At 48.4% G+C, this 235,620-nt stretch overlaps 7 protein-coding genes across 11 annotated transcripts in view; 4 read left to right on the top strand and 3 right to left on the bottom strand.

Annotated features, from left to right (window-relative positions):
* LOC132002031 (antizyme inhibitor 2-like) overlaps positions 1-4,883 on the bottom strand; it is a 19,946-nt gene extending 15,063 nt beyond the window's left edge. The window contains 1 exon segment of the mRNA XM_059377070.1: positions 4,863-4,883. Within this exon segment, the coding sequence (XP_059233053.1) occupies positions 4,863-4,883 (21 nt within the window).
* A 14,028-nt stretch (positions 4,884-18,911) lies between these two features.
* Positions 18,912-40,045, bottom strand: SERINC2 (serine incorporator 2). Of its 2 annotated transcripts, none has more exons than XM_059376970.1 (10): positions 39,992-40,045; positions 28,067-28,228; positions 27,124-27,317; positions 26,613-26,692; positions 26,085-26,222; positions 25,202-25,371; positions 23,412-23,502; positions 22,958-23,099; positions 20,428-20,646; positions 18,912-19,478 (listed from the first exon to the last, which is right to left on the bottom strand). In XM_059376970.1, the coding sequence occupies exons 1-10, from the start codon at positions 40,043-40,045 to the stop codon at positions 19,343-19,345; spliced, it is 1,386 nt and encodes a 461-aa protein (XP_059232953.1). In that variant the 3' UTR covers positions 18,912-19,342. The 2 variants fall into 2 exon arrangements, with proteins under 2 accessions (XP_059232953.1, XP_059232954.1); XM_059376971.1 differs by lacking the exon at positions 39,992-40,045 and adding an exon at positions 37,335-37,461.
* A 28,013-nt stretch (positions 40,046-68,058) lies between these two features.
* On the top strand, positions 68,059-74,918 carry FABP3 (fatty acid binding protein 3). Its single transcript, XM_059376967.1, has 4 exons — positions 68,059-68,209; positions 71,105-71,277; positions 73,155-73,256; positions 74,624-74,918. The coding sequence occupies exons 1-4, from the start codon at positions 68,137-68,139 to the stop codon at positions 74,675-74,677; spliced, it is 402 nt and encodes a 133-aa protein (XP_059232950.1). The 5' UTR covers positions 68,059-68,136; the 3' UTR covers positions 74,678-74,918.
* Positions 74,919-75,650: 732 nt separating this feature from the next.
* On the bottom strand, positions 75,651-131,833 carry ZCCHC17 (zinc finger CCHC-type containing 17). Its single transcript, XM_059376966.1, has 9 exons — positions 131,730-131,833; positions 123,457-123,577; positions 115,056-115,113; positions 105,763-105,863; positions 104,073-104,164; positions 95,452-95,552; positions 93,556-93,701; positions 76,399-76,556; positions 75,651-76,112 (listed from the first exon to the last, which is right to left on the bottom strand). The coding sequence occupies exons 2-9, from the start codon at positions 123,520-123,522 to the stop codon at positions 75,956-75,958; spliced, it is 879 nt and encodes a 292-aa protein (XP_059232949.1). The 5' UTR covers positions 123,523-123,577; positions 131,730-131,833; the 3' UTR covers positions 75,651-75,955.
* A 170-nt stretch (positions 131,834-132,003) lies between these two features.
* Positions 132,004-165,853, top strand: SNRNP40 (small nuclear ribonucleoprotein U5 subunit 40). The gene is made up of 10 exons (XM_059376960.1): positions 132,004-132,193; positions 134,331-134,460; positions 136,816-136,909; positions 138,417-138,582; positions 151,558-151,680; positions 156,937-157,057; positions 159,018-159,100; positions 161,243-161,304; positions 164,518-164,621; positions 165,348-165,853. Exons 1-10 carry the CDS (start codon positions 132,050-132,052, stop codon positions 165,395-165,397), a joined length of 1,077 nt encoding a protein of 358 aa, XP_059232943.1. The 5' UTR covers positions 132,004-132,049; the 3' UTR covers positions 165,398-165,853.
* On the top strand, positions 139,816-140,427 carry LOC132001494 (small nuclear ribonucleoprotein G-like). The gene has a single exon (XM_059376183.1). The coding sequence runs from the start codon at positions 139,844-139,846 to the stop codon at positions 140,036-140,038; it is 195 nt and encodes a 64-aa protein (XP_059232166.1). The 5' UTR covers positions 139,816-139,843; the 3' UTR covers positions 140,039-140,427.
* A 12,944-nt stretch (positions 165,854-178,797) lies between the features above and the next one.
* NKAIN1 (sodium/potassium transporting ATPase interacting 1) lies at positions 178,798-219,592 on the top strand. Of its 4 annotated transcripts, XM_059376955.1 has the most exons (7): positions 178,798-178,951; positions 212,828-212,965; positions 214,550-214,630; positions 215,868-216,065; positions 216,752-216,812; positions 217,418-217,499; positions 217,649-219,592. In XM_059376955.1, exons 1-7 carry the CDS (start codon positions 178,898-178,900, stop codon positions 217,656-217,658), a joined length of 624 nt encoding a protein of 207 aa, XP_059232938.1. In that variant the 5' UTR covers positions 178,798-178,897; the 3' UTR covers positions 217,659-219,592. The 4 variants fall into 4 exon arrangements, with proteins under 4 accessions (XP_059232938.1, XP_059232939.1, XP_059232942.1 ...); XM_059376956.1 differs by lacking the exon at positions 212,828-212,965; XM_059376958.1 differs by lacking the exon at positions 212,828-212,965 and having other exon boundaries at positions 178,877-178,951; positions 215,852-216,065.
* The last annotated feature ends 16,028 nt before the right edge of the window (positions 219,593-235,620 follow it).

The following is a 235,620-nucleotide window of genomic DNA, read 5'->3' as shown; positions in this document are numbered from 1 at the left end:
TAAAGGTGAGGTTTGCATTAATACTGAGATACCAGCTTTCTCTGGGTTAACATCTGCTCATTGCACCTTTTTCCATCAATTTACTTTCCTTTTTTGGATCACTGTGTTTTAGGTCTGACCCTTGCAAATGGTATGTAGATGTATCTTTTTTTTTTTTTTTTTTTGGAGAGATAGAAAGAGAGAGAGAGCATGTGAGCAGAGATGGAGGAGCAGAGGGAGAGAGAGAGAGAGAGAATCCCAAGCAGGCTCCAAGCTCAGCACAGAGGCCCATGCAGGGCTTGCTCTCAGGACACTGAGATCATGACCTGAGCCAAAATCAAAAGTCAGACAATTAACCGACTGAGCCCCCCAGGTGCCCTGAAGTATCTTTCATTTTTAATCCTATTTGAGAAACCACAAAATTTTATCCATTTGCATTTATTGTGATGCCTGACAAACATGCATTTATTTCTACTATCTTAAGTTTTATTTTTCAGATTAACTTTATTGAGGTATAATTTGCATACAATAAAACATACCATCCTATCTGGCATTTATCGTCTACACTTTTTCTTTGCTCTTGTTTCTGTATAATGTAATAAATGAAGTCTGAAAAGACTTGATACATGCAAAGTGCTTAGAAAAAGCCTAGCACAAACTAAGCACTCTTGTCTGATCTATTATATAACAAATACTCTTTTTTTAAAAAAGATTTTATTTATTTATTTGACAGAGATCACAAGTATTCAGAGAGGTAGGCAGAGAGAGAGGGGGAAGCAGTCTCCCTGCTAAGCTTGATCCCAGGACCCTAGGATCATGACCCGAGCCAAAGGCAGAGGCTTTAACCCACTGAGTCACCCAGGTGCCCCTATATAACAATTATTCTAACAATTACAGTTGACCCTTAAACAACACAGTTAGGGGCACTGACTCCACACACAGTTAAAAATGCGTGTGTAACTCTAAGCTCCCTAAAACTTAACTACTAGTAGCCTACTGGTGACCAGGAGCTTTACCAATAACAGAAAAAATCAGTTAACCCCTGTTTTGTATGTTATGTGTATTATATACTGTATTTGTACAATAAAGTAAGCTAGAGAAAAGAAAATGTTTTTATAAAATCATAAGGAAAGTACATTTACAGTCCTGTACTATATTTATGGAAAAAATCCACATGTAAGTTCACCAACGCAGTTCAAAACTGTGCTGTTCAAGGGTCAACTATATTGTTATTTACAGATGCTTCTATATAGCCTCTTTTTTTTAAAGACCTTATTTCTTTGTTTGAGAGAGAGAGAGAGAGAGAGAACATGAGCAAGGGGAAGGAGAGAGGGAGAGGGAGAGGTAGGCTTCCTGTTAGCAAGGAGCCTGATATGGGACTTGATCCCAATCACGACCTGAGCAGAAGGCAGATGCTTAACCGACTGGGCCACCCAGGTGCCCCAATATAATATATTGGTCTCTTGAGTGAGGCGGGAGGATGGAGGAAAATAAACAAAATGAATGCTTTCTCTCAAACATCCTGAAATCCAGTGCTAGAGACAGAGATGTACAGCAGAGAGCAAGGGCAAAGTATTAGAATTGGGGAAAATTAAAAAAAAAAAAAAAGAAGAAGAAGAAGCAGCCATGTTTGCAAAAGGTAATTGACAGAAGTGAGATTTGAACCCATGACTGTCACATTCCTAAGCCTGAGTTCTTGAGAATGAGTCCTGACCTTATGGCATTGTAATGAAGTTATGAGATAATGTGTGTAAGGCATTTAGTTTACAGTAGGAGTCTAATAAATTATAGATGAACATGACCATCCCGGTGATGATGAGGATGAGGTGGTAGTAATGGCGGCAATGGGGAGGAGGATGGCTATGACGTTGGGGCTTGGGGGGCTGATGATGATGGTAATGACAGTGGTAGTGACAGTCATGGCAATTAGGGTGACCAACCATCCCCCAGTTTGCCCAGGACTGTCCTGGTTTGAGTACTGAAAATCCTGCCTCCCAGGAAATCCCTCAGTGCTGGGCAAGTCAGGACAGCTGGTCACCTTAGTGGTGCCGGTAGTGATGACAGAATATCCAGAGGGCCTCTAGAAACTATCAAATCCAAGGGATCTGAACCTTTCCTGATCACAGACCATTTTTGAGAATCAAACAGAAGCTCTTACTTTTTTTCCTTCTCTCACCAAAAAAAAATTGGCAGGTTAAGAATAGCCAATCTTCTCTAATCATCCCACTTCTCAGATAAGGAAACTGAGGCTTTTGACTCAGAGATTTGTCACTACCATTTGCCATTAGCAGGGAAAGGTCCTCTGCTAATGCCGACGTGTGCAAGGAAGCATCTCTGATTTTATACTCTACAAGGAAGAAAGGACCTTCTTATTCTCCCACGGCCTGCCTGCAAGTCCCACAGGGTAAGGGAAGATGATCTTGCAAGTCCCCAAGAGAGCAGAGAATAAAACCCAAAGAGACAGAACCTGAGTATGATGACGGTTTTCGGGACGCTAACCCACTGCCATCTGATATGGCCTGCAGGGTTAAGTGGAAGTTCAGGTGGACGAGGCCAAATCGTTGAATTCACACAAGCCCAGAGATTACAGAGAAGGCTGGCGAAACAGAATGACTAGCTGAACTGGTTTGCCCAGGTCTGGGGGGATGCTGGGGCATGAGACTTTCAGGGCTAAAGCCAGGGAAGTATTTATGACTGATCCTGCCAGGTTCATGAAAGATCCATGGAAAAGGTATGGAGTGGACACTCCTTCGTGGCCTCCCCAGCACCCGCCCCAACCTTCCTTAGCATGGAGATTTTCCAGCCACTCAAATTTGGATAACATTGATATTCCCTCCACGGGAGGTGGAAATACACAACTTACATCCTTGACTTGAGGGCCACGGACAGAATTCAAGGGGTCTGCGAAACCAGGAAAGAAAATGCATCTTTCTTTGCACAAACCTCCCTCTAAAAATCTATCATTTTCTCAATGAGGTGTGTAGGTAGCAAACTGCAGCCATAGGAGCAGCGCCCATGTCTTGGTCACTGATGGTAATCGGTTATTCATAGTGCATTACCGTTGATCTCAAAATATCACCTACGTTCGTCATGACTTCTAAATTAACTTGCTGCTGAACACATGGGATCAAGATCCTCTCATATGATCTCCAGCAGCAGTGCTAGTCAATGTCAGGCAACTCACCAAACAACAACATCCTATGAGCTCACAATGGTGACCAAGGTAGAATAGTTTTTCCACGACCGCCTACCTACATAATTTGTTGATAACTAAGCAAAAGGAGGTGGGTCCAACAGTTGCAAAACTGGGCAACATCTGCCCTGACTTTGATGCATCATTTTAAAATGAAATCAAAACTTTGACTTACCTATATTAAAAATGTCTTACTATGTTATATGTTAATTAAAAACACCTATTATTCTAGCATAAGGTTATTGATGATGTTGATATCTGTATTTTAATATAAGTGGTTACCTTGCAAGCTTACACATTTTATTTTCGTACATTTAAAAACATTCCGAGACGGGGTCCTTAGGTGTCCCGAGTTGTCAGGGGCTCATATCACAGAAGAGGTTAAGAACCATTGGCTTCTCCAGCTCTCTCTCTCTCTCTTTCTAAAACAGTAAATAAATCTCTTAAAAAAGAAAAAAAAGAAATCCTGCCGTTTGTGGCAACATGGATGAAGCTGGAGAGTGTCATGCTAAGTCAAACAAGCTAGAGAGAGACCATCAGCATCTAGTAGGGTGTTACTTATCCATGGAATCTAAAAAAGAAAGTCAAACTCCTAAAAACAGAGTGGACTGATGGCTGCTGGGGGTTGGGGGTGGGGAAACGGGGGAGAGACTGCCGAGAGTGCCAACTTCCAGCTATAGGATGAGTAAGTGACTGTTTTTAGTAATATTGTATCCTTGAAAATTGCTTAGTGAGTAGATCTTACATGTTCCCACCAAAGAAAGAAACAATGAAACTATGTGAGGCAATGACTGTGTCCATTAACTTGACTTGGGAATCATTTTACGTGTCTATGTGTATCCAGCCATCCCCTTAGCAAAAGTAAGCATTATCATGTGCCCATCAACCACCACTTTATCAAATGTATGCTTTAAGTTTATTGTGTTTTTATTTGTCAATTATACCTCAATACAGCTGGGGGGAAATAGAGTTAAACAAGCACTTCACATACACACCTAGACACACACAAGCACACACGAGTCTTTAATTGTCCAATAGACATACAAAGCAGTGCCCGACATCACGGGTCATCAGGGAAATGTCAGTTAAGATCGCGAGATATCTCTGCACTCCTGCTTCAGACCTCAGCTCAGGGATCACTTCCTCGGAGAAGTCTTGCATTCCCTTCCAAGAAGTCTGGACCTTCCCGCGTTGGAAGCTCACAGCACTGGCTCCCTTTCCATCACAGCCCTTGACACATTTACATCTCCACGTGTGGTTGCGTGACTACTGGGTGTATGTTTGTCTCCTCCAGCAGGCTGTCAGCCCCATGATGGCAGGCACCCCGTCTTCTCTGACCATCGTGTTCTTGGTGCCTAAAGATTTTTTTTTTTTTATTTGATAGACAGAGAGAGATCACAAGTAGGCAGAGAGGCAGGCAGAGAGAGAGGAGGAAGCAGGCTCCCCACTGAGCAGAGAGCCCGACGTGGGACTCGATCCCAGGACCCTGAGATCATGACCTGAGCCGAAGGCAGAGGCTTAAACCACTGAGCCACCCAGGCGCCCCTGTTCTTGGTGCCTAGATCAAGGTCTGGCATACGACAGGTGCACAAGTGGGTGAACAAATGAAGATCTTATCATCGCTGTTTTATAGGTGAGGAAATGGAGTCTCCATTTGCTCAAAAAATAAGTTCGAAGTCACTTTCTTTACCTGGGACACCTCAGGGTTCATGTCCTACCGGAGAGTGGATCAATCGTCCTGCTTTGATTACTAAATGTTTTAAAGACACCTAGCTGGGTGGAAGCGTCCTGCTCAGACTGTCATGGCTCAGGCTGGTCTGGCTCCAGGCACTGGTTCAGAAGTTGTCAGAGAAGAGATCTACACAGTGCACACTCTGGCTTATCGCCTAGAGGAGAGGCAGGGAGCAGTAGGCGTGGGGACCCTGCCACGCCTCTCTGGGCAGCCAGGGCCATGACAGCCCCCTACCGATCGGCGTGGGACAACAGCATGTTCATAAACAAAAGTTTCGTGCCCGTTCCTCAGTATGTGTGTACCCGACAGAAATGAAAGCAGGTGTTCAAACAAATCCTCGTATGTGAAAGGTCATGGCAGCATTATTTATAATAATTCTAAAGGGCAAACAACCCAAATATTTATCAACTGGTTAACTGCTTAAACAAAATGTGGTGTATCCATACAATGGAATACTATCTGTAAGAGAGATGAAGTCCTGACACCTGCTATGATACAGATGAACCCCAAAACCATGAGGCTAAGCGAAAGTAGCCAGACACAAAAGGTCACAGGTTGTATGATTTCGTTTACATGAAGTGTCCGGAACAGGTAAATCCATAGATGTAGAGAGCAGACTGGTGCTTGCTGAGGACTGAGGGAAGGGGAGGGGGGAATAGGGAGGGATGGCATGATGGGTAAGGGGCTTCCTTTGGGGGTAAGGAGAATGTTCAGGAAAAGAGACAGGTGATGGCTGTGCAAGACTGGGAAGCTATTACATGCCACTGAATTCTACATCTTAAAATTGTGAATGTCACATTATGTGAACCTTATCTCAGTTTTTAAAAAAGATTTTATTTATTTATTTGACAGAGATATAGAGAGCATAAGTAGGCAGAGCGGCACGCAGAGGGAAAGGGAGAAGCAGCTCTCCCCTGAGCAGGGAGCCTGATGCGGGGCTCGATTCCAGGACCCTGGGATCATGACCTGAGCTGAAGGCAGACACTTAACCAACTGAGCCACCCAGGTGCCCTAACATTACCGCAGTTTTAAGAATTTATTTTCAGGGCACCTGCGTGACTCAGTTGGTTGAGCGACTGCCTTGGGCTCAGGTCATGATCCCGGACTTCCAGGATCAATTCCCGCATCGGGCTTCCAGCTCCTTGGGGAGTCTGCTTCTCCCTCTCACCTTCTCTCTCATGCTCTTTCTCACTCATTCTCTCTCAAATAAATAAATAAAATCTTTTAAAAAAAAAGAATTTGTTTTCAATATCTAAAATCTGACCATGGAATTGTTATGTAATAGTCAATGAGTTAATGTATTTGAAGTATTTAGAAAAGTGTTTACTCCATATTTTACGCTCATTAGGTAGTTATTATTATTATTATTATTATTTATAACTTATTTCTATTCCCATTTTACATGAAAAATAGAGGCAAAGAACGTGGGGTGACTTGCCCAAGCTTACACAGCTGAAAAAGTGGACAAGCCTAGGGGCGCCTGTGTGGCTTGAGTTGGTTGAGTGACAGTTGGTTGAGTGACTGACTGGCTTCGGCTCAGGTCATGATCCCAGGGTCCCTGGATCGAGCCCCACATCTGCTTCTCCCTCTCCCTTTACCTGACGCACCCCCTGCTTGTGCTCTCTCTCTGACAAATAAATAAATAGTCTTTTTAAAAAATAAAAAAGAAAAGAAAAGAAAACCAGACCATCCTGCATGAAAATTCAAGCTGGCAGAGCTCCTGAGTCCCACTGTTTCTGCAACACAGCCCTGTCACTCTCTGAAGGCTGCTCTTCCAACCGGCATTCCATCAAGAAAACGGAGGCCGCTCCAGGAATTTCAAATAGGGAGGAATTTAACACAGAGAATTTGGGGTCTGCAAAGAGGGGATCAGAAGTAAAACAGGAGATGCACCTGCTTCTAGGATCCCGGTTCTAGGATCCCTGTCATCCTACAGCCGGGTGTGAAGAGTCAAGCACGTTGCTGCCCCCTGGAGTCAAGAAACCACAGGACAGCATGGGTCCCGTTGCTGTTGTCACAGCCCTGCAGGTCGTGAGGCGGGTGGCCTGGCGGTGGGACGGTGTCACCCAATCACCGCAAAACCCCGCATCTGCAGAGGCCCACGCATCTCTCTCTGCCACCGAAGGAGGAAGAATGGCTTCTACCCCTCTCCCACCTTCTGATGTCATGTGAGCACGTTTCCTCAGGACACCGGGACCTTGCCCATAAACGAGGCTGGAGAAATTGCATCCTGAAGCTCCCGCCCCCACATACAGTGAGATCCCAGAAGGGGGCCGTATGGTCGCCTGGCACCGACCGTCAAGATCATTCACTCGTTCCAAGGTCAGGCCTGCTTGGTGACCATGCCTGAGTTAGGCGCACACGGAGATGCTCTTTCATTCTTTCCACTCCTGTTCATATTTATTGAGGACCTACTCTGTGCCCCGTGCAGAGCTCTGCGAACCTAGCAGTGAGTGGGCCACAGCCCCTCCAGAGCCTACAAGCTGTATCTGTGGGAGGTGGATGCTGTCTGGGAGACCAACATGGTCGACGTGGTCAATCTGGCCACTAGAGGGGAGTCTTCTGCTGAGGGAAATTAATCTACACCGCCCCCCCCTCCCTGCCCCACATTCATAGAGCACCTACTGTATACAGACCAAGGGAGGCACTGGGGACACAGTGGTGAGTTCAAGGATGTGCATGTCCACGTGTCTTTCAATATCCTCTCCCAGGAAGAAGTCATCCAATCTGGAAACTGTCCATGTGTCTAAGTCAGCACCTTCAGCCTGGGTCCATCACCATCACCATCATCATCAAATGGCACATATAGTACATACTTGGGCCAGGCCCTGTTCTACCCACTGTACACAAATGAGCACATTTTATTCTCATTCATCCTCTAAAATGAGTACCTGTTATTATTTTCATTTTACAGTTGGTAAAACTAAGGCATTCGTTGAAAGGAGATGAAAGTAACTTGCCCAGTTACCTATTAGGCGACCAAAAACCCAACCCACCTTGTCTGGCAGCAGACCTCTTGCTCTGTAGTTCCCCTCGCATGTTCTAACAGGTGCCCCAACAGAAAATTCGAGCATCTCTCTGAACCAAACACGTCTTCTGCATTGTGAAAGTGATATCGGCCCAGGTGCTCAGGCCAAAAGCCAGGAATCATCCATGATTCTTCCCTTACATTCACACACTCATGTCTAACCCACCAGCAACTTCTATTGGTTTGGCCACCCAGACATTCCCCAGCTCTGCTCACATCACACCCTCTCCACTGCTACCATGCTAGACTCCTTCCTGGTGCACTAGTCACCTCGCAGATGGCCACTCTGTCCTCACTCTCACTTCCCCCCACCCACAACATCATAATGGTCCCTTAAAACATAAATCAGTCACATCTTGTCCCTCCTGAAGGTCCTCTGACGACCTCTTGTTGTACCTTAGAATAATCTGACTCTTAGCATGGCCCCCGAGGCCCTACATGGTGTGATCCAGCCTGCGTCTGCCCCCTCCCCCTTACTCTGCTCTAGCCACCCCGTCCAGTCCACGGTTCCTCAAACGCCCCAAGCCCCTTCTGCCTCGGGGCCTCTGCACTTGCCTGGAATTCTCTTCCCCAGACCCTCCCACGGCTGGCTTCTTCTTGGTCTCAGCTCAAATGTCACCACCCTTCGAAGAGGCTTTCCCTAACCACCCTTGCTCAGATAGAAATTGTTCCAAGTCTCTATCCCTTTGCTCGGTTCCATTTTCATCATGCTTTTCATGATCTGCAATTACATTATTTACTAATTTGTTGACCTATTCAGTGTGTGTGTTTCTGGGTTTTTGTTGTTGTTGTTGTGTTAGTGTGAGTTTCCTTAATATTTACGAAGCCACCGCTTTGTGCTGTCTTGTGAATGGCTGTCCTCTCCAGCACCAAGAACAGAGCCTCCACGTGCCGGTTAAGTATTTGCTGGGAGGACATGCACATAGTCCATGCTCTGAGAGGAGGGACATTTAGGTAGCTACACCCTAGAAGACTCAAAGCCGTGGACAGGTGAGGCCCCAGTAAGACAAGAAAGGACCCTACCCAGAGGCAGGGATTGAGCCATAGTTTCACCAGGGACACTTACCTACAGGGAGCCCTGGAGCGGCAGACTGGACAAGGCAGCCACTGCTGGAATCTGCAAGCACCAAGCCTTTAGAGCATAGCAACTCCCCTAGCAACCATCTGTAGCCTTTCCCTTCCCCGCACAGCCAGATTTCCAAGGGGATCAAGGCCTGACATCCAGACATCCTTCATTACGAAGGAGACACCCCAGGTTGGTAACTTCCCGGAGCCCCCGATCTTGTTTGCTGAACAACACATTTTTCTACATATTCTGTTTGATGAGAATATAGAGGGAAGATGAGATCTGTACATTCCTAAGATTGTGATAGGATCAGGGCATTTGGGATGTGTCTGTACAAAGGAGCCATCCCGCAGGCACCATACAACATTGGTCAGTGTCAAAAGTCAGGTGTAATTGGAGAATGGGAAGCACATAATGGAAGACTCGGGAATCAGGACATTGGAGCCAAGACCTGAAGATTTATTTAGGTGCAGAGAATGGAAAGTCCTCTAGCTAGTTGAAATAGAAAGACATTTATTACAGAGTGTTACATGTTCTATATAGTCAGCAGACCTGAAAGAAACAAATTAAACATTGAGCTTTCAGGAGCCACACCCATAACCACGATGGGGAAGTGGGCTGCCAAGGGAGCTCCCATCTCTGGACCCTCACCACCCCTGGCTAAAACCACCAGGATTAGGGAGCCCCTGTTGTCGCCACCGCAGAGCCAAGCTGCTCCTGCCACGATCAATTAATTGATCAGCAAGACTGGCATACCCACCAGCACACTATCCAGTCCCACCTCTCACCCGCCTGGACCCATGTACCGGAAAAGGCCATAGGAAAAAAGAAATACCCACAGACAGTGCTTATCTGTAGAAACTCCTTTCCACCTTCCAAAGGTCATGTGTCTCCCACTGGCTGAACCTAAGTCACCCAGAACCAGAGCTCTAGAGGAAAAGGGCTCCAGGAAATGAGTTTTCGGCTTTCTAGCTCCTACTGCAGGGCAGGGTCACAGGGACAGGGTGAATGGGTACTGTGTGGCAGTCCCCTGCGTGCAAACATGTGTGTGTGCCTTCTGCATGTATGAACACATGTGTTTGAGAGACACAGTGCTTGTACATGTGCTATGCACCTGTTTGTATGTCTATGTGTTTGTGCTTGTGGGTCACAGATGCACGTGTGTATGCATATAAGCGTGCATGAGTCTATGTGATGGGGGGCTGTTAGGGGAGTAACAGGCCATCGAGACCAGAGAGAAGGAAGCATTTTGAACCATAAAGACCATCATAGGCGTTCCCTCTGGGAGAACCTGGACCAGAGCTCCCGAGGACCATTTGGCCAAGGTAGGAGAAGAGTCTGTAACTATCCAATGGTCTAGTCTGCCCGGCATATTTTCCCAATAGAAAAAACAAAGCCAAAGGAATTATGTCCTTTGCCCAAGGTCACACTGCAAATTGTGACATCAGCCTAAACCCTGCCAGGTCTCCCAGGGCGTAAGGTCCATGTTTTCCATATGAAGTGTGAACAGGTTCCCCGGGAGGGTTTTACCTGCCAGTTCCTTCCACACTGGACACCCAGCCCTGAGGATGGCTGCCCCTGCCCCTCCCCACCTGCTTAGCAGGACTTGCAGAACTTGACATTGTAGCCGGCCTTTTGGGGGAATGCTCTGATGTATTTCAGTAACAGCAAACTGACAGTGCGGCAGGAGGGGGCCTGAGGTGAATGAATAGGTAGATTGCAATTTCTCCCCTCCAGCGATCCCTGGTCTCGTGGGGGAAATCGGGTGGGTAAATATCTCACAGAGTCAGAAGACCAGCAGGAGGGAGAGGACACTGAAGGGAGGTCCATTAGCTACATTGTCAATAAGGAAATTGAGACTCAGAATCTTTGACCTGGCCAAGATCACACAGCCTGTAAATGTCTGCACCCAGAACTGAACCCGCTTGACTCCAAATATATAGTGTTAGAATATATGGGGTAGGACAGCAGAGAGGGTGGACTTGGATGTCATCCAAACCTGTGTCCAAATCTTAGGTTCTCCACTTATTAGTTGTGTACCTTGGGTGAGTTATCAACCACTCCCTGCCATGCTTTTCTCATACACAAAATGAGGCCATGAATACTCTTCCTCCTCATGGTGAAGGTAAGAGGGTTAGATGTTGCAGGAGAAGAAGTTAGATGTTGCATGGAGAAGGCTGAGTCAGTGCTGGCCCATAGGAAATCCTCATAAGTGTTAGTTGTGTTTCCTGGTAAGTTTCCTTGTAAGTCCTCAACCCACAGCCCCAGACTGTTCAAGCTGTGAGTGCAGGCAAAGACAAGGTAGCTCCTCTGGGATCTTCGAATTCCCCAAAGTCATGTCATTTTCCAGGCTTATCTTGTAAATAATAAAGAATTTAATAGTAACAGGGATGGGGAATGGGAGAAATGGGGGGATACTGGTCAAAGGGTACAACTTCTAATACAAAATTAACAAGTTTGAGAACCTAATGTAGAGCATGGGGATTACAGCTAGTGTTACTGTATCATACATTGAATGCTGCTGAGAGAGTAGATCTTCAAAGTTCTCACCACAAAAAGAAATGGTAACTATATGATGGGATGGATATGTCGCTGGTACTACCTTGGTAATCATTTTATAATTTATAAGTGTATCAAATGAACACATTGTACACCTCAGACTTCTACAAAATATGTTTCAATTGTATCTCAATGAAGTTGGAAAAAAAGAGACTTTAACCTTGCCAAAACAGAGGTCTGACCTTTGCTCTCAGCTTCTGGCCAGGAATCTTTGCCTCCCTGGGGGTTTGGGACCAGCCAGAGAGTAACAGAGTAATTTAGGGTGAGCTGGCCAGATCAGAAAGACCAACCACGTGATTTAGGATGGGGGATTTGGGTCACACAATATCAGTTGACCTGGAGACCAGATCAACCAATCATCAATCAGTCATGTCTGCATAATGAAGGCCAATCAAAATTCTGAAGGCCAAAGTTCAGGTGAGCTGTCCTCATTGGCTGTGTGTTCCAAGCAAATTGTGGCTCGTGGATGCACGGAAATGAATGCATCCTGACTTCATGGGGAGAGGACAGTTAGGGAGTTCAGCATCTGGTGCTTTCTCATATTAGAACCTGCAGGCTATGACCTTAAAAATAAAATAGTTCTCCGACCAGCAAAAACAGGCTTATTGGGAGTGTCAGGGAATTTTCAGTGTTGGGACACTTGGGCTGTGGCACAAACCATAGGTTAGGCCAACAAACAAAAGACAGGAACGTTATTTTATGGAGAAGAAGGAAGGTAGGAGAGATGGGTTTTTTGTTGTTGTTGTTTTATTTTGTTTGTTTTTAATTTTTAGGGAAAGAGGCAGGTGGGGGCGTGCAACAGAGGCAGAGGGAGAGAGAGAGAATCTTGAGCAGGCTTGGTGCTGAGCAGATTCCAACACGGGGCTCAATCTCATGACCCTGAGACCACAGTCTGAGACAAAAATCAATAGTCAGAGGCTTAACCAAATGTGCCACCACCCCACTCCCCAGTCACCCAGAAGAGATGGTTCTGAACAAAAGTCCCTTGGAGAAATCACGAACTCAGGGTGAAGACGGTTTCTCATTGGCTGAGTTGCTGGGGTTGTTGATTTCATGTAGGAAAGTAAACGTACAGCTTTTCTTTTGGGGGCCTGTAACTGATGATTCTTTCCTGATTCTTCTCCAAGATTCTTCTCTTGCGGTCTGTAATTGACAATTCTTCCTGGGATGGACATTGACTGGCACCCCATGAAATCTCCCCCTTTCTGGTCTCCGGATCCCCTTAAGTGAGTTTTCTTTGATTACTTTTCAGTGTCTTCCTTCGGCTGATTTTTTTTTTTTTTAAGGATTTTATTTATTTATTTTCAGAGAGAAAGAGAGAGAGAGAGACAGTGGGGAGAGGGACAAGCAGACTCCTGCTGAACACAGAGACCCACGTGAGGAAGCTTAGGCTCACGGACGTGAGGCAGAGGACCGGCCAGGACGGGAGCCGGGCTGCCAGGATCCAGACTCACGATCTGGCCCCCATGGGGTCCTGTCCCTGCCAAGGGCCCTTCCACCCTCGCAAGCCTGGGACCCCTGGGAAAAAGAACCCAGAATGGTCAAGGCCAAAGCCCATTGCCCCCAAGGCATTGTGGAAGACAGAGGGCAGGTCTAGACCTTGCCTTTGCCCCTGTCACAGTCCCTGGGCCCGCCCAATGTCGGGGCTGCCAACAGAGGTGTTTGGGGACAAGGTGAGGAAGCAGCAGGTGCACACTGAGGAGGCACGGCGGGGACAGGTTGAGCGCTGTCACCATAGCAGGACACCACGATCCTTGCAACGGCACTTGTTTAAAAGACAGAAAAGGCCCAACCAGCTGTACTTGCAAGTCTGCAGTCTGCAAGGTCTGGACACCATAGCCTGGGCCTTCCCACCTCTGCCCACGCCCCTCACCATGAGGCGGCAGCTCCTGGGCTCTGGAGCGGACCTGCCCTCTCACTGCAGAGCCTCTGCCATGCCCCGCCATGGGGAGGCCTCACCCCTACCGTAGGTCTTAGGTTCAAAGCCACGTCTTGGAGTTTTCTTCTGACCCTGCACATCTCAGTAAGAGCCACCAGGCCTCTTGACCCAGCCCAGGACATCTCTCCCTCCTACTTGGCGACAAGCCCTCCAGACCCTGAGCTTTCCCATGGCTGTTCCAGAAACAACTAATATTTGTTGCCATAGTCAGTCAGTCAACTAATGCGGCTCTCACTGAGCACATTCTCTTTATCAGGCTCTGTTCTAGGCACCAGGGATACTGTAAACAATGAGGGGAGGTTCTCCCCTTGTTGACTTTAGGAAGAGTCAGACGATACAGGGAAAACCACACAAAGGACACAGAATCGCTCCCAGTAATGATGGCTATGCTGAGAAACAGAGTGCACTAAGGAAAATGGGGAGGTTGATTTAGACTGTGGGGTAGGGGAGACTGGGGGGGGGGGTGGTCAGGGCCTCCATCTTCCTCCTCCCTAACAGATTTCCTGTTCTGTGCACTAACAGGCTTGCTTAGGGGTCAAAGCTCCTTCTTCCAGGCTGGATACCCAGGAACCCGCCACTCACCACATGTTGGCTCCTGTTACTATTTTCGTCCCCACTTCCTGCCACCATCATTCACGCCCACCCTGAGCAGAGCCAAGGGCTGGCGTCCCTGGAGGTCGAGAGAAGGCTAAGGCGACCTCAACTCTTGGCCTAGCCTTTTGTCTCAGTTCCTGAGGACTGACAGCCAGAGAAAGGAAGGAGTCATGGTTCTTGGGGACCCCCACTCTGGCCCCAGAATGGTGCCAAGCCCTTTAAAGACATGCCTTTCCTGACCATGGCAGCGTCCCACGGGGCGGGGGCTACTATCAGCCCCATTCTGCAGGTGGGGAAACTGAGACCCAGAGAGGCCACAGCAGCTAGGTGCAAAGCCAAGGTCAAAACCTAAAGGGCCTTGGCTCTGGGCTCCATGCCCTTCGTGCAACCCAACAAGCTTCCAGAATCGACACAACAGCTGATGGCAGCAAAGACAAAACAAAATGGAACGGAAGAAAGAAAACCACTGAAAACAATATAAATGCCCACCAACTGAGGATCAGTCAAGTGACTTAGAGAATATTCATTCAGGAGGCTCCCTTGCTGCTGCTTGAAGAAGTGAAGCAGGTGAATGCTTTTCGCACTCTTGTACTGTCGGCCATGAACACACCTTGGAGCTAAAATGATCTTGGGCGCCTGGGTGGCTCAGTGGGTTAAGCCTCTGCCTTCAGCTCAGGTCATGATCTCAGGATCCTGGGATTGAGCCCCGCATCAGGCTCCCTGCTCAGCAGGGAGCCTGCTTGCCCCTGCTCCCCCACCTCTCTGCCTGCCTCTCCGCCTACTTGTGATCTCTGTCTGTCAAATAAATAAATAAAATCTTTTTTTTTTTTTAAAGATTTTATTTATTTATTTGACAGAGAACACAAGTAGCAGAGAGGCAGGCAGAGAGAGAGAGAAGCAGGGTCTGCACTGAGCAGACAGCCCGATGCGGTGCTCGATCCCAGGGTCCTGGGATCATGACCTGGGCCGAAGGCAGAGGCTTTAACCCGCTGAGCCACCCAGGTGCCCCAATAAATAAAATCTTAAAAAAAAAAAACTAAGTTATAAAATGATCTCCAAGTGGGTATGAAGCTCAGTGCACACGTGTGCCATGAACAGCACCTGTTCATTTGTTTTACGTCATCTCACTTTCTATCCAAAGCCCCATCCCTCCAGGCTGGTAGGAAATTCAACCTCAGCCCTTCTTCACTGTCCTCCCCAGCACACTCGGGGTCCATTCCAAGATATGTGACCTCTATGGGGTCACATAGAGCCATGAGACAGCGGCAGAGTGGGAGAGACCTGTTGCCTGGTGGAAACTGAATTTCCATTCCCCCAGACACCTCCTTCCCCAGGCCTGAGCAGCTCCCCTAACTCAGCAGGAACTGGGGTGCCCACCCTTGCTCAGGGAACCCACAACCTTCTGTTTCTTCTTCACAGAGAACTTCTTTAGGGTCTCGGAGAAATGGCCCATCTCTCATCAAGTTCCTACAGAGGCTCGCTCTTTCTCTCTCCTCTCCCTCCAGGAGGCACCTCGGCTGCCCTCTCACTGCCCCTCCCCCACTGCCCAGAAGCTTCTCAACAGACTGGGCTTTTGGTTGCCAAAGCTAGCAGGGGAAGTTATTTTGCAAGTAACCTCCTTCTCCTGCTTCCCACACTTCCTCAAAACTCCCCCAAGGCAGGGAGATCTAGAACTTTCTTCTCCTGTGTGTTTCCTAAAGGAGAAAAAAATTTACTATCTCAAAAAACTATCTTGTCAGTTTCTCCTGATACTAAACATATGTGTATTATATAAATGCATATTTATTTCCAAATATATACATGGATACTGCATGTGTGTGCTATACTCTTGCCACCCAATAGTCCTGAGTCATGGAGACCAGTTTCTCTAGTTTATTATTTTTATCATTGCTGAAATTAATGATCATCTCACATGTCATATCAGAAATACATTCAGCAGCGAGGAACTAATACCCAACCACCAGGGGCTGAAACACATTGACATTTGTTTTCCTCACATAACAGAAGCGCAGGGACAGGCCCAGCAGGACACGTCAAGCACCCAGAGCCCTTCCAGTTCTCTGTACTAGGTCCTCACCTTGTTGGTTTCTCACCCTCCAGCTTGTTGCCTCACTGTCCCAAGATAGCTGCTGTAGCCCCAGCCATCTCATTCGTGTTAAGATAGAAAAAGGGGAGAAGGAGCAGCCCCCCCCCCCAAAGAAGAAAAACAGCCCCTTTCCTGGAACTGCCCCTTAGCCTTCTCCTTCGGATGCCATTAGTGGGCTCGTTATGAGGTACCCACTGCTCTCCAGGAAGCTGCAGAGGGACCCCTTGACTTTTCCAGCCTTCGTGATACTGGCTAGAAAGGGAGAGGGGATGAGGCATGTCTGCTGGTTAACCGCATCATCTGGCTCCGCCAAGCACCAGGCTTTATGGTTTACAAAACCGCCACTGTTGCCATTTTACAGAAGCGAGGTGGGGCACACAGGACTGGAGCTGAGCCCAGAGAGCTTTCCAGTCCCCACACTGATCTGTGGGCTTCATACCTGCTCTGCCCAGAGAGCCCTTCGACAGTCTGGTCCAGAGCTAAGCCCTTCTCTGTCACAGACCTGCCTGTCAGGGACTAGCCCTCAAAAAGGGCGGTGTCCTATGGGCCTGTCCCACAGACCCATGAAAGACAGGAGGTGACAAAAGAAAGTGAGAGGGGAGAGAGCCCAGGGAGGAGAGCGTATGAAGGAAAAGAGATGGGAGGTGAGAAAGGAGGGGGGTGTGGAGGAGGGAGGAAGAAGGGGTGGGGAGGAAGGTGGAGAGAAAGGGGGGAGGGGTGGGAGGGAGGACATGTGGAAGCCATGGTGCTGGGCAGCAGGGGACAAGAGGCCAGACCTTCTGCAGGCCAGACCCTGCAGCCAGGCCCCTGGGTGGGCAGCAGTCAGCCCTGACATCCGCCCCCACCTCCACCACAATGCCCACCAGGTGAGTGAGTGTGACCACCGCCTGACTGGGGGACTGAATGGCCACTGGGGAAATAACATCAGGGGAGGGGAGGCCCTTTGACCTATTTGGGAGAAATCCAGGTGGCTTCTCAGAGGTGGTGACCTCCAACTTGGGACATGAAACTCCTTCACCGGGAGTTCAGACTCTTCAGCCGGGCCTCGCCTCCTTCCCGATTAGGCCCACCCTGGCCTAGACCCTGGCCCAGAACTCATGCTAAGTGCATGTTTGTTGAATGAATACTTTGAAAACTGTAGAGCAACATGGTACAAAAGCAGGACAAAATAGTTCACTTCTACAAATTCATTTAAAAACAAAAAGGTTATCAGGAGCATGGTGTGGGCTTTTTTCTCCCAAAGGTGAAAGGAGGAAAGACAGGAGGTTCGGGCTGCTCCATGGAGAGGGTTTCCTTGGCCTCAAACGCACCCAGGGCCAAGACCTTCCCCAGGATCTGTCCCAGGGTTGAGAGACAACATCCTCTGCCCCTCCCCTAGCCCCCACCCCACCCCTTCTCTTCATTCCCGGGCCCTGGCACCTGTCCCAGCTACCAACCCTCCCCTTCATTCAGGGAAATCCTTCTAAAATACCACCTGGACCATGTCACTGCTCTGTTTGAAGCCTTCCAGAATGATTACCTCACACCTTCACTGCTTCTACCCTGCTCCAAAACCTTCCACGGCTCCCCTCTGCACTGAGGGTAACATCTGGTCTCTTCGCCTTGGCCCTCGAAGGCCTGTGTGATTGGGTCCCCGCCCACCTCTCAGCTCAGCATCTCCTGACCTGCACGCTCCACGATGACCAGCCACCCCGCACTCCACACTGTCCTGGAACGCCCCACTCTCTCTTGTTCGCATGCTGGCCCCTCTGCCTCGAGCATTTTCATTCCTCTAGAGCTGGCTGGTGCCCACTCATTCTGTAGGATGTCTGTCCTCATGCCCAGCCCTTGGCAGGCCTCCCCTCAGTATAGCCCGGGCACCCCCACAGCCCTTGTGACCCACGAGCTCCCTGGAAACAGGCTGTGTCCCTGGCCACCACACCCCCAGCACCCAGCAAACCCAGTCACGTCCTATCTATTAGTCACACCCGCAAATAGAGGGGGTGCATGGCCTGTGGGCAGCCACCATGTCAGGACCAGGCTCTGGGGCCACAGTTAGGAGCCTGTTGTTCCCGCCGCATTACTATGCGCCTTCAGAGACGGGAACCCATGGTGTTTATGGGGCACCCGCCGGGCTGCTAGATCCATGCCTCACAGCAGCTCGGCAGCGGGAGGCATCCGTTCCACTGAAGGGTGAGCCGCCAGTGCCCAGAGGGGTAGGACTCGCCTGGAGACCCACACAAGCCCCACAGCTTCCAAGATTCACCGGATCCAGACCCACTCGGCTGACTCCAGTGCACGTCCCACCATGCACTAAGTCTGGGGCTGGGTCAGATTCTTCTCTGCATTCCCCAAGGCACCTGGCCCAGAGCTGGTGACAAGGACTATGGCTCTGGCAAGAAGAAGGAGTAGGACCCTGGCGGCGGAATGGAGATGGACGGGAGCTCAGGGCGGGCACTGGCAGGACGATGAAGATGGTCCCATCAGCCACCAAACTCTCCACTCCACCCTGACTCTGGCCTCACCACCCACCATGTGGACACTGCTGCAGTGCCTTTCCTGGCCCCCAGGCTCCCTTTATCCTCCTTCCCCTGTAGTCTCCCCTTCCTCTGCCCCAAGGCTCTCCAGGCCTTACAGAACAGAGTCTGGGGTCCCTCATCTGGCCTCCTCTGCTCTGACATTGTTTCTGCCCCCACACTGGCCCCAGAAGGCATGGTGGCCGCGCCCGAGTGTGGGGGGCACAGGACACGGGCAGGTACATACATTAGCTGCTTTATTGCGCAAAGTTGTGGAGACTCAGTAAGGCACAGAGTCCCAGAAGGGGGCGGCGCACCCTGGGGGATGTGGTCAGCGCCACCTGGGGCCTCAGTGCTGGGGACCCCATCCTGGGGAGTGGCTCTGAGGGTTTGTCTCCTTAGGATCCCTCTCCGGGAGAGCCTGAAAATAAGGGCCCCTTTTTTCCCAAGAGGGCGAGTGCAGGGGATGGGGGACAAGGGTAAGGAAGAGGCAGCTCTGTGGTCTGGAGGCAGTGGGAAGGTGGGGCTCAGGTTTGGGTCTGAGGTTCCCTATCCCCAAAGGCACTAAGAACAGGGGGCCCAGCTCCAGAGCAAGTCCTGGAGGTGGGCTGGGGTAGGGGCTCAGCGTGGCTGACTCCCTGAGCCCCAAGGCACCAGTTGGGCGGGCCGCCTCAGCTGAAGTCCCGGTTTGGCAGGAGGAGAGGGGCCACCAGGGTCCACAGGTAAAGGAGCAGCCCCGCCCAGCTGGCGCAGATCTTCACCCACACGGCGGTCCACGTGCTGATCAACTTCCGGGTCTCGCCGGGTCTGGAACACACCATTGTCCCAGTGACCTCAGTCCTGGTCCTAACCCTACGACCCAGTTCTGACTCCTGACTTCGACTCTGGCTCTTACTCTGTAACTCTAGCCCCCCCATCTCTGATATTTTTGATACTAGGCCTTGGTTCTGTCTTTGACCTTAAATGTGGCTTTTGATTAATACCACAGACCTGACGCTGACCTCAATTTCAACACTGACCCCAGTCCTAGACTCTAATATTAATACCTGACTCCTGGTCCCTGCCTTTGGGACCCCAGAGCTCCTGACCTTAGTCCTGACCTCCAACCTTGACTCTGACCCTCAATCCTATAACTCCATCCCTGAACCCTGACCTTAAGACCAAGTTCTGATATCTCTGACCTTAATTCCGACCCTTGACTCTGTAACACCAGTCCTGAGCCCTGACCTTGTTACTCTGATCTTAGTTCCGTGACTTGACAACTTCAATCCTGGCTTTATAGCCTGCTAACCCCAATTCTAACCAGAAGAATCAAATCTGTGGCTTTATATGGCCCCAGTCCCCAACCCTTGACTTCAGGACTCCTATTCTTGACCCTGTAACCGATTCTAACCTCACACTCTAAATCCTCATCCTCCGAGAGTCATGAATCCCAACTCTGACCTTATACTCTTGATCTGTAAGCCTCATCTGCCCTTGCACAGGACCAGCATCCCCTCCTGTAACCGCCCCCCCAACACCCTATCTCAGGCACTTAGGGAAGGCACAAGCCACTGAGCAGACTGGCCTGGCAGCTGGGGCCTGGATGTGCAGACTCTGCGGAGGGTCCCAGACAGACCCCTCTGTGGCCAAACCTGCCGCAGGCATCAGGAGAAGCCGGGATAGAAGGAGGGGCGTGGGGGAGGAGAGAGGATGTATGCGGCGCCCACGCCTCTCCACAGCCCACACAGTCCATGCCCGGCCTGGGTTCGTGTACCTGTACCAGTTGGTAAGGGTCATCATGATGTGCAGGGACGCAAGCACCAGGCAGAAGTGGAAGAAGGAATAGCTGTAGGTGACGCCATCCTGCTCATTGTCGAAGGCCTGGCCCCGGCACTCTGCCACCACCTGCCGCTGCTGCATGATCTCTGGCGCCGACTGGCCCTCCTCTGTCTGCATCAGGCTGTTCACCTGCCGGTGGTCCGAGGAGCGCAGCCTGTCGGGGAGGGAAGGGAGAGACAGGGAGGAAGCCCCCGGGGGCCTCGTGAGCCATGGCATTGGTCCTAAGGGTGGGCATGGTGGTTCCAGGCCCTTGGGGCCTGGTGACCTGGTGGTGAGGCTCTGGGCCCACCCACTCACTGCTCTGACTCTGAACACCACTTCCACTTCCTGTGTGGCCTTAGGCAAGACACTTAACCTCTCTGAGCCTCTGTAAAATGAGGGGTTACAGTACCTCCCTTGTAGAGCTGCCAGGAGCAGTAATAAGGTAAAGCCCTCAGCACTGTGCCCAGCACAGAGTATAAACTAGAGAAACAGGCGCTGTTATTCGGGCTGTCCGACTGCCAATCCCGAAAATATGTACTGAGTACTGCAAGGGACCATCCCCAGGACAGCATTCACTGGCCATATTAATAATGAAGAGTACTCATTTGCCACTAAGTTTGTTTTCCTTCTAGAGTAGTTTTACTAATGACGTCCCCTTTCTTCATGTTTATGATAAAAAAAAAAAAAAACCCACCAGCAGTAATGATTTTTTTGGTCATTTCTGTAATGAGGTCTTAATGTTTTAAATAGTATTTAATAGAGTGAGACACACGGGCAATTCTGAAAATCCAACTCACATTTGGGAAAAAAAAGTGACCCAGAAGGAGATGGGGACTGCATCCCACCATGCTGAGAAGTCACCCGCGGAGCTTCCCCTGACCCCTGTCATCATCAGACATCATGGGGATCTCCAGCGCTTGGGAGCCCAGGTCCTGGTGACACGGCTGGACACGGCAGCCGTCCTCAGTGGTCCCTGTCCTTGTGGCTGCACCTGCTTCCTTGCTCTCTGGGTTTTAAGAACTGTGTGCTAAGGGGACACCTGAGTGGCTCAGTCAGTTAGGCGTCCTATTCTTGATTTTGGCTCGGGTCACGATCTCAGGGTTGCAGGATCGAGCCCTGTGTCTGGCTCTGCACTCAGCAGGAGGTCTGCCTGAGATTCTCTCTCTCCATCTCCCTCTGCCCCTCCTCCTGCATTCTCTCTTTCTCTTGAATAAATAAATAAAACTTAAAAAAGCACTACATTTTTTTAAGCCCCCTGGGCTCTCAGAGGCACAGCCCCGTGACCACAGTCCAGGGAGGTGAGTCTGGGGAGCAGCAGGGGTGCCACTCTGAGTCTGGGGGCTCTGCAGCCACCATGCAGGCTCAGACAGGGGGCCGCTCCTCCTGAACCTCCCGTCTCCTTATCTGTACAGGGAGGGGATCTGGGTCTTCCCTGGTTGAGAAAACCATCAAATGAGGCAACAAAGCGTGACTTCCTCAAGCTTTGAAAAAAGGGCGAAACAAAATATGAAACAGCCTCAGAATGTTGGGAGACAGGTGTGCTGCTTAGAAGAAAACATGCCCTGCCCGGAATGGATGGACGACTCTGGGAGGGCAGGGGAACTGGGCAGAGGCCTCCTCCAGGCAGCCATGCAGGGATGGAGAGCAGCGCCGGCCGTGGGCCCCGCAGTGCCCCACAACAGCCACTCACTTGCTGCCCCCCAGCTGTGCAAACTCTCCCAGTTACTTGCAATAAAAGCAAACAATGATTTGGCACCGACTACTTGCCAAGTTCTTTTCTAAGTGCCTTATGCATACTAACTCATCGACTGCCCTTCCACAACCCTGCGAAGTAGGGACTATTTTTATCCTTGTTTGACAGATAAGCAAACCAAGGCACAGAAAGGTGCAGGGACCTGCCCAAGATCGCCCCGCTGCTAAGTGGTATGGCCAGGTTCAAACACAGGCAGTTTGGCTCCAGAGTCCACACTGATAAGCCCTTGCTAAGAGGCTCCTTTAAAAAAAAAGCTGTTATGTGCTATTCAGTCTGAGCTGCCCTCTCCCAGGTGACATTGTGGGGTCCCCATCACCCCTGGCATTGGAGGTTACCATCCTCCATCATCACAAAAGCTCAGAAAGGTGAAGCCACTTTCCCTGAGACCCCACAGCAGGTGAGTGACACAGCCCACCCCTGCTGGCCGCAGTCCAGGTTCTTCCCTGGTCCCCCCTCCCCGCCCCGAGGTGCCTTCACCCCACTGAGCTGGACACATGCCAGGCTGGTGTGCAAGAAGAGGGCTCTGGGCCAGGAGGCAGCATCCAACCATGCCCCTGCTGCCCAGTCATGCTGAACCCTCAGAGAGATTCCATTCTGCACGAGCACAGGGCTGGACCTGTGTTTGCTAAGGGCGCCTTCCTCCTTGGTGTCGGGGCTCCCATGTCCTCCCCTCACTCGCACGCTCAGGCGAGTATGATGCTCCCCCAGAAGTCAGATGCCTCCCCCATACCCGATGAAGAGCGTGCACAGGATAAAGACAATGAGTCCCACGATGTTCGGGGCATCCCACCAGTGAGTCTCGTAGCCATCAGGGCCCGCCAGGATCGTCCCGTTGCCGAAGTGGGTCAGCAGGTGGGGGTTGCATTTCTGGTCTAGAGATGGGAGCATGGTCCCCCTCAGCCCCTGTAGGCCAGGTCTGAGGAAGGGTCGAGAGCCAACCCGAATGAACAGACAGACATACAACTGACCATCCAAATCCCAGCAACAGACAGCACTTGGCAGACAAGCGACAGAGAAAAGAGTTCCAGAAACAGCTAGGGTCCTCCTACCTCCCTGAAGGACTAAGAGGGGGTACAGGCTGGGCTGAGATGTCCCTGTCACCTGTGAGGGTCCCCACCCTGCTGGAAACCTTCTGCTGACCCAGGAATGAGCCCAGGCTTCCCCAAACCCAGGCCTGTACTCACCGGGGACACTGGACAGGGCAAGCCAGGTGACAAACATGGTGTAGAGCGTGATGACCGAGGCCTGCAGCAGACCCGAGTTGGGCTGGGCTTCCTGGTAAGAGCGGTCCATCAGGAAGAGCCCCGTCAGACCTGGGGCGGGGGGGTGGGGGCGCCCCACCTGCACCTAGCTCGCTCACACCACACCGGGGGACCTCAGGAGCCCCCGCCACCCTAGAGCCATCCCATCCCACACCCCTCAGGAGAACACAACCCCTGGACCACCCACCCACCACCCACCTTGCCCACTCAAAGGTGGAGTCCTCGTTCTTTCTCTAACAGACTATCCCTGTCGCTCCCCTCTGAGAACGCCGCCCCAGAGCGGCACCCGTTCACATTCTGAATTAAAGCCCTCCTTGCTTTGCTCCTGCCTTCGTTTCCACCTGCCCCCACCCCCGCCAGCAAGCTCCTCCCCACCGACTGCGCTCCAGCCAAGCTGGCCTCCTCTCTGTCCACAGAACCCACTAAACCCTCTCCCACCTCAGGGCCTTTGCACTCGCTGTGCCCACTCCCTGACATGGTCCTCCCCAACGTCTCCACACAGCCAGCCTCTCCTTGACTTTCAGGCCTCAGCTTGGGCGTTCTCAGTGAGGCCCGAACACCCTCACCCCCGCGGCAGCACCCGCTCCCCTCCCTGCCGCCCCCCCCCACCTTTGCCCACTCTCTTTTATTTCCCACATAGCATGTAGGATCCCAAATTATCTCCCTTGGCCTCGTCTCCTGCCAGCTGTTCTTCCCCACCCTCACCACACACACGCTTGGAAACAGGAATCCAAACTTGGATAAGCAGCGCAGGCTCGGGGTCCAATCTGCCAGCGCCGCCCCCTGGCTCACCCCCCGCCCCCCAAGCTGTGTGATCTCAGGCGTGTCTCTCTCCTCCTCTCAGCCTCCCCTTACTGGTCTGGAAAGTGGGGATGATGGTGATGCCCGGACTACGTGACAGGAGAGGGCATGGAGCTGTTGTTAGTCTCTCCTCACAGCTACATCCCAACATCTCCAAGAGCCCAGCACACAGCAAGCGCTCTGGAAGTCGTCGCTGAATGAATACTGATTGCTGTGTGAGCTGGGACACAGGCATCACTCTCTCTGGGCTTCAGTTTTCTCACCGGGAAATAGAGGCTCAGATGAGAAGGGAGGTTCCCCACCTTTCTGCTAAAGACCCTCAAAGGCTCCCCAGGCTACCTGTGAAACCCCCAGTGGGCTGAGATCTCATCCCCAACCGTGAGGCACTGCTGGGCTCATAGGGCTCTCTTGCTGAAGAGCTCACGATGACCTGGGGGGCCCACCCGTTATGCCAGAGGGTCTGGGACTGGGGCCTGCAACAGCACCTCCCAACACCGCTTGCTGAGGGGATCTGGGAGATGTCACACAGGGATCCTCCCTAAGGGTCTCCCGATTTCCATAAAGACAACAAGGATAACAATAGTTAATACCTGATAGATATCTATAGGCCAGGCCCTGTTCTCTGGGTTCACAAACTCTATCTCAATCCTGCAAATAACTCCAAAGCGTAGGTATTACCCTCATTTCTACATGGGAGAAGAGAGAAGCACAGAGGGGGTAAGGCACTTACCCAAGGACACCCAGCAAGTAGCCATGAAAGCTATGACTCGAAGCCAAGGAGGCCAACTCGGGAGCCCACACCCTTAGCCTCTATGACTGATGGCCTTTCCCCAAGACCCCCAAGTTCCTACCAGAAGTCCCCCCACACCAAGGGGCCCGGCGTCAGGACGGGCAGAGACAAGCAGACTCACCTGGACCTTGGGCAGGACAGCGACAATGGAGACACAGAAGCAGAGAGTGAGGTTGAGGCCAATGAAGACCTTGCCTTCGTAGCAGGTGCCGGGATGAGTGTAGTAGATGAACAGCAATGTCACGGCTGTGATGGACAGCGTGTAGAAGAGGAGGGTGAAGAAGAAGAGGCCTGGGCAGGAGAGGTGGCGAGAGGCCGGGTCAGGAGGCATAGAGACCCCCCCACCCTCGAGGGGGGCTTGTCGGGAAGCCCCATGTGTGGGCCCTCGGCTTCCTCAATGGAGGAATGATATCAGTGTCCGTCACTCACCAGCGCCTGGATGAGCTGTGGCCCCATCTTGAACTAAAAGGACTCATTTGCCATGAATAAGTTAACCATGGAAAGAAATACAGTGAACACAAGAGTCTTTCATAAAGTCCCCTGGCCGTACAGGGACCCGCTGAAGCCCAGCACTCTCATCGTAGAGACTGGCCGCTTTCGAGAGGCATTGAAACCTAACCGGCCCCTCACTGAGCCCTCCTCCTTGGTCAGCACAGGAGAATGGAAATGGAGCTGAGCGGGGACCTGCTCTGCCCCCAGGGCTTCAGGGACCCAGTGTTTTTCCGTTTGGTCTGGGCTGGCTGCGTGAGGCCCATCCTGCAGGAACCACTGAACTAGACCCCACCAAGGCCTCTCTCCAGTCCGGCTCCCCTCTTACCGCCCCCCAAAGTCACCCCAGGACCAGCTGCCCCTGCCCACACACACATCCCCCCTTCCTTCCATCAGGCCCAGTGGGTTCCACTGCTGCCCCAGAACATGGGCCACTCCAGATGCCCCCTGAGGCTTTCCTCCAGCTTGGGGACCCACTGCTGCTCAGGCTATGACGACATCCGGACATCGCTCACCTGCATACCAGGCCCGGGAGTCACACTCCTCGGCCTTGCACAGCCACCGCTGGTTCCAGCAGTGAGCGAAGTCGATGAGCAGCACCAGCTGGATGAGGGTGAAGAGGAAGGAGCCCACGACACCGAAGTAGAACCAGACTGCGTGGGGAGAGGGAACAGGGGTGAGGGGGCGAGGCAGTGGGGAGGCAGCCCGAGAGCCAGGCTTTATGCCATGCCCTGCATTGGGGAGCCTGGGAAGTAGCAATATCCATGCTCTCAGGGACCCCCTAGGCATGTGCGAAGAGGCAGCATGGCAGGGCATGGGGCAGGGGTGAGGCTGGCCCCACCCACCTGCCCCCCAGCCCACCGCCATATCGCCCAAAGGCCATGTGGCCAAGCACCAGAGCGCTGTCTCCTACCCAGCCAGCAGCAGCCTGAGGTCTGTGTACGGAGGCAAAGCGCAACCCTCACCGGGGCTCCTCCCTCTGGAGACCCCACCTCCCTCCTGGGACCACCTCCCACACAGGCCCTCCCACCAAGACCACCTACTGTTGGAGAAGGAGCCCTCAGGGATATAAAATGCGCCCACGGTGATGGCCACCAGGATCAGGAACTTAAAGAACCAAAATCTGTTGGGGGATAGACCAGGGCACTAAGTGGGGGGAGGGGACCAGGGCTGGCCCCCAGAACCCCTACCCCCAAGAGCAGGTCCTGGGTCCTGGAGCAAGTGAAGAGGGGTTTTCTGATGGTCTGATGAGCATAGTCTGCCCCGGCCCTAGAAAAATCCCTGAGGGACAGAGGGAAGGACTAAGTCAGAGCGATGGTGGCCACCCAGGTTCTTGTCCCAACTGTGTCACTTAAGTGCTGTGTGGCCTTAAGCATGTTCTCACCCTTTCTGACTTGTATTTCTTCATCTGAGAAGTGGAAAGAGCTAAATGAGCTGATCGCGGTGCTCTGGTGGCTCCTGAGTCTGGGGCAGGGCCCGGACACCGCTGGAGACCGGTCAGGGGCAGAAACTACGGTGGGGGTCCCGGCTGCAGGCTGGGGGGGGTGCCCTCACCCGTTCTGGATGGCAGCCCTGGGGTCCCGGCTGCTGCGCACGCAGATCATGAACAGGGTGAAGAGGAAGAAAAAGGCCGCCGTCGCAAAGCACATGCGGTAGACGGCGCGGTGGCCGAGCAGGGAGCCACAGTCGATGTGGCCCTGAAGGATGACGGGAGTCGTTGTGGCCCCCTCCTCACACACCCACGGCAGCTGTGGGGAGACAGAGCAGCGTGAAGGCCCCCTGCCCGCAGAACCCTGGGCCAATTCTGCCAAGGCTCCCCACTTCCCTGCCATCTGGACCCCCTCCCAGCCCTGGGGCTGAAGTCCTGTGAGTGGCCCCTGGGGACAGATCGTGACTCTCTGCTTGCTTCCCTGCTGTCGCCCCCACGGCCTCTGGACCGCACGGCACTGTGGGAAGCAGGACTGAGTGTTCTCCCCACCACTTACGCCAGAACCCCCGGGGACTCCAGGGGAAGGTGAGATTCCAGGGCTTTCTCAGACAGAACCAGTGTTTGAGGTGCAGTCCGAGAGTCTGCATTTCTAGCACACTCCCAAGGGCATTCCCACTTCCCCGTACACTGAAATGTCAGAGCCACTGGCCCAAATACGGCCCCGGGCCTGTGTCAGGCTCTGAGATGCTGGGATGAAGGAAAGACTGAGGACCCCAAACAGGGCTCGAGAACTAAGGAGGGAAAAGCACGGCCCAGGTGGGGGACAATGATGATCCATTGTCCATAAGATTCTCCAAAGGACCCCAGGCTTATGAGAAACAAACTCTCCTCCCTACATGAAGAAATGCCCCCATCTCCACCCCCGGGGACACTCCTGCCCAGCCTTCTCGATGAGCTGGGACCTCAAATCGCATGCCTCCTCCACCCCAGGCCTGGAGCACTGGGCCTGCACTTGAAAGCTGGGTCCCACGGGCTGCCCCACCCCCTGCCTGCCGCGGGACCCCTCACCTTGTGGAGCCGACTCTCCACGCTGGGGCTCAGCATGATGATGGACACCAAGACCCCCAGGAAGAGGAAGGCCGTGAAGATGAGACGGGTCACGGTGGAGTTGGGGCTAGAGGGGCAGCAGCTACACAGGACACAGGGGGCAGAGCCGCAGAGGCAGGACACCTGTGGGAAGGACAGGGCCATGGTGGGGGGACAGTCCCCTTACTCCCTGCCTCCTCTCCTCTTCCTCCTCCCCCTTCCCCTTCCCCAGCCAAGCAGGAGCACCCTCTACCTGCCCTCTCCATGTCTCCAGATCTTTGCCAAGCCTGCCCTCCCTGGACCAGGCAGGGGCGCCCTCTTCCTCCTCAGACATGATCCCATCGAAGGTTCAAGCCCCAAAGGGCTCCAAGGAAACCAAGTTTCGAAAAGGTTGGGTCACGCTTTTCTTGGGTAGGGGGAGGCAGCGTGGTGAAGGATGGATGGATAGATGGATGGATGGATGGACCGCTCCAGACCAGCTCCAACATGGATAAGCTGTGCAGTGGCCCTATACACCTCACTCAACCTCTCTGAACCTCAGTTTCCTCTTCCATAAGATGAGAATCATAACAGTATCAACTTTTCACAGGAATTTTAAATTACAACACACTCCAGCTTTCTTTTCCCCCCTCGCGGTTTAGCGTTTCTCCCTGGGACTGGCTTTCTCGTTTAACTCATGTTTGTCCACCTCCTGTTTCCAGCATGTGAGCTCCGCCAGGGCCCGGGGTTTGGTTCGCTGTGTAGACCCAGCTTGGCTCACAACAGGAGCTCAGGGATTATGGACTAACAAATGTAACGTGTTTGGCGTGGACCCAGACACATGTAAAGTCCGCAAGGAACAGTCGGCCTGGGATAACCATGTGCTGAAGGAATGGAAGACAGAGTCGTGAGGGGCTGAGATCTCCTGCTCTGGGGTTGGCCCTGTCCCGGACAGCAGGGACGGTCTTCCCCTCCCCCCATTGGCCCCTCCCCTTCTCCCAGCTCGCTGCCCAAGCTGCCATCAGCCCCTACCCTCCCTGGGGCCAGCTGAAATCATGTGGGGCCTGGTGAGGCCACTCTGTTCCCAGCTGGCATCCCAAAACAGACTGACCCCTCTGGGGAGGGGACCTACATGCAAACACATCCGGTCACCAGTTTCTCTCCCCTGAGACCACCCCAGCTCTTCACCCAGGTATGTAAGAGTCAAGAGCTCTCAGGAAAGACACCCAACAACCATTCCCCCGGTCATGGTCGTTGTTGCCCTGAGTGTCACTGACAGGGGCCTACTTCAGACTGGGGATGCAGGGTCCCTTCCTTGAAGAAGTGACATTTGAGCTGAGCCGAAGAATGAGGGGGCCCTCCCCCAAGCAGGGGGAAGAAAGAGTGTTCCAGACAGAGGGAGCACAGGCAGAGGGCAGCTCTGGGGCGGGCAGGAGCTGGGCGATGGAGGAAGAGAAAGAGGCCCCTTGTGGCCAAAACTTTGGGGGCAGATGGCGAGTGGCAGGTGGGGAGGTCAGCCAGGCTGGCGGGGCCGGGCCGCCATGTGCAGAGCCCTGGGGTTGATCCTAGAAGCAGAGGGCATCCATCGAGGGTCTGAAGTTAGGAGGGACAGGAACAGGCTTACGCTGAATGACCGCCTCAGTGGAGGGCAGGCTGAAAGGGGCACCTTCCTCCTCAGAGACCCTGCGGCATTCAACTTTCTGGAATGGTCTCAAAGTGTGCGACACACTCTGCTTGAGGTGTAGCTGCATTCCCGTCTCCCCTTCCCTTCCTCCCAAGAGCAGAAACGCCCCTGGAAATGTTCCTTGTTACCCATCTCTCTCACCTACAAGGCCAAGTACAACATGGTGGCTAAATGGAACACCGGCAGAATGAATTTCCTCTTCATGGTTCAAATCCTAACTGGCCCAGCAACTCCTGGTTACGTCTTGCAGCTCTCACCCCAAGCCCTGCCCTCCACCCCTGACTGCCTTTTGGGGGTGAAGGGATAAGCAACTGCCAGAAACGTATTTTATAAACCGTAAAGAACATTCTGGCTCTGAGACAGACTAGCGATCAGCCCCGTTTTACAGATGAGGAAACCAAGATCAGAGAAGTTAAGATGATGCCAGAGCCACCCAGCAAGAGGACAGCAGTACTAAGATTCAAGAAGAGGGACAGCATCCCTTTAGGAGTTGCTGGGTCCCGCGGTCAGCCCCTTATCTACATGACCCCATCACTGACGTCCCGCTTTATAGAGGGGGAAAATGACTCGGAAGAGTGACACGACCAAGGTCACAGGGCAGGTAAGCCAAGGAGCTGGGGTTCAAGCTCATGTCCGTCTGTATCAAGGGCCCACTAGCTCACTGATGGCAGTCTTACTTAATTTCAAAATATCCCAGGGATGGAAACAACCCCTCGGCTGCCAGAGGAAACCCACAGTAGCCCACGAGCACGGTCTTGGGAACCATTTGTTAAAGTGCCCAAGTCAGGGCCTGGTTCTGAGTTGTTACCACTTCAATCTGAGACATTTGACACATAAGAAAAACGGCCCCATGGCCCTCGGGGAGCCTAGCCTTTCAATTCACCCTGATTCTTGGAGATCAAAAGCCAGGTGTTCCTGACATCCGCAACCTCAGGATTTCCAAGGGCAAGTAGCCAGAGAGAGGAGGTCAGGGAGAGAAAAACACACAGCAGCCCCCACCCCCGCCCCCACCAGCGGCTGTTGACGCATCCCTGGAATCGCTCATGCCTTCTGACCCAGTCTCTGCTCCCCTAGGCATCCCTCCTACAAGAACCTCCTCTTGCATAAGTACCAGCCCCCAGGGGTAAGGGCAGACGCGTGCATACGCACACACATACACGCACACAAGTTCACTGTGGCACTGCTCATACCTAGAAAGTACTAGGGGGGATCTTAAAATAACTAAATGCCCATCCGTACATCATGGTCCCTACAAGGGATCTCCACTAAGTGCTACAGACCTGTAGGTAACACTTAGAGGGGTACATGTAACAAAGTATAGGGAAATATCAATTCTACCTCAATAAAGCTGATTTTGTTGTTAAAAGAGAAAATTTTTAGATTAAGACGAAAAACCAAAATAGGCACAAAGCTTTGGGTTTTATGAGCTTATTAGAATCTCAAGAGACTGCCAATAACCTACATGTCCTGTGCTAGGGGCCCGTGGTGGTCCCTTTACTCCATGGAACGTTACAGGGGCAGGAAAGAAACAAGTCACCGGGACACAGGGCAACACAGACTAACATTTATGACACAAGGTGAAAGGCCAAGGCAGACATGACATTGGTCCTGTGCTAAGATTACACTCCCGCCCCCAACGGGGCTCAGGGGAGTAGCAGCAACAGAGCAACACCGAAACACGGGGCATGGTTTCGCAGTAGCTGGTTCTTGGAATGGGGAATCAGCTCTTAGAAAGCCCTGAGTCTTATAGTTTTCAGGCTGCAAGTCTCCTTGGCATTCATCTGGTCTGGACTATCTCTAATGAAGAATCACCCAGAAGGCAGCCTTCGAAGCTCACCACCCCCTGAGGCGAGCTGGACAGCTCTGGAACCATGTGCGGTTTGGCCTGGTGGGAACAGGCTGTCACCGATCACTCACACTCTCTTCTGGTTGCCCCGAAAGCCAGGGATGTGGGTTCTCGGGACCATTCCTCGGGCACCAGGAAGGCAGGGGAGGCTGCTAGGGTTGGGGCCACAGTTTAAAGTTGTTTTGTTTCAAATAAACTGACCTAGGAGCACCTGGGTGGCTCAGTTGGTTAAGTGCCCACCTTCAGCTCAGGTCATGATGGAGTCCCGCGTCAGGCCCCCTGCTCAGCGGGGAGTCTGCTTCTCCCTCTTCCTCTGCTCTGTGTGTGCATGTGCTCCTCTCTCTCTCTCAAATAAACAAAGTAAATCTTAAAGATAAATAAATAAACTGATCCTCCACTTCTGGGTATTAGTCAAAAGCAAGGACTCAGACAGATACCTGCACACCCATGTTTATAACAGCATTATTCACAATAGTCGAAAGGTAGAAGAAGGCCCCCCTGTGTCCATGAACTGATGTATGATCAATAAACACAGTGTGGGATACCCATAAAAGGGACTATTAATGAGCCTTAAAGAGGAAAGACATTTTGGGGGTGCCTGGGTGGCTCAGTGAGTTAAGCCTCTGCCTTCGGCTCAGGTCATGATCCCAGGGTCCTGGATCGAGCCCCACATTGGGCTCTCTGCTCAGCGGGGAGCCTGCTTCCTCCTCTCTCTTTCTGCCTGCCTCTCTGCCTACTTGTAATCTGTCTGTCAAAATAAATAAATAAATAAATAAATAAAAAGGAAGGACATTTTGACACCTGCTACAACACAGATGGACTGTGGAGACATTGTGGCAAATGAAATAAACCAGACACCGAAGGACAAATGTCCTTTAATTCCACTGATATGAGGACCTAGAGCAGACAGATTCACAGAGTCAGAAAGTAGACTGGGGGCTTCCACGGGCTGGGGAGAGGGGCATGGAGAGTTATCAATGAACGGGTAGCAAGTTTCAATTGGGGGAGGATGAGAAAGTTCTGGAGATGAATGGTGGAGATATTCTCACAACAACGTGAATGTAATTAATGCCACTGAACCACACACTTAAAAATGGTTAAAATGGTCCGTTTTATGTTATGTGTATGTTACCACAATCGGGAAAAAGGAGGGATCTGTTTTCAAGGAAAGGTAAGAAGTCAGCCAGGTGAGGAAGAGGGAAATGTTCCTACAAAGGGAACAACAGCACGGGCAAAACTGCAAGAAACACTCTCTTAGGGGCAGCTATCAAGAGAAGAAGGCAGAAGGCTGATGCAAGTGTTGGCCAAGGTCTCTACGGGCCGCGCCAAGGAGTCTGCACTTTTCCTGAAGGCAATGAGCAAGCATCACGCAGGAGAAGCGGAGCATCAGATCTGCATTACCGCTTCGGCCACAGATGGAAGACAGATGCCGGGGGCGGTGCCCAGTACCTCTAGGAACAGGGAGAGCGAGCTAGCAGAACAGACGCCAAGGAAAAGGAGGCAGAGCCTAGAGCTTTTCTTGTGTGTTTCAATCCACAATATTTCCCCTTTTGGATACTACCGTTCATTTGGGATGATATCAGTTCAATATCATGAAAATCAATAGGTATTTTTTAAAAACTTTAGAAGGTTTATTTATTTATTTGACAGAGAGACACAGAGAGAGAGAGGGAACACAAGCAGGGGAAGTAGAAGACGGAGAAGCAGGCTTCCTGCCGAGCAGAGAGCCTCGATCCCAGGACACTGGGATCACAACTGGAGCCTAAGGCAGCCACCCAGGCGCCCTTGATAACCATAAAACAAACAAACAAACAAACAAATAAATAAATAAATACACACACACACACACACACATACACACATACACATATATTTGATATATATAATATGTCATGGTACATCATATATATGTCATGAAATAAATTACAAGCTTCTTGAAAACTAAACAAAAGTTACAATGCAAATTTCTTAAAATATTTTATTTTATTTTATTTTTTTATTTGCTAGAGAGAGAGAGAACACAAGCAGAGGGAGCGACAGGCAGAGGGAGGAGCAGGCTCCCCGCCGAGCAAGAAGCCCGATGTGGGGCTCCATCCCAGGATCCTGGAATCATGACCTGAGCCGAAGGCAGAGGCTTAACTGATGGAGATACCCAGGCGCCCCTAAAGATTTTATTTTTAAGTAATCTCTACACCCAGCATGGGGCTCAAACTCACAGCCCTGAGAGCAAGAGTCACATGCTCTGCTGACTGAGCCAGCCAGGTGTTCCTAAAGTGGTAAATTTTTATGTGACGTACATTTTGTCACAATTGGGACAAATTGGGATGGGGTGCACCTTGCAGACTCTGTGAACAGCTCCAATACTGGCCAAGCCAACCGGGGAACAGAGGAAACCCAGCAGAAAAGCAGTCGGCCCCCCGAACTACTCAGGGCACACGCACCACCGCGGGCAGCACTAATAGATGACCTAGTCTGGGCATAGCCACCAGCTTGCAGGAGAGCCTTAGACAGGTCTCTTTTCCCTGCTGTGGGACTCAGTTTCCTCAGACATAAGATGGGCTGCTGGGCAGGGCAGTGAAGTGGCTCAGAGCCCAGGTCTACCGTCAGTCCCAGTGTCCCTGGTCCCCCACTTCTTCGAATGTGATCTGGAGCACTTTCTCACTTCAGGATGCTTACAGCGGCCACTGCAGGCCAGCTTCGTGCGAAGTATGTCAGCGTGCCCCCTCCATCCCACTTAATCCACACAGAGCACCATTGCTCTCTCCACTTCTTCACTCTCTGCCCCTGAGGGAGGGGTGAGGGGACTGTGGCCGCAGTCACACAGCCGGGGAGAGGCCACGTCAGGATCTGAGTCCCATCCTCTGCCCTTCCATGCTCCCTTGAATGCAGAGCACAGACAGATCCAATGGCATTCAGATATTAGACAAGGCCCTCCCTAGGCATTTGCTCACCGTCTAGGCCACCAAGTGTCGGCTGGCCTGGTGACTCCCACTGCATCATGGGCCCATCTTACCTCCTCTGAGCCAGGGCTTACCCTTGGCCAAATACAAATGCTGACTGAAAGGCATGATGGGCAGATGCAAATGGGTCATGCCTGGAAGTCTTCTCCCTAGATCCACAGACTCCAGAATGTTCCCCCAAAGATGCCCAGGAACCCCCTACTAGAACTTTTCTCCTATGGTGCACATCTCTGTTGAAACAGGTTGTTTTTGATTTGTTGTTTCTTTGGTTTTTTTAAGTAGGCTCCACACTGGGCATGGAGCCCAGCACAGGGTTTGAACTCACAACCCTGAGATCAAGACCTGAGCTGAGACGAAGAGTCAGTTGCTTAATTGACTGAACCACCCAGGCGCCCCTGAAATAGGTTATCAGTGTCCAGTAATACCCAACTGTACCACTTAATACTGCGTGGCTGTGCGGAAATCACCTTCCCTCTCTGATCCAGTTTTGTCTGGATCATTTCTGTCTGTCATTTTGTCTGTCATTTCTGTGAAATGGGAATCACGAGAACTGCCTCACCGGGCCTGTGGCTAAAGTGAACGAGAAGACACACACACAGAGCTCACCACACGCTGGCTTGTGCCACCACTGAACAGCACCGGGTCCTGAATGAGGACACCCTGGTCGTGGCTGCTATTGGTATCATTAACGGAGATAAGGCGACTGTGTCAGAGGGCAGGCGAGAGAACCAACCAGACAGCACGGCAAGGGCTCAGCACAGTGCCTGGCATGTGGTAGGAAATCAGTAAATGTCTGAGGTCAGGAGCCCCAGGGAGGCCACTTGAAAGGAGGGACAGGTCCCCTGCAGACATTAGATACTCACTAAGTGGACCTCCCAGTTCTACCCTGGACCAGCGCTGTCCCTCAGGCACCGGGGATATGAAGGGAGGGAAGGTGTGGGCGGAAGCCTGGACCACGAATCAGATTTTAATCTTGACTGTCCAGCTTCCCATCCGTTGTCTGTGCAACCTACAGGAAGTCAGCTAACCTCTCTGAGCCACAGTTTGTTGAGGGTTTGAGCCAGCCTGTCAGGTGCCTTCTGGTCCCAGCGCTGTAAGATTCCATGACTCAGTGGCCAACTTAGGTTGCAAAGGGATTCTCCACCCACTCTCCAGGAGGTTACAATAGTGCCACTCACCGTGGCCAGTAAGTAGGTGGGGCACTTTTCCATCTCCCTCAAACAGAACCGTGGAGGAGGCAGATAGGGAGACAGAGGCACAGGGAATTGGCAAGTGGCCTCTCAGCCTCTCCACATGGACCACTCCCAGGCCAGCCTGGCCAAATGGAAAACAGGTCAACCTCAAGGAAGCGCTCTCTCCCCTACCAGGAAGCAAACCCTTCCTGGCCAGACCCAGCCCAAACCTAGAATTCGCTGGGCAGAAAGGAATCTCAGAGACCCGTTCTTCATTCCTGTGGGCATGGGCCCACACATGCGCACACATGCTTCACAAGTAGGTAAATGGAGGCCCATAGCGAACAAGAGAGTCCAGGGGCCCACTCTAGAGCCTCTTGGTGCATACATCTTTCTCAGAAAATGATTGCAAAGTAATCTCCAGATCCCTAAGCTCACCAACCCTACAGCCCATACACACACACACACACACACACACACACACACACACACACACAGAGGAATCAGGGACAAAGGAAAGCAAGTCCTGAGATTTGCAGCCACCAGACCCCCCTCTTCTCTCCGCTTCTCTTTGTGTAGGGCAGAGGGGGAGGGAGCTGCCTGAATGAACCTCAGATTTAATGAGGGGAAGAGGGAAAGGAGAGGGGGCTGGGAAGAGGGAAAGGAAAAAGGGCCTCCCAGCTCCTCCCCTTTGCTGGCTGCAGCCCCAAAGCAGTACCCCACCACCACCACCACCCGCACACTCTAGCCTCCCTCAATTCCTGGGTCTTCCAAGCCAGAGCTGGGCTTGCTGGCAGTTGGCAACCCAAACCCATCTCACTCAAGCGTTGCTTAGGAAGGCGGATAGGGGCTTCCTCTCCACCCCCATTTCAGGCTCCCGGGCCTAAAGGCTTGGGCTCACTGGGGAAGTCCCCAGGACTTAGAGTGAGCTAGTCTGAAAGAGGCAGAGACCAGGATGCAGAAAGACAGGCTGGACCATAGGACAGACGGACACCCGTCAGGCAATGACTGATGGAGAAGCCACGGACGGACAAAGAGAGCGGGATAAACAAATGGACAGAAACAAATGTCCGACAAATATAAATGCGCAAATTGAGGTCGGCGGGCCGGGAGACAGACTGACGGACGGATTGCCAGAGGGACAGAAAAAGACACTGCAGAGTGGGGCAGGGACTAGGCGGACCACACAAAGAAGTAAGAACGTCTGAGAGAGACGACAGGCAGACGGCGAAAATGTCCCCAAGTTGGGCGAGGTGGGGCCCCAGCGCGCACCCCCAGCCGGGGTTCTGGGCCTCAGTCTCCCCAGTCCCCGGGAGGGGAGCCCTCCCAAGGCCCGCCCCTCCCCCCGCCCCGCCACCCGGGCGCGCCCCAACCCCTCCCCCGCGGTAACCCGAGCACCGGACACCAGCTGTCCCCGGCGCCCGCTGGTCCGGGATGGGGGTGGGAGGACCGAGGGACTGGGGGACCCGAGGGGCGCGGTGGCGGGGTGCGGGCCCAGAAAGACAAGTTTGGAGGAAGGAAAAAGAAGAAACTATGTGGAGGAAGAAGACGGGACAAAAGTGCGGGGCCGAAGAAGGAGCGGGCGGCGCGCGGGTGGGTCAGGACTCACGCAGCTGAGCACGGAGCAGGCCCCCAGGCAGGCCCCCATGGTGGCGGCGCGGGGCACAGGGCGCGGGGTGCGGGGTGCGGGGCGCGGGCGGCGGGATTGCTGGGGCTCCGGGCGCCCGGTCCTGGCCCCGCCCCGTCCCGGGCGGGCCCCGCCCCCGCCCCCGCCCCGCCCCGCCCCGCCCCACCTGCCGAAGCCTCTCGCAGCTTTCCGACGACGCTCGGAGCCTCCGGGGACTCACCTGGGGCAGGTGTGCCCGGAAAGACCGGTAGGGAAAGTGACCTGGCCTGGGACTCCCGCAGCCATGTGAGGCGTGCAGCGGTACCCGACTCTGCCCCGGCTTCAAGCCCTGTTACAAAGCGAGGTTTTGGAAATACCGAGACCTGGGTTCAAACCCCAATGAGGCCACAGCGCGACCCTACAACACAAGGGGCAGAAGCCAGGTGATGGTCACCCCAAACTCCTTGGCGTAGAGCCGCCACCCAATACATAGGTGTTGTATGGTGCATGATCTGATAAAGAAACTTGGGCAATTCACTTCACCTCTCGGAGCCTCAGTTTCCCCATCTGTAAAACGAAGATACCCACCTCATGGGGCTGTTCCAACACATAGTAAATGCCTGACAAATGGGAGCTCCTCATCATCCCTGTTTCTCCTAACACCCTGGCCTCACACTCCTTCAGCCATCCTTCCCTCCACCCACCCCTTCTTCAAGAACTACTGACTCCTGTCTTGGTCCACACGCTCCCCTGAGCCATTCCTGCTGGCTGGCTTATTGCTCCCCAGAGATGCCCAAACGCTGGCCCCCAGCTAAGCTAAGGAGGTCAGAAGGGTGGGTGGGTCACATTCCCAGCCAACTGCCCCATACAGGTAGGTGAGGGAGACCCAGAATCGGGGCTCTGTAATTATTCTCAGTTTACCCTCCAGCCCTCTCTTCTCTCAACCCTGGACAGATAATGTTAGGGCAGGAAGTCTAAGTGCCTCACAGCTGGCCCTGGGGCCAGAGATCCGGCCTGACTGCCCCTTGGGTGATTCATGGAGCCAGGCTATTAACTGTGCCCAGGACTGTTCTACAAACACGCCCTACATCTTCCTTCCTCCCCACTTTTGTCCACATGATGCCCTCCCCTTGGAAAGTCCTTTTTTTCTCCTTACCACCCACCCCCGGCTTTCTGCCTCCGGAAGCCTCGCTCACATCCCATATCCTAGTGAAGAGAACCACTGCTATCCCCAAACCACTACCTGGCCCCATTAGGAATGAATATCCTCCAACTTCCCTGAGTCTCTACCACATGGACCTATGTTACAGTCTTACAAATAACTCAAGTTACCAGAAAGCTGGAGCAGGTGCCGAACTCCTTCACCTACATGGTCCCATCCAAACCCCACAATCACCCTAAGAAGGAGATTCATTCCCCACTCCATCCAGTTTGCAGATCGGGAGACTGAGGCGCAAAGTAAAGTGACATGCCTCCCATAAGCCCAGCTCTGAATCAACATTGGCTGTGATTATTGTGGTTGCTGTTTCTGTTGCTCACAGGTCAGAAGGGCAGAGCTAGACGATCACCTGGCCTGGCCTTGACCTTGGAACCCAAGGCCTGTCCCTGACGTCCCACAGCCTCTCTTGGAAAACAGAGTGGAAGATATTCTCTCTTTGTGCAAGAATAGGTGCGGTCCTTCCCTAGTCCGAGACCTATTCTCTATTAGAGACCTATTCTCTATTCTCGAGGAGTCACGCAGGGACTGTCCAAGTCTGGCCACCCCTCCCCTGACCTGGGTCCAGCACCAAGCCCAGCACACGGGAAGTGGTCTTGCGGAATGAATGCATGTCTGAACCTCCGCCCCAAGCCCAGTTTCCTCAACTGGTTGTGACCAATGGTCTGATCCCAAAACAGCCCATCCACGGTCCTCCTCTCTCCAGAAATCCTTTGCGTCTGCAATGCCACCACACAGTCTAAAGGGACCCTTCCCACAGCCGTCCACCCCACCCAGTTCAGCATCATTTGATACTTGTGCCCCAAGGGCCAGACTCTTCCTTCCTCAGCCGCTTCCCTTCCCATGGCCTGATCCAGGAGAAAGCACCCAAAACCAAGACAAGCCATAGCTGAGACTCTTCTTCTATCAGAGCCTCTGTTACCCTCAGCCATCCTGGGGGTCACTTCACCTCCCTCCCCTCCCCTGAAATGGAGATGCTTATCCTGCTTAACCTCCCAGAGCTGTTGGGAACATCAAGAAAGCACTGGAAGAAATAGGCAGTTGTCTCAAGGGAGGACGGGTTTCATGGGATCTCAAGTATTTTTTTTAAAGATTTTATTTGTTTATTTGACAGAGAGAGAGAGATCACAAGTAGGCAGAGAGGCAGGCAGAGAGAAGAGGGGGAAGCAGGCTCCCTGCTGAGCAGAGAGCCCGATGCGGGGCTCGATCCCAGGACCCTGAAATCATGACCTGAGCCGAAGGCAGAGGCTTTAACCCACTGAGCAACCCAGGCGCCCCCCACCTGGTTTTAGATTACAGTTTTCCAGAGCAAGGCATCGCACTGCCCTTGTCCTGATGCCACCCCGCCCAAGATCCCCAAGACCTAAGCAAGGGGCCGTCGAGGCCTCTTGAGGCCCCCATGGCACCCTACAAGGAGGGGCCAACCGAGCTGCAGATAACTTACCGGGTTGCCTCGTCCCGGTGACGACTCCTCCTCCTTCAGCCTCACGCTTCTCATCTGTAAAAGGGAGACCATAGTGTTTGCTCGAGCTACCTCAGGGGATTATTGAGAGATGAAAGAGGAGGTAGATAAAGTGGCTTCATTACTTCTATCTTGCCTATCCCACCTACCTGTCTCCCAGTCTTGAACCTCCTTCAAGGACCAGAGTCATTCTCTCTGTCACACCTCCAGAGGCGAGATCAGAGTCAGCAGCTGCATGACCTTGGCAAGTCACCCAGCCTCTCTGAGCCCCACTGGAGGTTGAGATTCAGGATCACTGCCTTTCTTTCAACTACATTATACCACGTAAACTATACCCATTGAGAGAAACCTGCAAGAGTCATCTAGTCCATCCTTCTGTGCCCATCAACCAGCCCAGACAGGTGCTCAGATCTCCAGATCCCAAAGGAAACAGCCTCTGGCTTCTTGGCTACTTCTTGGCAGCTCACCGCAAGGGTTCCCCAATCTGATCTCATTAGGCCTCGGTTTTCAAATCTCAGTATAGGAATAACCCCCTGCTCAAGCCCTCCAGTGCCCCGCCCCCGCAGTGTTCCCCAGTCCATTCTTGTCCCATCTCCACTCACCATCCTCCCGTCCATGAGGACTCAGATGCAGTGTGGCTTGGAGCCTCCTATCCACAGGGCCTCGGTCTCCACACTGACCTCCACTTCCTGCTTCTGACCCATTTACAGCGTGGGGCTGAGGCTATCTCTTATGAATATGCATGTAGGATAATGAGAGCTTGGGATTAGGGGAGGAGGCGGGGAGAGACATTCACTAGGAGCTATCCACCTGCTCTCCCCATACACAGTCTCCCACCAAGGCTGCCCTTCCTCCCAAAGGGTACGCGGGAGTTTGGGACAAAGACTAAAGTGACAAAAATAATAGGACTCCCGGCAACCATCTTTAAGTGCCTACGACATGCTAGGCATCTCCTGTACAATGCTTTAAAGGTGGAAACTATTCTCCCCATTTAACAGATAGGAAAACTGATGCTCCAAGAAGTTAAGTAATGCACCCATAAACCAGATGTAGAATGTATACAGTGGTTACCTGCAGAGCAAGGGTGGAACCCAGGTTTTGTCGGACAGCAGAGCTGGTACTCCTAACCCCAACCACACAGATGCACAGGACCAAGCCAGGACCTGAACACATGGTCGAGGGGCCACATCTGAATCTCACACCCAGCACATGAGCTCATAGTGATCTTAGGTGACCAAGGCTTGGGGAAAGGCCCCAGGGACCAGAACTGACTCCATCTGGAGAGCAGGGAAACCGGCAGACAGGGGTGTGTCCACAGTGCACATTCACTCGTGTGCAGACGCATGAGTGATGCGTGTGTGAGCATCGAGTATTGTTTGTGCACGGATAAGGCCGTGACAGGGTGTCCTCGAGGCTGCTCAGGGTATGCACGGCTGTGCTGCATCCTTCTTTTCCCACGCCTGGCGGGAGCCTGCTGAGTGCCAAGTGCCGGGAATGTGCCGGGAACAAGACCAACACAGTCCCCACCCCCCCCCCAGAGGACAGGCTGGGGGGCTGCACACCCACAGGTAGTAACACTTGGAGGGAATATTTGTGCGAGGTGCTCCCCGTGGGACATGGCTAGGAGGTGAGAGAGAAAATGGAGAAAAGAGGCAAAGGTGGGCCATGGCAGGGTGGGAGCTGCTGGGGAGGGAGCCCCAACCCTTGGCAGAAATGAGGGGCAGGGAGTCGGCTGGAACCTGGCGTGGATTCCAAGAGGGGTACAGTTTCCAGCATTCTAGAGGTCTCTGGATGCTTCCCTCACAGACATCTAGGGTCTGCTGTGAATGCCCATGTAGGTTGTGTGTGTGTGTGTGTGTGTCTTTACAGGCGTGTGCATGCATGATTATGTGCACTGTTTGCACACACGGATCCATGTGTGTGGAGTAGACAAGTGTGAATGGGGGGCATAGATCAACCACACAAGGTGTGTGCACGGGGCTTACGTGTAGGTGTGTGATGTGTGCAGATGTGTGTGCAGCAGGGCCTGTTACTGTTGGGGACAAGGAGGAGAGAAGAATGTCCATTTGGCCCAGGCCTCACGTTCACGAGCCTCCGAAGTGCATCAGAAGACAGCCGATTGGATGGAGGGCTAGAGAGAACCGTAGACGGAAGGACAGGTTCAGATGCATGGACAGCCAAGTGGACAGAAGGAGGGGATACAGCCGCGAAAATGTCATAAGGCAAATATTGCAAAGTGTTCATTGGAGATTCTAGGTGGTGAGGGTATGTGTACTTACTGTGCAACTCTTTCAAACTTTCTGGACACTTGACATTTTCCATAATAAAATGTTAGAAAGCAGTGCACATGGCCGGGGGCTGGATGTCCCCTCCCAGAGAGCCATGCACATGATGGAAAGAACAGGCTGCTCATCGTACAATTTTTTTTAAAAGATTTTATTTATTTATTTGACAGACAGAGATCACAAGCAGGCAGAGAGAGAGGAAGGGAGGCAGGCTCCCTGCTGAGCGGAGAGCCCACCTGACCAGAGCAGAAGGCAGAGGCTTTAACCCACTGAGCCACCCAGGTGACCTGCTCATCGCACAATTTTAAGCTCCTATCCCACGGCTGGACGGCACACCATGGTGAATTCCTGGCTTTTCTAATTCCTCCAATGATCTGAATCTCCCAGGTGCACTGCACTGGGTTTGTGAGTGCATGTGTGTTAAAGAGGTTAATTTTTTTTAACAGGTTAGTTTGTTCAGTTAAAACACATAAAACACCACCAGCCCCCTTAAGCATTTCTTCCTTTTTAACTCATGGGGATCGTCATAAAACCAGAGCTTCTCAGGCCTCTTTAAACTCTAGGAGTCCCTGCTGCCTGTGGGGTGTGTGGGTTTGAGCGTACGTTCATATGAAGGGATGAGAGCCCACGTGGGTGACTGACACTGAGGCCCAGGGGAGCGAGGATGTCTTGGGGCTGAGGAAGGGCCGCCGGCAACCCCGGGCAGCCTTGGGCACTGAGAGCTCTGTCATCAGAAGCTTGGACACGCTCAGGCCAAGCGGCGTCGTCTGACCAGCGGTGGCAGTGTGGGCGGCAGAAACCGGGCCATTTCCCAGAGGAGCTGGGGCACTCCTCGTGTCCTGGGGCTCTGTGGTTCCTCCCCTCCTTCTCCCCACACAGTTCTTTCCTCTCTGGCCATTCCTCCTCCCCTGCCCAGGGCCTGAAGGCCCAATTGTCAGCACCCCCGACACACACACACACACACACACACACACACACACACACACACACGTAGTACAAATAGAGAAACTGAGGCCTGAAGAGAATAGAGCCACCCAGGCCACACAACAAATCAGCAGCAGAGTCAGAATGGAAAGCCAGCCTGGGCTCTATTCTCTGCACCTGGCGCCTGCCACCTCTCTGTGTCCCTCCTTTGGTCAACGGTAGGCGGGGCCTCCAGGCCCAGCAGCTCCAGCAGGTGAGGCCCCAGAGTGCCCTCCTGCCTATGCAGGTCACATATGGGATCCAGGAGGCCATGTGGGCACTAGAAAGAGTGTGCAGCTGGGAGGCAAGACCTCGGTTCTCATCCCAGCTCTGTCAGAGTGACCCTAGACAGCTCCCTGGTCCCTTCCCAGGCTCGGCTTCTCCACTTGTAACCTGTGAGCTACAGCAAGGGCTTTCACATTGTGCTTTGAAGCCAAAGCACAATGTGCTTTGTGCTGTGCTGTGCTGATCAGGCTTCAGCACAGAACCATGGCCCAATTCTGGCTGTGCTGCTTACCAGCTCTGTGATCTCAGGCAAGGCTCTCCAGGCCTCAGTTTGCCTTTCTGTAAAATGGGGATAAGGATACCACACTCCTAAGACTGTGTAAGATTAAACAATTCACTTCCAGTGTGTGCCCATGAAGAAGAGAGTCAGACTTGGAGCAAGAGTGACTGTTGTGACTGAGTTAGTCCAGATGAAAATCACACACGAGGCCCCCCCCCCCGTCTTCACCATGAGTTGTATCTGTCATTCTGGACCCCAAAGCCAATGCAGTTGGCAGCTGCGACCCTAAATGCCTCAGCCCATCTGTCTCCACAGCTGTTACAGAACAGCTGGGTACGCAGAGGCTGCTTGGAGGCCAGGCCCAGGCCGGGGCCCTGGGGAGGAGAAGCACAGGGCTCCCTGTAATCAGGGCAGGCTGTGGAGCAAGGGCCCATTTCATCTGGACACCCAAGCCCCCAGCAGGCCATCATTAGCTCCCCCACCCCTGCCCTGACCCAGGCCCGGCCCGGGCTGCAGAAGCACCAGAGAGAAGGTAGCATGTATTTAACCAAAGCCTTTCATCCCTAGGGGCCTCCCCAGGGTCACTGCGTTCAGGAAGGAGGGAAAGTCTGCCTGGAGGCAGGACAATCCCCCAACCCCATCCAGGCAGCAACTTTCCTACAGGAGGACAGAGGCTCGGCAATGAGAACCCTACCAGGTCGGAGCGGCAGAAAGCTTGAAACCCACCTAATGTACATGCATACGACAGAATACAAGTCAGTCTTTGGAAGGAAGGAAATTCGGCCCCATGCCGTAACATGGATAGACTGTGAGCACATTAGGCTACGTGAAATCAGCCAGTCACGAAAGGACAGATCTGTGTGATTTCACTTATGGGAGGCACTTAAGGGTGATCAAACTCACAGAGACAAAAAAACAGAAGGGCAGTTTCTGGGGACTGGGGGTAGAAGGGAAGGGGGTTTTAAAAACAAAACAAAAAAAAACCCCACATCTCCTATCTCTTCTCATTCAATGGATAGGGAAGCTGAGGCCAAGCCGGGAAAAGGACTGACACAGTGAGTGGCAGCTGTGTTCCCTGGCTCTCTGCCCTTTCCTAAGGAAGCCCAGCCCCCATACCCTGCTCAGCCTGGCGGCCTCCTAACAGGACTCCAAGCTTCCAGAAGGTTCCCTGGCACATCCACCTGAATAATTTTATTCGTTGGTTTAAAAAATAACTTTTCTCCTTTACTCGGGGTTTCATTTCTCCCAATTGTAAAATCATACCTGTTCCCTGAGAGCGGGGACCTCATCGGTCCAATTTGCCGCGTGTGCCTCCGGGGGACACTGAGCAAGCAGAGTACATGAATCTTAGGAAACTGGGAAAATACGGGAAAGCTTAAAAAATAAAAAGAAATCGCTGGTGGATTCCCACCCTCTACGTGCTTTAGTACATCTTCTTCTAGGCGCGCCTGGCTGCCTCAGTCAGTGGAACATGCAACTTTTGGATCTCCAGGTCGTGAGTTCGAGCCCCCCACTGGGCATAGAGATGACTTAAAAATATCCATATATCTGAGGCGCCCGGGGGGGTGCAGCCAGTTGAGTGTTCGGCTCTTGATTTCAACTCAGGTCATGATCTCAGGGTCATGGGATCAAACTCCGTATCAGGCTCCTTGTTCAGAGCCCAGGCTGCTCGAGATTCTGTTTCCCTCTCCCTCTCCCTCATCAACTCACACTCCCTCTAAAAAAGAAAAGCTACAGAAATATATACATACCTTATTCTGATCTATTTTAGTGCTTAGACACTTTCTGAACACCATCTGGGTTCGCAGTACATAAACAGCTTGCATCCCGCCCTTCACAGGTCACCATGCGTACCTCTCCCTGCCCTTACAATGATTTCTGACCGGCACAGAGAGTGGCTCATCAGCCCACATCAGCCACTCAGAAGTCACTGTCTTGGCAAGGCTCCCGGGACCCTGAGGCTAAATGAGCTCTCCAACCACATCATGACGCTTTCGTATCCGAAATTCTCCTACTCCCTCATCTTCCCACTAACGTATTGTGGTTCTGCCGGTGACACTGTTCCAGGGCGCAGGTTAAGCTCCAGGAAAGTGAAACTGACACACCCAGGTACCAGGTACCCAGGTCCCCTCAACAGACATCAATGGAGTGAGTGCCAGACACAGTCCCGGGCCCTGCAAGTACACCGTGACCGAAAGAGACGAAACCCCTTGCCCTTAAAGAGCTTATGTTCTATTGGGGAAGGAAGGAATGACTGGACAGAACAGAGTCCTTCAACCCCTCTCCTTCTGCTTTTGGCTATTTGTGGGTGTCACCTTGTTCTGCATGACTCCCAGGTTCACCTGCCACTACACAGGGCTAGCTCCATGGGCACGTGACCTCTGCAGAATGGCCCTATTGTCAGGAAGCACCTCTCCACTGATTGAATGCTCTGCCGTGACTGTTTTGAAATTCTTTTCTTTTCTTTTCTTTTTTTTTAAAGATTTATCTATTTATTTGAGAGAGAGGGAAGCACAAGCAGGAGGGGCAGAGGGAGAGGGAGTGAGAATCTCAAGCTGACTCCGCACAGAGCGCCAAGCCTGAGTGGAGGCTCGATCCCAAGACCCTGAGATCATGACCTGAGCCGAAACCAAGGGTCAGATGGCTAACCGACCGCACCACCCAGACGCCCTGTTTTAAAATTCTTCATAATTTTTAAACAAGGGATCTCTCATTCTTATTTAAGATTTCTTTATTTGGGGAGGGGGGTAGAGGAGCAGAGTGGGAGAGAGAAAGAGAATCTCAAGCAGACTCTCCGCTGAGCGCAAAACCTGAATCAGGGCTCGATCTCAGGACCCCAAGATCATGACCTGAGCCAAAATCAAGAGTCAGGCACTTAACTGACTGAGCTCCCCAGGTGCCCCGGAATCTCACATTTTTATTTGTATTGACACCCGCCAATTCTATAGCTGGTCCCACTTCTTTGTCTTCTGCCTCTTGCACAGGATAATAGACTCCTTTAAAAAAAAAAAAAAATTAGGAGTTCCTGGGTGGCTCAGTGGGTTAAGCCTCTGCCTTCAGCTCAGGTCGTGGTCCTAGGGTACTGGGATCGAGCCCACATCAGGCTCTCTGCTCGACGGGGTGCCTGTTTCCCCCTCTCTCTCTGCCTGTCTCTCTGCCTACTTGTGATCTCTCCCTCTCTGTCAAATTAAAAAAAAAATAGTTATTTAAGTAATCTCTACACGTGGGGCTCAAACTCTCGACCCCAAGATCAAGAGTCGCACATCATCTGACTGAGTCAGCCAGGTCCCCCAGGATAATTACACTCCTTGACCTCAGGGTCTGTCCTACCCTCTCTGTGCCCCCAGTGCTTGGCAGAACCGGATGAACGGATGCCCACCATGTACGAATGAAATGAATGAATGGATATGAAGGGAGGGAGGAAGGAAGGAAGGGGGAGAGAGAGGAAAAAGAACAAAAAGAATTAGTCTGTTACACCTTGTGGAATAAAGTAGGAGGCATTTTCACTGCAAACAGGAGTGGAAAGGGCATTCCAAGCATTCTAAGGGAACAGCATGAGAAAGGCACCCATGGGTGAAAATTACCCACAGGCAGAACCAGATGACCCAAGAAATGTGGTTTTGTTAACCTCAGCTGAACCCCGAGGAGTTAGGGGAAGTGGGAGGGGTAGAGGTAATACCTGTTCTCTGGAAGGAGCTGTTTCCCTGTCAGTGGGCAGAGAGAAAGCTCTGGAATCCAAAAGAGGAAGTGTTAATTAGAGCCCTCACAGGGTCCTCTCCTGTCACTGGGGGATAGGAGAAATCAGTCCAGGAAGTTGAGGGAAGCCAATGGGACAGCTTGGCTCAGGGCCAGGACTTCAAGCCTGGGTGATCTTCATGGCTCCAATCAAAATGCCTTTGCCAGCACTGGGCCAGACCTCAGGGCCTGCGACTCAGGGGTCAGCACCCCTTGCCCAGCACCCCATGAGTAAAAAGGCTCCTATAGGCCTCAAGCCCCACCTTGGCCCCCTTCCCCCAGAAACTGGTGGTTACCAGCACCCCAGAACAAGTAAGAGGTTAGAAGAGGCCCCAGCTGTGGGTACCCAGCTGCCAGGCGGAGAAATAATGACCTCTTGGGGTTTATGGGCCTAGGGCTTGGCCCTGCCTGGCTGCAAACCCTCAAGGGGTTTTATTCTGCCAGTTTGGGTCCCTCCCCTCCTCCCCACCTCCCACCACCCTCTCTCCTTCATTCCCTTCCTCCTGGCCACGGGGGCTTTCTTTCCAATGAGCTGGAGAAGTCATGCCCATTCTCATTTCAGGGCCTTCGCACTTGCTCTTCCCTCCCTGCGATGCTGGTCCCCCCGCTCTAGCACGGCGGTTCCTTATCATTAGGCAGGTCTCTGCTCAAACACCACCTCCTCACCAGGGAAACCGTAAGCGTCCTCCCCAGCTGGACGCATGGCCAGCTCCTCTTGGCCTCATGACCTTGTTAAAGTTCCAGACTGCTTGGGCCAGCATCCTACCCCTATTATCTGCAAGCTTGGGCAAGTTACCAAGCCTCTCTGTACCTCTATGTCCTCACCTGCGAAGTGGGGATACCTAGAGCACTTACATCACTGTGTTGTTGGAAGGAGTAAATGGGACATAAAGGCACATAGTAGGGCTCCATAAATCACAGCCATTATGACCGTCACCGTCTGGCCCCTGCAACTCCCCTTGAGAGAAGGCACTAGGTCTGCTTGCCCATAGCTGCAACCCCAGGGCCTGAACTGTCCTTGGTACCTATAAAAGGCATCCCAGAAAAATGTTCTGATGTAACCCATCAGTTTCTTTCTCTCCTGGTATTTTGCCCTTTTCCTAAGCTACCCCTCTGGCTGCAAGCAGGTAGTCAGTGAGGCAGGCAGGAGGCCTCCCCAGGGAGGAAGAGGAGGAAGTCTGGAGTTGGTGCAGGACAGAGACATCAGTGGCCCCGTGGAGAGCTGCCAGACTCCAGAGGAGGAACCTGCCAGAATGACCCCAAGCCTCAGCACGACCCCCTAGCTCAGCAGAACAATCCTTGTGTCCTCCCGTACAACCTAGAAGTGCAGAGAGACATCAGCCATTCAAAGCAAAAGGGACATCCATGTCACCCAGGTGACCTGTGTCACAGGACTGGGGAACACAAGGGCTCACCCAAGCCTCAGCTCTGCGTGAGTACCTCTCCCACCCCAACTTAGACAAAGCTCACTGAGGAAACAGAAAGTTCTATTTGCTACCCCTTGGTGGCAGCCGCCCTTCATACCTGGCGCCCAGTAGGACATTGCATTACCGTTGCTCACTGTGGATGTCTCTGTGCTTTGGGTGTCACCGGTAAGACGGAAGTGGTTTCGCTCCCTCCCAGGACGCCAGTGCAGCTTTCAGTCGTGATAAAAAGCTCCCGAGCATGGGCCTCTCCTTTAATCCTTCCACGAACTCGGAGATAAGAGCCACAGTCACCCCTGCATGTTAACCGGCTTGAATTTAAATAAAACCTTAAAAAAAAAAAAAAAGCCACAAAAAGAACCAGTACGATCTCTGCTTTATAGTTCAGGAAGCAGAGGCACAAAGAGATGGGTGGCCTGGTCTGAGGCCGAGGAGCTGGTCTGCCTGCCGCCCTCCGGGTCTAACCCCAGGCCCACCCTGTCCTCCCTGCAGAGACAAAGCAGACACGCAGAGGGCCTGTGTCTCCTACACCACAGACCAGGGCTGATAGGAGTGGGGGACGTCACTGGGCACAGCAGGGAGGAGGCAGGGTGTGGCTTAGCCCTGGTCAGGGTGCCAGGGAGAGGTGTGATACCCTACCAGCGGGGATTGTTGCTCAGCCCAGCCCAGCCCAGCCCAGCCCAGGAGGGGCTTCTGAGGGCCAAAGACCCACCCCCAGGCCACGTTCGGCCATCCATCGGCCTGGTGTCAGGAGGCCCGGGACAAGTGCCAGTTCTGTCTTTGGTTCTCAGGATGACCTTGGCAAGTCCCTCTCCACCCGAAGGCCCCGGTACAGAGGAACCACCGCTCCAGGCTCAGTGAGCAGGCCACTCTGTAGCGCCCCCTGGTGGACAAACTGATATGCGCACCTGTCAGTTCTAAAACCAGGACCCCCAGAATTGCCTTTCTTCACCCTGAGCGCATGCAGAGGACACCCTCAAGTGTCATTTCCGGGTCCCAAGAGGAGGAGGACAGTCCCAAGGAGGTCTGGGTAGGCCAGGAGAATTCTCGGACCCTGGTTCTGCCCTTCACTTGCTCTGAGTCTGTGCTCACATTCCTGTCAGCCCTATTTCCCTACCTCTAAGAAGGGAATCCTGATCTGGGAGACAGGAGGTTTTTGGTTTCCACCCTAGGAAAGAGTTGTGTGAGCTTAGGCAAGTTCTGGACCTGCCCTTCTCTGGACCTTACAATGGCCTCAGGACCCCTCTGGCTCTGATATTCGGGGGTCCAAGCGCAAAATATGTATTTAGGGAGATAAAGAGGAGGTATAAGAGGCCTCAAGGGGGAGCTTCCTTGAGGGAAGGACTGAGTCCAAATCATTTCTCCCTGGATAAATAGGAGTCCGCATGGCATTGAATATATATTCCAGTTTTTTTAATTTGACATATTTATTGAGAAAATACTCAGTGACAGACCCTGCACTAGACACTGTCCACAGAGTAACAACATACAACATTGACACAGTCCTTCCCTTAAGGAAAAATGCACAGCCTAGTCAAGGGCACTGATCAGTAAGCAAGCATTCACCTTCTTGTCTGAAGAGGTAACAGGAGGAATACAGACACGTCCCGGCCACAGCGCTGCTGGGAGAGGAGATGGCAGGACAGGGTAACATGAGTGGGTTTTGAAGAATGGAGAGGAGTATAACAGGCACTGTGTTCTTTTTTTTTTTTTTTAAGGGCTTTATTTATTTGTCAGAGAGAGAGTGTGAGCAAGTGCACAAGCAGGGGAAGCGGGAGAAGAAGAAGAAGCAGACTCCCCACTGAGCAAGAAGCCCCATGTAAGACTCGATCCCAAGACCTGAGCTGAAGGCAGATCCTTAACCCACTAAGCCACCCAGGCATCCCAGCAATGCATTCTTTTAAAATTAAACAATCCTGGGGCCCCTGGGTTGCTCAGTGGGTTAAGCCTCTGCCTTCAGCTCAGGTTATGGTCTCAGGGTCCTGGGATCGAGCCCTGCATCTGGCTCTCTGTTCAGCGGGGAGCCTGCTTCCTCCTCTCTCTCTGCCTGCCTCTCTGCCTACTTGTGATCCCTGTCTGTTGAGTGAATAAATAAAATCTTAAAAAAAAAATCCCTTCTGCCACATGGGCTTGTGGAAAGATACCAAACTTGGGGCTAGCTTGCCCTTCCCTGGGGAGGAGGGCCAGCGAGTTGTGATGCAGGCAGAAAAACCTAACCAACGAGCAAGGCTGCTCCTCTGGGCTTCTGGGCTGAGAATCGGCAACTATTGATCATGATGAGTGGGGTGAGTTTGAGACACAGGGTGGGGTGCAGAGATGGGCAGAAGATGGTCAGAGATGTCCACTGAACACACACTAATAAAAACCGACAATTGGGAAGCCTGAGTGGTTCAGTTGGTTGAGGGTCTGCCTTCGGCTCAGGTCATGACCCCAGGATCCTGGGTTTGAAGCCCATGTCGGGTTACCTGCTCAGCAGGGAGCCTGCTTCTCTCTCTGCCTGCCTCTCCCCCTACTTGTGCTCTCTCTCTGCCAAATAAAATCTTTAAGAATAAATAAATAAATAAAAATATATTAAAAAATATCATCTCACATTTCAGCGTGGAGGAATAAAAATGGCCATAATGGACCAGCCATGTGGATGGTGTGTCCTGCCCTCAAGTTTGCCCCTAAATCTCTTCAAGTTTCTTCCTCTGCTCCAAGAAACAAACCAGCTTGGACTTTGCCAAGACAAATGGCCTCACTGTGGTCCCTCCAGCCATGGAGTCTCTCTTGTTGACAGCGGCCCATGCGATGCCTTTGGGTGGAGACCGGTCTGCAGGGCACGGCAACTGTCTTATCAGCTCACAAGAACGAGCTGCTGAAGGTTCAGGAATTTTGCGAACCGGCTGTTGGACAATCACTGTTAAGATTTTAAATTACTTACATTTACAATCAAATACATCTTGTTAAAATAAAAGTAATGCTCAAAACTCCTCACTTCCTCATGATTTTACATTTTACCACTATCTAGTCTCTTGAGGTGTCCACTTCTGTGGTATCTAAGGGAAGTTTGACCTAATGGACTGCTTCCCAGCTCTGTGTTTGGTGATATCACAGCAGCAACTTGAAATTGGCCAAGGTGGGACTATTTACCACCGGGGAATTGGTAAACACTGCACGACAGGGCTCGACTTGCTGTCTTAACTTCCTAGACAAAAGAAAGTGATGCACAAAATGTTAACAGCACAGATGACACTGGAGGGCTGACTGCTCACAGAGGTTTCGGTTCAATGAATACATTCATAGGAGAGTGAGATAAAGTGTAACAGTAGCTCACACATCAGATTTAATGACAAGAATTTATTGGGAGTAGAGTTAGTAGGCTGAAATTCAACCCCACCCCAAATTTTGATTGAGCTGCAACCATAGATGGACCAGAGACACAAGACTTTGGCAACAATTGACAAAAGCAGTCTGTGAAATCAGTGGACTATGTGGAATTTATAGTCCAGAGTTCATGCAACGTGTTGTAGTTTGTAAATTGTGTGCTACACATTCTTTACTATCAGTGGCATTTACACGCAACGTACATACATACATAACGCATGCCTTTGGATTTCTGCAGAACCGCTTGTCAAACATGCACCAGCATACCACTAAACATATCCAAATCCAAATTTAGTATAGTCCTTCTCAAAGTGGATTTCTTCTTGGGGAAGAAACGTTGTAGGTAATTTCCCGACGAAGAGACCGATGACCTCAGGCTCCCATTGTGGACACGCCCCCGACATAGGTGGCTCTGGGACTGCGGGGTCCACCACTTCCAACAAGGACAGTAAAATCAACCCATTCAGGGGCTTTGTGCTGCTTATTCTTCTTACGTTTCCCAACTTAAGTACCTTAAATAAGGCTATTTGACTGCAAGGAATAGCAGTTTCTCAGGCTCATTGAAACAAAGCAGGAATTACCTCGAGTGTCCATGTAGGGGAGGCAGAGTGCCAGAGCTCGCCTCTGCAAAGCTTCATAGCTCCTCCCCACCTTAGCCTCGCCAGTCCACAGCTTCCTGATTCTTCTCTTTCTGTTCAAACAGCAGGGAGGGTAAAGGCATTTGCTTTACAGTCAACAAATTTACTTGTTCTTAGGTCAGGGACTGCCTCGAGCCAGCTGTGCCGATCCATAATCTGCGAAGGATCTGATTGGCCCGCCGGGATCAGGTAGGCTCTTCTGGACCAATCCGTCATGGCCATGGGCGTGGAGAACCGGGGTCATAGGAGGCAGTCTGGCCTCAGCGGGCAGTGCCACCCAGGCAGGAGGGGCAACTCTGGGGAGGAGGAGGGTGGGGCATGAACTGGGCGGCGCTCTGCAGCTCGGGTATCAGAGGAGATCACCCGTGAGGCCAGGCGGATGCCCAGGACTCCCCGGCTGGGCGGATTTCTCTTCATTCCCATCAGGGAGGAAGTCCTCAGGATAACAGGCCACCCCGTGCACTGTCCACTCCCCTACCGCCTACCCTACTGTCACTGAAAATGCCTTACTTACGTCACTGGGGCACCTGGGTGGCTCAGTCGGTTAAGCCTCCCACTCTGGGTTTCAGCTCAGGTCCCGATCTCGGGGTCCTGGGATCCAGCCCCCAGTCGAGGCTCCAAGCTCAGCATGGGGTCTGCTTTAGGTTTTCTCTCTCCCTCCCCTGTCTCTTTCTCTAAGATAAATTGACCATTTTTGTCTGTAAAGAGGCAACACAGGTGTAGGTCTCCCTCTAAGACATCTTCTAAATACTGAGATGTAATAGAAGACACTCCTCTCTATTTCTGCAATCTGGTGACCATCCTTCGGCTCCTAGGGTGGCCCGTGGATCCTGGTCAAGGTGATGCTGCAGCATAATCACATCTCTCCTTCATTTCACAAGAGGTCCTGAGCTCTCCGGGATGGGCCCCAGAACCACTGTGTCCCCAGGGCTGACACACTCCTGGTATAGACAGAACCACGGCAACAACCGACAAAACAGGCTCTTTGGAGCCCGTGGGCCTGGGTTCAAATCCCGGCTTCCTTACTAGTGAGATGTCAGACAAGGGACAACTCTAGTGTGCCTCAGTTTCCTCATTTGTCCAATGGAGAAAAATCACTGTCCCTACCACGTATGGTTGTTAGAACTGAATGAGTTTGTATTTATAGTGTCAGAACAGTGCCAGGCACGTGGCAAAGGTTCATATCTTAAGTATTATTATTATTATATGGTTATTATTAGCCTTCTACTCTCTGCTGCACCCCTGCAGACAGGCACGCAGAGTGTCCGGACGAGCGAGCACCGTCCTCTCTGTCATCCACTCCCAAGCCAGCAGACAGGCCGGTGCGTGTAGGGGGAGGAGCTGTGTGGGGTAAAGGGCAGGAGAGAGCAGGCAGCCCAGATAAGGTATGAGTGTAAGGGGTGGCTGGACCTGGCCAGCTGGGACAGGCTCTGGTTCAGTGAAAGTCTCTAGCAGCACAGGGGCTGGGGCAGTGGTGTGTCTGGGGTGCGAATGTCTGTCTGGGTGAGTGTGTCTCTGGCCAGATGTCTGTGGGACTGTGGGTCCCTGAGGGAGTGGTTTGAATGTGCTGTGGACGGGACCAACTTCAGGGATGTGTACCCTGATACACCCTCTGCCCAGAAGGGCTCTGCTCTTGGTTTAAGGCTCTGCTGTCATCGTCTTGAAATTCTTTTTTTCTTTTTCTTTTTTTTTAAAAGATTTTTAAAAAGATTTTATTTATTTAAAAAAATTTTAAAAAGATTTTTTTTTTATTTTTAAAAAGATTTTATTTATTTATTTTTAAAAAGATTTTATTTATTTATTTGACAGACAGAGATCACAAATAGGCAGAGAGGCAGGCAGAGGGGCAGGGCGGAGCAGGCTCCCCGCTGAGCAGAGAGCCCAATGTGGGGCTCGATCCCAAGACCCTAGGATCATGACCTGAGCCGAAGGCAGAGGCTTTAACCCACTGACCCACCCAGGTGCCCCTCTTAGATTTTTTTCTTAACAAGGGGCCCTTATTTTCACTTTGCAGTGGGCCTGCCAATTATCTAAGCAATCACAGGTAGGGTATATGTGTATATGTGTCTGGTGTGTGGGAGGGCACATGAGGTTCCACGTGTATGTATGTAAGTGTGTGCTTGCATAAGCACATCTGGGGTGTGTCCTCCTCTGGACTTGGGGGCCAGAATGCTACCCCACCCCCACCCAAGACACAGGGAAAGCCTCCAACCTCAGGTCCTCCCTACATCCGCCAGCCTAACCACACTCCTTCACCCCAGCACCCCACTGTCTCTGCAAAATCCGAATGCCCCACAGCATCCTAGCCCTGCCCCTGCAGAAAGATGGGAATAACAAAATCACCAGTCCTGGGGAGAGGGCAGGGAGAGGAGAGGAAGGGGTATCCATTTGGCTGAGTTCACGCTGCGCACCACAATCTCCAGCTGGTGTCATGGAAACATCTCTGCCCTCCCCCACCCCCAGGGTCAGGAAGGTGTCCGTCTCCCACTTCCCAGACAAAGCTAGTCCCTGCACCTCCTGATCAGGGCTTCCTGTGAGGCAAAGCTGAAACAGGTAGCCACGAGACCTGCTTCTGGCCCCAGCTCTGCCCCCAACCCATTCTGGGACTTCAGACATCTGGTTGCCCTTCTTGGCTTCAGTTTCCCCATCTGTAAACCAAAGAAGTTGTAACCCCTAAGTTCCCCTCTGCACTAGCATCCCACCTTACCCTCAGTACCCACCCTGCCTGTGATGACTACTCCTAGCTCCACACAATGGGACCCTGGCCCGGGAGGCTGTTCAGACCTCTTTCCAGTCTCTGACTCCAGTCCGGGACTCCTAGATCTGGGAGTATCTGGTCCACTCAGACCAATGGAGATAGTGCAGCCCCGAGAGGGGACAACTCACACCAACTCAGCAGCGGAGTTTGAGCTCATCCTGCCAACCCTGCCCCCCCACCCCACCTCCACACCTTGGATGCTGCAACCACTATCACTGCCTCTGAAGTCTCCACGGGCCCCCATCTTCCTTCCAGCTACAAATGAGAACAGGTCTGTTGACACCCACATCATCGCTCTCATCCCTCCTCATACAGATGGGGAAACTGAGACCCTGGCAGGTACAGAGGCTGCACGAGACCACTTGGCCAGGTGGCACCAGAAGCTTCCTGACCCCGAGTCTTGAGTCTCGTGGTTCCTCCTCATTTCTCCTCTCCTCCGCACTTCCAAGCCTGGCAACTGAGGGCTCTCTCTGGGGACGCTCCCTCCAGCACAGGGACCCAAGGTGGGTTCGTGGGTGATGCCAGCTCCCAGGGAGAGAAGGGCAACCTGGGGTGGGGCTCTGCCTGCTGTGTGCCCAGCTGCTAAACACCAGTCCCCACCACTCCACCCCCCACCCCGGCTGCAGCTAGAGTAGGATTTGCTCCGGGGATTTGCCCAACACTCTTCACACGGGCCCTGCCAGGTCCACATGGGCAGGGGCCAGGCCCCTCTCAGCTCCCCTCCGTACAACAGGCTCCCTCTCAATTTTTTTTTTTTTTTAAATCTCCTGGACATCCTCTAAAAGTTTGTTTGAAGACTGGACTTTCTGGTGTAAAAGTACCTCATTGGCCCGCCCGCCCCTCACCCCCTTATTACTCAGAGGGCAGGTGATTTGTCCCAGGTCACAGAGCAAGGTGGTGAGATGAGGGAGCCTCGCCTGGGGCCCAGCTGCATCTCTGTCCCCCCAAGGCTCCCTTTCACATCATCCCCTAAGTGAGACCTGGGGGCACTGCTTCATGTAGGCCTGAGGCTGCTCAGTCTGGAGTTTGCTGGGGGGGCACCTAGGTGCTGCCCTGTGAAGGGACAGAGAAATGCCTAAGGCACAGAGCCTGCAAGGTCCCCCTCCGGGCCTCGCTGTGGGGAGAATGAGAAGGGGTCCCTCCCGGGCGAACTCTAGACACCTCGCCCCTCACTTTAGACTTCACATCTTCCCTCAATCTTATCATTCCCTCTTCCCCCCCGAGCTTGCTCTGTCCATCCCCCAAACTCTTCTGGGCTCTTTGCCACCACCCCCGCCCTGCCCACATTAGCTCTCTAGTCCCACCCTGTTTTATGGCTAGCAGGGGCCTGGGAAGAGGAGCACAGGCCAAAGGAGGGAGAAGGTAGGACAGGCAAGTGGCTCAGCAAGATGGGGCTACAATGCTCCCCCTTCCTGGGAGGGGTCCCCACGGTCACCTTCCAAGACCCACCCCTCCTGGCCAATCAGCCCTGCAGAAGCCCAATTTCAGAGCCAGGACTAAAGTCTAATCTCCAGAGCCATGTGGCAGGAAGCAGGGATAAGGGATCCCCCACTTCTGGGTGGGAAGACCCTGGCCTAGAGTGGGATGATGGCAGCTGGAGGCCCGGGGCCACAGAGCAGCAATCAATCTGAGTCCTGCTTCGAGCGCCCTTGTCCCCAAGCTAACCACAGTCTCCTGTTGTCCTGTGAGGAGCTCTCGGCTGGGCCGTCTCTGCGAATTCTTAGTCCAAGGGGTATCTCTTCTTGGGCCATCAGTTCTTGAATTCCCTCCAAAGTCAACCTTTCTTTTCCCAGGACCTCCATGGTCCCAGCATCCTGTGCCTCATCTAAACCAGACCCCTGGCCCAGTCTGCAGGGCTGGGTAGTCCCAGCTGCCCCAGCCATACATCGGCCTCAGTATCTAGGCTCCACCAGGGAACTCAGGCAGAACCTGTCCCCAGAACATCCTCTTTTCTCAGAACCTAAAGACAGCTCGACCTCACTATGTACCAGACTCTACTCTAAGACTTGGCACACTAACTTAAGCCAGCGGCGGAGGCACAGAGAGGGTATGTAACATGCCCACGAAGCAGGTAAGGGGTAAGGCAGGACTTCAGCTCAGGAAACCTGCTTTCAGAAAGACTTGTAACCACTGTGTCAGGGACCTCCCATCCCCTGATGGCCATCCTCACCTATTCCAGACTTGCAGGCCGGCCAGAGTAATGACCATGTTTCCCTGTCTTTCTTGCAGCTAGATGTGGCCCTGTGCCTAATTTCTGGCCAAGAGAGAAGATGTGTCTGGCTTCCCGGTCATGCCTTTAATTAGGAGAGGTGTGTCCACCCCCCTCCCCCCACCTGTTGGCTGCTGGCGTGGGGAGAGCCTGGGACAGCTGCCACAACCTCCTAACTGACCAGTGTCCAGTCCAGCCTTCACACAACAGCCGAGAACTCTTAGCATAATCTGAGTCAGGTCCTCATAATCCCCTGCTCAAGGCCTCGATGACTCTCCATGGCCTTTGGAAGACAGGCCTGCCTCCTTGATGGTAGGCAAGGCCTTTTCCTCTCTGGCTGACAGGAAACTACCTTCCCATCTTAGCACCTGGCATTTTTATCCTCTGCCTTCATTCCAGATCAGTCACCAGGAAAAGCTCATCCGTCCTTAACTGTCTCTTCTTCCTCTGCCTCACCAGTTTCTCGCCCCACACCTGGCAGACTCCTATGTAACCTTCAAGACCCAGTCCAAAGGGGTACCTCCTGTGCGAAGCCTTTCCTCACTATCCTGGCAGAGTGGGTGGCTCCCTCCTCTGGCCTTCAGGGGTCCACGGGCAGTCTGCATGTGGGACAATGAGAGGCCTTCTGTATTAGCATCTGTAGACACGTCCACCTCTCCCCTCTCTCTGTAAGAGTGGGAACCAAGTTTGGGCCATCTGCTGGCTGTTGGTACCCAGCACGGGTCGAGGAACCAAGCCAGCGGCCATCAAGTTCAATGAGAGAAAGGGGAAGAGAGAGAATCTATGTGTGTGCATGTCCTGAGCTGGCTGGAGGCCCAGGCCAAGGAGACAGGGAGGGCATCTAGAAATAGCCACATCCCTGGGTCCAAACCAGGCCTGGTCCCCAGATAGACTGACCCTCAGTGAGGAGGTTGGGGGGGGGAGGTGGAGACCAAGGGCTATGACTCAGGCAGCCCTACTGACCTCTGGGGTCTCTAGCCAAGGCAGATGAGCCTTGCCTGTTAGTGGACAGTCCTGGCACTTAGAGTTCAGTGACCCTCAGTGACCAGTGAGTATTTCAGGCTAGGGCTGAGGATCACCTGCTCCCTTGGCCCCACAGCTTGTAGGGCAAAGGGGAGCCTGCCAGCCTACCCACTGAGAAGGCGACAGGATTGGAGCAGGGATGCTGGAAAAGTCTGTCCTCTCCTGGTTCTTGCCCTACCTTACCCTCTTCCCCAATTGGAAGTTCCCTTCCTAAACCACCAAGTGCCAGAGCTTGAAGGACTAAAGGGCTCATCTGGCCCAACCCCCTGCCATGGAGCTGGGGTCACTGAAAGGAAGAGACTGGCCCAAGGTCACAGAGCAAGACAGGGCAAAGACTGCCTTGGGGAAAGGCAGTGTGGAATAGTGGTAGGACGAACAAGATCTAGGGCCAGGGTCCTGGGCCCAAGTCCTAGCTCTCATCTGCAAACAGGGGATGGGAATGAAAGTTCCTGAATCACTGGGTACTGTCAGAGTTAAAAGCGTTAAAGGCCACAAGTTGCAGAACCCAGTGCCAGCACTTCATAAGACAGCAATCGTTTCCCGCACCATGCTGCACAGCACGTGAAGCCTCCTACCCCCCACAATCTCGTTCCTCTAGCCTCGCAAGGCAGACGTTACTATCTCCAGTACACAGAAAAGGAAACAGGCATGGAGAGATGGATGGGTCAAGTTCACACAGCTGGTGTTAGGTCTCCCAACTGCCCTGTCAGTGGTCTTTCCACCTTCTCCTCCTCCTGGCTCCTGACAGCTCATCCAATGACTCATCAGGTGGAGAGAGTGACCGTGCATAAGCCAGTCCTTGGCTCCTGATGCCATGCCGGGCTCTTATTAACCCAGACTGAACAATCCCATCGTTCCTAGGCCATCAAACCTTGCTGACCCTAGCCCCATCCTTCTAATCTCTTGGTTTTCCCATCCCCCACTCTCTCACCATAGGCTCCAGTCCTGGTCATCCCCAAGTCCACCCAGTTCCTCCTTCCTTTTCTTATCTGGTGTCTTTGTTTACTGCAGAGCCCAAAGATGCTGTCCCCCACTGGCTGCAGCAAACCCTGATTCCAGGTCCAAAAAAAAAAAAGAAGAAGAAGAAGAAGAAGAAGCCAAAGCCAGGCTGCCTGGGTATACTTGCTTTCTGGAAAGCACCTGACCCCAGCCTCGTGAGTCCAAGATCCATTCTCTGCCAGGCCTCTTGCCAGGGCTTGCTAATCAGCTCTCCTCACCTATGGACACACAGTGGGCACCTGTCCACACACACCAGGCTCATCAGGTGGTCTGGAGCTGTCTGAATCTTTCCAGAATCTTTCCAGAATCTTGAGCAAACTGTTCCTGAATGAAGTGTGCTCTGGGGAGTGACCACTGAACCATCTGTTTGGTGCCAGGTCATGTGGCACAAGAACCCCCCCACACACACCCCCGACCTCAGAGTGGGGTGAAGTGCTGTTTTACAAGCATTATGTTTCCCTTCCTAATTATTTTAATCTAATATTATTTGTAGTTTTGCAGAGGTTAATTTTCCATCTGACAGAGGAGCAGTGGGGAAGGAGCCAGGGGCAGCCCCAAGGCTGGGATCTGGTTTGATTATTTCCAGGGAATGAAGCTGTCCCTAAAGAGAACTACGGTAGGGGCACCTGGCTGGTTCAGTCATAGAGCATGCAACTCTTAATCTTGGGTTTATGAGTTCAAGTCCCACATTGGAGGTAGAGTTTACTTAAAAAAATAAAAATAAAAACACTACTACTACTAATAATAACTTAAAAATAGAGAGACCTACAGTTGATGAGAGCTTTTCCCTTAAGGTAAGGAACACGGCAGGGCTGTCCACTATCACATTGTTATTCAACACAGTACTAGAAGTCCTAGCCTCAGCAATCAGACAACAAAAAGAAATAAAAGGCACCTGAAATCAGCAAAGAAGTCAAACTTTCACTCTTTCCAGATGATATGATACTTTATGTGGAAAACCCAAAAGACTCTACCCCAAAACTGCTAGAATTCTAACAGGAATTCAGTGAAGTGTCAGGATATAAAATCAATGCACAGAAATCAGTTGCATTTCTATACATCAACAGCAAGGCAGAAGAAAGAGAAATTAAGGAGTCAATCCCATGTACAATTGCACCCAAAACCCAAGATACCTAGGAATAAACCTAAGCAAAGAGGCAAAAAACCTTACTCAGAAAACTACAGAATATTCAAAGAAATTCAGGAAGACACAAAGAAATGGAAAAATGTTCCATGCTCATGGGTTGGAAGAAAAAAATATTGTGAAAATGTCTATGCTACCTAGAGCAATCTACATATTTAATGCAATCCCTATTAAAATACCATCAACCTTTTTCAAGGAAATGGAACAAATAATCTGAAAATTTATATGGAACCAGAAAAGACCCCAAATAACCAGAGGAATGTTGAAAAGGAAAACAAAGGTTGGCAGCATCACAATTCCAGACTTCAGGCTCTATTACAAAGCTATAATCATCAAGACAGTATGGTACTAGCACAAAAACAGACACGTAGATCAATGGAACAGAATAGAGAGCCCAGAAGTGGATCCTCAACTCTATGGCCAAGTAACCTTCGACAAAGCAGGAAAGAATTTCCAGTGGAAAAAAGATAGTCTCTTCAACAAATAGTGTTGGGAAAATTGGACAGCCACATGCAGAAGAATGAAACTGGACCACTTCCTTACACATACACAAAAATAGACTCTAAATGGATGAAATACCTAAATGTGAGACAGGAATCTACCAGAATCCTTGAGGAGAACACAGGCAGCAACCTCTTTGACCTCAGCCACAACAACTTCTTCCTAGAAACATCGCCAAAGGCAAGGGAAGCAAGGGCAAAAATGAAGAATTGGGACTTCATCAACATAAAAAGCTTTTGCACAGCAAAGGAAACAGTCAACAAAACCAAAAGACAACCAACAGAATGGGAGAAGATCTTTGCAAATGACAAATCAGATAGAGGGCTAGTATCCAAAATCTATAAAGAACTTATAAAACTCAGCACCCAAAGAACAATCCAGTCAAGAAATGGGCAGAAGACACGAACAGATATTTCTGCAAAGAAGACATCCAAATGGCCAAAAGACACATGAAAAAGTGCTCCACATCACTCAGTACCTGGGAAATACAAATTAAAACCACAATGAGATACCACCTCATACCAATCAGAATGGCTAAAATCAACCAGTCAGGAAACGACAGATGTTGGTGAGGATGTGGAGAAAGGGGAACCCTCCTACACTGTTGGTGGGAATGCAAGCTGGTGCAACCACTCTGGAAAACAGTACAGAGGTTCCTCAAAAAGTTGAAAATAGAGCTACCCTATGACCCAGCAATCATACTACTGGGTATTTACCCTAAAGATACAAATGTAATGATCCAAAGGGGCATGTGCACCCGGGGTTATAGCAGCAATGTCCACAATAGCCAAACTACGGAAAGAGCCTAGATGTCCCTCAACAGATGAATGGATAAAGATGTGGTATACATATACACTGGAATACTACGCAGCCATCAAAAAACCCCAAAATCTTGCCATATGCAACAACATGGATGGAACTAGAAGGTATTATGCTAAGCAAAATAAATCAATCAGAGAAAGACAATTATCATATGATCTCACCAATTTGAGGAATTTGAGAAACAAGACAGAGGACAATAGGGAAAGGGAGGGAAAAATGAAACAAGAAGAAAGCAGAGAGGGAGACAACCTTAAGAAACTCTTGGTCTCAGGAAACAAGCTGAGGGTTGCTGGAGGGGAGGGGCGAGGGAGAGACGGGTTGGCTGTGTGATGGACATTGGGGAAGGTATGTGCTATGGTGAGTGCTGTGAATTGTGGAAGACTGATGATTCACAGACCTGTACCCCTGAAACAAATAGTACATTATATGTTAATTTTAAAAAGAGAGAGAGAGAGAGAGCGCATGCTACAGTTCAGATTCTGGCTATACCTATGTGCCCAGAAAGGCAGTTCTCACTTGGGAGCACTTGGAGCCCTACCCCCACTGGAAATGACCCAGTCTCATGATCCTTAGAGATGGAGTGAAAAAGAGGATAGAAGACAGATACTTCAACAGGAGAAAAGTTAAGAGTCATAGGAAAGGAGGGCCAGGGGCAGAATTTTCAGAGTGCTCTGACGAGGACAAGTGGTTTTCTTTGCTCTGGAGAGACTGTGTGTCTGCTCCCCAGATCCGTGCCAGGCCCTGTACTAGGCTCTGCGGACATGGCAGACGGCCACACCAACTGGGTCCCAGCCGTCACAGGGCTTCCGGTGTTAATAGGAAAGGCAGACTTGGAGCTGAGTGGACCACATGAAAATAGGCTCAGGGTTCTAATAGGAAGGATGGGGCTTCTTAAGCTGAAGAGTGAGCAGGAGTTACTAAAGGAGTAACAGCTGAGGAGGTAGAGTACTCCAGGTGAACATGAGACCCAAACAGGCACCCGCTTGAGATACAGAAGGGCAGAGTGCCTGCAGTGTGGAGGGCGTCCAGAGGCTGGGGAGGGGAGGTAGGGGGGTGGCGTGCAGAGCCTGGGGGCTGTGGAGGATCATGCGCCTCGCCTACCCAGAGGGAGGCTGAGCAGAGAAACAATGAGTCTTCGGACTGCATTCCCAAGCTTATCCTACCTTATCTTCTCAGAGTCCTTGGGAGGCCCATGGGCAGGAATTGTGATGTGCTCTTTTTCAGATAAGAAACACCGACTCAGAGAGGCAATGACTTGCCCAAGGTCAAGAGCTGGTCTGTAAGTAAGGCCCAGGACCAGAAACCAAGTGAGTCTCACTCCAGAGCCCCTAAAGCTAGAGAGGAGAGAGATTCCCTCATTCCCTCATTCATGTATTCAATCAAAAGTCCATATACTCATTCATTCATTCATCCAATATCCCATATACTAATTCATTTGTTCATTCACTCATTCTTTCATCACTATTTATTCATTTACACCTACTATCTGCCAGCCACTATTCTTGGAACAGGATTTCAGTAATAAATTTGACTAATGAAACGGATGAAGCAAGGCGGAAGAGCTTGGCCTTTACTCTGCTAAAACGGAGGACAACCAGTTTCTGGGAAAGCAGAGGAGCCTGCTCGGACACTCTGAGCTGGCCCCTCTCCTCCCCAATTGTTCTCCTTCCAGGAAGCACGCCCCAGGGGCACCAGCTTCTCAGAAGCAAAACTGATGTTGAGTAAATCCCTATCTTTAACCATCATTTGTTCCCTCAGCCTTGGAGTAGCTAGAACTCTTGGGGAACGAGGAAGTGATTTCCTAGTGGCAGAAGGAACACTGCATTCCTGCCACAGTGGCTGCAATCCCCCTACGCAGTGAGCTCAGGGAGGGCGGGGGCTGTGGCTCTCCTCTGGGTCCCCACTGCACCCAGCACAGTGCCTGGGCACAGGGGGTGCTCAACCAAGATGGGTGAAATGGATGCATTATTTAAAGAGAGAGAAAGGGAGAGATATGGAAACCTCTCTATGGTCGCTAAAGGCACTCCGTGACTAAAGTGAGGAGACAGAGATAGACTTGGATACTTTGCTATTGATTCAATGTCTCATAGGGCCTTGGCTGGGTCATGTGTATCTCTGGGACAGCGGCCCTGGGGACACCCAGAGGGAGAAAGGACTCACCCTTCATTGAGTATTTGTGTGTGTTAGGTTACCTCTTTTAATCTTCACGCCAACCCTGAGAGTAGATGGCCTTTTTCCATTTGGGAGGAAAGGAGAGGAAGGGGAAGGGACTAGCTAGCTAAGTGGCTGGTAAGTATATGGATTATTGAATGAATGAATGAATGAATGAGTATATGGAATATTGAATGAAGAGATGAATGACTGAACGAGTGAGGGAATCTATCTCCTCTCTAGCTTTAGGGGCTCTGGAGTGAGACTCACTCGGTTTGAGACGTAGAACCAGACTTCTTTCCAAAGATGCTGCTTCTGAACCCATCATGCCTGAGGGGAGGCAGTGGAAGGTGTGGAGAAAAGGGTTGAGAACTTGATTTCCACAGCAGAGAGCCACACCACCATTACCATTCAAAGAAAAAAATTCCCAGTTGCAGGAACTGGGGGTGGAGTGGGATGGGGGCAGTCAGCATCCACAGACTTAGGGCCAAAGCGGAGGTTGGGGGGAGGGTCTCTATGTCCCTGGGTCAGTGGAGGTTCCAGCTCAGCTTCGTTGGCCTCTACCTCCCACATTTCTCCCCAGGCCAGCAGCACATCCCCTATTGGAGGCGTCCAGATGGCAGGGAGGGTCCTGGGAAGAGCTGGAGATGCTGAGTAGGCCTCCCCACCCTCCCCTCGCCCCGCCTCATGGCCCCATGGATCACCCGGTAGAGCTGGCCCCTCTCATTGGCTCTCTCATGGTTACTCAGCTCTCCTCTTCTCCATCTTCCCAGCCTGTGGTTGCCGTGGAAACACAGAACAGTGACATCACCACAGGGTGAGGGCTGGGGAGATGCTGCTCTTGGCAGGGACTGGTCCTGCTGCCTGCCAGATGTTGTGTTCACATCTGGATCTACCAAGGGCAATAAAGAGAGAGAGAGAGAGGAAGGAAAAGGGAAGGGCTCATGCTCCCTCCCCTTGCCCCTCATTCCCCAAAGGCGGTAAGTAGAACAGGGCAAGAAGGATGCAGGTAACGAGAGAGATGCGAAGCTATGCACACTTGTGAGGGACACTAACGAAAGCCCAGTGGAAAGCAGATAGGGTGTGGCTTAGGAGTCAACTTTGGTGACCCAGGTCTGGGCCTGGTGCGGGGACGGTGGTAGGGCAGCAAGGCTAGTGGGTCTGGGCTTGGTCTCCATGCTGCTCAGCCGAGGCAGGGCCCTAGCGATAGGTCACAGGACTTTCTGGCAGTGTCCCCCTTAACCCATCCCAAAGATTTCTGCAGCCCCTTCCTCGCCGCTGTTGCAGGTTCTAATCTTGTCTTGGAAGTAAGAAAAGTGAGGATTAGAGAAGCCAAGCAATCTGCAGTGGTGGGGGCGGGGGGCGCAGGTGAGGGGCAGGGCTGAGAACAGGTCTGAGACTCCTGCACGGTCCATGGGTAAGAGGAACAGTAACAGCAGCAGCAGCCAGCACGAGGTCCACCATGCTCAGCATTTTAAATGCATTATCTCATTTGATCCCCAAATACCTCTAAGGGGTAAATACTGTCATTACCTCCATTTTCAAGATGAAACTGAGACTCAAAGTGGCTTAAGTGAATCGGCCACAGCCACACAGCGAGTACCCCTGGGAATCAGAACTGACACACAGATCTACCTGCCCCAGTCCAGCTCTCCCTGGCGGCATTGTGAGGACCACACAGGAAGACAACTCTGGCCCCTGGGTCTCCAGCTACACAGTCCCTGACAGAGGAGGTTCAGTGTCTACAGGCTGTGACCTTGACTTAGAAACCATTCCCCTCTCCCCCCCAACCCTCCCCTGCACCTGCTCCCGCAATGAGGTCACCAGGGCTCCATGCCCAGCCCTAAGGCCTGTTCCTGCAGCTTTGGCAGAAATAGGCCCCTGTCTTCTGGAAAGTGGACCTGCCCCAAAGAATCAGGACCTTGGGCAAGGGAGGGCTCTTCCTCCCTGGCTTCTTCCCAGAAAGACAGAGGTAGGGGCAGATGCTTTCCACCTCCACATGGAGAAACAGAGGCCCAGGAAGGAGGGTCGGCCACACTGTACTCATGTGACCCTGGGGCTAGTGTGCTGTGGCTCCTGCAGGCTGACCCCCATCGCGACCCCCGTGAACCTCTCCTGGCTGAGGTTCTGTTGGGCACCGCACTCTTAGGCAGGGCCTCCTATTAGTTAGACATTCGCTTACCCCTCACTTCTTTGGAAGTCTCCCCTGAATTGCTAGATCAGGACAGGCCTCCCCTCAGAGCCACACTAGCCTTGTGTCAGTCCACCCAAGTGAGCGATGCAAGTGTGTCTCATTCGTGGTTGTCTCTCCAAAGCCTAGCCCAAGCCCTGGCAAAAAGTGGCCGCTTTAATAACCACCAGATTAAGAAATGGATGGGCTCCTCCGAGCTTCAGCCCGCTCATCTATAAAAGAGGAGTAATTATAAAACCTTCTTCGTGGACTTTGTTCTGAAAGTTCAACGCTAGAATGTACCTGAAGCCCTGAGCATGAAATAAATACCAATACAGGGTGATCTATTAAAAGCGATTTGTAAAGCGTCAACCACACAGGAGTCTCTTTCAAGGAGGTGAGTGACATTCTGTGAAAGTGCAAGCTGCTTGCTTGTTCAGAGGTCAGAGAAGGGCGGCAGGTCGGGAGCTGCCCAGGGGCCTGTAAGAGCTGGCTGGACGGCCAGAATTTCTGAAGGAGGAGAGGGGGGAAATGATCTGATGAAATGCTCAGAGCCCCGCGTAGAGGTCAGAGGAGCCCGAAGCGCTGGCAAGGTGGACGGGGAGGAGCACCGCAGGGCGGAAAGACGCGCCGGCGACATTCCACAGGGAGGGGCGAGCACGTGCGCAGGGCACCGCGGGGTGGGTCACGCTCTCGCCCTGAACAGGCGGAGGGCACAGGGGCAGCTCATCGGCTCATCCGCCCACGGTGCCCCTGGTGACTCTTCCCGCAACCGGCGAGTGGAAGTGGCGGGAGAGTGCGGCTACCAGGGCCACCTAGACCCGCTTGCAATCTGGGCTCCAAAGAACCTTCGCCTTATTTCCTGCGACCTTGTTAGCTCCCCGCTGAGCCTAGGACTCCTCACCTGCAAAAGGAGGACCAAGATGCCTGCGCCACGAAGAGTCGGCGAGAGCTTTCCCGGCGTGGGCATCAGCCCAAGGGCGTTTCCTTTCTCCTCTAATCTCTCATCTCTGCTCTAACCCCAAACTCGGGGATACAGTGGGGGACGAAGATGTCCGTGGCGCGCACCCCACCTCGCCGGCACTGTGCCCCCAGTTGCTTCCTTCTCAGATGGCGAAGAGCGCCTTTAGGCCAGGGAAGGGAGCAGGTCCTGCCCGCGCCGGGCAGGGACTCGGAGGCCGGAGACCCGAGCTGACGCGGGCGAGCCCGGCGCCACTGGCTGCCCCCTCCCCCTCGGCGGGTCGGGGGATGGGCAGCCAGCGCCTGGCGGGTGAGCGCCAGCCGCCGGCTTCCTATTTCGGGAGCTGGGGGTGTGGGCCACGCCTCACCACGTGATACAAGGGCTATTTAAAGAGGCAGCGCGGGCTGGGAACCGTGGGTCCCGGAGTCCTTGCACGCCTGTTCTGTCCTTGTTCGGCCTAGCCCAGCCTCACCATGGTGGACGCCTTCGTAGGCACCTGGAAGCTAGTGGACAGCAAGAATTTCGATGACTACATGAAGTCACTCGGTGAGCGCAACTCGGGGATGCTGGGCTGGAGAGGGCCTGGCCGCGTGCGCAGCCGTGCACAGCGTTCGCTCGCTAGTGCCGGCAGGGCTGCTGCATCCCTCCTGCTCAGCGCTGGGGAACAGGGGGACGCGGAGCAGGTGGCAGCCTGGTCTAAGGCACGCATGTTGGAAGGGGGCTTATCGGAAGGGGACTTTCTGGTCTGAACCGGGCTAGAGGGATTCCCAGACAGGGAGGTGTAGGGAGGTAAGATGTATCTGTTGATGTTGGGGCACGGATGCGCTTTCCAGGAAGAGGGGTATACATAGTGTCTGGAAAGAGGTGGGTTTGTGTAAAAAGAGAGCATTTATCGCATAAGGTGGGAGGCTAGCTGGAGGAGAAAAAGCAAGAATATGAGTGGTTTAGGGACTGGAAAGTGTGAATACGGAAAGGGAACGGGCAGATGGGGAGTGTACTATGGCAAAGCTTAGAGAAGAGGAAACTCCTAGGAGGAGGGAGATGGGAAGAGAGAGGAACAAGGGGGTGAATGGGATGAGGAAAAGGCGAGATAGGGGCCCTGCACAGTTAGCAACAACCCCTGCCCCTCCATGTTGAACTAGAGAAACATGGTTGCTGGAGAATGCTCTCTCCCTGGTCATGGAGTCTCTGACCTTATCCTGCAGTGATGTGATATTAGGCTTTAATCACCGTCAGTGAGCCTAGTGGTAGGCTGGGGCAAGAGGACCCATCCCGTGCTGGCTCAGCCACTTGTTGGGGGAAGGGTCTGGTGGAGAAAACCACTGGACTTCCGATGCAGCACGGTCCTGGAGCAAGGCCAAGATCTGTGAGATGCAGGGAGGGTCTTCGGTCTAGGAGGGTGTGATTCTTCAGATGGGGAAGAATAAAGATTCAGAGTGCTTAAAATCTGAAGTCCTTGGAGATACCTATACCCCATGCCTTGCCTAGTCTGACAGATGGGGAGACTGAGACCCAGAAAGAGTAGAAACTGGTCAGATCAGTCCCACATCAGATATGAAAACCTGGATTTCTAGATGTGCAACCCACAACAGTTTCCACTACGGACCCTGGGGGTGGGAGTGGTAGGAACTGCTTACCTAATGATTGACCTCCGCCCTTCTTCCCCTCCTAGTAGGGACTTAGATGGAGAAGGTGAATACCCTTTCTCTTAAATCCCCAGCTATGAGATTATCCTAGTCTCCTGGGTTGGGACAAGGAAACCAGAATATTGTTCACAGCTGAGCTACATTCCATGCCTTCCTACTAGGGAAGGGGGACTGATTCTGGCAGTTACCCAAATCAGGGGTTGGGGGGTGGGGGGACCAACCTCTCCCTTCTGTTCCTAACCCGTTCCTGAAATAGGGATCACAAGTGTTGGTTCTTGGGGCCCGAGTTCTCATGCCCCGCCATAGTTTGCTGGGTACTATGCCCACTGACTCCAGGAAAGTAGCCCCTCTTGCAGCAGTGGGCCCTGGGCAGCTGTTGGGAAGTTGAGATGCCCAGAGTTAGCCCCTCCTTCCAAGCCTCCCATAGCAGACATTCCAGCTGAAGAAGACCTGTGTCCCTGAAGTGAGCTGCAACATCCTTACCACACTTGTTCCCTTATTTTGCCCCAAATAAGGAGCAAATTTGGGCTACAGGGCTGAGAATCCATCCAGCCTGCTTTTCTCCATACACAGATGGAAAGGATGAGAGAGGTCCATGGGGGAGGAAAGAGCATCCTCAGCTCTCTCTGTAAATAGCGTCCACTTCCTTTCTATGTAGAACCCAGCTCTTTCTGAGCCTCCAAAATCGGCCCCATTTTGGTCTCAGTTTCTCTTGGCTCAGTCCCTTACTCATTCCACAGTGGTTCCCTTTCTCAAACACACCACACCTCTGGGTAGGTCCGAAGCAAACAGAGTTCCTTGCATGGTGACAAGGCCCTGCTCTCTTCTGGGGACTGGGGTCAGCCTGTCTCACTCTGATAGCAGGGGCTAACCAGAGATTTTGGAGCCTAGATTCATATCCAGATCTGGCATTCACCTCTCGGGGAAGCTGTAACCTAAGGGGGTTAAGGCTTTGCTGGAGTTCTTTGTTTCACACTCTTGCAGGACACTCAGGGAAGTTGTGCTGTGGTCAGTGGGGGACTCCCCCTAGGGCCTAGACCAGAAGCCAGGATACCTGGATTCAAGTCCTTAACTGCACTAGCACTCGGGCCTCTCCTAAACCTGTACACTGAGACACTCTCCCTTCTGCCAACGTCCTCCCTAGGTCATGGAGAAGAGGGCTTGAAAATCCCTTCTGCCATATACAGGGGACAAGTGCACTGGTGTGTTTCAGGGCAAAAACTTCCAAAGGTGGAAAAGGCCTGTCGTCCCTCAGGCTTTTGGAAGGCAAGGTCCACATTTTTCTTCTTGCCTCAGCCCGTGGCTGGAAAGCTGCTCAGGTCCCCTTGAAGGGAGCCCTGTGCTCCAGCCTTGGGAGACTGTAGCTGAGCAGTTCCGTGAGCTCTTCACAACAGTTCTGCATTTGAATTCCAGACCTGTGAGCCTGGGCTTGAACTCTCGGTCTTTGCATCTGTGAGTGGACATAATAGCATCGTGCCTTCAGGGAGAACGAGGGGCTGAATGAGATAAAACACTTTCGTTTGTTACCACTCAGAAAATAGCTCGTCCTAATCTCAGATCTGCTGTGACTTGCTGTGGCATGCCTGCGTCCCTTAGGCTTCTCAGCTGCCCCATGAAATCAAGGGTCTCTTCGCTGCACAGAGCTAACAAGAAAACTGAATTTAAAAAACAGAGTCTCTGAAAGTTCTCGTACTTTTCCTTCTACCCTACATCCAGGCCTGAGAGTTGTTCCCTGAGGTCGTTGTACCCTGCCTTTCCCCTCGACTCATGCTCATAATCTTCCCCCTGCCCTCAGGTGTGGGTTTTGCTACCAGGCAGGTGGCCAGCATGACCAAGCCTACCACAATCATCGAAATGAATGGGGACACTATCATCGTAAAAACACACAGCACCTTCAAGAACACAGAGATCAGCTTCAAGCTAGGGGTGGAGTTCGATGAGACAACAGCAGATGACAGGAAGGTCAAGGTGAGTCATAAGAGTCTGGGGATTGAGAGACCTTGAGACCTGGCACCCTGTTACTGTACCTTGAGGGGCAGGTGATTTGGGGGGATTGAAATGAAAAAGGGGCATAAAGCCTGTGCAGTGCAGGCATGTCCCAGGTGCTAGGAGCATGCTAGCCCTGTCCTTGGGCTTCCTCCCTCCCTCCCTGAGGAGTATCTGGTGCCTATGGGAGTTGGCGGCACAGAGCCTGGATGTTCTTCTGACCTCAGTGTCCACTCCAGCTCCAGCTGGATGATGTTGTGCATGGCATCCAAGAGCTCTGGGTTTCTTTCCAGTCTGCAGACAGGAGAGTTATGTGGCCATGGCTGTGATTTCAAGTACTTTAGGAACAATGCCCAGGAGAATTCAGAGCTCTTCTCTGAGTGAACAGGTCATTCTGGCCTCCAGCAAAGGAGGCAGCGAGGGACAAGAGGTGGAGACCTGCTCAAGATGTTTCCTTTTCTCCAACCTCCACCTCCCAGGCTTGGCCAGTGAGCCTGAGGAACTATTTCTAGTTCTGCCAGCCCGCAGCCAGGAAAAGCTATGTTCTGGATAGGGCATCCTCTAAGGTGTGTTTGTACGTCTTCCCAAGCTGTAGCCCCTCTCCTCCCAAGTAGAGAGGGGACATGTACCAGCAGTCTCAGGGCTTGTCACCCTGTGATGGCTGTCTTTGCTGCTTGCCTCAGGCCTCCCAGCCCCTGGGCCAGGCATGGCAGAGACAGAACAAAGGGATTTTGACCTCTAAAGAGGGTCCCTATAGCAGTATCCTCCAGCAGAACCTATCACTTTGCCCCTCAGCTGTTTCTGCTTCCTGACAACTGCCCCAGAAAAGACAGGATAGGGTCTGTTCTCCTTGTGGAGAACCTGGCAGCAGAGCTGAGGTGGTGCCCAAAGATGTCATTCTACTTTGGAGACAGGTGGCTGTCATATCACATGCATCTGCTTCCTTGACTAGCCCACCTTTTTGAGGGACAAGAACCCTAATAAACCATAATGCTCTGGGATGCCTAAGCTTAACATAATCTAAGTAGGCAAAAAGCTTGGGGGATGGGCATGAGAAGTGAAGTAGGAGCAAGAATGCACACTCACTCCCCATGCTGCTCCAAACATAAACACAGCCTTCTCAGACTCTCGTACTCAACCCTGCTCAGCCAGGGTCCCCTAGCCTGACCCAGAGCCCCCAAATTCCTAAAGAAAAGAGATCTGGGAGAGCTGCCAAATGAGAACCAGCTGATGTAGGTTGGCAGAGCCCAGAAGACTAAGTGGGCATCTGACCAGGGCTTTGGAACACTCCAAGGGCACCCAGTCCCTGGACCTGGCAGTTGCTGTCTACTTGTCAGCTGAAGGGGCCACGTGATGTAGAGCAAGAAGAGATAGGAATACAAAGTGGGAAGCTTATTTTCCAATACCTTCCACCCCAAGGTCTGTTAGACATTGTGTGTGATCACCACTAGGCTGGAGAGTCTCAGGACTCCTCACCAGTCTTCCCCAGGGATGTAGGAGACACGCCCCTGTCTCCTAGGGGCTCTAGGGCTGTGGGTGTCGTGTGAAGATGGGATAAGTGTCCATTCTAAAGACCAGCAGCACTTCTCAGAGCCAGGCTGTTTGGCTCACCATATTGCCTGCCTCTGCCTACTTACCAACACCTGAAGGGCCCAGCCAGGCAGTCGTGGAGCAGAGGCTGGAGGTGAACAAGACAGCCTTTGGGGCCATGCCGGAAGCAGGCCACCTGAGCTTTGGTCCTGGCACCATCATCATTTTGGGGCACAGGGCGGAGTCCTCTGTGGCCCCAGTGACCAGACACCATCTTGTCCTGCACTCCTGGCTCAGATCACAGCTCAGGCCTCTACCTCTCTCCACAGTCCACCGTGACGCTGGATGGAGGCAAACTTGTCCACGTGCAGAAGTGGGACGGGCAAGAGACAACACTTGTGCGGGAGCTAGTTGATGGGAAACTTATCTTGGTAAGATGGATAACTTTGGAGCCTCCCGGAGTTGTTTACCATTACTGCCCCTTTAGTCAAGCCTGTTGGGAAGGCCAGGGTCTCCCCCATGGGATCAATGGGGGTAGAGGCAGGGCTGGGGTGGGATTAGGTGGGAATATTCTGTGTGGTAGCTTTGGCCTCACACAGGCCTAGTTTCACATCTCAGCTTATGGGCTACATGACTTCAGACAAGTCATCTTCTCCAGCTCCCATTGTAAAATGGGCATTAACACCACCAACCTTGCGGGCTGCTGGGATGCTGGAGACCCTGACCCTGATGCAGAACATAGAGCATCCTAGAGGTGAGGCAGAGGGCTCAGATGCTCCACAGCCTTAGTCTCCTCCTGTGTTGCCACCTTGCCCCACCCCGGGAAAGGCAGAAGAGCCAAATTAGATCCTAGGCTCCTAATACCCTCTTCTTCTGGGACTGTGCTGCCACATAGAAAGCCTCTGGGCAGGGAGAGACTGGTGATGGCAGGGCAATGACAGTGCAGTCCCTTTTACCTCATTCCAGCCCCACTGCCTCCCAGTGTCTTGCATGCCTGGCCTGCAAGTACCTGACAGCCTAGGAGGGGACAATCAGGCTGGCCCATCAGTCTGTTTAAGGACAAATTTGGGGACTTTGTTAGAAGAATGTTGCCATGACTGAACACCCCCAGATCCAGGGCAGAGGCAGCAGCCCCGTGGTCTCTGCTTCCTAACTGTAGGACCTCAGGTTTTCACCCCAGCAGCGTCTTCCCTGCAGACCTTGGGTCAGCTATCACTGCTCCCTACATTCTTGCATCACGGTGAGCAGGGGTCCCTGCAGAGTTAAGAAGAGGTGTCTGCCTTTGGTGGGCATGTGCTGTGCGGGACCAAACACTCACTGGGTAACCGGACTATGGTGAAACCACGGGCCTGGCTCCGCGATGCGAGGCTGGATGGACGATGGTGGCTCAAGCCTCTGGCTTGTCAGGGAAGGAATGGAGAACTGGTGGCCTAGGACAGTCCTTCTCCAAGAGAGTCTGGACATTCTTACTCACCTGTTTGTCTACGATGTGCCAGGCACCATCTGAGGCACTAGAGGAATGGTGCAAGAGAGAGCGACGGCCTGGGACAGGGACCAGTCACTTCCCCTCTCACAGGTCATTTCCCCAAAATTCTAGCAGAGGAATTAAGTGCCTAAATAAATGAAAAGCTTGGTGTATTAGGAAAAAATACAAAAAAGAACCTGGCACATAGTAGGTGGCGAATCCCAGGGAGACTCTTGGGATGAAGGCAGAGGCTCTCCTCATCAGAATGGAGACTGCCCCAGTACCTTCAGTGCCCTCACCCCTGCCCTAATCTGGCTCTGTCTTTCCTTCCAGACACTCACCCATGGAAATGCAGTTTGCACTCGTACTTACGAGAAAGAGGCATGACCTGCCCACTCCTTCACTGTCTGCTCCTCTGCCAGTCGGCTAGCCCTGGACTCAGCACCAGATTGCCTCATTTTTTCCTCGGCATTTTGTATAAATCCACCTTGGTTGGGTTGGGGAAATACGTCTGGGGTCAGGTGGCACCAGCCTGGGTCCACTTCTGGCTCCCATTGTGTATGTTTGTTTTTTTAACTGCATCCAGAGGGTGCTCTAAGGTCAATAAAGCAGAGTCAAGGTCACCAGACTGCCTTTTTGCCTTTGGTGACATGATTCTGGGAGTCTCAGTTTCCCTGTGTGTTGGAGAACAGGCAGGAACAACTGCCTGAAGGTCACGAAGAAGCAGCACTGGATGAGACCGAAATGGACCGTCTCAGAGGCAGTAGTAGTTGGTCACCTGACCCACTCCATCATAAAACAGCTGTTCCCACACCTGGGCTCTCCACTGTCCCTCCCCAAGGTCACATGAGTGAGTCCAGTCCGGAATAATGAACCAGTGGCAGGGCTTCCCTAGGCTTGGCTACTAAACTGTCAGATCAGGCGCATTCTGCACTGCGGGCCCCTGGGTTTGGAAAGTTACTTTTTGTGCGATGCTGTGGTCTGTTTTTCCAGAATGCAGGGTCAGGACACGGGATGCATGCAGGCTTGTGCCTGGTGGTGGGAGCCAATGCCCACTGGCCAAGATGACAGCTAAGCTCCCGCCTGCGCCCTGGACCATTCATGGTTACAAATCTTAACCAGTTCTCTAATCAGCTCTGGGAGAAGAGGTCATCTAATCATTACAGAAGAGAGGGCTTATAAGTGATCTCCTAAGAAGGCTGTGACCTGTCAGTGTCTCTGGCTCTATATCTCAGCTGGGCCTCTCTCCAAGGTCTGAAGTAACATATTAAATGTTTTTCTGTCAACTAATGCAGACTTGGTGACTTGTAAGTCTAAATTACCAGGAAGAGGGATTATAGTAATAAGAACATTCAGCAGGTTTAAAACCAAAAACACTTCCATTTAGTGCCAGGAATTTAAGCAGAGACCTGAAGTGGAACCAAGTGACTCACACAGTAGTAAATACAAAGTAAAGCAATGAACTTGGCTTTAGCTGTCTGGTTCAGTGGTCTGGCAGAATGTCACACATAAGCTCAGTCACTGCAAACAACGGTTTTCTGGCTGTCACTTGTAGCATGGGAGAATCACGTTAGGGGGAATGGAAAAAGTGAGCACCACTTCTTACCATGTTCTCCCTCATCCTGCTGGTCTCCCTTGGCCCGTGTTAGATGCCGCAGGGATCACTCACCAGTCAGCCCAGGGCAGACCCAACAAGGAGGGGCCCATCCCTGTTCCAACTACAGCCAGACTTGCCTCCACAGCAGTACCTGTGGCTGCAGCCTGGACTCCTGTGCAGGAATCTGGCTCTGGCAGTGGCAGCTGGAGAGGGTAACAGGACCTCCTGCCGAATAAAGGAAGTTGAAGTGAATGAATGGATGAGTTGCAGGGGTCACTTGCAAAGGGACCAGGAATGATAAGTTAACAAGTCATTCAGGCAGATGCTTTGACATCTAACTCCCAAACCTGCCTGCTGCACGAGGGGAAGCCATCTCCCCCGTGGGTGAGGAGTCAGTGGGGTGGGAGGTCGTACTAACACTACTGAGTCTTTCTGGGGGCCAGGGCTTAAGACACCGAGGCTCCTGGTACCTCCTCCTCTCAACCACCCCCTCTACTCTTTCCACTCTCACTCTTTGTGCTTTTTCTTGTGCTTCTTCTTCTTCTTCTTCTTCTTTGCTCCCTTGCTATCTTTTGATGTGTGCCTTGCCCTCTTGCCTGTGTCACTCTCAGAGTCTGAGCTGTCCGAGTCAGACGACTTCCTGTCTCTATGTTTTTTCTTCTTCTTTTCCTGAAAAGAAAATTTAAAAGCAATGTTGCATGTATACATTTGCTTTAGAGTATCATGGCATATAATCAATAGGGGATCATTTAATAAATTATAAAGGAGGAACACCTGGGTGGCTCATCAGTTAAGTGACGGCCTTCAGCTAAGGTCATGATCCCAAGGTCCTTGGTTTGAGTCCGGCATTAGGCTCCTTCTTTAACATGGAGCCTGCTTCTCCCTCTGCCTGCTCTGCCTGCCCTTCCCCCTGCTTGTGTTCACTCTCTCTGACAAATAAAATATAAAAAAATAAAAATTTAAAAATTACAAAGCACTAATTAAAAAGAATAAAGTCTTCCAAGTATTAATAAGACAAAATGCCCCAAATGGGTGAAAGGACCACGTCATAATATAGTATGTATTCCAGATTCTGGGGTGCTTACCATATTATATAGTGTGTGCATATAATAAATATACACATACACATACATTTACATGTACCTGTATATATTTAAAATGCACAGAGAACAACAGAAAAGACACTGGCAACAAGTTACCTCAGGAATGAATGAATGGGGGAAAGAACATAGTCTTTTACTTTCTATTTCATGTAATTCTGTCCAGTTAGGTTTAAAAAAAAAAAAAAAAAGGCATCCTTTTATTTAAAAAAAGCACAGGATACTGAGGAGGAATTTAGTCCTTAGAGGTCACCCAGTCTGCCTGGAGACAGTGCCTCACATGCCCAGGGGCCCATACTGGGTGGGAGCTCCAGGGCCCTGGACTCCTGCTCTGGTTTCCAGCAGAGGCCGCTGCCATCAATGAGTACGGCTCCAGCTGCTGCCCTTGGTGTGCATCATCTCCAACACAACAACCTTGGAAGATTATAAGGATGAAGAGAAAAGCCCAGAAAGAACTTTCTCTTCTCCGACTATAAGCACCACAGGGTGCTGCCGAAGTAGCAACACCAACTCACACAAAAGATGGGCAGCAGATTCCCAGGCTTCTGTGCGCAGGGCTTCAAGCAGTTTTTAAGCAACATGTAACCTTTTCCTTGAATTTCAAATGTTCCTACTGCCTCAGGAAGGTTTCTAAGAAGCAGAGACTGAGGGAGAACGAAGAGAGGGTACTGAAGAGGCGCAGCTCCTGCTCCCCCTACAGGCTCCCAAACTGGCAGATGGCCGTGTGCCTCAGGAGCCCGCCGTGAGAAAGGAGGGACGAACACCGAAGCAGGCGGTAGACCCAGCCTCAAGTTCTGGCTCTGCCACTTCCGATCCTTCCTCTGTAACTCAGGACGAGTCACTTTATCTCCTAAGGCGTACTTTCCTCAAGTGTGAAATGGAGAGGAGAACAGCACCCAGGCTGCCTGACTGTGGTGAAGGGGTAATGAGGGAGTATCTACAGCTCCAGCTGAGAGCCGCCTGCCCCAGATCACACAGGGAGGGGTTTGCACACAGACTGGATGACTGGAAATCTCTTGAGCTTCCCTCAGAAGCACATGACCAGCCCCTCCCTCTACAGAGCAGAGGCAGGCCTCACGGTACAGTGGTCAGCGCCAACGATTTTGGAATAAGACAGAATAAAGTTCAAATTCCAGCTGCCACTTAATGGCTGTGTAACTTGGAACAGACACTTAGCTTTTTTGAACCTCAGTTTTCCTTTCAGTAAACTGCAAATAATAAATACTTAGTTCAAAGGATGCTGTGAGGATTAAACAAGATAAATACCAATTACCAGGCACTAAGTGCCTGATACACAGCAGGCAGTATGCCGCAGCTGTAAGTATTATTCTGTCATTTCAGAGAACTCCCAGAATGTTCTGACAGTCTAGCCACATATCCACAGCAAATGAATCAAAGTGTTGAGAGGAGATTACCCTAACCAGAATTCTTTCCTGATGTCTCCAGTGGAGTAGAGAGAGGGGACCAAAGTTTCCCAGACCCCCATTACCAAGCAGTAGGAACCACAGCTAGGGGCAGTTGAGAACTGGCAAATCACTAGTTTGGCTTATGGGACTGCACCTTCCGGATGACAAGATCGTGGAAGCCCATCACGGGATACAGGGCCTGGGGAGCCTCACCAGATCCTGCCCCGGAGGTAGGACAGGGTCCTGGGAAAGTGAAGCACACGTGGAGTGTGGCACCCCCCGCCTCCAAGCCTGGCCTGCCCTGGATAAATAAATGAGGAAGGACAGTAGGAGTACTTTTTTTTACGTCCAAAGAGCATTTTTCAAGCTTTCTGCATCCTTTATCTTATAATAAGAATCTGGTAAGGCCAAAAATTCAGGAATTATTATTCCCATTCTACATATAAGAAAACTATAACTCAGAGAAGTAAAGTGAAGTGACCACTCAGGTGATAAGGTCATTGTGCTTTCTAACTCAGAGTCTGGCATTATTTCATTTTCCTCCCTCTCAAAAATGCAGGCTGTAAGAAGTCACAGGCTGGGGCGCCTGGGTGGCTCAGTGGGTTAAAGCCTCTGCTTTCGGCTCACGTCATGATGGAGCCCCGCATCAGGGTCTCTGCTCAGCAGGGAGCCTGCTTCTTCCCCTCTCTCTGCCTGCCTCTCTGCCTACTTGTGATCAAAAAAAAAAAAAAATATATATATATATATATATATATGTTTAAAAAAAAAGAAGAAGAAGAATACACAGGCTGTAAGGTGGACTCCCGCTAGAATACGGAAAGTGCTGAGGGGTATTAGTCTTCTAGACCTCAATCTCTGAACAAAGAAAATGTCCAGCAGGTGGCGTCAATCACTGCAGCGGCTAGACGGGAGAAGATGGAGTACCAGAAGTGACACTGGCTTCTGGTCCCTTGACTTCATCCAAGGGGGAAGTGGAACAGAAGATAAAGGGTAAAAAAATGACCCTGGGCATAAGCCACTGGCAGACAGGCCAGGAGGGGACATGGGAAAGAAGCCACTGCTCAGAACTGTTCTCCAGGAAAAGCCAATGTCTGGTGACAGCAGCTGGCCCATCCATTTTCTCTCATTCTGCAACAGGTCAGCAGCACTCCAGCACGATAAAAACAAACAAAAACTGAGAAAGGGAAATAACACAAACATTTATAAAGTACCTAATTTTCCAGATGCTAAGCTGGGCACTTTGCACATAACCTCCTCTAACCTTCACAACACATCCATTCAGTGGACATAATTATTCCTATATTTTCAGGAAAAAAAATGGTAAGTTCAGAGAGGCTGACAGACAAGGTGACTTGCCCACATGGCAGAACCGGGATCTGACTTGGGCTGGGTCCCAAAGTGGATGTTCTCTTCGCCCCATCTGCATTATGGGCAGCACTATCTTAGCACCTCCCAACCAAAAGGCTCTGATTTTGGCCCAAAATCAACCAAGCAAGCATTTATTCTTTATCTGTTCTTAAGAATTACTCCTAATATGTACATTGGGGAGGGTATGTGCTATGGTGAGTGCTGTGAAGTGTGTAAACGTGATGATTCACAGACCTGTACCCCTGGGGCAAATAATACATTGTATGTTAATAAAATAATTTAAAAAAAAAAAGAATTACTCTTGAGAAATGATTGATTCTCAAACTGAGAAGTTCACTGGGGTAAACTTTTGGGAAGTAAGATAGAGTGCAATTCCTGGATAGAATTTACCTGTAATTCAGCAGTTAGTTTACCATAACTTGGAAAAGATAAGACCAGAAGAAAAAGGCTTATCAATCAACTCACAAATATGTATTTAATTTTACTACCTACAAAGCACTTTGGAGAGCACGAGTTGCATACTGTGTTGCTTAGGAGATAAGGAGAACATGCCAATTTTTAATAGAATTCAGAGTACCTACTAACCCACTGAGTAGTGGAGCCTGGCCCCTTTCCTCCAAGCCTGAGCCAACCTCATCAAACCAGGGAAAGAGTAACTCCTTGTAACTATATAGTACATTCATTCAACAAATACTTATTGAGTACCTTTTAAGAGCCAGGAATATCTGTTAAACTAATCTCTCTTAAAATAGTTGAGTAAGGTCAGAAATCAGGGATAATAAGCCTTCAAGAAACACATTATCTAATCAAAGATAAAAACTAATTAAGATACTAGGGAGTTCATGACAGTAACATAAGAAAAGTATAAAAACCATGTCATTGAAACACAAGGGAAAAAGCCATCATGTCTGAGGAATCTGAGGTTGGTTTCATGGAAGATACGCAGGCGTCATGCTTCTGAAGCATGAATATGGTCTTGGCTGGTGGAATGGTGGTGGTAGTGTTGATGGAAGAAGGAAGTTGGGGCCTTCCAGCTAGATGGAAGTCAGAAAGAGGCAAATGCTTGAAATATCTTTCAACGAGCGACAAGCCACCAGGAGCGACAAACCACATCCTGTGTAGCTATTTACTATGCACCAGATCCATCCCTTCTCTTGTATGCAAAACCCTGGATCTGAGGATCATCCCCTCTCTCCTGTATCATCTCCCCCTCCTTCACCAATTCATCCCCCCCAATAAACAAATATGCCGTAATAGTTTCCATTGAAAAAACCTCGTGAACAACCTTAACCACACTGTCACCCCATCGCTACTGAAACGGTTCTTGTCCAAGTTACCAATGACCTCCACAGGGCCAAATCCCTGGTTCTCATTTACTTGATTAATCAGTCATACCTTGACAGTCCATCTGCCTTAGAACACACTCCTCCCTAACTTCCACCACATTTTCTTACTTCTCTGCTAACTTCCCGGGCTGTTCCGTTTCAGTCTCCTTTGCTCATCTGTCCCCACCTCCAGTTGGAGTCCTAACTCTAAAAGTTGGGACACGCTGGGACTCAAGTCCTCAAAGCCCTGCCCTCTCTCTGTATTTACTCTCCAGGTGACCTCAGATATTTACTTAAATACAATCTGTATGTACTGACTCCTAAATTTCTATCTCTTACGTGGGCCTCTCCTCTGAACTCCAAACTACACATCCAGCTGCCTTCCCTTGGTAGGTGCACGTGGATATGACAGGCCCTCTACCCCCCCACCACCTCCTCTTCCCTCCAGTCTTCATAGGGAGAACCTCAAACTAAAGCCCAAATGCTCCCCACGCCCCCACCTACTTCTGCATCCCTTCTCCTCTCAACACAAATCTTCAGTTATTCAGTCCAAAAACTCTGTGGGGTTATCCTCAATTGTTCTCTTTCCTACCTTACTACCAGTTACTCAGTCCAAAAACTTTGTGGGGTTATCCTCAACTATTCTCTTTCCTACCTTACATCCAATCCCTCAACAAATTCTGTCAGCTTTGCTGACTCCTCACTACCTCCAGCACCACCATCTCTTACCGGAATTATTAATATTGTCTACCAACTAGCCTGCTGCCTTCTGACTGCCCAGTTTCCACACAGAAGCCAGACTAATTCTCCTAAAAGGGAAGCCAGATCACATTGTCCCCCTGGTCAGACTTCTAACGACATCCATTTCCCTCTAACAGGACAGGTGCAATCCTCATATTCTCCTAGAAGGCCCTCCATGATCCAGTTTCCCCTAACTTCCTCTCCTCTCCCTCACTTCACTCCGCCTACTCCGACCTCCTTACTGTTACTGAAAGATACCAAGCTCATTCGGAACATCTGGCTACTACCCTTGGTGAAACCTCGCTTTCCACTTCTCAGAGGAGCTTGCTTCTTGTCTTTCTTCAAACATCCACCCAATGATGGCACTCTGAGAAAGGACTGCCCTCACCACTCTATCTACGATGGTGAGTAGCCTCTCCCTACTAACCCCATTCCAGCACTCCCTATCTTTCATCATCAAATTAATTTTTCTCCATAGCACTTACCACTACTTGGCATATTAGTCTTATTTTGTATTTGTTTACCAGTTCATTGGGACCCGTTAGAGTGTAAGTGCCATGAAGGTAGGGACTCTACCTGTTTGTTCACTACTATACCTGCAGTGACTAGAACAGAGTTTGGCACATAGACACTTTTAACAAAGGAGGTTAAAGAACAGTTGTGTGTGGGAAGGAACTGGTCAGAGACGGTGCTGGGATTGTGAAGAATCTTCAAGGAACTCGGACTTTATTCCATAGAATGCGAATCACGTAAGGCTTTTGAACAGACCACCCTGGACAACCTTGCGTTCTATCAGAATGGGTCCAGGATTGGCAACCTCTCTATCTCAAATAGGCCTGAAGAAGTTCTCTGGAAAAGGGGGAAAATCCAGTACTGCAGCCAAGGGATGACAATCCTTGATCTGTTCTTTTATAGATAGTAGAGCAGAGAGTAAATACAGTAGCAACATCGGAAGAAGAAAATTATATTCTGGATCAAGTGCGGCTAAATTTCAATATAATTGTAGGCAGCCTGATACTCAGTGCACATGCTTTCTTATACAGCACCGATTCAGAAAAATCCATGATGGCATATGATAAGTGAAAGAAAGAAGCCTGCAAAGTATAGGCCAAAGATTCATGGAAAGATCATCCAGGGCTTCACTACAAAAACCTCTATTTCTGTTTTGCCACCCACTTCATAGCCCATTTCCATTTTCAATACATAGTTTCCTCTTGTTCTAATTATGCCCCAAAAAATGACTTACAATTTTCAGACACTTGGACAAAAATTGTCATGGTACTGAATGGGTATATAGGACCAAACCAATGCATACTCGGTATGTGGACAACATGTGCATTCACTATGTGTATATTTGATTTAAAAAGGTGGGAGCCTCAGGGCTACAAGGATCCCATGCTCCTACCCCTGTTCCCTTCATTATTACCTTCCAGCAGCAACAGGACTCAGCCTCTGTTACTCTCCCAACTGAGGGCAGGTCTCACTGAGTGAAGGAACTAAGGAGCTACAGATAGCAGAGCTTGTGGACGCTGCCTATTCAAAGGTAGCTGGTAATGCAGTGCTAGGCATTATGTGGAACATGTGACATCCTTTCTTTATCTGGGGCCATTTCCTGGTTTCCCAACATGCCTAGTACCTTCTCCTTTACCTTAGATATTCTCACCAGACTGCAAAAAAAAAAAGTGGGACAGTGATGCAGTCTAGTAAAGAAGCAGAAGTGAGAACTCAATAGCCCATTTCTGACTTTCTGGTTCCAGTTCTGAGTGGCCCAACCACACTTGATTTCCTGTTGCTGGATTTCTATGTGATCCAATAAAACCCTTGGAGTGGGTGTCTGTCCTCTGCCCCCAGAAACACCCTGGGTGCTCATCTTTCTACTTATGCTTTTAGTTGCTTGAGTGTAGGTGTTGTATACAACCTTTAATTCATGGGACTTGCCCATCACATAGGCTTCCACACACTGGGCACGCTTGCTACCCATTAATTTATTCGGCAACATGGACTGCTGAAGGCATTTCCCCTCAGATGAACCTACTCAGTTCCACATGTGGTTCCCAGAGCCAACCAGTGCTAGAACAGGTGTCTGAATCTCACAAGCCCAAAACATCCATTTCCAGTAGGAGTTTCCTCTGGTAAGGAAAGTCAATCTCCTATTGAAGTCAAAGATTTAAAGGGTAGGGGTCCCTGTCTGGCTCAGTCAGAGGAGCATGCACCTCTTGATCTCAGAGTCATGAGTTTGAGTCCAACATTGGTCTTAGAGATTACTTAAGGAAGTTTTAAAAATTATCAAAAAAAAAAAAAAAGATTTAGAGGGTAAAAGGAAACAGATAGGAGGCCTAGAATCTTGATTTATTGTTGTGAACAGAAACAGAACCATAGGGGAAAAAGAAATAGATTAACAGATAATATCAAACGGTCGCTAAGAGTAGCTGGCGACAGAGTAAAACTGACCTTGTGAGTCCTGATAAGTCAAGCACCTACCAGTGCACAACAGACATGCTCAAGTACTCAATACACATCTGTTGAGTAAATAACTGAGGCACTGTGAGATAATGGCTGAAGTGCAGTAGAGAAAAAAGGAACACAGGGCTAGCAATCTGAAGGTCTGGGTTCTTATTTTGAATCTATCTCTGGTAGTTGTGTAGCTTCGGGTGAGACATTCCTTTCCATTTTCCTAATAAGTAAAATGGAACAGTAACACCTAGTCTGGCTACTTCATTGGGGTGTATAAAGATAAAACAAAATAAAAAACATGAAGATATTTTACAAACCATCAGCACTAAACAAATACAAGGCATCAAAGATCATGAAGGGATTAACACTAAGGTGAAAAGACAATGATGCTAGATGAAACCCTGGTAGAAACGGGGGGGTAGAGGGGATCAAGGAGGAACTTTTAAACATTTCAACTCCCTAGATCACTTTTTAATCAAAGACAACTCATGAGTTAGAAGTTCAAATACACAAAGACACTTTAGAAAATAATAATAATAAATAATAAAGTATGACGATTATTACTGCCATGGTTCATCAGACCATTCCTCTACTAAGTGAAGAGTGATGGGGGGTAAGATAACAGGTTGACTAAGCAGTTCATATAAGAGCCTCATACCTAGCAGATCCTTAATAACTGTTTTGGTGAAATGAAATACATATTTCAAAGCAGCTTTAGAAACAAAGCAATAACTCATTGTACCATATGTATTAAGCAGTGCAAACCAACTTAACCAAAGACCAACAGAAGTGAAATATTCCGCTTTAGGAATCTGACATATATTGTTTACTCACTAAAAGGCTGAAAGAGAAAGAACAATCCTTGAAACAGATATATAAATAGAATAGCTGTTAAATACCCAGCTCTATTAAAAAGTCAAATCACCTGTTTGCAGACATGATCTTAAATGCAGAAAATCCTAAAGATTTCATAAAACAATTGTTAGAACTACTAAGTGAATTCAGCAAAGTTGTAGGATACAAAATCAACACCCCAAAATCAGTTGCATTTCTATACATTAACTATATATATCCACATTTGTATATACACATATTTGCATATATGTGTATATACAAATACATTTGTATGTATACATATATTTGTGTGTGTGTTTGTGTATTTCTTTCTATACATTAACAATGCGCAATCCAAATAGGAAATAAAGAGAACAATTCACTGACAATAGCATTAAAAAAGAATAAACTTCACCAAGGAGGCAAAAAGACTTGTACACAGAACACTGCAAAATGCTGCTGAAAGAAATTAAGGATAACACAAATAAATAGAAAAATATCCACATTCGTGGACTGGGAGACTTAATATGGTTAATATCCCAATACCACACAAAGCAATCTACAGATCTGATGCAACCCTATCAAAATCCCAATATTTTTTGTAAAAATCAAAAAATCCATCCTAAACTTTATCTGGAATCTCAAGGGACCACAAACAGTTAAAATAATCTTGAAAAAGAAGAACAAAGTTAGGGGACTGACCTTTCCCAATTCCAAAACTTCCTACAAAGTTAGAGTAATCAAAATAGTGCGGCAGAGCATACAGAGAGATGAGCAGACCAATGGAACAGAGTAGTCAGCCAGAACTAAAACCTTACATATATGGTTAAGTGATTTTTAACAATGATGCGAAAACCAGTCAGTATGGAAAGGACAGTTCTTTTGAAAAACTGGTGCTGGGAAAACTGGAAAGATCCACATGCCCCCCCCTCCAAAAAAGTTGGAGTCACACCATATACGAAAAAAAACCCTTAAAATGGGTCAAAGACCTAAATACAGAAGTTAAAACTATAAAACTCTTAGAAGAAAACAGAGGGGGGAAGCTTCATGACAGGATTTAACAATGGTTTCTTGAGTATGACACCAAAATTATGGGAAACAAAAGGAAAAAGTTGGTAAGTTGGACTTCAACAAGATTAAAATTTTTGTGCATCAAAACACATGATTACAGGGATGCCTGGGTGGCTCAGTGTGTTAAAGCCTCTGCCTTCGGCTCAGGTCGTGATCCCAGGCCCTGGGATGGAGCCCCACACTGGGTCCTCTGCTCAGCAGGGAGCCTACTTCCCTTCCTCTCTCTCTCTCTGCCTGCCTCTCTGCCTACCTGTGATCTCTGTCAAATAAATAAAATCTTAAAAACACACACCCACATGATTACAAGAATGTACTTCACACCACCGTAAAAAGCCATACACTTAAAAGTGGCTAATATGGTAAGCTTTAGGTGTGTTTTTTAAAAATGTAAATCCAGGGGCAGGTGAGTGGCTCAGAGGGTTAAGTGTCTGCCTTTGGCTCAGGTCATGATCTTAGGGTTCCTGGGATCGAGTCCCACACTGGGGGGGGGGGGGTCCCTGCTCAGCAGGGGGCCTGCCTCTCCCTCTGCCTCTCTCTCTCACGAATAAATAAATAAAATCTAAAAATAAAATTAAAAATAAAAATGTAAATCTGGAATAAAAACAGGACACTATCAACAGATTAAGACAATTCAACAGATTGACAAGTCACAGAATGGAAGAAAATATTTGCAGGAAGTCACACATCTAATTAAGGATTGGTATCTAGAATATATAATGAACTACTTGAATCTAGTGTCTACTTACCCAGTCTCTGACCACAAAGCCCGTTTTTAAGCATCAGCCACTCATAGCTGACAGGTGCCGGGCTGTGCTGTATCCCACCGCGGTGCTCAGAGTTTCACATGCATCACCTCATCCTAACAACCTTACGAAGTAGATGCTTATCACTCCCATTTTACAAACAGGGAAACAGATTCAGAGAAGCTAGTAATTACACTAAGATCCCCAGTGAGGAGGTGGCTGAGATCAGAACACAGGCAATGTGTCTCACAGCCCGGGTTCTGAAGTGCCACTCTCCACTGCCGCCCCCAATCCCTCCACATTCACCTGATGTGATACTAGATCGCACTGCAAATGAGCACTACAAGACCGTGTGGCAAACATGGAAAGATGCTCATGACAAGGTAAAAAGGGAGGAAACAAAACGGTATATACATCTTTACCGTATCTAGGTAAAATGTGCATCTGAAAACAGTTGGTGGAAAAAACGTGCCCCAGCAGTATAGACCCTGGTAAAGTAGTGAGGTTATGGGTTGCCTCTCTTTTGCTGTACATTTCAATAATGAGGTTATAAATAGTGGAAACGTCTCTTTTCCCTCTTTAAATCAGTCTTCAGACCTCTATGAAAAAGGCTCTAGGAACACCAGCATGAAAAATAAAGGTATGTCTAAGTCCTGTGTTCAAAAATAAGAAATCTTGCCAGCAGTAAGGGTCTGAGGTTGTTGCCTCTGTGAGGGAGCTGAGCTAAGTCTGGCAATGCTGAAGGTTTGCCTCTAGAAGGCAGTGCCTGAAGTAGGTAGGGTTTATAAATTTCTATTTCTTTGGAAATATAGGAGAATAGTACCAAACTAAAATAGTATCCCCACTGCTCAAAATCAGTGTTTTCCAAGTGCCATTCCTATAATATTGCCACAATTTTTAAAATTTTTTTAAAAGATTTTATTTATTTTATTAGACAGAGATCACAAGTAGGCAGACAGGCAGGCAGAGAGAGAGAGAGTGGAGGAAGCAGGCTCCTGCTGAGCAGAGAGCCTGATGCAGGGCTCGATCCCAGGACCCTGAGATCATGACCTAAACCGAAGGCAGAGGCTTTAACCCACTAAGCCACCCAGGCACCCCACGGCCACAGTTTTTACTCGATGTGTTTACAAACTGCTTATTTTTTACTTTAAAAATTTTTTTTAAGATTTATGAATTTGTTTTGAGGGGGAGAGAGAGAAAGAGACCACACATGGGAGTGGGGGCGGAGAGGGAGAGAGAGAATCTCGGTCTCTACTGAGTGAGGAGCCCAACTCGTGGCTCAATCCCACAACCCTGAGACAATGACCTGAGCTGAAATCAAGAGTTGGATGCTTAACTGACCAAGCCACTCAGGTACCCCTTAAATTTTTATGTTTTTTTTTAATTTGACAGAGAGAGAGATCACAAGTAGGCAGAGAGGCTGGCAGAGAGAGAGGAAGGGAAGCAGTCTCCCTGCTAAGCAGAGAGCCCGATGTGGGGCTCAATCCCAGGACCCTGGGATCATGACCTGAGCTGAAAGCAGAGGCTTTAACCCACTGAGCCACCCAGGCTCCCCACCCTTTAAAGTTGTTCTTAAAATCTGATTTATTTCCACTTTAAGAAAAAACAAAAATGTTTTACTAAAAGGGAAACTTTGTAACAACAACTATAAATAGAAAGCCTGAATCCCATGCTTTAAGTGGAAGGTAACTATAAAAATAAATATATTAAAAAAAAAACAATGCTTTGGCTAAATATAATTTACTGCCTACTAAAAGCAGTAGCTGGTAGGTTTAGACAGTTTGTTTTCACAGGAGGCAGTTTGGATTTTATTTTAAGTTCTGTGGAAAATCACTGAAGGGTTTTATATAGGAAGACACATGGTGTGACTGGATATCTTAATAATGCTCTCTTGGAAATTTTTTTTTTTTTTAAAGATTTTATTTATTTATTTGACAGACAGAGATTACAGGCAGGTAGAGGCAGGCAGAGAGAGAGGAGGAAGCAGGCTCCCTGCTGAGCAGAGAGCCCGATGCGGGGCTCGATCCCAGGACGCTGAGATCATGACCCAAGCCGAAGGCAGCGGCTTAACCCACTGAGCCACCCAGGCGCCCTGGAAATTTTTTTAAAAATGAGAAAGACATAGAACTGAACAACTGAACAACACCATCACCTACTTTTACCTAAATGACAATTAACAAACACTACTCCCTAATGGAATCTTGTGCACTACTGGTAGGAATGATGCAGTCACTATGAAACACAGTGCAGTGGTTCCTCAAAAAAAGAAAAAAAAAATTAAGTCAGAACAAAATTACCACATAATCCTGAAACTCCAATTCCCGGTATATACCCAAAGGAACTGAAAGCAGGTCTTGAAGAAATATTTGACCCAACTATGTTCATAGCAACATTATTCACAATAGCCAAAAGGTGGGAGCAACACAACGGCCAACAACAAATGAAAGGATAAGCAAACTGTAGTGTGTACACATAATGAAATACTATTTAGTCTTAAAAGGGAAGGAAAATGACCCATGCTATATATCCTCAGGATAGTTTACTAAGTCAAATAAGCCAGTCATAAAAAAAACCAATACTGGGATGCCTGGTAGCTCAGCTGGTTAAGTGTCTGCCTTCAGCTTGGGTCATGATCCCAGGGTCCAGATCCTTGCTCAGTGGGGAACCTGCTTCTCTCTCTGCCTGCTGCTCCCCCTGTTGTGCTCTACCTCTCTGACAAATAAGTAAAATCTTAAAAACAAAACAAAACAAAAAAAAAACAAAAAAAGAAGATAAATACTGTGTTATTCCACTTATAGGAGATACCTAGGTATCTCTGTCTACCTAAATCATAGACAGAAAGTCATGTGGAATTGTCTAAAATTTCTGGACATAAGAGACTCCATTTTTAAGCTCTATTTTCCTTTCCAAATTGATGGGCTCTTGAACGGGGACAGAAGCAGCAATTGCTATATAAGCAGCTGCTCGTAACACTCTAACAGACCGACTGGTATTTGATCACATGAGGACAGGGAAGGTAATTATGACATGCCAGTGACAGTTCCACTTGATAGCACTGGTAAAATAATCAAGAAGACAGGCATGAGAAGTGGCTCAGCTGGTCAGCACCAAACTAGCAGGGTCTGTTCTTCTCTTCTTCAGCTACACCGTGTAATTACGTCTTTCCTTCTCTCTCAGAAAAACCCTTGGCTTTCCGTAAATGAGTGACACAAATCTGTGATCTACTAATTGCAATTCTGAGATCCCAAATAAAGGCCTGTGTTCTTTTGCATGTTCACCTCTTCTTCTCACTTGATGGTAGAATGGTGGTTCCCAGGTGCCAGGGAGAAAGAATGAGGAGTCAGTGTTTAATGGGCACAGTTTCAGTTTTGCAAAACGAAGAGTTCTGGAGGTAGACGATGGTTATGACCATACAACAATGTGAATTTACTTAATGCCAAAGAACTGCACATGTAAAAAAGTTATGGGTGCCTGGGTGGTGCAGTCAGTTGAGTGCCAACTCTCGGTTTCCGTTCAGGTCGTGATCTCAGAGCCGTGAGATTAAGCCCCATGTGGGTGTCTGGGCTGCAATTCTCTCTCTTAGCCCCTTCCACTCACTCTCTAAGATAAATAAATAAATCTTTTTAAAAAAATGGTTAAGATGGTGGATGCCTGGGTGGCTCAGTCGGTTAAGTATTGACTCGATTTTAGCTCAGGTCACCACCGCAGGGTGGTGAGATCAAGCCCCTGCATAGAGCTCCTAGCTCAGCAGGGAGTCTGCTTGAGACTTTTCTTCCTCTGCCCCTCCCACACATGCACACATGTGCACATGCTCTCTCTCTAAAATAAAATAAATAAATCTTTAAAAATAAGAGTGGGTGGGTACCTGGGTGGCTCAGTGGGTTAAGCCTCTGCCTTTGGCTCAGGTCATGATTTCAGGGTCCTGGAATCAAGCCTCCCCTCGGGCTCTCTGCTCAGCAGGGAGCCTGCTTCCTCCTCTCTCTCTCTGCCTGCCTCTCTGCTTACTTGTGATCTCTCTCTCTCTCTCTCTCTCTCTGTGAGAGAAAGAAAGAAAGAGAGAGAGAGAGAGGGAGAGAGATAAAGAAAGAAAGGGTAAGGGGGGGCACCTGGCTGGCTCTGTTGGAAGAGCACATGACTCTTGATCCTGGGGCCATGAGTTTGAGCCCCATGTTGGTTGTAGAGATTACTTAAATGAATAAAACTTAGAAAAAATTTAAGTGGTTAAGATGGTAAAATTTATGTTATGGATATTTTACCACAATTTAAAGAAAACAACAGTTACACCAAATGCAAAGCCTATAGATTTTGGCTTGAGCAACTCAGGGAATGGTGATCTATTCACTGAGATAGGGCAAAATGTGGAAGGAGCAGCTTTGGATCGAAAAATTAAAGAGCTGTAGGGTGTGTTAAGCCTGATGCAAACTTTACAATAAGATGAAGATGTCAAGTAGGCAGACAGAGTTCTAAATCTGAAGTGCCAAAGAAAGTCAGGGATGGAATTACAGATTTGGATAAAAATAATGATACAAATACTTAATCTGGGTATTATTACCATGTAAGTAGCATTCAAAACCATAGGACAGGATGAGATTACCCAGAGAGGAGGTGGTCAGAGAACAGAAGAGAGTAACAAGACAGCCTTGGAGCACCCCAACATTCAGAGTTAAAGTAGAGAGCAAAAAAGTCATAATAATGAAGAGAATCAAGCAGTGAGATAAAGATGCTTTAAAAAAAAAAAAAATCAGATGCCTAGACCCAACTCCTGGGAACTTGGAACTAAGAGGTGAAAGGCAAATAAAATGTCCCTCGGCTAGTTCAATAGTCTGTGAGTGAGAGACAGGAGAGAGTGCAGCACACGGTAGAAGGAATGGGAAGGAGGAGAAAAGAATACTTAGTGCCATTAACAGGACTCAATGACTGAACAGATACGGGATGGAAAGGAGAGGAAAACAAATGACATGCTGGTTTCCTTCCGGCAGGTTATTACTGCCATTAAAATAAGTAATACAAGATAGAAGGACAGAAACAAGTAATAACAAGATAGAAGGATGGTGTCGTTTTTATAGTGGGTGTGTGGGTGTGTGTGGTGTGTGTGTGTGTGTGTGTGTGTGTGTGTAGGGAGGAGGGCTGAAGAAGACAGAATGGTAGTCATGACAGCCAACATTAATTAAGCACTTAACTTGTCAGTGTTTTCTATGTATCTTGGGGAGCTGGGCATGCCCTCACAAGGAACAATGTCATCAAAGACTACAACAATCCTCCTTTGAAAATTAAGGAAGGCCCAAAGTTACATAGGTGGTCTATAACACAGAGGGCCTAAAACCTGGGTCTGAGGGACTCTAAGCCAAAGTCTGAGGTACCTGTGGGATACTAGTTAGGGATGTGGGAGCCATCAAGGCAGTTAAAGTCTTATGAGGGATGTGATCACCAGGGAGAGAATATACAGATCAAGAAACTATTATTCAGGGCGCCTGGGTGGCTCGGTGGGTTAAGCCACTGCCTTCGGCTCAGGTCATGATCTCGGGGTCCTGGGATCGGGTCCCGCATCGGGCTCTCTGCTCAGCAGGAGCCTGCTTCCTCCTCTCTCTCTCTCTGCCTGCCTCTCTGCCTACTCGTGGTCTCTCTCTGTCAAATAAATAAATAAAATCTTAAAAAAAAAAGAAACTATTATTCATACACTTAGCTAGTTCTTAAAATGGTATAAAGGGCCTTTTCCTCTACTATAAAATGAAGTAATGCTTAATTTGTAGGGAATGCCCATTGAGGACAAGGACCTGATCATAGTTTTTTTATTCCTAGGGTTGCACTACCTGGAACAAAAAGACCACTCAACAAAAAATTGCTGAAGCTTTTAAAAAAACAAAATGAAACAAAAACCCAATAGCTGGACACAATTAGAAAGATAATACACAATATGAGAACAACTATTTCCTGACCAAACTACAGCACAGTTTTTTTCCGTTCCCTCTCTGGCTTTTTGGCATGCAACAAATGCCCTGTCTTTTTCAGCACCATAATAATGTCTGTTTTATGAACTGTTCTGCTGTAATCAGTATACAGGAGACAGAACTCTGTGAGACAGGCACTCTTATCCACCACTGGGCACAGAGAAGTACTTTCTGGAAAGACAATTTGATAAAATGTATCAAGAGCCTTAAAGCCCTAAATCAGTAATCTTACTTAGGCATTTATCCAAAGAAAACAGTAAGAGATATGGCCAAAGACTTCGGGTGGAAGTAATAAAAATATCCAACAATAGAAAAATTATTAAATAAACCATCATACAGTCATAGGGTAGAATATTGTATGTTGTTCTTAAATCAAGTTTTTGAACACTTAAAGATATTGGAAAATTATTTTGATACATATAATGAAAAAAGTATAATATAAACTAGACCTAGTACAACCATAATTTTGTGTTTAAATGTAGATGTAGCTAGCTATCATCATTACCAAGTAAAAAGATTGGAATGTACCAAACATACTGTAAGTCTCTTTGGTTGGAAAGATTACAGGAGATCCTAATATTCTTTATGTTTTTCAAGACTTCTAAAATTTCTGCAAAAAGTACATTTTTATTTTAAAACCCTAAAAAATATGATAAATAAAAGCAAGACAGCACTCACCTTCTTTCTTTTTCTAGAAGAATTCCTTGTGGGGTCAGGCTTCTCAAAGTCTGCTGACTTTGCCTCTTCCTTCTCCTCTTCCTCATCAGGTATCAGAGAATATTTGGTCCCTCCTGGTTGCATAAAACAATCTTTTGCGAAGTGGCCTGCAGAAGAGAGGTAGAAAACGTAGGGAGGGGAGAAGCAGCCTCTCCTCTTGGCAGGTGGAGCTTCCCTAGAGGCTCCTGAAAGGGGCTGGTTGGTTGAAGAAGTATTACTGAGTTCATTCAGAGCAGCTGCTGGATTCCGAGCAGATTTTCTGTCATCTCAAGATGGCATTGCCCACTCAACCAGAGCCAGACCAGCAGCTGGTCCTAGAGCTGTGGGAGACACTGGCACTGCTTTGGAAATGGCAGAGGAAGCAGACTTGTGCTGCCTTTCATTAGCAATGGGGCTTAGTAATTTTTAAAGATCTGCTTGGAACTTATTCCCGACATTGAAAGGCTGCTCCAGAGAGCAGAATGCTTAGCAAAGGGAGCCGAGTGGCAGGTCAAGCCCTACAGGAAGAGAGCTCTTAGGCAGCTGGCAGGAAGGTGGCATTCACATCCAAACTAACACATTGAGAGACAGGCAGTCACCTGGGGCACTCAACACTCAGACTGTCAGATTTGGCAAGGGCCTTAGAGATCATCAAATCCAGCTCTACGTGTGCAGATATAAAGACCCGGAGTAGAGAAGTAGCTCAAGGTCACAAAAAGAGCAGCAGAGCTCAAACTTACTCCAGGTCTCATGCCTCCCTGTTCAATGCTGTTCCTGCTGCACCAAAACCAACCACCTAGGGCCTGACCTTTGCTAAGACAAATTCCATCTCTCATTATTCTTCTCTGCCTCAAGTAACACCTGGTTGGACATAGCTGAAGGTAAGAGGACCCACCCTCCCTGAACCTTCAGTGCTATCAAGCGGCCGTTTAACAGCTACTACAGAGCTGATTTTATCCAAGCCTGTGTAGACCCTATTTCAGGGGCAAAGATAATCCCAAGAGATCATCAAAAAGCTATGCGTAAACTGCTTTGTGACTCTGGATCCAGAAGCTAGATGGTGCCTGGAAGGGGAATACAGCATAGTTTTTCAAATATCTGGGATGATTACACAATTCCCCTGAGGAGGTATTCTTTCCATTTTTCTTTTTTCCTTCCTCCCTCTACATTAATGGTAAGTAGGGGCTTAACTCCCACACCAATCAGGGCACAAATCCGCTACCAACTGGTGTAGAAAAATCAAGAAAGCCAGGTAAATATAAGGCAAGGGAGAAGGGGTGACAAATTGAGGTCACTCTGAAAATGAGACGCTGGCAATCCCTCTCAGGATAGGTCTGACGAGGGAAGTCAGACTGAGAGCGCTCTCAATCACCTGAGCAGGACCAGAAGAAACCTGAGCGAGCAGCTAGCCTGTGTTCTTTAGTACTAAAAGGAGACTGTATTCAGAAGTCTTAAGTTAAAGAAACAAGGAAGAACAAGAAAAGGTCTGACTTGGATCCTTGGGCAATATATTTCCAAATCACTTCATTTTTGCTGCAGAATAGTAATGGTCCTTGGAGATAAAAATTTACAGTGCTAACCATAATCCAACACTCTCCCCGCTTCGGTTGCAGTACATGGGGATCTTGCCCACACAGGGCGTCAACCACAGGTGGGGGTGAGGTGGACAGCAGAGTATCCAGCAGGGCCAGCATTCAGAAGAGGACACAGAAAGGGCATGAACTCTGGTAAGAGTCTAGGAGGATTAACAGCACAAGCAGGTGAGGCCATCACTGACTAAAAAGCAGGGTGAGCCACACCCAAAACAGGCGACCTCCCCCACCTAGTGAAGGTCCATCACAAGGAGGAAGGACTGGCCCGGCAGAGGCTTCACCTTACCTTTACAGCCACACTTCTTGCAGGTGGTGTTCAGGACAGCCTCGAGGGTGATCTTCTGCCCAGTGTAATCCTGGAAGGACCGCCGCCGCCTCTCTTCTTGCCTGTTAACGAAAAGGATACTGACTGTTGGCCTTCTTAAGAGATGGGGCCAGAGATACTAGAAGGTAATGCTGGAGGCTGAGTTTTTGTTCTGTCCTTGGCAGGCAGAAGGGAGAAGAAGGAAAAGCGTCCTGCATGGGGAGACAAGCGGGGAAAGCAACAACATGAAACAGATATTTTTTTTAATTCCGGACAGGCTCTGAATTAATAATTATGAATGAGATGCCTTCAGCTCACCAATGCACAGAGGATGAAGATATAATTACCTCGCTAAGCCCCCAGTAACCCTGACACAGTCAACCCCGGGTTTAAAAGACCTTTACTGTGGTACTTGAGGCCTTCCATGATCTGCCTCTAACCTGCTTCTCCAGCCCCAACTTTACTTGCATGAGATTTGCTAGCCAAAGAGGACTAGTTGACCGTCTCCAGATGGTTCAATGCCCTTGCTCATAATTCCCTCTCTCCGAAATGCTGCTTCCCCTCTTCCCTCCCACCTCACCACTCCCAAACATTTCAAAGCTCAGCTTAGTCACCACCTCTCCTTCTATCAAGTTGTTTCCTGAGGACCTCAGCCAGAATTCATCTCTTTGTTCACATTCCTCTATCATTTCTTAAAAATTCTACATTTACTACTAAAGTATAATATAGGCACAAAGTGTTTATAAGCATACAGCTTGATTGGTTTTCACAATTGGAACATACCCAGGAAACCCTCACTCCAATAAGGAAACAGAACATTGCCAGCACCTCCAAGGCTCCTCCAAAGTTAATCACTATGCTTGTTTCTAAGAGCATAGATCAATTGTATCAGTTTTTGAAAATTGTGTAAGTGGAATCATACATACAGTATGGACCCTTCTGTGTCTGGCTTCTTTCACTCATTTGTGAGATCTATCCATATTGCTGTATGCAGCTGTAGATTACTGATTCTCATTGCCATAAAGTATTCTGCTGTTGATGGGTACCTGAGTAGCTTCTGCTATGAACAATACTTCTTCTATGAACTTTCTAGCCCATCTTTCGGTGACAGATATAGATACCCATTTCTGTTGGGAAATGCCTCATTCCCGGTAGGAGTGGAACACTATACTGGGTTGTAGGGCATCAGAGGTAGCAAGCACTGCCAGCCAGTTTTCTATAATGTTTACCAATTACACTCCTGCCAGCAGCAGAGCCTATACACCCCAGATGTCTCTCTTTGACCTTTACCATAACACATGGTACCCGCAGAGAGTAGGTACTCAGAAATGTTTGACAGAAGAATGTCACTCTGGATCACTCTTTTTTTCAAACTCAAACTGTAGTCTATCTACACTGCAGTCCTAGCATATATTGCCTAAATAAAGTCCTAGCCCTTTATTGCCTGATACATTAATGTTTCTTCTCTAGATTGTGAGCCCTTTCTGCAGTATCTTACTTATGTTTGTTTCCTCACACCTTAGCCCAAAGCTTGGCAAGCAACAGCATCAATAAATGTTTGCTGAGGGACGCCTAGGGGGCTCAGTCGTTAAGCGTCTGCCTTTGGCTAAGATCATGATCCCAGAGTCCTGGGACCGGACCCACATGGGCTCCCTGCTCAGCAAGGAGCCCGGTTCTCCCTTTGCCTGCTACTCTCCCTGTTTGTGCGTGCGCTCTCTCTTTCTTTCTGCCAAACAAATTAATAAAAACATTTTAAAAAATAAAATAAAATAAAGTAAAACTTAAAAATATTTGTTGAAATCTCTATGTTCCTGGGGCACCTGACTGAGTATCCAACTCTTGGTTTCAGCTCAAATCTCAATCCTGGGGGCGCCTGGGTGGCTCAGTGGGTTAAGCCACTGCCTTCGGCTCAGGTCATGATTTCAGGGTCCTGGGATTGAGCCTCGCGTTGGGCTCTCTGCTCGGCGGGGAGCCTGCTTCCCCCTCTTTCTCTGCCTGCCTCTCTGCCTACTTGTGATCTTTCTCTCTGTCAAATAAATAAATAAAATCTTTAAAAAAAAAAAATCTCAATCCTGGGGTCATGAGATCAAGCCCCGCATCGGGCTCTGCACTCAGCAGGGATTCTGCTTGATATTCTCTCTGCCTCTGCCCCTCCCTCCACTCATGCTCTCTCTCTCTCTCAAAAAAATAAATCTTAAAAAAAAAATTCTGTGCTCTTGCCTCCAAATATTTTTCATTACCCTGAACCTCTTTAACTTTGAACTTTGACTTCACCTAAGCTTTTCCAACTATTCACCAAGACTATAGAGTCCAGCAAAACCAGAAATATTTTGCCAAAAAAGCTGCATTACCCAGAGAAACACAGGATGACAGCATCAGAACAGGACAAAACTACCCACCTGATGCATTTTAGCTAATACACTGGCTCTGGAGAGGAAACAGAAAGACCAGGATACGCCATATTCCGTCCTGGTCCTTCTTCAGTTCAGCTTACACACCACATGTTCGCTAAAATGTTCCCTACCACCAGAGGCAGGGTTAATTACTCTTTTGTGTTCCCACAACATCTGGTCGTTTTGTTAGATTTGCTTATATTTTGGCTCAACCTTTGTACCATGAAAGATACCATCAAAGATAAAGACTATGTTTGGGGCGCCTAGGTGGCTCAGTGGGTTAAGCCTCTGCCTTCGGCTCAGGTCATGATCCCAGGTTCCTGGGATCAAGCCCCACATTGGGCTCTCTGCTTGGCAGGGAGCCTGCTTCCCCCAACTCTCTCTTCCTGCCTCTCTGCCTACTTGTGATCTCTGTCTGTTAAATAAATAAATTAAATCTTAAAAAAAAAAAAAAAAAAAAAAGACGATGTTTGGGGTGCCTGGGTGGCCCAGTTGGCTAAGCATCTGACTCTTGATTTTGGCTCAGGTCACGATCCTGGGGTCGTGGGATCAAGCCTCATGCTGGGCTCTAAGCTCAGCACTGAGTCTGCCTGAGATTCTCGTTGTTCCTCTCCCTCTGCCCCTCCCTGTGTTCAGGCTCTCTCTCTCAAATAAGTAAATATATCTTTAAAAAAATAAAGTCTATGTCTTATTTTTTTCTGTATCTGGGCAGTACACATTCCATCTAGCATACCAATGTCCAACAGAATGCCATGATGGACAAGTTCTATAAATTTATGTCTGTACTATTGACTAATATTTTGATCTGTGGCTACTGAGCATTTAAAATGTGGTTAGTGTAACTGAAGAATTGGATTAAATTTTATTTAATTTTCATTTACATTTAAATAACCATATGTAACCATATGTAACTTAGTGGCTATCCATTGGGCAGTGTAAACAAGCACGATTTAAGTTTTGGAAAATGTCTGCTCAAGTGGGGCATCTGGGTGGCTCAGAGGGTTAAAACCTCTGCCTTTGGCTCAGGTCATGATCTCAGGGTCCCAGGATGGAGCCCCACATCAGGCTCTCTGCTCAGCAGGGAGCCTGCTTCCCCCCATACCTCTCTGCCTACTAGTGATCTCTGTCAAATAAATAAATAAATAATCTTAAAAAAAAAAAAAAAGAAAAGAAAAAGAAAATGTCTGCTCCAATTCCCAGGTTTTGCCCTAGCATAATCTTATTCAAAGGACAGGGGTCAACACTCTGGTATGGTCATGGGAGAGGGTCATTTCAAAGAATAAAGCTTGAGTTAGAAAAACCAAGGTGGGGGTGGGGGAGTGAGGGTACAGAGGGAAACGGGAGTTACTTATCAACAGGCATAAAGTTCCAGTTAAATAAGAAGTAAATTTTAGAGCTCTGCTATAAACATTGTACCTAGTCAACAATACTATACTGTACACTTAAAAATTTGTTAAGAGGGTAGATCTCATGTTAGGTGTTCTCACCACAATAAAATAATTTTTAAATAAAAGGGTAGAGAAAGGACGCCTGGGTGGCTCAATGCATTAAGTGTCTGCCTTTGGCTTGTGTTATGGTCTCAGTCTTGGGATCGAGTCTCATATTGGGCTCCCTGCTCAGCAGGAAGTCTGCTTCTCCCTCCCCTTTGTGCATTCACTCTCTCCCTCCCTAAAATAAATAAGTAACATCCTTTTAAATAAATAAATTAATTAAAAACCAGGGCAGGATCTTGGGGACATAAGTTGAGCAAGTCACAAACTCCATGGCATTCAGATATCCTTATCTGTGGAGCTGAGTTTCAAGTGGCTATGAGTCACAGCTTAAACAAACCCTTATTATAATCAATTCCAATATTATGGGGTTTCTAACATATGACAAGCCAAATCATAACTCCTATCCAATACTCAACTCAACAAATGAATCACTTGCCTTCCTCCCTTTTCTGTGCTCACTGCCATGCTGGTTTAGGCCTGGCTACTTTGCAGCTACATAGTAGCAAGTTTCCTCCTCCAGTCCCTCTAAGCAAGGCACACAACTGAATTAACCTTTCTTTTGTTCAACTATTAAGTGGCAAGCACCAGTGCCAATGATGAGTGTGTCAAAAAGGCAGAATACAGTCTTTCTCAAGGAGCTTACAGTCTAGAAGCAGAAGGAGACATATAATAATTATATGTGGTGATAATTATAATGGTGAACCACACTCTTCTAAAAGACTATGCTATGCTGGCTAAACCTACCTGGAAACTGCCTTTCCCCCTTTCCATTTACAGATTGCCTTTAACACTCTCACACTCGGGGGATGAAATGTAAGATAGTTAGATACTGATGGAAAATGAAAGTTAGATACTGATGGAAATGTAGGAGGCTGGAGACAGCACTAAGCCACTGACCAAAACAGGGTGAGATCAGAGAATGGGGTACAAGGAGAGATTATAATGATCAGCAGCCTCTCCCCCTAAAAGGCTTAAAAAAATTTTTTTAATATATATTTTTTAATTTATTTTAGAAAGAGGCAGAGATAGCAAGAGAGAGCACAAGCAGGGAGAAGAGGGAAAAGCAGACTCCCTGCTGAGCAGGGAGCCCAGTGTGGGGCTTAATCCCAGGACCTTGAGATTATGACCTGAGCAGAAAGCAAATGCTCCAGGGCTTTAAAAAAATTAATGCTATTTGGGGCACCTGGGTGGCTCAGTGGGTTAAGCCTCTGCCTTTGGCTCAGGTCATGATCTCAGGGTCCTGGGATTGAACTCTCTGCTGAGCAGAGAGCCTGCTTCCCCTCTCTCTCTGCCTGCCTCTCTGCCTACTTGTGATTTCTGTCTCTCAAATAAATAAGTAAAATCTTAAAACAAAACAAAACAAAAAAACTAATGCTCTTTGACTGATAGTTAAAGTCAAAGCTCTCCACAATCTGACCCCAACATACCTTTCAAGCCTTACATTTTAGTACTTGACTGTATCCTCTTCTTTTCTTAAACAAGACTCCTAAATGTGCCTTGTGCTTTCCTGCCCCATGCCTTTCCTTAAATCATTTCTTCTTTCAGGAATACCATTCCTTCCCCTGCTGCCTGACAAAATTTTATCCGTTCTTCTAGAACTAGCTCAAATTCCACCTCTCTTCCAGCCATCGGGGCCTGAAATCAATTCATCATCTTCAAGCTAATTCCTAAAACCCTTTCTTTAACCTACTCTTTTGGCATTTATTACATTTGCCTTTTATTAAAGTGACCTGCATAATTATCTCATTGCCCTAGGCAGTAAGGCCCTTAGGCAGAAAACCTGGTATGGCTATTGTACCTAATATAGAATATGAACCTAAAAAATACTTGTTGAATAAATGAGTAAATGAAAGCACTAACTAATAATCACTACACATCAGGCACTCTGGGAGATAAGAAAGAGCTATGTCCCCTGTTCTCCTAGGCCTTATATATTCTTTTAAAAGAAAAGTTATGATAATCACAGAAGAACAGAGATCTTTTAAAAATAGTAACTAAAGTAGCTATCATATACTGAGTTTCTACTATAGACTAGACATTAATCTGGCTCTTTACAAATAAGCCTGTATTTAAATCATTCCATCATTTCTGAGACACAGGCATCATCCCCTCTATCTGATAGTAAGAAGTTGAGGGTCGGAGAATAGGAGTCTGCTCAAGGTCATATATTAGTTTGCAGCAGAACTAGGACTCTTTCTGATTTATGTCTAATTCTAAAAACTCTCAACATCATTCCACTATATCATGTTTCTTTCCTGGTTGCAGCTCTAGAAATATTTTAAAACAAATGCTTCTTTTTGGCCACTCGGTTATTACTAGAAATAGCCTATACATAGAAACCTGTACAGCACAAAACCAGAGAGCCCCTTCCCTTCTCTACCCTTGTTCTGAGACAGAGAGGTAGCCCTTTCATCTTACTTGTTTCACATTTTACCCCTGCAAGAGTGACTTTGGGAAATTCCATTCCTTTTTAATGAGTCTGTATATAGGACAGAATTCTTTGGAACAGAAGCAATTTATTATAATGTAATCAGATGCCAGACTTAAATAAAATTACTGAGCTCTGAGTTACAAAACATTTTCTACTATGAAAGGTGTTTTGTCAATAATCAGACTTACAAACATGTCAATATTTAGAGATGAAACTACAGAAATATGGAAAAACTCAAAAGTCATATGCAACAGCTAGAAGCATCATGTGGTAAAAAGGGCCCTAGCTTCTGTGTCCTAGTTCAGGTCCTTGACCTACTATAATTTGTCATTAACCACAAGGAAATTACTTATCACCAAGCATTAAGATAGAAACTAGGAATATAAGAACGTCTGGCTGGCACATCAGTGGAGCATGTAACTTTTGATCTTGGAATTGTGGGCTTAAGCCCTACAACTGGGTGTGCAGATTGCTTAAAAATAAAATCTTTTTTTTTTTTTTTAAGATTTATTTACTTATTTTAGAAAGAGAAAGCAAGAAAGAGAAAGAGTGCACACTTGGGGAGAGGCAGAGGCAAAGGGAAACAAGCAGACAACTCCCTGAGTAGGAAGCCCAACAAAAGGCTCAATCTGAAGACCCTGAGATCATGACCTGACCTAAAATCAGAGTCAGATGCTTGATCAACTGAGCCATCCAAGTGCCCAAAAATGAAAAGGGGGGGGGGAGGGACGCCTGGGTGGCTCAGTCAGTTAAATGTCTGCCTTTGGCTGAGGTCATGATCCCAGGGTCCTGGGATCCAGCCCTGCATCGGGATCCCTGCTCAGTGGGGAGTCTGCTTCTCCCTATGCCTGTTGCTCCCCCTGCTTGTGCTCTGTCAAAAAAATTTTTAAAAATCTTTTAAAAAAAGAAAAAAGGAAGGAAAAGAAAGGAAAGAAAGAAACTAAGAATATAAAGTAAAATGGAGATAATACCCACAGTGGAGGTTCTTAAGAGAATCAGACGCACAAATGTGCGTCTTGCATAATGCCTGGCACAGAGTATATATCCAATAAATATCAATTCCCTCCCTTTTAGGTAAAATTACTTTGTATCCACAGTGATTTTGCTTAGAACTATAAATATAAGGGTTTCCCAACTTTAACACACCAAGATCCCACTCACATTTATTTTTCTTTTTTCTTTTTTTTTTTTTTAATTAATCAATAACTGGGGCAATTGAGTGGCTCAGTTAAGTGTCTGCCTTTAGCTCAGGTCATGATTCCTGCTTCAGGGGAGTCTGCTTCTCTCTCTGTCTCCTTCTCCCTCCTCTCATGTTTTCTCTCTCTCTCAGAAATAAATAAAATCTTTTTTTTTTTTTTTTTTTTTTTTTAACAGAGAAAGAGGGAACATAAGCAGGGGGAGTTAGAGAGGGAGAAGCACGCTTCCCACAGAGCTGAGAGTCCGACGTGGGGCTTGATCTCATGATCTCAGCCAAAGGCAAACGCTTAACAACTGAGCCATCCAAGCACCCCTAAATAAAATCTTTCCCAAAAAGTCACAAATAAATAAAATAAATTAATTGATAACGTAATTGTCACTGAGAGCACCTGATTAGCATGAGATAAACAATGTGATATTTTAACAACAAAAGCAATACCATAAAGTCTTGGTTAACCTGAAGGTAAATGCATGATTTTGGTTGGCTTTCTGAAACACTGGAAACAGTTCAGAAACCCTTCATGGAACCTTAGAGCGCTATGAACTCCTGATCAGAAATCACCGGCATACATCAGAGAAAGCCTGTGAGACAGATAGCAAATTCCTTATATCACCAGCCTATATGGATAGCAAATCTTCCATTCCTAAATGAAAGGTAGGAAGAGCCAATGAAAGTAAGATGTCATATTCAGAACACAGTTATCCTAAGATATATTAAACCCCACTGGAATTGCTTCTTGATTACCCTACTCTTCTACATGGTCTTTACCTTTTTTGAGCCTCCATACTTAGAGAAACAAGGAGCAGAAGCTTCAGGAGTGCTTGCTGGCTAACTGGTTATTAAAGGGCAGACAAAGAATAAGAGGAAGGTAACAAAACCACTGATGGGGCATTTCTATGCTTTGCATGTTAGCATCCAATCTTAGAACTCTATGCAGTATGATGTTATCAATTTCCAAGGATCACAAGAGCTACAGAAGTCATCAATATCACAGACTATAAATGTAGAGTTCCTAGGTCAGCCTGATTCACTACAGTATTTGATGGTTTGAGAAGTAGGACTGTAGCCTTTTCAAAACTTTTACCTACTCAATGATAACGTTGTTAGGGTCGAGGTCTTTCCCAGTCCCTTGGTTGACGACTTTCATGGAGAGGGACACTTTTATCCTATCATTTTTCATCTGTAAAAGACAAAAACAGTCACCAACAGCTAAGAGTACACCATTTAGACTGCTGGTCTAAAATTATCTAACTAAGCATCAAAGCTTTTATCACCATAACAAACACTGAGCTCCTCTAATGGCTGGGGTCCTGTACTAGAAACCCTGGGGGTACTAATGAGCATTATAAATAGATCTTGTGGCAAAATTACTTTAGGAAATGGTTTTTATCTCATTCTTCTCCTTCTGGGGAGGAAAGACAGAAATGGCTGCTCAGAAATTCAAGGCTGGGGTGCCTGGGTGGCTCAGTGGGTTGGAGCCTCTGCCTTCAGCTCGGGTCATGATCTCAGGTCCTGGGATCGAGCCCCACATCCGGCCCTCTGCTCAGCAGGAAGCCTGCTTCCTCCTCTCTCTGCCTGCTTGTGATCTCTCTCTCTGTGTTAAATAAATAAAATCTTTAAAAATAAATAAATAAATAAATTCAAGGCTATGGAGGTAACCAAAATCCAACCAAAATCAAGGCCTTTTAAGAATATAAAACCTGGTTTTTCCAGGTAATTTCAGCATAATGATGGGTTCAGAGATCCATGAGACCAGAACTCATTTTTAAACATTCCAGACTAGACTAGATCCCCTTTTGGACTTAGTCTAGTGCATTTTCAAACATGAAGGCAATTGTTAGCCATGTTGGTCTTCTTTTGCTTCTTCCGACACCTGACTCCTTTTTCCACTTTGGGGTCTCTACATCAGTCATTCTCTCTGCCTAGAATATGCTTACCCTAATTTTTCACATAACCAGTGCCTCTTTCTTTAGGTCTCAGCTCATACATCATTTCCACAGAGAGCCTGTTCCTGACCAAATCTACTGCTGATAATGCTTGAGCCCATTATAGCACTTATAATAATTTATAATTATTTTATATATATGTTTGCTTACTTTTACATTTGTTTCATCCAGTTACATTCTATATAAGCTCCATAACAGCTGAGGTGACCTAGGTCTGACTCACTCTTACATCTCTCAGACTAGTACATATTAAGCACTCAAATCTTCTCAAATAGTATCTCTTTCAGACCTATCTCCCCTGTCATTCTCCGGTACAAGAGCAGGCTGCCCACATCCACAGCCTTCATGCCCTCAAGTGAGCTGCTGTTAACCAGCTCCTTCAGACCTTTCTCACTTGCCTCACACTGCATGGTGCTGGGTATTCAGAGCAATAACGGGAAACTCTGTCTCTTTTTACTGTTTTGGTCCAAACTAAAGTGTACCTGGCAGCTATTCTTTTGAAATTTACGACAAAGACTAGTCCCATAAATTAAGTTTTCTTTTCTCTTTTTGGTTCTTTTTTCCCCACCAACAATTCAACTTCAGGAAAGTTCTATAAATATGTACTTATTGCACCACACTTATTAGAGTTTATACCACATCCCCTCTGAGTTTACAGGACAGCAACCAGAAGATTTCAATACAGGACAGAATATAATGGCAGGATTCAAAAATAAGATCATCAGCCACAGTTAACAATATATACACATTTGCCATTATTAAATACCAACACTGCCCCCCACCCCCCAGCTTTTCCTCAGTCTAACAACATGAAGGTTGCATGGAACCTTACCTCTCGACCAATAAGCTTCACCCACACTTTGTCTCCAACATCTACTATCTCAGAGGGCTTATCCACACGACAGGATGACATGTGAGTTCGATGGACCAGACCTGGGTACAAGAAAAAAATGAAATAAAGCACGGGGGTATATCTGGTATTTATACTCTAATGAGGTAAGGAGAAGATGGGAGTTGAGAATTCACTGAAAAATGTCTGTTACTTTAAAACTGTACATTAAGGGGCGCCTGGGTGGCTCAGTCCCACATCGGCTGCCCACTCAGCAGGAGGCCTGCTTCTCTCACTCCCTCTCCCTCTCCCCCTACTTGTGTTCCTTCTCTAGCTGTGTGTCTCTCTGTCAAATAAATAAATAAAATCTTTTAAAAAACAACTGTAAATTAAAACAATCTGAGATCATTTTTTGTACTTAACACATATTGTTTAAAAATAATGCTCTATGTTAGCAAACGTGATACAAGAACAACACATTAGTAAAACACAAGTCAGTGAAAGTCTTTGAAAGCAAGGGCATCAAAATGTTTATACTTTTTTTTTTTTAAGATTTTATTTATTTAATTTGACAGACAGAGATCACAAGTAAGCAGACAGGCAGGCAGAGAGAGAGAGAGGAGGAAGCAGGCTCCCTGCTGAGCAGAGAGCCTGATGCGGGACTCGATCCCAGGACCCTGAGATCACGACCTGAGCCGAAGGCAGTGGCTTAACCCACTGAGCCACCCAGGCGCCCAAAATGTTTATACCTTTGATGCAACAATATCATCATTAGAATTTTTCCAAAAGAAAAACTCAACAGAGGCAAAAACCAAAAACCTAAGGGTATATAAAAGTGCTTGTAGTATTATTACCTACAAAGGTTTAAAAAAAGATATAAAGCAATGTAAATGACCAATAATTGGAAAATTAGCTTGGTAAACTATGGTAAATCAATCAAATGGAAGAGTAAGAAGCCAACTAAATTACAATTACAAAAAATAATTATGATAGATGTTAAGTGAAAAAAGAAAATCGAAACAAGGTGCCATTTTTAATCTATTAAGTTAACAGCATATTTAGAAAATAACACCCATAGGGGAGAGTGTAGTAAAATAAGAAAGATTCCTAAGGCTAGTATAAAATTTTAAAAATCATTTAGCACTGATTAACAAGAGTGGTAAAAATACTTAATAAAACTAATTAAAAGTTAAATGATGGATTAGTTATTAAGTTATTTTAAAAATATTTACAATAGAGATATTTTTCTGTCTGTCCAAAGTCCTTTCTTGGGAGAACCACCTCCCCTACTTCTTTAATAGACCATTTCAGATTTTTATGAATAAAATTATTAAAATATTAATCAACATCACCTTCCCTACTTTCTAAAATAAGTCTGGTCCATCAGATTTGGTTGAAGCTGATGTAACCCCCAACTGCGGACACACGACACGTGCTTTATCAATCAAGATACTTCACCCCACTGAGTGATTAGCTAAATCAATTCATCTCTTTCAAGACATTTGTCAGGATAATAAAACTACAAAAATTTACCAATGCCCATCTTTACCACCAGGTGGCAAGAGTTGGCCAGAGGTAAAAGAAAAAGCCCTAAGGGTGTAATCTGAGCACCCAATACAGTCCTAGGGAAGCTAAATTTATCCTGCCACCCACAGTGAGAATGGCCAAAACATTTCTCAACTGCGTTTCTGTCCCCTTCGATGTATTTTGAAAACAGAAAAAATCAGAAACAAACTAGGGGCACCTGGGTGGTTCAGTCAGTTATGTGTCTACCTTGAGCTTAGGTCATGATGCCAGGGTCCTGAGACTGAGCCTGTGTGGGGCTCCCTGCTCAGCAGGGAGTCTGCTTCTCCCCTGCCCCTCTCCCTTCAGTTTGTGCTCTCACGTGCATACACATTCTCTCTCCAGTAATAACTTCTTTTAAAATAAATAATAAATTACTATATTAATATGTTAAACAGATTGTGAACTTAGTGACTGGTACAGGGAAAGACAGTTCACCAATTTATTAATTTACAACAGAGGATATACTTTTTTTAAAAGATTGATTGATTTATTTGTGAGAGGGAAAAAGAGCGCACACACGCATACGCAGGGGGAGCTGCATGCATAGGGAGAAGCAGGCCTCCGCCAAGCAGGGAGCCTGACTCAGGGCTCCATCCCAGGACCCTGGGATCATGACCTAAGCCAAAGGCAGACACTTAACTGACTGAGGCATCCAGGCTCAGTTCTGAGGATATAATTTTTTAAAATTCCCAGTCCTTGCCTATTAGTTAAACTACCCACTGCTCTCAGTATCAAATACCTAAAAAATTGGGTAAGTGATCACAAATTGCTTTAACACAGAATCAGAACAAAATGGAGACACATGGTTTAAGATAGGTTTCCAGTCCACAAATTTAGGGGACTATCACTTCCTCTTGGAATAGATAAATAGAATGATACAACTGGATTTCAGTCTCCTAAATTATAATTTCTTTCCAATCCCTTTTCTCTGGAATCACACCCAGATTATCTTGTCACCGTCTTGAGTGCTCTCATCTCTTTAGTCACAGATTTATAGGCAATTACCTGGCATACATCTATGGCTAATTCCATACTCTGTATGGGGGATTCATTACCAGCTGCATTATCAGAGGACAATCTATATTCTTGGGAGGTATTTCACTGCCAGCCACATAAACCACCCAGAACTGGATTAAGTGGATATGGTAGAGGGCACAAAATAACACATTTGAGGCCCCCTTACTCTGTGCTGGATACCTCATTAAATACAGAACATCCACACAATCATTTAATCCTTGTATCAACCCTGTGATATAAGTTCACATAAGGAAATACTATAGATGTTAAATACATTGTACAAGATTATAAAGCTAATTAAGAACTGCAATTCGAATGTGAGTCTGTAGGGTCTTCTACAACATACTGATATTTCTCTATTTTTTCTTTTTTATTGATCTATGTTCTCATTAAAAAAAAAAAAAAAAGATGGTCTCATCTATAAGTAGAAACACATCTAATTCTGCTCCAGCATACACTCCAAAATGAACAGGAACAACGAAAATGCTTTGCTTGTCCATCTACATGGAAGCGAGCTCTTCAGAGCAGTTTGTGCCTGGATTTCTGACATGAAGTCATAAATGCCCAAAGGGCATATCAAGTCCATCATTATGTTCAGTAAACCCAACATGACACTTAAACAGACCGAATCCCATCTGAGTGTCTTCTGGTAAAAGAAATTTTGACAACGTGGAAAGAGCTAGCATCTCAATCACTATATATTAAAAGAAAAAAAAAAAAACAGAAGTAGCCTATTTATTGTTCACTTAAAAATATTCTCCCAAATGTGTTGTTCAACCTCAATTTCTTTCACAACTCCCACTGTCTACAAAGAGTTTCTAAAAATTAAACGATTAGAGCTATAGCCCAAAAATGTCAAAATAAAAGGTTCCCTTTATCTTTGGGGGATCTGAATTCCCTTTCTAGAATTTTCAAATAAGTTATCGCCAATCCATGGTATATGACAATAATGTAAGTCCACAAGTTAAAGTGCTTTCACACCCTTTATCTTGTTGCAATTATAGGTTTATTCAAATAGTTATTAAATAGCCAAAGTATTATAGGCAAAATGGATTCAAAGACAAATAAGACATGATCCTGCCAATCAAGAAACTCGAAAATAAACACATCATTCCCATTTCACAGATAAGGAAACTAAGGCTCAAGTTCGAAGCAACTGGAAGTCAAAAGCCAGTAACAGGCAGAGCTGGGGTTTTTTTGTCTTTTTTTCAAAAAGATTTTATTTATTTATTTAACAGACAGAGATCACAGGTAGGCAGAGAGGCAGGCAGAGAGAGAGGAGGAAGCAGGCTCTCCGCTGAGCAGAGAGCCCAATGTGGGACTCGATCCCAGGACCCTGGGATCAGGACCTGAGTTGAAGGCAGAGGCTTTAACCCACTGAGCCACCCAGGTGCCCCTAGAATTTATTCATTTAATAAAATGTACCGAATACCCACTATTCCTCAAATACTGTTCTAGGCCCCAACATTTCACAGCTCAGTGGATAACTGCAACTTCACTTATATTAGTACACTGCATTGTAATTTGTTCATATCTCTAGCATATGAACAATCTGAGAGCAGCAGGGACTATTTTCTTATCTCAGTGTTCCCACCTAACATAGTGACCAGATAATAGAATTCAATAATTATTTGCTAAACTAAATTAACTGCTAAAAATATTTGAGCTTCAGGGTGCCTGGGTGGCTCAGTCAGTAAAGTGTGTGATTCTTGATCTCAGCTTAGGGCTTGATCTTGGCCTTTGTGTTGGGCTCCATGAAGTAAAAATATTTGAGCTTCTACCATAAGCAAGACACCTTAAAAGTATAACATTAAAGAGTCTCTGGGGCGCCTGGGTGGCTCAGTGGGTTAAGCCGCTGCCTTCGGCTCAGGTCATGATCTCAGGGTCCTGGGATCGAGTCCCACATCGGGCTATCTGCTCAGCAGGGAGCCTGCTTCCTCCTCTCTCTCTCTCTCTCGGCCTGCCTCTCTGCCTATTTGTGATCTCTCTCTGTCAAATAAATAAATAAAATATTTTTAAAAAAAAAACAAAAAAATAAAGAGTCTCTGATCCCAAAATTTCACGTGCTGGTAGGGCAGAGGATAGTTGAGAAAAAAAATAAAAGACCTTCACAGAAGACTGCACTGACACTATGATAGTCACTAGCCATGTTGCTGTTTTAAGTTTAAATTAAAACAAATGAAGCTAAAAGTCAGTGGCTACATTACTGGATAGCGCAGATGTGCTATAATACAAAAATATATCTGGTCTTTGTCCCTGGTTCCTACACAGCCTGTACACATCTCCTATAACTCTTGGAATCTCTCCTGTGATAGGATAGTCTTTTGTTACTCATATACCCCTTCTGATCACACCAGTTTGTGCTAATGAGGTGACTTAGGGCAGGGCCCCTATATGTCTCTGGATGGGCCAACTCTCCAGAAGATCAAATGAGAGGGTTGGAACTTTCAGCCCCACTGGTCTCCAGGAAAGAGGGCAATGGGCTAGAGATTAAGCTCTATAAAAACTCGAACAAATGAGATTCAGAGAGCTTCCAGGATAGTGAAAACATCAGTTTGTTGGGAGGGTGGTGTGCCAGAGAAGACATATAAGCTTAGAGTACACCTACCACTCATATCTTGCCATTCTAGCAAATTAAAAAACTTGAGGACGGGGTTGTGGGAACCCTTGCTTCATAGGGCACCAGTCAGAAGTACAAGTGGCTCAGGACTTATGACCAGCATCTGAAGCAGAGGCAGTCTTGCGAGTCTGAGCCCCTTTAACTTGTGGTATCCGACAGTTACTCCAGCTAGATAGCGTCAGAATTGAATTAAGACACCTGCTACTGGAATCTGGAGAATTGGTTAGTGTCAGAAAACACACTGGAACAGATATAGAACATTTCCATCATCATAGATGGTTCTATTAGACACCACTATAGATGGGGGGAAATCTAGTTTAGATCTGAATACTAGGAAGATGTCTTCAACTCAGTAATGGTAAAAGTTCTGAGAATAGAAGGCAGAGACAAACAACCCAAAAGTCTCCTTTCTTGAATCAAAATGTTAAAATCTGGAGACCAGAATTATTTTATAGCTCAGTCCTGTTGGCATGGAACTTAATAATCTTCCCCCTTCGAGAGCAGAGAAGCCAAAATACAACTGTTCAAGTTATACAGTAAACCCACAGAAAAGCCCAGGATTAGAGAGTTCCCACCTAATTACTTGGCTTCCTGAGCAACCCCTCTGAGGCTTTTCTCAACAGCTGTCAGACTAACAGATCATTTGTAAGGAGGAAGCCACAGTCGGAGGCATCCCCTGACAGGGCATGGACACGAGTGAGTGGAAGACTGACTGCTAAGAGGTGGCAGGTCTTTCATCTCCATACAGTCCCCAAAGTGCCACATAAACACACAAGCATGGATGGGACTTTCAAATACTGGGAGCTATGGCGAGTACACCAAGAAAATCTGTCTTCAGATCAGAAAAGGTACATGTCTAGAGGGACCGGGATGAGTTCCCTCCCATTAAATCCAAACAATGGAAAATGAGAAACTTTATAATAGATTGCTACTGCTAGCTTGGAAACTACTGGTGAGCCCTTTCTAATCAAGATGCAATTTGTGGCACAGTAATCTCCAAGGCTGGAAGCAGGGCTTTATTATCGAAAGATGAGCTGTTGGACTTATTTTAAAGGAAAAATTTTGTTTTAAAAAACTGTCCAAAGAAAAAGTCCCAATTCCATGTCCATGTCTCCCCTAGCAAACTGAACACTCCAGAGGTGACCTCTGTCAACAGTTTGTTGAGTACGCTTCTTAGGCTTTCTTCTAAACATATGCAGTAATTCCAAAACTACACAGGCTAATGTATACATGCTTTAAAATGTAGGTAGGGACAGGATGCCTGGGTGGCTCAGTCAGTTAAACATCTGCCTTCGGTTCAGGTCATGATCCCCAGGTCCTGGAATCTAGCCCCGCAGACATCGCATTGGGCTTCCTGCTCAGTGGGGAGCCTGCTTCTCCCTCTCCCACTCCCCATGCTCATGTTCCTTCTTTCACTATCTCTCTCTGTGTCAAATAAATAAATAAAATCTTAAATAAATAAATAAATAAATGAAATGAAGAAGGCACCAGCATCAAAGTATCATGCTTCTTATCATCTGCATAGTTCACTGCATAAATGTACATAATTTATCTAAGTCTATGCTACAAACTAAATCTGCTGAAAGACTACTGGATTAAAGAAGAAGCATATTAAAAATGTGATTTTGGCATTGCCAAAATATACAACAATTTATGTTCCCCAAAATAAGTAAAACTATTACTGAAAATACCTATTTCCAAAATTTGTTATTAATAGTAATTTTGGTAAGTTTGTACTTAAATTCCAGTTAGTTAACATACAAGGTAACAGCAATGTCTTTAGCATTTGTTAATCTCAAAAATCTTATGAGTGTTTTAAATCACTTTAAAAAACTATTTTGAGATAATTTTAGATTCACATGTAGTCAAAAGAAATAATGCAGGGAAATCCTGGGTACCCTTTACCCAGTTTCTTAACTGTAACAGTATCGCACTTCTGGTGTTCTCTGAGCTATTCCAGCAAATTATCAGAATGAGGGGGTGGGGTGGGAGGTGTGGGAACATTCAAATGTGTAGCCAATTTGACAGAAGTGTGGGTAATCTGGGGACCTGATGCTTATAACTGGCGTCTGAAGTGAGAGCAGTCTTGTGGAATGCAGCCCTGAAGTCTGTGGAGTAGCAGAGGGCTCTACCTCTGGGCAGTTAGAGTCAAAATTGAATTGAACTGTAGGATACCCAGCTGGTGTCAGAGAATTGAAGAACTGGAGAACTGGTTAATTACCCGCCACATTCGGCAATGGCAATAAACACCTGCAGTACTGACACTTTCCACAGCAGAAAAGATCCTAGGGAACATGCTGAGTGAAGAAGTCAGTCAAAAAGACATGTTGTATGATTCCACTTAATAAGAAATGCCCAGATGAGGCAAACATATAAAGACAGAAGATAGACTAGTGGCTGCCTAAGGTTTGGGCAGGCAGGATGGTAATTTGGAGTGACTGCTAATACGTACAGAGTTTCTCTTTGAGCATGATGAAAATGTTCTCACATTAGATTGTAGTGATGGTTGCAAAACTGTGGATATATTAAAAAAAAACACTGATTTGTACATTTGGGTGAAATGCATGGTATATGAATTCCTTCCCAATAAAACTGCAAAAAAAAAAAAAAAAACAGCCTGTAACACAAAAGGAATCAGGAATCATAAGGTATGCAACCTTCTGGGATTAGATTTTTTCACTCAACATAATTCTCTGGAGACTGAGCCAGATTGTTGCATACATCCATGCTTCATCTCATGTCACTTTACTGCCAAGTAGCGTTCATTGCATAGTGTGCCACAGTGTAAGTTAGTTTTTTTTTTTTTTTAAAGATTTATTTATTTGAGAAAGCAAGAGAGAGAGAAAGAGAGAGAGCACACACAAAGCAGAGAGGGGCAGAGGGGGAGAGAGAGACAGAATCCCAGCAGGCTTTACATTAGTTTTAAATCAATCTGGAGAAGGAGCATCTTTTAAGACATTTATCAATCAATTGTTATTCTTTCTCCTATGAATTCTTTCCATATTCTTGGCTCCTTTTCCTACTTTCCCTTTTTTTAAATTAGTCTTCTGTCATGTGTCCTACAAATTCTTTTTCCCAATACACTTTGCTTATGATTTTTAAAATAAAATTTTTTACTTTTATGAAGTCAAACACCATTCCATATTTTTCTAATATCCTTGTAGTTAAATTTTTTTGCATTAACATCTTCAATAAATCCTTAATTTATTATAGCACAAGGAATAAGCAAGTTGAGATTTTGGATCTACTAGCACTGCAGTATGGTAAAAAGCCTATGGGCTAAGAATTAGGAGGCTCAGGTTCTAGACCTAGCTATGCCATTACCTAGCTAAATGACTCTGAGCAGGCCACCAGTCTATAGAACCTGTCTCTTCTACTTAACACAACTATTTTAAGAAACAAATAAGATTATAGATATTAAGGGGATTCTCAAGAAATATTCAACTAATGTCTATCACTTTAAAAAGAAAAATTAGGGGTGCCTGGGTGGCTCTGTGGGTTAAAGCCTCTGCCTTCGGCTCAGGTCATGATCTCGGGTTCTGTGACCGAGCCCTGCACTGGGCTCTCTGCTTAGCTGGGAGCCTGCTTCCCCCTCTCTCTCTGCCTGCCTCTTTGCCTACTTGTGATTCTGTCTGTCAAATAAATAAATAAAATCTTTTGAAAATAAATAAATAAATAAAAAGAAAAATTAAAGCAGAATACATATAATATATTCATATCGATTACAAAACTACTCCCATTCCCTGTGCCATATACTAGAAAATCCACATCAGTATCAGAGAGGGATTAGACTGCCCTACCCCAAATTCTAAGACCAGAGAGGTCAAGCGCCTTGCCTAAGGTCACAGGTGAAATTTAGACAAGAGCTGGTTCCAGAAGTAGCTATACCCAGCCCCCAACCAAGTCAGAGAGCATCATTCTTCTGAGTTAAGACCAACAAAAACATGGACTGTCATCATTTGTCTATATCCATATCTCTACACTAAAGACAAAAACCAAAGTACTGTCTAAAAAAGAGTCTATAATCAGGATGTGGAGGGGTGACAAAAGACAGTGGAATGGAAGGGCTGACTTTCAAGTGACAGGTTCCCACCTTGCTTCCGACAGCCTGGGATTTTGATGAAGGCTCCATAGTCTGTCACCATAGCAACCTATAAAGACCAAAAAAAAAAAAAGAAAGAAAGAAAGAAAAAGAAAAAGAATCAATGTCACACAAATGAGAATCTCTCTTCCATAGCATTTAACCTAGTCTCCCTGAATTTCTACTTGGCACTGACTTGCAGAGCTCCCTAAAACTATGTTCTGTCAAATATTCTTTCTGTTCTTTTTGAACACATGAAACACACTGCTGAGACTGGAGTGTTGTCAGATGGTATGACAAAATCTAGGGATGTCCAAATCCCACACATACTGAAATCCCCAAAGGATATATCTGAAGAAAAGGAACACACAGCAGAAAATCTAGTGATAAAGTTACACTTTCTATTAGCTGGGGCTGAGATCCCCAATCCCAATACAGAGAACTTTATTAATTTGGGATGGATTATATAGGACAGTCCTTTTTCCTAAACTTCAAGTCAAAACTGATGATATAGGCTGCTCTATTTAACTCCAAACCAGTCTTAGATTTTACAAGACAACTACAGAAAAAACCAATAGAGATATGTAACAGAACCTAAAAAGATGTAATTAGAGAGAAAAAGAGTTGTACCTGAGTCTTTTGTGGAGGTGCCCTAAGATGGAGAAGTTAGAGGCTTAATGAGCCTATGTAACAGGCAATAGTAATGAAAGGCCCAGAACCCCTGCCAGATAAAACATTATCCCAAACTCTATCTCTGCCTCCCATCCATCCTCTAGCCCATGCCCTAGGCCAGGGATTGGGATTAAAACTGTCACTAAATTCCATATTTATCACTAAATTCATTATTATTTATAAAGTATTCAATACAATCTTATAGACATAAGCTTTATTTTTTCAGTAACTTTAATTAGTTGTTTCATCTCAGGTACTCACTGTATCGCTTCACCATAACTAAGAGAAGGTGAGTGAATAGGACAAGTCAAGCCCCACTGCACTGCTGTTCACTAATACACATTGACTACTCACTATGTGTAAAACGCTGTTCAAACTGCTTTTATTTTATTTATTTGTTTGTTTATTTATTTATTTATTTATTTTTATTGACAGAGATCACAAGTAGGCAGAGAGGCAGGTAGAGAGAGGGGGAAGCAGGCTCCCCGCTGAGCAGAGAGCCCGATGTGGGGCTCGATCCCAGGACCCTGGGATCATGACCTGAGCTGAAGCCAGAGGCTTTAACCCACTGAGCCACGCAGGCACCCCTCAAAGTGCTTTTCTTTTACATACTCCTCATGATACCATATGATATTGGTACTGTTATTGTTCTCATTTGATGACAAACTGATGACAGACTGAGCAACTTACCCAAAGCTCAAAGATAGTCAGCAGCAGAGCTGGGATCTGAACCCAGTGAGTCTTTACACTAGAACTGCTCATAAGTTCCCTTGAACTATAAAATTCTAACACAGGGGCTAATGGGTAGCTCAGTGGGTTAAGCCGCTGCCTTTGGCTCAGGTCATGATTTCAGGGTCCTGGGATCGAGCCCTGCATCGGGCTTTCTGCTCAGCAGGGAGCCTGCTTCCCCCTCTCTTTCTGCCTGCCTCTCTGTCTACTTTGATCTCTCTCTCTGTGTGTCAAATAAATAAATAAAAATCTTTAATTAAATAAATAAATAAGTAAAATTCTAACACAGAAGCAATGTGACATTTGACATTTTATCTGCTCCTGGGAATGATCTTCAGAAGTATACATGGTAGGGCCTGTGCTGCAGATGAGGTGGAATAGCATAGTTTTAGAAAGAGCACAGGCTTTGGATTGAAAGATGTGGCTTCTAATCCAGCTCTGCCACTCCTTAGCTGTGAGATGTTGAATACAGCTTGCCCTTCAGGGCCTAAGTATCCAAGTATAGTCACTTTCCTCCAGCAGATAATAAATGATGCACACAAAGTACCTCACAGTTATACCTGGCATCTAAAGTACATTTAATAAATTGTGGCTTTATTTTAAAAAAAGATTTTTTAAATTTATGACAGAGAGAGACAGCAAGAGAGGGAACACAAGCAGGGGGAGCAGCAGGAAAAAGAAGAAGCAGGTTTCCCCCTGAGCAGGGAGCCCGATATGGGGCTCGATCCCAGGATGCTGGGATCATGACTTGAGATGAAGGTAGACACGTAACAACTGAGCCACCCAGGCACCGCAAATTGTGGCATTTTAATAATTTACAGTTTGAGACACTAATGCACAAAAAAAGGTTAGTGACTAATGGAAACGCAACTAACTTAGACACAAGGCACAGAACCTAGATCCCCTGATGCCTAGTCCAGTGCCTCTCACTCCACCAAATATCATTACTCATCTCAATGTTAGGATGGAAAGAAACAAAAACTTCCGTTTGCCTCATATTTTTAAATGAACACTTGAAATAACTCCATGATACAACATTAATGGGTTAAGAACCAAAAGCTTTTTTTTTTTTAAAATATTTTATTTATTTATTTGACAGACAGATCACAAGTAGGCAGAGAGGCAGGCAGAGAGAGGAAGGGAAGCAGGCTCCCTACTGAGCAGAGAACCCGATGCGTGCCTCGATCCCAGGACCCTGGGACCATGACCCGAGCCGAAAGCAGAGGCTTTAACCCACTGAGCCACCCAGGTGCCCCAGTTTTGTTTTTTTTTTTTTTAATTTTATTTATTTGAGAGAGTGCACACAAGCAGGAGGAGGGGTGGAGAGAGAAGAAGTAGACTCCCTGCTGAGCACAGAGCCAGGAGAGGGACTCGATCCCAGGATCCTGAGATCATGACCTGAGCTAAAGTTAGACACCTAAATGACTGAGCCAAGAACCAAAAGTCCTCTTTTATACTGATGAATATGTTATAGTGGGGTAAGGACCAGATAGTCCCGAAGAAACAGTACAATGAGGCAGATACTAGTACTTAAAATCAAGGTAAGGTGAAACTGGAGGAAAGTTGTCAGAGATTAGCTGGTGTGATCCTATCATGCTTCAAATGAGGAAAGGAAGACCAGAGACACAAAGTGCTTACCCAAGTACACAAAGCAAGTTGTTTTCTGCAAAACAGGGCTACATGGATACAGACAAGACTGTAACTTTTTTTTTTAAGTTTTTTAAAAAAATTTATTTACTTGAGAGAGAGAGAGCGTGTGTGAGAGAGAGAGAGAGAGAGAGAGCGAGCATGACAGGGGAGAAAGTCAGAGCGAGAAGCAGCCTCCCTGCTAAAGCAGGAAGCCCGATGTAGGACTTGATCCTGGGACTCGAGGATCATGACCTGAACCGAAGGCAGTCACTTAACCAACTGAGCCAGCCAGGCACCCAAGATTGTAAATTTTTCATTATAATAAAAGCAAATCCCTTCTTTCTGGACCAACTAAAGGCTTTTGCTTTTAAACTTTTTTTTTTTTTTTTTTTTTTTTTTTTTAAGAAAGAGAAAGATAGAGAACATGTGCATGCACGCATGTATGCAAGAAGTGAGGAAAAGAGGAGAGTGGGAGAGAAAGAATCCCAAGCAGGCTCCACACCCAGCACAGAGCCCAGTTGGGCCTAGATTCCATGACCCGGAGACCATGACCTGAGCCAAAATCAAGCGTCGCCACCCAAATGACTGAGCCACCCAGGCGCCTCAGCTTTTGCTTTAATTTAGTAACTGACTTTTGCTCCACAGATCTAGAAAGATGACTGAGGTGTTTCATACTGCATAACAACATTATTAAGGACAGAGTTATCTAACAAACTTAAAAGAATCATCTGGAATTTGGAGCCCAACTTACCTTGCTGCTGTAAATTAAGACCATCTCACTTTTCAATCCTGAACTCCAGTGTCACATTATGATCTTTTGAGGAAATATCATTAACAGACCTTAATTTGGCCTCTCCCAAAAGGAAAAGTTAATGTGCTCCAGAATGGATGCACTCAACTGTTTAGTCAGGAAAAGGCATTCTTGCCTATTTCCAGTACCAGGTGTTTCCATCACTGTGTCTCCTGGGGTGCAGTCAGAGTTGAAATTAATAGAATGGCACCTGCTGTAGATGATCACACAGTCTGCCTGGTGTCCCAAGAATAATTAGTCAAATAACTCAGGGAAAAAAACTCAGTAATTATATCAACTGAACTCACAGCTCAGGTAAAATGAATTTATCATCTTTGGAGTAGAGGCTGCACTGGCCTTAAAAGTAGTTACCCCATAATGTGAAGGAGCAACTTGAGGCTCAGAGACCTATATTACTTGCCCAAAGTCACAAAGGTGGAAAGTAGCAAGTCTTTTTACTTCTAGTTCAATGCCATTCCCACCTTGCCAACACTAAACTTCCCTAAGCATTTCTTTGGCTATGGCTGGGCTGAGCCAAATCCAAATTCACACTACTACGCTTATACCTGCTACCACACTTCATCAACTCCAACACCAAGCTAATCTCTCAGAGGATGAGAGAAGGATGAATACTGGCTTCTCACTTATTCAGTCACTGGGCTCCCCAGCCCTGCTGAGCAAAGGGAAAAACTGCTAGGTCTATATCACTGGTTTCTTCAAGGCAGATTGGTCCAAAGAGGCTTGGGTTCAATTTTATTCAAATATTTGCTGAGTACTGGGGTGCCTGGGTGGCTCAGTGGGTTAAGCCTCTGCCTTCAGCTCAGGTCATGATCTCAGGGTCCTGGGATTGAGCCCTGCATCGGGCTCTTTGCTCAGCAGGGAGCCTGCTTCCCCCACTTCTCTCTCTGCCTGCCTCTCTGCCTACTTGTGATCTCTGTCTATCAAAAAAAATAAAATCTTAAAAAAAAAAATATTTGCTGAGCACTTACATGCAAGATATCATGTTAGGTACTGTGAAATAAAAACACTTAAAAAAATGTCCAACCTATTTTTAAATAAATTTGATGTCGTTACCAAGATAGATGAGACAACCACGGCCCTTCCTCTCTAGTAACTCATTCTCTAGTGGAGGAGACAAACACACACACAAGTAATAATCATACAAGACAGACTGTGATAAATGCTGTTACTGAAAACTAACTGACTCTGGAAAAACTAGATTTACTATTGACCCTCTTTCTATATTTCAATTCAGTTAGAAGAGTTCTCCTAAGGTTCTTTTGGTTCCTCCATGCATTTTTGATAAGCTGGACACCCCAGGAGCAGTTTAGCAGAAAGCAGACTTGGAGAAAGGACCTGATTCAAAATCCCATTTTGGGGGCACCTGGGTGGCTCTGTCAGTTGGGCATCTGACTCTTGGTTCAGCTCTGGTCATGATCTCAGAGTTGTGAGATCAGCGAGCACGGGGCTCTACACTCAGCAGGGAGTCTGCTTCCCCTCTCCCTGCAACCTTTCTCCCACTCTCCTTCTTTCTCTCTCTCCAAAATAAATAAATATATCTTTTTTAAAAATAAATAAAATAAAATCCCAGTTTTGTTATTTATTAACCACTGGGCAATTAATTAACTTTTGAGAGGAGTTTCCTTATCCATAAACGAGGGTAATAATTTTTTGGAGAGTCAATGACAGAATGTATAAAAGTACTAACATATGTGATGCTGACAAATTTTTTTTTTTAAAGATTTTATTTATTTATTTGACAGACAGATCACAAGTAGGCAGACAGTCAGGCAGAGAGAGAGGAGGAAGCAGGCTCCCTGCTGAGAAGAGAACCCGACTCAATCCCAGGATCCTGGGATCATGACCTGAGCGGAAGGCAGAGGCTTTAACCCACTGAGCCACCCAGGTGCCCCTGCTGAAAAATTTTTTTGAATCTTAATGTAACTGAGTCTTCTTTGAAATATCAGGTACTCATTAAATATTTGTGCATGAATATTCTGAAAAATAGTTTCTTCTTTCTGATATATCAAGCAATTTCTCTCTCCCTAATTCCAGTCATTTCTAAACCATCATTTTTTCAAAACGTGCTCCTGAAATACTAAGCTAGAACTACTAAGTTCTCCCCAAACATTACCCTAGACCATCCATCCTTAAAAGTAACATGTAAGGGCGCCTGGGTGGCTCAGTGGGTTAAGCCGCCGCCTTCGGCTCAGGTCATGATCTCAGGGTCCTGGGATCAAGTCCCACATCGGGCTCTCTGCTCAGCAGGGAGCCTGCTTCCCTTCCTCTCTCTCTCTCTGCCTGCCTCTCTGCCTACTTGTGATCTCTCTCTCTGTCAAATAAATAAATAAATAAATCTTTAAAAAAAAAAGGTAACATTAAAACCTACACTAATTCAAGTCCCACTTTATTTAAGCAGCTGTCGGGCAAGAGTCACTTCAGAAATCTGAGTCAGTCTGTGAAGGGCACAGCACTCTTCTTTACCTTCTGTGCAACACCTGACAAACAAACTTCATCAACAGGAAAATCAATTTCATCTCTAGTGCTACTCACTTCCCCTTCTGAGCCCTGGTACCTCACTGATCTCTGGGAACACCACAGACCTTAAAGAAAAAAGACAAAGGCTCTGAAGAGCAGAAGTGTTTACTATTTGCTAGAACATTATTATCCTTTGTATCTTACAAGTTGGGACTGACTTAAAAGAAGTCAAGAGCCACAATTATCTATAGCCAACTGACAGACACAAAGTCTGCCCTCAAAGACCTCCCATTATCAGAAGATGAAACTCTGTCAACCATAAAGCAAGTAAGAATGATACTGTTAAAGTATTGCTTTGAGAGGAGGAAGATAATGTTAATGAATTCCTACTCTATCTAAGGCATTGTTTTTATAGATGATAGCTTATTTAACCATCATGGCAATCCTATGAAAGAAATGATTATCTCCGTTTAACAAATGAGAAAAACCAAGACTCGAAGAGAGTAAGGGATGGTCTCAAGAATCACAAAGTAATGGGCGCCTGGGTGGTTCAGTGGGTTAAAGCCTCTGCCTTCAGTTCAGGTCATGATATCAGGGTCCTGGGATGGAATCCCGCATCAGGCTCCCAGCTGAGCAGAGAGCCTGCTTCCTCCTCTCTCTCTGCCTGCCTCTCTGCCCTCTTGTGATCTCTGTCTGTCAAATAAATAAAAATCTTAAAAAAAAAAAAAAAAAAAAAAGAATCACAAAGTAAAAGCACTAGAACAGGAATCCAGGTTTTGCGTGCTCTACAAATACAATGCCTTTTCTTATTCAAAGGCTGATCATTCAGTCACCAAAGATGTAATGGGCACCTGTTATTTTCTACCCAACTAGCTGGGACTGAGAGCTACAACCGCAAACAAAACACACAGGGGTCTGCCCTCATGGAGCTTAGTGTCTTATGAGAAAGACAGATATTACACAAGTATACAAATACAGGGTGAGCCTATATATTTATGGTGGGGAAATATCTCTGAGGAGACCTTAGGGTCAAGACCTAAAATATGAAAAGAAGTTACTGGGAGGGGTGCCTGGTTGGCTCAGTGGGTTAAAGCCTCTGCCTTCAGCTTGGGTCATGGTCCCAGGATCCTTGGATCGAGCCCTGCATTGGGCTCTCTGCTCAGCGGGGAGCCTGTTTCCTTCCTTCTCTCTGCCTGCTTCTCTGCCTACTTGTGATCTCTGTCTGTCAAATAAATAAATAAAATTTTGGAAAAGGAAAAAAAAAAGTTAGTGGGAGAGTGGGGTAGTTAGACATAGCATGTACAGAAGGTCCTGAGAAGGAAGCAAGCTTAGAATGCTGAGAGTGGTCAGGAAGCCAGTGTGGCTGGTATGTGAGTAGAATAGAACAAAACCACACAGTCAGGGTAGGCAGAGGCCAAGTCCAGATTAAAGAGGGACTATAGACATATAGTCTACAGGCATAGAGACAGGCATAGAGACCCCAGTGGCTAAAGAAGAAATGGAGAGTATGAATTAATGGGGTGCCACAGGGATAAAGAAGTATACATTCAAGAGATATATCTGGGAGGAAGCAATAGTACAACTTGCTGATGGACTGGAGGGAGAGAGAAAATCAAGATCAAATCAAGAGGAGAAATAAAGGATGATGTCCAGACATTTAGCAGGGGTACCTGAAAGGACAGTGGCTCCATGTGCTGAGATGAGAAAGACTAAAAGAAAAGATCTGGTTAGAAAATAAAAAATTCAGGGGCACCTGGCTGGCTCAGGAGGTGAAGCATCTGCCTCTTGATCTCGGGGTGAGTCTGAGCCACATGTTAGGTGTAGAGATTATTTAAAAAAATAAATTTCTTTTAAAAGAAAGGAAGAAAAAATTCAGTTTAAAACATTAATTAGACATGCTGTGAGGTACCCAAATGAAGATGTCAAGTATGCAGCTAGGAGTCTGGAGCTTAAAGGAGGTACAAATAGTAGCCAGATGTTCCACTAGTTCTTCCTGTTTGAACTGCGATGCTCCACATATTCTCAAGCAGACAGGAAGCTTCAAACCCAGCTGCTTTTCACCCCTCAATTATGCTTAACACAAATGGAAAATTTTTAAGGCCAGAAAGAATATACCTCTCCTTGGAAAATAGTGTAGAGAGCCGGCAAGTTCTCCATGGTCTCGGGTCTTCCTGAATTCATCCTTAATGTTCTATGGCTCCTCCATTTCTCTTCTGCTGAAGCTAATTCAAGTGTCCTATCACAAAGAAATAAGACAGACAACATGCGAAAGACACCTGCGTTAAAGAAGAAATGTGCACATAATCCCCTGTTAGTCTCTACAGAATAATGGCATTAGATTTAACACTAGGCACTTCCATCCACATCTCTTTTGGCCCGTCATCATGAGGAGTTGTGGAAACTTGGATCCTTTTTTTTCCAATTGATACTTACCCAAGGCCATTAGTCTGTTTTGTTTTTCTAATCACTATTGTTACTGTTCTTTTGTCGAAGGAAGGCTTTGAGATATGTGTGTGTGAAACTGAATTTTTAAAAAGGGAATAATAGTAATAAGAGGTAACATTTATCAAGAATGTCCAGGTACTGTGCTAAGCACCAAACAGCCAATATCTCATTTAATCCTCAAAACTCTCAAGCTGTAGGTTATATTCTTTTTTTTTTTTTAAGATTTTATTTATTTACTTGACAGAGATCACAAGTAGGCAGAGAGGCAGGCAGAGAGAGAGGAGGAAGCAGGCTCCCCGCTGAGCAGAGAGCCTGATGTGGGGCTCAATCCCAGGACCCTGGGATCATGACCTGAGCCAAAGGCAGAGGCTTAACCCACTGAGCCACCTAGGCGCCCCAGAAGAGTCTTAAACAGACTCTGCAATGAGCGCGGAGCCCAATGTGGGGCTCGAAGTCACGACCCTGAGAATACCACCTGGGTTGAAACTAAGAGTTGGACAACTAAATGCACCACCCAGGTGCCCTTGCACCTCTTTTTTTAGTGCCCACATAACAATCCATTCTTGGATGTACCAAATTTATTTAACTTTTTTTTTTTTTTAAGATTATTTATTTATTTATTTGAGAGGCAGAGATCACAAGTAGGCAGAGAGGCTGGCAGAGGAAGAGGTGGAAGCAGGCTCCCCGCCGAGCAGAGAGCCCAACGCGGGGCTCGATCCCAGGACCCTGGGATCACTACCTGAGCCGAAGGCAGAGGCTTTAACCCACTGAGCCACCCAGGCGCCCCTACCAAATTTACTTAACTATTTACGAATCATGTTAAAATGCAGACTGCAATTCAGTAAGTCTGAAGTGGTGCCTGAGATTGTACATTTCCACAAGCTCCTGGATGATGGTGATGCTGCCTGAGTAGAATCTTACCACTTTGGAGTTGGAAGGGACCTTATGGATACTCTTGCTCAGTCTCCTGTTTTAAACAGAGAGGGAACTTGCAGTCTAGTGGCTCTTAACCATGCCACTTTACTCTGCTGGATAAATCACTGCTACATGAAGATAAATCTAAAGGTACTGCCCTCGGGTCTCTTTTTCCTCCCAATTACACTTCCTGACAATAAGACTTGAAATTCTGTTTTCCTTAGTTTTTCATAACCAAATACCTTCTTCTCTCCTCAACCCCCTCACTTTCATATGACAACTTCGGTCCTAGTTTTGCAGTCTTCCTGATCTACAGGACCATCCATTAATTGAACTGCCTCACTTAAAACAAAAATGAGAGAAAATCCTATCAGTCTTCCAAATCCTGGTCTTGGTATCATCCCCAGGTTCCTACATCCTTCTCCTTGAGTTCTGTAAGACAACTTTGTATCCTTGCAATAAACTTGTGCTTTTCTGCTTATATCAGCCACAAGTGGTTTTTATTACTTTACTAATAGAACATAGAATGGAGGCATATTTGTCAGTTCTTGAGAAATGGCTGATAAACAGGTTAAATCCATGTATCACAACCTGGTTAGATCCTGCTTCTTCCCCTTCCCAGCCATGCAGGCTCATCTCTAATCTTTCCCTCCCTCTGACCAGCATTTCTCACCTCACATCCTAGAATAAAGGTTATTGACCTGAGGCCAGTGGCTCTATCAAGAGACCTTAATTCCTCCAGCTCTGGGAACACTAGTGAAGTATAGAATCCATACAGTGAGGTATAGAATCCATAGAGGCATCAGCAGTTAGGACACCTAAATTGAGCTCAAATGTCTTAGTTGATCATCTGTTCCTTCTACACAAAGGTCATGGGAAGAGCGATAAAAGTAGAAAAAATCTTAAGTTGATTCTTAGAGATTTCTGCTGTGGCAAGTGTATGACCACGTAACTTAAAGCTCTCCCATTGGCTCCTTCTGTAGAACACTACCCTGAGAAACCCTGCGCAATTCTTCAGGAAAGAAAGCAGTATGCATTACTGAGGGAAATCCTGAAACATAACAGTAACAGGTTTACAATTTCACGAAAGCAGAGGGTTGCCATTTTTAAAAAATGGAACTTAAAATTTTCTTTCAAATTACATTCTGTAGAAACCTAGAGTTCTGGGGGCACCTGGGTGGCTCAGTTGGTTAAATGTCTGCCTTCAGCTCAGATCATGATCCCAGGTCCTGGGAACAAGCCCCGAACCAGGCTCCCTGCTCAGTGGAGAGTCTGCTTCTCTCTCTCCCTCTCCCTGTGTGTGTGCTCATGCTCTTGCTTTCTCTCTCACTCTCTCAAATAACTAAAATCTTAGGGGGAAAAAAAAGTAAGAAAGAAACTAGAGTTTGATGGTGGTCCAGTCAAGTAAGACCACATCTGTAGACGTCAAAGAGCAAGTATATTGATAAAGATGGAGGTACATCATTTGGAGCTGCTTTGCAATAATTCTAGAAACAGAATATCTTCCGTAAGTGCTTCGTTTTCCTTGAATGTTTTAAACAATAATAGAATATGTTGGAATGCAACATGGACCCAATTACTAGCCACCCACTTCCCAAAGCAAGGGACAGAGCAAGAAAAATACACTGTGGGAATGAGAGGTGTAGCAGACAAATGGTGGCCCAGAGTGAGGGCAGACATTTGGGTGAGGAAGAAATCTGCAAAGAAGAGCAACTCAGCAGGGCACCTGGGTGGCTCAGTTATTGTTTGCCTTCAGCTCAAGTCTTGGGATCAAGCCTGGCACGAGGCTCCCAGCTCTGTGGGAAGCCTGCTTCTCCCTCTCCCACACCCCCACTTGTGTTCCCTCTCTGGCTGTCTCTCTTTCCATCAAATCTTAAAAAAAAAAAAAAAAAAAAGAGCAACCCAGTGTGGAAAGAAGCAGGGTAATGATGACATCCACATATTGGGCTGTCCACAATGATGAATCAGTGCCAAGAATGGGAAGCAGCGCCGAGAGTAGAGGTAGTAATGCAATATTAACTTTCTGATTACAGGAGTTATATTGTGATTATATAAGAGAATGTCCTTTTTTATAGGAAAACTAAAGTTTTCAGGGATGATGGGGCATCCAGTCAGCAACTTAACTCTCAAATAATTCATTAAAAAATGTTATCTGTACTGAACTTCCACAATTTAGTGATTGTTTAAAAGCTGTTTTTAATGTGCATGCGACTGAAAAACAAAAAAACAAAAATAAAAAAAAAACCCCTGTTCTCTCTTCTCTCAAGCAATGAGAAGTCCATAGAACAATTACTAAATCAGTAAGATACTTAAAGCACCTTTGGACGTTCAAGTGTCACCTTACTGATCTGGCCATGATTTTTTTGTTGTATTTGTTTCTTTGGATATGGATTTGCTGTGGTTGCTACAGAACAATACTAACTAGATAAAACCCTGAGAGTTAAAGGAATTCTAATTTATCTTCAACCTGTGTATAAGAATTGAGAGAATCTGCTAAAAAGTAAAAATACTGGGGTATCAACAAAGACAGAATAATGACTCCAGAGCCTGCATTCTCAACCACTATTCTACACCGCCTCAAAAAGAATATGCAAATCACACCTAAATCTTATTATAATTTCTAATACAAACTAAGTCCCAACATTAGAGATTCCAATGAGGAGTCCTCATCAGAAGGGCATCATTCTTGGAGGAGGTAATGATGAGCTGGGTCTGGATTCATTCATCCAAACATGCAACCAAGGACCATTTTTTTTTTTTTTAAAGATTTTATTTATTTGTCAGAGACAGAGGGAGAGCGAGCGAGCGAGCACAGGCAGACAGAGAGGCAGAGGGAGAAGCAGGCTCTCCGCCGAGCAAGGAGCCTGATGTGGGACTTGATCCCAGGACCCTGGGATCATGACCTGAGCCGAAGGCAGCTGCTTAACCAACTGAGCCACCCAGGCGTCCCCCAAGGACCATTTCTTACTTGGTTTTTCTCTTCCCAGGGTCTGGTATACAGTAGGTACTCAAAGTTGTTGTTGTTGTTTTCTTTTTTTCTCTTTTTGAATGAGTGAATAGAGACTCACTATGTGCTAAACACAGGTAGAGAAAGAAGGGAGAAAGCATTCTACCCTAAAGAAAGCAGAGGAAATTAGTTCCACCCAATATATTGGTCAGATCAGAAGGTGGGAGACTGACAGCCAAACTTCCTCCTCCCTACCAAATTACTAGAATGACTATCTTAGATAGATGATTGTTCCTTTTTGAACTTCAGTCATGGATCAGTTAAGAAAATGTCCAAAAGCAGGAAAGAGAAAAAATAGTAAAATGAAACAAAACAAAACAAAAACACACCACACACAAAAATGGTCTCATAAAACGTGAAAGCTGAAAAGGAATTATGAAGTTCATTTAGCATGTTATTTTTATTTAGCTGAAAATGAGGCTAACAGACATCAAGTGACTTGACAAAGGCTGCCTACAGCTAACCATGTTGGCACTAGACCCCATGGCCAGTACTCTATCCCACACTATTGTTACAATCAATAATCCTGGAGGTTCTCCAAGACCTCTGATAACAACAGCTAGTTCGTCAGTGTTTATTTGCCATGCATTAACCTAAAAGCTTTACTTGTCTTAGCTAACTACAAGTGTATCAGCGTTAAAAATGGTGGCTAGGTTCAAAGTACTGAGAAAACAAGAGAGAGCAAGGGTTTGGAGGAAATTGGGAAGTTTAAGAGGTGACAACCAAATAGGAAAAATGAAGTCCTGTAGGAGAGAATACTGTTCTTTGACCTCATTAGAACCCTAATCTATTGAACTCTACTTTCTTCCAACCTGTTAGCCCTCTCCAGCTTAGATTCCAGGACCCACCATTTTAATAATTAGAATGACCTCCCTTTAACTCCTTGTCTTTACAGCTCACCTTTCTGGCATGAGTGGAGTATAACTGCAGACAACAGAACCCATGCTAGCTAAGTTAAGCAGAAAAGGAGTTATTGCCAGATATTATGTGGCTTACAAAATTACTTGAAGAGCTATAGGAGAAGGCTCCCTTAGAACTTACAGGAACAAGTCTTAACCCACAAAATAACTCTTTGCCATGATCGAAAAAGTTATGGCTATCATTGCAGGAAGTCACTAAACCAGAAAGTTGTTGACTAAAGAAATCCAGTGCCTCTGCTATGATACTTGTCAGCAAAACTGGATGGCTCTCACCCTTTTTGTCTCCACATCTAACTCAGCTCCAAATTCAATTCTCACCTTAGGTGCAAAGGAGTCTAGGAAATTGCTTTTAGCATCCCAAACTTTTCAGTAAGAGAAGGCACATTAAGAGGTGGAAAGTATGCTGAGCAAGTCAAATCCCTGGTCCTCACTATCCCTGGATATGTCTTCTCCATGCCTACACTGAACAGCCTAATGTTCCTAGAAAAAAAGATATGATCTCCAACCTCAAGTGGGCCTTTTTTTAAGTACATACTACAATCCTATAAAGACATTCTTTATATTCCTTTTCCCTTTCAAATATTTTATCTATTTGACAGAGACATAGTGAGAGAGGGAACACAAGCAGGGGAAGTGGGAGAGAGAGGGGGAGAGGCAGGATTCTAGCCAAGCAAGGAACCTGAGGTGGGGCTCCACCCCAGGACCCCGGGGTTGCGACCTGAACCGAAGGCAGATGCCTAACGACTGAGTTACCCAGGCACCCCTCAAATGGGCCCTTAATTCTGCAAGACAATTCTACGATTCCCTGGTCTACTCATTCTCCCACAATCTACAATGACTTTCACACTTTCTACACTCAAATCTCTGACCTCCTCTCACTCTAAGTATATGATCCCATCACCTGCTTTACAGAAAAAATAAAAGCCACGAGAAAACTCATTTTACCAGTACAAAACACAGAAACAACCTGTGCCTACTGCCTTCATTTTCTTCTTCCTTTCTATTAACTGCAAAAACTTCTTTCATTCCCATCTTCCTAAGACTGCTCTAACTGTACTTTGGATCCCATCCATTCCCATGTCCTCAGAACACTATCAATGACTCAATTTCTCTCTTGCATTTTCAATTTTTCCATCGCCCTCTAAATTGGGTCCTTGATGACCTCTCATCTCCCTTAGCTTCCACATCCTCTCCTTTCCTTTACAATCATATGTATGGAAAATACTCTCTAGATTCACTGCCTTCTTTCCTTCTCTTGAGTTTTTGCCTCCTATCTGGCTTCTGGCCCCATCACACCAACTCTCATGAAGGACACCATAAGCTCCATGAAGATAAAGCCAACAGACTTTTTTCAATTCTGATGATATTTAAATTCCAGGTTTTCTTTTAATGGGATCAGTTCATGGACATCATTTTTTTTAATGATTTTATTTATTTACTTGACACATAGAGAGTGAAAGAGCACAAGCAGGGGGAGCAGCAGAAGGAGAGGGAGAAGCAGGCTCCCCACTGAGCAGGGAGCCCGATGCAGAACTTGATCCCAGGACCCTAGGATCACAACCCAAGCCAAAGGCAGACGCTCAACCATGTGAGCCACCCAGGCACTCCTGAATTCCAGGATTTCCTAACACAGACAATTTCCTGCTGCTGAGACAACATTCTTCTGGTCCTCTACCCTAGCTCTTCTGTTTCTCTTGTGGAGTCCTGTTCCTGTTCTTGGCCATTACCTGCTGGGACCACTTGAGGTTCTCTCAGTTGATCTTACCCACACCTATGTCTCAATTATCACCCATCTGCAAATTACTCCCAGCTAAATATCTCCCAAAACATCTCTGAGTTCCAAAGCTGTATTTCAAACTACCTCCTGGATCTCATGAATGACCTCTCCCTTCCCCGTCCAAAAAAAGAACTACCCTGATGCATAAGCCAGAAACCCAGGAGTTATGTCTGATTTCTCTTTCACTCCCTGAATCTAATCCATCACTAAGTTCTACTGATTTTACCCCCTTATCTCTAGAATCTGTCCAGTTCTCTGCAGTTGTACCGATACCATTACCTCAGTCCTCATTGCTTATCTCTCTCACCACTTGGGTCTATCTGCATCTATCCTTCCTCCAACCTGTTTATGCTACTGAGACTGAGGGATCAAGCCACCTCTCCCACCTCACCACTCTCTCCCACAACAACAAAAACAAAAACGCAGCAGTTTCTCATCCGTCTTGAAGTAAAAGTCCGGCACCTCTACCCACCTCCCGCTGCAACCTGTAGGAGACTCTTCTTTCCCTCTGTACTGGCCACGGTGGCCTCTTTTTTTTGCCTTATAGTCATTTTCCTCCGATTCACCACAGGGCCCCTGCACATGCTGCTCTCTCTGGGATATTCTGCCTTCCTCCCTTGACTCAAGTAATTAGAATCCTTCCTTCAGGTATCCATTCAGGCATCTTTTCCTCACAGACGCCTTTCTGCTTATTTCAGGCACTCATAGCATCAGGCATGTCTCCTAACTTTAGTGAGATCACCGTTTAACAGGTTTGCCCTCCCGGACTCAAACCCCTGAGGTCAGGGACCATCTTTGGTTCACCATGTATCCTCAAGGCTCTTTCCCAAACCAGCTGGACGATTAAGGAGAGACCTAGTTCCCAGATATGAATCCAAATTTCTCACAAGACCGTGCTCTGGAGAAGCAGGGGTCGGATATTCCTCTCATCTCCGTCTCTCTGAGAGGCACAGAGCAGGCCCTAGTCAAAGACTGCACAATCAATGGCAGAAACAAGTCGGCCTCCTTAGCCAGAGAGGAGCCTGGTGGAGCCGGGAGACAAGGCTTTCCTCCCTGGGGGCGTCCGGCACAGGCACAGGGCTGGACAAGGCAAGCGCTGGACGAACAAGCCAGCGGTCGAGGGCCTCAGGCGGCTGCAGAGACCCCAACGTTCTGCTCCGGCCAAGAAGGGGAACCCAGGCTGGTACATGCAGGCGCTGGGACCTCGGGGCCTGCCTGTGCCCCCTGAAAACCATCAGCTGAGAAGGGCCAGACTCAGGCCACACAACCGAGGTGCCGCCTCCAGATGCCGCAGCCCCCCACCCCCGACCTTCCTTCCACTTACTCTGTGTCAGCTCCCGGTCTCCCCGCCGCAGCATTGCGCGAAACGCCAAAACCAGACAGCGCTCCCACCCACAAGACACAGCGCGCCTAGGTGGGACTCCAGCCCCACCCACCAATCCTGGCACCGTACTCTCGTGACGCTAGGAAAGATCTGACCAATAAAAGGAGAGCACTCAGGGGGCGGTGCAGAGGGGAATACTGGAAGGCGATTGGTTCCTCGGAGCCGGAAGTTCTTGGGGAAGAACTAAGTTGGAACCAATCGCGCGTTGCCTGAGTGTGTCGGCGCGGTCAGTGGCGGCGCTGAGGAGAGTGGTTGCCGCCATGATAGAGCAGCAAAAGCGCAAAGGCCCAGAGTTGCCACTGGTTCCAGTCAAGCGGCAGCGGCATGAATTGTTGTTGGGAGCCGCGGGGTCGGGCCCCGGAGCCGGACAGCAGCCGACGGCGCCTGGCGCTTTGCTGCAAGCGGTAAGTGAAGTAGCAGACAGCCTTCGGCCCTACGCTCATCTTCCTCTCTGAGAGCCTAGTACCCGGTGATCCCGCACTGCGAGGGCGGAACGAGAATAGCTACCTGCAGTTAAAATAGGGGAGCACTGTGGAGGTGGTCAACAACCCTCCAGATGGTCCCTTCGTTCCCAGGTTGGACGCCTGTTTTCAGCGTCTCGACCACCCTGGGAGAGGGCGTTAGAATTAAAGTTACATTCCTTGAACTCAAAACCGGTACCAGGGCTTTTTCATACTTACTCTTCCACAGAGAGCCGGCATAGAGTAAACATTCAAAAAGGTGGTAGAATGGATGGATGAATGAATGAGGGAAGGAAGGAAATGAATGAGACCCGCTCGCTTTGGGATTTTGGGCAAGTTGCTCTCCCCTTTGTTTCTCAGCACTGGTGCTGTTATTAACGACAACCGAACAATCGCTCACATTCATGGAGTCCGTGCACCCAGGGCTTTGTGTGCGAAAACTCCATTAATCTTGGTAACAGCGTAAGAGTTAAGAACTCTTCGTGCAGTCTCTTGTAAATTTACCCGGTAAATGATAGAAAGAGACTTTAAATCCCAAATCCATAGTCTTAACTGCATTTCTTGTAAGATGGAGGTAATGATCACATCTCTTTTCCTGTGCTGCTAGGCTCAGATCAAGAAATACGTGTGTCCTCTCTCAACCTTTCCTCTGGCGGATGAGCAAATCCTGCTGGCACCATCCTCAAAATATATATATACCAAATTGCTACCCCTTCTGTCACCTCCATCACTAACTCGTGGTCTAATCCATTATTTTCTCATTTGGCATTATTGTAGTGAGGCCCTAAAAAGGTAATCCTGTTTCTGCTGTTGTATGGTCAGTCTATTCTCAGTCCAGCGACTGGAGAACCTTGCTAAAGGTCAGATCATGTTTCCCTCAGCTGAAAACTTTCAGTGGCTTTCCACTTCACCCAGTTAAACCAAAATCCTTAAAATCTTTTGCCCATTTTCCATGTGTCTCTCAGATCTACCTATTTTCCATTGCTGATGCTGCTCGTTTTGCTGGCTTCCATGCTCTTGCCTCGAAGTCTTTGCATTTGCTGCACTCTACCAGAGTGCTCTTAAATGGTTTACACACTCCGGCTCCTCCAAATCTTTGTTCAGATATCCCGTTTTTCAGGGAAGGCTTTCCTGACTACACTGCTTTAAATTGCAGTACCCCATATGCATTAATCCACGTTGCTTTTTTTTCTCCATAGCACCTACCACCTGCTGTATGTTTTGTTTTTCTCTCTCCCTCTCTCCTATTCCTCCTTTCCTAGAACAGAAACTCGATTGTTTATTTTGTTCAGTACTACTTTTCCAATGCCAAGAAAAATAGCCCAGCACATAATATTTTTTTGACTAAACCAGAAACCACTAAAGATATTTGGCACTAATAGTAGCACCCATCCTTCTCTCTGAAAAAAGTATCAGCCTGGGTTTCATTGAATTATCCAAGCCTAGGCTTGGTGTCAAGACCATAATCAAAACTTCTGGGTAATATGTTCCCTGCAGGATGTTTGGGAGTCTGTGACAGTCCAGTCATTAAATGAGCTAGAGACTGGGAAAACAGTATTGGATGACACAGGCAGGGTCCCTACACTTACAAGGCTGCTTTTCTACTGGGGAAAAAGAAAAAAATGTGTGAGCAAATATTTAAGGTAATTTCAGGTAGTGGTAAGTGCTGTGAAGAAGTACAGCAGGAGTAATGGAATACAGAGGGGAGGTGTAGTTTGAGTGATGAAGGAAAGACCTTCTGAAGAGGAAACATTGGAAGGAGCTAAACACAGGAGGATCAAGGGAAGAAGATTCTGATCAGGACCAACAAGTGTAAAGATCCTCAGACAGAAATGAGCTTAACATGTTTGAGCAATTAAAAGTTGGCTGTGGGACCGGAGGAGAGTGAGCGAGTAGTTAGTAAACAGGTAGACACTAGACACTACAGCAGGAAGGGATCAAATTGGAGGCATAAGTTAGTATAAGAAGAGTTGCTATTCTCTAAATCAGGAGAAATCTACTCAATTATTGTTTCCCATGTCTTTTGCACCCTCCTTTGCCTGTAGGTAGTGACTACTCTATACTTCTGTCTTTTGTTCAGGGACCTCCAAGGTGTTCCTCCCTTCAGGCCCCAATCATGCTGCTCTCAGGACATGAAGGGGAAGTGTACTGCTGCAAGTTTCACCCCAATGGATCCACCTTAGCATCTGCAGGATTTGATCGACTGATATGTAAGAGATAGTTTCTGAAGTTGGAATAATTGCTGTCTGCTAAGTTGTGATTATTTTTTAAAATTTCCAGTGCCGAAGAAGGTTAGCAGTCTGAATCCGTCATGTCGTAGACTACATAGCTAATGTACAATAAGAATATTGAATATTCTTATACAGTACAATAAGAATATTGAATGATCTTGGGTATAGACCTCAAAGTCCATGTGGTAAATATAAAAGGGAATATGTTACTAGTTGGAAAGTGAGTTGCCCTACTTTGAGAATATCTTCCTCATGGAGACAGATCTTGAGTGGGTTGAGCCAGACAAGAGATCTAGGCATACCAGGTTAATGGAAGTAATTAGGGGAGAGAGAGCTTCCTTTTCCCAGATGTGAGACCTTCCTCTTGATCCATTCATAGAATCCTAGCACATGGGAAAGAAAGGGGGGGTGGAGATGGTAAAGTGGCAACTCAGTTGGATAATCTCCCTGTAAATCATTAGGATCTGCATCCAAGAGGCATCTGGCTGGCTCAATCAGTAAAGCAAATGACTCTTGATCTTGTGGTTGTGGGTTCAAGCCCCATGTTGGGCGTAGAGATTACTTAAAAATAAAATTCTTGAAAAAAAAAAAAAATAGTTCTGGGCACATGGCTGGCTCAGTCAGTAGGGCATGCTAGTCTTGATCTTGGGGCTGAGTTCATGCTCCATGTTGGGTGTGGAGCCTACTTAAAAATTTTTTTTAAAGGGGCGCCTGGGTGGCTCAGTGTGTTAAGCTGCTGCCTTCGGCTCAGGTCATGATCTCAGGGTCCTGGGATCGAGTCCCACATCGGGCTCTCTGCTCGGCGGGGAGCCTGCTTCCCTTCCTCTCTCTCTCTGCCTGCCTCTCTGTCTACTTGTGATCGCTCTCTGTCAAATAAATAAATAAATAAATCTTTTTTAAAAAAATTTTTTTTAAACTGGGGACTTCGGGCTAGCTCAGTTGGTGGAGCATGTAACTCTTGATCTCAGGGTCTTGAGTTCAAGCCGCACACTGGATGTAGAAATTGCTTAAAAATAAAATCTTAAACAAAAAACAAAAACCAAACTCTGCATCCAGATTCTCAGCTACTAGTTGGCAGTACCCATTTTTGAGAAATAAGTTGAAAAAATCACTTTAGAGGAGTCATGAGAAAAAAGCAAGAGAGAAGATATCAGGAGCATCTGATTGTCTTTTATTCTTACATCATTTGTTGCTTTATGGGATGAAGTGAGTCCTTTAGTTCTTTGCTTATAAGTCTGTACCTCAGAATAGATGAGAGCTGTCTTTGCTGTCTTAATTTAGCTGTTCTAGTTCTGTGATCCTTAAACTTAACAGTGGCCAAGCATCTGGAAGACTTGCAATTTTGCAAAACATCCTTGAATCAATACACTTATTTCATCAAGCAAAAAACAGTTTATCAACAGAAAAATAACTACAATATGTATGTACCTTATAACATATAGAGGTGCTCCTTAATAACACTCATTAAAGTTCATTCCTTGCTAGACCAAGTTCCCTGAGGACAGGAACTGTGTCTGTTCATTTATCTCCTTTTATCCTAGCACCTGTCATGTTGTAGGTATATGGTACATGTGGAATGAATAAATGTAGTGTAAAGTCATTGCCATGTGACCTTCAAGTCAGTTCCAGCTTCCTGGGTTTTCTGTAAGTGCCATCATTTTGTAGTCTCTATACTCAACCAACCTGTAGTAGTGAGTACCAACTTTTTTAACATTACAGCAGAAAGCTTAAGACTTTAAAAATTATATTTTTTAAAAAGATTTTATTTATTTATTTGACAGAGAGAGAAAGATCACAAGTAGGTAGAGAAACAGGCGTGGGGGAGGGAAGCAGGCCCCCTGCTGAGCAGAGAGCCTGACGCAGGGCTCGATCCCAGGACTCTGGGATCATGACCTGAGCTGAAGGCAGAGGCTTAACCCACTGAGCCACCCAGGTGCCCCTATACCTACTTTTTTAAAGATTTTATTTATTTGAGAGAGAGAGCACAAATAGGGGAGGGGCAGAGAGAGAAACAGACTCCCCACTGAGCAGGGAGCCCGATGTGGGGTTTGATCCCAGGAGCCCAGGATCATTACCTGAGTCAAAGGCAGATGCTGAGTGAACTGAGCCACCCAGGTGCCCCCCCAAATTATAATCAGTCTTATGAAATATGAAAATATTACATCATTTTTGTTTTTGGTGTCAGGAAAATCGGTCCAGCCAGTAGAGCCAATAGTGTTCCAAGGGAGTGTAATCTCAAAACCATTGTGGTAAATTTATAAGTACCTTTTCTATGGCTAATGATGAGTTTTCTTTTGTGTCGTAATGATCATATAACCCGTATCTTCCTAACAGTGTTGTGGAATGTCTATGGTGACTGTGATAACTATGCTACATTGAAGGGACACAGTGGGGCCGTGATGGAGCTGCATTATAACACTGATGGCAGGTGAGTAAGTAGTCTACATAATAGAATGACAGCTGCTTTCATACTAATTTTTCTTGGCAGCCTTTCACATTTCATCCATAAGTTTTCTGTCTCTCTGGAGACTTTGCTGTCAAAGACTACTGCATTTTCGGCAGTTACTTTATTATCCTATCACTGTCAACCCAGTCTCTTGTTCCGTGTATGCATTTATAAATACATCTCTATCGGGCACCTGGGTGGCTCAGTTGGTTGGACGACTGCCTTTGGCTCGGGTCATGATCCTGGAGTCCCGGGATCGAGTCCCACATCGGACTCCCAGCTCCATGGGGAGTCTGCTTCTCCCTCTGACCTTCTCCTCGCTCATGTTCTCTCTCACGGTCTCTCTCTCAAATAAATAAATAAAAATTTAAATAAATAAATAAATAATAAATACATCTCTATCTAACATCAATAGCCCAGACAATTTCTTTTTTAAGACATAAAACATAATTTTATATGCAGAAATCAGCTATTTTTACTATATAAGCAATAAAGTATTTACTTTGAGAAACTCAAAAATATATCAATTTAAAAATAGCCCATATTCCTACCACTCCAAAGATTATCACTGTTAATATTTTGCTAGTGCTTCTCAAGTTTTTTTCCTGCTTTAAGCTATTTGGTTTTACATGTACATTAGAACTTCATGTATGATCTTTTCTGCTGCTTTTTCCTTTAACATTATTCACCTAATGTATCATTTATTATAACATACATTTATCATGAACATTTTAATGATGGCCTAATTTTACAATAACTACATAATATAGAAATGTGATTATGCAAAGTTAATTAATCCCATTAGGTATTTCAGTGAACATTCATTGTTTTATACCTCTGACCTTTAAAATCCTAAGGTCCCTAATCAACTGGTACATAGCCTTCTATGCATTTTTCCTGTTAATATTTAAGTAAAGAAAGCCTTATAAAATCAATTATAACTTAGAAATCATTGTCAGGGGCGCCCAGCTGGCTCAGTCTGAGGAGCATGTGATTCTTGAGCTCAGGGTCAGGAGTTTAAGCCCCTTGTTGGGTGTAGAGATTACTTAAATAATAAAACTTTTTAAAAAATCATTTTCAGAGATGAAATAGAAAACTTTTAATTTTAGAGAAAGGGTTATAGTTACTGAGTCACTGAGTCAAGAATTGCTGCAGTCTGTCTTCCTACTGTAGCAGGGAGTGATTAAACATTTCCAGATAGGAAAGTGTTTAAAACGTTATCTATCAAAAAGGAGGAAGAAATTGGGGAAACTGCTGTATTAGGTTGGGATATATCATGGGGACTGACAGAAGGACTTTTTTTCACATTTTCATGGGGTAGACCGCGTAACCCAGTCTAGAGCACCAGTAGGATTTGATAGGTAGGGCCTATGTCATGTGAGTACAACATGTCAGTGGCCTTAAAGAGTCTGGCTCATTTTGGCAAGTGGGGAGGATGGATGGCTATTGTTCGTCTTCACTCACTTGTTTTTTGTTCTTCCTCTTGCAGTATGCTCTTTTCCGCATCCACAGATAAAACTGTGGCAGTGTGGGATAGCGAAACAGGCGAGAGGGTTAAAAGGCTAAAAGGACATACTTCCTTTGTGAATTCCTGTTACCCGGCCAGGAGGGGCCCCCAGCTTGTCTGCACTGGCAGCGATGATGGGACAGTTAAGGTGGGTGTTGTCTGTCTGTATGTTGTTGCTGGTTCCGAGGTTCCACAATGTGAACTTACTTTGCCTTCCATCTATGGCGTAGCCTCCTCTCCACAACTTTGTTTTAGCGGTCATTTCCCAAAACAGAGGTCTTTCTGTTTTTACTTTAAGATTTTTTAATTTGAGAGAGAGAGCAAGTAGGGGTGAAGGGGAGCAGATCGGGAAGGAGAGGGACAAGCAGATTCCATGCTGCTTGTGGAGCCCAGTGCAAAACTCAGTCTCATAACCCTAAGCTCATGCTCTGAGCTGAAACCAAGAGTTAGCAGACACTTGACTGGCTGGGCCACCCAGGCACCCCAAAAACAGAGGTTTTTTAAAATAATGTGCAGTATTTTTAAGGATCTTGTAGCATGTTAGAACCATGTTGAACCTTTGTGACTTGGAATAAAGTGGACCACCTGAGTGGATCTTTTTTTTTTTTAATTTATTTGTCAGAGAGAGAGAGAGAGCACGTGCACAGGCAGGCAGTGGCAGGCAGAGGCAGAGGGAGAAGCAGGCTCCCTTCCTGACAAGGAGCCCAATGCGGGACTCGATCCTAGGACACTGGGATCATAACCCAAGCCGAAGGCAGCTGCTTAGCCAACTGAGCCACCGAGGCATTCCCTGGGATTCTTGACTGAGCTGTTTACCTAAGTATGTGATCTCAGGCAGTTCACTTTTCTGATCCTGTCTCTTGGTCTTTAGAACAGTGACAGCAATATACATGTCTTACAAAGCTGTTGTAAAAGTATAGTCATTATATAAAAAGGTCAGTATATGGTTTAGTAACAAGATCATTTAGTTCAGTGATTCCAGCTAGTCTTCATGTCAGACTGCCTGAAGAACCTATTAAAAATAACCAGGTTCTCAGGACGCCTGGGTGGCTCAGTCCATTAAACATCTGCCTTCAGCTAAGGTCATGATCCCAGGGAGTTAGGATCAAATCCCACATTGGGCTCTTTGCTCAACAGGGAGCCTGCTTCTCCCTCTGCCTGCTGCTCCCCCTGCTTCTGCGCTCACTTTCACTCTCTCTCTCTTTCTTTGACAAATAAAAAATAGAATCTTAAAAACAAAACCAAAAAACTCAAGATTCTAGTTCAGTAGGTCTAGAATGGGAATTTTTGTTTTTAAATTAAGACTTCTTTAGAGCGTGAGGGATGCCATGAATTCCATTTGGAGGCATCTTTAAGCTCACCGAGTAGACACCCCGAGCAAAGCTAACCCTCCCGAGTTGAAAATATTTATGGATAAGAAATTATCATTGAAATTAAATGGTGGCAGACATGTTCAAGGAATATTGCGGGGGTTCGATCCATTTATGAATCTTGTGATAGATGAATGTGTGGAGATGGCAACTGGTGGGCAACAGAACAATAATGGAATGGTGGTAATACGAGGAAATAGTATCATCATGTTAGAAGCCTTAGAACGAGTATAAACAATGGATGTGTTCATCAGAAGAATCAACTGCTTCCACATGTCCCTTCTCCATAGTACTTGTTTTACTACAATATAAAAATCAGATCGTGTACATTTTCATATTGAGCTTTTAATAGCCAAAAAAAAAAAAAACAAAAACAAAAAAAACTTCTTCAAAGAGCAGTTTTAGGTTCACAGTAAAATTGAGGAGAAGATACAGAGATTTCCCATATACCCACTTCCCCCACACATCCATAGCCTCTCCCATGATCCCCCACCAGAGTGGTACATTTTTTACAATTGATAAACCTACACTAACACAGGGGCGCCTGGGTGGCTCAGTGTGTTAAAGACTCTGCCTTCGGCTCAGGTCATGATCTCAGGGTCCTGGGATCAAGCCCCGCATCAGGCTCTCTGCTCAGCAGGGAGCCTGCTTCCTCCTCTCTCTCTCTGCCTACTTGTGATCTCTGTCTGTCAAATAAATAAATAAAATCTTTTTAAAAAAAACCTACACTGACACATCCTAATCACCCAAGTCCATAGTTTATATTAGGGTTCACATTTAGTGTTACACATTCTGTGGTTTGGGACAAACATATAATTACATGTATCCATCACAGTGGTATCATACAGAGTATTTTTTCTACCCTAAAAATCCTCTGTGCTCCTTCTGTTCATCCCTCCCACCCCTGACAGCCACTGATCTTTTTACTGTCTCCATAGTTTTGTCTTTTTTGAGATTGGTTTCTTTTACTTGGTAATCATGCATTTTAAGAGTCTCCCATGTCTTATAGACAGCCTCTCCTCTGTTGTCCTGCGCACCGCTGCCTTGTAGTGTGTTCAGTAAATTCCTATCTCCTTAAAAATAAAGAGATTCTTCCAGCCTTTGTAGCTCATTTGTTCTAGTGCCAAATAATATTCCATTGTCTGGACATACCACAGTTTATTCATTCACTTACTAAAGGACATCTCAGTTGCTTCCCAGAGTTGCAGTTATGAATAAAATTGCTGTAAACATCCATGTGGGAGTTTTGTGTGGACCTAAATTTTTCAACTCTGTTGAGTAAATACTGAGGACCACGATTGCTAGATCCTGTGGTAAGAGCATATTTAGTATTTGAGAAACCACCAGTCTGAGTGCCCAGCTGGCAGTTGATGGAGCATGCAGCTCTTGATCTTGGAACTGTAAATTTGAGCCCCATGTTGGATGTAGAGATTATTTAAAAATGAAATCTTAAAAGGAGAAAGAAACCACAAATCTGTCTTCCAAAATAGCTGTACCATTTTACATTCCCACCAGCAATGAGCGAGAATCCTTGTTGCTCTGCATCATCATTTGGTGGTGTCAGTGCTCCAGATTTTGGCTTCTCTAATAGGTATGTAGTCATACCTCGCTGTTAGTTTAATTTACATTTTCCTGATGACATAAAGTGGAACATCTCTTCATATGCTTTTTGTCATCTGTGTACATTCTTCGGTGAGGTGTCTGTTAAGATCTTTAGCTCATTTTTTTTTTTTAAAGATTTTATTTATTTGTCAGAGAGAGAGAGCGCGCAAGCACAGGCAGAGAGAGTGGCAGGCAGAGTCAGAGGGAGAAGCAGGCTCCCCGCGGAGCAAGGAGCCCAATGTGGGACTCGATCCCAGGACGCTGGGATCATGACCTGAGCCGAAGGCAGCTGCTTAACCAACTGAGCCACCCAGGCGTCCCGTTTAGCTCATTTTTTTTAAAGATTTTATTTATTTATTTGAGAGAGAGCACAAGCAGGGGGAGCGGCAGACAGAGGAAGAGGGAGAAGCAGGCTCCCCACTGAGTTGGGAACCTGACGTGGGGCTTGATCCCAGGACCCTGAGATCATGACCCGAGCAGAAGGCAGGTGCTTAAGCGACTGGAGCCACCCATGTGCCCCTTTAGCTCATTTTTAATCGTGTTGTTTGTTTCTTTATTGCTGAGTTTTGAGAGTTCTTTGTACATTTTGGATAATAGTCCCTTATCAGATATACAAATCTTTTCTCCCTGTCTCATGGTTTATCTTCTCATTCTCTTGACATTGTCTTTCTCAGGCAGAAGTTTTTAGCTTTCATGAAGTCCAGTTTATCAATTGTTTCTTTCACGAATTGTGCCTTTGATGTTGTATCTAAAAAGTTATTGCCATACCTCAGGTCATCTGTGTTTTCTTCTGTGTGATGCATTTTGAGTTAATTTTTGTGAAAGGTGCAAGGTCTGTGTCTAGATGCATGTTTTTTGCATGTGGATGTCCAGTTGTTCCAGTACCATTGGTTAAAGAAACTCACTTGTTCCATTGCCTTTTCTCCTTTGTCAAAGATCTGTTGACTGTATTTATGGGAGTCTATTTCTGGGCTCTGTGTTCTCTTCCATTGATATATTCTTTCTCCAGGACCATACTGTCTGGATTACTGTAGTTTTATAGTAAGTCTTTTTTTTTTTTTTTTAAAGTAATCTCTATACTCAACCTGGGGTCGAACACACAACTCTAAGATCACAAGTCATATGCTCTTCCAACTGAGCCACCTAGGTGCCCCTAAAGTAAGTCTTGGAGGTCAGTTATCATCAGTCTTCCAACTTTAGTTTCTGCATCAGTATTGTGTTGGCAATCTTGGATCTTTTGTCTCTATATGAACATTAGAATCAATTTGTTGATTTCCACAAAACTACTTACTAGAATTTTGGTTGGAATTGCATTGAATCTATGAAGTTGAGAATGACAATATTGAGTTTTCCTATGCATGAACATGGAATAGCTCTCCATTTATCTAGTTGGGTTTTTGTTTTGTTTGTTTTGTTTTTTAAAGATTTATTTATTTATTTGACAGAGGAGGAGAGACAACGAGAGAGGAAACGCTAAGCAGGGATAGTAGGGGAGGGAGGAACAGGCTTCCCACCAAGCAGGGAGCCCAATACAGGGCTCGATCCCTGGACCCTGGGATCATGACTCAAACCAAAAGCAGATGCTTAATGACTGAGCCACTCAGGCACCCCTAGTTCTTTGATTTCACTCATCAGAGTTTTGAGGTTTTCCTTATTTAGTTCCTGTACATATTTTGTTAAGTTTATATCTAAATATTCCTCTTTTTTGGGTGCTAATGTAAATGGGTTTTTTTGTTTGTTTGTTTGTTTGTTTTCTTTTTAAGAACCAGAATTTTTTTTTTTTAAGATTTTATTTATTGGGACGCCTGGGTGGCTCAGTTGGTTAAGCAGCTGCCTTCAGCTCAGGTCATGATCCCGGCGTCCTGGGATCGAGTCCCACATCGGGCTCCTTGCTCGGCAGGGAGCCTGCTTCTCCCTCTGCCTCTGCCTGCCATTCTGTCTGCCTGTACTCGCTCTCTCCCCACCTCTCTCTCTGATAAATAAATAAAATCTTTAAAAAAAAAAAAAAGATTTTATTTATTTATTTGACAGAGATCACAAGTAGGCAGAGAGGCAGGCAGAGAGAAAGAGGAGGAAGCAGGCTCCCCACCGAGCAGAGAGCCCGATGGGGGGCTTGATCCCATGACCCTGAGATCATGACCTGAGCCAAAGACAGAGGCTTTAACCCACTAAGCCAACCAGGTGCCCCAAGAACCAGAATTTTTAAACCTGTTCCTCTTCTGATTTGGTGTAGCAGGTCTGACAGTTCAGGAGCCATTGATCTCATCCAGCATCATCATTTTACTCTTTTATGATTATTTGTATTTGAGTGTGGTTGATGCATGTTAAATGAGATACAGGTATACAGCATAATGATTCGGCAGATTTATACATTATGCTACACTCACCATTGCACCCTCCTTTTCAAATGAGGAAACTGCGACCTAAAAATAGTGACTTTTATTTCAGGGGCACATAAGGACATACTACTTTGTAGGACCAGTCATTTTACTCTTTCTTTGGCACGAATTTTGGGTTCTGGGTAGTCTTTTTACTTATTTGACAGAGAGAGCACAAGCACAGGGAACAGCAGGCAGAGGGAGAAGGAGAGACGGGCTCCCTGCTGAACAAGGAGCCTGACAAGGGGCGTGATCGCAGGACCCTGGGATAATGACCTCAGCCAAAGGCAGATACGTAACCGACTGAACCACCAGGTGCCCCTTTGGGTAGTCTTTTAATGATTAAATCAGGATGGATTTCGAAGGAGTACATCTGAGAAACCACACTAAACCTATGATTGTTGCTTTATTGTTTTCTGTTCTAGGTTTGTAAGTGGGAATTTAATAACCTCTGTTTATAAGGGGGGAAACATTGTTTTGTATTTTACTCATCAGAATTCTCAAAAGAAAACAAAGCTTTCAGTAATTTTAGTATTTTCGGTCTAGAACTGGCAGCCTGAACATTCTCCATACTAGTAGTTGGCTTTTTTTTTTTAAGATTTTATTTATTTGTTTCAGAGGGGGAGAGCGAGAGAGAGCGTGCGCGCATGAGGAAGGGAAAGGGCAGAGGCATAGGGAGAAGCAGACTCCTAGCTGAGCTAGGAGCCTGATGCGGGACTCAATCCTGGGACCCCCGGGATCATGACCTGAGTCAAAGGCAGATGCTGAACCAGCTGAGCCACTCAGGTGCCCCCATACTAGTAGTTTTCATACTGTTTTTAACAATTCATTCTTTCTAATAAAGCAATTAGGAAATCATTTTTTTTTAAGATTTTATTTATTTATTTGACAGACAGAGGTCACAAGTAGTTAGAGAGGCAGAGAGAGAGATGGGGAAGCAGGCTCCCTGCTGAGAAGAGAGTCCGATGCGGGGCTGGATCCCAGGACCCTGAGATCATGACCTGAGCCGAAGGCAGAGGCTTAACCCACTGAGCCACCCAGGCACCCCTAGGAAATCATTTTTTAGGGGCACGTGGGTGGCTCAGTCACTTAAATGTCTTCCTTTGGCTCCAGTCATGATGCCAGGGTCCTGGGATCAAGCCCCGTGTCTGTTCCCTACTCAGGGGAGAACCTGCTTCTCCCTCTCCCTTTGCCCCTCCCCCTGCTTCTTATGTGCACATGCTCTCTCTCTCTCTCACATAAATAAATAAATTCTTTTTAAAAATTTTAAAGGAAATCATTTTTTATATTGTATATAGGTTTAAAGCACACATATTATTATTATCTTTTATATATGTAAACATATATATAAATAAAGATTGTTCCCTTTTATAAACAATTTAGTCCTCGTGTCATTACACAGACCAAAGCAAGGAAGGTGTTTGGGTTAGAGGTGCGGGTGGGCCATCATGGCCCAAAGTGGTGTCAGGGCCCAAGTGAGGTGAGGAAAGCATCCATGCAGGATGGGAGCAGTCCATTGTAGGGAGATGGGGACTAACAAGGGTAAGGATGTCCACATGACACAGAGTAGGTAGCCCAGTATGGGGAATTGGAGGGGAGAGCAGCCCAACATAGAGTCAGTGCCTAAGCAGAGTAAAAGTTTCATCTGTGCATTGGTGGGGGAGAAAGTATGTGTATGAGCTTGAGCTGAGAGTGTCCACATGGGATGAGAGCAGTTTAGGTCCAAAGTCTGAGGCTAAGGATAGCATTCCTGAGGAAAGGCAGCCTGCAGAGGGATATTAGAGCCAGAGCAGAGTGAAGGGAGCATTCATACAAAGGGATAACCCAAATGGGGTGAGGAGGGGGTCCACATAGGAAATGGGAATCACAGTTCAAACAGAGAAAGGAAGACATTCATGCAGGGGAAGAGTAGAAAAGAATATAGGAGATTAATTACACACAGGAATCTTCATCATGTAAGTATAATAAGTATAACGGGAGACAGACTTCTCATTGTCAGAGAAAGGAGTTACCAGTACAGGAGAGAGGACTAAAATGCATCTTGTGTTGTTGGCATTGAACTGGATGTATCAGTGAGAACTCGTGGGATTCAACACATAAAACAGATAGGTATAGAAAAATAATAGATTAAGTGTGCATGTGCCTGTGTGTGCATATATTGTGTGCATATATTGGCAACTATCCACTGAGAGGGTTTAGGAACAATACCCCCAAAGCAGTGAGCATAGCTACTGGGTACATCTTGGTCTTTCAATACCATTTTCCACTAAAGAAACCAGGACTCCTTATTTTAGGCCTGGGCAGGAAAAGTACAAGATGAACCTGGAACATCTTATGCAATAATGCTTGTCAAAAGAACATTTTAATCAAATGATCAACTGAACATTATCCGTGATGGGACAAATCAAAACCATGAGCCACTCAACAAAATACAGTGAAAACACAGCATCACTCCAGTGAGATTCCTGCCAAAGAGTCATAACTTGAATCTAATCATGAAGAAATATCAGACAAACCCAAACTGAGGGACATTCTATGAAATAACTATCCTATTATTTGAGAAGCATCAAGGTCAAGAAAAGTCTGAGACACTCTTCCAGGCTGAAGGAGACTAAAGAAACATGACCCATAAATTCAGCACATGAATCTGAACTGAATCTCTTTGCAATAAAAGACATTGGGACAAGTTGTGAAACTTGAATGAAATCTGAGGATTGGATGATAATAATGTATTGGTGTTAATTTTGATAGGTTGTGTTAAGATTTTATAGGAATATATATACACACATATATATGTGTATAAATATAAAAATCTTTTAAAAAGAGATACATATAATACACACATATACATACACATGTATATATGTGTATATATACATAAATATATACACATATTTTTAAGATTTTTTAAAGATTTTTTAAGATTTTTTTAAAGATTTTATATATTTGAGAGAGAGAGAGAGATAGCAAGAGAGAGCATGAGTGGGGTGAAGGGGCAGAGGGCGAGGGAGAAAGAGGCTTTCTGATGAGCAGGGAGCCCAATATGGGACTTTATTCTAGGACCCTGAGATCAGGACCAGAGCCAAAGGCAGACCCTTAAGGACTGAGCCACCCAGGCACCCCAAAGATTTTACTTACTTGAGAGAGAGAGAGCACATGAACAGGGGTGGGAGGTGGGGGTGGAGAGCAGCAGAGGAAGAAGGAGAAGCAGACTCCCCACTGAGCAGGGAGCCCAGCGCAGGGCTAGATCCCAGGACCCCAGGGTCATGACTGGAGCCGGAGGCAGACGCTTAGCCAACTGAGCCACCAGACACCCCTATTATATGTATTTCATAGGACAAACGCACAAAGGTATTTAGGAGTGGTGAAGCTCTCGGGTCATGGTTCCAGAGTCTGCTCAGCAGGGAGCCTAACCCAGGGCTCCATCCCAGGACCCTGGAACCATGACCCAAGCCAAAGGCAAATGCCTAACCGACTGAGCCACCCAGGTGCCCAAAGCATGGGACTTTTGATCTCAGGGTTGTGAGTTCAAGCCCATGTTGGTTGTAGAGATTACTAAAAATAAATAAACTTAAAAAAAATTTTTTTTTAATGTAGACCCATGTTATATAAGTCTGTTTTTTATTAAATAGAGCCTAGTTGTTTATAGAGTATAGGGTTCTAGAGTTGTTGTACCTAATCTTTATCTTCTTCTATTGTTAATAAGTCAAACAGCTGTTGAAAATAAATGTTAACTTTTTATAACAAACATATGTTTAGTATTTATAAGAAATTAACACTTTTTAGTAAATTCAACATGAATGTAATGGAATCAGACAATACTAGATTCTTGTCCTTGTTTTGCCCTTGACCTACTGGGTGTTTCTCATCAAGTTAGTTCTATCTTTGCTCTTTAGTTTAAAGATTTATTTATTTATTTATTTGACAGAGAGAGATCACAAGTAGGCAGAGAGGCAGGAAGAGAGGCAGGCAGAGAGAGAGGAGGAAGCAGGCTCCCTGCCAAGCAGAGAGCCCGATGTGGGACTCGATCCCAGGACCCTGAGATCATGACCTGAGCTGAAGGCAGCGGCTTAACCCACTGAGCCAGCCAGGCGCCCTGCTCTTTAGTTTATTCATCCATGAAAGTTGGGATTAACTAGTAACTTTTAAACATTTTTTAAATCACAATCTGCATTAAGGAATACATTTTATACTATGACCCAGAATATACTCCCCTCAATACATCTGTGTTTATGAATCAACCCTTTCTATAGGGGACATTTTCTTCTATATATTTTTTTTAATTGGGGTAAAATTCACATAACATAAATTTACCATTTTAACCATTTTAAAAGGTATACAATTCAATGGCTTTTAGTACATTCACAATATGTGTGCTCATCACCATGATCCAATACCAAAACCGCCCCCCCCCCAATAAAAATTAGAAAAGGGTGGGAACAGTCCATTATAGGGAGACCGGGACTGACAAAGATTAGGAGGGCAAAAGAGAAACCCCATACCCATTTAGCAGTCAGTACTTTTTCCCTACCTTCCAGCCCCTGGCAACCACTAATCTCCTTTTTGTCTCTATGTACTTGCCTCTTCTGGGCATTTCATATAAATAGAATAGAATCATATAAGTGGCCTTTTTGTGTTCAGTTTCTTTCACTCAGCTTAATGTTTTCAGGCTTCATCCTTGTTGTGACATGTATTAATATTTCATTCCTTTTTAACACTGCTACAAAGATTGGTGTACAAGTTTTTGTTTCATTTCTCTTGGGTATATATCTAGGAGGAAGATTGCTGGGTTGTATGGTAATTCTGCTTTAGCTTTTTGGGGAACATACAGGCTTTTCCACAGCAGCCAGATCATTTTATATTCCCACCAGTGGTGTTCGAGGGTTCCGATTTTTCCTCACCATCACTTGTTAGTTTCTGTGATTCCTTTTTTGTTTTTGTTTTTGTTTTTTTGTTAATTATAACCATCGTAGTGAGTGTGAAGCAATCTCTAATTGTTGTTTTGATTTGCATTTCCCAGCTAATTCATGATGCTGAGCCTCTTTTCTTGTGCTTACAGCTCCTGAAAAGAAATGTTTATTCAGGGCCTTTGCCCATTTTGGGGGCTATTTGCAATGTTGTTGAACTATGTTTTTTTTTTTTTCATTCTGGATACTAGATCTTTATCAGATACATGATTTGCAAATATTTCTACCACTGTTGGTTATCTTCTCATCTCATTTTCTTGATACTGTCCTTTGTACAGAAGTTTCTCATTTTTATGAAGTTCAGTTTATGTTTTTTCTTTGGTCACTTGTTCTTTTGGTTTCATAGCTAATAATTCATTGCCAAATCCAAGACCATGAAAATTTACCCCTGTGTTTTCTTCTAAGAATGTCATAGTTTTAACTTTTACATTTAGGTCTTTATCCACATGGAGTATATTTTTCCATATGGTATGAGATAAAGGTCTGCCTTCGTTATTTTGAGTATGGTTATCCAGTTGTCCCATCATCATAATTTCCTGTTGAAAACATTTGAATATTATAATGTGGTAACTGTGGAAATTACTTTCTCCCAGGGGTTTGTTGTTGCTACTTGTTTAGTAAATTATCTTGTTCTTTTTCCTTTTTTTTTTTTTTTAAAGATTTTATTTATTTATTTGACAGAGAGAGACACAGTGAGAGAGGGAACACAGGCAGGGGAAGTGGGAGAGGGAGAAAAGCAGACTTCCCGCCAAGCAGGGAGCCTGATGCGGGGCTCGATCCCAGGACCTTAGATCATGACCTGAGCCGAAGGCAGCTGCTTAATGACTGAGCCACCCAGGTGCCCCACCTTTCTTTTTTTTCTTTTTCTTTTTCTTTTTTTTAAGATTTACTTATTATGTGGGGTCAGTCATTAAGCATCTGCCTTTTGCTAAGGTCAGGATCCCAGGGTCCTGGGATCAAGCCCTGCATCAAGTTCCCTGCTCGGCGGGAAGCCTGCTTCTCCCTCTCCCACTTCCCCTGCTTGTGTTCCCTCTCTCGCTATGTCTCTCTCTGTCAAATAAATAAATAAAATCTTTTTAAAAAAAAGAATTTACTTATTATTAGAGAGAGAGAGAGTGCATGAGCAGGGGGAGAGGCAGAGGGAAAGAGAATCTCAAGGCGACTCCCTGCTAAGCACAGAGCCCATCCAACACAGGGCTCAATCCCAGGACTCTGAGACCATGACCTGAGCCGAAACCAGACATCAGCCACACAAGTGAGCCACCCAGGCACTCCTATTAAGTGAATTTTCTGAGGTAATTTTATAAAGTCTGTATTATTTGCCATGTGTAGCCACTGAAATCTCTGTTGCATTAGCTTGGTGGCTCACTAATGATTTGACAGAGATTTTCTTAATCACTTGTGGGAAAAAAAACCTCTCCCCAGTCTTTGCAGACTCATTGTGTATGTTTGGGGGGTGTCTGTCTTTACCAGGCAGTTTACAGCTTTGTGTCAGTTTACAACTTTCTGTTAGCCTTCACTTCCTGCTTGTGCGGAGCTTGTGCAGGTCTGCAAGAGAGCTTAGGACCTTCTCAGGTCTTTTCTGAACATGTGCCAGACATGGGCATGCAAATGGCCTTCTAGAGTCCTAGGAATACGTCAGCTTTTCAAAGCTCTTTTTCTCCAAACTGTGTCATTCCCCAGCTTTTCTCCCAAGCTTTTTGGTTTGTGTACAGTTTGCCCCAACTCTCATCCCTGGCCCCAGACAGCAGAGGCTAATGCATTTGCCTTTAAATGTTTTAAACAAATGCCTCTGCCCTGGCAGAGTTCCAAGTTATGCAAAACGAAGTCAAACCTTTTAAGTTCATCCTTCAGGGAGCCACCAGAAAGTTAAAAACAACCACAGTTCTTTGAGAATAAGGTCCATTCTAGTCCCTCTGGTATAGGAACCTATACTGGGAATATGGGCCATTGTCTTCAGAGCTCTTGCTGAGTAGGAGAGGGAGACAGGGTAAGTTAAAACACTAAAACTTTTTTACCAAGACTCAGGAGGGTTTTTTTCCTCATTAAGCATTTTACTGGTTGCTACAAAGTTTTGAATAGTTTATAGAGTTCTGAGAAAGTTAATTCTGCCAGGATTTTTGCCACATAATTCTCTGCTTTTATAGAGGGGCAACCTTTTAGCATTCCCTACTCTGCCGTTTTCATTGATGTAACCTCTCTCTGTATGTTTTTTAACGTGAGCCACAGCTCATTAATGCTGCAGTTTGAAAGCACTGGTCTGACATCCTTGCTGTGCAAAAGAGCATATGAACTAAGCAAGCAGAGGATTTCCATTCTAAGGCATGTTGATGAACTATGATTATTCATACTTTAACAAAGGTGTCTGAAAATACAACCAAAGTAATTTGTTACCCCAACTTTCAGATACATTGGCCAAATTACATCACTTCTCACCATGTTAGTAGAATATCCAGACAAGTTTCTGAATGGTGTCCCTGTTAAAAATGTATTTACCTGGGCACCTGGGTGGCTCAGTTGTTTAAGCCACTGCCTTCAGCTCAGGTCATGATCCTGAAGTCCTGGGATTAAATCCCATATCCGGCTGTCTCTGCTTTGCAGGGAGCCTGCTTCTCCTTCTCCCTCTGCCTGCCACTCCTTCTGCTTGTGCATACACTCTCGCTCTCTCTGCCAAATAAATAAATAAAATCTTTCAAAAAAGAAAAAAAATGTATTTACCTCTACAAAATCCTTAAGACTTCAGGATGTACTATGCAATTACTTACAATGATATTTGACCATAGACCCTCCTATTCCTCTGCTTCAGCTGTGGGACATCCGGAAGAAAGCAGCCATCCAGACATTTCAGAACACCTACCAGGTGTTAGCTGTGACCTTCAATGACACAAGTGACCAGATTATTTCTGGTGGAATAGACAACGATATCAAGGTATGTTTAATGTTTGTGTTACACCTCCCTTTCACCTGTCTCCATTCACAGATGGTAGTCTTTTCAAACTTCTGAGTTTGTGATAGCTTTGTACTTTATACCAACTACAAAGAAGATAGTAACTTAAATCTTGTTTTCTTTCTGCCCTATCCTTATTGACTTCTAAGTCAAGGGTTGCATTATAGCATATAAATGCCATCAGGGACCAGACAGTTCATGTGAATTGAGGCCCCATGTGTGGAGTCTGTGAACGTGAAGAGTGCGTTCCCTGGCTAAAGACATTTGCAACCTTTTTTTCCCCCTCACTCTGTTGGCCTGCTGAGATAGCGTTGAATCACCCTGTGATTCTCAACTCTGATCTCTGAGTGTGTCTTTCTCTTTGAGACTGCACAAAGGAAGTTTCAGAGAATCCACAGCCAAGAAAGAGGGAAGGCGGTGATGATGTGAGAGTGGCGGTGGTCCACACAGCAGCACAGTGTACTCGTGCTTTTGACCAATTAACTTGGTTTCTAACCCCAGTTCTGTCATTTTCTAGTTTTTTAGGACTGCAAGCAAGTTCTTTAACAGCCTTTTAATAACCACAATAATAACATCTACTTCATGGGGTTGTAGTGAGGATTAAATGAACTTAATGCATTAATTAGAGCACGTAGCGGTTTCTGGACATAGCAAATGCCAGTGGTTGGAAAGTGTTTTGGGGGTTACACAATTTGTGTCTGTCTTTACATACTGGCTTCCTTAAGTGTTTCAAAGATTCTTGGCCTTCTGTTTTACCTTTAGAGTGATAACTGTAGGTAAATATCCAGCTTCCTACTGTTCCTACCTAAAAATGTAAGACTGTGTGCCCTTCCCTCCCTGCCTCCTCTGCTGCTACTACAGATGAAATGTCCTTGCTTTTGTTTAAAGGTAGTCCCTTCATTGGAAGGATATCGGCTCCTTTTCCCTGACTGGGCCCTCATACCGTCTGTTTTCCCAGATCCTGTTTCCAGTCTGCTCTTCTGTCTTCGCATCATCACTCCGCTGCGCTCAGCTCTTGGCCTTAGGGTGGGGAGTCTTCCTTTCATTCCACTTCCTCCTGTTGTTGCCCTGTCCGTCTTCCCCGTCACAGCCAGACTTCTTTCGTGGTGGTGACAGTAATAATGTTATCGTTACCGTGGGACCCTCACTGTCAGTGTCAGGCCTTGTTCTTCGAGCTTTCTCTTACTCATTTAAGCTTCACAGCACCCTATGAAATAAATGCTATTCACGCCATTTTACAGATGAAGAAACTGAATTAAAAGAAGTCCGGCAAAACCCAGACTCGGGTTTCAGAGTCCTGCTCTTAATGCCTATGAGAAGTGCCCTCTGATGATTGTTCTACACTCACTGTCTTCAGTTCCACCCCATTTCATTCCTCCACTCCATGTCTCCTGATCACTCCTCAGCAGTCTGGCTTCTGCCTCCATTGTTTCATTGGTGACCTTTTCTTCAAGGTCACCAATAATCCTCCTCCCTGTTCCTAAATTCAGTAGATTCTTTTTTTTTTTTTTTTTAAGATTTTATTTATTTATTTGACAGAGAGAAATCACAAGCAGATGGAGAAGCAGGCAGAGAGAGAGAGATAGAGGGAAGCAGGCTCCCCACTGAGCAGAGAGCCCGATGCGGGACTCGATCCCAGGACCCCGAGATCATGACCTGAGCCGAAGGCAGTGGCTTAACCCACTGAGCCACCCAGGCGCCCCTTCAGTAGATTCTTTTAATCTTTAATAGTTGTAACAGTATACTCTCCTACCCCCTCTGGCATATCATTTTCAAATACCTCTGAGAGCCATTCTCTCTATATATACTTGTCAGGTGAACGTGATAACCACTACACTATGGAAACTCTCTATACATATTTGAAATGTCGTTATTCCCCAAGGTCCTTTACTAGGTGCTTCTCACTATATCCCTTTTCCCTGGACAGTTCTCACCTAAGTCCATGGCTTTATCATCTGTATGCTGACTTTATATTTCCGGCCCAGATCTTCAGCTCCAGACCCCTGCATACAGCCAAGCTCTCAACATTCCCCTGCTTAGATGTCCCATAATATTTGAAAATTGACCATTTCCAAAATTTAACTTCCCATCCTTTTTCTATCTTATAACTGTATGGAGGATGTCAAATCAGGGCATAGGAACTTAATTAGATCATCTTAATAGCTAATGCAGTATTTCCCAGAGAGAAGTTTGGGAGCCCATTAGCTTTAGAATCACTAGAGGGCATCTCATACACATGACAGTAGGTTAGTGTCATTAAGTTATTATAATTTTCATACTTTTAAAATTATTAAGAGTGTCTGGCTGGCTCAGTTTGTAGAGCATGTGACTCTTGATCTCAGAGTCATGAGTTCAAGCCCCCCACATTGGGCATAGAGGTTACAAAGAAAAAGAAAAAGAATTCCCATTAAAAAATAATAATAAAATAATTATTAAAGTTTACATATGGCGAAATCAAGTTTGTTTTGTATACAGTTTTATGAATGTTTATGGTTGCATAGATTTGTGTAGCTACCACAAACAAGGTACAGAACAATTTACATCATCCCCAAAATTTTGTAGTGTTCACTTGTGTCAAACCCTCTTTCCATTCCTAACTCATTCCAACCACTGATCTCTTCTTTGTCCTGTAGTTCCTTTTTGTAGAATATCATACAAATGGAATCATACAGTATGTATAACCTTTTGAGACTGGCTTCTTTTCTTTAAGTCTGAGAATTTGATGCCCTCATCTCCACTATGAGGATAGATCAGCTTAAGAGTAATACTCTTGTGCTAGGAAAGCCTTCTTATGACATACAGTGTGGCTTATTCCACATTCTTTATCCTAGACTCTTCCTGGGTCTTCTCTAAACAGATATATTTAATTATGCTATAGTCCTTAAGGGGTACCCGATCCCATTTTAGGATTTGAAGGTTTTCCATGACTTCTCAGACACGCAATGTATGTTATACCTTCTGTCAGGGTAGGCAGTTTCTGTAGACAGCTAATCTCAACTCTGTTCTGAAGGCCGAATTTATCTCACAGAGAATGTGCAAATAAAGTTCTATAAGTACAGTAATAACATATGTCACTAGGTTTTTTTCTAAGAGGATGTCCTTCAGGGGTACCTGGGTGGCTCAGTCAGTTGAGCATCTGACTCCTGATCTCAGCTCAGGTCTTGATCTCAGGGTCAGGAGTCCAAGCCCCATACTGGACTCCATGTTGGCTGTGGAGCCTACTTAGAAAATGAATGAATAAATGAATGACCTTCATATTTCTTTGAGAAGTTCCCTATTTCTAGTGTCATGTAATTTGGTGAATTATTTCCTACTTATTATAACTGTGTTGTTTTTTCTTTTCTTTTTCTTTAAGGTTTTTTGTTGTGTTTTTTTTTTTAATAATCTCTACACACAATGTAGGGCTCAAACTCATGACTCCTAGGTCAAGAGTCACATGCGGGATGCCTCAGTGGCTCACTCAGTTAAGTGTCTGCCTTCAGCTCTGGTCATGATCCCAGGGTCCTGGGATGGAGCCCCATGTCAGTCTCCCTGCTCAATGGGGAATCTGCCCCTCCCCCAAGTATGTGTATGTGTGCACGCTTTCTTTCTCTTTCCAAATAAATAAATAAATACATGAGTAATGAGTAAATAGGAAGTCTATTCTGTCTACAAATATTCAGATTTTTCTGCCAATCCAATGCTTTGTTTTCAGGATTTTTTTTCTTTTTCTTTTTTTTTTTTTTAAGATTCTATATTGGGACACCTGGGTAGCTTAGTTGGTTGAGCTGCTGCCTTTGGTTCAGGTCATGATCCCAGGATCCTGGGATCGAGTCCCACATCGGGCTTCTTGCTCAGCTGGGAGCCTGCTTCTCTCTCCGCCTCTGCCTGCTTGTGCATGCGTTCTCTCTCTCTCTCTCTCTCAAATAAATAAAATCTTTTTTAAAAAATTCTATTTACTTATTTGAGAGAGATGGGACACCTTGGTAGCTCAGTGAGTTAAAGTCTCTGCCTTCAGCTCAGGTCATAATCCCAGGGTCCTGGGATTGACCCTGCATCAGGCTCTCTGCTCAGCGTGGAGCCTGCTTCCTTTCCTCTCTCTGCCTGCTTTTCTGTCTACTTGTGATCTCTGTCTGTCAGATAAATAAATAACATCATTTTTAAAAAATACTATTTATTTGAGAGAGAGAAAGAGCAAGAGCACAGAGAGAGGAAGAAGCAGACTTACCACTGAGCAAAGAGCCCGATGCAGGGCTTGATCCTAGGACCCTGAGATCATGACCTGAGCCAAACGCAGACGCTCAACCAACTGAGCCACCCAGGCACCCCAGAATTTATTTATTTATTTATTTATTTTTTAAAGAATGTACCCAGTAGGAGTGCCTGGATGGCTCAGCGGGTTAAAGCCTCTGCCTTCGGCTCAGGTTATGATCTAGCATGAAAACTCATATTGTTGATGCCCACTAACCAGAGACCCAAACATTCACTGAACAACTGATTTGGGCACTTGGAAAATATCTTGCTTAAATTAGTTCTTTCTGCCACAAATCCCAGATACACATTGATTGTGCACAAACAATGTGTGCAGGCCACAAGAAGGAAGGTCTGGAAATGGTGCCCAAGTGTCGGGGCAACTGGCTTTTGGCTCAGATCATGATGCCAGTGTCCTGGGATGGAGTCCGGCTTTGGGCTCCTTGCTCAGCAGGGAGCCTGCCTCTCTTTCTCCCTCTGCTTACCACTCTGCCTGCTTGTGCTCTCTCTTTCTCAGTCAAATAAATAAATAAAATCTTTTTTAAAAAGATTCTCTCTTGGGGTGCCTGGGTGGCTCAGTGGGTTAAGCCTCTGCCTTCGGCTCAGGTCATGATCTCAGGGTCCTGGGATCGAGTCCCGCATCCCGCTCTCTGCTCGGCAGGGAGCCTGCTTCCACCTCTCCCTCTGTCTGCCTCTCTGCCTACTTGTGATCTGTCTGTCAAATAAATAAATAAAATCTTTAAAAATCTAAAAAAAAAAAAAAAGATTCTCTCTTTCCCTCTCCCTCTGCCCCACCCATACCCGCGCTCATGCTCTCTCTCTAAAAAAGTTTTTTTTAAAGACGAGGTTTTTTTCCTCTTGACAGAAATCCTCTATTTTGTGCTAAATACTGGGCCCACAGCCAGATGGAGAGGGGATACCAGTTTCTCCAGGCAGTTGACTCTTTAGTAACTATGTTTCTTTGCTATTCTCAATTTGATTTCTGGGAGTACCTTTTTGTTTTTGTAGGTCTGGGACTTGCGCCAAAACAAGCTAACCTACACCATGAGAGGCCATGCAGATTCGGTGACTGGCCTGAGTTTAAGTTCTGAAGGCTCTTATCTCTTGTCCAACGCAATGGACAATACAGGTAACTATGGAAAGGAAAGCTCTCCAAGGGTCCAGACGCTGTGGACCTCAAGGTCTGCATGGAAAGTGGGCATTGGGTACTAGAAATGTGTACTGGGATACATGTGAATCCAAAGAAAGAGTCGGGGCGCCTTAGTGGCTCGGTGGGTTGAGCCTCTGCCTTCGGCTCAAGTCATGATCTCAGGGTCCTGGCATCAAGCCCCATATCAGGCTCTCTGCTCAGCAGAAAGCCTATTTCTTTGCCTACTTGTGATCTCTGTCTGTCAAATAAATAAATCTTTAAAAAACAAAACAAAAAGAAAGAGTCAAGGGTGGTTCACAGGTTTCTGCCAGGGCAACTGGGAGAACACATTGTAATAGAAAAGTCAAGAAGCCAGGATTCTAGTCCCAAATCTGCCTACTCTAATCCTCGGGAAACTTTGCTTACAGCTTTTAAGACCTGTTTCAGCTCTGGTATGCTGTGGAGCCAGGCATTGTACGAGAAGCTCCTGGTGATTAGTAGATTGTTGAGATCCATCCAAAGCAGTTCTCGAGCATTACAGAGAGCACCAAACTTGAATGACCAGTAGAGCTGCTGGTAGAGTTGCATTCTGTCCCCCAGTGTGCCCTCCCTCCCTGCTCCAAAGCCCTGGTGGGATGGGAATTGAACAGTAAAACGTTGCAACATTCTGCATTCACACAAATAGATGCTTCTCTGCTTGTTTTTGAGTTGCCACGTGGGAGGATGGGTTTACTATTAACAAAAAAGAAGGTGGATTATATGCTTAATATTGGGAGAATTTAGAGATAACCGCCCCCCCCCGCCTCCGTGTACAAGTTCATAGGCTTGTCAGAAACAGAAATGCTTTCACTGACATTTTTGTAATGAAGACAGTGCCTAGCACTCAGCGGGTGTTGAGTAAGTAGTTCTTGAATGAATGAACACCCTTACCTTCTGACTGTATTCTCACCTTAATAGCAAACTTTCACACCTACCTTCACTCTCTGTGCCTATCTGAATCCTAGGATTGTTATGTTTATTACACTCAGTTAAAATGACATCCCTTGAATTCCACTATTGATAAAGGATTTGTTACCAACAGCTGTAGCCACTGCTTACTGTGCTGTTTATATCCTGATTTTTATGTATTTGCCATTAACAAATTCTAGCGTTGTTCACAGTAAGGAATGATGAGGTTCCCTAAATGGTTATTAAAGTAATAAGAATTTTTTGTTATAGCTGTTTAATAAAATGACAAAATCCTTATTTTTATCTATTGCCTCTATTCTTTTAGAGTCCTGGTATATGTATCATCTTATCTGGTCCTTAATGTACTCTTGTAAAAAAGAAAAAGAACAAGTGGTATTCTCATCTTACAGAGACTAAACTATAACCTTACTTTTTACCTAATACCACCCATACATATAACAGCTAGAATGAGAATCAGAGTTCATTTTTTCTAACTATTAGTATAATACTCTCTTAGTATAACTTGACCTTGCTCAAGTCTAGACTGTCCGGTGTCCCTATGAGCAAAATTAGTCCTGTGTTTGGTTTTTATAGATTGATTGTCACAGTAGTCAGTGGCATTTAGATTGTCATATTAAAGCTTTGTTAAATGTGGCTTTTTTGGGTTGGCAGAGGAATCATCTGCCAATGTTTTGTTAATGTCACACCCAGCTACTTTCTGTTGCAGACCCCCAGCAGTGCACTTGGCATTTCCCCTTCCTGCCAGCTCAGCTTTCCACTGTGCCCTTAGACCCTGTTAATGGAATTTGAATGCATTTTATGCCTGTTTAGGGGGGGAAAGAGCCTTATCATGTACCTTATAATATACTGTGTTGGCCTTCCTTCAGGAAAGAGGAAACAGCAGGAAACAGGAAAACAGAAACCAGGAAACAGCATGTGTCATTGACATGACGTTGATTGCAGCTGGGTTCTCAGGAAACCTCTGGCCCATAACTTTTTGCTCTGTTTGCAGTGCGGGTCTGGGATGTCCGGCCATTTGCTCCTAAAGAGAGGTGTGTGAAGATATTTCAAGGAAATGTGCACAACTTTGAGAAGGTAAGTTCTGCATGGCAAAGTGTTTTACTGTCCATTTGACTCAAAGATAACATTTAACATAGTGCCAAGAGCAGTATTTACATATATCAAATCATTACGTTGTATACCTAAAACTAAAACTATGTTCAATGTCAATTATATCTCAATTCAGGGGGGATAAAAGGGGGTGGCACTAAGGGTAGAGGGTGGTAGCTCTACTAAGAAGGGGCTGCATTTCAGTTAACACTGTTCTTCATCAAAACTGTTCTTGTGGGGAGCCTGGGTGGCTCAGTGGGTTAAGCCTCTGCCTTCAGCTCAGGTCATGATCTCAGGGTCCTGGGTTCGAGCCCCAGATTGGGCTCTCTGCTCAGCGGGGAGCCTGCTTCCCCCACCCCCCCACCCACCCCCGCCTGCCTCTCTGCCTACTTGTAATCTCTCTCTCTCTCTCTGTCAAATAAATAAATAAAATCTTAAAAAAAAAAAAAAAAAAAAAAACTGTGCTTGCCTGGGTGGCTCAGTTGGCTAGGCAACTGCCTTTGGCTCAGGTCAGGATTCCAGGGTCCTGGGATCAAGCCCCCACATGGGGCTCCCTGGTCAGTGAAGGGCCTGCTTCTCCCTCTGCCGCTCCCACTGCTTGTGCTCTCCTGCCCTCTCATTCTGTCAAATAAATAAATTAAAAAACTGTTCTTGCCAGAAATAAAGCTAATGGAAGCATAGGGAGGAAGGCAGGTGGGACCCCCTTTTTTTTTTAATTTTAAGATTAATTTAAGATTTCTGACTTCAACAAGATAGTGTTATCCTTTTAGTTCTTTGGCAACTTTGACCCTCTGGTCAGTGTTCCATATGGAACCCAGCCTTCCTGGCTATTACTCATGGTGGCTTCCCTCACCTTCCCAGTGCCCACTCATAGGGCCCTGAGAATATATCCCTCTTCTCAGTATGGATCATGGCCCAAAGTTTGAGAGAATTTTTTCTGTACCAGGTCAGCTCTTAATAGCAGCTTTTCCTCCAGATAATTTGTTAATAGAGACATATGGTTTTCTTTTGAGAGTCTGTTTGATTCAGTTTCACTTTATAAATCAGATCTTAGGGCACCTGGTGGCTCAGTCCGTTAATTGTCTGCCTTTGGCTCAGGTCATGATCCCAGGGTCCTGAGATTGAGTTCCACACCAGGCTCCCTGCTCTGCAGGGAGTCTGCTTCTCTCTCTGCCCCTCCCCCCACTGGTTCTCTCTCACTCGCTCTCACTCTCAAATAAATCTTTAAAAAAATTGTTTTGTTTTTTAAGATTTTATTTATTTATTTGACAGATAGAGATCATAAGTAGGCAGAGAGGCAGGCAGAGAGAGACGGAGAAACAGGCTCCCCGCTGAGCAGAGAGCCCGATGTGGGACTCGATCCCAGGACCCTGGGATCATGACCTGAGCCGAAAGCAGAGGCTTTAACCTACTGAGCCACCCAGGCGCCCCATTAAATAATTCTTATTTTTTGTTGAATTTGGTTTTATTTTTATTTTCCTTCAAGATAAAATTATTAATGAGGATCAAAATAAATATGGAGCAAAGGAAGTCTCCATTTGTAGGCGGAATAAAACTTTGTTGCCAGTTCCTCTCTTAATTTACTATAAATTAAACATTTTCTAACATTGGTTTGTATGTTATATGAAATAAAATATGTGGTCTTAGGCCACAGAATATAAAATAATGACAATTTGAAGTCTCAGGGCACCTGGGTGGCTCAGTGGGTTAAGCGTCCAGCTCTTGATTTTGACTCAGGTCATGATCTCAGGGTTGTGGGATCAGGTCCCACACTGGGCCCCCACACTAGGTGTGGAGCCTGCTTAAGATGCTCTCTCCCTCTTCCCTGACCCTCCCCTTAAAACAGAAAAAATGAAAGAAAGAAATTTAAAAAGTTTTGGGAGTTTGGGAGAGGCTGCTTGGTTATGGACATTGGGGACGGTATGTGCTATGATGAGTGCTGTAAAGTGTGTAAACCTGGCAATTCACGGACCTGTACCCCGGGGGGTAATAATACATTATATGTTAATAAAATATAAAAATTTTTAAAAATAAAAACTTAAAGTCTTTCAGTGATTTTATAGTCTAGTAAAGAGGGGCTTGGTACATTACTGTATTCATTGAATTCCTGCTTATTCACCTTTGTAGAATCTTCTGAGATGCTCTTGGTCACCTGATGGAAGTAAGATAGCAGCTGGTTCAGCTGACAGGTAAGGGTTGCCGGGTGTGAGGTGAAGAGTAACGGAGCGGCAGGTCCCCTGTTATGCGTGATCCGAGCTGGAGCAGACACAGAGCTACGGCTGTGCTCGGAGAGGGATCCGTGTGCGGTGTGAAGGGCCTGAGCATCACATCAGACAGGCGCAGCGTTGCCCGTCTGGATGCATTTTCGACGGGAAGGGCAAACACTTGCTTCACTTCTGTTGGATTCCCTCTGCCATCAGGGTGAAGTCTAGGCTCCTAATCTGGCTCCCGTTTCCCTCTTCAGAGTCTTCCGTGGTGCTTCAGTTCATCAGATACGTGTTGTGTACTCGCCTCCCCCACCATTGCCGCAGTGCTTCAGTCACATGGAACGTTCCCTGTCCTTACACCCCCTGTGCCTCCAGGCTTCTCTCTCATGTTCCCTCTTTCTCTAGACTTGAGTATCTCTCTAGAAATCGCCTCTGTGTTCTGTCTGTAAACTTTCCCTGGCCCTCTCTCTCCCTTTCCTGTGGGGTAGCACTAATCACTCTGCTCTCTGCTCTGTCGTCACACCTTACACAGCCAGCCTTTATCAGCATTCATCACATCTTACAGTGAGACAAACACAGTGGGGCACCCTCACTAAGTTATTTGCTCCGGGAGGTCAGGCAATGAGTGTTAGACATCCGGAGCGGTATTTGACCTATTCTAAGCACTTAGTGAATATTACATGAATGAATTCCTAACTCGAGGACAGCAGTCAGCTCTTAGCCTGCATATCAACTCAGCTATTGATAACTGGCTGCCATGCTGAGGATGATTCAGAGCTGGGTGTGAGTACAATAGGGCCATGATTGCTAGATGCGGGAGCTAGGTGTTTTTCAGCCCCGGGCTGAATTCAGAGATGTTGAGACTTTCCTAGCTGTCAATTTAAACTGGCTCAGCCATTCAGTGATGAATTAGAGAAGGGAGCCTAGATGCCTGGGTGGCTCAGTCGGTTAAGTGTCTGCCTTCGGCTCCGGTCATGATCCCAAGATCCTGAGAACCAGAAAAACCAGGGGTGTTTTCTAGGGGTCAAGGGTCCACATGCAAACAGGTTTGCATCCTGGTGGTATAGAAAGCTGCCTTGCAGAGGGAATCTGAGGGATTTTTAGTAGGCAGGTTGCTAAGGAAGACCTTAAGAAACGGACCCACAGCCTAAGGTGTGTTCTGACAGAATAAGAACCAATTTAAGCGTTTTTACATCATTTTCAGTGGTGATACTTTTTTATGTAGTTAAGCTTTTACATGATATTTGCCTAAGCTTTTGTTTTGAGCAGTTTGTTTCTGCCATTGACCCTTTCTAACTTTCAGTGTCCTCTTCCTTCTTTCCCTCCCCACTGTTCCTTTAAACCTTACATGGGGGCCTCATGGCTCTGGCCTGGGCACAGGCCATGTGTCTCCATGCTGGGGTTGGCCACGTTTCACAGGCCACCTCTCCAGTTAGCCCCAAGTCAGCAAGCAGCTCTGTTATATAAGGAACCTGGTTCCTGCCAATTGTTGCCATGCCAAAGTAAGGGGAGGACAAGGAATCCTCTAAATTTAGCATCTAACTGGTGGCCATAGAGAGTGAGGCCTTCAAGTAAACCCTTGGAGATCTTGCTGGCTTTTATGTGCCTGGGAAATGTGTCCTCAGAAGATTGCTTTTCAGCTTGGCCTGGATTTGGCAAGTTTCCCCTCTCTACTTGAAAATCACCTCCCTCCTCATGTTCAAAATCAAAACCCCTCAACAGTTCCTATCCAGGACTGTGGGAAGACTGGCCAGTCTGTCTGCCGTGAATTAGTCAGCCTATTGTCTTCATGTTCATCTGTTGTGATCATGAATGTACTCGTCATAACAGCATCTGTCCTTCTGTGTGCCAAGTGCTTCACATAGGTCATCTCGTCACTTCTCTCAACCAAGCTGTGGGCTCAGTGTAGTCTCCATCATCACAGTGAAGGAGAGAGGAGTTCAGATAAGTTAAATACTTGTCTAAGGTTACTTAATGAGTAAATGGATACATGAGACTTGAGCCCAGGTCTTCAGACTCCTGAGCTCAGACTCTGTTACTCTGCCATATCATCTTGGGGGCATTATTTGCTCTTAGCAAGGAAGAAGACCGCAGGAAGAACATGAACATCAGAGCCAAGGAGTCTGGAGACAGATGAGCTTCCTGCTTCCTCCCCATCTTGCTTGGAAATTTTATTTAGTTCCTGTGGAGTGTGGTCCTTGAGAGCTAAACAGTGCAAGTAAGAAGCTCGTATTTAGTTGTATTTTAGACCAAAAATGGAATGTCACATCAGCACCAGGCATTTTATAATCAAATACTGGTGACTATACCCTTTTTGGGTTGACTGAACAAAACAAATATGTAAATGATATTTATAACCTGCTTGAAAACCACCAGCCCTTTAAATTTACCAACAGATCATTTTTGCATGGTCATATGAAGATTATGTCTCTTTATTTTACCCTTCAGCCCAAAATGACCCAAGCAAGGTTGAAGGTCATAAGAACTTCTGAGGAGTGAGGGGAAGTAGAAGACGTGAGGGTGGTAAGAGAAAGGAGAATACCGGCGTTCTCATTTTAGTTCTGTCGCTAAGCCACTGATGAACTGTGTCGCCTTGGAAGAGTCATTGTTCTTAGCCTTCTTATCTGTAAATTGAATTCAGACTAGCTGGTCTGGTCATGGGATTCCCATGAGTTCAGTGCAGGGTTGGTCAAGTATATATTTGGGTTGTGTTATACTGCAGAAATTTTCTGTCCCTTCTCTGGGCTCTGTGATTTGAATGCAGTACTGAGAAGCTCTACAGGATTTGCAACCGAGGCTCCCAGCCTGCCGTAGTTAGGTTACCTATAAGACTTCCTGGACGAATAGCAGGTGCTCTTTAAGATTTCTGTGTGGGGACCATAGGAATAACTGTCCTTCTTCCTTGTTCTTTCCTATCTCAAAAGTTTACATTTGAAATACCAGTAATGCTTATGATTTTAGTTATTCCTGTATCTCTGTTCAGTTACTCGGAGGCAGGGTCCATCCCTTATTCAAAAATCTGTATTTCTGGTTTCTAAATTCTAAATTTCTACATTCTAAAGCTAGTTCCAAAACACAGTTGAGTAAGTAAGGGTAATAAGTAAATCTTTGCTTCCATTTCTCTTAAAAAGCCAGGCCTCTGCCCTCCCCTGAGCTCTAGGAAGCTCTAGCATTGTGCATCACGGTACTTTGCAGGTTCGTGTATGTGTGGGACACGACAAGCCGGAGGATTTTGTACAAGCTGCCCGGACATGCCGGCTCCATCAATGAAGTGGCTTTTCACCCAGATGAGCCCATCAGTAAGTCTGTCCTAACTTTGGGGTAAGGGAAACTATGGGAACCTCCCTAAAGGGGCCCTGAAAATACCAAGGCAGAGGTGGGTGTCTGTTGTATGTGAATTTCCATGTGGGCTTTATGGCCATCCATTGACAGTCTCGCCGTGGTTTTAAATGGTGGACAGGAAGAACATATTCCATCTTTTTAATCTCAAAGGGAGTCTGGTTAATCTATTTCTAGTTCTCTTGAGTTTATATGCTTCAAGTCTGGTGCAGTGATATATTTGGATAAATAATATTTCTTAATATTCAACTATAAGTTGCAATTTAACCTTTTATTGACTAGCTAATTAAACAGTGGACCTTGAATTTAAGGAGAGAGCGTAACTTTCTCCCAGGCTAACTATAACAAGCGGAAACACGTTTGCAGAATGTCTGACACAGACATTGATTCTTCCCTGGAATGGCTGAGAAGGTCTTTTTCACAAGGTTTGGCTGACACGGGACATCAGGGTTTAGACCCTGATAATGCATTTACCATAGCACAGTCCACCCTGTGGTTTCAAGAGGACTTGGATTGAAAAGCCAGGCTACCGTTTCCTGTGAGCAGTGTTGAAGAGGAGGGGAATTTAAACTAAACCCAATTGCTCTTTTATACCAAAATTGGCTCTTGACACAAGAGCCCTTGAGCACCGAGTCTCCTTGAGCCTTCATTAGTTCCAGTTATCTTCTCCATTCTCCTCACCCCAGTCCTCTCAGCGTCCAGCGACAAGAGACTGTATATGGGGGAGATTCAGTGAAGACACAGGAAGGAAGAACCACCGGCTGCTTGACCCTGAGACCTCAGGTGGCATGAGTGGCATCCAGCGGGGCCCAGGCCAGCAGCTCCCTTCGGATGAAGATCGTTCCTAGCAAAAAGCAAGGAGGAGGTGGCCATATTCCAGCAACCACTGCTATCCCGTTCCACAGGATGATTAAGGCAAGCTGACAGTGGCCTCTAAAAACCACCGGCCAGATTTCAGGGACTGTTTGGGTTTTTTCCTTTTTTTTTTAAGTAAGAGTTTTTCAAAGAGACAGACATGGATTGGTTTGTAGTTTCCTGTTTCCTAATCCAGGCCGAAAACAGGGAATGTGACTGAAATTTGTTTATTGGGAATTTTTTTTTTAATTCAATAACTGGCTTGTATGATATTTTTCTTTCTGTGTTTCTCTGAGTCATTTTGTATTAAAAACCAAATAGATGCCTTTTTACAAGAGCCATGTGGATTGGATTTATTGTTGTCTTTGAAGCTTGATTGCTGTAAATCTGAGCTAGGCAAGATGTGGCCAGGGGAATACAGTCCATTTAAACTTCCAAGATGCTATTTACAGGTTTACAGGGATGTCTAGGGTTTTCCCCCCTTTTCTTCTTTTTAGATTTACTCCCATGAAGATTAATTCCTAGAGAATAATTATCCATAACAAACAGTTTCTCACCTACTAGATCCATAGCAGTCAAGAAGTGTAAAGTCTAAAAGAACCTAGTTTCTGTACACTTTGACATGCTCTTTAAGGAACAGGGTCTGTTTCCTACTCCGCCTTCTGCCAAAAACACTGTTCTGAGCAGCAGTCCCTACAGTCAGGCTCCCTGAGTGGGCACGGGATTGGGGGCAGCCTCAGCCGGTAGGAGTGGCGGGCTGGAATGCTGCAGCAGACTCAGCTCAGAAGCAACAGGAGCAAGTTGTGCGGTACCTGGACTAGGACAGCATCTGAGATTTTTTTGCACTTCTGCTTCCTTGTCCTTCCTAAACTGACAAGGACATTGAAAAATGCTGTTAGTTGCTTTCTACCCTCAAAACAGGTCACTGTCTCCCTAGATCACTGGGTGACTGTGCCCAGTGCACACACACCGGCACTAGTGGATCCCAGCTGGCACAGGGGCGTGGTATGTGCCTTCTGGGAACCTCCTGTCTCGACACAGAGGTCTTCAGACCTGCCGCCTGTTTGGAACGTGTGGTTTTGTACATTGAGCTCCCAAACCTGAATCATCTGTTTATCTCATTGTAAGACTGAGTATAGTTCTAAGTGAGCACACCTCCAAGACTTATTTAAGTCATTAATGAAGGAACCAACAGGATAATAAAGCTGTCAAACCAGTTACTTTTCATAGAGTGAATGAATTTTGGATAACATGCACTGGAAACAAAGTAATTTATTGTGCCTGCCAGAGTTCAGGAAGTCTCAACAGGTGATGGGATCCTGCTCACACTGGGACTCAGAGAATGGGCAAGGGCATTGCCAGGTGGACAACGAACAGGTGCCTTCCAAGAAACTACAGGCACAAGCTTGAAAGCTTCGCACATTTCCTGAACCGAAAGAACTTCAGCTTGGGAGAGTTTGTCCTTCATGTACTAGATCCTATAGGTTAAGGTTTCCTAAAGTGTATTCCACAGAACAGTTTCCCCCATACATTAGTGACCTTAGGACATAAAGTCCCCATGCTCAGATAAGTTTGGGGGTAACCTGGGTTAAATAAAGTGCAGTTTCTTTGCTGCAGGACGGCTCAGAGCCTTTAAAACAAACTAGAGAGGTGCCTGCATGGCTCATTTGGTTAAGCATCTGCCTTCAGCTCAGGTCATGATCCCAGGGTCCTGGGATCAAGTCCCACATCAGTCTCCTTGCTCAGTGAGGAGCTTGCTTCTCCCTCTCCCTCCGCCTGCCACTTCCCCTGCTTGTGCTCTCTCCCACTCTCTCTCTCTCTGTGTGTCAAATAAATAAATATTTAAAACACACACACAAACTATAGAGGGATCTTCACAGGGAGTGGTGACTGAGATTTCAGGCGTGAGCAATAATTACACAGAAGGTTATGCCTTTAACCGGATTAGATTTGGCCAACATGGTCCGCAAGCTGCTCCTCACACCTCTAACACTCTCACATTACTCCCGAATCCCTCTCGAGCACCAGACCCCTCCCCTATCTCTGTCTTGGCTTAGGGGAGAACAAGACTTGAACCTTAACACCGCACTTTCAAAGCCTACCAGTCCCTTGAGAAGTTGACTGCGCCTGGGAGAGACCAAGGCCCTGGAGACTGCTAGGCTTTCCTCTAACCTCAGCCTCTTTGCCCCTCCCAAGTGCCTTCTTCAAAGGCTGGATAGAAGCCATTAGCAGGAAATAGCAGCACCATTTAGAATTTGCAGGGAATAGCGGCCCTAGCCTGGGGAATAAGGATTTGAGTATAAAACATCCCTAGAGGGTGCAAATTGTATTCTCACTTTGGGAGAGATAGATTGCTCCCGAATGAGTAATGGCATCTCTGGTCTTCAGTTAATTTCCCTTTATGACTTCCACAGTCTCTAGCACTTAATACCATTGGCACTTAAAGAGCCAAATCTTTTTTTTTTTTTTTTTCCACTGGGTGGTTGAGTTTGGTGGGCTGAGCTCTGAGGGAGGTGGATTTGGACAGGTCGGGAATCTTACCAGAGTGGCTTCTTCACAGCAAAACTCCGGTTGTTTCTCACCAATAGACCTGGAGTCTACTGCTTGTTAATATCTCAGAAGCGTGTGAACAGGAAACTGGGGTGTGAGAGAGAAAGAGCAATTTGGGGCTGCAGGCAGTGGAGCCACAGGGAAAGGCCATCAGGCCATTGGAGTTAGGACAGAATTGCTCTTTCCAAGAGACTTTAGGGCTTGACAGCTGTGTCCCAGGACACAGGGAGGGACCTGACTTAAAAGACAACTCCTGTTCCTGTGGGACTAAATGAAGCCAATCTGAGCTCTGAGCCTGCCCTCTGCCCTCCAGTCAGTTGTCTCAGTATCCCAGGTGCACCCGCTCTCTGTCAATCCCTGAGCTGCCCCAAACTCTCTTCCTTTGTTCCAGGCTTCAACTTTCCCTCACTTGCCTCTGACAACCACTTAGACTCTCAGATCTTCTTTAATTTTATCCTCTAGACCAGTAGTTCTCAACTCAGCAGTTTTGCCTCCCAACGGACATTCAGCAATGTCTGGAGACTTCTGATTGTCACAAACGGAGGGATCCTGTGCACGTCCAGTGAGCAGGGGCCAGAATGGCTCAAAGAATGAGCCTCCGAAAGGTCGGCGATGCTCTTGAAAAACCCTGCTTCAGGGGCGCCTGGGTGGCTCAGTGGGTTAAGCCGCTGCCTTCGGCTCAGGTCATGATCTCAGAATCCTGGGATCGAGTCCCGGATCGGGCTCTCTGCTCAGCGGGGAGCCTGCTTCCCTCTCTCTCTCTCTCTCTGCCTCTCCATCTACTTGTGATTTCTCTGTCAAATAAATAAATAAAATCTTTAAAAAAAAAAAAAAGAAAGAAAAACCCTGCTTCAGAACCATGATTCTCAAAGTATGCTTTCTGGGACGGCACCAGCAGTGGCATCTCCTGAGGACAAGCTAGAAACGCACGTTCTAGAGCCCCATCCAAGATCTACTGAACCAGAAGTTTAGGGGGAAGAAAGTCTTCAGCCATTTGTTTTCACAAGCCCTGCAAGTGATGCGAAGCAAGCTGGCGAGCCCCGGCTCCACGGGCTCAGAGAGTTGTAATCTTTCTTAGGAGAGCCACAGGCTTCTGTTTACTCATTAATAGCTGCCCCTGAGTATGTGTTTAGCTGTTCTTTCTGGCTCGGTGCTGTCCATGCATGATCTCATTTGATTGTCAAACGGGGCAACAGGTTCAAAGAGGAGTAAGACCCAAGGTTAACCAGCTAGTGAGTAGCAAAGCCAGAATGTCAATCCAACGACAGCTCCTACCTCTTCACCACCTTGTAGCCCTCGTGGCTTTTCGCCTTGAATGCAGATTAGAATCAGCGGGTGAGTCTTTAAAACTCCAGATGCTCACTTAGATCATGCCCTGGGCCAGTTAAATCAGAATCTCCAGGGTGAGCATGAGTATTTTTAAAGCTTCCTTAGGTGATTGCAATATGAAATCAAGGTTAAGGATATTAACATTAGCCATGTCTACAGTCATAGCCAGGAGGGCAGCATAAAGCCAAACTGACTTCCCCTGCCACCTCTGGATCTCTGGGAAACCTCTGCTCGGACATGTGGTCTGTGTGAGCTTACACCCACTTCTACACCCGTGGCTGAGCTGAAACTTTGGACCAGAGATCAGAGGTTGATCCACTGTGATCAGTGATCATCTGTGCCTGATGACTTGGGGTTTGTTTAGAAAAAAGACCTGTGACTTCCATTCAGAACCCCTGGGACAGCATCCAAAGGTGCCAGAGCTAGAAAGGGCCTTCCGGGTGCTCGGGTCATCTGGTCCAGCCTCAGCTTACAGGAGGGGAAACTGAGAGGAGTTATGGGTTTTCCAAGGTCACATCCATATTATGAAGTCAGGGGGTTTGCTCACTCGGGAAAGAGTTATTTAACACCCCTCTGTGACAGGTGCTGTGGCAGGCTCTGAGAATACAGAAATGATAGTCATAGTCTTTTGGGGAGTTGCTAGGGGAGAATGGTGGGGAGAAAAACAAAAGCCAGGACCTCTCAAACTTTTCCCCTTGTGTGTCCTTAATGATGGAGAAGAATAAACTGGGGAAGGAGAGACTTGAAATTAATAACTTTGAAATGTTACCTTGGGGCGCCTGGGTGGCTCAGTGGGTTAAAGCCTCCACCTTCAGCTCAGGTCATGATCCCAGGATCCTGGGATTGAGCCCCGCATTGATCGGGCTCTCTGCTCAGCAGGGAACCTGCTTCCCTTCCTCTCTCTGCCTGCCTCTCTGCCTACTCGTGATCTCTGTCAAATAAATAAAATCTTTAAAAAAGAAAGAAAAGAAACATTACCTTAAACCTAAAATGTAAGACCCCCCACTTACTATTTTGAAAATATTCAAACAAAATTTGAAAGATTAATATAGTGAATATCTATATGCCCCACCTAGATTTGATAATTCAACAATCTCTCTCTCTGTCACACAACATATATACAACTTTCAGTGACTATTGAGAGTAAGAGACGTCATACTTCTTCACTCCCAAATATTCCCAAATACTTCAGCAAGCATCTCCTAGGAATTTTCTTCCATAACCCCAGTTAACATTACCACGACTACGAAAATTAGCAGCAATCTGTAATACTGTCCAATGATCATATTAAAATTTCCTCTGTATCAAAAGTGTCTTTTTTAGGGGCGCCTGGGTGGCTCAGTCAATTAAGCCTCTGCTTTCAGCTCGGGTCATGATTCTGGGGTCCTGGGATCGAGCCCCACATCCCACTCCCTGCTCAGTGGGGAATCTGCTTCTCTCTCTCTTTCCTGCTCCTGCTCTCTCTTGCTATCTCTGTCTGTCCAAAAAATAAAATCTTTTTTTTTTTAATGTCTGTTATAGCTGTTTTTTTTTTTTCAATCTGGAATCAATTGAGTTTCATGTGTCTGGCTATTCTGTCTCTCTAGTGTCTCTTAACTCAGAGCAGTCCCCCTACCTTTTTCCTAGAGAAATTGACTGTTTAAATGTGCGTGGTTTTGTGTGCTGCTTCCTAACGTAGCTGTACTTGTTTTACACTAATAAATGTTTTAAATGACTGAGCACCAAGTAAAATTGACACTCCAGAAAAAGGTACCACATTTATCTGCATTTTGTGTCATCTCATGCCCTCCTTTTTGGAAAAGATACAAATAAGCAACTCAAACAGAATCTAATCCATCCTGGAGGCATGCCTATAAGCCAGGGACAGTGCCTGAGGAGGAGTTAGCGGTAAGTTGTACTGAGAGTTAGAATGTGGGGAGAAGGGGCGCCTGGGTGGCTCAATGGGTTAAGCCTCTGCCTTCAGCTCAGGTCATGATCCCAGGTCCATTAGGGAGCCTGCTTCCCCCCTCTCTGCCTACTTTTGATCTCTGTCAAATAAATGCATTTTTTAAAAAAAGAACCTGGGGAGATGGGAGGGAGCTGGGAGCCGGGAAGTACAGCCTGGATAGTGGAAAAAACAGGGACAGTAGCACAGATCACCAAATCGGGAGTGTTCAGAAATGACACACAGCACATGGCGGGAACAGCATGGTGGAGGCGTGACAGGCAGATGAGTAGGAACCTTGGAAAGCTCTGGAGGAGCCAGATTGCAAAGGGTCATGAAAGCCAGTGTGGCAGCTCTGGGCTGGTCTTGCAGAAAGGGAGCCAGTCCAGTTTTCTCCCTACTCTGACAAGGACACCTGATGAGGCTTGGCTTCCGGTTCTGGGTACCCTCCCAGAAGATCTTTGTGAGGAACAGCTTTGGGAACCATGCAAGACAGATCAGTGTCTTCATACACCAGATGGCCACGCTGGAGAAAAGAAAAGGCTCTTCCTCTGGGGGGCTTCAAAGTGCAGAGCCCAGACGAAGTGGACTAGAAGACAGCAGCTTTGCACAGCTTTGCGCTGTATCGATTTAGAGGGCTTAAGCGGCTCACAGACTCCCCAGGGGCGTCTATTACAAGGTACCTGTAAGCAGGTCCTGTCTGCAGAGATTGGGTTTGAGCCGGGCTGGTGTGGGGCCCAGGTTCAAGGGCAGGTCTACACACTAACGCTGGGAGCTACGCAATTAGAGGACCCCTTTCCCAGCTCCACTGTTCTATGATTCTAGATGGCCATTTGCCCCAGACTTGAAGATGCTAATTTTAGGATTCAGTGCATTGTTGTGAAAGGACACCTGGGTGAGGGATGGGGAGCCAGCAGGGGATTGGGAATCCTTTTAGAGCCTGGGGTCGGGAGGCCTGAGCTAACCCTGTCTGTCCTTCCTATCCCAGGGGATCCCCCAGACAAGTGCAGCCCCAGCACAGCACCATGAAGGCCCAGCCAAGTACAGGGCTGACTGGAGAGGCCAGCCCCACGCATCCCCAGCTCAGGTGCCCCGAGGGCAGACTTTAACTAGAAGCCCGCAGCCACCAGGGACTACTGGAAAGGGAGATGCGTCTTGGCCGCAGAGGCTGTGCTAGGTGTTCTGGACCCCACTGCCCCAGACAAGGAGACAACACTTTCTACGAACTGTTTGGGGTCTCCCAACCTAGACCTTGTCCGCTCACTGACACCCTATGCCGGCCTCTTCCTTTTCTCTCAGCCATTTCTGCTTAGCGGAGATTTGTTTTTCCTTTTAAGATTTGCTCCGCGGGGCGCCTGGGTGGCTCAGTGGGTTGAAGCCTCTGCCTCCGGCTGGGGTCATGATCCCAGGGTCCTGGGATCGAGCCCCACGTCGGGCTCTCTGCTCAGCGGGGAGCCTGCTTCTCTTCCTCTCTCTGTCTGCCTCTCTGTCTACTTGTGATCTGTCAAAAAAAAAAAAAAAAATTTGCTCCAAAACTGAGATTTTGAGGCCAGTTGGTTGGAGAGGAGTGGCGGCAGGAAGGAAGCAAGAGGAGGTTAAAAGTACATGCAGAACTTAAAGAAAAGGGGGCACCATTCCTGAAACACACCTCCCTGTTGGACGCTCCTGTGTCCGCACTTCTCCCTGGCAGCCTAAACCTGAGTCAGCACTGTCTTTTCTCTGAAGTTTTCCATCACCACGCAGAGTTACCCACTCTCTCCACCATCCTGTCTCTGCACCCGGAGGCCCTCCGCCGCTCTACACAATGCCAGTAACCACCTGCTTGTCTGTTCTGCCTGCCCTGCAGACCCAAGAGTCACAAACCCAGGGGCCTGTCAGGGGCCAGAGAGGGAAGGCAGGTGGGCGAAAACTCGGGGTTTAAGAAGATAAGCAGTGGGGATGCCTAGCTGACTTGCTCAGTAGAGCACGTGACTCTTGATCTCAGGGTTGTGAGTTCGAACCCCACGCTGGGTGTAGAGATTACTTTAAAAAAAAAGAAGAAGAAGAAGAAGAAGCAATAGGTGATGCCACACTGTTGGCCAGTGTGCTAACCCCCAAGTCTTTATCCCGAGGGTTCTCCAGGGCACCTGTCCTCTTCATTTTCAACTCCAGAGCTCCTAGCACAGTGCCCAGCACAGTCCTGGACCTGACCCGGAGGTCTTGACATCCAGGTCTCTTAATGAGCTATGTGGCTTAACAGAACTCACACAACCTCTCTGCCCTTCAGGTTCTCCCCCGCTCTTCATTTCTCCCCTCTTCCAAAAAGGCCTCTGGAAGCTCATCCAGGCCAGTAGCCTTCCCACTTGTCCCTGAGAGAGCTTGCATTGAGGTGTTAATTTGGAGGCCTGCACAGGAGGTGAGGACAGACGGACAGAGCAGTCTGCTGGTCCTCTTTCCCCAAACACACTCCCACACACGCAGGTCCACTTTGTTGTTTTAGAAATGTATGATTTCTTTGGAAGGAAAGGTTCTGTAAAAAAAGAAAAGCTTGAAAAACGCAAGGAATGAAACAGAAATATTACAGGTAGTTCTGCCTGGGGACAAATCTTGTTTCTGCCATGTCCCTGTCTTGCGTGTGTGACCCTGGACAAGTGCTCTAACCTGTCTGAGCTTCAGTTTCCCCATCTGGAAAAAGGGGATGACGATGATAGCACCTACCTTAAAGGTATGTGGTGAGGTTTAATGATTTACTGAGAGAAATCGCTCAGGACAGTGCCTGGTCCAGAATGCTTAAGAGACATTAGCTATTGTGATATCATATAAAATATATCTGGTCTTCGTCCCCATTTGTGAGATCTCCTGAAATTCTTGGAATTTCCCCAGTGATAGGATTGCCTTTTGTTATTCGTGAGTCTCCTTGGATGACATTTGGGTTTATTCTCATGAGGGGACTCAGGACGGGGCTGGTCACCAGACAGATTAAGTGACTAGAGGCGAAACTGTCAGCCGCTCCCACTCATCTCTGGGAAGGCCTGGGGTTGGGAAGGCCCTGCAGACTGAACTCCATAAAAATCTCTCGAGCAATGAGATCCGGAGCAGCTTCTGGGCTGGGGAACCTTCTAGAAGGATGGTACACCCCAACCCCTCAGGGAGAGACCCTTCCAGACATCGCCTGACCCACCTCTTCCTCTGGCTGTTTATTTGAATCCTTTCTAAGAAACCAGTAAAGGTAAGTCAAGCACCTTTCTGTGCTTGTTCTGTGAGGGGTTCACAAGAGAATTATGGGAGCTGAGGAGGAGGTCAAAGGGATCCCCGACTTAGAGCTGGTTGGGGAGAAGCAGGGGTGACCAGAGGTTGTGGCTGGCATCCACGGGGCAGGCAGTCTTGTGGGACTGACTCTTCAGCTGTGGAGCCCTGCTCATTCTGGGTCCTCAGTGTCCGAAATGGGGTGAATTGTCAGACAACCAGTCGGTGCTGAAGAATTGGTTGGTGTCAGAAAATACCCCAGAAATGATCATTAGTGAGCATGTTCTGTCCTCTAACATGGAAGAAGAAGAAATTAATAGGCTTTTTTTTAAAAAGGATTTTATTTATTTGACAGAGAGAGAGAGAGATCACAAGGAGTCAGAGGGGCAGGCAGAGGGGGTGTGGGAGAAGTAGGCTCCCCGCTGAGCAGAGAGCCCAATGCAGGGCTCGATCCCAGGACCCTGAGATCATGACCGGAGCTGAAGGCAGAGGTCCAACCCCACTGAACCACCCAGGCACCCCAGAAATGAATAGGCTTAACATTTTAGCCATCTCATGAGTGAACTTTCTGTGGAACTCTCAGTGTTAACCCTCAGAGGGACTATGGTGGAATATTCAGACCCTGGGACCTCTTGGTTTAGGACAAAGGGGGAACTCCTCACCACCTGGTAAATCTCAAGCCTACAGCAGCCCCTCCCATGCCTCTCTCCAGGGCTGACCGTGACTCTGCCTCCTCACTCAGGAAGCGTGGGTTCTCTCTGAATCATCTCTGTCCTTTATTTCAAAATCCTACTTCATTTGCCCCACAGCCTCTCCCTACTTGAGGGGTTAGTCATCCTTCATCTGGGCTATTACCAGCCCCGCTGGACGTCATCCCCCGTTTCCTAACCCCCCGACATCTCCAGAAGCTGTTTCTGACTGTTCCTACAATTAGACCGCCTTCCCCCCCCACCACCACCCCCTGAGAACGCTGGACTTCCAGGGGGTAAAGAGAGCTCGAGGTATGCTGAAGCCTGAGGCCAGGAGGATCATTCATTCATCACATATTTGCTGACTCCTGGCCCCATCCAAGCCCTGAGGGATATAGAGATAATTTTTGACCCAGTTGCTATCCGCAGAGAGCTCGCAGTCTATTGTGGGAAACCCGTGAAATCAGACAAGTATAGTAAATCCCAGGAAAAGCTTAAATGGAGGTAGCCCAGACCACTGCTAGCCCAAAAGTGAAGGCACCGCCCTGGGTCCCAGAGGGTGACGAAGGCTTCCGAGGGGAAGTGACAGTTGTGCTGAGATTTGAAAATTACGGTTCTCCAGGTTAAGAATTTAGACGGGAGACACACTTTAGACAGAACAAAACACACAAAGCTTGGAAGATGTCACGGTGTGTGCGTGGCTTCATTAGGGCAAGGCTTGGACTCGGAATGACCTGGGGCCAGCGGCTGATTCTGCTGAGGTCAGGACAGACCCTCCTTTGTCCTGTGGGATGGACTTAAGAGTGCTACAGCCAGGCCTTGGAATGGGATGTCCTGGGTGGGATGTGATCCACCCGAGAGCCTGGGAAGGGCTGGTTACAGCCCCAATGGAGCCCACCGCTATTCTAGGGCTTAAATGAGATAATATATATCAAGCAACCGGCTCAGAGTAAGCACTCAAGACGTGGTAGCTATTATTGTTAATATTATTGAATTGCATCGTTAAAGTCATGGAGGAAGCTGGTAGAGGCTCTTTCTGGAAGAGACCCCAAAGAGGATCTGCTGGAGAACCGTTGCATCTGGGCCGAGGCTTCGTGGGGCCAGTTCTCATTCTTTTGTGGAAACAGACTCTTTGAAGAATCTGATGAAAGCCTCTCCCCAGAAAAAGGCACATCTGCTCACATGAAGCTTTGCATATCATCTCAGGGACTTCACAGACTCTGGAAGCCCGTCTGGTCATAGAAACCGGTGGGACACAGCTGTTCCTCGCCAAGCACGGCTGAGAAAAGTTCCCACTGTTCCCTCGGCCTATTACTCCCAAGTGAAAACCTTAGCACAAGGAGTTTCAACTCTAGGAATAACCTGTGTGTCTTAAAACACCCAGCTGCATGCCCAGGAATGGCTGGGGGTTGTGGTGGTGGTGGGGCAGTGAAGAGCCCATTTTAGTAGTCCGGGGAGAGGATGGGGCTGGTTTCCGACTTCGGGGGGTACACAGTCTCCGTGGGCCTGCAGCGGCCTCCCGGTGCTTGGATTCATGCTCTGCTGGGTCGTCATCCTCAGGTTTTTAACAAGGAGCCGTGCATTTTCCTTCTGCTGCAGACCCCACCAATTACAGAGCTGGTCCCAGGAGAAGATTATAAGAATGGATCTGAGAGCTTACTATGGGAGCAGCATACAAGTGGCAGCAGGGCTGGGACTGGAACCCAGGCTGTGTGGGTGCAGAACCCCGGGTCTGGATCTGCCTCACACTGCCCGCTGGTCAGAAGCGGCTAGTTAGAGCAGAGAAGGTGGGAAGAATTAGCAACGTTCTGTTTCTTCAGCCCCAAACACTGCTTCCCCCCACACACCCCCCCTCCTCCTTCCCTCCTGTAGTCTTCTCAGGATTAATGCCATTTCCTCCAGGAAGCCCTTCCTGGTTTCCACACCTAGACTGTGCCCCCTTATGCTGTCTTTTACCCTTTTTGGTCCTTGAGAGCGAACACTCATCAGAGTCTGTCATTATGTATTTCCGGTTGTAAGGACAGTCCCTCAATGAACTGTTCTCCCAGTGGCTACAGAGACTGGTTGGTTCCCTCGCTCCCAGTGGAGAGTCTGGCACACAGTAGGAATTTTATAGATATTATTGGGAAGGTACGGTTCACAGAATGGCCAGATGGGACAGAGAAGCGGAAGAGGATGACACAGGAATTCCTGCCTGAGTGATGCGAACCACAGAGGTGACTATAGGAAGTTTGGAGGGAGGCAGGGAGGATGAAATGGATTTGGCACGGGTTTGGAAGTTCGAGTGCTTTTCAAGGTGTCTTGGAGAGAGCAATCTTTTTTTTTTTTTTTTTTTTTTTTAAGATTTTATTTATTTACTTGAGAGAGAAAGAAAAAGAGAGAGCACAAGAAGGGGGAGCAGCAGAGGGAGAGGGAGAAGCAGACTCCCAGACCAACAAGGAGCCGGATGCCTGATATGGGGCTCGGTTCCAGAACTCTGGGATCATGACTTGAGCAGAAGGCAGACGCTTAACTGACTGAGCCACCCAGGCATTTGGAAGGAGGCAGTCTTCTGCTTTCTGACTTCCTCCCCACTGCAGTGGGGGTGAGGGGCTGGCCACAGCCCTTGGGAGGACCTCTGTCTCTGCCATCAGGCATCTCACCCTCATGCCTCTGGGAGCCTGTCTGTTCCCTGCACTGGGAAGCTCAGTGCGCTCTGGGACCGTGCTGCAGTGCTCATCTCTGGACCCCTGGGTCCCCGACGGGTGTGTATGCAGTCCGCCTCAGTAAATGCCAGTAGAAGGAAAGAGGGAAGGACGAACACGTGACCAGACACTTAGGAGGGAGGCTGGGATGAGGAGCAGATCTGGGAACCAGAGTGGAATGAGAGGGCCAAACCTGGAACCTCGGGGTCCCAGGGACAGGGTGGAGAGAGGAGAGCTCCAGCACCCTCAGGAGCTCAGGCACAGGATTAAGAGTTTTAGTCACACAACTGCTTTCCACCCTCTTGGCAACTCTGAAGCTGACATTATTCCCACTTTGCTAAGAAAGCTGAGGCCCAGAGAGGAGACGTGACATGCCCAAGGTCACACAGCTCTCCAGCAGCGGGGAAGTCCGGGTCTGACCCAGGGCCCTCAAGCCTGCGCTCTTCCCAGTCACTCCCTGCCTCTCCCGCCTCCTCCACTGCCCTACCCCTTCTCCCCTCCTCTCTGCTCCCGCGGCCGCCCCGCCCCTCCCTCCCACCCTCCCTGCCGGTGGCGGCCGCGGCGGCGGCGGCAGCGAAGCCACGTGGTGGGGCCGGGAAGCCGCGGCCGCGGAGCGCCCGGGCGGCTGCCCCAGCTGGGCAGTGCTGCTCTGCGCCGCGCGGCGCTCGGTGCCCGCGTCCCCCGCTCCGCGCTCCCCGCCAGCCGCCCCGGGGCAAGGAGGCGCGCCTGGCTGCCGGCCGGCCAGACAAAGGAGGCGCGGCGCGGCAGAGCCAGCGCGGGCCGACGGACCATGGACTCGGAGCGCGAGCGGCCGGCCCCCGCCTTGAGGACCCGGCGCCCCCGGGCCCGGCCCTAGGCTCCCGGCCCCGCCGCCCGGGGCGCGCAGCCGGGAGGACGCGGAGCCCGCGCGGCGCGGAGAAGGCGGCGGCCGCCGAGCTAGAGGGGCGCCGCGGCGGACGGCCCGCACGGCCCCCGGAGCCATGGGCAAGTGCAGTGGGCGCTGCACGCTCGTCGCCTTCTGCTGCCTGCAGCTGGTGAGCGCCGGGTGGCCGGGGCCGGGTGGGGCTTGGCGGGGCGGGGTCCCGGGCGTGCGGGTGGGCCGTGGGTCTCCGTGCGTGTCTGCCGCGAGTCCCAGCTTGGGGTAGGGGAGCGGACGGGCGGAGCCTGCTCCTGCTGGCCGGGCTGGCTCTTTGTGTGCGCTCCCCGCCAGGCGCTCCCCGGTCCCCGAGTGCGTCCTGCGCGCGGGTCCCCCCCCCCCACGCCCACCGGCACCATGCGAGTGGCCTGCTGAGGGACTGTGGCTCGCTGGGGCCGGGGGGTGTGTCCCGGGCTGCTCGGCGGAGACGCTGAGGTCCCTGCCGGGTGTTTTCCGCTAGATTCCTCGGTTGCTAGCGGCTCTCCCTTCCTCGGGGGTCTGTGCCCGTGTTGAGTGTTTCTCGCAAAGTCTCTGCTCCTCTGTGTCTGTCTCCGTCTTTCTCCTGGGGGTGTCTCTAGCTCTCTAACCATTTCTGGTCCACGTTCGTCCGTGTGTGTGTTGGGATCTTAGACTCCAAGAACCGTACCCTCCTCCTCCTCCTCCTCCTTTGTGCTGTTTCTGCCTGCCTTCACCCTCCTGACTGGGCAGGCCTGGGAATGGAGAGCCACCTCTCTTGGAGAGCGTCGCAAGGAACTGCCAGGTCCTGGGCCAGTCTGTCAAACTGGGTGCTGACCGCCCTCCCCGCTTTGATTGTGGCCACTGCCCCCAGGGGCTCTCCATCAGCCATCGGTTCCTCCCCAGCGTCATGGGTGGGGACCAGCACCTCGCCTGGGCAGGCAGGGGTGAGGGGTGGGGATCCTGGGGTGCCCTGGCAGGGAGGGGAGCATCTGGGGGAAACTCTGCTTCATCCCAGCTTAGGGAACTCAGGTTCTTGCCTCAGGGAGGTGGGTGGAGTGAATCTGAGGACTGAAGGGGACCAATGCTCTTCAACTCAAGCTCTGGCAGGTGAATTTGGGGAGCGTGTTCAGGAGAAGCCAGGGTCTCCTGCCCATCCTAGAGCTCGGGCCTGACAACTAGGGGTTTGAGGCTATGCGGAGCCTCTAGGCAGAGAGGTGCACAGGGACCTCCTTGGGCAGAGCTCCCAGCACTAAGCCTCCCTGATGCCCAACTCCACCCTCTGGTTCCCACTGTTGCCTGCCCCCACGCTTCCCCAGCACAGGTGCATACAGTAATGCAGAGGGAAGCTCTGAGCCTGGATGTGCAGACCTCATTCATCTTGTTTCTCCCCTCTCAGGCACGCCAGCCCCAAACTTGTCATCCGCAGCCTTGCCCTCCTGGGCGGTGGTGGGAGCAGCCAGGCCATGAAGACTGTAGCCCTTTCCCCAGCTGTGGGACGCAGGGCAAGGGACTTCCCTTCCCTGGGTCGCCTTGATCTGCCTGCCTGCAAAATGCCTCATCCTTGAGGGTTGCAGAGGGGGTTAATTAAAATCAGGTAGAATGGAAACTCTAGAAGGGCAAAGATTATCTGTTTTGTTGCCTGCTAAATCCCCAGCAGCTGGAACAGGGCCTGGCAGTCCATTAATATTTGTAAAATAAATTAATGAATCAGTTATTTGGCAACTCCAGGCTCACAGTCGAAACACCCTCCTTTATATACTTTGAGGAATACAAAATGCCAAGAAATGATGAAACTTTTCCAAGGATTTTTTTCCCCTGCTCGTTCATTTTTAAAATTTAAAGGAGGACTTGCTTTATTCTTAAAAAAGTAACGGACATTTATTGTGAAAAATGAATCAATAAATAATCCAACAGTGCAGAACATAAAGGTACGGTTCCTTCTAAGCCCAGTCCCACACCCCAAAGGTAAGCCCATTTGGCATTCTGCCCCATTCTCTGCTGCTGCAGCGAACAATGGTTAGCTTTCGGCAGCATTTACTAGATGTTAGGTGCCCTTGGAAGCCCTTTTCCGTGTATTAACTTATTCAGTCCTCGTAATGATCCTATCAAGCAACTTGCCCAAAGTTCCATGGTTAGGAGCCAGGCTTTGAAGTCAGGCAGCTGGCCAGCTTACTCTGTTGCCTTCTTCATTATAAAATATAAGCAGTTCTGGCACAGAGCCATCAGAGTCCCTTAGGAGGTCTTTACTCCTCCCTGCCTTCCACTCGCCTGCCTCCAGACCTCTCTCCAGCTAAGCTCCCTCGGCCCTTCCACTAAAGGGTTCACAAGCCTCTAGGGGCTCCAGAATTAGGCAAGACCTGGGTGGGATTCTGATTCTCCTACAACTTGGCTGGGTGGCTTTGGGCCACTTGTGGGAGTTAGATGAGATAATTTTCAGGGAGGGGGTGCTCCGAGGAGGGGACTTGAAAATTGCTCTCTCGCCTCTGTTCTGCCTCGGTGGATGGCAGAGTGGGTCCCTTCGGCTGACGCTAACCCCCGGGGGCCTCGGCTGCCTGACGGCTTCTCATGCTCCAGAAGGCTGGGCTCCAACAGCCTGACATGATGTGGAGAGAGAAGGGAGGCTACTTTCCCATCCAGTGGAAAGAGGCTGAGAAGGAAAAGGCTGTTAAGTGTTTCTCAGCTGCAAACTTTAGAAGGGGAACTGTCATTTTTCCTCTTTTGAACAGGGTTTGATCATTACAGTAAAATAGGCTAGTTCTAGACACTCTTCTATAATCGGGATAGACTTGCTGTCGGTGAGTGTGTCCTGGGGGGTGGGAGGAGCAAGTGGGGGCTTTACATTCAGGCGGACAAGAGTAGGGACAGGGCTCTGGAGTTTGATAGAACAGACCTGCGTTTGAGCGCTGGCTTTGTCACTTCCTAGTTGTGTGATCTTTGGCAAGTGGCTTACCCTCTCTGAGCCAGTTTTGTCATCTGTTAGTGATAATATAAACAGTTGCCCATTCTTAAGGTTGTATTGAGGAGTAAATACAAGTGATGAACTTAGCATTGTGCCAAGCACTGAGCGGATGTTCAATAAACTATTGTTAACATAACTATTAACTACTGTTATGTTAATAATATATACACCATGGGATACTTTCCTGGAATTGTGGCCCAGGCATTTCTAGGTACCCCTCTGTACTCTTCCTCTGTGGGAAGCAGCAGGTAGTTGGGCACTGAGCTGAGAGGCAGGAGGCTTGGATTCTAGTCCTGCTTTGCCACTGAGATCCTGTGAACTCAGGCAAGCCTTTTCCCCACTGCAAGCCTTGATTTTTCCATCTATAAAATGGGGGAGGACCACTGCTCTGTATCTTCTGGGGTCCGGCCAGTCCTGCCCATCTGGGACTAGGATGGTGTGTCTGGGCTGGCCTGGAGGTTTCAGGGTGTCTCAGTCTGGTTCCCTTCTGTAGAACACCTTGAGTCCCTTCCTTTCCCGAGTTCTACTTGGTGTATCATCTTGACCTTTTTAATGCTATTCACTCCCTTATTTTTAGGTGCTCCTCTTTTCCCTCCCCTGCCCAAACCCTCCGCTTCTTTCTGGGTTCACCTCCTTCCTGCAACCTTACAGGCCACCCTGTTCTTCCTGTAAGAAGATGGACCAAGGAGATTTGCCCAGGGGAATCCTCGTCAATTTCATCATTATCATTACCGTTCCCATTCCTGGAGTCCTGTGCTAAGCACTCTATATGCATTACCTCATTTAACTAAATGAGCTTACATATGTAAAGCATTTGGCAGAGTGCCTGGTACGTGTTCAGCGATCGATAAACGTTAGCTTTCACTGTTTTTATCCTCGTTGTTCTTCGGCACAACGGGATGGATATTCTCGCTCTCCCCTATGTCAGATGCGGAGACTGAGGCTCAGAGAGGTGACGACGTTTGCCTGAGGTCTCTAAGCTAGCCAGTGACAGACCCAGGACGTGTGTGCTTTACTGCCCGAGCAGAGAGCCCCCTGTCCTCCAGCAGCAGTCCACGGCTGGTGTTTGTGCCGTGCATAATCTCAGACAGGTCTCTTCTCTGCTTCTGACTTCAGCTTCCTCATCTGAAATTGATAATATTTCTTTCTTTTTTTTTTTTTTAAGATTTTATTTATTCATTTAACAGAGAGCAATCACAAGTAGACAGAGTGGCAGACAGAGAGGAGGAAGCAGGCTCCCTGCTGAGCAGAGAGCCCGATGTGGGGCTCGATCCCAAGACCCTGGGATCCTGACCCGAGCTGAAGGCAGAGGCTTTAACCCACTGAGCCACCCAGACACCCCTGAAATTGATAATATTTCAATAGGATCATGCACTTGGCTGGGCCCACGAGCCAGTGAGCGTCAGTCATACCTCACTGCCATGGCCGTTCTCGTCCCCGCTCTGGGTGACCTTGGACACATACATTCACTCCTCCGGGCCCCAGTCTCTTCCTCCAGTGAAGAGAAAGAGCCATCCTTACCTAGTGGAGTTGTAAAAAGGGGTTAGCCAGGTGTCGTGCACACAGTAGGCATTCAGAAAAATGCTGTTTTCATTCTCTTCCCTTCTGGAAAGCTCCCTGCTTTCTCGAAGGTGGTGGGTGAGGGGAGAAAAGACGTAGCTTCCTGCTGAGCTGCGAGTAATGGTGTGAAACGTGGTCAACCTGATTGATGTCGTTATTAGCAGTAGTGATGGTGGAGATTGGAGGGAGCTGGGCTCCTGTGGGGGGGCCTGGGCTCCAAAGCAGCTGTGCCTGCAAGCTGGTGGCCTCCTGGGATGGATGTGGGGCCTCCACTCTGCTCTAGGCGCTTTGGGCCCTTGGGCCAGGCTTGGGAGTCAGGAGCATAGAGCACGGCATTGTCTGGGCCACTGACCCTTTTTGTTCCTCATACCTTTTGACGGCTGGGATGGTCAGCTCCCTTTTGCAGATGGACAGACTGAGGCCAAACAGTCCTCGAGACCCTTATGAGGTGGGCAGAGCAAGGTGGATAGAGAAGAGGGCCCCCAGGGGACCCATGGAGGGGGGTGGCCCTGGTTTGCCTCTGTTGCAGGGGTAGGCAGGTGCGGGGTTTGGGGATAAGCACCCCATAAACAGCAGCTGCTCTGAGATGTGAGGCTGGGTTAGGAGCAATACCTTGGGGCTCAGACAGACCTTGCCACCTTGCTTTGTGACTTCCAGCATGTCCCTTCCCCTCTCTAAGCCTCAGCCTCCCCGCTGCCATCGGCCCTGGCCGTACCCTGTGGCAGTTTGGAGGACTCCGGGATCAGGGTCATTTCCATAAATGCTTCAAGTCTTAGTTTCTTTATGCGGGAAGCGTATGGTTCAGAGGGAACTAATAACAGCAGCTCCGACTTCTGTTTGTTTGGGGTCGCCCATGAGCCAGGCTCTTTATCTGCCTTGTCCCTGGTTACTGTCTCAGTCATCCGTGGCCACATGGAGGGCAGGGATAGAATGGGGATGCAAACCCAGACCTAGGTCTCCATGGCTTCCACCGCCCATACCCCACTGCTCCCCTGAGGAGAGTGGAGAAACCACAGCTGGAGAAACCAACCCTTTCCTTAGCCACTAGGGACCTGCTGAGCTGCTTGTCCCCCATTTCTACTCACCCATCACCGTGCCAAGGTTACAGTTGCTATGAGGCAGGTTGAGGGAAAGGTACCCAGGGAAGAAACTGGAGACCTGGAGCTCTCCTAACAACTCTGTGAGGTAGATGTGGTTTTTGTACCCATTTACTGATGGGCATACAGAGGCCTGAAGCACAGAGTGACCTGTCACCAAGGAAACAGAAGATACAGCCCGGGTCTTGGATGAATCATCGAGGGAAAAGGAGTTGAGAGGGCTTGTAAAATCTGGGCCAAGCAGAGATGGTCAGCTGTGATCATTGACATCTCTTCTCTTCTCGGGCTTCAGAGGGGCATGGGTGATGGAAGAGCAAGTTGAGACCAGGAATGTTTTTTTTTTTTTTTAATATCTTATTTATTATTTATTTGACAGACAGAGATCACAAGTAGGCAGAGAGGCAGGCAGAGAGAGAGAGGAGGAAGCAGGCTCCCTGCTGAGCAGATGCCTCGATACTAGGACCCTGGGATCATGACCTGAGCCGAAGGCAGGGGCTTTAACCCACTGAGCTGCCCAGGCGCCCCATGGTTTTTTTTTTATGACCTTTTAAAAGTAATTGCTGTGCCCAGTGTAGGGCTCGAACTCCTGACCCCGAGCCCAAGGGTTGCATGCTCTACTGACCAAGCCAGCCAGGTGCCCTAGAAATGTGTTTATTTAAAGCTAGTTCCAGGCTACAGGCGATGGAGCCGGTAGTGGTCCGAGAAAGCCCCGTTCCAGTGCCTTTGGCCTCTGGCCTTGACCTGGAGAGGGAGAGGGCCGATGAATCTGAGACTCTTCGCCTGTGAGCCCCATGCACCAAGGTTTTAGCAGAGCTGTTACTGTGGCTGCAGGCTTGAACGTGTTACCCGGCCTCCGGGCCTCTGCCTCTCTGAGCAGCTGACGAACCAGAGGCAGAGCGGTCAACAGGAAAGAACTTGGGCTTTGGGGTCAGGCTGGGGTCTGAGTTCCATCTCTACCTCTTTGTGACTGGGTGACCTTGGGGCAAGACACTTGACCTCTCTGGGCTTCCACCTGCACTTCTCTCAATCAGGAGACTGATCTGCCTTGGAGAGTTGTCAGGAGGCTCCTTTGAGATAAGATACACTGAGTAAATCTCACAAAACGTTCCTGCTCCTAAATGCTCCAGAAATGAAACAACAAGTTCTATGAATCTAAAAACCATGGTGTAGGAAAGGGGACATGTCCTTTTTCCAATCCATAGAAGACACAAGTGAAGTGGAAGTTCTGCCAGATCTAGGCAGCCTTGGCCTTACTGTTGTTTAGTCTTTCTTCTGTAAAATGGGAATAATCATAACCCCCCCCCGCCCTCATGGGACTATAGCGAGGGTGGCCTGAATTAATGCAGGGAGCTCTGGACTCAGAGCCCTGCAGAGGGGAATTATGGCCCCCTATGTCCCCTCTATAAAGGGAGGAGGTTGGACTCATCATCTAAGAGGACCGCTCCAGCTCTAAGTCCGCAATAAGTCCCGTCCTTTCCCAGGGGAGACCAGACTGGCTGCCACACCAGCCCCTCCTGCTGCGGACAGCAGTGATGTGAGGCTCGGGCTCGGGCTCTGAGCCAAGGAGGACCCCCCTACCTCCAGTGGCCTCCCCAAGGCTTTACACCCAAGGTGCCAGGGAGCCTGGAGCTCCCATGCCCTCTTCTTTCCTCTGTCTTCTGTTTGAATGAGCATCTGTACCGTCCCCATCCCAAATGCCCAGTTGGCATATTTGGTTGTAAACTCAAGTCTCAGACCGCAGAGTTTCAGAGCAGCAGTGTCTGACCCATGACTCACCCCAGGCCACTGTAGCTCAGCGTCCTGAACTCCCGAAAGACTCCATTCTGTTGGGTCAGAGAGTCAGAATTGCCTCCAGCTAACCCTACCCAGAGTTGTATTTAGCAAATATTATGATGCACCCACAAAGTGCCAGGCACAGTTGTAAATGCTAAGTCACCCTGGGGTGCAAAATATGCCTTCAGCTGCAAGTCAGAATCCCGGGGTTCTGGACCTCATTTGCTGTGCAACTGTGAGCTGGCCCTGCCCTTCTCTGGGCCTCATTTTCTCCAATCTGGGAAACGGGAGAGATTGTTGAATTCCATCAGTGGCTTTCAGGTTATCTACAGAGGCTCTGCAGGGGCAGACTTGATAGTCATAGGGTGAGTTCCCTGTCACTGGCGGTGGTTAAGAATTTATATGTAAGTTGAATGACCGCTTGGATGTATAATGGATCTGATGATGATCCAGGTCCCTTGAACCACCAGATGCTGGTTCTAGGTCCTGAGAGGACCATGGCAAGAGCATAAAATGGTATCTATTAGGAATAGTGGAAATTGTGGGCTCCTATCATGTCCCTTTGCCTTAAGCATGCACCTCCCTGCCCCATCCCAAATCACAGATCCTGGCTGAGCTCCTGGCATGGGGAGCGGGGCACATGGGAGTCTGTAGGCTCTTTAACCCCAAGTCTACTCTGGTTGTGCCTTGCCCTAGAAGGGGAGGCAGCCCTGGGATTTTCAGGATAGTGATGGCTCCTAAGCCTTTTTGGGGGGGGGGGTTCTGCAGCCCCAGCCTGAATCAGAGATGTGGGTTTTCAATTACACAATTAAATGCACAATTAGGCATAATTACCAGTGCTCAGAGCCTGAGACTGCTCATAATAGGCGTGTAATCTACTGCAGCCTCTGTTTATACTACTCAGCGCGCGCCCTAATGATGCCAGGATGCCTTCACACTGCACTGTTGCCATGGAGACAAGCCCGCCACCACCATGCCTGGCTGACAAATGGTGTTCCAGTCCTGGGCCCCTGGATTGTTTCTGAGGCCTCTGCAGCCAGCCCCGGAGTGAAGGGGCTGGCAGGGCTGGGCAGGAAGGCGGGTTACCCTCCCTGCCCTCTGACGCACCCCACTGGCTGGAGCCAGCCTTGGAGCCAGTAGGGGAGACAAGAGAAGGTTGCTTCAGCAGCCGGCCCAGAATCCCTAAGCCCGAGCAGGCTGGCGCAGGTGCTGGAAAGGGTCTTGAAGGGTTATCCGTGCAAACTGAGGTGTGGCCGGGGGGGGGCGGTGGCAATACAGCCAGCTCCCGTGTGGGCCTGGGTCTGCCTTGAACTAGCTCTGTGACCTTGGACCAGTCCTTGCCCTTCTCTGGGGCTCTTTCTCCATATGTGAAATGAACTGCAGGGAGTCTGCATGCATGCCTTCTTATAGATTTACTGAGCACTTCCACCACACTGCCTACTGCTGTAACTGCTTCCCCCGTAGGAGCCCATTCCCCCGTGCTCTGTCCCGGTGGGGTAGACCTATCATCCCCATTTCACAGAAGCAGCAACTGAGGCCGTGAGCACTGATATCAGGCAGTGGCAGGGTCATGATGCAAATCCAGGCAGTTGGACCCCAAGCCCCCCAACTCTTGGCCTCGAGTATAGGACCTCACACAAGCCCTCTCCTGGCAGTCTCGCCGCAGCCCTAGAGGGGGACCCTGGTCATCTCCATTACCCAGATGAGGGCTCTGGGGTTCACGGAGCTGAAGTCACTTGCCCAAGGTCACACAGCAAGGCGGTGGCAGAGTGGGTTCTGCCTGATGCCAAAAGCCAGAATTCCTAGCTTTGGCTTCTTAGTGGGAGTCGCGAAGGAGTAAAAGATCTCCTTCCATGAGCATATACAAAGGATCCCCATTGTCCCCACCTGGCTCCAGCTGCTGGAGAGGCACTAAGTCCTGGGGCCCCTGAGACCCAGCACTTAGCTTTGACCTTGAAAGAAATCTTGGCCTCATTCTACCTACATCATCTCACTCCCGCCTGGTCACTGGCAACAGAACCTGTGTTTGATGCTCATTTGCCCTACATTTCTCTGTTATTTGGTACATTATTATGGTCACCTACCAGGTGCCAGCTCTTGGGGACCAGATGACTCAGATGTAGTGGAGAACCAAGACTGGAGCACAGAGGCTTCGGGGTCCCATGGTCCGGGGTTCATATTCTGTCACTTAATGCATGATGTGGGGCAAGTTGCTTGACCTCTTTGTGCCATAGTTCATCTGTCATGAAGGCAGCCGTCTGTACTGTGCAGCCGTCTATACTGTGCAGGGTTGGTAACATCACACCATTCATCAAATGCTTACTCTGTGCCAGGCCTTTGCCTAAGGCCGTTCTGTGCTCTCGGGGAACCTTGGTAACACACAGCCTATCATTGCCATTTAACAGAGGAAGCACCCAAGGCCCCAGGCCTCAGAGCTGGTGGGCAACTGGGCAGGCTTCAGAGTCCAGAGCCCCGCCCTTTGCCACCAGGCCCCCCACCAGCATGGAGAGACAAGCGTTCCTCCTGCTGCTTTCTGGGAACTGCCGGCTGCTTGGCCACATCTTTGGAAATGAGGCATTTGGAGGAAAGGGCAACCTGAGGGGAACAGTGTGTACCTGGCCCAGCCCAGGGTCCTGTCTCACTGGGTGCCGCCCCGACTGACCCCCTAAAGTCTGCATTTTCTGAGAGGAGGCTGTCAGACATCACCTTCACTCCTGCACCATCCAGGTGGGAAGACCAGGGTTTGCCCAAGACCGCAGCGCAAGTTAGTGACAGAGTTGGGACTGCGACTTCGGACCAATCTAGGAGACTTCTTGTTACCTTCCTTCCACCTGCTATGGGTCCTTGGGCGAGAGAGGTTTGGGGCTGGAGTGTGCATGCCTGCGTGTGTGTGTGTGTGTGTGTGTGTCTGTATTCAAACCTCCACACGGCTGCATGCCCAAGCATTTGTGGGGCAGACACTGGCACGTAGAGATTTGTGGATCAATAAACATCCCTTCCCGCTTCCTCCCTCTTCATTTATTCATGAACTCTGAACTCCTTGGCTCCAGAGAAACTGCCTGGAAGAAAGCAATTAGAGCATAATTAGAACCACTCCTATTAGCAACTCTCAGTGGGAGGGGAAGGGGGCTGCTCGGCCATGGGGGTAGGGGTGGCCCCGGAGTTCCCTGCAGCCCCCATTCCTGCAGGCTGCCCATTCAGCTCCCGCTGCCCCCCCCACAGAGCTCAGCCTCTCTGGAGTCCTGGGCACCAGCCCACTTTCACCAGGGAATAAGGACCTCATCCCCGGAGGCATCCAAGCTCCGAAAGATTTAAGGCGCAGTGCGTTCTGCTCACGTGCTAAGTAAGAGCAGATGATCTCCGAGTCCCTCCCGTGCTGAGCTTCTCGGGTGCTCCCTGCCAGGGCCCCGGGCAGCACAACATGGCTCCTGCTTTCTAGAAAACATCCCGGCATCAGATGATAGCGAATGAAGACTACGCTCACAATAGAAAATGTAAATTACCTGGAGGAGGCGGGCCTCCGTTCACCGCCCGGTAATCATAGTAATACTGTACCAGAAGTCAGTGTCTGTGGAGTGTTCCTGACCCCAGAGCCACTGCTCTTCCCCACCAGGTGACCCACCAGCAGAGGCAGGTCACCCAGGAGCCAGGGCGAGGGGCTCCTCCTTCCTCCCCGAGGACTGGGAGCACGGGCTGCAGGGAGATCCCAGGTGCTGTGATTCTAGATTCCGATGCTTCTCCTCATGGAGTCTCTTGCAGGCGCCCTCGGAGGTAGATGCTAATATTGTCCCCGACGTACAGATGAGGAGACTGGGGCTTGGGGAGGCACAGAGCCTGCCCAGGGTAGCGCAGTATTGGCCTGTCGCACTCTAGACTCCTCGTGCTTTGTGCTCTTCTGGGTTTGAGGGTGAGATCTGCTCTCTCCTGAGCTCCACAAGCTCTTTAATGTGCCTTCCGTGCCCTCCCTGTTGAAGGTAACACACTGAATCGTCTTGTTCCTCTTTCCACACCCAGTGTCAGCTAGAGAGACCAGGGGAGCCCCCGCCGCTGACTTGGGTCACCGCCCCCAGGACCAGCCTTGGCAGAGGAAGGTGAAGGCCTGGCAGATGTGGGTCTCGGGCCTCTTGAGAGAAGATCACCATGGATACCCCGGGAACCAGGGCTGTAACCAAGGAGATAGCCCCCCCCAGCCCTGAGGCTGTGACAAGGAGGGTGTGGCTTCAGTCTAGGGAGGGGGGAATGGCCACCTGAGGCCCAAATGTACAGAGGAGGGGATGATGAGCTAGATGCGGGCAGAGGGGGACAGTGGGGTCAGTGATGCTCCCTCCTGGGAACGGGGGTGGGCCAGTTGGGGACAACCAGGCCTCCTTCCATTGCCCTGTCCCACCTGTGGCGAGGTTGCCATGATAACCAGCTCCCCTTCATTGACCCTCCGTAGGGTGCTGCCCCCTTTCTCCTAGTGACAGGTGGTCACCCTGGCAACAGGCCCTGTGCCCAGCAAGGGTCTTGACTTTCTGGTGGCCCCGTCCTTCACATGTGCGGATAGATTATTCTTCTGACACGTGCAGCAGCTCTGTCCAGCTGGAGGTGAGGGGCCGCATAGGGCCAGCCCTCAGACGTAGGACTTTCACCCACCCCTCACCAGACTCCCCCGGGGACCATCGTGAAGTGCAGCTCTGGTGCTCCTTCCCTCTGTTTACAGTAGTCCATGGCTCCTCAGTGCCTTGGGGAAGAGGTCCTAATGTGGCGCATCTCAAACTTGAATGTGCAGCCTTGTCACCGGGAGGGCTTCTCCAAATGCACATTTCTGGACCTAACCCTGAGTTTCCAACAAGGTGCTGCTGATAACTGCTGGTCCGGGGACGCCGTGGTGAGAATTACTGGGTCTAGCCAGTGGGACACAACACTGCCCAGGCTGGCCCGCCAGCTTCCGGTGCTGGAGCGCAGACCACATTGCTGTAAGCACGGCAGCTACCCCTCATGCCTCAGTGCCTTTGCATTTGCATTTGCTGTTCTAGCCTCTGGATGTCCTGAAGGCCAGCTCACTCATCATTTCCTCTTTGGAGCTTCTCTGTCCTCCTGCACCACCCCCAACACACACACACACACACACACACACACACACACACACACATATACACATGTCCTCCTCCGGGCTCTGACAACACCTGTCCCCACCATTTTCGTCATGGTGGGTGTCAGGCTGTTGGAATCTGTTCCCGTTTCCGCTTCGAATCTCCTTAACTGGGAGCTCTGGGTTGGAGCTGCCTGGCCCTCTGTGAATGTGTGATGCTTGGTTGACCCCTGGGAGCAGACGGAAAACCCAGGTGAATAATCACAGAGCTGCTTCGTTCACTCAACCCGTCTGCTCTTCCTTGGCCCCTTCTCTGTGCCAGGCCCCGAGCTAGGTGCTGGGGGTTCGGTGGTGGTGTGGGAGGCACAGGGCTTCTTAGAGGTGCCAACCAGTCTGCAAGCAAGGCATGAGCTGGGCTTGGTCTGGATTTCTTGGTGCTAACTTCTAAGCTGATTCTTCATTCCCCTGGGCTCCTCCTGGGGCCCAGGCACCTGTGGGGCCTGAGACTACTTTGGGAACATGTCTCCAGTGAGGATTTGGCAGTTTGCTCACAAAAGATCCCAGTCCCCATCCACTCGGCCCAAGCCCACTTTGAGGACCTGCCAGGGCTTTTCCAGAGGACAGCCGGTGTGGCTGGTGTGTGCACTCCAGGCCTCAGGGACAAAGGCCAACTGTGGGGGTGGATGTTACTGACACTTACGTCCAAAGGTGTCCTGACCTGTGTTTTAGGCCCCTGTCCAGAAGAGAGCCCGGGGTGGGAATGCGGGCCAGGGCTGCCTGGACACTACTGTGCTCCAGCCAAGCCCTCCAGAGGGTCAGAGGAATTTACATTCACAGCCTGGCTTCCAGGCTGTTATGTCTAGGTGGAAAGATAGGACATATTTTATTTAAGGGTGTGTTAGCTGGGTTCATAACTTAAATATTTAGATGCATGGTGCTGTGTTGGTTCCCTCACTTTGGTCCTAAGGACCCTCAGATCTTAGAGAAGGTTCTGGACTTGAGGCCGGGTGCAGGCAGAGGCTCCCAGGTGCCTGATCTGCCTTGGGCAATGCCAGCTGCTGCAGCCTGTCACCGCCTGTCTGCTGTCAGCAGCCCTATGAGCCATCTGAGCAGGCTGCTGTCCCCCAGCTGCCACTAGCTGTCATCCCCAAGACAGGGCCCTAAGGACACAGGGACCGTCCCCCTCCCCCACAAAGTGAGAGACTGTCGGGGACCGACCTGGGACTCACACAGTGGCTATCGGCTGGGGTAGGCTGGATGGGTTGGGATGGAAGGTGGGGGGCTCAGTTTATCAGGCCTGCAATGGCCAAATGTTTGACATATGTGATTGGCTCTCGCCCTCCCAGATGGACAAGGCTATAGTGAGCCACCCTACTTCTGCTCTTCTTCAGGAGTTTGAACACGGGCACGTTGCTCAGTCTGACTTGTTTCTTCATCTGTAAATAGAGATAATCGTACTGGCCTCCTAGGGCCACTGAGCAAACTCAGGGCAAAACTCCTGGAGAGCACTCAGCACAGCACCTGGTACTTAGTACTTAGCACACAGCCAGCAAAAATCACGACCCATCTTTCGGAGGGCAGCACGCCTATAAGGCCCAGAGCCATGACTGTTGGCTTTATGGGAAACTCCCAGGCAGAGAACCCTGGGATGTGGGGGCCAAGAGGGTCCCCTGGAACAATGCTCAAACCCCTTGTATGGATGGGTACACAGAAGTCCAGGAAGGCAGTGGAGCCCTTTGCGAACTGTTCTAGGAAGCAGACTGACACCACTTCTGGAAAGGATCGTGGTTGGGTGTGCAATTCCAGACAAAAATACCCAGAACAAAAATAAACTCCCCAGATAGGTGGAAGCACTTGGCTCCTCAGCTCAGTCTGGGCAGCCGTAGGCAAGTCTACGGCTAGAACCCTTCCCCGTGCTCTCATTGTTTCCAGACAGGAACCGATGGGGAGCAGTGGCAGAAGTGCCCATCCGTCCAGGAGGTGCCACAAGAGAAGTCAGACATTCCCATGAGACGAGACTTGACCCCCCACTCTGACACCCAGTGACCTCAAGAAAGGGCCTCCATCTCCTTCTTTAGAACACGTGGCTGCCACTGCCCTAGCAGGATAATCAGTCTCTTCCTCATGGACTCTGGGGCCCAGGGACTTGGTTCAGATCTGTCTCCACTGTGTGACCTTGTCACTTCTCTTCTTTACGCTTCGCTTTCCCTGCGTGTGGAGCATGGGTGATCTCAGTCTCTACCTGCCATGTCTCTGTGAGGGTTAAATAAATCAGATGCTAAGCATTCAAGAGACACTTGGCATATAATAAGTGTTAGCTATTATCTCTTAGTGTCACTCTGCGATTATTCGAAATACCACCTGTAAGGTGCTGGGCTCAGTATAGGCGCTTATTAGGTACTCTCTTCTCTTTCCTTACCCCTGTGAACCCCAGGCCTGGAGAGAGGCAGGACCCAGTTCCCATGAGGGGCTCTTCTTCCACCCTACTTCCCTCCCTTTCCTTCTCTTACCCCAGCAGACAGCAAGCCCCTCTTCTTCCAACAGGTTCTGCCTGCAGCTTTCTGGCCCAGGGCCAGGAAATGATTGCAGGCATTGGCTCAGCTCCCTCCCCTCTGCTCCTCTGCACCCCCACTTTAATCTTCCCAGCTTGCCTGAGGGTGGGGGATGGGAAGGGAGAAAGTCTCCTGGGGGCTGCAGGTATCTGTCAAAAGCTTAGGCTCTGGGATCGGACCGCTTGGGTTTGCTCCAGCCCTAAGATCTCAGGCGGCACCCTCACACCCCCCACCATAGACCCGGAGCCATGGCCCATCCCTCACTCTGCTTGTGAGGCTGAGGGACGTGGGGCCTGCAGAGTGCTGGGCACAGGGCATGGCCCAGAGTTAGTGAGAATGAAATATTAGCCATCGTGAACACTAGTGTTCAAGTTCAGAGCCAGCCATTGTGAAGGGAGACAATTCAGCCCAGCTCCCTGGGGGCACCCTTCTTAGGGCGCAGGCAGCCCTAGAGGACCCCCACCCCAGCCCTCTTGAGCTGGACCAAAACAGGGCACCCCACCCTAGGATGAGGATAGATTCCCAGGCGCAGAAGCAGGAGACAGGCGGGGGTGGGAGGGGAATAGTTCTTCTACTCATTGATTGGGGGAATCAGGGCAGGTTACCTGCTCAGGTAAACGGACCTTCGCCAGGTGGGAGTGAGGGCGGGACATAGGGAAGGGTACCCAGCCATAGACACTGCCCCTCAGCTCTCTGAGCCTCAGTGACTTCATCTGTCCAGTGGGGCTAATAACACCACATTGCGGTGGGGGGTGGTGGCATAAATCACAGGCTGAGCTGTGAAGAGCTGTCCAGATGTTGGCGGCTGCTGCGATTCTCTGCTGGGAGAAGTGGGGAAGCCGGGAGCTGAGCCAGGACTGTAATGGAAAGAGAAGGGGGATCCTGCAGCCCAGGGGGAGGGGCTCCTGCCGCCCACCACCGAGGCTCTGCAGACATCCCTGCCACCGCCCCCCAAGCCTTTAGTCTGGAGGGTAAGTCAGAAGTGGTTGCTGTTGCCATAGCAGTGAGGCTGGTTTTCATCATTATTTTCTTCCTGGGAGCATCAGTGCAGGAGACTGCTAAATAAGTCAGGGAATTGGATTTTTTCCTCCCTCCATCAGGTCACGTGAAGAGTGGCTCAGTCGGGAGAAATGACCTGCCAGCTCCTTCCCACACTTGACCCTCTGCACTAGGTGCCTGACTCCTCCAATATGATGCTTAGCCCAAGGGAGCGCTTGAAGGGCTTGGTGTCTCCTCTCCAGCTCCAAGCTGCTCTCCTGCTCAGGCCTCTGACCCCGCCATGCTGGCAGCAGGCCACAGCACGTGGTAACCCTTCCAGCCCTTCCCTCTGGCCTTCTGCCCCCTCTGGTTCCCCATGCTTCAGCCTCAGGGGGCTTAGCTGCACCTTTCTTTTTGCCAAGTTTCCTCCCACCACAGGACCTTTGTACTTGCTTTCCCTGCTGCCTGTTCTTCCCTCTCCTCCCTACTTTGCTAACCCTTCTTCCTTCAGTTCACTTCCTCCAGGAAGCCTTCCTGAGCACTACCATCATAGCTCTCATTCTTGTTACCCCTCCTTCAGACACTTAGCACAACAGTAATTTGGCTGTGTGTGTGTGTGTGTGTGTGTGTGTGTTTTCCATCTCTCCCTCAACCCTACTCTGAATGTTAACTCTGTGAGGCCAAGAGCTAGCATGGTTTTGTTTTTGTTTTTGTTTTTTTTTAAAAGGTATGATTCCCGTAACCTAAAATTCAGCATCCTAGGGGGCACCTGGCTGACTCAGTCAGTAGAGCATGACCCTTGATCTCAGGGTTGTGAGTTCAAGCCCCATGTTGGGTGTAGAGATTACTTAAATAAAATCTTATGGAGCGCCTGGGTGGCTCAGTCAGTTAAGCATCTGCCTTCAGCTCAGGTCATGATCCTGGGGTCCTGGATGTCCTGCTTAGTAGAGAGCCCCCTTCTCCCTCTCCCTCTGCCTCTTCCTCCACTTGTGCTCTCTCTCTAAGAAAAAGATCTTTTAAAAAAAATTTCATCTTAAAGTATACAGTTCAGTATTTTTAGTGTGTTCACGCTGTTTTGTAGCCATCCCCACACTCTGATTCCAGAACGTTTTCATCATCCCAGAAAAAAACCTCAAACCACTCCCCATTTCCCCCTCCCACCAGCTTTTGGCTATCATGAATCTGCTTTTTGTCTCTCTGGATTAGCCAATTCTGGACATTTTCTAGAAGGAGAGTCATAGAACACACAGTCCTTCGTGACTGGCTTCTCTCACTTAGCATAGTATTTTTATCATTCATTCGTTCATTCATTCAAAGTAGGCTCCCCACCCCATGTGGGGCTTGGACTCGTGACCCTGAGGTAAGAGGCTGTTCTCAACCAACTGAGCCAGCCAGGCGCCTCCTAGGGTAACGTTTTCAAAGCTGATGCTTGTACCCTGTATCTGTGCTTCCTCCCTTTTTATGGCTTCATAGCCCATGTGTGGCTCTATCGCATTTTGTCTACCTGTTAATCAGTTGATGGCTATTTGCGTGGTTTCCATTGGGACTGCTGTGAATAACGCTACCGTGAACTTTTCTGTGTAAGTGGAATGTAAACTTTGCTTTCAATTCCAGTGTATCTACTTAGGAATAAATTATTTTGAAAGATTTATCTAGTTTGGGGGGGGCAGAAGGAGAGAGAGAGAGAGCCTTAAACAGACTCCATGCCGAGCTGGAGCCCAACATGGGACTTGATCCCACTTCAAAGTCGCAACCTGAGCCAAAACCAAGAGTCGGACGCTTAACCAACTGTACCACCCAGGCGCCCCTCTACCTGGGAATAATTTGCTGAGCCATAGGAGAACTATGTTTAATTTTTTGAGGAACTAGCTTTGTTTTCCACAAGAGCTGTACCAATTTTACATTCCCACCAGCAATGCCTCCAAGATTCTATTTCTTCACATCCTCATCCAAACTTGTTGATATCTTTTTTTAAAAAGTTTATTTATGGGCGCCTGGGTGGCTCAGTGGGTTAAGCCGCTGCCTTCGGCTCGGGTCATGATCTCAGGGTCCTGGGATCGAGGCCCGCATCGGGCTCTCTGCTCAGCAGGGAGCCTGCTTCCCTCTCTCTCTCTCTGCCTGCCTCTCCATCTACTTGTGATTTCTCTCTGTCAAGTAAATAAATAAAATCTTTAAAAAATATATATAAAAAAAAGTTTATTTATTTATTTAAGTAATTTCTATACCCAACATGGGTCTCAAACTCAGGACCCTGATATCAAGAGCCACACGCTCTTCGCATTGAGCCAGCCAGGCAACCCCGTCTTTTTTATTTAAGCTATCCTTAGGGATATAAAGTAGTATCTCATTGTGGTTTCAATTTACATTTCCCCGATGAAGTTGAGCATCTTTCCATGGGCTTATTGGCCATTTTTTAAATCTTCTTTGGAGAAATTTCCATTCATATCCTTTGCTTATTTTTTAATTGGGTTATTTATCATTTTGTTGAATGGTTGGAATTCTTTATATATTCTGGACTCTAGACTCTTATTGCTTCTTTGATTTGCAGATATTTTCTCCTATCCTGTGTGTTGGCTTCCACTTACTTTCTTTCTTTCTTTCTTTCTTTTTTTTTAAGATTTTATTGATTTATTTGACAGAGATCACAAGAAAGCAGAGAGGCAGGTGGGGGGGTGCGGGGGGAAAGCAGGCTCCCTCTGAGCAGAGAGCCAATGCTGGGCTAGATCCCAGGACTCTGGGATCATGACCTGAGCTGAAGGCAGAGGCTTTAACCCACTAAGCCACTCAGGTGCCCCTGGCTTCCACTTTCTTGATTGTGTCCTTTGATGTTCAAATGGTTTAGATTTAGAATTTTTTTTTTTTAAGATTTTATTTATTTGAGAGAGAGTGAGCACAAGCATGGGGAGCGGCAGGTCAAGGGAGAGAGAGAAGCAGATTCCCCGCCGAACAGGGAGTTTGATGTGGGATTTGATCCCACAACCCTGGGATCATGACCTGATCTGAAGGTTTTTTTTTTTTTTAAAGATTTTATTTATTTATTTCACACAGAGAGAGATCACAAGTAGGCAGAGAAGCAGGCAGAGAGAGGAGGAAGCAGACAGAGAGAGGGGGAAGCAGGCTCCCTGTTGAGCAGAGAGCCAGACGTGGGGCTCGATCCCAGGACCCTGAGATCATGACCTGAGCTGAAGGCAGAGGCTTAAACCACTGAGCCCCCCAGGTGCCCCTGACCTGATCTGAAGGTTTAACCAACTGAGCCACCCAGACACCCACGTAGTTTTGATTTTGATGACAGCCACTTTATCTGGTTTTTCTTTGGCTGCTTGTGCTTTTGCTTTGGTATCTAACAGGTGCCTAGTCCAGGGTCCCTTGGATTTACCCCTATGGTTCCTTCTAAGAGATTTATAGTTTCAGCTCTTATATTTAGGTCTTTGGTCCACTTTGAGTAAGTTTTTGCATATGGTGTGAGGTAAGGGACCAACTTCATTCTTTTGCATGTGAATTTCCAGGTGCCCCAGCACCCTTTGTCGAAAAGGCTATGCTTTCTCTCCATAGAAAGGCCTTGGCACTCTTGTTGGAGATCAGTCAAACATATGGGCTTATTTTTGGACTCTCAATTTTATTCCACCAACGTGTCTCCCTAACCTTATGTCAATACCACTCTTTTTTTTTTTTTTTTAAGATTTTATTTATCTATTTGGCAGAGATCACAAGTAGGCAGAGAGGCAGGCGGGGGGTGGGGGGCGGGAGCAGGCTCCCCACTGAGCAGAGAGCCCCATGTGGGGCTCGATCCCAGGACCCTGGGCTTTAACCCACTGAGCCACCCATGCGCCCCAATACCACTCTATCTTGATTACCGTCATGTTACTGTGAGTTTTTAAATCAAGAAGGCTAAGGTCTCCCAACTTTGTTCTTTTTTTCAAGATTATTTTGACTCTTCTAGGTCCCTTAAACATTCCTATGAATTTTAGGACCATCTTATCTGTTTGTGCAAAAAAGGTAGTCGGAATTTCAAAAGAGATTGCATTGAGTCTGTATCTCACTTTGGGAATATTGTCACCCTGACACAGCAGGGTATGAATCCTGCCTCCACCCCTTCCACACCCTCCTTGAGCCTCTGTTTCTACATTTGGAAAATGACAAGAGTTGAGAGGAGAATGTGAAGTGGGTGGACATAAGGCAGCGTGTCCAGGATGGGGTCCGGAGGGAAGTCCCTGCTCTCTTCTCTGGACTCGTGCAAAACTGACACTTGAAGTCAGTGGTCTGTTCAGCCAGCGCAGGCCTAGTGTGGGGTCAGAGTTCGTGAATGTTTGGTGGGTGAATGAGAAGAGCCAGGGTAGAGAAGGGGGCCAGGCTGGGTCAGGCAACTGCTGGCCCTGATGCGGTGGGTCAGGGAGAGTGCTTCCTAGCCTCAAAGGGGTCTGCACACCAGGACAGTGGTGGTCTCTTCTTTAGGATTTGAGTCCTCTGAGCCTGTAGGGGACCCAGATCCAGAGTCATCACTATGAGGAATTCATTGAGACTAAAGTGTCTTTACCCGTGACTACGGGCCAGGCAGTGTTCTGAGCATTTTACACATATTCCTCACTTAAGGCTTATTGACAATCCCATGAAATACGTACTATCATCATTATCCCCATCTTATAGATAGAGAAGTTAAAGCACAGAGAGGTTAAGTGAGTTGCTGAAGGTCACACAGCTAATAAATATAAAAGTAGGATTCACGCCCAGAAAGTCTGGCTCCTAGGCCACACTTTTAAGCACCGCACTGTACAGCTTCTCAGGGAACAAGCAGCAGGAATCTGACCTTGGTAGGAAACCAAGGACTTAATTATCCTAATAATGGTGATACGGGCACAGTACTTTACAGTTTAAAAAGCACATTATAGTATATAAATTGCTTTCAAGGCTATGGTCTTCATGGATCCTCCAATTTCTCTGTGAATAAGACAAGACATTATTATCCCCTATTTGCCAATGAGAAATGAAGATCCAGGGAGGGAAAGTGGGGACTCAACAAGTTCTGTGCTCCTGTTAACATCCCTGAATCCTCACACGGGCCCAGGAGGTGGGTATTTGTGGTAGTTGTGTTCCCATTTTCCAGACGAGGAAACTGAGGTTCCAGGAAATGACTTTCCCAGGTCCTACAGCTTGTGAGTGAGAGCTGGGACTCCCTCTCTGGTCCACCCTCCCCGCCCCCCCCCCCCCCCCGACTCTGGAGCTTGAGCAGATCGATGCTGGGCTCTGACACCACCGAATGCTGGGCAGATTTAACTCCTGAGTGTGTCAGCCTTCTGGTCTTTCCCCCCCCAACTCCAGCCTTACAGACATGCCTGCAATTCTCAAGGCCTCCTGAATTCTCCCTGCTCAAGTGCCCACCCCATTAAGGTGCTCTCTACCATGAGTTTTTTGGCTTAATTATATGGTGTCATTTGTTGTACTTAATGGGGAATCTGATTAATCACCTTTTTATTTATCCAAAGTCCATCGATCTGCAGCCAGCGTCTTCTGGGAGAGCCTGTTTGTTGCTGGATTTTCTCTGCCTGGATTGCCTTCCCATCCATCCCTGTCTGAAGTGGGGCTCCTTCATCCCAGGCCTTTGCTGCCCACTCCAGAGCCTGCTGGGGGGGTCTCGGCATCGGGGGCATGGGACTGAGGATACCCCAATAGGCTGGACATGGGCACGGAGGCGGAGGTAGTGTGGGCATCAGCAAGAAAGGGAGAGTCCTGGAAAAATAGGACTCTGGGCACGTAGAGGGATTCTGGGCCCTGTCCTTAGTCTTCCCAGGAAAGCCTGGGAGGTCAGGCCCCATATGACCACCCACCTCCAGCCCATCCTCACTTCACCAGAGAGTGCCATGCCCAAAGCACCCTGCTGCCTCGTCCCTCTGCTGGAACCTTCCCTGGCTCCTAGGTGCTGGTGGGATGAAGCCCTAGGTCTCCTCACCCCTCACGCTCCTAAGCCCCCAGGCGGTCCATACCCCTGACATCTGGGATGTCCTACTTGTCCCAGTTTGCCCAGAACTTTTGGGTTATATCCCTTAAAGGGCTGCACCCCAAGAAAGCCCCCAGTTTCAGGCAAACCGAGATGGTTCATCACCCTGTCCACACCTCAGGGGTTTTGCCCACGCTCATTTGTGGGCTCATTTGTCCCCTCTTAATTTCTTCTTTATTTTGTTTTTTTCTTATAAAAGTATTACTGCTCAATGTGAAAACTTTAACTGAAATAGCTCTGGTTGAATCTCGGAGACTCCCCCACTGCTGCAAGAATCCTACTCTCCAGAGTCCGAGGACCGTTTATTTTCCCTCTGCAAAAAAATAGGATCCTACATCAAGGGGCCCTCGCAGCCTGCCTTTTCCCACCAAACCTCTTGGCACTCTTTTGCCCCTCGCCACCACATTGGAGCAGCTGCGTCGTGTCCTGAGATGTGGAGGCACCATCATTTGCTGCGGACCCTCCTGAGGGACAACCCGAGCGAGTCGTGTGTCCTTATTGTAGCCAGTTCAAGGCCAAAGCTAAATATCACTTCCGCAAACCCTTCATGGACCCTCTAGGTGGCCTCGGCTTATTTTCTCCTCCCTGTCCTCATTGAAGTAATAATAGTTACCATCTGTGGAACACTTAGCATGTCAGGCACTTGACAAGTGTCGTCTCCTTGAATTTCCACAGTATTTCCAGAAAGTGTGGGAACTGTTATCTGCATTTTACAGATGGGGAGACTGAGGCTCATAGATTGAAAATAAACCCAAGCGCGCCGTCTGCCCACTGCATTAAACTGCCTCTGGTGGTTTTCCCAAAAATGCACTAGAGCGGGTGGTATTTGGGTGGGGTGGTCAGAGCCATGTCAGCCATCCTCTGCTCCCTGGCTGTGAACCAGCATGGGACCAAATCCACTGGCATTTTGGTGAACGGCCAGAGCTGGTAGCCACCAGCTTCTAATCCACTTCCTGCCAGATTCAGAAATTCGGGCAGGACAGCCTGTTGGGAGGCAGGGGGCCCAGTAGCCCCAGATCCAAGGGGCGACTCTTCTGGGCTCCTGTGGACTTCTCTGGGCCTATAAGGGAGGCCTGGCCCACGGGCGGAAAGCAGGGAGCTCCAAGAAGTGGAGATGAAAGGTCGGAGGGGCTGAGACAGGGCCAGGGCTTGAAATGAATCTGGAAGAGCCTTCAGTGGTCTCAACACTGCTGTGAAGTACGCATCCTTGTCCCCGTTCCATGGAGGAGGGGACTGAGTCGGACTCCCTGTGCTGAAGGCCCCTGTCTGCCCCGCCCACAGGGCCTCCACCGTGGTACCTGTGGGTTTGGACCAGACTGGATGAAGAGATAGGCCTGATGGCTTGGAGGGACCCTTTGATTTCAGACTGACCTTGGTATCACCCTGGGCTTCTAGGCAGGGTTTATGCAAATTAATGTAGATGTATGCTAATCGGACCACTACCGGGCCTGTTCTAATGGTATAGTGGGATGGATCAGCACAGAAGGGGTCTGAGGAGTCCCCCAGCTGGGAAGGGTCAGCAGTGGCTGGGAGGAGGGGAGGGGTTGTCATGGAGACAGAGGCCCAGCCCCAAAGGCTGCCTCCTGTGGGGACCCGGGCTGGCCTGGACCAGCCCTCTGAGACAGTCCTGGGCCCTCCTTAAGCCCCAGGCTGGTCTCCCAGGGCTAATTACACATGAGCTAGTGGCCAGCTGCTCCCTGGCTCCCCCTGGCCCAGCTGAGGTACAGGGCTGGGCCACAGCAGGAGGGCATAAGGACAAACAGATGGCAGGCTGGGGGCTGGGGGGCTGGGGAAGCTGTCATGAGGAGGGAACAGGCTTGAACAGAGCTACAAGGGCTGAGATTCCCAACTGCCCGGGCAAGCAAGCTGGCTTGGTAGCCAGGTCTCAGAGAGCCATGTGGTAGGGAGGAGTGAGGACTTGGCTGCAGTCTCAGCTCTCCTGTGTGTCCTTGGGCAAGCCCCTTTACTTCCTCGGGGCCTCAGTTTCTTCATCCAGTGATGAGGGTAGCACTAAGAAACCTGAGTTTGAAAGGTGATATACAGTAGGTGCTCAATAAATAATTCTACTAATCTGAAGCCCAACGAGAGGTTATTTTGTTTTGTTTTCTAATGGGAAGGAACGTCCCCCTCATCTTGCTCCTCTTCCACACTTCCCTCTTCTCTGGGCTGTGGCAGATGTTCTGGTATCTTCCCTGAGCGGGGAACAGGCAGGACCGGCATCCCGTGATGACAGGAGCTGGGTCCTCTACACTCACCACCGACTTCTCTCTCTCTTAGCACACAGAAGGCTCTGGAGAGCTGTTTGTAGAATGAACAGATGTGAAGGACTGAGCATAGTGTCTGGCACTAATAGGAGATTAATAAATGTTACCTGGTATGTCAGCACTGCCCATGGGAACCAGGAAGGGGTGACTCATGGAAGCCAGCTCTGCCTCTTCGGGAGCCCCTGACGGTCTCTGGAGAGAGGTGTGGTGGGTGGGAAGAAAGGTGAGTGTAGAGACAAGGACTTAAACCTGAGCTCGGCCACTTCCTGTCTGAGTGACTGTGGGAGCCTCGGGGGGCCACTGTGAGCCGCCTGCAGGCATGTTCCAGGCAGCCACACCAGGGCTGTAGGGAGCCCTTACCCCTTGTCCGGCTGGACCTGAGGAGAGGTGGGTGACAGATACGCGTGTAGTCAGGCAGGGGGAAGCAGGGCTATGATGATCCAGGCAGAACCTAGGGAAGACCTCACTAGGGGCTGGCAGAATCAGCTTCTGGGGAAAAGGGGCCATTAGGCCCTCAGTGGGGGTCACAGGACCCCAGTGGGTTGTCCCCTTCCAATAGGCAGGCTGCAGCACCGCTAGTCCCAGACAGTGATTTGGAGCTACCGAGGCCCCCATTGTACAGATGGGAACACTAGGGGGAGGCCTAGGGGGAGAGGCCTGGCAGGACTCCGCAGCACATTCAAATCAGAGGAGACCTCAGATCCCCTGAGAATCTTTACTGCTTTTTCATGTGAATCAACATTGAAAAACCTTTCTTAACGTTTTTGAAAAATCTTTGTTGTAAAAAAATTCCAATATACAGAAGTATGTCTAAGTGAAAGTATGAGTTTTCCCATGTCCCCATTCCCACTCCCCAGAGGGGACTTCTTGGAAGCTTCGTGGTATGTTTCCCAGGCTCTTGACTCTGTGTTTATACACGCACGCTTCGTGTCTTTTTCATTTTTATTTTTGGGCTTTTTGTGTGTTTTTTTGTTTTTGTCTTTACATAAATGGAATCCTGTTGTTGTTTTGTTTTTTGCTTTTTGTTTTCACTTAACAGTGATAGCCTTGTCCATTTTCCAGCAGGATTCAGGTGGGGGCAGAGAGAGGCAGAAGGCTTGCAGGAGCCCTGGAAGAGACAGAGAGAGAGAGTGTGTGTGTGTGTGTGTGTGCGCGCGCGCGCGCACGCGCGCGCTGAGGGTAGGAAGGGGTCCTCACAGGCCACCACACACAGTGGATGGGGAACCTATCAGAGAAGCCCCCCTTCTTAGCTCCCGGAGGGCTGTGTGTTTGTCTCCAGACTTGCGCTCCCTGAGGAGGGAGCCACACCAGTCTGTTCGTCACCAGACACTCTGCTCAGGGCCTGACACATAATAGATGCTCAGGAAATACTTGTTCAGTGAACTGCTGGGCCAGTTTTTCCCTGCCCCTGCCAAAGACTGCCTGGTCTCTGGGACTGTTTCAGCTCCTGCTCAAAGGCCGTTGCCCTAGATGGACCCCAGAGATGTGTGCGGAGCTCAGGGAGAGGGGAAGACTCCTCATAAACCACTCGCCGCTGTCTGTCAGTTTGCTCCGCTCCCTAATGAGGGGGTTGAACTGGTAGCTCTCCAGGGGTCCTTCTCTTTGGCTTCAGTCCCACTCCCTCATTTCATGGATGAGGGGCTGAGTCGAGTTTAATTTTGTCAGCTGCCTCAGAAATCCACTGGGAGAAGGGGGGCTTGAGCTGGGGGATGCAGCAAAAGCCGTTGCCATATACAGAGCCCCCCGGGCGGGCCAGGCGCTGGGCTGAGAGCTTTCCATGCACCGTCTGACTTGCCATGTGCTTCAGGACATTTTCCCAGGTTCAGGTTCAGAGAGGGGGAGTGGTTTGCCCAAGGCCTCATAGTGAATCAGAGACTGACCGGGGATGGAACTGAAGTTGGCTGGACCCCAAGTGGGGGGCTGAACCCCAAATGGGGAGCTCTTCCCACCTCAATAACAGTACCAGGCTGGACCAAACCATTCTTTGAAAATGGTTTTCAGGGAACCCTCCCTCGTCATTCCCCCAGATGGCCTGACTTCTGTACCTAAGTCCCACGGTGACATGGCTGGAATTTTGGCCAGGAAAGTTGTTGACTTGCAGAATTGGCCGGCAAGGGCTTGGGCACCAGAGGCTTCTGATGGGTTCTGTGGCCCACAGCCCAACCTCCTCTCCCCCAGCCAGCTTCCTGGGGCTAGGGTGGGCCCATCTGCATCCCTCATCCCTTGCCCCCACCTGGTGTTAGGCTCCTGGGGTTGGCGTCTAGACAGGCTAGAGTATCCTACTGAGAACAGAGGCAGCCCTGACTCAGGGCTGAAGGTTCCCATGGCAACCACATCCCCCTTGGCTGGCAGCTACCTGATAAATAAATAATCGGGAGGGGGTGGGGAGCTAAGGGCAGGGGAGGGGCCGCTGGGTGGCTTCACTGGGGAAAGGAGAGGAGTGGGTTAGGCTTCAGGTAGGCTTGGTGGGGCCGGGCTGGGCAGGGAGGGTGGCTGGTAGTGTTGTGATGGCCCCGTGAGAGGACAGAAGCAGGAGAAAGTGGTCAGAGGTGAGAGGGATTCAGATGAGCAGGAGGGGGAACAGCACTTGAAGTTGAGCTTTCTGGCTTTTGCAGTTGGACACATCATGGGTCCCAGACACCGGAAACGGGCCAGGTGTGAGCGTATCAAGTTCACAACGAGCCTTCTGATGGGGGGCTAGAGGCTGAAGGGAGAACAGGTAGTGCCCGAAGGTTGGGTGGGCACCTGATTGCTTGGACGAGGGAGCATGAAGAGGGCCTGGGAAATGGCCTGGGGGTGTTCTGACACTTAGGGTCCTGGCTGCGTGGGAGGGTGGAGACCGATTGCGATTGCGTTGGCACCTGTGGCTGGGCTCTCACCGCCGGGAGTGCAGCTGTGAGCACCTCTGGCAGAAATCCCCACCGGGGAGTGTGCCTTCCAATGCAGGAGTCAGACCGGGAAAGGGAAAGGGAGTGGGTAGTACAGTAATCTGTGATAAGCGCCATGGAAACAATAAAGCAAGGGGAGACGGGGAGTTCTGCCGCAGGACATAATTTTAAATATTATCTGGGAAAAAAAAATAGGGCACCTGGCTGGCTCAGTTGGTAGAACATGCAACTCTTGATCTTGGAGTCGTGAGTTCTAGCCCCACATTGGGCATAGAGCTTACTTTTTTTTTTTTTTTTTAATTTATTTATTTGACAGACAGAGATCACAAATAGGCAGAGAGAGAGAGGGAAGCAGGCTCCCCACCGAGCAGAGAGCCCGATGCAGGGCTCAATCCCAGGACCCTGAGATCACGACCTGAGCCCAAGGGAGAGGCTTTAACCCACTGAGACACCCAGGTGGCCCTAGAGCGTACTTTAAACATATCTATGAATTAACAAATGATACGGAATCTCTCCACCACCGTATGAGGGAGGTATCGTGAATGATGTTCATTCTGCGGGTGAGGAAACTGAGGTGCAGGAGCGTGAAGCGACTGGCCCTGTGGCATGAGGATTCTAACCGTGGTTCTGCTTCTAGCCCCTGAACCAGATCCTCACGTGCCCGTGGGCAGAGGAGCGGGTGGGAGGGAGGGCGTGGAGGACGTGAGAGCGTTGAGATAGATGAGGCATTCGCTGGAGGAGCGGGGGCCTTTTCTCTTCTGCTTTTTTCTTTTTTTAAAGATTTTATTTATTTATTTGACAGAGAGAGATCACAAGTAGATGGAGAGGCAGGCAGAGAGGGGGGGGGAGCAGGCTCCCCGCTGAGCAGAGAGCCCGATGCGGGACTCGATCCCAGGACCCCAAGACCATGACCTGAGCCAAAGGCAGCGGTTTTAAGCCACTGAGCCACCCAGGTGCCCTCTCTTCTGCTTTTTTTTTTTTTTAAGATTTTATTTATTTGTCAGAGAGAGAGCGGGAGAGAGCGAGCACAGGCAGACAGAATGGCAGGCAGAGGCAGAGGAAGAAGCAGGCTCCCCGCCGAGCAAGGAGCCCGATGCGGGACTCGATCCCAGGACGCCGGGATCATGACCTGAGCCGAAGGCAGCCACTTAACCAACTGAGCCACCCAGGCGTCCCATCTCTTCTGCTTTTTTAATGGAAGTGGCTTGAGTGTGCTTAGGAGCCGGTGGGAAGCATCCTGGGCAGAGGGAGAGGTGGAGTTATAGGCAAGAAGTTTCCGAGGATGGGGTGAGCACCTGAGGAGACAGGAGATGGGGTCCAGAGTAGAGGCGGAGGCCCCTGTCAGAAGACGGGGTAGACAGGGGGCTGGGCAGGGACCAGAAGCCAGGTCCCCTGAGAGGGAGGCTGGAGGGGTCCCAGGAGGGCGGAGGACAGTGAAATCGGAAGTGGTCTGTGGACAAAGTGAGTTCCCCAGAGAAGCCTAGTTGGGTTATGGGGTGGCGGGGAGGGCCTCTCGAAGTTGTGGTGATGGACCTGGCATTGTGGTGCTCCTTGTCCGCCTAGGGAGTGGCTCCCTCCAGCAGCACTTCGCTACTTTGCAAGCAGGGGAACACTGTTAACTGGGTTTGTGCAGGTTCGGGCTTTTCCTGACAGGTGTGAGAAGGCTGTGGGGTCTTCGAGTCGGGCTTACAGGTGAAACTGATGCGGAGGTGAGGGGGCATCCGCAGTCCCAGCGAGCGCAGCGGGGATGTAAGGCTCCGGGGAACTCGAGGGGTGGGAGGCAAGAGGCAGAGGACTCAGTGGGCTGGACCCGGCTGGTCCCCGTCACCGTCAGGGCCGTTGGGAAGCCAGCTTGGGGGCGTCCAGCGGGGGCTGTCGACTTGGTGACTTCGGAGGCGGGGTAGTCCGCATGGTGGCCGTGGAGGAGCGGTAAGGGGAAAGGTCCCGGGGATGGTGTTTGAGAGCGGAGAGGCTGAGGGGCTGGAGGGCGAGAGGGTGGCCCCTGGATGTCAAAGGATGCTGCAGAGATGAAACTCATTTCCGGGGAAGGGCAGGACCTGGAGGCTGGTGGATGACGGGCTCTCTGGGTCTGTAAGCAACTTAGGGACCCCAGAGGATCCCCCCTCACCTTTGGGCCCAAGGAATATGGGATGTGAGAGGAGCACAGAGACAGTAGCATCCGTGGGTGCAAATGGGGGGGGGGGGGGGGGCGGGTTGGGAGGGGCTCAGGGGGGGGGGGGGGGGGGGGGGGGGGGTCAGGCGAAGCAGCGCAAGGCCTTGAGGAGACGAGGGTGGGGAGCTGAGGGGCAGGCATGTGGGACTTACTCTGTGGGTCTGACAAATCCACACGGGAGCTGGGTGACTTGTTCTCATCTGTCATTCAGGATGGTCTGGGCACTTGTCCTTGTCCTGCTTATCTGGGGTCCTGGCGGGGGGCAGGGGGATCACTGGCAGGCCCAGGGGCCTCAGCGATTGCCCCAAGCTCTGCGGGGCAGAGGGAGTAACTCGACGGGTGCCTAGGTGGCTCAGTCGGTTAAGCATCCGACTCAGCTCAGGTCTTGATCTCAAGGTCCTGAGTTCAAGCCCCATACTGGGCTCCAGGCTGGTGTGGAGCCTCCTTCGAACAAACAAACAACGAAAAACATGCAAAGAGAAGGCACTTGGACAGGGGTGCTGGCCAGCACTGTCCCCCCACCCCCAACCCACAGGAGGCTGCATCAGTTGTCAACAGGAGCTTCTGTCCTGGGCTTGGCCTACAGGCCGGCCAGGTTAAAAACAAACAAACAAACAAAAAGCCCAAAGTCTTAAATCACTGCGGCCCTCAGATGATTGTTCTAAGCTGGTGCAACCAGATGGGGAAGATGTTCCTTTTATTTGTTTGTTCTTTATTTGGTAATTAGTCGCATCTCACAGCTGCACAAGCAGAAGTTCTAGAATATCTGACTTGGCTTTCTAATCAAAAGTAATAACTTTAGGATTGAGATTATTTATAAGATGCAGAATCTCAATTAAAAGATATATATGGAGGGGCACCTGGCTAGCTCAGTTGGTAGAGCGTGGGGCACTTGATCTCAGGGTTGTGATTTCGAGCCCCACGTTGGGTATAGAGTTTACTTTAAAAAAAAAAAAAAAACAACTAAGTTTACACCTGGGTGGCTCAATAGGTTAAGTGTCTGCTTTTGGCTCAGGTCATGATCCCAGGGTCCTGAGATTGAGTCCTGGATCGGGCTCCTTGCTCAGTGGGGAGTCTGTTTCTCTCTCTCCCTCTCCCCACCACTCATTCCATCTCTGTCCCAAAAACAAATAAATTCTTTTAAAAATATATTAAAAATGTAAAAATAATTTAAAACAAAGCTTAGGGGCACCTGAGTGGTGTAGTCAGTTGAGCCGCTGACTCTTGATCTCAGCTGAGGTCCTGATCAGCAGTATTCAGGTCTGGGTGGCCGTGCCAACTACACTGATGGATGACGGTCCATTTCCCACCCATCTCCCCAACTAGACTGAGTTCCCGGGGGGGCAGGCACCAGAGCTTACTCCCCTCTGCATGCAGCGCCAGCACGGGACCTGACGCAGAGCACATGATCTGTGAACAAGTAGGTAGACAGTGACCCCCGAGGCAGATGAGGGCGGGCCACACTTCAGAAGGTTGGAGGGAGGGTGGAGGGAGGCCACAGTGACGGCTGACAGTGACCAGAATGGCCAGGGGTCCGTATTCAGGGGGAAGAGTCATCCCTCTGGCCAATCAGGGAGGTCTTCCTGGAAAAGGAGGGAATTGTGCTATGCTTTGAAGACCAAGGAGGACTTGCATAGAGGAAAAGGGAAATGCAGGCAGGACTTCAGCTGTTGTTTCAGCCGCTCAGGGGGCAGGAGCTGGCTGGGGATAGGGGAGAGCCGCAGCTCCCAGCAAGCCTGCGGTGCCCATCTGAGAAGATACCACTGTTGCGTCTTCTCCTAATTAGTCACCATTTATGAAGTCTAGTCGTCCGTTAGTCTGTGTGATGTCTCCATATCCTCACAACGACTTCTCGGGGGAAGGATTGCCTTCCCTATTACCATTGAAGAAATAGTCTCAGGGAGGGAAAGTAACTTGAACTAAGTCACAGAGTGGCCATTTGAACCTGAGCTTTGGGGACTCCAAAGCTTTTTGTGGGAGCTGTCCCCCTGTTTGTTATGTTAGTAAGATCCCTGGGAATCCAGAGTGGTTGGAGAAGAAGGCCAGGGGTGCAGCAGGGTGACCCCATGTTTTAGGAGGGCATTTCCAGGCAAAGCATCTCCCCAGCCTCACCATGAGCCTGGGCAAGTCTGTCTCGGCCACCTCCTCTGTCCTCTGATGGCAGCCTCCTTGCCAGGAACAGATGCCAGCTAAGTTGAGAACATCAAGTGGACCCCAAGCCACCAGGGGGCTCCCCAAGGCCTGGCAGAGTCTGGGTGAAAAGGAGAAGAGTGGAAGTGGGGCAGGAGAAGTGGGAGCAGGGAACAACCTGGGGAGTTTCTCCCCCAAGGTCAGCAGACCACTGGAGTCAAAGCAGGAAGGGCCCTTAGAGTTCTGTAGTCCAGTGGTCTCTTCTGTACAGAAAAAGGAGCTTGAGGGTCACTGGGGAAGGTGGCCTGCCCCAGGGCACCCAGGAGTCTGTCAGACTCTCAACCAGAATCCACACCTCTTAACTCCCAGGCCAGTACCAGCAGGGAAAGGTGATGGGTTGGTGCCAAGGTGGGACAGGTGGCAGAGAAAAGTGAATGACTGCCCAGCTCTGCCCCCTCCCTGCAGTGTGACCTTGGGCAAGTCACTTCCCTTCTCTGAGCCTCCTGGTCTCTTGCTTGAGAACAAGATCATGATCCCCAGCTCCGCCTTTCTGCCAAGGAGCATCCAGTGGGCGATGAACTTGGAAAGCTCTTTGCAGTCTGTAAGGCCCTGCAGGAGGAGTCACCAACAAGAGGCAGGCTGGCGCCAGGTGGGTGGGTGCCAGCGCTGGGCCTGCAGCTTCCTGGGTCTTTGCCCAAGCTTTGCCATCTGTGTGGTAGCACCAGCACCTCCCGCTCCCCACCTCCCTGCCAGGAAAACGGCTTCTGGGATCTTCTCAACCAGAATCTTCCCTGTCCCTTCCCAGCCATATTCCCTTCTCTCCCCTTCCATTTAAATCAGGACTTTGGGTTGCAAGTGACAAATCACACCTACAAGGAGGGAGAATTAACTTTCAGCGTGGCTAGACCCTCAGACCGAAAACTACATGGCCTGCAGACTCCCCTTGATTGTTCACTCTTCCTCCCTCTCTGTCCCTTTGAGATGGCAAAGACGGCCACCAGCAGCAGCGAGTGACACTGCACCCATTCAGATACACCGGCAGACAGCATCTCTCTCCCGGCTGCTCCGGCAGCTCTCCGGGGTAACTCTCGGGAGCTGGCCACAGGGTGAGCGCCCAGCTCTGACCAGATCCCTGTGTGTCGATTATCTGGTCAGGATTGAGTCGTGAGCCCACTGCTAAAATTAGAAGTGGGCTCAGCCCCACCCAAGCCACAGGGACTGAAGGACTGGGAGGTGGTTTCCAAAACAGAGAGATGGGTTCTGTCAGCACGAGCAGAGGTGTTGGACAGTCCGTAACAATGGATGTCACTGGCACCTTCGTTCTTAATGAATCAGCTGAATCACTGAACCAGGGGCTCCTGGAAAGGGTCGATTGACTGAGTCCTGTATCAGTTCACTTTTGCTGGTAACAGATCATTCTGGAGCAGTCATTTTGAGCTTTTGTTTTGTTTTGTTTTTAAGATTTTATTTATTGATTTGTCAGAGAGGGAGACTGAGCACAAGCAGGAGTGGTGGGTAGAGGGAGAAGCAGGCTCCCTGCTGAACAAGGAGCCCAACGGGAAACTCGATCCCAGGACCCTGGGATCATGACCACAGCTGAGGGCAGGCACTCCACCAACTGAGCCACCCAGGCATCACCTGGAGCAGCCATTTAAAATAATCATTTTATTTAGCTCTTGATTCTGTAGGTCAGCTGGACGATTCTTCTGGTCTGGCTATGTGTTTCTGGTCAGTTGGTAGGTTGGCTAGCGTTGGAATGGTCTAGAATGGCCTCACTCACATGGCTGGCGGGCTGTCATGGGCGGTGGGGAGAGGGCTTGGTTCTCCTCTCCTCCTCCAGCAGGTCACGGGGGCTCTTCCGCCTGGTGTTGTCCGTCTTACAAGTATAGCAACTGGGCAAGCTCTAGGGCACACTCCAGTTTTGCAAAAGATCTTCTCTTGTACTGTGCTGCCTAAAGTCTCACTGGGCAAAGCAAGTCACATGACTCAGCACAGAGTTAGTGGAGAAGGGTGCTGCCACAGAGCACGGAGTCGGGGAGAGAAAGAGCTTGAGGTCAATTTTGCAACACGACAGGTCCCTTGGGGAAGGGAAGTAAAAACAAATCCCTTTCTCTGCAGTGCATGGATTCCACGGGCCAGGGCAGCCTCCAGATAGCAGTGCTTGGAAAAGCGGACTCAGGCCCAGGAACTTTCCTGGGCCCTTGAGGGCGGTGGCTCTGCTCCTGGCCAGGGCTGGGGGAGGCAGACTGGATCCTAACTCCACCTGCTCTCAGCCCCATGTCAGGCAAGGGCAGGTGAGGTGCCAGTGGGGAGGGCCTCTTGGCAGGGAGGAAGATGTTCTGAACCTCAGCTCCCTCCTCCCCTCCCCAAAGTGATGACCAGGGCTCCGTCCCAGTTTGTACCCCCAGACTCGCTTCCATCTCCCCATCTCCCTGTGGTCTGGGAGAGCCGGGACGGCTCTGAGACTTGTGAGCAGTCAGGCCGTGGTGGCTCGTCACCATGGTAAGTGGTGTGACCTGCTGCATGAGGTCCAGGGGGCGTCCCTGTCCTTCCCTTCCAGGCCGTGACCGTGGCCTCAGCCTGCTCTCTCCCACAGGTCGCTGCGCTGGAGCGGCAGATCTTTGACTTCCTGGGCTATCAGTGGGCTCCTATCTTAGCCAACTTCCTGCACATCATGGCAGTCATCCTGGGCATCTTTGGCACCGTGCAGTACCGCTCCCGGTACCTCATTCTGGTATGGCTCCCTCGGCCCCTCCGACACCCCTGATCCCCCAGCCAGAACTGCACTCCCTACCCCCCGCAGTGCCCAGACCCCCGCTCTCTCTTAGCTCCAGCCTATTCCTGATGCTTCTTTGCTCAGCAGAGAGACGAGATTGATATTTTCCCTGAAGGATTTCCTGGGGAAAAATCCAAATATTAACCATCTGTGTCATTTAGTGAGTGCTTGCCATGTGCGAAGCACGCTGCTAAGCGGTTCGCATGTTTCACTTATCTTTACAACAGCCCTGCAAGGGGTATCCTACCGTCTCCATTTCCCAGGTGAGGAAATGAGGCTCAGAAAGGTTGCGAGGCTTCCTAAGGTCACACAGCTAATAAGTGGCAGGATTAGAGCATCAGATCCTGAGTGAAGGCTGCATTAGTAAGTCAGTGGAGGGATGGACTTCATCTTCCTTAGTTTCTCAGGTTGCTTTGAGAAGGCTGGCTTGGCTTTGGTCCTTTGCTGTTCATCGAGAATGTGGTCTGATGGCAAGTGGGGCCTTTTTTTTTTTTTTTTTAAGATTTTATTTATTTATTTGACAGGGACACAGCAAGAGAGGGAACACAAGCAGGGGGAGTGGGAGAGGGAGAAACAAGCAGGCTCCCTGCTGAGCAAGGAGCCCGATGCAGGGCTCAATCCCAGGACCCTGGGATCATGACCTGAGCCAAAGGCAGACGCTTAACAACTAAGCCACCCAGGGGCCCCACAAGTGGGGCTTAGAGGTCAGTGCCTCCTGTGCTCTGATCCCAGGAGTGGATTGTGTCCCTGGCTCTCTCCTCCTGCTTCCTCTGCCCAAGCCCTGGTTTTTGATGGTCTCTGTTAAACTCCTGTTTTCAGCTAGGCTCACCCTCCTCCCCAGTTCTTCCTCAGTGACATATTCACATGCCTCTTTGGAGGGAAAAGCCTTCTGAGTCGCCTTATTACACACATGCTTGACGCCTGTGATGACGACGACATGCTTTGCCATTCCTGCCACAGCCCATTCTGGCTCATTCTTGGGCTTTGCCCACCTCCCCCAGGTTGAGCTCCCAGAAGCCGGGTGAGCAGCACCCTTCAAAAACTCTGTCTCACCCGGGATGGGAGAGTCCTTCTCTCTGGCTCTCAAGAAGGCCCCAGGCACTCCTACAAGCGTTGCTGTGTGCCGGGAGGCAGCAGCGACATGGCAGGCCCAGGACTTGGGTGGAGACACCCTGCTCCTCTCCAGCATTCCGGAGCCGAGCTGTGTCTCTTCTCCGAAGAGTGCATCGGATTAGCTGCCAGAAGACTGGAGCTTGCGGGGCAGGCCCACCTCTTCCCAGCTGTGTGATCTTGGCAAACTTAAACCTCCTCTCTAGGGCTGACGTTAGTTCTCCTTAGAGGGAGAGCAGTGCCTTCCATGCAGGGCTGTTGTAAGGACAGGACAGATGTAATAATGATTTGTGAACTAAAGTGCTCTCTGCGTGAGACAGTGTCATCACTTCCCCTTGCAAAGGTCTCCTCAGTCCCTGAGCTCTGGCTCCATTGACATGCCCCTCCCCACTCCCCCAAGCCCCACCCTGATCCCACCTCTCCTCTCCCCAGTATGCAGCCTGGCTGGTGCTCTGGGTTGGCTGGAATGCCTTTATCATCTGCTTCTACCTGGAGGTTGGACAGCTGTCCCAGGTAAGCCTCAGGCCTGGCAATGCCAGAGGACAGAGCCTGACCTTGCCCATCCCCTAGCCAGGGGCTCCTAGTTTAGTCTGGGGTTTCATCTCTTGAATGAATGATACACACGAATGATCTGTACTCCTCAGACTCTACCCCCACATTTTTTTTTCTGCACTTCTCAGAAACAAATAATGGGACAGATAAGGCTGAGGTGCCGTGAAGATGGGCCAGGTCGCCCTTGATCACAAGCTCAGTAGAAACCAGCCACTTGCAGTGGTCCTGGAAAGTGCCCTGGGGCCCTACACATGTTCAAGGCAAGGGGGTGAAAATACCATGCCCTTTGTACTGCTTAGGCCACAAAGATTTGTGTCCAGTTCTGATCAGTATTTTCAGAAAAGAAAGAGATGAAGTAAACTTAGGGAAATCAAGTGGACCAGGTCCCGTGCAGAACTATGGAAGAAAGGGGACGTTTTTAGATTGTGTAAGAGCAAGTCCAGAGGACACAACTTCTGTTTTTAGTACACAAGAGGGAAAAATATATGAATGGGAGCATTGGCTTTGTAGTTCTGTTAGATCTAAATCCCAGCTCCAACATTTCCAAGCTGTGTGACCCTGGGCATGTGGCTTACCCTCTCTGAGCTTGAGTTTCCCTGTCTGGAAAACTGCTTCATGGGATTGCTTGAGGGGATGAAATGAGATTATACATCTCAGGGCTTGGCACCTGGTCAGAACTCGATGAATATTAGTTAACAGGCTGCAGGAGAGAATGGAGAGATCATGCTGTGGTGAGAACCTCTGATCTAGGGCGGCCTAGATAGGGACACCAAGAACTAGAGAGGATAGGTTTGCCCAGGGCCACACCCAGAGAGCAGTGGAGAGGCTGAACAGGCTGTGAAGGAGTCTGTTTTGAGGATTTCACCCATGGCTGGAAAACTGGACTTAGTCACTGTTAGTTCCTTCACATCTCTGAAACTTTGGGGCTCCTGTGGGTCAGCACTAGCCCTTTCCGCCTCTGGTGGAAGTGTGAGACCTATGTAGTCATCAAGTGCCACCTACTGGCCAAATATAGACTTGCAATAACGGACTCCCTCCGTACCCTTCAAATCAAGGAGAGGAGACTGCTTCAACAGTCCAGGTGTGAAGTAGATCTTATATAAAGAAACTTTATATAAGAGTTTCCTGGGGCCTGAAGAAGATGCCCCCACCCCCACCCCTGGCCCCAGCTCAGTATCCTAGGCCCCTCTGCCCCCAGGACCGGGACTTCATCATGACCTTCAACACATCCCTGCACCGCTCCTGGTGGATGGAGAATGGGCCAGGCTGCCTGGTGACACCTGTCCTGAACTCCCGCCTCGCCCTGGAAGACCACCATGTCATCTCTGTCACCGGCTGCCTGCTTGACTACCCCTACATCGAAGCACTCAGCAGTGCCCTGCAGATCTTCCTGGCTGTGAGTCCTCCTGTTCCCCCAGCCCACACACTCCCAGAGGTGAAGTCCACCCCAACCCCTTTGTTTAGCTCTAGTTAAGAAAGGGAGAACCTGGATCTTCCAACCTGCCTGTGCTTCTGTCTGGCTCTGCCTCGGTATCTTGTATCTCCTCCCTTCACCCCTGCCCCAGCTCCCATTCCAAGAGTGAGTGGGTTTAATGACTAGGATGAGTCATCAGACCATGAGTCAACCCAGTCTCCAGTGTATCCACTGTGTGACTTTGGACAAGTCACTTGCCCTCTCCAAGCTTATATGCTTATTCACAGAAAGGCGTGACCACATCAACTGTGTAGAGTTGTGAGACTGAAAGAGTGGCTCCAAGATGATAATATAGTTCCCAGGCTTGCCCTTAGCACTCCACACATCCAAAGCCACAAAATCCTCACTCCTCTTAACCCATCAGTAAAGTATTGCCCAGGTCCAGCTGGGAAAACTGAGGCTCAAAGAGGTAAAATAATGACTTGTCCAAGTCCACTCACAGAACACAGAATGGAACCAGATATGTTTGACTGTAAGGCCCAAGCATTTAACTTGAAGTTGTTATGGTTTGGTGTTCATCCTCGCACGCCCCGCCCCTCCCGTCCTACTGAGCCCGGCCAGGCGCTGGGTGGAGGAAGAGCTTCTGTCTTCTTTCCTTCCACCCCCAGCTCTTTGGCTTCGTGTTCGCCTGCTACGTGAGCAAAGTGTTCCTGGAGGAGGAGGACAGCTGTGAGTGCCAAGCCCCTAGGGAACCGGGATGCCTGGCCACACACCACCCCATGCCTTCAGCACCCTGGACAGAGCCCTGTGCTGCCTAAGAGGCAGGGAGACCTGGGTTGGCCAACTGGCTCCTCTTGGTGGGGGAGAAGAGGTGGCAGGGGTGGTGGGGGTCTGCATAGCCACAACATTCTGGGCTGTGACCCAGACATCCAGGTGCCCAGTGCACGGCTCCAACACTGCTCTCCACCCACTCCTTTTAGGTTCTGCCCCTCAGAGGAGCTCCCCGAGGCACAAGGAATGTGGGTGCCCAGCCTCGTCCCCTCACTACCTTCCACCCCCACCCCCCAGGTCTTACCCCCTTAAGTAGCTCAAGCCCTGCTCCCTTAAAGGACGGCCCACCCCCGAGGCTCTCTATCTACTTGGGCTTTGGCCCATTCTGGCTGAGCTCCTGCGAGTCTCGCTCTGCTCCCCATAGGTCCAGCAGCAAAGCCCCCCCACCCCAGGCACTGTACAGGGGTCTGACCCCCTCAGATTCTTCCTTTTCAGCACCCAGCCTCCCATAACTCATACCCCACAGGCCTATCCCTAACTATGCACCACTTCCCCTTCCGCAGTTGACTTCATCGGTGGCTTTGACTCCTACGGATACCAGGCGCCCCAGAAGACATCGCATTTACAACTGCAGCCTCTGTACACGTGGGTCACGGCGCCGAGCGGGGCGGGGTGGTGGGACTGAGGCGTTCCTGTAGGGGAGAAAGGGGCAGGGTGGAGCGGAGAGGGCAGCCGGATCTCTCTGCCCCATACTTTCAGCGCCCACTTCCCTAACCTGCCTTTGTTTCCTGCAGGTCCGGGTAGCTTCTGTCCCGCGCCCATCCAGTTGCCACGAGCTTACTGGCTAGCCTGAAGCCGCTGGCGCGAGCTCGGGCCAAAGTAGCAGGCACGCCCCCTGGCGGCTCGCGGATCGACTGCAGCCTGCGTCGGCTGAGTCTGCAGCGGATTTGGACTTGGCCCTTCAGAGCCTGACTCCAGGGATGGGGGCGAGCCGGGCGGGGTAGGGGATCGCGGGGTTTGTATTTTTTTTTATCTCAGCCTTGGCGTGCGCTGGGGCCTCCCTCCCTTCTCCAGCCTCTCCCTTTCGAAACCCTTCACCCCACTTCCGGCCCCCTGTCCAGAGAGAAATGGCATTCCCCCCATCTCACCACACTTTCACCAGCCCTGGGGAGAGTTACTGTGAACTAGAAGCAGGAGTCCTAAGTTCCAGTCGCAGCTCCATCACCAACTGTCTGTGTGACATCTGGCAAGGTCCTTCCTTGCCCTCTCTGGGCCTCAGTTTCCCTCAATTAAAATAACCTCTTAGCAGATAGAGCTCTTTCTAGCCTTTTCATTTGACTCTTAATTCCTGGGGCTAGGCTGGGATTATAATTACCATTTTGCAGATGTGGAAACTGAGGCCCGGAGAGATGAAGCGATTTGCTTGAGGCCACACAGCTAGGCTTTTGGAGGAGGCAGGCCTTGAACACAGTGTACCTTCTGTAGTTTCAGACTCCAAAACCCAGTGCCTGGTCTCTGAATCCCATTTCCAAGCCCCCATCCAGATGGAACACTCTAGAACTCATGTGATCTACATCACACACACCACCACCACTCGCCAGCGCCTCTCTTGAAGCAATATACCTGTTCTCCTGTTGGGAACCAGATGAACAGAGCCCAGAGCCCTGAGTTCAGCCTGACCCACAGAAAAGCCCTTCTAGACTCGGCCCCTGTCCACCCTGGGCCAACGTTTGAAGGTCATTCCAGTAGGGGAAGGGAGCATATCTCAGCCGCCCCATCCCCTTCCGGGTCCCTGAGGCCGGGTCTGCTGCAGCCATGATCCCCTGTCCCCTCAGCAACTCCACCACCCTCGATGGCTCCATCCACCTCACCCATTGGAGGACCTGTAGTTCCAGAACGGAAGACAGCTGGTCAGCACCTACCGATCACCAGTTTTCAAAGATCACCAGCGTCTATGACCACTCCAGTGTCTAAGAGAAACCTCTAACAAGCCCAGAAGGAGTTGTGAAGAGGCAGACTGGGCATGTGGGTCATTGTGAGGGGTGGGGAGGACCAGCACCCTTGAGAGCAAACAGATGAGAGCTCATTCTCCCCATCTCCTTCCACAGACACCCCTGAGGATCTTGCTTCCTGTGTATGGGCCCTAAGTCCAAGGGCAGGAGGGGCAGGCCTCAGCTTCCCAGTCTGTGAAACAGGAGTGGCCCTGGATAAGGAGGGAGGGCAGAAGGCATGAGGGAACTGGAGGGAAACGCATGGTTTGTATGCCTGAGCCCATCCACGGTGACCCCTCCTCTCCTCGCTCTCTACCCTCTGATCTAGCCTTCCTTACATCTAAGGCCAAAGTATCTGGAGCTAGGACCCCATCCTGCCATCCCCTCTGCAGTGCTGTGCCAAGGAGCCAGCCCCAGGAGTTCCACAGGCCACCCCGGGCACTGAGGTCCCCTATGGTCTACCCAGGTAGCTAGGAGTTCCGCTCAAGAAGGGGGCAGCTCCCTTCGGGCCTGGCTGCTATCCTGCTTCCAGGCCAACTCCTGCCTCCAGCCCTCTCCTCCCACCCCCCACTCTCCAGCCTCCTTTCTACTCAACGGGTTTAGCCACTGGTGCTTTGAAGCCTTTTGTTTTTATAAGATGATTTTTGCAAGGGACCGACTTCTTTTCCCACTGGGACCTTGCAAGGCAGGGAGCGCTCCCTGGTTTCTGTGCAGGTGGGTTCATTAAAGATGGTGTTTTCTTCTCTATCATCCTGTCCTGCCCTGTGAGTCACCAGGGTCCCTGCTTGAGGGTGAGCAGAGGTCCCTGCCATTATCATTCCTGGAGCCCTGGCCTGTGCTGGCTGGCTCTGTAGCTTTTGGAAGTCACCCTCACTTTCCTCATCCATAAAATGCAGAGATGGGGCTCAATCAGTGGGTTCCCAAACCTGGCTCACAATCCCTTAGTCTCTATGTATTTTTCTGATTAAGTTGAGTATAATTGATGCTTCCAAATATCCTTTGCATCTCAAGTCTGCCCTATTCCTTTCAGTTCAGTTCCTGACTTAGAATGAGTGGCAGAAAGTGCTTTTTTTTTTTTAAGATTTTATTTATTTATTTGACAGAGAGAGATCACAAGTAGGCAGAGAGGCAGGCAGAGAGAGAGAGGAGGAAGCAGGCTCCCTGCTGAGCAGAGAGCCCGATGCGGGACTCGATCCCAGGACCCTGAGATCATGACCTAAGCCGAAGGCAGCGGCTTAACCCACTGAGCCACCCAGGCGCCCCAGAAAGTGCTTTAGACACAGAGTCCTGGGACAGCCTGGATCTTTTCTGGCAACACAGCCAGAATTGGTATTTTGAATACTCAAAATTTTATTTACTTTTGTGATTAGATAGTAGGTATATACGGTACAGAATTCAGAAAGTTCCAGGAGTTTATGTCTTTTTACCTACTTTTCATATCTTTCCAAAGACAGACAATTCTTTGTCAACTGACATATTTTTTCCCCTTTTCACACAAATGGCAACATGCTCTACTTAATCTTCAACTTCCTCCTTAACTCTGAACCTTGGAAATCTTCTCCGAGAATACATGTGGAGTTGCCTCCCATTGTGATTTGGTAGAATTAGGACTTGCGTGAAGATTCCCAGGTAATCCCGAAACAGAGGTTCTACAAAGATGCCCTAGGTTCATCACGCAAACCTCTGTGGACCCCTCTTGGTCATGGAGGTTGGAGGAAAATCAGTCACAGACACCGTCTTCAAGGACTTTATGGTTTAGTGGGGAGCCCACAGGATGGGACCACAGAAGGGTGAATGCTGCTGGCAGGGGGTCAGTGCTGAGGACAGGCCAGAGTGAAAGGCTTTTATTAATAAGAGATCAGGTGAGAGGTCACCTGAGTGTCCTGGACAGGGCCACCAGCATGAGCACAGATGTGGAAGTAGGGGAACATGTGTCGGGGGAGGGGAAGGATAGCCTGGGACAGACTGACTGGAGGAAACTTTGATGGAGAATGTGTTAGTTTCCCATTGCTGCCATAGATTACACATTAGTATCTTTTTTTTTTTTTTAAGATTTTATAAATACGTTTGAGAGAGAGACAGCAGGAGCAGGGGGTGAGGCCCATGTGGGGCTCAATCCCAGGACCTGGGATCATGACCTGAGCTGAAGGCAGACACTTAACCGTATGAGCCCCCCAGACGCCCCCACAACATTAGTGTCTTAATACAAATTTATTGCCTTACAGTTCAGTAGAGGTTGGGCATGGGAGTCTTACTGGGGTAAAATCAAATGTCTGGAGGGTTGCATTTCTTTCCAGATGGTCTAGGGCAGAATCCATGTCCTTGCCATTTCTAGCTTCTAGAGCCTACCCCTATTTCTTGTCTTATGCCTCTTCCTCCATCTTCAAAGCCAGCAATTTCCTCTCTCTCTGACCCTCCTTCCCTTGTCACATCTTTACCCACAGCCATGAAAGTTTCTCCACTTTTAAGGGCTCATGTCATTAGGTTGGGCTCAACCAGATAACCCGGGATAATCTCCCCATCTCAAAGTCCCTTTTGCCTTGTAACCATTCACACATTCCAGAGGTTAGAACCTAGACACCCTTGGGAGACATTGTTCTGCCTTCCTGGATAGGAGTTTTATCCAGGTTATAGCAGCCTTGATGTCAAATCAGAGCGCATTGGCCTGAGTGATGTAGATGGGAGCTACTGAAGGATTTTGAGCAGAAGCTGCTCCGTTAGAGCTGTCTTTATGGGAGAAGATATTTGCAAATGACATATCTAATAAAGGATTAGTATCCAAAATACATAAAGAACTTATAAAACTCAACACCCCCCAAAAATAGTTAATCCAGTTTAAAAATGGGCAGAAGACATGAGTAGACATTTTTCTAAAAAAAGACCTAGAGATACATGAAAAGATGCTCAACATCATTCATCATCAGGGAACTACAGACCCAAACTGCAATGAGATACCACTTTATGCCAGTCAGAAGGGCTAAAATTAACAACACAGGAAGCAACAGGTGTTGGAGAGGATGTGGAGAAGGGGAACCCTTTTACACTGTTGGTGGGAATGCAAGCTGGTGCAACCACTCTGGAAAACAGTGTGGAGGTTCCTCAGAAAGTTCAAAAAAGAACTACCCTATGACCCAGCAGTTGCACTACTAGGTATCCATCCAAAGGATACAAAAGTATGGAAGTTTTTAGCAGCAATGTCCACAACAGCCAAATTATGGAACGAGCCCAAATATCCAACAACTGGTGAATGATAAAGAAGATGCAGTGTCTACATACAATGAGATACTACTCAGCCGTAAAAAAGAGTGGAATTCTTGTCATTTGCAACAACACACATGGAGCTAGAGAGTATAATGCTGAGTGAAAGAAGTCAGAGAAAGACAAATACTGTACGATTCCATTCATGTGTGGAATTTAAGAAATGTTAGAGCTGTCCTTTAGCAAGAACTGGCAGGGCTGGAAGCGTGGGGTGGGGGAGAAAGGCAGAGAGCAGTGTTTTATCTGGAAGAGGCCTCAGATTTCTCCCAAGCCTCCATAGATGTGTGTTCTGGGGATCTGGCTGTGACCACGAGCTCTGTGTAAACTTGGGAGCATAATGATCAGCATGGACTGCAGGAGGCATACCTAGGTCCAAATTCATGACTCTGGAGCCAGGTGAGCTGGTGTTCCTACAAAGCCCAGTGATGATCCCCCAGCCCCTGCCACCCTGGGGCCACCTCCCAGCGATCTCCACACACTAGAATAATGTAGGTAGGACGGGCCATCTTCCAGTAACTGCTGAATCACAAAGGGACTCCAAGTGTTCTTTAAAATGAGAATATGAATTCCCTAAGGTACATTTCACAAGCGCACGTGTCTACTGGGACTCAGAGACACACTAGTGTTTTCTTTAATGCACTGGAATTGGATCTTGCAGTTTCTTAAACAGATTAGGAATGTGGCGAGGGCTGACAGCAAAACCCCATTGCTTTATAGGATTCACTACTCCACAGGCTGCTGGCCCAGGGCTGTGTTTCTAGTTTCCAGAGCATAAGAATCCCTTAACATCCAAATTCCTGATCCGGAGCCAAAATATACTGAACCCAAACATCTCCCAGGCAGTGACAGGAAAACTATTTTTTTTTTTTTGCAACCCCCCGCCCCCACTCCACCCTGTAATCCAGGCTCAGGAAATCCTAGCCCTGGGTAAAGAGGCATTTGGACATTTTTAGAACTCCCCCTCCTCCAATGTCATGGAGGGGCCCCTGAATTATACCTGCCAGCTATAGCATACCAGAGCTAGACTTGAAGACTCTCTCCCCTAAGCTCGAGTTTGTTACTGACAATCTTACAGTGCGTGCGTGTGTGAGTGTAGTATATTAGTCATTTTAAAGGCTGTGGTCTACTCCTGAATTTAAACATCTGCCTAACTTTCCCTCTAGGTTAGTTTGGGCAGAGACAGGTCCAAGCCCTGCCTTCCCCTCCCTCAGCCTCAGTCACCTGGAGGAGGAGGTGAGGGCAGCGCCACATGGTCCCACTGCCACCTGAGCTGGGGACCACACCCTGCCCTAAGCCTCCAGCAGTGACTCAGCAGTTCCACTTGGAGCCTGCCCTGGAATTGGACTGGGCAGGCCCAGGCAGGCTGGAGCAGCAGAGGGAGCCCTGTGCCGGGCATCTAGGACTTACATCCTAGTTCTTCCTCTGCCCTGCACCCACCCAGGACCCTGGGGCAGCTCCTCCACCTTTGGCCTTGGTGACTTCATGGGTGAAATGAGAGGGCTGGACTTCAAATTATATTCCTGGGTTTCTTCAACCTGCTAACACTCTGGAACAGGGCTTCTCAACCCAAACTGTACTCAGGATGCCCCCCCCCTTTTTGGAAGACTTTATTTATTTATTTGAGAGAGAATGAGTGAGAGAGAACATGAGAGAGGAGAAGGTCAGAGGGAGAAGCAGACTCCCCAAGGAGCTGGGAGCCCCATGCAGGACTCGATCCTGGAAGTCCAGGATCATGACCTGAGCCAAAGGCAGCTGCTCAACCAACTGAGCCACCCAGGTGCCCAGGCTGCCCTTTTTTAACATACAGATTTCTGACTCCACTTGCATACCAGGTTCTAATTCACTGGGATCCAAGCATCTGAATTCACCCTTGAATATGTACGAACCACCTACTATGTGCCAGGAATTGGGAATATAGCAGTGAACAAAGCAAGAAGTAATCACCCCCTCTGGGGAGGGTATCTATTGGGAGAAGACACACCTAAATAAACCAGCAAAAATACGCTCGATCGGAGGTGTCCCAGAGCAAAATGGTAGGGAAGAGAAATAACAGACCTGAAGAAGGTTAGGGTAGAAAGCAAAGAGAACAGCAAGTACAAAGGCACTGAGGTGGGAGCATGCCTGAATAAGGAAGCCAGTGTGGTTCAAAGCATGGGAAGGGGAGAGTGGCTGAAGATAAGTCACAGAAGCGGGTGGGAGGTGGCATGTCTGATACTGTTGATTTTGAAGGATATCATAAGGGCCTCTGCATTTACCCTGAGGGAGATGGGAAACCACTGGAGTAACAGAGCACAGAGCTGGGAGGATCCGTTTGGATACTGTGTGATGAATAGACTAGGAAGTCAGGAGCTGGAACGGAGGCCGGGTCAGATGCCATCGAGGCAGTCCAGATGAGAGACGCTGGTGGTTCAGTCAAGATGGCGGCCGTAGAGAGAGTGAGAAGTGACTCGATTTCAGTACATTTTGAGTGTAAGACCAACCGATTTGCTGGTAGACTGGATGAGGGGGAGTTAAGTGAAAGGGAGGGGTCAAACAGGACCCCCAAGGTTTGTGGCCTGAGCAAGTAGAGGCCGAAGCTGCCCTTGAGATGGGATGACGGCAACAGGCGAAGGTTTGGGGGTGGACTTCGGCATTTTGGTGTTGGACAGGAAAATCTAAGATGCCCGCTAGACGTTCAAGTGGAGATGTCAAGGAGGAGAGCTCTGGGCTGATACAGAAAGTTTGGAATCATTGGTTTCAAGATAATGTTTCAAGTCGGGAAAACAGATGAAGTCACCAAGGAATGAATGCAGACGGAGAAGAGGGCTGAAACCTGAGTCCTGGGGCACTGCCCCACTTGGAGTTGGAGAACATTCCGTGGAGCCAGCAGAGAGGGCTGAAGTCGGGAAGCCAAGGAGCTGATCCAGACTAACACTGTTGAGCTGTCTCAGTTTACTGATTCCATTCTCAGTCAAGAAATATTAACTGGGCACCCACTATGTTCCAAGCACCATTCTAGACACTGAGACGACACCAATGAGCAAGACTGGCAAGGCCTTAGCTCTCTCACAGCTTACCCTCTAGGCAGAATTGACATGTTTTCATACATGTTCAGTCTTTGTAACAATCCCAAGAAGGCAAGTTCTGTTATAATCATTTATAGACGGAGACCCTCAAGCTGAGAGAGGTTAAGTTACATACCCAAAGTTACACAGCTAGTAACTGGTAGACAGATGTTTAAATGCAGCCACTCTGACCCCAGGCTCATTTTCTAACCATGGACATGTATTGCCTTGTAGGGAATTTCGGTTCCCAGTCAGGGTTGAGAACCAATGCTCTAGGACTGGAGTGGAGGTGGGGAGACTCTGAGTTTTCAAGTGCTGCCTAGCAAGTTATCCCAAAATTAGCAGCTTAAATCAACAAACATTATCTCACACAGCTTTGGTGTGTCAGAAATTTGGGAGCAACTGCCAAGGACACTAACTTCAAAAATCTCACCCTCTTGGTGAACACACCCTGTATGCATCTCTGGCTACCTCCCTTGCTCTTGCTCTCCTGCCCTCAGTGTGACTGGGGATTGGTGGGGGTTCGGGGGATGGGGGTGGGGGGTGGGAGGGCGGAGAGTCCCACCTCTGAGGGGGGGAGCAGAACACAATCAACATTAAACACTCACCAAGTCCTTATAATGTGCCAGACTTAAGTAACTCTCTTCAATCTCCACAGAAACCCTGTGAAGCCAGCGGCTGCATTCCCATTTTAGAGTTGAGGAGACTGAGGCACAGAGAAATAGAATAAGATTTCACAGGTGGTAAAGTGGGAAGACAACGCCCGTTTGTTGAGCCTCGTGGGCACTTTTCACAAGCGATATCGTGCATCTTCCTCACCACCTCCAGCAGAGGTGCAGCCCCTGTTTTCACAACCTTAACCTTGCCCTCCAGCAGCCCACTCTCCCCCTTCCATCAGAACGCGGGGGCGCACGGCTGTCACAGCGACGCCTGCTGGCTGGCGCTGCGAATGCGCTGCCTCCCGACCTGGAGACGAGGAGACCCTCCACCCTCCGCTGGTCAGGCCGCTCCTTGTGCAAGCACCCCGGAGTCCAGGTCCCCCCCCCCCCACTCCCCCCCGCCCCCCCCCCCCCCCCCGCTTTCCTGGGCCTCCTGCTGCCCGGCGAGCGCCCTCCCTCCGCGTCTCCTTTCTTGGTGTTGGCCTAGGAAAGGCCACGGATTCTGAAGTTCGGGTCCTAGCTCTGCCACTTGCTAACCGGGCAAACTTGGCCAAGCCTGATTGATAATCTCACACTGGAAGCCTCACTGGGCAGGGTTCGACAGGACCGCAGACGAGCGGGGGCCGAGTGTAAACTGTGAAGAGTGAGTTCCCTTCCCGGAGTTTCCGATCGTTGGTGTTTGAGGAGGTAGAGGGAGGCATGGGGCAGAGGGTGGAGTGTTCGGGCCCTGGAATGTGTCCTTTCCGCTTGCCCAGAGCCAGAGTGTGGCCCAGTAGCATCCCACTCGTCTGCGAACCCCCACACCTTGCCTTTTCCTGGCACTCCGCCGGTCCTGAAAGATCCCCATGGATGGGGATGGGAAGTTCCAGGACTCCAAGAAGAGGATAGATGGGAAACTGGGGTTGGTTCTAAGTCAGTGGGGAGCTGGAAAGAGAGAGCAGGGTGGTGAGTTCTTGTCTGTTCAATGGATCCCTTCAGGCAGATTTAGCCTGCTGCTCCAAGCCTCAATATTTCTCTCTGTAAAATGACCCTAATAATGTGTGTCTTCAGGCCCTAGTGCATGAGGGTAAGGGCTCCACAGGGCAAGAACGCATTATATTTGGGGTGGGCTGATGCCTCCTTGCCAGAGCACACCCCGAGCAGTCTGGAGAGACGATTCTCAGCTCTGCCTCCCCAGGGAGCTTTCAGAGGCCTCTCTGGCCTGGGGCAGCTCTCAGTGCCAGCCTCCCCCCCCCCCCCACCCCCACAGCCCCTGCCTGCTCTCTGGCGAGGGCGGTGAGCAAAGGGCCATGTCTCGCTGTCACAGGACTTGGCCCTGAGAACCAGCTACAGTCGCCTTCTGCCTTCTCTCCAGCCTGGGATCTGCCCACCTCCCTGCAGCCTTGCCAAGGAGCCCTGTGGCCCTGTGAAGCCTCTCCAAGCCTCTACTGTGATGAGCACTCCCATTGCCTAGAGGTGACAACAGAACCCCTGGGAAGGGAACAAACCATTCCAGACTCTGGGACGATCATCTCCCCATCCCTGTGGCCCACAAGGACTGGCTGAGACCGAGTCACACTTAGCTTTGGTCCTAGGCCTGGTCCTGTCAGCTCCCAGTAGGTGTTTGTTGAGTAATTGAGGGAAGGAGTTGAAAGGGAGGGAGGGAAGAAGGAAGAGCAGGGTCGGTGCTGTGGTCATTTCCTTTTTATAAAGGGGGAAAATGAGGCACAGAGAAGCAAAGTGCCATCTCCCTGACCAGGTCATTCCCCGACTTGAAGGTCCTTCTTCTCCTCCCTGCAGAGACTCTGCTTCTCTGCCTGCCTCCCTCAGCATTACACGCTCTCCACTGGCTCGGTAAGAACACTTGGCCTGATTCCCTGGGTTTTAAGGGCCCTGGGTGCCCCACCTGGCCCGTCTTCCTCTCTCTGGACCAGGTATCCCGGCAGGGGGCGCCGCAGCCCCTCCTCCAGGGTTTGCGCACGCGTGCTGGCGGCCACCACCCAGTCCCCTTGCGAGCTGCGGTCACCACCACCACCACCACCACCACCATACTATCTTCCACGCCCTCTAACTCTTCTGACATGGCTAGGCCACAGTTCTAGAACTAGAGCCCAGGCTCGATCCCAACTCTGCCTCCCCCTCCAAGCCTCAGTTTTACATATTTGAAATGCAGATCCAGCATTTGTGTGTCTCTCTCCCCATTTCTTTCTCTCCCTTTCTGTCTCTCGCTCCCTCTCTGCATTGTGCTGGGTTTGTAAGAAACCACTCATCACTGTGCCTGGCACCCAGTGGGTACTCAATATGTATGTGTCCCTTTGGTCTCATGCCGTCAGTGAAACACCTCCATTGTGAGGCCAGTGCCATGGTCCTCTAAGGATTGTGGGAGAGATGGGGTGGCCAGTGTCTGTCTGTCCAGCCACAGGCCTGCCAGGGTGCAGATGAAGCTCTTGTTGCTTTCTTTTTCCCACCAGAACATCACTCATCTGCCCTCTGTGTCCTGGTGGCTGCCCAGCCAGCATCCTCAATCTGGGCGCCCCCCCCGCCCCCGCCAGGGTCCTGTTCTCTCCGTTCCAGTTAGCTGTTGCTGTTCCAGCCCCAAGCGTGGAGGCTGGAAACATCCAACACATTTGGCAGTTTTGTGGGGCAGGAACGTAGGCAGGGCTCAGCTGGTTATTCTGCTCCAGATGGGGTCAACTGGGGTCACTTGGCAATATTTAGTGGGTGGCTGGTTGGATCTGAGGGTCCAAGACACCTATGAGGCTTCACTCACATGCCTGGTGCCTTGGTGGCATCAGTGATAAAATGGAACCCAACTGGACACGCTCTGCATAGCCTGCATCTTCCCATATGGTCTCTCCAGGAGGATTGCTGGAGTTTTACATGGAGACCAGCACCCTGAGACCCTGACCTGAGCTGAAACCAAGAATCAGATGCCCAACCAACTGAGTCACCTAGGTGCCCCTAGGCCTACCTTTTGGTCAGAAGGTTGGCAAAGAGTTTGTGACAACTTTCATTGGTCACACCACCTGAAATCTTTCTTCTCCAGGCAAGCTTTCCATTCCTTGAGTTTAATACAACACAGGCTGGCTTAGCTCCTCCTGTGCCAAGCCTGTAGAGGGCGATGGTGATAAAAGTGTAAGGGCGGGAGTGGGGGGATGGGGGGGGGGGGGGATGGGAGTGTTGGGCGGCTCAGTGAGTTAAAGCCTCTGCCTTCAGCTCAGCTCGTGATCTCAGGGTTATAGGATCGAGCCCAGCTTCGGGCTCTCTGCTCAGCGGAGAGCCTGCTTCCCCCCTCTCTCCCTGCCTGCCTCTTTGCCTACTTGTGATCTCTGTCTGTCAAATAAATAAATAAATCTTAAAAAAAAAAAAATGTAATGGCAGGGGAAAGGGGACATTTGAACCCATTGCTGTGCCCTAAGGGGTGGAGATTCCTTCCCATCAGAGGCCTCTGGTTTCTTCTGAATTCCTGTTAGATTCACAGATGGGTCTGGAAGTAGGGGCTGGAGAGAACAGAGCATGTTCTGCATGACTGGGTGAGAATTTTGGAGGCCTTATGGGACAAACTGGTTCCAAAAAAAAAAGTGAGAAAGGGGACAGGGAGAAGGCCTGAGAAACTTCAAAGGGCTTTCCCAGTGGGGGATGAAGATTCAAGACAGATGTTTGGTTTCACAGGCATTCATTCCTTCGACAGTAGGCAAGACCAGTCCATGCTTTATGACTAGGGGAGGAAGCAAACTAACCAAGAAAAAGTTAAAAGACATAGAAATAAAATAATTGCAACTTGTGACAAGTCCTGTGAAGCAAATTCAAAAGTTACTGAGAAAAAGAAGAATAAGGATCAACTTTATGTGTTAAAACCCTCCCCCGACATCCACCAAATCTTCTGTCAAGTCCTTACCTACACTAAGGCCCGTGTCAGGGGGATTTGTGGAAATCAGAGCAAGAGGATGAATTCTAGATTTGGTTTTACAAAATGTGTCCCAGAGACAGGAGACCATGATGGAGAAGATTTCCTGACCTGAACTCGCTAAGAATGAACGGCAGCTCAAATTGTCAGCTGACCTTAAGAACCCAGATTCCATCACCCCCTTATGTCTCAGGGTTTTGCAGACAAAGTTCAGGCACTGGGGACCTCCACAAAGTGTCAGTGGAGGAATCAAATGATCCATTACAACCTGAGTTCACAGTGCCTTGCGGGGTCACAATCCAGTGGGGGTGGTACCCTGTCCTTCACCAGAACATGCTAGAATCTGGTGGGGCCTGTAACAGAAGCCCATAGGAGGGACTTAGGAATACAACCTTGAAACACAGGTGAAAAAATAAAATTCATGGGTGCCTGGCCACTTCAGTGAGAAGAGCTGACGACTCAATCTTGGGGTCATGAGTTGGGGCCCCGTGTTGGGTGTAAAGATGACTTAAATAAATAAGTAAGCTTTAAAAAATTCGACCAAGTTCATCTGAACTTTATTAAGTGATTTATCAAGTGGTTTTATGAAGTGATTCATGAATCAGGCAGCATCCCATCTCACAAGTGGAGAGCAGCTCCAAGAGATACGAAATGGAAGGTTTTTATGGGAAGGTGGGAGGTACAAGAAAGTTATGATCAAAAGAAAAGAAACAATAGTTCCAGGCCAGGTCATTTTCCCTTAGGGGGAAGGGCAAGGGGTCTTATCAAGAGATGACCTCATCTTCCTCTGGGGGATGAAGAGGACCCACGTGACAGACGGACGAATGCTCTGGGGCTTATCGGAGAATTCCTGATTGACCAGTTAAGACTTAGTTTCTGGGGGAGGTTGAAATGGCAGTTAGATTGGCCTGGACTTGCACAGACCCAAGTGACATCGTTTTGGCCTGTGGTTTTCTTGTTAACACACACAGCAAGGAGAGCTGATCGTTCTTCTGGGTGAGTTCAGAGAGAACTTCGTGATGAGGAGACATTTGAGCTGAGCCTCAAAGGTGGAAAAGGAGCTCTCTGGGCCTCAGTGAGAGTGAATTAATTGGTGCAAGGCCAGACTGCCCTTACAGAGAGATCCAACTGAGCAGGGGCTGAAAGGGCAGGGAAGTGTGTGTCTTTTTTTTTTTTTTTCTTTTTTTAAGATTTTATTTATTTATTTGACAGACAGAGATCACAAGCAGGCAGAGAGGCAGAGGGGGAAGCAGGCTCCCTGCTGAGCAGAGAACCTGATGCGGGGCTCGATGCCAGGACTCTGGGATCATGACCTGAGCCAAAGGCAAAGGCTTTAACCCACTGAGCCATCCAGGCACCCCAGCATATGTCTTTCTCACAGAGCAGACCCCCTATGAATGGTCCCTGTGGGTGAGAGGCTCTGCTCCTCCCGGCGATGCAGGGACGTGGGCCATTTTTGGTAAAAGTGTCATAGAAGTGCCCTGCAGTTGTAGGCGCCCCTACACCTTGGCTGCCTGCTCCTCTCCTGCTGGTCAGTCTGCACTGCCTGCCCTTGTTTCCCCTTCCACATGTTTGTGTCTGTCTTGTCGGTCCAAAAAGACAGCATGGGCCTAAGTCATCTCCTCACTGAAAAGACAGGATAGGGGCTCCTGGGTGGCTCAGTTGGCTAAGCATCTGCTTTCCGCTCAGGTCATGGTCTCAGGGTCCTGGGACCAGATCCCTGCTCAGTGCAGTCTGCTTCTCCCTCTGCTTTCCGCCTCCCCCATGACCTGCTTGTCCTCATGTGAGTGTGCTTTCTCTCTCTCAGATAAATAAAATATTTTTTAAAAGATTTTATTTATTTATTTGACAGAGAAATAAACAGCGAGAGAGGGAACACAGGCAGGGGGAGTGGGAGAGGGAGAAGAAGGCTTCCTGCCAAGTGGGGAGCCCAATGCAGGGCACGATCCCCGGTCCTGTGATCATGACCTGAGCTGAAGGCAGATGCCCAATGACTGAGCTACCCAGGCGCTCCTCAAATAAATAAAATCTTAAAAACAAAAAAATAAGGACCCACATCCAGGCCCTTCCCAGATTGGTTTCACCAATGTTCCAACCTCAGGAACCAAGTGGCAGAAAGCCCAATGCCCACCAGTGGAAGCACAAAGTCATTGGCCTCATAGCAGAACAGCCCAGTAACAGGCCTGGCTACAGGTTCTCAAGTGATGTTACCAGGGATCGGTTTCTATCATCATCCTGGAGTGGCAAGGCCTCTGGACTGGCTCAGTTCTCAGGTCCTATTGTGAATGGATTCTATAGCCCCAATCCTCACTGGGATGTCCTAAGATTCATTCATTCATTCATTCGTTCATTCATTCATAAGTAACCTCTACACCCAAGGTGGGACTCAGACTCACAACCTGGAGATCAAGAGTGGGAAACCAGGCATGAGGAGGATGTCCCCACTTCTGAAACCCATTCTGATTGGACTGGTGTATGTCATGTGACCATGCATGTGCCAATCATAACAGCCAAAAGAAAGTGATCTAAAGATTGGCCAACCCAGGGGGCGCCTGGGTGGCTCAGCTGGGGAAGGGTGGGACTCTCAGTTTCAGCTCAGGGCGTGATTTCAGGATTGTGAGATGGAACCCTGCATCAGTTGGGTTCTGCACTCAGTGGGGAGTTGGCTTGAGGTTCGCTCTTTCCTCTCTCTGCCCGTCCCCCAGCTCAAGTGTGTGCACACACGCTCTCTCTGTCTCTCTCTCTCAAATAAATAAATAAACAGTTAAAAAACAAACAAACAAAAAGAGTGGCCAAGCTAGATCATATGCTCACTTCATTCCTGATGCTGAGGATACAGACCCATCCTCCTGACACTACATGGGCAGGGGACAGTGGCTCTTCAAATAAACATCAGGCTGGGGGCGGATACTAGGGAGGCAGCCAACCATGACCATGATTGTGCAAAGCCCCCTCCACTTGCCACCAGCCTGGAAGTGTGTTCCCCTTTCCCCAAATCAATTAAGTCTGTTCCTACCTCCTGCATTTGACCTGGGCCCTCCCTTGGCCAGAAGTGCTCTTTTTATTCCTCCTTTTCTGAGACATAGATTGAATACCACCCTTTCCAGCTTGGTTCACAAATATTTGCAGAGCTCCCTCCCTTTATACTGGACCTGTAGACACAGAGAAGAAATGGGTACAGTCCTGATCTCCAGGAAGTTATACTTCAGGGAGCAATATTAGAAGTTACCATTTGAGGGTCTGCTGTGTGCTAAGCGCTCTTATGCCCTTTCACACATACATCACCTCATTTAATTTACATACCCAAAATTGTAGCACTCTCCTTATCAGCCTCTGGGCACACCCTCTTTTCTCAGGCTGAGCTTTGGGAAAATCCACCAGATTGTGACTACCCCTTCAGCCTCATCTTATGCCAGTCCTTCATTCTTGTTTGCATGCACCCATTTTTTTCCAAACCCTTAAGTATTCCATTCTCCTTCCACCCCAGGACCTTTGCACATGCAGGTCCCTTCATCCAAAATGCTCTTTCTCCTGTTGCCTGATTAAACTATTCATCCTTCAGGGGTGCCTGGATGGCTCAATTAGAAGAGAAGGCAACTCTTGATCTCAGGGCTGCAGAAGCCAGGAGTTTGAGCCCCACATTGGGTGTCAGAGATTACTTAAAAATAATAATAAACTTTTTAAAAAATGTTAGTTTCGGGTGCCTGGGTGGCTCAGTTGGTTAAGTGACTGTCTTCGGCTCAGGTCATGATCCTGGAGTCTCAGGATCAAGTCCTGAATTTGGCTCCCCGCTCAGCGGGGAGTCTGCTTCTCCCTCTGACCCTCCCCCCTCTCATGCTCTCTCTCTCTCATTCTCTCCCTCTCAAATAAATAAATAAAATCTTTAATAATAAATAAATAAAAATGCCAGTTTGAAAAAAAATAATTTAAATAAATAAACTATTCATCCTTCAGATCTCACATCAAACATTGCTCTGAAGAAGTCTTTCCTTACCTTCCAGACCAGGCCAGGCCCCCTGTTTGGAAGCTTTTAGAATATGCTACTGTTCCTCGTAGCAACTACTCTCAAGTATAATTATATGCTCCTTTGTGTTTAGTGTCTGTTAGCAGTCTCTCCACCAGATGGTAAGTTCCCATGAGGGCAAGACTGGGGTCTGTTCTCCTTACCAGATGGTTTTATCTAGCACATTAAAAGCTCAGCAAATATTTTTTGAATGCATAAGTTGGATATCCACATACCTATCCTCCAGTCCGTGATAGAGGAGCCTTGCCGATGTGCATGTTGCTATAACCCAGAATGTGACAAAACAATGCTTCATTTGGAGCCAAATGGTACAGACATTAAGTTCAATGGTTGTTACAAAAGAAAAGTAGTTAATTTTGTATTCTTAGATAGGAGAGAGTGAGGTGTTCAGACAGACCCAGTTTTGGGTTTCAGCGTTTGCAAGGGTTAAGGACAACTTCAGGGAGTTGAGGGGAAACAGTTCCAAGACTGCTTTTCTTATGCCGAAGCCACTGGAAAGTATGCTTTCTCTTTCAGGACTGAGAGCTGTTGAGTCAATGAAACCTAGAGCTGTTTTGTAGCTGTCTTGCTTGGCTACATGGGAAGAATTGAGGGATGCTGAGAGGGAGTGAGCCCTGAAAACTTCTCTTGAGCCTTTAGGATCCAGCCATAAGTACAAACTCCTGTACTTCTAGAGACTGTCAGTAATTCTTTCCCCCCTCACCCCCTTCTTTGTTTTAGTTTGTGGTAGGTTTCTGTCGTTTGCAACTGCTGGAAATCTGGTTAACACAATGTTGAAATAAATCTGATTGAGATCTGAAGTGGGCAGGAAACCCAAGTCAAGTCATAAAGGCTTTAGGATAGAACCTGGCACATGATAGGAACTCATCGTTCAGCAAACACCTTCTTGTAGTTCCCTGTACTTTTCCACTAAAGCACATATTTCAATTTTCATTGAGTAATTGTCATTAATTGTTCATTGTCTTCCAATTACACTGTAACCTTCATTTGTGTAGGGACTATACCCTGTTCCCTGCATTCCTTACACGCAACAGATGACCCAGCACAGAAGGGATCAGTAAATAGCTTTGAATGAATGAATGAATGAACTCTACTTAAGAACATGGGCTTTAGGATGAGAAAGACTCCAAAATGCCAAATGAGACCCAAGGTTTAAGTCCTGCTTCTTGCCACATGCTTGTCCTCATGTGGGCATGCCACACAAGCTCTTCTGAGCTGAGCTTCAGTTTTCTCAGCTGTAAAACGGGGATGATAATATTACCTATTTCATGGATTGTTTCGTACAATAAATGGAAATGTGTGAGTGAAGTGTTAGTAAAGCTATGAAGACAGTTCTTCCTAGCAAGTACAAAATAGACGTCTGAGAAGGAGCTGTCTGTTAAGAAGACTCCTCCTCACTTCCGTTCTCTCAACCCACTCGGCAAAACAAGACCCGTCCTGTCAGTTCACAGGAGAGGAAACAGGACCACGCGAGAGAAGGACTCGATCCAGGCCCCAGGCCCCAGCGCCAGAGCCCCCGGCCTGCGCGCACTCGAGGCCGGCGGGAGCCCACCGGGCGACCCTTCGCGCATTCCCCACCGTTCGGTCCTCTCCAGCGGCCCGGTTCCTGGGCTGCACGACCCCAAGGCTCCCCGCCGGCCCGAGTCCAGACCCGCCCGCCCCCTCTGACCCCACACTCTTCGGCTCAGGCTCCGCCCCATGCTGCAGGGCCCCGCCCCTCGTGGTTGGGCCCCGCCCCCAGTCCCCTGGCGCAGGCCCCGCCCCTTCGCCCCCGCTCTCTCCGGCGCAGGCCCCGCCCCACTCCTCCGGAGTCCCGACGCTCCTCGCTCCTCTTCCGGGGGTTGGGCCCCGCCCCCGCCCCCCGCCCCCCGCCCCCACTCTCTCCGGCGCAGGCCCCGCTGCAC

Source organism: Mustela nigripes, chromosome 14 (genome assembly GCF_022355385.1).
Source record: "Mustela nigripes isolate SB6536 chromosome 14, MUSNIG.SB6536, whole genome shotgun sequence".
Taxonomy (NCBI): Eukaryota; Metazoa; Chordata; class Mammalia; order Carnivora; family Mustelidae; genus Mustela; species Mustela nigripes.
Note: the sequence above shows the minus strand (reverse complement) of the source record. Positions and strands in the feature narration are given on the sequence as shown.

Excerpts from the sequence above, each read along its gene's own strand:
- SERINC2 (XM_059376970.1), bottom strand. The coding sequence starts at position 40,045 with ATGAGAAGCGTGAGGCTGAAGGAGGAGGAGTCGTCACCGGGACGAGGC. Across the intron at positions 27,318-28,066 it reads TGGAGAGTCGGCTCCACAAG|CTGCCGTGGGTGTGTGAGGA; the intron begins GTGAGGGGTCCC and ends GTCTCCCCACAG. Across the intron at positions 25,372-26,084 it reads CTCCCGGGCCTGGTATGCAG|GCCTCTTCTTCTTCACCCTC; the intron begins GTGAGCGATGTC and ends TCTCCTGCCCAG.
- FABP3 (XM_059376967.1), top strand. The coding sequence starts at position 68,137 with ATGGTGGACGCCTTCGTAGGCACCTGGAAGCTAGTGGACAGCAAGAAT. Across the intron at positions 68,210-71,104 it reads TGACTACATGAAGTCACTCG|GTGTGGGTTTTGCTACCAGG; the intron begins GTGAGCGCAACT and ends CCCTGCCCTCAG. Across the intron at positions 71,278-73,154 it reads CAGATGACAGGAAGGTCAAG|TCCACCGTGACGCTGGATGG; the intron begins GTGAGTCATAAG and ends CTCTCTCCACAG.
- ZCCHC17 (XM_059376966.1), bottom strand. The coding sequence starts at position 123,522 with ATGAATTCAGGAAGACCCGAGACCATGGAGAACTTGCCGGCTCTCTAC. Across the intron at positions 104,165-105,762 it reads TGAAGCTTATTGGTCGAGAG|ATGAAAAATGATAGGATAAA; the intron begins GTAAGGTTCCAT and ends TGTCTTTTACAG. Across the intron at positions 93,702-95,451 it reads CAAGAAGTGTGGCTGTAAAG|GCCACTTCGCAAAAGATTGT; the intron begins GTAAGGTGAAGC and ends TCTCTTCTGCAG.
- SNRNP40 (XM_059376960.1), top strand. The coding sequence starts at position 132,050 with ATGATAGAGCAGCAAAAGCGCAAAGGCCCAGAGTTGCCACTGGTTCCA. Across the intron at positions 134,461-136,815 it reads AGGATTTGATCGACTGATAT|TGTTGTGGAATGTCTATGGT; the intron begins GTAAGAGATAGT and ends TCTTCCTAACAG. Across the intron at positions 159,101-161,242 it reads ATGTGCACAACTTTGAGAAG|AATCTTCTGAGATGCTCTTG; the intron begins GTAAGTTCTGCA and ends TCACCTTTGTAG.
- LOC132001494 (XM_059376183.1), top strand. The coding sequence starts at position 139,844 with ATGGATAAGAAATTATCATTGAAATTAAATGGTGGCAGACATGTTCAA.
- NKAIN1 (XM_059376955.1), top strand. The coding sequence starts at position 178,898 with ATGGGCAAGTGCAGTGGGCGCTGCACGCTCGTCGCCTTCTGCTGCCTG. Across the intron at positions 212,966-214,549 it reads GCTCCCGGTACCTCATTCTG|TATGCAGCCTGGCTGGTGCT; the intron begins GTATGGCTCCCT and ends TCCTCTCCCCAG. Across the intron at positions 214,631-215,867 it reads AGGTTGGACAGCTGTCCCAG|GACCGGGACTTCATCATGAC; the intron begins GTAAGCCTCAGG and ends CTCTGCCCCCAG.